At 43.1% G+C, this 288,358-nt stretch overlaps 1 protein-coding gene and 1 long non-coding RNA gene across 4 annotated transcripts; both read left to right on the top strand.

Moving 5' to 3' along the window:
• Positions 1 to 61,987: 61,987 nt before the first annotated feature.
• On the top strand, positions 61,988 to 220,722 carry NRP1 (neuropilin 1). Of its 3 annotated transcripts, XM_010349043.3 has the most exons (18): positions 61,988 to 62,075; positions 62,695 to 63,206; positions 66,682 to 66,856; positions 126,462 to 126,643; positions 133,638 to 133,865; positions 141,056 to 141,211; positions 143,486 to 143,652; positions 172,119 to 172,274; positions 176,519 to 176,663; positions 184,009 to 184,340; positions 190,524 to 190,668; positions 195,493 to 195,597; positions 200,899 to 200,958; positions 206,189 to 206,326; positions 211,827 to 212,098; positions 212,561 to 212,657; positions 215,508 to 215,558; positions 217,820 to 220,722. In XM_010349043.3, the coding sequence occupies exons 2-18, from the start codon at positions 63,134 to 63,136 to the stop codon at positions 218,107 to 218,109; spliced, it is 2,772 nt and encodes a 923-aa protein (XP_010347345.1). In that variant the 5' UTR covers positions 61,988 to 62,075; positions 62,695 to 63,133; the 3' UTR covers positions 218,110 to 220,722. The 3 variants fall into 3 exon arrangements, with proteins under 3 accessions (XP_010347345.1, XP_010347346.1, XP_074261354.1); XM_010349044.3 differs by lacking the exon at positions 61,988 to 62,075 and having other exon boundaries at positions 62,652 to 63,206; positions 195,493 to 195,576; XM_074405253.1 differs by lacking the exons at positions 61,988 to 62,075; positions 215,508 to 215,558 and having other exon boundaries at positions 62,652 to 63,206.
• Positions 66,863 to 85,809, top strand: LOC141585480 (uncharacterized). The gene is made up of 2 exons (XR_012519034.1): positions 66,863 to 81,418; positions 81,739 to 85,809. It is a non-coding gene; the product is annotated as an uncharacterized LOC141585480 (long non-coding RNA).
• Positions 220,723 to 288,358: the final 67,636 nt, after the last annotated feature.

Raw genomic sequence — 288,358 nt, 5'->3', positions numbered from 1 at the left:
TCACGTTCCCTGGGGTGTATTCACCTGCCTATCAGACACTTCCTCTGAGTAACTGCTCTCAACCCAGATTTGTCTTGTCCAAAATGGAACATCGTATCTGCCCCTCCGCCAACCCTACCTACAAAGCTAAAATTGAGACAGAAATAAACTGACTTCTGCTTCGTTTCCCTTTCATATTAGAATGCCATCTTTTTCTTCATCACCCAAGTCCTAAACACCATAACTGCCTCAGCTTTATTTTTCTCTTCAGTCCACAGACTCCCCTCCCTGCTTTCATGGTTCTTTTCTTTCCCACTCTATTGCTACCCCTGTGTCACACCCAGACACCCGTGCCAGGACATTGACCCCTCCCAGGTCTCTCTGCTGTCCCCAAGGCCAGGTGATAGCATGTAGCCGCTACAGTCACAGGTGACCTCAAACTCAGGCATTTGGAGTTTAATGCACTGTGATCACTGCCTTGGAATTCTGAGCAGTTTTACCTTTACCTTGTGCTTTGTGACTGAATTCTGAGGGGACAGTAGAGCACACACTGACACTTGGAGCGTCAGCTCACAGGCGACCCTGCCTCCCTTCAGCTTTCTGTCTCCTCTCATGGGTTCCTGGACCCCCATGCCTGGTTCCCTGCATTCCACTGGCCGCCTCTTCCTTGCTTCTGGAGCCATAGCTACTGCCCTCCCCTCCCAACACGGGGTAGGCACAGGCTTTGGGAAGGACACGTGTCCTGCGGAGTCTCAGGGCTACCACCACCCCCAACCTAGGCCATCAGCATCACAGAGCCCTGGACAGGCAACTCAGCAGGGGCAAGCCTCTTACCTGACCCAATTCAGGTACCCAGGACAGCCACGGGCAACACCCTCGAGGTCACTCATCTGCCCTGGGTTGCAGCAGCACAGCTTGGGGAGCGAAGACGGCTGGCTCCGCTTCCCCATGGTCAGCCAAGACAAAGCACACTGGCCTGGGGTTGGGTGGGGACCCCAGGTACCCATGGGAGCCTGCACTTTCCCTGCAAGTGTCTGGTGCCCAAGGAAATTGACATTAAATAGCAAAACAAAACAAAACCAACAACAAAGTGATAGGTGGAGAGACACCGCGGAAGAAAAAAGATATTTGCTTTCTATTTCAGGAACTTAGTGGAACTTTTCCCCCTCCTTTCTGAATAAGGAGCCCTGCTTTTCATTTTGCACTGGGCCCTGTAAATCATTCCTAAAACACCCCTTCATCCTAGCAACTCCCTTTCACGTACTAGGTAACCTAACAAAACGTAAAAATGCTGGGCCATTAGCCCTGCAGGTGAGTTGCTCACTGCTCCGGACACCTGAATCTCTCCGACGCCATCTCTGGCAATCTCTTTCCTTCATCCTTCTTGCCTACCTTTGCTCCTTCGAGCTCCTGTGGGCTCCCAGCCTCATCCGATGCTACCTATCTGAATCCTGCTTTGCCTTCAGGGTCTAGTTAAATCCTACCTCCATGAAGTCGCCTTGACTTCCCAGGTGATAATGTCTCTCTTCTGAGTTTCCGTCTCACTCCCAGACATTTGGAGATTTTATGTATCTGCTTTTAGTTATCTCTTATGCATTCTTTTTTTTTTTATCCTTTTAAGGGGATTTTCAACGTCTTAAGGGAATGCCTGGGTCTTGGAGATCTCTAAATTCTCTAAATGTCAAGCAGAATGTCTTGCACATAGCATAGAGTGAAGAGTTGTTGATTGTTAGAATTCCTCCAAAGGCATGGGGAATGGATGTTCTAGGTGGGGCGCACAAAAGCGTGGGGGTGAGAATGAGGATGAGGGAGAGGGGAGAGTAAAAAGGAGGAAATAGAAGCCCAGAGAGGTGATTTCTTGACAAGAGCTGGGGGTTCTGGTAGAGAAATGGCAACGTTAGAAAAAATCGCATTTCAGCATCTCTAACAGCCACGTCAGAACGGTTCTCGAATCCTCGGCACAATTTTACATTTCTACTCCGGCAGCCTCAGGTGCTGTTTTCATGCATTGATCTTCCTAATTGTATCTCCCTGCTCCTTTGAAAATGTGATTTGCAAATCCAGCCCATGCCTTCAGAGTCTAAGTCCTGCGGACTGCCTGTGGCTGCCACAGACAGGAGGCTATGAGGACCCTCTCCTTCCTCCTGCCTTGCTGATATTTGCTGCAACAGCTGTCTCTTGGGAAGAGCCTTTGTAGCACTGTTTTACAATAATATTTTGGAAAAAAATGTTCAGTTTCCTCTTTGTGATTCTAGTCAGACAGGGAAGATCTGAGCTCGGTGTGAGAGAAACAGCAAAGGATCTGTCATTTTCTTTAAAACTGTTCTTGGCCAGAGCCCTTGTCTAATTTGTATAATGCATTGCTCCACCATGTTGCAAAACACCATGCTGGTCTACAAGGCTAATTTATGGAAATTACAAGCAGGGGCGGATTGGATTCTTTTTTATATTACAAAACGGTTTGGCTGTTTGAATTTTTGTCATCTTTTTAAGTCTCTGAGGGATGAGTGAGCCCAGAAACTTCCTAACATTCCTGTACATCAGAATCTTGCTAATCGTTTGGTGGTCTGTGAGTCCAAAGGCAGAAAGACTTTGAAAATGCCTCCTGCATTCCGTTCCACATTACATTTCAAGGTTTCTTTTTGATGATTTTATTTTGGTGAGACCTTCTGAATACTGCTTGCGAGTTGGCTATTTTGCTCACCTTGCTTGATATTTTCCTAACATCTCAATAGCACTTTCAGCCAAAAGTATCCTCAACTCATACATCAATGAAATCCTTAAAAGAAAGTACATTAAAATCAACCTTCGGGGTCTGACTGAAATCACTGAAAACACATTTACACTGTAAAAACTTTTAATTGAAAGGATTTTCTTTTTTTGGAAAATATATGTGGCCAACTTATCTTGAGGTTTAAATATATTCAGCACCAGCAAATCCAAGGTTATCATTATAATGAAGAAAACAGCTACTGATTTGCTTAGCTTTGAAGATAAGTTCCACATTTTCTAGATAGAATATACACTACTAAGGATTTGTCTATTAAGAAGGAAGGTTACTGCAGTGGGTTTGTTTTGATTTAAGATCTAAGTAATTGGTATTTGAGATAATGTTTAAATGCATCCTAGATATTCCTTTTATTTCAAGAAAAACAGCCTATCATCAGTTTTTGTCCAAATCAAAAAGATTACTAAATAATAAAAGTACATCTTTGTCCTTTTAATAAATTCCTTCTCCAATCTCAGAAATCATAAAAACAAGAAACAAATGCGAAAGCGTTTCTTAAAATCGTCTATTACTGTCATCGTCATCTTAACAACTTCAGCCAAATCCTTTCCTGAAATCTTCCTGTAATTAATGTGTGGAATATCTACTTTTTATTCATTCATTCATACAACAGACATTTTCTCTAAGAATTCTCATTTCTCCATTCCAATTTTGGCTTTGCAAGCAAGCCTGTTATTTATTTCTGGGACCGATCGATGTGTCTCAATTTAATCCTCAAATAATTATATTCAAACACCCAAAGAGCATAAATGTAGCAGCCTAACTATTTAACTCAAATTTGAAACCACTAGTTATTCATGTTAATGGTTATAATGAGTTTTTAAAGCATATATTATCATTATTTAACATGCCGGTGGGGGGGGTTCAGCATTTCTCTTCATGACTAAATTTCAAAAATGGCTGAGATTAAAATCACACCAGACTCTCTCGGCTGACCCGTGGGTGTTAAAGGCCAGTTTTCTGCCTTTTTACCACCCTTCTCTTTTAATAATATCTCATGGAGAGCAGACAGCACTAGTGGATGAAATGAACTGTGCATTTTTTTCCATTTTTCTTCTACCTTGCCCACACATTTACGCAGGTTTAATTGGTGCGATAATAAACGTGATCATTTTCCAGGAGGAGAGCTTGTGATGGTGTGAATATGACTCTCAGTGTCTTCACACACATTCACACACGTCCAGGTACCATTCCTGCTCCCCAAGCTCACACCCTTGTGAAGTTCGCCGAGCTGTTCATGCTGGAAAAACCAAGGCTATCCATGGGTTATTCTGCAGTGAGTCAGCTCAATTCAGGCAATGGAAGATTGGAAGGAAGGACTTGATATTTGACTTTTGTGCTCCTCCCTCAGAAGAAAGTGAACAGTAGCCCTGTCTCCAGATTCTGTGCCTGCCCCACTGTACTATCTCCATTTTTTTTTTTTTTTTTTTTTTTTTTTTTGCCTCATCCAGGTCACTACCAAACCCAAGCTCTCAGAACGCAAAGTAGAGGTGCCACCAACGAGGGGGATAGGCTGGGACCTGCGGTACCTCAGGACGCTCATTCCACAAGGACTCGGGACCCTGACATTGACGTTGCTTTTCCCGCTGCCTCTCGGCTTCCCAGCCAGGGTTCCTACATCCTGGGCTGGAAGAGCCAAATCTCTGATTTTCTTTTTTTGACTTTTCTTTATTTGTTTTGAGACAGAGTCTGGCTCTGTCACCCAGCCTGGAGTGCAGTGATGCAATCTTGAACCCCTGGGTTTAAGTGATCCTCCTGCCACAGCCTCCTGAGTAGCTAGGACTACAGGTGCATGTCACCCCACACCTGGCCAAGGTTTTTTTTGTAGAGATGGAGTCTCCTGGTGTTTCCCAGGTTGGTCCCAAACTTCTGAGCTCAAGCAATCCCCTTGCCTCAGCCTCCAAAAGCTGTAGGATTATAGGCATGAGCCACTGTGCGGGGTCTGATTTTATTCTGGTACCTGGTATCTGTCCCCTCTCCTGCTTCAGGAAGTTCTCTCACTTCCTTTCCATGAGGAAGCCCAGAAGTGGCTACTGGAGGTTCACCCTAATTCAGCATCCTCTCCCAAACTGCGGCAGTGCTGGGTGGTAACAACACCCGTGATTCTGCAAAGAACGTCTTTGCCAGGTGTAGCAGCGTTAACTTTCAGTTGCAGACAATCATCGTGGAAGACTGTCTAGTAATGCGGCATTTGCGAGGACCATCCAGCTGTGACATCTCAGCTCTCTGGCCATGTGGGTGTCCCGCTGTCTCTGACTCCAGCCCAACAAGTCAAAAAGGACCAGTCTTCCTCTGACCAATTCTTCCATCAAAGCCGCCTGGACAAATATTCAGGCTTTGGCCATAGCAGTGTTTCCCTGTGACTTCAGCTGTCTTTAAAGCACATTACCTAGGTTGAACATTATAAATGAGATTTCCACTCATCCAGAATTAGCTGCCCTACCTGCCTGACCACCAAGGATTCAGTCGGAAGTTCTCTCCATCAAAGTCAGAAGGTCTTGGGGAGGTTCTTCGGCTGTTTCCAGCGTCATTCCAAACAGCACTCCTTCGGTACTGTAATGGAGACCAGATTTGGTATTCCACCGCACAAAGACTTCCTTTTCTTTCCTGCCAACTGGAGGCATCTCTATAGCTGCAAAGGACAAGAAGATTCAGTAACTGCCAAGACTAAGTGAATGAGTCCCCAAAAGCCGTAGTAAAAGTTATGAAGGATATAATGGGCCAAGAACACCCAGTGCAGACACAATGGTCATTTTAAGTCTAAATGTCACAGCTTTTATGTCACAAAAGAAACACGCAAATTAATAGAGACTTGAGCCCCAAAGAAATGAGTCTGGAATTTAGAAAGAAAGCGTGACAAATAAACTTAAAGATTTTAACAAAAATTGACATTTTTATCTAAAGCACAGTCTTGCATTTCATCAAACTTCTCTTTAGAAGATCATAAAATGCTCCATTATGAATATAGTGGAAACCTGATCAACTATTGTTCTTGGCTTGTTTGCAAGAAAGCAATAAAGTTGCCTTTTCCTGGCTGTTATCTGGATTGTTGTTATTATCCATGACATTGCATGAACCTGTATTATCTTTAATTTTGTTTTTGCAAACCGATAGTCATAAGAAAATCTCCTCTTTTCCACTTAGTGAATTACTTTATTTCAATCTTTTCTTGGGTATGATCCCAGCTCTGGGGTAAAAGGCACTGAGAAACTCTTAGAAGCAAGATCCTGACAAGGATCGGGGGTGGAAGTCAGTGAGAGGCGCATGATAAAATCCTGGTCATAAATATACAGAAAGCATTTGTTGCAATTGTGTGATCACCCTTATCATTCAAAATTTGCCCCAATATAAACGCTAGTCATGAGTAATGGAAATCCAACTTGGTGGGCAGTTGAGTGGGCGTTCCTCTTTCTCTGGTCACCCAGCCATGCCTGGGGAACGGAAGAAGCCCAAATACTCAACTGTGGGATCAGACTAATGTTTGGTGGTTGGGCTGTCGTAAGAAGAGTAGGGTTTTGGCCAGAGTGGAAAGCTGGCTCTGATTAAGACAGCAAGGCTAAGCATGATGGTTCACTCCTATAATCCCAGCCCTTTGGGAGGGCCAAGCAGGAGACTTGCTTGAGGCCAGGAGTTCGAGACCAGCCTGGGCAATGTAGTGAGATCCATCTCTACAAAACTAAATAAAATTAGCTGAGAGTGGTGGCACGTGCCTGTAGTCCCAGCTACTTGGGAGGCTGAGGCAAGAGGATCACTTGAGCCTCGGAGATGGAGACTGTAGTAAGCTACATCATGCCACTGCACTCCAACCTGGGTGACAGAGAGAGACCCCGTTTTTAAAAATTTTAAATTAAGATTAGAAAAATAAATAAAAGAGAAAGATGGCAATGTAGGTCACGAAACCACCGCTCAGTGTTTTAACACTGGCCTCAGAGTGGCAAGGCCCGGCCCGTCACCCCAGAGCCTCGCCTCACTGCCTGCTGCATGGGGCATGTCATTCCCAGAATTAGGTGGAGCTCACCGTGGCAACAAAAGAAGTTAATAAAAACATGTCAAGAATTCTCATCTCTTGCAAGATTAGATGATAGCTGCAAAGCAAGCCAAAGGAGAAAGCTTCAAGTCTGTCGGCCGAAAGCATGCTGAGGGAGTAGGAACGTGGAACGCTTAACAAAGTTAAGGCAAGAAAAAAAAAAAAAAAAAAAAAGACCAACGTGGTGTTGCCTAACGAGGAAGGAGACAGGAACAAGAATGGGGGAAAATATGCTAACGCATGTACTAAGTGGCCCAAAACCTCCAGGCCCCTTTAGGTTGGAGAGCACTGCTCCCCCATCCCATCTTCCCTCTGCCTATCAGGAACCTTTTAAAAACATCTACAATAAAACTGAGAGACCCACAGTGAAAAAATTCCACCTGCAAATAAGATCCCGACCCCTTCGTGCCAAGAAAGGGGGTGGTAGGAGCCTAGAAATTGAGATGATAACTCGGAGTGGGGAGGGGATTTTATTCGAGTGAAGGTGAAGGCATCCCACAAATTATGCAATTTAGCTCTCATTTTACAAATCAAGAGAGAAGGGGATTTGTTCAAGATCAGAGTTACAGGTGGACCCTTGAGTCTTCTGGCTCCTTCTATGACGTGACATGAGCTCTCTGGGACTAAGATGTCTAAGGAATAATGAGGCTAATGGAATTAGGTAGCCCATAACCCAATTTCGCATTTCTCAATGAGATCAGGAAAAGAAATATGAAGTCAGGATGTGCGTGACAAGAAGACAGGGCAGTTCAGAGGCGACCAAGTGTAGACGGAGATTTGTGCCGTATTTGTCAGGGAGGCGACTTCAGTCCAGGCTCTGGGAGTCTGCGGAGGTGGGCAAAGAAATGGGCTAAGGACCCATCCTGGGTCAAAGGCTCTTGCCTCTCCGCTTTTATACGGTTCCTGCTGTGTAGAAACATAAAAGACCGCCCCAAATTAGGGTTCACCCCAGAGAGAGACAGTGCCTCACAAGCCCTGATAATGCTGTTCACAGCAAATACTGGATACAGGCTTCTATGAAAGAGGCTTTGAAGAGTCTAGGAGACTTCACCAGAATCACCAATTAAACTAGGTTTAACTACTGAAAACAACGGATGTACATTATTAGTTGGGCTTCTGGATACAAAACACAAAACTAATCAGAGCTACGTTTCATCCAAAAACAGGGCAAAAAGGAAATTCACTATGAGTCTACAAGCCCCCTTACAGAACCCGAAGTCAGGAAACCCTCAGTTTTCAGCAAGGGACTGGGAACCACCAGAAGTCTCCACTTGCTCTGTCTGCTCTGGTTTAGAGATGGCTTTATTCCTCTCTCTAAAGGAATAAAGCCCTCTGGCTGCCTCTGCCCAGCCCTCCACACTGGGCAGGAGGCAGTCACTCCCACGGTTCCTAAATCCACAGGTCACAGAACAGCCGTAAGCAGATTCCAAATGGCAGGTCCTCAGGCCTCGCACCAAATACCTAGAAAAAAGCAGGTGTTCCTTCCAGCTGGGATCTGGGGTCTATCCCCAGCCTAGATGGCCATCTCCAGAGAAAGTTGTGCAGCAGAGTGAGATGGAGATGGGGGCTGGGCAGTTTTCAGAAGAGAGGCTGTGGTAGCACCATAGGGCGTCTACCGTGTATTCATTTATGGAACTGAAGGCTTCTGGAATTTAAGGTGGACCTTGGAGGGCCTCCAAACCAAATCAGCCATTTTGTAAAGAAAGAATCTAAGGCTCCAAGAAAGGAAATGCTGGCCTGAGCTTATAAAACTTGGAAATTTCAGAGCAAGAATTATTCGGACGTCTTCCTGTTCCACCATTCATTCGTTCACTTCATAATGACCTATGACTTGTCAGCTTGCTGAAAACAGGGCCGTGTTCCAACCAGACAGATCTTCAGCTTCTTGGAGTATACAGATGTGCGGGAAAGATCTTACAAATACATATAAAATTATAACCCTGATCAATGCCAACAAAGCCAGTTCCTACTGTGCCGTTTAGTGTCATCAGGCAGGTGAAAAGAGTAGGTGCCAGCACTGGGCGCTAAGGAAAAAGAGAAACTGCATCTAAAATAAACATTGACATTTTCTAATTTTGTCCATCGGCGTAGCTTCTGTGGATACGGTGTGCCGTTTTAGAATCTTGAGAAGCGGTTTGAAAACGTCCACAACTGTGGCACAGCCCTCAAGGTATGTGATTGTTCACCAGCTAACAGCATTTTCTCAACACATATGATAGGGCGAGGGACCCAGTGAGAGATAATTGAATCATAGGGGTGGTTCCCCCATATTGTTTCCATGATTATGAATAACTCTCATGAGATCTGATGGCTTTCTAAGGGGAAACCCTTTCACTTGACTCTCATTCCTCTCTCTCGCCTGCCGCCATGTGAACGTCCCTTTTGCCTTCTGCCATGATAGTGAGGCCTCCCCAGCCATACGGAGCGGTGAGTCCATTAAACGTCTTTTTCCTTGTAAATTACCCAGTCTTGGGTATGTCTTTATCAGCAGCCTGAAAATGAACTAATACAACATACATCTTTATTTTGTTTAATTGGCATTGACTGAAAAGTTGAAAACAGTGGAGATACTATGTCAACTCAAAACATACTGACTTCTTCAAAAATTCTCACAGTGCAACTATCCTAGCGATTTTTCAGACATTTGTGACTCCTCAGCTAAGATGTTGTCATCAAAAATGTAAAAGCCTATGAAAAATTAAAATGACTTTGGTTTGGCTGAGGCCTTCGGCTGGAAAAATATCATCACATGTCTTCACTTCTCTTGCATGTATGGATTTGTATCTCAGAGATTTTTCTTTTTTGTTGTTTTTGCTAAAACCATATCAATTTCAAAGGATCCAGCTGCCTTTCCTCTGAAGGAAGTACTCCTGATTTTCGTGTGTCATTGTTCTCTTCTGTTACAATGTGGCTCCTTCTCTAAACAAGTGGCATTCCTCATATTTTCTTCCATTCCACGAAACATAAACTGAAATGGAAAAAAAAAATAGTCCAAACCATCATACTCCTATTTTGGCAGTTTTATATGATTATAACATGCTAGAAATGTCACTATAATTATAGCAACAAATTATTTCAACAATCCTCAAAAGTGATGCTATTTATAGACAATCGGAAATATATAGAGAGGATAAATCCACCCTAGCAGGAAAACCTGCTAATGGCTGTCTTGATCCTGGGCTGGGGCCACCTGGCACTGCGTGATTAAATGGGAAAACAGGGCTTTCCATGAGTCTTCATTCAAACACAGAACATGAGAAATAAATGAAAGAGGACTTTTAAACGATTTTAGCTTGGCATTTACTCTGCATTCCTAATGTGTTAGGTACTCTTTATAAAAAATTACAATCACTGCTCAACTGTCTTTCAAGATTTACAACTGATTTTCATATCAGAGACAGCAGCAGGTTCAGAAGAGGTGCCTGTTAGAAGAGCAATGTTTAGGTCAGGGAAACAAATCAGGATATGTACATATCCCTTATCTGTAATCATTTGTAGACTATTAAGGCTGGAGAAATTACCATTAGTTATTACATACCATGCTTGCTTTCTTCATTTCATCTTGAGCAGGGGAAAAGAGTTGGCTGGAATTGCTTGTTTGTTATTGGTTTTTCCCTTTTTATTTTTAGCCTCTTTCATTTTATGGTTTTTATACAGTTTTGCTTAACAAAGCTGTAAATTCAGGGAAGAAATAAATTTCACAGTGGCTCTTTAACCTCCATTGCTAGGATGCATTTACAGAAACTTCAATTTACCTCAGAGAATTCGGCTTGGGATGGATAGGGTTCAGAGAGGAGAAAAAATCATTTAACCAAAAGTAATCCCTCAGTAAATCACAATTTGCTCCAAATTTTATCTGTGTTTTTTGCATATTGGTGAATGCTGCTGTCTCCCTGGGTCACTGAGTAGAGCTGACATCACTGTCATTCTGAGGGTAGTGGGTCAGTAGTTTACCATCTCTGCCTAGGAACTTGGCCATGCCACTCTGGGATGCCTCCCAGAGATGTGTGAGCACCAGCTGCAGTAGCTGATAATGGCAGCCCTATGCTTGACTTTTTTTAACTTACAAAAAATATGTCCTTAATTTTCCAAACCTCTTCATGAATTTCTGCCTTTGTGTCATTAAATGTTTACCTGCCATATTTTAGATTCAATCAAAAATTGCTTTTTTTCCCATCTGTGTTTTTCTGGTGTGCACTATTGCCTTGAGTCAGTAAGGCTACATTTGTCACTAGTTGGCTGTTACTACGCTGTGGGAGCGTGCATACAGAGTGATGCTTAATGCCGGGCACAAAACAACTTCTAGCGGCCATTGCCTGCCATCCAGAAAGTGATCTGGGGACACGCCTCACAGGGAAATGGCAAGGGTGTGAAGGTTCCTCAAAGGCAGCGAACAAATATTTCAGGAGTTCATTGCAGGTTGCCTCAGATCCACGTGAAGAACCAACCTAGAGAGGAAAAATATAACAATAAAAAAAAATCCCCAATAACATGTGTGAGGCAGGGACTGCAGCCGTGGCTCCATTTGGAATGAATAAACATGTGTTAATCATTACAGTTTGAAACTGATCCCAGAGTATGTTGCATTATAGCTACAGACTTGAAAAATGAAGCATTGCACGGACAATAGCTATGCATACCAAGGATGGTAACAAAGCCACCCCTCAGTGTAGAGCTCAGGATGGGCTGCGGAGGACAACGTGATGTCATGGGTCACATTTAAGAAAAAAAAGGAGATGAATTTTCTTCCGAGGCAGCAAGATGTTCTCTGGCACGCAACCTACCGGCTTTGTAAAAGAGCTCCAGATGGATGCTGAGAATAAGATACTAAACACAGCAACAACATACGAGTTGGACAGCTACCTGACAGCATGGGAAGAAGCCTGCAGAAAGGGTCCCTTCATTAAGCTAATAATACACCTGCTTATGTGGTTAACTGAAGCCAAAGGCTGGGGATAATTCTACAAAAAGAAAAAAAAAATTAGCTGCCATGGTAACCTGGACAACGACAGATCTTCTGGATGTGACAAGATTCCAGTCTGAATTACACAAAGTCACCATAAGCCCAAAAAGCAAAGTGGATTTAATTAGTTGGTTAAGTCTGCGGCACAGGAAGGAAGGCAGCCCTTGTCTTTTATTCTCTCTCCAAACTAACAACACGTCACTAGCATGAGCGATCCTCGAAAAGGAGCATTTTTAGCTAAGCACATGATTGCAAAGCGATGCTTCACATGGGAAATCCCCAAATTTAAATTCCCTCAAAATTCCCCATCCAAATTAGCTGGGACTACTTGAAGGATGCATAGAGAACAGGCTTCACTATATGTCGTGTCTAAACATCGAGGCTTCAGATGTTGCTCCGCACGGCCACAGAGGCCAAAATGGACACTTGCTAATTTTAGCAGGCAATTAAGAGAACTTTAGCATGGGAACCTTCTTCGTCTCATTAATAAAAACATATTTGGTAAGTACACATGGCATTGTATTGAGTATTAAACAAAGCAAATTTCAACAGAGCAAATTCCCACGGACTAGGACTTTTCTACCTGAGATAATATCCACATGATCATTGACAGATCTGGGGAGGCATATTAAAGGCACTGAAAACTTCTAAAGTGCAAGGATTTATAGGGCTGTTGAGCATTGATTTTTTTTTTCTATAATCCTCATTTCCATGGCAACTAGACTGTTTTTTACTATTATCAATAGCTGCTTTTTACACTTTTCTGTAACTCCCGTCTTTGGCCACTCTTGGTCTCATTCCTAGCTCCCCTTCATGAGTCCTCTTCCTCTTCCTCTGTAAGGTTAATGCAGGCATCTGAGCTCATCTTTCTCTAATTTGCCATTTGATGTTCACATTTCCCAACGACTTCTCCATGTATTTAAAATTGAATTCTTCTATATTCATTGATTCCCCTAGCTTTATATCAATATTACCACTATTCTTCCAGGACTTCCAAGCTTGCAACTTCAGAGTTGGGTATCTGGGTGTGCCATTTCTAATCAGCCTTTAAGTCTTGTTAGTTCTTCCTTCAGATTTTCCTTCAATCTCACCCATATTTCATAGCTATCAATATCAAGGGAATTACAGCTCTGCCAACAGATCACAGTCTCTTGGGTCTGTATGCCTTGGAATACATGCTTTATTTAACATCATTGGTATTAAGCAATTGAAACACAAAATAGTTGACAATAAGGGATATTGATTATCAAGACTGGGATAAACCTCATGGACCTGAAGACAGGAAGCAAAATCCAACTCGCAAGACTAGAGCTGAGAACAGAGAAAGTGTCAGAAGCAAGACGGAATTTCTCCTTACCCAGGCAAGGCTTTCTTCTCTCGGTTCGCTTGGAAGCGCACTTTTTGTTTACACTTCAGCGTGCAGATGACCACCAGGCATCAAGACCTCCCAGCTCCACTTCTGGCCACCACTGTTATGAAGACATGTCTGGGTCCCTTGGTTCAGATTCTCCAGGTAAACAATGGACAGGAACAACTCACCTGTTTAACCACACATGTGGATGGCTGTGGGAGCACTGATCAGGGATGCCTACGTAGCAGGTACCAGAGACCCTCCCCAAGACTATCAGCTCAGGAAGTAGGAGAGTAAACATGGCTGCTGTTTTAAGAGCCTGTAGAATTAGACATGGCCTTTAAGGGACCCCCGGGGAAGACGGGGAATGCAACGATTCTTGTCAAAAGTGCTGTTTCCCAGAACACCCTTTCCCCACGCATCCACTCAGAACGCTCCTCCTACACGTTCTTTGAAACCCAGAAAGGGTCATTCTTTTATTCCGCTCATTTTGCCCAGTGCCCCCAATAAAAACAATCACACCCTGTCTGTGCTGTCCCGCTTTCTTGAGCTCACACCCATGACTGCACATAAATCACTAAACTGTAATTATTTATTTCCATGTTCGTGTCTTCTACTGGACTGACAGTCCCCTGAGTTTAGGTTTTGAACTTTACTCATTTCAAGTATTCTCAGCATTAAACACAGTGTCTGGTAGTAAGTGCTCAACAAATGTTTTGTTGACTGAATTGCTTTTAATATGCTAATTGAATAATTAATATTTATGAGTGATGTCTCCCAAGTCTGTCCCTTGCTTTAGAGAATTAATTGTAAGTAACTGAAAGGGCAGAAGCTGGACTTAGAAGCAATGAATTAGCAGCATCTATAGAAATATGGATGAGTCTTTAAAAAAATAGTTCCTTGTGGAAAAAAGCAAGGAAGAGAGGAGGATACATAATATCATTTCCCTAAATTAAAAACATAGGCAAACAATAATAATACTCATTTTTCACGAACATATACAAAATAGCAAATACACATCAACACTGACATTTTTGGCTGTGAAGAGAGAGGAATGAAAGCAGGGCAAGGGAATTTTTTAAAAAGGATAAAAATCAATAAATAAAATTTCCAAAGGGGTCCTGCACACATCAAAGATGATAATGTGTCTTGAACTGAGGAAAATAATTAACTCAACCATCTGCTTTTGACTTAAAAATAACCAATAAAGAACAGGATGTGCTTTCACATTATAAAGCTGTAGGTTCGTATCCCAGCTTCTACTTGCTAGTGAATTGAGACTGGGAAAGTTACTTAAATCTCATTGTGTCTTTAGTTGTCTGTTTATAAAATTGGGATATTATTATCAACCTAATTGAGTTGTCTTAAAATTAAATGGAAGAGAATATATAGAGCACTCGTCACAAAGGAACACAAGAAATGGTCATATAAATGGATTCCTTCCAGGCAGATCACCTGAGGTCAGGAGTTGAAGACCAGCCTGGCCAACATGGCGAAACTCCGTTTCTACTAAAAAATACAAAAATTAGCTGGGCATGGTGGTGGGTACCTGTAATCCCAGCTACTCGGGAGGCTGAGGCAGGAGAATCATTTGAACCCAGGAGGTGAAGGTTGCAGTGAGCCAAGATTGCACCACTGCACTCCACCCTGAGCAACAGAGTGAGACTCCATCTCAAAAAAAATAAATAAATAAATAAAGTAAATAAATGCATTCCTTCACAGACCCCCCCTTGCCTGCATTTACCTATAGATGTTTCAAGTATACTAACCAAATCCATCTTTCACAGACATCGTGCCCTGCTCAAAGATTTTGTATTGCTTCCTCCTTCCTGTGTATATTTCAGTTTATTGAGAATTTGAGTAGAGGTGGTGGTGACAAGGTAGGAGTGTTAGAAATGATATCTTAATCTTGCTGTCTGTGAGTTTGATTCCGTGGGGGCAGAGAGATGGCACAGGGCAGAGAAGGACTCTCCCATACCACAGGGTTAGACAACAGAGCTGGCTCCTGGAACGCCTTTCCCGCTTCTGTAATAAGAGGAGTGGCCTCAGCTGTCACCTGATGACCCACTGTTCAATGCTTAGGGATTCCAGACCTTACCGACTTCCTTTCATAAACCTTTACCCCTAGATATACCAATTTCGTTTTCATCTTCTCAGTAAGAGCCTTGAGATTTCCAAATCTATGATTCTACTGGAGATAGTCTACATTTGAAATGTCGCATTTTCTTGTCTCCTGTTTTAATATCATTCATCCACCAGGGACCAGCTAAAACCTCAACTTCTGAATTAAACTCCATAAAACTCCCTAGAGCACCCCAACTGTGTAATTTCTCCTTTCAAGATGATCACACTCGCTGGGCACAGTGGCTCATGCCTGTAATCCTAGCATGAGGTGGGGAGGATTGCTTGAGGACAGGATTTTGAGACCACCCTGAGCAAAATAGTGAAATCCTGCCTCTAACAATTAAAATTAAAAAAAGTCAGACGTGGTGGTGCATCCCCGTGGTCTCAGCTACTCAGGAAGCTGAGGTGGGAGGATTCGCTTGAGCCCAGAAGGTCAAGGCTGCTGTGAGCTGAGATTGCACCACTGCACTCCAGCCTGGATAACAGAGTGAGACCCTTTCAAAAAAAAAAAAAAGTCACACTTGTCATTATTACCACTTTCTCATAAGACTGAGTCATCTACACAGTCTGAATTCTATCCACATTGAGTGTAGAATGTTTTATCTTTATGGTATCTTTAATTGCACATAGACAGTGACATATATAGCAAACTCTTAAACAATACTATTTAGTGAAGAAGCCAGTTCAATAGTTTAAAATAATGTCATGTTCCAGCGAGTTAACTGAGGACAAAAATTGCAACTTATTCAATCAGTCAAAGTGTGGGTACAGGAAATAACTAGCATAACTATGAGTCAGCGAATCTGTGAGTCAAATTTCTTCTTTGGAATTTTTAGTTTTCCTCTGTCTTTTTCCTAGCCCACAGAGGTTTATGGGTATATTACTTGGGGATAAGTCACAACCACAATATCAGCTGCGGTTTGGCCATTTGTGAAATGAAAGTGCATGACTACAACTTTCTTCAATTGGAATCTTACGTGGAAATTCAATCAATAACACACAGAAAACTAGCTGCTGTGATTGAAGTTGAGAAGGAGGTGGGAACCCTGTCTCCTCGTCTGTGCCTCATTCTCCAGTCTCTTTGAAGCTGAGCTTGAAAACCCCAGGATGAAGCAATCCCAAAGGTTCTTGGACGTCAGTTGCTGACTCTGTTCACGCAGGAAACTGAACACCCTCTTGCTTCTTTTGTACTAACCGTCCATTAGGCAGGCTTTCAGGGTGGTACAAATTACCTAGCAGGCCATTCAAAGAAGTAGGCACATCACTACCCTCCCACATTTCTATAAGGATCAAATAAAATAACATAGGTCAAAGTGTTTACCTACAGTGAGTCTTACCAGAAAGGCATAATGGCATTGTTCATATTCAGTTGGTAAGTATTTTTGTTTTTATAACTTTTTTTTTTGAGACAGTCTTGATCTGTCACCCAGGCTAGAGTGCAAGGATGCGATCTCTGCAACCTCTGTCTCCACATTTCAAGTGATTCTCCTGCCTCAGCCTCCTGAGTAGCTGGGACTACATGTGCATGTCACCACCCCTGACTGATTTTGTGTATTTTTAGTAGCAACGGGGTTTCACCGTGTTAGCTAGGATGATCTCCATCTCTTGACCTCGTGATTCGCCTGCTGGCAGATTCCGCCAGCATAAAAAACAAGTTTACAGACAGATTCCTCGTGACTCCTCGTGATTCTGCCTCCATCGTGCTGGAATTACAGTTGTGAGCCACCGCGCCCAGCCGATTTTTAAAATTTTTGTTACTACTTTGCAACACCATTTAGAGACCATTATCTTGGTTTTACTAACAGATGAGGAAACAGAGGCTCAAAGAAGTTAAGTAAGTATCTCAAATCAGGTCAATCAGAAGTAAAAGAACAGAACAAATTGCAGACATTTGTTTTTACTCCAAAGTCCATGGTGTTTTCAAAATACTATGTGGCCTCAAGCTGATTTGAGAAAGACTCCCTTTGACAAAAGAGGACTCTTGAGAAATACTTTAAAGTCGACTTACAGGTCCGCTATCATGCTAACCTTGACTGACATCTTTGAAGAGCTCAGGGTAAATCCTGTCTGATTCTCAGAACAACTCTGATATTGAGGGTGATGGGACGAGAGCCTGTCCATGAGCTCGGACTGCAATAAAAGATGTCAGACAGGAGCAAAGACCAAGCAGTGAAATTTACAGGTAGCCAGGGGTTACTGCTCCTGCTGTGGGTAAACCCGATTCTGTGGCGATTTCTCTGATTGCTGATCATCTTTCACTCTCGGTGAGGGCTTGGCCCGTGTCCGTGCTTGGTTTCTAGGCACTCCATTTTTAGAGCTCTCGGGCCAACACTTCTCATGTCGCAGACAGGACCCACACACAGCACATGTTCACGTACGTACTCACTACTTTCTGGTATTAAACTTGTACACTTGTTTTTTATTGTCAGCTCAGGGGCCATCAGTCATGACAGTGGGCCGATGATGCCACCTACGTTACTAAGATAAAGTAACTTGTCTGCGATCATGCAGATAGTGACAAATTCAGTGTCTAAACACCAAACCCATGACATGGCTTTTGGAAGAAGCCTGAAGAACTGGCCTGAATATTACTATACTGCCAACTGATCCCATTAGCGACATATGGGTTGTGTAAATGCAGTATTTTCCTTCCCAGGAAGCTATTTGATTCTCATATAACCCAACACTGAAAACATTATGTTTCATGTCCTCACAATATGTACTGTGATGGAAATGGAGCATGAGAGCTTGATCTGTTTTAAGAAATATCTCCATGGAAGGTAGCAGGAATTACCATTTCCTGGTTGAGCATCCCCAATCCGAAAATCTGAAATCCACAATGCTTCTAAACCCAAAACTTTTTGAGAACAGACATGATACTTAAAGGAAATGCTCATTGGAGCATTTTTTTAGTTCAATTTTTTCAATTTGGGGTGCTACCTATATACAAATATTCCAAAATCCCTAAAAATCCAAGACTTCCAGCCCCAAGCATTTTGGATAAGGGATACTCAACCTCTATTCATCTTTTTGACCCTTCTGTTTCTTTTATTTTGCAAGTTCTTTTTAAACAATCATGCCCACAGAATTAGCACCCCTCCCCTTTTTTTTTAACTTTCCTTCTCTCCTCTGTGTTCATAGCCCCCTGTAGAATCCTAAGAACATCTATTCAAAGAAGAGAGCCTCGGAGACTTAGAGAGGGCTGGCTTTGGGGAAACCTCCAAAGCATGTCACTCCTAGGCGCCCAGTGATTCACTAACCTCGCTTCCAAAAATTGCTGGGACTAGAATTTAAACCCAGAGCAGAGAGTCCAAAATCTTTGGTTACAACTTCTGCTCCACTTCCAGTAAATCTGGGTCTTCGATCTAAGGTTTCATCCTTAGCCTCAACACTTCACAGGAAGATATATTTTAATATAATTCACAAAAGCCAGCTATAAAATTAAATAAGTACATTTCAACAAAATTTGATCCCAATATCATTAGATAATTTCCATTTAGAATTTCTATTAATTACTCTGATTTACTATAAAACTAATATAAAACATACTTGCAATTCACAATTACAATTTTGCATTTTAATTTTGTAAAGGAAATAGAATGAAGAAAGAAATAAAACTATTGCAATTTGAAATCTACAAAACTGTTCAGCTCTAGTTTGTTTGATTTGAAAAAAAAAGAAAAAAACTTGGTTTTCAATTTATTCAAATCAGTGTAGGCACTGCAAATAAAATTTTAGAATGTAGACAGAAGGTCTGTGAAGCATAAATTATAGGTGTTTTCCCAACTGGTTTGTGTGAAGGATTTGCTAGATCATAAAAGTTTAATTCACTAAAACTCAGTTCTTCTAAAAAATAAACTAACTGGGCTTGAAAAATCACATTCATTCATTTAAGGAATTTATATTGTTGTCCACAATACTTGGCAACATGGAAGACAGAGACAGAGACAGAGAGAGAACAGTTTCTGACATTAACAGGTACATAGCCTAGGAAGTTAATTGGAAATACTCAAAGAAAAGGAAGAAAAGTACAGAAACATACATTCGCTACACGGGAAATCTCGTGTTTGTAAACATGGATTACATGTTGAATTCCCTTGCCCCGTTTTGGTTGTATGTAGTTTACTTATTTAAAAATTTGTCCAGTGTTTAGGCATGAGAGAAGATACGGTAATGAATAAGCCATAATCCTTGCCCTCAAGGAAGTGATGATATTGCAATCATTGATAACTAGGTGGTTTTCAGTAAGAAGGGGAAGTCTCCTGTCCCCCCCAAAACAAGAATAGGTAGTTCTGAATAAAAGCATTAGAAGGGCAAAAGAACCAAATACCTTGGCTGGATTTTGTGGAAAGGGGATGATGTTAAGATTGACAACTGACTCTTCAGTAACAAGCTCAACATAGAAGAAAAAGCAGACTTCAGGGACCCAATCTAAATTCCTGGGCCAAAAATCGACTGTGGTTTGGAAAGATAATGCAGACCCAAAGAAATCTGTGAGAATGGCCTTTCTATCTACACAAAGCTGGATACTTACCTGCACTGGGTACATAAATGTTTCCTTTTTCTTTTTGTTTTTATTTATTTATTTATTTTGAGAAGGAGTTTTGCCCTGTCGCCCAGGCTGGAGTGCACTGGTGCCATCTGGACTCCCTGCAACGCCCGCCTCCCAGATTCAAGTGATTCTCCTGGCTTAGCCTTCCAAGTAGCTGGGACTACAGGCATGAACCACCATGCCCAGCTAATTTTCACATTTTTGGTAGAGATAGGGTTTCACCATGTAGGACACGCTGGTCCTGAACGCCTGACCTCAAGTGATCCGCCCACCTCAGGCTCCCAAACTGCTGGCATTACAGGTGTGAGCTACCACACCCAGCCTTGCATGTTTCTGTTAAGGAGGAATTGGGACCACCAGCTACCTGTAATAAGTGGTGATACCCTTACCCAAAAAAGAGGCTCAAAGGTGGAAGTCTGAATGTCAGAAGCAGAAACTGCAGGATGCACACCCTGCACACCCCCTCCTGCCTCCCACTTCAAGTCTCATGATGCTCGCCCTACCTCTCAACACCAAAAGCAGCAAAGCTAGGCCACCAGAAGGGCTACATCATCATTAACAGTAATTTAGACCCTTAGCAACAACCAATTTAGAACCTAATGACTGCCATTCTGCACTTTTTCACTCTGCAGAATATAGATAAAATAACAAGCACATCAGAAATGAGGTAAGTGAGAAATTGAAATCATAAACTTGGACTTGAAGCCTGTACTTTAGTGTAACTTTTAGACTTTAGTCTTAGAGATTGTCTGTTCATAATATGAAACTAAGACCCAAGTAAACCTTTTAAAAATCTGAATCAAAACCTTTGTTTTGTGTTCAGTAGAATTGGCAGATTTGAAACAGAATCTGTGACAGTGTCCACCTGAAAACCCTGAATTACTTAAAAAAAAAAAAATACAAAAAAAAAAAAACCTCATACAACCACAGAAACTGAAGGTGGAGAGAACTTGGTGAGTAATCTCCAAGCTCCAAAGAATTGATTCCCCAGGGAATTCTCTACTTGAGAGTACCCAGGGTGTTGGCAATTCTGTACTGGAAGCTACCAAGGTTTGAATGTTTGTCTCCTCCAGAACTCATGTTGAAACATAATCCCCAACATGTCAGTATGGAGAGATGGGCCTTCAGGAGGTGATTGGATCATGAGGGCTCTTTCCTCTTTAATGGATTAATCCATTCATAGAGTCATGGTCATCATGGGAGGGGAACTGGTGGCTTCATAGGAAGAGGAAGAGTGACCTGAGCCAGCCCATCAGCACACCCAGCCCCCTTGCCATGCAGTACCGTGACCTGGGCCTCTGTAGAGAGTCCCTACCATGAAGAAGGCTCTCACCAGATGCAGTCCCTCGACCTTGGACTCTCAACCCCCATAATGTAAGAAATATCTTCCTTTTCTTATAAATTACCAAGTTTCAGGTATTCTGTAATAAGCAGCATAAAATGGGCTACCACAGAGACTAAGAAGGGCTACTCATCCTTCAATATTCCTCCCACATCATCCTTGACAATGTCCGTCTATGTAAGAAGCTATGCTATTCACAGTTCTGAAACTAACTGATAAATAGGATCATATGCTTGCCTCCAAAAACAGGACAAAGTAATTTTAACAACAACATCAAAAGAATTTGACCTAGGAAACACATAAGGGAATCTTGCCATTCAAAACAGTAAAAGAGGCCAGGTATGGTGGCTCATGCCTTTAAGCCTAACACTTTGGGAGGCTGAGGCAGTTGAATCACCTGAGGTCAGGAGTTCAAGACCAGCCTGGCCAACATGGTGAAACCCCATTTCTACTAAAAATACAAAAATTAGCTGGGGTGTGGTGGCAGGTGTGTATAACCCCAGCTACTCGGGAGGCTGAGGCAGGAGAATCGCTTGAACCCGGTGAACAGAGCTTCCAGTGAGCCAAGATTACGCCACTTCATTCCAGCCTGGGCAAAGGACTAAAACTCCATCTCAAAAAAATAAAATAAAATAAGCAGTAAAAGGAGTGATGGAAAGGGAGACTTCTCATTCCCTCACTTTTTATCACAAAAACTCGAACTTCTAGAATGACCTTGTTCATTTCTTCCCTTCTCAAACTCCTTTTCCCATGATGCCCTCGTCTCCTTAGATAAAGCCAAACATGAAATTATTTTTAAGTCATAACTTTTAAAGAGAAATAAAACTTGAAGGGTAGTATACATAAAAATCAATCCTACATTTTATAATCCTAAATTATAAACCCGAGGCATAAGGAACTTAATGACTTGCTGAGGGTCGCATAGTGAATATATCAAAAACCAGGGCCCCAACTTCTAGGAAGATTAGAGTCAGATAAGCATTGACTCTAGAGACAAAATAATAATGAGGTAATGCTTATAAAGCACTTAGCTGCAGACCTAGAATATAGTAAATGCCTAATAAAGATCATCATAATAGGTTTCTGTCTTCAGCAATCTCAGGGTGATAAGTATGATGAAGGAAATAGGTGGGGGACGACTGAGTAATGGACAAGTACTAATTTCATGCAGGGAGAATCGTATTTAAATTCATAGTAACCATACCTCCTGTCCCCTTCACATAGCCTCCTTTTATCTGGCTCTTTAATTTAAGATAATTTTTTGCCTATTTATTTTGCCTATGCTACCTCTCTGGATGCTAAACGTTGAGAGTCCATTAACATTAAAAATACCAACTGATACACATCAATTTGGATTGGAAAATAAAGAAAGCTTTAAAGCAACAGTAATAAATACCAGCAGTGTACTCAATAAAATGGGAAATTAATGATGGGGTTACAAAAATTAACTTCAACAGACTTCACAGAATGTAGCTTAATTTTTGTCAAATGCAAAAGGCATGAATATTTTCAAGCTTCAAGAAGAAAACCAGAATATTCAAAACACCTAAACTTTGTCAAAGATTCATCCAACAAATGCTCACAGATCTTCCATTTGTCGAGGTAGAACTCTTAAACGATGAAATCTATCCAAACCAGCCGTGGTTCTGCTATGATTTGGATATGGTTTGTATGACACAGCCAAGTCTCATGTTGAAATATACTCCCCAGTGTTGGAGGTAGGGACTGGTGGGGGGTGTTTGGACCCTGGAGCAGATCTGTTCATGGCCAAGGCTATGGGGTGTCAGCATGTGCAGATCATAAGGCAACAAAGAAAGCGAGAGAGGGGAGAGAGGTACCTGTCCTTTTTAACAACCAGTTCACATTCTGGTCCCCCTTCTTCTTCTGCCATGGGTAGAAGCAGCCTGAACACTTACGAGATGCAAATGCTGGCTCCATGCTTCTCATATGGCTTGCAGAACTGTCAGCAAAATAAACTTCTTTTTTTTTTTTTTTTTTTGAGATGGAGTCTCACTCTGTAGCTCACGCAAGAGTGCAGTGGCACGAACTCAGCTCACTGCAACCTCTGCCTCCTGAATCCCAGTTTAAGCAATTCTACTCCTTCAGCCTCCAGAGTAGCTGGGATTACAGGCATGAGCCACCATGCCCAGCTAATTTTTGTATTTTTTAGTAGAGATGGTGTTTCACCATTTTGGCCAGTCTGGCCTTGAATTCCTGACCTCATGATCCACCCACCTTAGCCTCCCTAAGTGCTGGGATTACAGCCATCATGCCCAGCCTAATCTTTATAAATTATGCCACCTTAGGTATTTCTTTATAACAACACTAAAGGACTAAGACAGGTCCCTGCAACTATATTTTCGAAGTAGCAACTCCTCCAAACCTAACATCATTTGGCTGTGTCCCCACCCAAATCTCATCTTGAATTGTAGCTCCCATAATCCCCAAGTGTCATGTGTGGGACCAGGTGGAGATAATTGAATCACAAGGGCTGTTTCCCCCATGCTGTTCTCGTAATCACAAAGGAGTCTCACAAGATCTGATTGTTTTAAAAGCATCTGGCATTTCCCCTCCTGGCACTCATTCTCTGTCTATTGCTGCCCTGTGAAGGGGTGCCTTCACCATGACTGTAAGTTTCCCGAGGCCTCTCCAGCTATGTGGAACTGTGAATCAATTCAACCTCTTTTCTTTATAAATTACCCAGTCTTGGGTATTTCTTCAAAATAGGGTGACAATGGACTAATACAAACCCTTCTGCCAGTGCCTCATCCCTCTATCTTATTCTCTTGAGTGTTTGTTGAATGTGATCCCCACCCCCACCAAAAATAAGTAGAGTCAGAGTATCTAAATAACTTTCTCAAAAATCTTAAAGCATTTGGCATTTATTGACAAACTAATTTCACCTGTTGGATGAAACTAATAAAGTGTGGCATCTCCCCCTCCCTCCCTCCGTCTCCGGCTCCTGCGTTTGCCACGTGAACTGCCTGCTGCCACTTCACCTTCCGCCACTTCGCCTTCTGCCATGAATAAAAGTGTCTTGAGGCCTCCCCAGAAGCAGATGCTGGCACCATGCTTCATGCACAGCCTGGAGAATGATGAGTCAACTAAGCCTCTTTTCTTACATATTACCTGGTCCCAGTATTCCTTTACAGCAATGTAAACATGGTCTAATAAAAGCCTTTTTAAAAAATGAAATTCCTTCATTTTCCCAGACCTCAGTTTCTTTGTCTATAAGATGATGGGATTATGTCAGTTGCCTGTAGTTTCAGCTTTAGAGAATTTTGTAAGAAAATGTCGTTGTTTTCACTTTCTAAATAGGTCCTGTATCCTCCCTGCTGCATTCTACCCTGACCCAGCCAATGCGATCTCTTTCGTAACAGAAACACCCGTCGCCAAGGTGGTCAGACGATAACCTAGGAGGCATCCTTCATGCCTCTCTCTCCTAACCCACATTCAATCCATTTTAAGTACTGTGAGCCCTGATTTCAAAACATATGCTGAGTTTGTCTCTTTCTCACCATCTGCGCTGTTATCATTGCATTCCAAGCCACCTCACTCTCTCTTTTCTCCTAACTTCTTTTCCTGCTCCCACTTTTGCTCTTATAAGCTTTATTCTCCACACAGAAGCCAGAGTGACCCTGTAAAAACATAATCCAAATCCTGCCCTTTTCTACAGCAGAGCCATGTGCAGGTGTTCTTCCATCATAGGACACCTTGTGAAGTCCTTGCTGTGGTCTACAAGAGCCTACATGGTGACACCACCGTGATGACTCTCCCCTGCTTTACTGCCCTCCAGCCACACCGCCCCCTGTTGTTCACACATGCTAACCCTCTGGCTGCAACACTCTCTTGGTACTCCCACCTGACCCCCTACCCTACTTCACAGGTCTCTGCTTCCATTTTCTCTTCTCAGAGTTATCCTGACCTTATCTAAAATAACCTTCTCATCACTCTCCATCAATTCCCTCCTCCTTTAGTTTTCTCCCTGTCTCTTATTACCAATGTGTTTCTCTGCTGGTCCACAATGAATCACGCGTTCTCCTATCCATGCTCCTAGCTGTGTGACTTTCTCAGGCCTGTGGGACATTAGCAAACATGAAACACACAGAAACTTGATAAGCACTTGCTCTTTTGTACTTGTTCCCATGGGACCCTAAGGCCACCCAGGGACGAAACACCATGAGGTCAGAGGGGCCTGGCCACCTAGTGCGCCCAGCCAAGCCCAGCCACCAGCTGACCTTCCAGTTAAAAGGAGCCACAAGGGGCCGGGCGCGGTGGCTCACGCCTGTCATCCCAGCACTTTGGGAGGCCGAGGCGGGTGGATCACGAGGTCAAGAGATCGAGACCATGCCGGTCAACATGGTGAAACCCCGTCTCGACTAAAAATACAAAAAATTAGCTGGGCATGGTGGCACATGCCTGTAATCCCAGCTACTCAGGAGACTGAGGCAGGAGAATTGCCTGAATCCGGGAGGCGGAGGTTGCGGTGAGCCGAGATCGCGCCATTGCACTCCAGCCTGGGTAACAAGAGCGAAACTCCGTCTCAAAAAAAAAAAAAAAAAAAAAAAAGTGGAGCCACAAGTGTGAGTCCAGGCGAGGGGAGCAGATGACCCACCTCTTGCCCACAAAATAACGGGAAATCATGAACCATTGCTGCTTTAAGATACTTAGTTTGAGGGGTTTTTTCAATGAACTAAAATATAACCATTGCATCTATCCTGGCTTATTATGTTTCCTTTTGTTATATTATTATTCTTATTCCAATGGAATGTAAACTCCATGAGTAAAGGGGCTTGGTTTTTGTCATTGTTGTTAATTCCACCACATAGAGCAATGCATTGAGTATATATTCAACCATGTTCAGTATAATCTTAAATATTTATCAGCTGAATGACTGTATGAATGAATGAGCAATTTCATAGTTCACACACAAATATGCTACTTAGTACAAGCAGACTTTCTCAGGACCATTCTGTATTTTTAAGTTGCAAGAAGAGGCATAAATGTGGCACTTCAGGTTGTTTCTCATAATTAACCCTTTTTGAAAATGGAAGTTTTCTTCCCGAAGTTACTTGGAACTTGGAATTTAAACATCCCAACCTCAGTCCTGACATTTGTACTACACTCTGCTTTCCATCAGTAACTCCTTCTGTGAGAGACGTTACTTCAAAGTGTGTGGCTGCTGATACCTGGTTAACACCAAAGTGCAACAAGCACTTTGCTGGAAAACTCTTCACCAGGCACCCTAAGTGATGGAGAAGTGCCAGAGAGGACAGGAAAGGTAACTGACAAGATGAACCTAACCTGAGCAAGTGCAGGGCAATTTGAAATGTCTTACGCTGTTTCTGCTCCTTTACACAGTAGGTGCCCCTGGCCCAAACCACTACAGTGCCTACCCCGTTGTCTTTCTGGTAAATCTGAGCTTGTGATGCATGAGCTGAATGCTTGACTGACGACTTTATTGATTTTTAAATGTACCCATCGCTGAGCCTTCAGACTCATGTACAAAGAACAATACACCTTTTAAGTAACAGTTATTTTCTGGAGGGTATAATTATAGTTATAAACCTGCCATTCCTCCCACCATGTTAGAAAAATGTCTCCCTGCTCACTAGCAGCCTCTGGCCCTGATGAATGAAGAAGGGCCTGTACATAAGGAAGCTCAATAAATTCTATGGGTGACAGAGGAATGCAGAGCAAGAGGCCAGGCCTAACATCCTGTCCCCTGCACAGTACACTGGCTCTGCTTCTTCCCAGGTAAACCAAGACTGTGTGCTTTATTCTAATGTCTAGTTTTTCTGTAAAATTCCAACATAAGACTGGGAAACCAAACTGACAAATGAGGCACCAAAAAATAGAACCTTAAAGTAAGTCTCAAAGTGAATTGAATCTAAGCAGACAGTAGACTGCAAAGATCAAGTTGTCTAGGGCCATTAGCCTTAGGGACAGCCTGGTGTCACAGAAGGCAGACAGACTTGTGAGCTGGGTGCTGCCTGCTTGGGAGCTACACTTGCCTCTCTCCCACTGGTAGCCTGGAATGAGCCTATTCAGCTGTCTGGATTGCAGTGTATTTACCTGCAAAATGAGAAAATTATACTAGATGGGGTCTAAGGCCCTTTTAAGCTTACAATGTTAAGGGCCTAAATTGGCAGTATCAAAAACATGCCGTTTTATCCTATCTCAAGAGGTGAGCCATGAAATCAATATTTTTACCAATTGCTAATCACGAATTAATAATCCTACAAAGCAAATTGTTTTTACAAAACTGCCTCCTTGATGTTGCATTATATTTATCTCTAAAGCAAACAACATGAATTGATTTATTCTGCAAATATGTGTTAAATGCCACTGTTACAGAAGCAGCACGTTTGTATGCCCACTGGGCAGTAAGAGACTAATACAATGAGACAGCAGGATTTGCAGCAGAGAAAGAGTTCAATGATCACAGGACAACAGAGCGAGGATATGGGAGGAGGCCCTTCAAATCCATCTCCTCTAGGAGTTCTGGGCTGGGGTTTTTAAGGGAATCATCAAGGATGAGGGGCTGGAAAATTGGGGTTGTTGATGTTTCAGGGTAAGGGGGATGAAATCATCAGGATGTGGAAACTATTCTTTGGTGAGTCAGCTCCTGTGGGGTCCTTCAGACCAGCTGAGTCAGCAGTAGCTTTATTAGTATGCAAGACCTGAGAGAATGTCTCAAAGGGTAAATTTAATGCTTTGTAATGTTCAAGTTACCTGTAGAGCAGTTAAGGGGAACTATAATCTTTGTAACAGGGTCTACGTGATTCTGAGGCAACAGGCAGCAAACCACTGTGAGGAAGCAGTCAGAGAGCAGGCTGACCTCATGACTAATGCAGAGTGTGCTGCCAGCTTGGATTATTTTCATTTCTCCCCCTTCCTTCTTTTCTGATTAATGCTATAAAATTTATACACTTTATAGTTTTAATCGAGATGGTTTCACTACTGTATGTTCAATTGTCTAGCACAAAGGACAAGAGAGATGAGGACTCTGGCCCCACCCTGCCAACACCCCATGGAAGGCTGTAGACATTTTATAAAGGATCTTCCATTCCAGGCTATAAGTTCAGATCTGAATCTATAGGAAATGAGTCCCTGACGACTTTAAAGTAGGGAGCTACTAGTCAGTGTGGTTCAGAGCGGGATTATTCCTGCAGCAGAGCTTCTGAAAGGGGAAGGAACAGGTGGCAGGGAGGCCATCAAGAAGGCTGCTCTCATAGTGTGAGTAAAAAACGATGGGGCCTCTCTGCTTCTGTTACTGAAGGCTGACTGCTTTAACAAAGACCCAACCGTGTCATAGCTCAACACAAGAGGCATGGCTCTGGGCACTCAGTCAGGACTGTGGGGTAGCTGTCCTCTGGCACATTCACTCTGAGATCCAGGCTCTGCCATGTGCAGCTCCATCTTCCTCAAGGCCTTGTAACCAGTAGCATTCAGCCATCAGAAGATGAAACGGCAGGAAGAATATTAAGTGGCAAGTTCCCAGGGGCCAAGCCTGCAAGGGACATGTGCCATTTTATTTATCTTTCCACTGGCATGGCCATGCAGATACTATGGAGCCTTGGACAACCACGTCTTCTCTCAAGTACCCAGGATGACAAGGAGAATGGATTTTGGAGAACTTTTGGAAGTTTCTTCTGTAAGATATGAGCAAAGAGAAACTGACTACAAGGATGAAGATGCAGGGATAAAATGAGGCGCTCCTTTCTGCAGTCTGATCACAGGATACGGTGGCAATTTGGAAGGAAGCTAGAAAATGAAAGGGGGAGGCTTGGTGATGACCCAGAAGTTTCTAGCTTGGAAAACTGAAATAAAAAGCATTGCAAATAAGATGTCATCTTTTTTGGAGGGCAGTATGGTGTTATCCATCAAAATTTCAAATGGAGCATACCTTTCACACAAACATTCTACTTTAAGAACTTATCCTACAGAAAAATTAACACAATCTATATGCAAAGACATTCACTGCAGTATTACTTGAATTAGCCAAAAAAAGGAAAACTATGTAAATGTCCACAAAGAGGATGAGTTAAAATAAATTATAGGCATATAAGTATGCAACTATTAAAAATAGCAAGATTGATCTCTATGTATTGATATAAAAAGATGTCTGAAGTGCACTGTCACATTTAAGAAGCAAGTTGCAGAACGATATATACAACTGTGTTTTGGAATAAAAATATATGTATGTATATTCATTGAAGAAAGACTCTAAAAGAATATACCAAAACCATTAGTGTTTACTTTGAGAGTGGTATATTTTTTAAATTTCTTTTTTTTTTTACAGACTTCCTGTTTTCACTTGCATAACAAAAAACATATATAATTTTGATTTTTAAGGGTATTAAGTATTATTTTATAGATTAGATAAAGCCATGCATGCGTAAGCTCAAAGGAAGGAGCAGGAGGTGAATTCCAGGTATGCATGTGTGCATGTGTGGATATGTGTGTTATTTTTGTTGTTCCTCCAAAGCACTTCGTAACATCAGCGGTTTTCTTGTTTTAGAAAAGAGAAAAAAACAGAGGCTCAAAGAAGCTAATGGCTTCCTAAAGATCACAAACAGCTGAAGGATCTTTACTCAGGCTTCATGTAAAAGATGGTCAAGCCCTGGCCGGGCGCGGTGGCTCAAGCCTGTAATCCCAGCACTTTGGGAGGCCGAGGCGGGTGGATCACGAGGTCGAGAGATCGAGACCATCCTGGTCAACATGGCGAAACCCCGTCTCTACTAAAAGTGCAAAAAATTAGCTGGGCATGGTGGCACGTGCCTGTAATCCCAGCTACTCAGGAGGCTGAGGCAGGAGAATTGCCTGAACCCAGGAGGCGGAGGTTGCGGTGAGCCGAGATCGCGCCATTGCACTCCAGCCTGGGTAACAAGGGCGAAACTCCGTCTCAAAAAAAAAAAAAGATGGTCAAGCCCTTCTCCGCCAGGGCTGTACTCTGCACAGGCTCCCAGTGTGCAGACATGAGTGGTGGCCTGATGGGCCCATGAGGGTGAGCAGAGAGGGCAAGGAGACGAAGGCAATGAACAAAACAACGTGGGCTGTGCCTTTTATTGGAAGAACAAGTGAAACACCAACTAAAATAACCCCTTCGTCTATTTTCACCTTGCCCACTTCCTCTTATTTCTCTTCCCCCTTCCTGCTCCTTCCTTCTGTTTTGATTCTGCCACTTTTACTTTTCCTTCCTCTTCCTCCTAAAAAAACAAAACAAAACAACACAAAACAAACTGAGATAAAGAGACAGACAAGGAAGAAAAGAGAGACAAGCCTTTCCACTGTTTTCTGTATTTTGCAAATGTAGCCGTAGGACTTTTTGTCTGTTTGTTTTGTATATGTTTTCATTTTAGTTTCTAATCGCAGGCCTTTAGAAGACACAGGCAATGCCATTTGGAGTATTTGCCCTCTACAGGGAAACATTCATATCCATAAAACTCTATTATTAACCTCTTGATCGTAGGTACCATTGAAGAAATAAGTGGCAATTGTTGATTTGTTAAAATCATACATTGATCTTGGCAATTAAGTTCCGTGCATCTATCCTTTCTTATCAGTACAGTCACCTTTATCAAATGAGTTGCACAAAACAAATAACAAAGGCATACATTTGGTTTGAAATTCTTTGTCTTGTTTTTGATGAATCCTAAATGAATGTATAGCAAAGATTATAAAACAGTTTTATGTGTAAGTTATTTCATAGTGAAACTAAGCATCACACATACTTGTATGAGCTCACAGAAGCCTGTTTCCACATAATAAGACATTCCATAATCTATACTTGAAATCTGATTCTTAGCTTTACAGTCGCTACATACAGACAGAGAGAGAAAGAGAAATTTTGCTTACCAGCTATCACTAGCCAGTTCTGTTGCAACTTCATCACTATTGGTTTACTTATAAAAATAATAAGTAAAAGACGGGTTCTTGAATTTAATGTAACAATGGGATTGTTATTGTACAAATAATCCTAGAATGCAGGTGGTGATAGGTAAATGAGGTTAGCAACAATTACTGGAAATATTTTATTATATTACTTTTTAATAAATGAAAACATTAAGCTTCACCATGCAGATTTGCTTTGAATATAAGAATTCAGACAACTTCAAAGTTATTGCAGTATATTCAGATGACAACAAAAGGTATAATATTTTTTTATTCATGATAAAAATTCACATAATATGCTTTTCAAAAAATATGACTGTGTGTGAATGTCTTAAATGGTTATCAGTTCTAGAAATCTTCTTCAGCTTTCTCTGCTCTCAAGAAAATCAAACAAATTAGATGAGACTGAGCATTAATTGGTTGCCAAGATTCATTTTTGTAAAAATCATTTTGGAGTTGTAGATGTTCATAGAAAGACTAATTGCAAAGTGGTTTAAATTATTATTATTATTTAATTGTTCAAAACAACATTCCCTTAGGATTGTTTTTTCCAAGTCATTTATTTCACTTTACCAAATGGCCTTTTAAGAAGTTCTATAATCAGTATACTTTGTCAAGACAAAATAGAAAATATGCAAACACACAGGCACTGTCAGCTTTCTTTTATTCTCTTCTTTCTTCTCTCTTCTTTTCTCTTTCTTTTTGAAAGCCATGTATCTTCTTATTAAAATAATTCAAACAGAAAAGACATGTCTAAGTAAAAATCAAAAAGCCCTGCCTTAATTTAATTAGGCTGATTTAGCTTTTGGGAAAAGTGAAAATACTTTAAAATAGTATACTCAATATTTGATAAGAAAAAGAATATGAAAACATTCAAACAGATATTGTCTATAGTATTATATTAGACCATTCTCACATTACTGTAAAGAAATACCTGAGATGGGGTAATTTATCAAGAAAATTGGTTTAACCGGCTCGTGGTTCTGCAGGCTGTGCAAGAAACATAGTGGCTTCTGCTTCTGGGGAGGCCACAGGAAGCGTTCAATCATGTGGATGGTGAAGGGGAAGCAGGTGTGTCTTACATGGCTGGAGCAGGAGGCCTACAGAGAGGGGAGGTGCTACGCATGTTTAAATAACCAGGTCTCATGAAAATCCACTCACTATCATGAGAACAGCACTGAGGGGATGGTGTTAACCCATTCGTGAGAAACCAGCCTCATGATCCAATCACCTCCCACTGGGCACCACCTCCAGAATCGGGGATTACAGTTCAACATGAGATTTGGTAGCGACACAGATCCAAACTGTATCAAATGTTAATATATAATCTAGAATATATAATAAATACATAATATGGATATAGATCTTTGTTTCCTTTTCACAAATCTGAATTTTCAATTAAGTGTTGCATTTTGTATTTAAAGGTTTTTGTATGGGAATCTTCGAAATCTCTAAAAGTTGTTTCTTTCCAGGTGTACAATTTTGTACAGTTTCTTCTCTGTGCGCTGACTGGTACCAAAGTGTGTCAATCATCAAAATACATACAGAAAAAGAAACACAACCTTGTATATTTGCATTCGCCTAATGTGAGAGTTACATTATTTGACATCTGAGTCTCCAAGATAGAGAGGTAGCTTGGAGACTGACAGTCTAACTGATAGTCCCCTTTCTAGTCTAACACTGAGCAAGTCTCCACGGAGTCTATATGAAGATGTAGACCAGGCGTCCCCAAACTACAGCCCACGGGCCGCATGTGGCCCCCGAGGCCATTTATCTGGCCCCCCACCACACTTCAGGAAGGGGCACCTCTTTCATTGGTGGTCAGTGAGAGGAGCACAGTATGTGGCGGTCTTCCAACGGTCTGAGGGACTGTGAACTGGTCCCCTGTGTAAACGTTTGGGGATGCCTGATGTAGACTGTCTGCCCTTCCAGTCTTGTGAAGACCCCAGGAAAAGTAATAGAGGTGGAAAAAAGAATGGGATTCATCTACAAATGATCAAACAAACTCAACATTCTTTAATGGTTAAAAGCTGGTTGTATTTAACATATAATTTACTCTCAATAATAATGTCATTCTCATCTATATAATATAAAGCCCCCAAAAAGATTTATTAGGATTCCCTTTCATTTGAAGTCATCTTTATCTCTGGTTTTCACATGGTATAGGAAGAGGGTAGTGGCCAGTGTTGCGTGTGTACAAAGGAGTCTTCCACCAGATAAATAGGAAACAAGCCATGAGAAGCTGGTAGGGCTGGCTGCTATGGACTGAACGATTGTATCCCCTCAAATTTCTATGTTGAAACCTGAATCCCCATTGTGACGGTACTTGGAGATGAGGCATTTGGGAGGTGATTAGGTCACAAGAGTGGAGCCTTTATGATGGGATTAGTGACCTTAAAAGAAGAGATAAGAAAGAGCTTGCTTTCTCTCTCTTCTCCCTCTACCAGCTAAGGATACAATGAAAAGGTGGCAGTCTGCAAACGAGGAAGAGGGCCTTCAACAAGAACCCAGACATGCTGCCACCATGATCTCATGGTCTCAGCTTCCAGAACTGTGAAAAATAAGTATTTGTTGTTTAAGCTACCCACCCAGTCTATGGGATTTATTACAGCAACACCAGCTGACTAAGACACACATTAATATGTGGCCATGGCAGGATATGGAAAAAGACAAATAGGGGAAACGGACACAGATGAAAGAGTTTTGTTATGGATTGAATTGTATCCCCTCAAATTCATATGCTGATGCTCTAACCCCTGATGTGACTTTATTTGGAGAAAGGGCCTTTAGGGAGGTAATTAAGGTTAAATGAGGCCAGGGGCAGTGGCTCACACCTATAATCCCAGCACTTTGGGGGGCCAAGGCAAGTAGATCACTTAAGACAGGAGGTCAAGACCAGTGTGGCCAACATGGCGAAGCACCATCTCAACCAAAAATACAAAACTTAGCCGGGCGTGGTGATGCACACATGTAATCCAAGCTACACCGGAGGCTGAGCAGGAGAATCACTTGCATTTGGAAGACAGGGGTTGTAGTGAGCCAAGATTGCATCACTGCACTCCAGCCTGGGTGACAGAATGAGACTCCAACTCAAAAAAAGGTAAAAATGAGGTCTTAAAGGTGGGACCCTCATCTAGTAGGGCTCATCTCCTTATGAGAAGTGGAAGGGACACTGGCTATCTCTCTCACATGCCATGTGGGGCCACGTGAGGACTCAGCAAGAAGGCGCTAGTTTACAAGGCAGGAAGTGAGGCCTTGCTAGACACCAGCCCTGATGGCACCTTCGTCTTAGCTGTCTAGTCCTCGGAATGGAGAGAAAATAAACGTATGTTATTTCAGCCGCCCAGCCTATGATATTTTGTTATGGCTGCCTGAGCAGATTAATACGGGGTTAAAACATTTGTTCATCCATTTGCTAATGAAAGGTGAATGGAGAAGGAAAGAGAGAAGACATAGGAGAGGTGTGGTAACTGGTGGAGCAAGGTCCCAGAGGACACTCGAGGTGACGGCATTCAGAACACAGGCAACTTTCATTGAAGAGAGCAATCGTTCCAGAATCTTCTAGATAGGAACTTTGAGAACTTCATGAGCATTCTGACTTCTGGCACACACAGTGTTTTTTAAAATGTGTCCAGGTGAGGTGGCTCATGCTTGTAATCCCAGCACTTCAGGAGGCCGAGACAGACACATCACCAGGTCAGGAGCTCGAGTTCAGCCTGACCAACATGATGAAACCCCATCTCTACTAAAAATGCAAAAGTTAGCTGGGCGTGGTGGTGCACACATGAAATCCCAGCTACTCAGGAGGCTGAGGAGGAGAATTGCTTGAACTTGAAAGGTAGAGGTTGCGGGGTGAACCGAGATTACGCCACTGCACTCCAACCTGGGTGACAGAGCAAGACTCCTTCTCAAAAAAAAAAAAAGTTTCAAAGTTGAACCCATTCCCCTTTAGCTCAGAAGAAATGATCCCTCTTCCAAAACTAAGCCTTTGCTCGTGCTTAGGGTTTCAAAACTTCCCGCAACATGGAGCTCTCTTGAACTGGTCTCTTCCTCATCTTTCTGCAGGGCCTCTCCTTGACCTCTAGCTCCTGATATGGTTTGGCTGTTTCCCCACCCAAATCTCATTTTGAATTGTGGCTCCATAATTCCCACATGTTGTGGGAGGGACCTAGTGGGCAGGTCATTGAATCATAGGGTGGGTCTTTCTCATGCTGCTCTCACAAAACTGAGTAAGTCTCACAAGATCTGATGGTTTTATAAAGGGGAGTTTCCCTGCACAAGCTCTCTTCTCTTGTCTGCCACCATGTGAGATGTGCCTTTCACCTTCTACCATGATTACGAGGCCTCCCCAGCCATGTGGAGCTGTGAGTCCATTAAATCTCCTTTTCCTTATAAACTAACCAGTCTCAGGTATCTCTTTATCAGCAGCATGAAAACAGACAAATACACTCCCCCAATGCCCAGACCCAGGTACCCAGTGCTCTAGTCCAGCATTTTCCTCTCTCTGTGACTCATGAACCTTTTTATAATAATTTGCCAACAATTTGTTTTAAAATTTTTTCATAGCACAAAATAAAGTAATTTTAAGTTGGAAAAGGGTTTTAATTTTTTAGATCAGTGCATTATTAAAGACTACATTACAAAATTCATTTAATATAAATTTCTATAATATCCATTTCATGTATTAAAAATCCTAGCTTTTTCCCATTTATTACATGACACATACTGTTTGATTTACTTTAATTATGTAAGAAAAAAGGATGGTTGAGTAATAAATTTTAAATTGACACTGTATGTGATTTGGAGACTGATGTATATTAAAAATGTAGATTAAAATTTAATTATGTGTTACATCATCAAGATTTGACTTCTTTAGTAGCTGATGTTTAGAATGTCTGCATTTTGTAATGCAAAAATCAACTGGCTCATTTTTATAATTGTTAAGGTCGAATGATGATATGAAAGAAATTTTTAGGCTATTTGCAAGCACTTTCCAAATAACACGTTTTTATTAAATGAAAGCCAAACTAGATATAATTATTACTATATTTTTCTCTGTTTTCTGTTTATTTTGTAAGCCTCTGAGAGATCTTGATAAGTTTTATAAGAATTTTGATAGCTGACTTGTGGGTCTGACTTGTGAAAATTATCTTGAGCTAAATTTGCAGAAATATTACTATAATTTGCTCCTCGATAACTTATATTCTAACACTAGTTTTCTTTACATTATGTATTTCAAAAATTCCCCCTTTTCAGCCCCAATATGCAGATGAAAAAAAAGTCAATTAAAAACTCCAGAGTCTGAGACTACCCTGGCTAACATAGCGAGACCCCATCTCTACAAAAAAAGGAAAAAAGTTAGTCAGGTGTGGTGGTTCTCACCTGTAGTCCCAGCTATTCAGGAAGCTGAGGTGGGAGGATTGCCTGCACCCAGAACCCCATGACTGCAGTGAGCCATGATCGTGCCACTGCACTCCAGCCTGAGTGACAGAGTGAAACCGTATCTCAAAAAACCAAGCCAAACCACAACAACGATACCAACAACAACAACAAAGACCAGGCACACGGGCTCCCACCTGCAATCCCAGAACTTTGGGAGGCCGAGGCAGGCAGATCACAAGGTCAAGAGATCGAGACCATCCTGGCGAACATGGTGAAACCCTGTCTCTACTAAAAAAAATACAAAAATTAGCTGGGTGCGGTGGCGTGTGCCTATAGTCCTAGCTACTTGGGAGGCTGAAGCAGGAGAATTGCTTGAACCCAGGAGGCGGAGGTTACAGTGAGCCGAGATTGTGCCACTGCACTCCAGTCTGGCGCCTGGCAACAGAGCAAGACTGTCTCAAAAAGAAAAAAAAGCAGCAAAATTCTATGAAGGTTGAAGCCAGTGGTGTCCCACCAAGTCACAGCAGCACTGACTGATCCCCACACAGAGTCGCCCTTGCCTTTTGGGTGAGGGGTGGGGGTGGGGGATTGACTCGACTTGTTCTGTCATTGTCACCACATGAATCCTTCTGCAACTCTCTGGGGTTTTGTGGATCCCCAGTGAGAACACAGTGCCCTAGCCCAATGGTTCTCAAACTTGGATGAGCAACAGAATCAACCAGAGGGATTGTTAAAAAACAGATTACTAGGATTTTATGATTTGGTAAATCTGGGCAGGGGTCCAATGATTTGCATCTCTAACAATCACCAGGCCAGATGCCGATGCTGCTGGCCACATGACCACGCTTTGAGAACTGTTTGACGCTCCACCATCAGTCAGTTCGTGCTCTCCATTCATTTTCCCGGCTTCTTGCCTTTACTTGTTTCCTTCCTGGGATGCCACCTGCCTCTCCACATCCTGATTGTACCTGCTGAAACCCTAGCTGTCCCTCAAGGCAAAATTCATTGCCGCTTCCTCAGGCTGCTTTCTGTTCTCTCCAGAGTGCCCCATTCTTTGCTCTGGGAGACAGCTAGGCAGTTGATAGTTCAGTTTGTACACATGGTGCACAAGCTGTGGGGTAGGCTCTGTATGAGTCCATTTTCTCGCTGTTAATAGAGACATACCCAAGACTGGGTAATTTATAAAGAAAAAGAGGTTTGATGAACTCACAGTTTCACGTGGCTTGGGAGGCCTCACAATTATGGTGAAAGGCAAGGAAGAAAGAGTCACATCGCCCGGCACGGTGGCTCACGCCTGGAATCCCAGCACTTTGGGAGGCTGAGGCAGGCAAGTTGCCCGAGCTCAGGAGTTTGAGACCAGCCTGGGCAAGACGGTGAAACCCCATCTCTACTAAAAATACAAAAATTAGCTGGGCTTGGTGGTACATACCTGTAGTGCCAGATACTCGGGAGGCTGAGGCACGAGAATCACTTGAACCTGGGAAGTGGAGGTTGCAGTGAGCTGAGATTGTGCCACTGCACTCCAGCTTGGGCGACAGTGAGACTCTGTCAAGAAAAAAAAAGTCACATCTTACATGGCAACGGGAAAGAGAGAATGAGAACCAAGTGAAAGGAGTTTCCCTTTCTAAAACCATCAGATCTTGTGAGACTTATTCTGTACCACAGAATAAGTCTGGGGGAAACCGCCCCATGATTCAATTATCTCCCACCAGGACCCTCCCACAACATGTGGGAATCATGGGAGCACAATTCAAGGTGAGATTTGGGTGGGGACATAGCCAAATCATGTCAGGCTCCTATGAAAATGTCCAGGGCACAAAGGTGTGTAACTGAAGACCTTCTCTTTGAGGAGACCCCCTTTATGTATCTCACTCTCGTTCACAGAGATAAAAACTCCAATGTTTTATCAATTTCCATATGCCCTAGCCTAGCATACATCTAGGCATTTAATGTTACTTCTAACTTTAATTGACTCATGAAAAATATTACTTATGTAGTCAACAAATACTTATTGGATGTGCCATGATGAATGAGACAGATGCAATCCAGAGCTCATAGTGGTAATGACAATCAAGATGATTCATTGGGTGTTTGTTATCTGCAAGGCACTTTATTAAGTGTTTTATTAACTAATTTAATCCTCAAAACAAATCTATATAAGTACTGTAATTACCTTAATTTCACATCAAGAAAGTCTAAATAAGGTTATACAATTATGTAAGAAAAAGGCACCAGGGTTTAGAACCTGGGCAATGTGGCCCCAACTGCCATTTGCCATAATACTCTAGCCAATGAAACATTCTAGCAAGGGAGATGGCATTAAAGATGAATGAATGAATCACAGTCCCTATATATACTGTGAATGAGCAGTACAGGATTCTATGACGGTAGGTGACAGATGGGGAAAATCCAATTGTTTTGAGGTGGTCAGGATGGGTTTTCTTAAGAAAATGATTCCTTAGCTGAGTCTTGAAGGATGGGCATGAGTTAAGAAGGCAAAAGGGGGCTGGGTGCGGTGGCTCACACCTGTAATCCCAGCACTTTGGGAGGCCGAGGTGGGTGGATCATGAGGTCAAGAGATCGAGACCATCCTGGTCAACATGGTGAAACCCATCTCTACTAAAAATACAAAAAATTAGCTGGGCGCAGTGGCACATGCCTGTAATCCCAGCTACTCAGGAGGCTGAGGCAGGAGAATTTCCTGAACCCAGTAGGTGGAGGTTGCGGTGAGCCGTGAGCTGAGGTTGGGCCATTGCACTCCAGCCTGGGTAACAAGAGCGAAACTCCGTCTCAAAAAAAAAAAAAAGGCAAAAGGGAGCAGGTAAAGTGGTATTACCAGTCAAGGAAAAAGCATGTGCTTCGTTGAAACGGGCTGTGTATCGTTTAAGAAACTGGAAGAATGCTTGTGCATTATGGTGCAGCTGAAGAGAAACATCAGGGCCAGATCATTCAGGGAGTAAAAATCCAGTTAAAGACTCAAAAATTCACCCTAGACAGGGCGTAGCGGCTCCTGCCTATAATTCCAGCACTTTGGGAAGTCAAGATGGGTGGATTACCTGAGGTTAGGAGTTTGAGAACAACCTGGTCAACATGGTGAAACCCCGTCTCTACTAAAAAGACAAAAATTAGCTGGGCGTGGTGGTACACACCTGTAATCCCAGATACTCAGGAGACTGAGGCAAGAGAATCGCTTGAATCCAGGAGGCAGAGGCTGCAGTGAGCTGAGACGGCACCACTGCACTCCAGTCTGGTGACAGAGCGAGACTCCGTCTGGTGTGGGGCGGGAATTCACCCTAACAGCAATGAGAAGCCACTGCAGTAATCTGAATAAGGCAGCTGTGTTACTAAGAGTCAGGTTAGAAGGGAACAAGTCCCAGTGTGGGGACATGGCTGAGTGTCTGCTACTACAGTCCAGACAAGAGAGGACAGTGGCTTTTACTGGGGCATTGGCAGTGGGAAAAAGAGGAATGGAGAAAAAAACAAAACTTGTGATTAACTGAGTGAGCACTGAGGGAGAAGTGTCAACAAGGACTCTGATTACTGTCACATGGAGGGATGTGACAGAGAGTGACTGCAGGGTGACTTGATTTGAAACTTGAGTGCTAAAGGGGAACCAGTCCTATAGACATCTAGGCGGGGAGAGGTACAAGGAAGTTCCAAAGCCCTAACGTGGCAATGAGCTTGGTGGGTACAAAGAAGAGGAAGAAGTATGCCAGGCTGGGAGGCAGGGGAAGAGAGAGGATGCCAAGGAGGGCAGGGAAGGGAGACTGGGAGACGGGGTTTGGATCACGAGAGCCCTGTGAGCCAACAAAGAGTCCAAAATTATTCTAAGTGAAATGGGACATAGAAATCCATGTGCATGATTCAATACAGTATTTGCTGCTGTGCAGAGTCAATGATAAAAATCAAGAGAGTACAGAGGAAGACATGCAGGAAGGTATCATAACAGTTCAGGTGAGAGATACTGGTGGCTGAAACTGTGGGAACAGAGAGAAAAGAACAAAATCAGGATGTAGTTTAGACGTGGCAATGGTGAGACTTGCTGCTGGATTATGTGCGGCAGTTAAGGGAAGGAGGGAGTTCGATTCTGCCTTGACCGACTGGACGGTGGTGCTTCGCATTTACTGAGATGGAGGGTGCTGGGGGCGGGGGAGCAGCTTAGGAGGTGAGCGTCAGGAGTTCTGTGTTTGGCATGCTGAGTTTGAAGCGCCTACTGGAAAGGATGTGAGAAGAAGGTCAGGAAAAACAATCAGGAGATTGTGCCCTCACAGAAGCCAAGAGAAGAAAATGGTTCTAAAAACCAGAGGTCAAGTGTGGGACGGATGAAAGGCTTGGATGAGGCCAGAGAAGTGATCCCTGCCCATGGCCACCTGCAGGTCTCTGGGGATCTTAACAAGAGTCAGTGATAAGGTGGCAGTGATCCCTTGATGGAACTAGCTGAGGAGAGAAAGTGGAGGGAGGAATGCTGACTCATGTCCTAAATTGTGTTTTGCTGAAAACCAGAGAAGAGTACAAGAGCTAGAGGGGATACAGAAGACCACAGCCTTTTTGTTTGTTTGCTTGTTTTAGAGACAAGGTCTCACTCTGTCACCCAGGCTCGAGTGCAGGGGCACCAGCACAGCTCACTGCAGCCTCGAACTCCCAGGATCAAGAGATCCTTTCTCCTCAGCCTCTTGTGTAGCTGGGATTACAGGTATGCACCACTGGGCCCAGCTAGCTTTGTTTTGTTTTTCAAATGGGGTCTTGCTACGTTGTCCAGGTTGGTCTCAAATGCCAGGCCTCAGAGAATCCTTCTGCCTCAGCCTTCCAAAGTGTTGGGATTACAGGTATGAGCCACTGCACCTGGCCACTATTGCTTATTTGGGTAGAGATGAAAAGGAGTCAGAGAATAGACTGGTGACATGGAAAGAAAAGAGAGAGAGAGAAAGAGTACATGTAGGACTGAAGTTCTTGAGAAAGGCAGAGGAGGTGACAAAAGTGGACGGGCTGGCTTTAGCTAGAAACAGGGACAGTTTGTCTATCAAAATAGGAGAGAAGGAATGCTATACGGGTACAGATGCAATTAGGTTGGTCGATTTGGCCAAAGAGAGATTAGTTAATTCATTTTCACTTTCTGCTTACATTTTTTCAATGAAGGATGAGTTGAAAAAGCTCCACAAGATGGGTCAGTGAATACAGATGTTTGAATCGGTAATCAGAAGGTATGACATTATCACATAAGCATGCAACAACCTGGGAAATAAAGCAGGGCTGCACAACAATAGTGTCCAGTTGAGTTGTGGTTACAAATTTAAGTGAGGCCAGTCAGCACAATTATGATTCTTTCCCCCAATAATGTTCAGCTGCTTTGGTGATGTCATGTGACAGATTAATGATTGGTGGAAACAGGGATGGAGACATACCAGGTGTGTGCAAATGAAGAACAAGAGGGGCAAGGAAATGAAAGAAGTGATTGTAGTGATGGAGAATAAGGAGGGAAGAAAGACAAGACAATCCAGATCTCTAGATTCGAGATCTTGATAACGTACAAGAATTGCTGCTGTGGAGTACTAGAGTATGTGACTGGGAAAATATGATAAGGTATAAAGAGAGAGGGATGTTGAAAATCAAGATTCCGGCTTGATTTTGGGAGGCCGAGGAGGGCAGATCACGAGGTCAAGAGATCAAGACCATCCTGGGCAACATGGTGAAACCCAGTGTCTACTAAAAATACAAAAAATTAGCTGGGCTTGGTAGCACACACCTGTAGTCCCAGCTACTTGGGAGGCTGAGGCAGGAGGATTGCTTGAACCTGAGAGGCAGAGGTTGCAGTGAGCTGAGAGTGCAGCACTGCACCCCAGCCTGGTGACAGAGGAAGACTCAGTCTCAAAAAACAAACAAATGAATAAACAAACATGAAAATCAAGATTCTGATTTTGATTTTGCAGGATTTTGTTTCTCTTGCATTACAGATCATAATCAGTTATTCAAAGTCCCTTTGACCAGACACATTCACAATTCAGAAATTTTCCAATGTCACAAAAAAATAGAATATACATGCCCTATGTTGCATAACCCCGGTGAGAGTCAAGGCAGCATCCTCTAATCAAACACATGAATATTTCTGTAGCAACACACGGGTTTTAACCCTAAGTGGGATAAGTAAAGATTATTCATAGGTTTGCAACAAGTCCAATCAAGTTATCTCACCAAGGGAGTTTAGATCTGCTCAGATTTGGTCTCCAAATGAGTGGCCAATAAATAAATAAATGTAGATGTCAGTGCTATTTGAATTTTAAGATTGCACATAAGAGATTGTGAGCACAACAACCCTCTGTGCCCGGAGACATTCGATTTGTATAATTTTCTCTTCTGTCTCCTAGGAGGGGTTCACACACTCCCTGAGGTGGAGAGCCACACCACGCAAACAACAGGCTAGTTCTCCAAAAGCATGTTTACCATTGCTCGTCTTGAGGAATCAAAACCCGCTTTCAAGTTTTACACACAACCCATGAAAAACTTAACCTTCTATCAAAGTATGTGAACAAAAAGTAGACTCACTCCTGGGAGGATGAGGAGGGTTGGGGAAACTGCCCCGGAGAGGGCGGCTCAGACTCACTCAGAGGTCAGCCCCAATCCTTCGGTTTACATGGGTAGGGAGGATCCACTCAACAGCTGTGCTTCAGTCATCTTTAGAGATACTCTCGCCCACTCCCTACCCTAAGTCAGTGAATTGTCATGAAAAGAAACAGAGTTGAATGTGCTGAGAAGTATACATTACGCTGCATTGTGTGACTGTGTAATTACTGTCCTATACATGCTGGACCAGAGATTGACTAAAGACTGGAGAATTAAACAAAATTGTGGCTAATCCTGGACAACATCCAACAGGCAGATAAATAGGGCAATTCTGATATTTTGCCAAGGCCAGGGCTATAGATAACTGCAGTGGGCAGGAGGTAAGTGAAAGAATTAGCTGAGTGAAAGTTTTGATTAGGAGGCTGATGAGTCTGACACATTTGTTTAGAATGATGTCTTAGGATAGATTCTTTTTTTAAAAAAGTAAAACAACAGCAAACTTTCTGTGTCCTTAAGTTTTGGCAATGTTTCCAAAGAATTAGTGAAAGGTACAAATCTTTTAATGTTTTTAAAAAATATTTACTGATATGAATATTTATTCCTTTAAGAGAATGTTTCTAGCCTGAGATTCCTGAACCACCAGAGAGCCACAGAGTTTGCAATGGTGGTCCATTTAGAATTTAATTTTTCCAAAAGCTTAAGAGAGCCATGTATTTAATTATGATAAGGCTAAGTAAGCTCATTAATATTGTAAGTATATCCCTGACAAAGTGCATTCCAGGTGGGAGAAAGAGAGTGAGCACAGGTAGAAAGGTAGAAAGCCACAGATGTCCAGAGAGTTCTGTCCAACTGAACAGAGCATCAAGGCAGAAGTAACAGGACTGAAGAACAGAAATGAACATCGAGGCTCTTAAATGCCAGGCTGAAGAATTGAGATTCAGTTAGTTGGTTTGCAGTAACAATGATCTTGAAGGGTTTTTGAGTAAGATAGGGGCATTATCATATCTATATAGCTGCGTTCCATAGAACTCAAACCACCTCATGGACTTCAGCGTTATTAAATATGTCTATGGCTTTAGGGTAATGTCAAGTAAATTTGAGTCCTCATCCTAGTTTTCATTGACTTCCAAGACCTGAATTTATGAATTAGACTCTGCCAGTGCCCCAAACTATCCGAACTTCATTTTACTCATATATAAATAGGGATGATAATACTAATCTTATAAAGTCCCTGCAAGGATCAAATGAGGGAATTTATAAACCACCTTGGGTGGGATATGGTGTCAAGTGGATGTTCATTGGAAATCAGTTCTCCTCCCAGTTGTCTTTCAATAATTAGGATGAAAGAAAATACACCCCCACGTGAACCTTTTCATTCTTTCTTTATTCTGCTGAACAAACTTTTATGCGGCCACTTGCAGGCCCTGGGATACAAAGACAAGTCAGACAAAGCTGCTCTTCTCAAGCATTCTACAGTACCGTAAAGAACACAGAAGCTACACCAATAAGCAGAATGCCAAGTGAGAAGGAGAATTAACAAAATGCTGGGGAGCAGAGAGAGGGTAGGGGCCAAATCCCCGCCAGGGGATCTGGGAAGTCTTCACAAAAGAGGAGATATTTCAGCTGGGCTTTGAAAAATGAGGAGGTTGGTGTGTAAGCAACTTAGAAGCATAAATGTGGGAGCTCCTAAAGCAAGACTGTGGCTGGGGTAGGCTGGCACAGTAAGATTCCAGCAGGAATATCAGACTGGGTTACTAAGGAATATATTTATCCTACTATGTGTGTGAATTTTATCCTCTACACGAGCAGAAGCCACAAAGGTGTTTCAGTGTCACTACAGTTTTGATGGAAATTGTAACCAAGCTAAAGGGTCCAAGAAGGAGAAACCCGAGGGGAAGTAGACGGAGGCTTGAGGTAAGATTAATTGGGACTCCTTAGATTTGAATGGACTGTGGCCCATCCAGATGAAAGCATAGACCTGAAGTCCAGGAGAGTGATCATGACAGATTCGGGGACCCACAGGGGATCAGTGGGCACGAAGCCCCGGGTGTGGCCACACCCAACCGGGAAAATATGGAGTGTGAAAGAAAGAGGGCTAGGGGTGGAGTTATACAGATGACAGTGTGTGACGCAACATAAACAAAAAGAAAGGAGTGATTCCAGTCACACAGAGGGAAAAAGACCAAGGAAAAAAAGCATCTGGGAAGACAATAGGGAAATCCAGAAACCACCAGCTGTGCTTCAAGCAGAAAGAAGGCCAAAACATACTTAGGAGTTTAAAAAGATCTTTGCGTAGCAATTTAAAAAACAAGGTGAGATACTTTTCTGACTTTTTTCTTCTTCATGTCTTGTTATGTAATAACCCCAAATAGAAAAAAAAAAAAAAAAAGAAAAAATCCTAAGGAGAATACTAGCCTTTCTCATTCTTAGATGATTTCAATAGCCCCATTTAGTCTTCTTGTATCTACTCATTTTATGACACAATAAATCTCATTTAATGGCACAGAGATATTTTCCTGAAACTCTACCAAACATGCTATTTTCCTTTTCAAAAAACCCTAGATTACTCCCCAATCCTTACAAGATAAAAATCCTTTTCTTTGACATTAAAGACCTTTCATATGCAAACTAAAGTGTAATAGTCTATTACTCTCTTGCATGAATCTTTTTTCTCTTGTCTACTCACTGTCATCACATATATTTTACACATTTATGCCTCTTACAGTTTGTTGGTACGTCATATCATTCCCTCTACAAGTAGGAGCAAATATTATGTTGGTGCAAGTAATTGCGATTTTCGTTATTGAAAGTAATTGCAAAAACTGCAGTTTCTTTTGGACCAATCTAACGGAAACTCTGCTATGTCATTTCTAAACATCCTTGAATGCTCACTCCAAATTCCTTTCCTACTAAAATCTACTCCGCCTTTCTCCACCTTCCTTAGTTTTCGTTTGGTATTTATCGGGCCAGTGGCCATTAGACTGGAACTGGACTCCTAAATGACCATGTGACTTCTGGAAACATCTGTGGACCCCAGGTTTCTCATCAATAATTTAAGATAACTTTTCAGGTTCTCAAACTCCAAAATCCTTTGATCCTATATGCTCCAGTAAGTGCATAGCTAAAGAGATGGGAATTTCTAAAACATACTGGAACAAAACAAAATAAAAGCATGATACGGTGCACATGCGTACACGTGTGTGCATGCGTGCACGCACACATCCCCACACACTGTCTCAGCAAAGAATTAAACTGAACATCTGTCAAAGAAATTAATATGAAACACTAGGACTTCACCAATGTTCATGGATTTGAGAAAGAACAACACACAGGACAGAATGATAACATCATCACGGGGCAACTCAAGCATTTCACACAATTGGAAGCTAAAGTCCAGAACAAACTTAAGCTTCTGAAAAACAAGATCAGTAAAACAAACTTAAGGCCTCCATTATCTGACTTGGGTGGCCTCCTGAGACTCATCTCCTGTCACTCCTCTGTCTTGTGCACATTGCCCTGGCATAAGGCACAATATCTTCTCAAGTCTCTTGGGATAGACCGTGGTTTTCCCAGGAAGTCCATTTTTCCTCCTTGAATTGCTAGTCTTCTCCTGAGGGCCAGTTTTCCTTTCTGGCATTTCTCTTTCTCATGCGGAAGATTTTCTCACATGGCCCTTTACACTTAAGTGGGTCGATAAGAAAATCACGTACACACTTGCCTTTCCTACTGGACACTTAGATCTCTGAAAGAGAGGGCTGCGTTTGGTTCACTTTTTTTCCCGAAACATTCTTGCAAGCTTGGGATGCAGTGTTAGTAGTATAGTATTTAGAACATAATAATTGACCTACTTTTTTGCTATACATACCATATTTATAGTAAGGGTGGCATTAAAAACCAACAAGGAGGACTGAGTCAGTTATGAAATCATATTCTGTGACCGTAGTGGAATAGTTCTGTCATTAATCACACAGATGAAGAAATTTTGCCTTTTAAAAGAGCAGGCAGATGCAGCAGGGAAAAATGGAACATACAAGGTAGAGTCAAATATTTGAATGACTGTTTTACAAACAGCATTTACCATGATGTGGACTTACCCTCTATCAGGGACTATTCCGAAAATTCAACATGTCACTCTCCCGGTCCTATGAGGAAGATACCAGTATCTTCCCCCACTTTATGTATATGAAATTGAAAGGCAAAAACATTAAGTAACTTGCCGGAGACCGCACTATAATTATTGGTACAGCCAAAATTTCTATCCAGGCTGACAATTTCTAGAATAATCATTTAACTTCTATAGACCTGTCATGCATTCAAGCCTTTAGAATTTAGAAGTGGGTGGAGTTTATTTGCAATTAGAATTTCCCAGTGATGAACTGATAGGATAAAATGGCAGGATATCAAGACTGCATAGTTACGAGGGTCAGGCAGTTAGACCTTCAAGACCTATTCCAAAGTCAGAAGATTTAATGGTGATTTTGTGTGCGAATAGGTATCTATTCTTTCCAAGTGAAGTGCAGGGTTCTTGAGGGTGTGAATAATATTTAATAGTTTTCTGTGTGCTTCTTTCCATACTGCTCCATGTACACAGTAAGCAAAAATACTTGTTGGTTGATTTTGAAATCCTTTCCACTGGCTAGCCTTTCAGAACAGGGTTGATTATCCCTCCTCTGTGATACTGAGCATGAAGGCAACAGAACAGATTTGTGACTTCTAAAGCTCCCTTCCAGGGCTGTGATTTGGTAGGGGACAAAAATAGACAGGAAAAAGCACCAACATCCTTATGTCCTTCTGTGGCACAGTTGGAGAGTGCTATGCCAGAGTTTCTGATTTTAAAGGTTGTTTGAGAGAAAAAAAAAAAAAAAAAGATAAAATGGAGTTCTGAGCAATTCTCAAAATCACTTATTGATCATGCCACCTAGCCCTTCTAAATTCCAACCTAGATATGTAAGAAATATCAAACAAGTGTTGAGAAAATGAGCTAGGCTTTCTGATGGTCTCAAGGCTATATGAGCAATAACAGCAAGCAGTCTAAATATTTCCAGACTTACAACATTCAAAGACAAGGCAAGAGAATCAATCATCAAGATTTTGCAACACAATTGCCAGCTATAGAAACATATCCGAAAAACGACACTAAATTGTAGCTAATTTTTCTAAATATTTCTCTAGATTGTTGCAAAGATTTTGAAATGATCATTTTGCCTCCAGACAGTGGCAATTTGATATTATAAATAGCAAAATAAATAATTTTGAAGCAAAAAGTACAGGGGTCACTTCACAATTGACCTTACTCTTGGATGCATTATTGGTCTATTTTTTAAAGCTAAATGAAAGTGCACGAAATATTATTGAGTCATGAAAGGAAGTGTATATGATATTGATAACCTTCCAAATTTACTCTTGACAGTTTAAAAATAGAATATTGTACATAGCCATTTTCACCTATTAGCTAAAACATAAAAACATGATTTGAAAAACAAGAAATACATGCCCTTATTGCACTTATTTTGTAAAATCTTTAAGATTGGTCTTCTTGCCTTATCTTTGAATGTTGTCATCTGGAAATATTTAGCCAGCTTGCTGTTACCTGTAATATATCCTTGAGGCCAACAGAAAGGATAGCTCTTTTCCCCAAAACCAATCTGATGTTTCTTATACATCCAGACTGGAATTTAGGAGAACTGGTAACATGATCAATAAGGTGCAAGCACATGGAGACTTAGAAAGCATCAAATAATGATACTCTGTAGTGACAGATGGTTTGTTTTCAAGTCATAATTATACCTTCATTAAGATGAGCTCCAACTTCCAAATAAGCCTGTGTATAAATAAGAAGCCACTGCTGTCCACCTGTACCCCCCAAAGCCATCCTAGTCCCATGAAGGACATCCAGTTCCCTGTGAGCTTCTCCTTCAAATTGATGTGCTCAGCCATTAGGGCACCTCCTGCCAGGAGCTTCATACATGGTCAGGACCTGAATCCATTCATGACTTTCAATTCCTGCGACCTAGAATATGGCCTCTTGCAGTCCAGTGAGAGCAGCCCAAATACCAAAAGCTTGGCTTTTTCTAGCCTATTTCTATCACTACCCTCTTGACTTACCTTTCTTGCCCCTCTTAAAAATAACCAGGGCCAGTGTCACAAGAGACCTCACAACTCAGAGCTGCCAATGATGAAAGTTCAGCTTCGTGGGAGTTTACAATGGCTTGGTGGACTTTCTTGTGGCCTATCTTTTATGACATTTTTCCTGTGGGGAGCCGTGCAGAATTCTAACTAATTTAGAAGCTGGTATATACAGCAGAATTCATTCCTAGGCTAGGGACCACATATAATAATAATCACCCCAAATAAGCAGCAGGAGCTGAAATGACACAACTGAAAATATTCCACCAGGGGAAGAAGAGGGGCTAAAATATTGGGAATGTATATTTAATACAGTTGCAGCTATAGAAGGAGAAAGTCTATTGGCCAAAAAAAAAAAAAGGCAGGAAATTAGGACAACCTTTAAGTGAAACTGCTCACTAATAATGCTGTCATGGGAACTTCCATCAAATGCTTACATGGAAGTCTAACAGATCCCAGACTCCTTCAGTGCTTTAGGGAATCGAGTTATTGCAAGGATTGTATCTTTTGTATTTAGAAGGTCCTCTCTGCTTTCGGCTAAAAAGTGTGTCAACACAACATGTTGACAATAAAAAAAAAAAAAAAAAAAAAAGAAAAGTAAGCAAACAAATTTTTAAAAATCACTCTCTTAGTTCTTCTTTTAAAGAAAAAGCACTAGAAAACAAAACAAAAAAAAATACCAAGGCCAGAGCTCAGGACTAATCTAGCTGGAACTGAGACTTATTAAAGGTCACCATTGTGAAGGGCACATGAACTCAGCACCAGGAGGATTTGGGAGGCATTCGGCTTTGACTTAATACTGTAAAAGTGTTTGTGCTTAATTATGGGAGCCCGTGGGGGCCCTTCCTTTCCCCATTCCCAGGTGGGGCGTCATCAGTAATGAAAATTACCTGGTTGTGAGATTAACAAAGACAATCCTGAGATGCCAAGCAGGGGCCACCGTTGTTGTGACAAATGACAACCGAGCCTCTATGGCAGGGCAGCAGGATGTCACTCTGGGGGATTTTTCCATCAGCCAAAGTACACCTACCTGGACCTTTGTAGATGTGACCTTCAATTAAGGCAACGATTTCCTCATTACCCATTTTCCACTGGCTTATTTTACAGAGATGCTCCCAGGGAGCATGAAATGGGAAAACTCAGAAGGCATAAGAAAAGGGATTTTAAAACCAGGATAGTCATTATAGTCTCAGGGGGAAAGGACGAATGTTTGGGAGCTTTTATGAAACTTTATTTTGTTTATATTGTTTTTCAAACACATCTTTTATTAAGGGATGTAGTTGTCGAACTGGCAATAAATACATGCTTTGTTTAATGTATGAAGAAGTTCCTCTCCAACTCTCCCCTCCTGCTTTGGGCCAGCGTGGAGCCAAACAATATTTTTATGTTAGCAACAAAACCTACCTCCTGGACTTCATAATATTGAGCATGTTTGCTGCAGTCACAGTTTAATCACTATGAGCCTATCCAACACTTCTATGAAAAACCAAAAGCTGCCCAGAAACCTTCTCTATCAAAAGCATGGTACACCATAGGTAGAGCTTCCAACCTCACAAGCAAGTCAGCAATGAAGCTCAGAAGTGATCTGAAAAAGACTCTGACAAATAATACACCGCTGGTCCGGAAGCTAGAGATGACATAAAAGAAAATCCACAACAAAAACGTGGTGTCATTTGTCTTCCACTTGACCTAGCACCAGCGGTGCTCCATTCCTGCTCCTGGAACTCGGGGAATGAAGGAGCAGGGACCCAAGCGAGACATATCTGTTCCCATTTGCAAGGGCATCCAGAGAGGCAGGACGTTCCCAGTAGTGAAATAGCACGCAACTGGAGAAACATAAAAAGGAAGAGCCACACTTTGACCCATGTTTTCTTGATAATCCATTGCCTTAAAATCTTAATTTAGTTAACTCAGAGATCCGCCATAAAGTAAACACTCTTTTTTTTTTTTTTTTTTTTTTTTTTGAGACAGAGTTTCACTCTTGTTACCCAGGCTGGAGTGCAATGGCGCGATCTCGGCTCACCGCAACCTCCGCCTCCTGGGTTCAAGCAATTCTCCTGCCTCAGCCTCCTGAGTAGCTGGGATTACAGGCACGTGCCACCACGCCCAGCTAATTTTTTGTATTTTTAGTAGAGACGGGGTTTCGCCATGTTGACCAGGATGGTCTCGATCTCTTGACCTCGTGATCCACCCACCTCGGCCTCCCAAAGTGCTGGGATTAGAGGCTTGAGCCACCGCACCCGGCCCTAAACACTCTTGTTCTCGGCTGAACAGGAGTGTGACTTGCCTTGTGTTTTAGAGCAATCAAGCAGAGAAGAGTTTTGGTGAAGGGTGTCTGTGTTTGCATTTTGTTGTTTCCTTGCTTTGTTTTCTTTGGGGTTTGGTCATCCCCTGCCACTCCTCTGATAGAATTTCATTTTATTATCACATTTCGTGTTGCAAGCTGACATTATGTACAGGTACATAAGATATGGTATCCATGTCCACTTCAGAGATTCAAGGTCCATGTTAAGAACACAAACAATTCAGAGAGAAAATATACCCAGAGAGTTTCAAATATCAGCTGTGCAAAGGAGTCAATGTCAGCATAAGTCACATCATGTGCCGTCCTGGTACAGCACTCCACACGTTCAAGGCCTCCCACAGTATTCAGTAATGAAAAGCCTGCACTAATGTTTTATCAAAGCTGCTGGCAAAACAGTAGAATCATTCAGTTTCGCAACTGATAAGGTCCTGATAGGTCACTTAATTCAACACTTGTCTTTTACAGATGGAAACACTGAGAGCCCAGCTGCATGGAGCGTGCAGTGCGTTCTGTAGTTTTACGTTGCTCTGGCTTTGGTCGTGAATCTAGGTGTGACTTCCTTGTACCGGGAACAGGGCTTAGTCACACCTGACACAGTCTTCCACCCTCTGCTTCCTCCCGGTAATTCAACGTGGTTGACAACCACTTGCTGGTGACCGCCTCCCTAAGGGAGACCTGGATACAACCTACTTGACTCGCCTCACTCACTCCCCGACCAGCAACCTGCACGGACCACACAGATGGGCTGCAGTGACCTCCTCTCAGTCGCAAGTCGCAATGTCCACAGAGCCCACCCACTGACTAGCACTTCCCCAGGAAGCCTGCTTGGGTGATGCCCTCGACCCCGGTGAAGGCTTTGGCCCGCAGGATCCCCCTACAACTCTCTTTCTTGTTCTCCACTCACTGGTTGCATGCGTGTGTCTCAGACAGTTCCCCACTTCCAGCCGGCCCTGCGAGGCCTGCTCCCCTCCGCTCTGACCTGTGAGTAATCCACAGCCTTTGCTGTTTCACGTGCTCTGTTGAGTTCCCTCCTCTGCATCTCGCCTGTCTGACACACCTGAGCCCAACCTCTGTTTGGGGTTTCCTAGAGAGGAAACAGATCAGGGCTTTCCTGGAGAGTGGCTATCTTGGTAGGAATAAACTGAACACCAATCAGACAAGAGTCACAAAGATGTCTGCTCCTGGAATCAGGTCCCTGTGAGAGGGACACCTGCTCACAGGTGATGACTTAGGCATTAGGCCTTCCCCCAGGATGCAGAGGTATCCCATGAAAGTCACACAGTAGACAGTCACGCCCACTTCCTCCGCAGCCCCTGCAGAACAGGGCTGAGTTTGTAGCCACTCTCCAGAGAGAGACCCTGGGAACAAATTAGCCGATAATATGACAAAGCGCCGTGTTCAGAATTCTCTGAGAGCTGTGGAGAACAGAGTCTGGAATCACAGTGCAGTGCTCTGAAATTAAGCTGTGTTTCTTGCTTTCATAGGTGAGACTCTCCCTGACAGTGCTGCCATCCCCATTTGAGTGTGTATTTAGAAAAAAATTTTAAGGTAACATTTTGTAAAAGAATAAACTGGCACCACAGACGTGTGTGGGTCTGTTCCAAATACATCTCCATGTAGTCAAGTAATTCTTTTGTTCCAAGACTCTTAACATACCTCAAAAAAACACACCACACAAGATGTGCTTTGCAGAAGAACGGGCTGTTCCAAGCCTTTCCTTTTATGATGCTGTTGCTGTTATACTGCACACGTTTCACATCTGGAGTCCACCAATCAGAGTCCCTTAAAAATGTTTCATTTGTTGAGGAAAACTTAGCATTTTGAAAGTGCTTCTCAGGCTATGTCTTCATGGCAGTCTCCCCAGAGTAAATATAATCTCATTTCCTTTACAAAGGCAGCTTTAAATGTCTGAATACAGCAGTACACTCCAACTGCAAGTATGCATAGGTTCTTACATCCTTAAGAAGATATTTTAGAAGGTTCCTTGCCTCCAAAAACCTTCCTCACTTGGCTAACAGTGGTGCCTGCAATCTCACCATTCTATGAGTCAAGTATGGTGCTCTTCCACTGATCAATTGCTTTAAAGGTCCTTGTGAGAGGGCAGGAAAGAGCGAATAAACATTAGGGACATACACCCAAAAGGAGACAGGGTTAAAAATGAACTCCTCTTGGCCAGGCGCAGTGGTTCACGCCTGTAATCCTAGCACTTTGAGAGGCTGAGGTGGGTGGATCACGAGGTCAAGAGATCGAGACCATCCTGGTCAACATGGTGAAACCCTGTCTCTAATAAAAATACAAAAAATTAGCTGGGCATGATGGTGAGCACCCGTAATCCCAGCTACTCACGAGGCTGACGCAGGAGAATGGCTTGAAGTTGGAAGATAGAAGTTGCAGTGGGCTGAGATCAGCCACTGCACTCCAGCCTGGATGACAGACCCAGACTCTGTCTCAAAAAACAAACAAACAAAAAACCCCTCCTGCTTTATAATTCTACTGACAGATGACCGTGAAAAAAGCACAGCCTAAGATTTTGAAGTAAAAAGTATAGATTCATGCTGTCTGCCACAGCTGGATATTCAGATAAAAAACTGAAAACAAAGCAAAATAAAACAAACACGACACTAACACTAACTGTAATAAAATCTAAAAACATACACATTTGACCCTGGAACAACACAGATTTCCCTCTGCCTCTGCCACTCCTGAGACAGCAAGACCAACAGCTCCAAACCTTCCTCCTCCTCAGTCTACTCTTAATGCAGATGATGAGGATGAAGATCCTTATGATAATCCACTTCCACTTCATGAATAGTAAACATACTTTCTCCTCCTTTTGATTTTCTTAATAACATTTTCTTTTCCCTAGCTTACTTCATTGTAAGAACGCAGCATATAATTCATGTACACAGTATGTGTTAGATGACTATGTTATTGGTAAGGCTTCTAGCCAACAGTAGGCTATGAGTCCCTAAGTTTTAGGGGAGTCAAAAATTATATATGAATTTTCAATTGTGCAGGGCAGTGGTCGGGACCCCTAACCGCCATGTTGTTCAAGAGTCAATTGTATTCTCACTTGAAAACAACTAACTATAGTAAAGAGAATGGCCGCTGAATGGTGGACAGCCGTTCCTAAAGACAGCCTGGTGTCCTTTTACCTTTATTCCGATCACAGAATCCGGAGATTTCCTTTTCCTCTTGGAGATGGCCTGTCTGCATTCTGTCGACCATGTGTTCTCATGCCCACAGCCAGGGTGGGCTAATAAGACTAACCCATCCCTCTTGACAACTAATTGGCCCAGGGATGGAGGCATCATCCAACTGGAGTGAATCAGAATTTTATTAGTGATAATTACATACTCTGAGGGAGAAAGCACCCTCCATCTGAACCCTTTCTCAATGATCATGACCTTGAAGGACCTCTTGACTATGGAGCTGTCATTACCACCTTTGATACTGCCTGGAGAGTGCTTGCTTGAGAAAGAATTCAGCTTAGATGAAAACACAGGAGACACCCTGCTGATTGGCATCAACTGAACCATTGGTTCCAGCTATTCCTGAAGCCAGGTCCACTACAAAGTTTCCCTGTTATGACCACTAAATATCTTTTTTGTTTAAGCTCATCAAGGATGTGTTTCTTGATATGCAAGTGAAAAACCAGGATCACCACTCACTCATGTACCAGGAACCTTAAGAGATGCTTTCTCTTTTATGTGACATGCAGGTTATTGTCTTTTATCTGCATAATAAAAGATATGCATTTGACATAATCAGAACTAGCATCAAATATGTAGATGTCAGGTTTGATCTACCTAAGATGGATAACTGTTTTGAAACCCAAAGCACACATTCTCAAACCAAGGTCCAGAGAATTTTAAAAATCAATGAGACAGGAGTTTGCTTTGGCAGACAACATTAAATTTGAATGTTTGAGTACATTTGAATGTGAGTCAAATCTGAGTATGTTTGGCTACATCCAGTCCACGCCCCAACATCCCAGCATAATTACTAACTCTGTGAAATCATAAAGGGGTTTAAACATTCAGAAAAAGAACTGCAGCAGAGAAATGTTTCAGGCTAGACACAATAAAAGACCATAAATTTAAAGAAGCCATTTGACCTTATAAAATACAAACTAATGGAAATTCCTGTGAATTTTCCAAAGAGCACACCAATTGTGTATGATTTCGCCTTACTTTATCATAAAGTTTTACTTTCACCTTCCTTAAGATACAGACTCGATTTCAAAACATCCATTTCCCGTGTTTTATTCCATCACAGATTTGCTGCAGAGTTTTGCCAAATTTGGACTCTCTGTGTGCCTCATTTCTGCTACCTGTGGCTTGTTAGGGAGAGAAGCAAGAGAATGATAATAACCAAGTCCACTTTGAACTTTGATGAATGCAAATAATATTAATTAAAGAGTCTCAACGGGTGCTTGCTTTATTGCTTTACATTTTAAAATACAGGGTGATATGTTTTGTTGTATCACCTATCACTTTATAGGTCTGCTGTTTCAACATTTACGTTTCTATTATTTCCAGTTTCCACAACTAAAACTTGGGGAAACATCAAAAAGAGAAAGTCCAGGAGCATCTTTTAGCAAATATTTTCCTTTGCTGTCTACATTGCTATTTATCGTCCCTGCTGGGGTGTTTATAGCATTCAAGCAGGAGGAAAATGTGCCTGCCAAAAGGTAACCTGTTGTACTAACAGGCTGAAGACTTCCTAAAATATAAAAGTTCCTGAAAGGCCTGTTCTGTTCTGTATGACTCTGTCATGTCATATAAGCTTTAGCGTGGCATTAAAGCAAGTCCATCAAGGCATTGCATTCTCCAGCTGAAAATCAACCAAAAAAGTATTAATGTATCACCCCTTCCATAGAAGCCAAGACTAATGCTTTGGAAGTCTAATGCTTTAACAAAATAAATTGAAGGAAAAAGGCTTTGTTGAAAACAATGCCCACTGATAATCTACCCAATACATTTGACTGAAATATCAAGGCAGGAAATTGTGTAACAATTCAAAAAACATCACATATATGTGTGAAAAATGTGTGCAGTATTGATGTTGAGTCTAGACTTCACCAAACTGAAGAAACATCTCCATTGTATTTCACTTGAATTATCCAAATAAGCCAGTCTGTAGAGGTCTGATACAGGCTAGAAATGAAAACTTTTTAAGTTCTTCTTTGGCTATCTCTAGGAGGATAAAGTACAAAGAAAAAAATGGGCGGTGGTGAGGGAAGTGAAGACATTATTACAAAGAATTATTTGGTGGGGGGAAACTCTTTCTGCACATCCATAGACACATTCCTTAATGTGCTGTAAATAATGGCTGAAAATTTTTCTTTAAAAAGAAAAAACATTTAGAGAACACCTACTTTGAGTTACTAAAGCTGAAATCATACCATTCATATTATATTACTACTTCCTTATGAGTAAAGCAGATTTTTTGAGTTTCATGGAAAACTAACCTATTTTTCTAGGAGAATGCATTCTATACAAAATGTGCTTCCAGCTCAAATTTTCAACTTAAGAAATTATCAGAACCATAACAATGATAACAGCTTCTATGGTCAGTTTGGTCGTCCTCAATTTTTTTTTCTGCTCTCCAGGGACTTTCCGCTCCTCTCCTCTACTGTGATTCTTACTCAAAGATATGACTTATTTCACAGAGAAATACAGAATAAATAGAAACTGACGCCCCACCCCCACTTAAATGGCAAACCTTGTAATCACACCCATCAGTTCCTCCTTTCCCCAAGGCCTTAACAGAGGAGCTGTCCCTCTTCCAACTTAGGGTAAATCTGTGCATCTGGGCTGTAGACTGTATCCCTTCCTGCCTTCCAAGCAATTAACACCCGGATTATCTTTTCAATACTTTAATCTCAACATACGCCCCAATACTGGATTCTGTCCATTGGCTTTCAAGAACGTTCACAAGTACCCTATCTTAAAAGCAAACATAGTCAACCTCCCTCCGCACCTCTTTCTTACAGAGCTATTATCTGTCTCTTCCCCTTTAGTAGAAACTTCCAGAAAAAATGTTGTCTTTACTTGTTGTCTCTCTTTCTTTACCTTCCATTGACTCTTCAGCCCATTGCAATCTGGCCTCTAGCCCTGTTCTTCCACCACTCCACTGAATGACTCTTGGAAAAGTCAACTCTCAGTAACCATGGTACCACCACGTCCAATTGTATTCCAGGCCTCATCCGAGTGGAACTTTCAATGGTGCGCCACGCTTGTTCAGAGCTTCCTTTTAGAAATTCCCCCTCTCCTTGGCCTTTATGACAGTGAGCTCTCCTCATTTTCCATCTACTTCCCCAGCTGCTCATTCAAAAAGTCTTTTGTTAGCTCATAGTGACAATCCAGTCTTTAAAGGATCCTCGACATCCTACCTGGGCCTCCTGAAATTCCCTCAGCAATTTCATCCATTCCTTCCACTTGGATTGCCATCACATCAGCGACTCACAAACTTACAATCTCCAATGCAAACATTTCTGTATTCCTAATTCATCTGATTGTCTCAAAGAGACTGGAAACTGCACCTAACCCCAATCTTATTCATAATCTTCCTTCCAAATTAGCCATTTGCTAGTGTCCCTTTGCCTACATGAAGGCTATTGTACCTATCAGTGATGAAAACCTGAAACTTTTTATTTTATTTTATTTATCTTTTTTTTTTTTTTTTGTGACAGAGTCTTGCTCTGTCACCAGGCGCCAGGCTGGAGTACAATGGTGCAATCTCAGCTCACTGCAACCTCCACCTCCTGGGTTCAAGCAATTCTCCTGCCTCTGCCTCCCGCATAGCTGGGACTACAGGTGCGCACCACCACACCCAGCTAATTTTTGTATTTTTCAGTAGAGACAGGGTTTCACCATGTTGGCCAGGATGGTCTCCATCTCCTGACCTCATGATCCACCTGCCTCGGCCTCCCAAAGTGCTGGGATTACAAGCGTGAGCCACCGCGCCCGGCCTAGAACCTGAAACGTATGCATCATGGTTGGTAAAACCCTCTCCTTCATTGGCTTATCCACCACCAGCTGTTCTGCTATATTTTCTCAATATACCTGGAATGCATCCTTTTCCAGTCTCCATTTGTAGCTCATTTAGATGCTACTACAGTTACTTCAGAACTGGTCTGTTCATTTCTTCCCTTGTTTCACCTATAACCCATTCTACAGGCAACTGCAAGTCATCCAATAAAAACACAAAATGAAATAACATTCTTTTAGAATAAATTCAACAATTCTGAACTGTTTTGTGGCCATCGTTTAATACTTTTTGAATTATTTTTTATTGATTTCTTTCAAAGTCCCTTAAAATTTTAGCTATTTACATAAAACTATGATTAAATCTTAAGAGGCAGCACTTTTCTATTTTGGTTGCTTAAATTACATTTTAAAGATTGCCCTATTTAAAACAGTCCTTTCGAATTTTGAATATGTTCTCTCTAAAGATGTCTTTATGGATTTGATGAGTGTTTCTGTTGGTTATAATTATTTTAATTTTCCCAATTTAAAAGTAATCCAATGAAGGCAAAATCATTTAATATTATTATCTCAGACAAATAATATAGTTTTCAAATACAGTTGTAACCTCTACCCTAGCAAATGTTTTGAGTCTAGTGTGCTTCAAAATGTAGCATTGTCTTTCTTCATCTGCTTGGTTATTAAATATACCATATGACAAAAACTTCACATTGTAACTTTGTTTTAACGTTTTAGATGGGAGTTTCTCCAACATTTGAGGAATTTTCAAGGTGACTTTTAAAAGGCTAAAAAGGTAGAAAGTCAAGAATCATTTGTTTATTTCCTTCCTTGTCTGCCAGTACAAGTCAAGGAGATGGTCAAAAATGAGGCCCAGATGACACCTCCTTCATGACAGAGTCATTTGACAGAATAACCACTTTTAATAGGCTTATTTTAAATACTCATTAATTAAAATTCCAACTTTTAATGTTTTATGTTTTTCCAGTTTCACTTCATCTCTTCATACATTTCAAAAGTAGGTTAGCTCCTACTAAAAATATGGTGTTGTATTGCTTTTCTGAAATATATGGGTTTGATGTTTTCAAAAAACTTGACTAGACGTGATGTAGTTTTGAACCACCAACCCGATTCTCCATATTGCATGACTCTAAAGTCGTCTGAGGAAGTTAGTGGCTCAAATGGCCTTCTGGGAGCAATCGATTTCATCTTATTTCTGACAAAGGGATGAGAGCCTGATGAAAGGAATCGAGCAGTTACCATCCAGTCTACTCTTACTGATGGGCCACGGTTCCAATTCGACTCAGGGAGCCCCAGCTGAAGGCGTTATTTCTACAGCACCCCCTACGTGGGAGTCCAGGAAACTGGGCATTGCCCACTCACGGCCTCTGCAGGGTGTTCTGGGGGTGTGGTAGAGAGGACTCTTCCCTTCCCTGGAACTGGGTCCTACCAAGTTCAGGGATTTGTGCTATCAGGAAGAATAATGTGTTCAAGAGACCAAAATAAAATCAACCCAGGAACACTGCCAAATTCTTCCTCTGTCTATCACTTATTCTCGAACAGAGCCAGCCTGTCTCCCATGCTGGGGAATTGCAAAAATCTAAAACTGACCTCTCTCACCATTTAGTGAATCCAGCAGCAAAGGAAAAAGGTTGTTACCAAGGACAATTTGCTCTGTACCAACCCATTGGCTGGCAATTCTCAATCAGTGCGGTAGGGCTCCATTACCCAGCCCTGTGTGTGTGGAAGCGAAGGAGTCTAGAAAAACCTCAGATCAGCCAAGACCAGGGAAATCAGAGGCAGAACTTAAATATGACATTTCCTTCGGAATCCATAGTGCACCCCTTATTCGCTGGTTGGAGAAAACTGGCAGAAGCGCTGAGCTGGAGGCAGGCGTTTTCAGCACGTTGAGGCGACGGAGGAGCCATTCCCCCCGGGAAAGGCGGGGGGGAGCAGCGGGTTCGAGGTCGGGGTGGGGGCAGTCGCTCCGGAGGGCACGATCCGGTGGCTTTATTTTCTGGCCTGGCGGGTCTAGTCTGGGAAATGCACACTCAGCAGGGAAAGGGGAAGAGAGATTGGCGGCAGTTTTCTAAAAACAACACGGCTCAAGTCTCCCTCGTGTGTCCCCTCGCTCACCCCGCCGAGGCGCAGAGCGATCCAAACAGGCGCCCCGAAGCGAGCGCAACGGCCGGGTCCCCCTCGGACGCAGGCGGGCCTCGGAGACTCCAGGCCTCCCCTGCCGCCGCTCCGGCCCGGTTCCCCTTCCCTGTCAACCTGCCAGGTCCCTGAGAGGCGCCTCTCCCTCCGAGCCTGGGACTGAGGTCGGTCCGGGTCACCCTAAATCTGACGTTGCCTCTCGCCCGGAGCATCTGGGGGCTGGGACTGGCGGGGCTGCTCCGGCGGAGGCGGCGACGCGCGCGGGTGGTAGCCAAGAGCCCGGGCTCTCCCGGGGTCTGCGCTGGGCGCGGCCGGCGCCCCCACCTCGCCTCCTGCCCGCCCTTCTGTCCCGGGCGCCGGGCTGCCCACAGCCCCTGCACTGCTCCTTCCGCTCAACGCAGGCATTTGACTCCCGGCCTTCAGTGCCCACTGCCCACCCCGCGCCTCCCAGGGGTCCGACAGCTGAAAAGGAGGAAACTGGCCGAGAACAGAGGCGCCCTGGGGGCCGAGTCTCCACCCGGGCGACCGGGGATCCGGGGGCGTGTGGGAAGGAGAAGGCAGGCTTGACCTGGGGCGAGAGGGTGGCGAGTGCGGACCTTGCGGGTGCACCTCCCAGTGGCCCGGGACCCGCCTGCACCCCGAGGAGCGCGCGTCACCGCGCCGAGCCCGAGCCGCGAGCGCAGAGTCCTGGCCTGGGGCCCGCGCACTTGGGCTGTCTTTCTCCCTGACCGCCCCTTTTTCTTCCGCCAAAACCTTTGACCAGAGTCTCCTTGCCAACATTCCTACCTCCCCTTGGCCAGCTCTTTGTGCCAGGTAGGAATCAGGCTGTACTTTGGCTGTGTGTGTAGATGCCAATTCCCCAGAAGTCGCGTGACCTTTTCACCTTACCCACAAACTCCCTGGGAGGTGGCCCGTGGGCATTGACCCCTGTCCGAGGCCTGATTGGTGGCCGCAACCTGTTTGTTCCCTGAAATGTCCTTGCTTTTCGCATCTGCACAAGCTTCCTGCAGCAGTTCTGGGAAAACTCTCGGGGATGAGTCTGGGGGGCATCCAGCGGGCTGGAGGCACGCGCCGCTGTGGGAAGTGGGGGTGTCAGGGCGAGGGCCGGCGTGCACATTGCCTTTGGCCGGGAGCGGGCACTGTGAGGGCGCAGCCAAGAACAGCCACCCCCTCCACTCTTTCCTTCCCTCGGGATGCACAGAAACAGGGGCCAGCCGACCCCTGATTTCCACCCCCTTCCCTAGCACCTGGGCTCCGAGACCATGTTGGGCGGGGTCAGGCGGCGGTTGCCCCAGCTTGGAAGGAGCAGCACCTCCCGCCCTCCGGTGTTCCCGCTGCCCCAGAGGAGCTGGCACCAAATCTCAGGAAACAATGAAGCCACCTCTGCGGCGCGCAGAGGGCACCCCGGCGAGATCGGCATCCAGCCGCGCGCCCTGATGCGGGCCAGGGAGGCCGCGTGGGGCTTCAGCCGGGCCTCGCCAGTCCAGGCTGTCTGACTCGGCTTCACACCGCAGCGACCCTAGCCCTGCTTGGAGGTGCGGCTCCCACTCCAGCCCGGCGTTCGCCTCCTTGCCCTCCAGCTCTGGGCGGGGGCGTCCAGGGGTGCCCCGCTGCTCCCCGCCACAGGTCTCAAGCTGGCGCGATGGGGAGTGGCAGAGGGTGACCCTGAGCTCCTCGCCGCCGCGGGCGCGGGCCCCGGGATTTGAAGTTGTGAGAAGCAGCCGCCACCTCCCGGGCGCTCGGCACTGCGCGGCGGCGGGATCTGCGCCTCCAGGAGCTGCCTAGCTCTCCCTCTGGGGGTGCAGAGCGAGCACGCGAGGTGGCCTGGCACCGACCTCCGCGCCCCTTCCTCCGGCACCCGCACCCACGCTCCGGGGGCGCAGACCCCCAGCGCCTTCCTTCCCGCAGAGATCCCTGCAGGGTCTCCGGGAAAGACAGACAGACGGACGGGGAGAGCACTCGGAGGGAAAGTTGTTCCTCCCAGTCTCCTGTCAGGCAATTACCAGCGAGCCCGAGCCGGGAGAGGGGGCGGGAGGAAGCGAGGGAAGGGCTCGGGAGTGGGGGAGGCCGCGGGAGGGGAGGCGGGAGTGCAGTTGGTGGAACTCCTCTGTCTCCCGCTCATCTTTTCATTGCTCGCTCCTCTCCTTCCCGCAGACACCCGGACCTCCCCGGGGCGCCAGCTCCACGGCTCCACCGGGTCCAGAAACAAGCCGGATTTTTTTTTCTTCCTGGAAATTGGCTTTGGTGTGTGCTGCCCTACGTCCCTCCTCCCCCTCCCACCCACACTACCCCCCCTCCCTTTTTTTTGAGACATGGCCCGGGCAGTGGCTCCTGGAAGAGGAACAAGTGTGGGAAAAGGGAGAGGAAGCCGGAGCTAAATGACAGGATGCAGGCGACTTGAGACACAAAAAGAGAAGCGTTCCTCTCGGATCCAGGCACTGCCTCGCGGTTTTCCTTTCTGCAAGACGGGCTGAGGATTGTACAGCTCTAGGCGGAGTTGGGGCTCTTCGGATCGCTTCGATTCCCCTCTTTGCTGCATTTCCCTCCACGTCCTCGTTCTCCCGCGTCTGCCTGCGGACCCGGCGAAGGGAGAATGGAGAGGGGGCTGCCGCTCCTCTGCGCCGCGTTCGCCCTCGCCCTCGCTCCGGCCGGCGCTGTTCGCAACGGTAGGTGACAGGCGGAGGCGCGGGTGACAGCGGCGTCCCGGCTCCCGGCCGCCCGCCCCGGCCCGGGGCTCACGCGGGCTGCCCGGGACCTGCCGGGAACAGCAGACTCCGGGGCAAAGGAAACTTTTATCTGGAGGAGAGACGAAGAAATGAGATCAGGCGGTTTAGGGCAGGAGGATTTCAGGTCCTTGGGCTCCCTCCTGAAGTTGATCATTGGGCTGTAGGGATTTTCCTTACCTCTGTTACAAGACAGAGCTGCCTGCCTTCCCACATCAGCACGCCAATTATCTTAATAATGTTTCCTACCAAAGGCAATTAGAAGAGACTCCCTTTCAAAAATCTGATGGCTGTTGAAAGTTAATGAACACTTTACAGGAGATCTTACTTCCTGGTCCCTTTGCTGCGCCCCTAAGCCGTTTCTTCTGGTGGGTGATGGCCACAGATATCGGTTTGTGGGTTGATGAAACTCCCTCCCCCGCCTTTGAAAGCTTTCCTGATCTGTCTGGAGTATGACTGAAAGTTACATAGTATCAATACAGGAATCTGATATATACAGTGTAAGGCACCAGGATATCTGAAAATCCCTACCCTAGCTGCAGCTTCCACTTAGCCTTTAAAACCACTCACTGTTAAGTAAATGAAAAACTATACTGGGGTATAAACAGTACCATGTAACCTAAATAATGTGTTTTAAGATGGGATCTGGTTGTAGGCATGTTTGACTTCACACTGTAAAGTAAGTGCAGGCAAGGATATGCAATTATCTTTACAGTAAGTCGTCAGCAATTGTTATTAACTAATGATCAAATATTTACTTTTGTCTGGCTTAGATTTCAATCAAAGTAATTAGAAGAAAAGAACATCCACTACTTACTGTGGTATATTGTTTTAATAAGAGACCACAAGTGGAGGGCCTCATACCAACAGGAATTTAAATCACATCTTTATGATGGAAGTTAATCTCTCTAATATGCTTTTTCAAGGTTTTGTGATTTCAGCAGTGGATTTCCCTCAGCAGCTACCAAGCAGTGTTCTAAAGAGATGCTTGAAGCAAAACACATGCAAAAAAAAAAAAAAAAAAAAAATATGAACATGGAGTTCAACTTATTAATGAACCCAAGTTGATGGCATCTTTCTGGAATCTGGCAGGAAAGCAAAACACAGGAAATTGTGAATGTAGAGTTCAATTTATTAATGAACCTGAGCTGGTAGCATCTTTCTATATCCTGGCAGGGAGTGAAATAGCGTTCTTGTCCAAATGAAAGAGCTCTAATGGCTGGACTAGAAATATAGTAACCCCCTGTCCTCCACAACTCCTGAGATTAAATCCATAATGGGAGTATTTACAGGAAGGATTTGAGGCTCAATGCAAAGAGCTTTCAGACTTTAGGTTGTGAACTATGCATATATGCAGCACACACACACACACACACACACGCGCGCATGCACACACACTTCTTAATTTTCTTAGCAGAAATCTGGGGAATGCTGAAAATCTGGCTTCAGTTGGTGAGTTTGACCAGCGAAAGCCATGTTGCTATGCTTGAAGTGACCAGAGCCAGAAAATGCCTCTGTAATTCAGCAGCTCTCTTAAAGCCATGTCCACCTCCTCCCAGTAACCAGTGTCTGCTAAATTAATTCATTAACCTTATTTAGGACTAATGGTCCAGAGTCATTAGAAATTGCTCTTTCTTAATCAACTGCTAGAGAGATTTAACAGAGCCAGGGAGTCTAGCAGTCCACATTATCTTATTACACTGTCACTTTCTCAGAAGTCGCAGATTAAAGAGCTCTGGTGTGGTACCAAGTCCACCTAAATGTCTTCTGAAGTGACTCTGTCGAGTGACTAGAACCAGCGCTGTTTTATTTCACTCCTGTAACAGATGCCAGATGCTACCATGATGTTTGTCCAGAGCTGGAGGAGACTTAATGAGACGAGGTCACTTTCCAAGTTTTCTGCACATTCAAAATAATGCAAGAGTCTCAGTAGAATCACAGAGCAGAATCCAACATGATCATTAGCTGAGATTTTGAACTCCAGTTGCAACATAATTTCTTCTTGGCAAACCTTAGGCTTTTACAAGCCAATGCAAAGGAAACCTATATAAGACTACCCTCAGTCTAAGGAACAAAGGTCAGAAGCACCTAGCAACTGAGAAAAACAATATAACCTATATTGTCTTCTTTTTAATTTATGGGAAATGATTTCTGTAATGCATGTAGCTTTATGCATTTTTGATGTGCACTTCATCTTTCATTTCCATTTGACCTGGTTTTCCTGTAATAAAATTCTGTAGATTTATAAATTCACGCTGAGAGCAAAGAATGCCATTCTCTTTCCACAGGGAATCTATTAGATGCAATGTTAAAATCTTTATATGCCATTACTGAAAATTTGTGATTGATAGGCTTATATATTTCACTGCTTTCATACCTGTTTCTCTTATATAGTTTATGCCTCAAATTGTTATTGCTCAAAATTAAGCATCAATAAATGTGGCAGCATTTCAGGCTGAGGCACTCCAATATGAAATCCATCATAAAATGTGACAATGAGAATCTATGCTGAACAATAAAGCACCCAAGAGACTGGTTTATTTGGTTTATTATTTGGTTGTTTATTTGGTTTATTTGGCTTCACTTGAGCGTTTTTTGAAATGAAGGCTCAAAACTTGTTAGCTCACCTTTCCCAGAATGTGATAACGTGGGTTACCATATGTGATACCTAGACCTGTGTGGTGGGTTATTTTTCTCCCAGCATTTAGGTCATTAGAATTAATGCCATGTGGCTATTTACTTTTCTTTCTGCCCGGTTGCTTTGATCTGATCTCCAAGCCTGAACAACTTTACTTGGAGAAGTAAAGCAGAATTATTTCTGCTTCACCAAATATACTTTGTTCTCTGTTGATTTGGATCTCAAGAGCAGAGATAACTCAAAATCACTTAGATTTATGGGCAGATAAAACAACAACAACAAAAGGTTTGGCTTTAAGCCAATCAAAGGCAATCCCCACTGATCAACGACACAGACCAGGCTTATCATCAAAAAACAACACAAGGGGTCGAACAGCATCTTTCAGTCACTTTCCACTTAGAACTTGCTACTTAGTGTGATTACACTTCTTGGGAGATAATTAAGTCTAGCAGAAGCTCCCAGGGGACCGTGTTAACATCAATTGAGGGGACTTAATGTTTTTAATGCTAGAAGACCTTTTCCGTAGGAAGAAACTTCGGGGATGGGGGAAGAGTCCTTCCAGATCTAAGTTGGCTTTCTGCCTGAGTCAACCTTCCTGAGATCAAAGAGTGTCTTTTTGTGGAGCGTTACACTCAGGGCCACAGGAAGAACTGATGGGGACCTTTTAGAGTTCCTCATAAAAGGTTATGGAATGTTTAATCACTGGCAATTTATATATAAAGCTAGATTACTTAACAGGTTGTCAGGGAAAGATCTGCTAAAATCTTACCTTCATTGCAGATAAATGTGGCGATACTATCAAAATTGAAAGCCCCGGGTACCTTACGTCTCCTGGTTATCCTCATTCTTATCACCCAAGTGAAAAATGCGAATGGCTGATTCAGGCTCCGGACCCATACCAGAGAATCATGATCAACTTCAACCCTCACTTCGATTTGGAGGACAGAGACTGCAAGTAAGTGGGAATGTTTTTGAACAGGGCATCACAGCACCATCTAGTGGTCCCGGCTGTCTACGGGGGAAAGTCAGTGTGTACAGTGCAGGTTATCAATGGATCCAGGAGGGATTCCTATCCCAGCCAGATCATATGTCAATGGTATGGAAATCGAATTACCTTAAGTGATTTCTGAGTTCCCCAAACCAGGAAGATTATAGTTAAATGTGTAATCTCTCATACTCCTTCCTGTTAGCACTTTTGGTTTGGGAACTCTTTTGTTAACAAATGTATACAGTATGTATGTTTCTTTTTTCTTACTTTTTTTTCCCCTGGAGAAGGGAAGAACTGGAAAGCCACAATCTCACTCGCGTTTTTATGAAATGCAGTGGATCACTAATATACGTCGCATCCACAGAGAGTGGGATTGGAGATTTCACTATCTGAGATATTTTGAACTGCGGCACATTTTATGATTTAAGAACTGCATTCATCTGATTGAGTTTGACATGGAAAAAGCAAATTGTCATTGAATAAAAATAAGGCTGACAGGGAAAGCCAGATGTGGGTTTTTTAAAAGGTGGATTACTGATTAAGATACTTTTATGGAAAATGCTAGAAAATAATTGTTAAGACGTGATGAATACAATGGAACTCAAATACACATCAGTGTTTCATCCATCTACTTAGTCTTGCTGTCTCTTTCTATTGTGAAGTTTCTAAGCATCAATTTATGCCACGTTTCATTATTACGAAGACATTCTCACTGTAGAGACAGTCTAAATTGTATTTCCTCACTTTATGTGAAAGAACTGGTGTGTAGATATTGCTTTCCACGGTGTCAAATGTATGTTTTTACCTCGCATGTAGCAGTCCACGCAGATCATGTTGCTCTTCTCTCTTGACAGCAAGCAGACCACCTGTCTCTGTCCTGTCCACATGATCCCATTCTGACACACTAAAAGTGAGACTTCACCCTGAATGTCCGTCATTTATTAAGTTTGTACATATATAAATAGTTTTATCAAAGGAAAATAATCTACTTAAATCTCAATTCTAAAGTGTTTCTCAGGGACCGAGAGGTCTTCGCAAGTTTTAAAGTGGGTCAGTTTGGTATAATCGTACGTGATACCTATAGACTACTATTACCACTGGACCTAAATATTGTTTTGCAAGTATGTTCATCGTCAAAGACATGCTATTTTCACACACATTTCTTTTGGGAAAGAACAGAGTAATATCAAAATCTTCCTACCCATAGAAGAGCTCAACAACCTGTTGAGCTGATGCAGGAAACTAGCTTTTCATGGTCAGAGAGATGAGGTCACTGGTTCATTCAACGTTTTGGTGCCTAGAGAATTAGCATAAAACCATAGGCTGATGATCAGTTTCCAAATAACCAGTGTATAGTACAGTGCAATAAAGTTATACCGATTCCAATATAATCTTTGCTTTGTGATTCAGAAATGCTTCAGGGTGTTATATTGACTTTCTAATTGTGTATGGAAATTACCATTAATAGTGTTCCAGTGACTGCTTGGAAACAGGGAGTTCGTTGTATTGATTTATTTATTTTTGCTAATATTCTTTTGGGGGTTTTTACAGGTCAGTCACCTAGACAACCTGGAGATTTGTTTTCTATTATATTGATTTATTTCATTATTATTATTAGTAGTAGTAGTATTTGCTTTTGAACATGTTTAAACTGCTATAGGAGAAACTCTGGTGAAACGTACTCAAGTAATAACATTATTCCAAAACATAAAAGTGCTGTTAGAATTCAGTAAACTCGTGTTTACTGATTCCTAATCTGGAAATCATGACCATCAATACCTGTAATATAATACTGAAATAATTTCGAATAATCACTAGTTATTAGCAGTGGTGTGGTAGTAAATGTTTAAGAGCTGGCTCTTTGGAGAAGTCGAGTGAAGTCCTGATTTGTATGTAGCACATGCCAGTTTCTGTGGTGTAAATACTCTCATCATGGTCAATTTCAGACTACCCATGTGATGTCACTGTGGCCAAGACTAGCAAAGAGATGTGTACAGGTGGTTCTTGTGAGCTTCTGGGCGCCAGATCCAGCACACAATTGGAGTAGAAATTTAAGAAGTGCAGCCAGTTGAATCAGTTAATATATGTAAAGCACTTACAATTCTATTTGCACAGACATTTCTTCTGGTAAAGAACAGAGTAATGTAAAAATCTTCCTACCCACAGGCAGCGCTCAACAGCCTGTTGAGTTGGTGTATAGTGAACTAGCTTTTTATGGTCAGGGAAATGATGACATCCAGTTCATTCATCATTTTGGTGCCTAGAGAATTAGCATAAATCCATAGGCTGATTATCAGTTTCCAAATAATCAGCATACATTGATTATTACAACAGCATCTAGCACTATTGCAACAGTGTCTAGCTTACAATGGTGTCTAGCTCACAGTAAACCCTAAATAATTGTTTGTCATAGCTTGGTGTCAGGTGGGGTGTGATGGGATTAAAGGAGCACCTTTTCGGTTAGTTTTCTTAAAAAAAATACAATAAAGGATGATTGTAATTCATAGAAAATGACAATTTCAGTGATATCAGCAAGGTATTTTAGAAACTGACATGGCCAAGAAGTTGTTACATTGCAATCTTATGATGGTGACTTTGTTTTTTTAGTGCTACAGAGTAAGGTGATTTCTTAATGGTCCCAACTGAGGCTTTGCTCTCTGAAGGTGCCATCTCCTTGTCAAAGCTGAAAGGCTGATATATTTAGCCTGATGAAGTCAATAGAGATTAGATCCATGGAAAGTATCTTCGCGCTGTGTTTTGAAGTGCTGCAAGCTGATCTTTTTATCAATGAGAAACTCCAGAAAGATATAGGAAGACCAGCATAAGGCATTCCCTTCACTATCTTTCTAAGCTGATTCACATGAATGACCAGTGCTCAGTGTTGAAAGGTGGATTTGAGATTCTACAAACATGGCAAAATACTTACTTTTCTGATGGCTTTAAGAAGGATCCACAATTTTAAATTTTACAAGTGATTAGAATTCCCCAGAAAAAAATAAAACATGGGAACACCAGAAACTCTTTGAAGAACACATTCATAGATGTCAAAGTTTAGATTTGATTCCTGAAAACATAGTTTTGTTATTAGGGATTTTTTTTTTTTTGTACTTTATCAGGCTATTTACAAAAGTGGATTTGGGGAGCCACAAAACTAGATGTTGTAAACCACATTCAGAAAGCTGATGAGCTTTTACTTCTCACTCTTGTTAAGAAGAAACTGTTCATCTTATTTAAGACATTTAGCCGGGCGCGGTGGCTCAAGCCTGTAATCCCAGCACTTTGGGAGGCCGAGGCGGGTGGATCACGAGGTCAAGAGATCGAGACCATCCTGGTCAACATGGTGAAACCCCGTCTCTACTAAAAGTACAAAAAATTAGCTGGGCATGGTGGCACGTGCCTGTAATCCCAGCTACTCAGGAGGCTGAGGCAGGAGAATTGCCTGAGCCCAGGAGGCGGAGGTTGCGGTGAGCCGAGATCGCGCCATTGCACTCCAGCCTGGGTAAGGAGAGTGAAACTCTGTCTCAAAAAAAAAAAAAAAAAAAAAAAAAAAAAGACATTTGATATTTTTCCTTGTTTCAGCTACAATATACGTCTGCTGGCAGTAAAACATATTTGCTGTGCTGACGTCATGGGGCCCGAGTGGGATCAAGTCTTAGATAGGTAAAAATGCTCCTCAGAAAGGGTTATCATTGTTATTATATCTTTAACAACTTGGCGATTGTTAGAACATTTGGGAATATGAAACTAAACATATGTCAAACTAAACCTATTGATCCAGTAATGAGGTGATTTACACATGATACACCCTGCATTTTCCCTTGAAATGGTCACTATTTGTATAGTCAGTTTTCACCATGAGAAAGCTTAAGAAATCTCTGTCTTAGCACATTTGCGTATTCAAACATCCTTGAAATCCAAGTAAGCAGTTTTGTAGGGTGTAGGGATGGTTACGTCATTAGACCAGCCACATAATCCTGGTAAAAAAATATATTTTTTAATTTATATTTTTATTGTTTTATGTATAATTAGGTAAGAAAAAAAAAAAACATCGTTTCATAATTGTACCAATACAGCACATAGTCACGACTTCTCATGAGAATAGCACCAAGACTGACCCAGTTCATAGGCAAATTATGGACCATACTTCAAAGGTGGATATTTGTTAGGAAAATTAAATGTGTAAGGTGTGCCCTCAGAGTTTTAAAATGCAAAATTCTGTATGTATGCCACCACTGAAGGAGGATTCTTTACAAATAAGCATTAGAACCATGGTACATAACCCCTTAATTCTTTTATTGAGCAACAGGTGGTGTAAATCAGTCAATAGAGCAGTAGAGCATCTGTCTGCAGCTAACACAGGACTAGGATTTCTAACTATATATATGCATGATTTTATTATTAGGGTGATAGGATTCTAGAAAATGCTCTGACGGAAGAAGGTGTTGAGGGAGAGGAAGGAACGTTGATTTCTTTTTTGCCAGCAAAATCCTGCACATTTGTGAAGTGTCAAAGCATAATTAAAAGTAAAAAAGAAACAAAGAAGTGACCAATAGAGAGTTCTTGGAAAGAGATGTTCATTGCACATTGTAAATGGCTTTCAGTGTTTACATTGAACTAGCTAGGTCTTACTCTGCTAAAGTTTTCTTCAGTGGTAAGGCAGACATCTTGAATCTCATAAAAATTTATATCTGTATAATAAACAACAATGTCGTTGATACGGTAGTTAGAATTTATGAAACTTCTCCAGTTTCCCAGCAATGCATACAATCAGCATGATAATTTATAATGGTTTGTGACAAATACTGCTGAGCAAAGAGGTGTGTGGTTACATTCAGATCAGATGTCACCATCCAGGGAGCAATAAAAATTTCACAGACATTGGGTTAAAAACATTAAGGAAATGAATATGAAGCTCTAACAAAAGTCTAAAAAGGTGGTAGCATTGGGGGGATGAAACCCAGCAGTGCTTTTCCTACTGACCAGAAGAAAATCTTTCCTACTGACTTCAGTGTCTGATTTGACAATGCCGTTTCATATCATGACATAGATACTTTTTTCATCTATGATTTAGATTTGTGATCTTGCCTATGTGTTACAGGCAAGATCATGTAACAGGCATGTTTTTCCTAACTCACTGCATTCAAAGGAAGACTGCATTCTTGTAACTTCTTAAGAAGTTTAATCATAGTGAAATTATAAGGAAATAGAGATAATCTTTGTTTCAGAATTCTGTTGGAATAATTCACACGTTGTTTCTTTAATGCTACTTTAAAAATTACCTAAAGTATTACAAACTTTGAAACAGGGCTAATCGCTTTTATTTTCAGAGAATATGAATTTATGGAATGAAAGATAACCTGCCCTTGGTTTCTCAAATCTGATTATTCCTGCACATTTACTTACGTAATAGTCACTTATTGGCATTTTTTGGAGTATAAATTTCATTGTTTGTTTTCCTCAGTAATGTTTTCTGTTTCAATTTTTCCTTACTATTTTTAGCGTGGATTAATTAAGGATTACTATGGGATTTTTTTTAATGTTACATTAAAATGCTATTTATCTCAATAACTGAGTTTTTGGCTTTTTGTATCCAAGGCAAGTGCCTCACTCTAGTCTTGTATTTTAGAGCATCACTTAAACAAAGTTCTTGTTTTATGGAAAGCAGTGAATATTTTAAGCCAAAATACATCTCTGTTTTCCATATGAAATAGAGAAGAATATGTACCTTTATTAAAGGTACACAGGAAAGGTACTTAGAAAAATACACAACCCAAGTACAAGACTTGAGAAAATTTTGCAAGGTGGATACATACACAAAGCCAATCCAGAGGTCAACATTTCCAGCTTCCTAGAAGTCCTCTGATGTTCATTTTAGTCACTAGCCTTTGTTCTCAAGGGCAATTGCTGTCTTCACTTGTGCAACTTCATTTTTATAAATTTTGAAATCAGGTAAACCTAACCTAGAGTCTTAGAAGGCTGTATGTACAGGCCAAGTACAGTGGCTCACACCTGTAATGCCAGGACTTTGGGAGATGGAGGTGGGTAGATCACTGGAGGTCAGGAGTTCAATCGAAACCAGCCTGACCAACATGGTGAAACCCCATCTCTACTAAAAATACAGAATTAGCTGGGCATGGTGGCGTGCACCTGTAGTCCCAGCTACTCAGGAGGCTGAGGCAGGAGAATCACTTGAACCTGAGAGGTAGAGGTTGCAGTGACTCCTCTGCACCATTGTACTCCAGCAACAGGAGTAAAACTCAAAAAAAAAAAAGGAAGCCTGTGTGTACTATCCTTGAATATAGACAGTGACAGTCTTTGGAGTGGATATAGAAAAAGTAGGTACTATCTAATCAAAAAGCAGAACCTTACTGATGCATTTTTCTAATTTTTTCAGTGGCTACTGAAGGAAATGTCTTTGTTTCAAAGTGTTCAATCTGGAGCCTGCTTTATTATGAGGATTTTATGTGCAGGCAAATTCAGACACATTCTCCTTTGCCTTATTTTTCTTCATCTTTTTTTTCTTTTTTTTTTTTTTTCTTGAGACAGAGTTTCGCTCTTGTTACCCAGGCTGGAGTGCAATGACACGATCTCGGCTCACCGCAACCTCTGCCTCCTGGGTTCAGGCAATTCTCCTGCCTCAGCCTCCTGAGTAGCTGGGATGACAGGCACGTGCCACCATGCCCAGCTAATTTTTTGTATTTTTAGTAGAGACGGGGTTTCACTATGTTGACCAGGATGGTCTCGATCTCTTGACCTCGTGATCCACCCGCCTCGGCCTCCCAAAGTGCTGGGATTACAGGCTTGAGCCACCGCGCCCGGCCTTTTCTTCATCTTTTTAGTTCTGGTTTCGATCTCAGGTAACTTCCCAATGTGGGTAATGAGAGAGGCACCATCACCAAGTTCAAGTCAATTAAAAAACTATTGGTGGGAGAACGAAGCCTCCTCAGAACAGCTGCTGGCCAAAGCCGCAGCTGTCACTTGCAGCATCCTTGTCTATTACTCAGGCAGATCATTATCCACTTTCTTCCTTCTGCTTTTTTTTTTCCCCATTAGCACCAAATTTAATTTGAACAGAGCCTCGTGTGTTTAATAAAATTAATTTTCTTTATTATTCCTTAGTATAAGCAATCACATTTGATCATAATGAATTTTGAGTATGAGGAGGTTGTTTTGTGTTAGGCATTTCTGTAATTTAAAGAAAGCAACTTTTACGAGCTGAAGGAGAAGGTTGGTTGAAATCTTATCAGATTGAATCAACATGTGCATGGCATTTCCAATAAGATTTCACTTTAGGGAGCAGACACTTAGCTGATCCAAGAGAGACGTATACCTTCAGCCGGCATGCACATTCTCAGCTCCTTTCTTTCCAGCAGAAAACTTGATACTTGCATGCCTGCTGACGTGGCTCCACAGAACCACACACACAAACACATATGTGTGTGTAAAGGCATCTAAAAAATAAACGTAACTAATTGCAGGGGTGGTCTTCATCCAGGCTGATCACTAAGCCTAAAGAAGAACAAGAAACAAAAACTTGTCTTCAGACGAGGTTCCAAATGCCTCTTGACTGGGTGTTTGTCATCCATCCTGATTGTAAGAGTCAGTGGCTTGGCAGTGCGCTGCTCCTTGAGAGAAGGTTTCTCCTGCTCTTCTTTGGTTAATTGGCCTGTTTCTGGTATCTAGGGTACTAACTAGGACTGTCTTATGGTTGAAACAATTCAGAACCTTCACAGATTGCTTAGGAATTGAAGCACCTTCATTCAGAGCTCTCCTAAGTCCTGCAGAGGAGCAGAGGAAGGAAACAAACAAACAGAGTATTTTGGCTTCTGTCCACTCAATTTCTTTATAAAGTTCAAGTTCATGGAGAACTTTTGCCTTATAACATGGTTTTCCTCCTCATCAAGCCTGTCTTTATTGCTAGGTTTTGTTGGGTCAAGATGTTATTGTTTTCTTTAATTTAAATAATCATAAAGTGTTTGGAAAGGAATGATTGTGTCTGGTTCTTTTTTTTTTTTTTTTGAAAAAAATATTTATTTATTTAAAACATAGAGAGATGGTAGGGGGAGCGTCTCACTATGTTGCCCAGGCTGATCTCAAACTCCGGAGCTAAGCCATCCTCTGCTACATCCTCCCAAAGTAATGAGATTACAGGCGTGAGCCACCACGCCCAACCTATGCCTGCCTCTTGCTGTTGAGTCTTCAATATGTGCGCACGGTGGGGCTGAGCACTCACTTCTCTCTCATCCCCATTTGACAGCTGAGATCCCTGTGTTTTGGAAAAGTAGTTATGTTAACAGAACCCAAATAAACAGTCGCTGCATCACAAATCTTTCCGTCTTTGTGGTCAAAGTCACACTTGGATGTGCCTTTTGAATGAGGAAATTCTCATGAAATGTTACCAGCATATTTTCTCTTTAAGCAGCTCTTTTATTAACAAGTTCTCAAGAAAGTTTAGGAAGTGAAGCACATTCTGAGGAAGGACTGAATTTTTCAATTTTAAGTTTAGATTAAGTAAGCACTTGTGAAAATGGCCAGAAACTTTCAACCGATTGGTGATTTTCCACTCGGTTGAAACTTGGCCGGGAGTGGTGGCTCAGGTCTGTAATCCCAGCACTTTAGGAGACGGAGGTGGGAGGATGTCTTGAAGCCAGGAGTTCAAGACTAGCCTGAGCAACATAGCAAGACCCTCTCTCTACAAAACTAAAAAATTAGCAAAGTGTGGTGGTGCACACCTATAATCCCAGTGCTTTTGGGGGTCAAGGCAGGAGGATCACTTAGGCCAGGAGTTTGGAGTTTGAAGTGACAGTGAGCTATGATCATGCCACTGCACTCCAGCTTGGGCAATAGAGCAAGACCCTATCCTTAATTAAAAAAAAAAAAAAAAACAAACAAAAAAAAAACAAGCAAATATATAAAAACTTGCCTTAACTTGGGAATGGAAATCTTGGGGAGTAAATATCTAAATTCTAGCGCCTTTTGTTGACGAAGTTTGAAAGCGCAAAGCACATATAAACACAATGTTATTTAAAGCCTGACAACCAGGCCCCATGTGGGTTTGATCTGTTCAGTTGGTAAAAGGAGATATTAGATATCACTGTGTCCAATGCTCGGTCTCAGGCCCGGAGGTAAGAAGGCCGCATTCCCTTCCAAGCTCTGGTCATTTACTTAATCTCAGGTAACTACCAGGGAAGCGTTCTTCTCCCACAGCTCCCTCATGCATCCAGTCTCAGTCCTTGCATTTGCCACCGTGGCTCTGTAAGGGTTAAAGGGAGAGTGTTTGCTCAGGCATTGGGTTCCTAGGAGAAATGGAAGAGTGTTTTCTGAGAAGAAACAGATGCTCCAGTGTATTTTGTTTTTATCTGGGCGGATACTTTGTACAAGCAGCCAGCCAGGTTGGAGGTGATGGCCTGCTGCCGCTGTGGCAGACTGCTATGTCGCAGAGAGAGCTTCCAGTCCCGGGCTGAAAGAGGATGCTAACTGTCTCTCAATTCAAGTTCTTCTATTTCTCCAGAAGAGCCAGAGATGGCAAAGGCCAGTCAATATAGTCATGATTCCCAGTCCTTGTCTGACTCTCCAACTGTTGGATGCTATGAGCAGGGACACTGTGATGAAAGATACAAGCAACCCAGGGAATGGCTTAAAATAATTAGATGTGGTCAAAATCTTAATCTTACATAGATCGTTTCAAAAAATTTAAGGGCATGAAATTCTTACATTTAAAGATAAAAAGAACCTGCTCTTGACTCGAAGATTAAAAAACAGACACAAACCTGGAGGTGCTGAGGCTGACTTGGTCTGATAAGAGATTAAGTTGTTTTTGATGTGGTAGCCCCTGGCTAACTGAGATCACTGTTTTATCTTTTTTTTAAAAAAAAAAAAAAAAAACCTCAGTTCATAGTTGTCTGTCTTTTTTATTCTCACATAAAGCAAGAAATTGGGCATTTATTTGTTAACACATTTGGTCACAGAAAAAATGGTTAACAAAATAAAATGTAAATTTCTAGCCAGTTGTGATGGCTCATGCCTGTAATCATAGCATTCCGGGAGGCCAAGGCGAGTGGATCACTTGAGATCAGCAGTTCAAGACCAGCCTGGCCAGTATCGTGAAACCCTGTCTCTACTGAAAAATACAAAAATTACCCAGATACGGTGGCACTTGCCTGTAATCCCAGCTACTCTGGAAGCTGAGACAGGAGAATCGCTTGAACTCAGGTAGCAGAAATGACGATGAGCCAAGATCAGGCCATTGCACTCCAGCTTGGGTGTCACAGTGAGACTCCATCTCAAAAATGACTACATAAATACATAAAATGTAAATTTCTAGATCAACTCACTCTTTTGGAAAGATGGCAGCCAGTAAAACCGACAAATGCCAGTTAATGTGCCAGTCTGACGGTGGCACTCTATTTTGCCTTCCAACACTCATCTCTGTAGAGTCCTCATTCTAACTGCACAAGTAAGTGCCCATCTCCCCTTTGGGTGGCGGACTCCATCAAGACAAAAATCTTGTCTTACTTGCTGACATTTCTACCCTTCGCAGTCCTACGGAATGCTTTGCACATGTAGACACTGGTTTAAACAGCTGACACTTTTACTCAACTCAAAATCAGGTATATGAAGAGTCAAGGTGAAAAACCTCCATGTGTGCCTCCAAAGGGTCTGTGACCCACTGTAGGTCAGATGGAGAAGAGATCAGCAAAAATTCAGCAAAGTGAGAGTGAACGGGGCAATTTCAGTAACTGCTGCAGTGGGTGGTCCATCTGAATGACAACCTTTCAGAGAGGACTTAGGGCAGCCACTCCCTGGACACTGGAGTGAGTAGCTGCATGTCTGCATTCAGAGAATCTGGCCACATCCAGTCCCCGCTCCCTCCAGCTTCATCAGAGGCACCTGAGTTTGAATTTTGGGGCGGTTGGTTCCCAGCGGCACAGGTAACGGCTGCAGATTATCTGGACAGGAACTAGGTCCCGGAGCATGCTTTTACACATACCTGGAGCCCCCCGTCTTCCATGGTCAGTTACACTGCCCAGCCTAACTCAGATGTTCGAAACATATTTCAGCCCTGGCTCTGCTAGGGTTCCTTATATTACCAGCGCTGTGCGGGCACCTTCTTCACTGCCATTAGGTTGGCGCAAAAGTTACCGCGGTGTTTGCCATTGAAAGTAATGGCCAAAACCGCGATAACTTTTGGGCCAACCTAATACAGCAGGTAACCCATAATTGTATTTTTCAATGAGGAGTGGCACTAAGCTAAGGAAACAGCTGTTTGTTTGTTTATTTGTTTGTGTGTTTGTGTGTTTAGCACTGATTGGAATTGTCATTTCCTTTTTCCTTAGGAAACAGCTTTGCATTCTTCTTCTCGTTTATCCAAATGCCAATTTCTTTGTGTCTGGGGACACTACTGGGTATCTGTTAGGAGACATAGGTTCAGTCCTTCCAGACACATCCCCATGTCCATCTTCAGCTTTCTAACGACCTGTCCTGACGTGTGTGTTGGTTCATTCACGCAAGCTGGGGATTTCAGATTGTCAGGGGATCCTATTAGCAGCTCCCTGTGAAAAAGAGTTCTGGTGAGTTAGAGATGTGGCTTACGTTGCACCTCTGCCATTCATTCTTGCCTGTGAGACAGAAGCTGGGTCATATGGGCTGAGTCCCAATACATGAATGGCTCACATGGCACCATTAACACTGCCGCTTTGACAATGTCAACCAGAACAGCCCAGGGAGATGTGACAATGACCAGGTTCCCTACATCAGGGTCTGCCTGAGTAACACCACCTGGATGCAGCTTTAATTCTGAAACAAAAGGTTTTTCCTTCTCTACCTATCTCGGTAACGCAGTGTAGATGAGCTAATGTAGATGGAAGTGTCTTACGAATACAAGAGACACACATATTTATAAATAAGAAGACCTAGGTATTCCTATAACAGGAAGTGCATCCGTAGGTTTTGTTCCTTAAATAAGTTCAGACTGCAAACAATAACGTCTGCATCCTTAGGAGGAGACACTTATAAATATTTCAAAAGCACTGCACATACCTACAATAGAGATAGTATCTCTGCTCAGCGTGCATTCAGCCAGTAAGAATGTCTGAGTGTTCTTATGAGTTGACCAGTTAAGTGTGTTATAATTGCAGTCTTCTGAAAATCTAGATGGATAGAGTTTGTGGAAAACCTCATGGAAGATGCTAGTTCAGTGTCACAAGCTTGATGATAATGGCATCAATGACTTTAAAAAGTATTATTTTTTCATGTGTTCTTGAGGACTTGAAAATATGTTCAGTGCATTCAGACCATGAGCCAGCGCATACGTAAACAGCAGTATTTAAGCCAATAGCTTCGTGGTTATTACACAGGACTACCAGTCCATGCCAATCCATTCAACCAAGTAGTGTCATTATGTTCCTTTCCAAGAAAGAGAAAACAATGTAGATTTTGTAGCCTAAATCCACGGGAAAAGGCAGCTGGGAAATAAATGCTTTTAAACTGATGGTCCGTTCACATCATTTTTCCTCATTTCTGTTTTCAAATTTCCTCATTTCCTCAGTATCCCCTGTCCTTTGACCTTGCCGTCTCCTTCCCGCATTTCTGGTTATGACAGACTTTCCAGTCGTAGGGAGGGGCGTTCGTTTTTAGTGACAGCACCAAGTTGCATGTTTGCAGGAACCACCTTGGGATCATGGCAGAGAAGAGGCTACTATTCTAGCTCCTTACCCCACCTCGCCCTCATGAATGGCCTTCTATGATACAAATTATATCTGCAGCTCTTCAAAACCACTCTCAGCTCTTCTTCACCTCAAATAACGACAGATGTGGCTGGACGATCCATCAGAAGGGATTGACTTCCTCTTTTGTGGGACTGTTGCGGGCCTCCATGGGTCAAACGGATTCTGTAGGACCTACCTCTTTGTGAGTGGCGAAATCCTTCTTGGACCTTGTTACTTTGCAATCAAGTATTTCCTATATCTCTCTCTCTGTCACTCTTTCTTTCTGTTACTGACAAGGTATTGAAGGCGGTGGCTGCAGTTCAGAACTCCGCTTTCTCACTTAGCTGTCTTCAGCGTCATTTCTGTCCCTTCCAGTGGGCTGAAACTGCTTGCTCAAAGCGAATACTCCAGTGACTCTTCTGACGCTTCAAAACATTGGCCATTTCTTGGCCCTCATTTCTCCAACCTTTGTGCAACCTTACGCATAATTGGCTGCTCTCCAGTGTCGGAGGCTTCTTTCCTGGATCTCATGATGCTGGTTTTCTCCCTACTTCTCTGACCTCTTCTCTTTTTTGCTTGTATTTCTCCTCCAACACTGAAATGTAGCCATTGGCCGAGGTTTCGCCTTTGCCCTGAATCTTTGCTGTTTGATCTTAGCCACTAGGCTCAGATAATACCCAGCTTCCTGGCCAGCCCCGGATCTGACGTGAGCGTTACACATTCTTTCTGGAGGATGTTGACCACCTGGAGGTCTGAACATTTCCATTTCCTAAAATAAAAGAATCAAACTTTGCATCTTCCTATGCAAATGATGTTTTTTCTGCCTTATCTCTGTCTGACTGAGTCCTTCATTTCCTACTTATCCAAATTTGAAACTCGGGAATGTCCCCTGATTCCTGTTTGTCCCCCAAATCTAGTCAGTTTAAAGGCCTCTCAGTTATCTATCTATGATGTCTCTCCTGTCTCTTCTGTTCCATTTCTGCTGCTATTTGCCAAACGCAAACACTGTTCAACCTATCCCTGGAGTGATTGTGTCAGCCTCCGAAAGAGGCTTTCCTCCTGGCCCTCTGCTCAGAAGCATTTAGGGTCCCCACCCTTGCCTCCCTGCCTCGTCTGTGCTTCTTGGCCTATCCCAGGGAAGTAACCATTTTTAGCTAGAGTAGGTAGGAAGGCCCAGGAGGCCAAATAAGAAGCTAAGGCCAGATAATGCCTTCTCTCTGGCCTTCTCTCCTGTGGCTCCCTTATCTATTCTAGCCCAAAATGGTCACTTTCTAGTTCTTGAAGCTCACTGCTTCTTTTCCCAATCCCATGCCTCTGCGTAGGATGCTTGCTCACAGATGTGGCGAGGGTAGATGCCCTTTACACACCTGAGACTCCCTGTCAAAATGTTACTCACCATCCTAGTTCTACCTGAAATAATGCTTCCTTCATGAAGCCATTTTTGATCACCAGCTACCAAGTGAATGTAGTCTTCCTCTGTTCTCTGATACTTCTGAGAACTGTTTATACCTCATTCATGCACCTTATGCTATTCTATATTGTGTTGTAATCATTAATATTATTGTACTATTCTCCCAACAAGATCATACAGTAGTCACAGAAACTGGTATTGTTTTCAGCTGCTCAGAGCCTAGTTCAGTGCTTTGCACATAGCAGGTGCTCAGTTAGTACTTGCCAAGTTGAATTGGCCAATGGTCATCCAGTGAGTCTTCTCCAGTTGGCCAGTGGACATCCAGTGAGTTTTCTCCAATTGGCCAGTGGACATCCAGTGAGTCTTCTCCAATGACCAGTGGACATCCAGTGAGTCTTCTCCAATTGGCCAGTGGACATCCAGTGAGTTTTCTCCAATTGGCCAGTGGACATCTAGTGAGTCTTCTCCAATTGGCCAGTGGACATCCAGTGAGTCTTCTCCAATTGGCCAATGGACATGCAGTGAGCCTTCTCCAGTTGGCCAATGGACATCCAATGAGTCTTCTCCAGTTGCCCAGTGGGCATCCAGTGAGTCTTCTCCAATTGGCCAGTGGACATCCAGTGAGTCTTCTCCAATTGGCCAATGGACATGCAGTGAGCCTTCTCCAGTTGGCCAATGGACATCCAGTGAGTCTTCTCCAGTTGCCCAGTGGGCCTTCTCCAATTGGCCAGTGGACATCCAGTGAGTCTTCTCCAATTGGCCAGTGGACATCCAGTGAGTCTTCTCCAATTGGCCAGTGGACATCCAGTGAGTCTTCTCCAGTTGCCCAGTGGATATCCAGTGAGTCTTCTCCAATGGCCAGTGGACATCCAGTGAGTCTTCTCCAATTGGCAAGTGGACATCCATCCAGTGAGTCTTCTCCAATTGGCCAGTGGACATCCAGTGAGTCTTCTCCAGTTGGCCAATGGACATCCAATGAGACTTCTCCAGGGTGTTCCTCTAGCTCAGGAAGACCAACTCAGCTCTCTGGACAAAGGCTTAACTTAACCATGCTGTAAAATGCTCACTTATTCTTCTCATTTACATGGTAAACCCTTCATTTTCCTGAGTAGTGGCATCAGAATTACATGTTTCCTCTTAAAAGCTTGAATTTCTACATTTGAGTAGCTTTAACTAAATCTCAAAAGATCTGCAGAGGTAGGGCTTGGCTGAAAGCTTTTCTTTCTGTCTCACAGTCATCTCTGTAATCTGTTTTGGAGTTGAACACGTAAAATGTATTAACGTTGTAGGCATATGTCCTGATTGCTGAGTGTTTTCTGACATCCCCACAACTCTTGGGAGTTTGTGTCACAATTCTGTAAACTTGGTCTATTGTATATTCACATCTGGGCTCATGTCCAAACCACCTTTACATAAATTAAACACAAATAATTTAGAACCTGCTTCCGTTCCAGCTGGCAACTCCAGTAAATGCACACGTTAACCTAACAGCAGGCTTGCCAGGGAAGAGGCAGAGAGCGAACTTCTCTGTTAGAGAAGTTAACATGGGATGTACTCCTTGCAGAATGATGTAAAGTAACAAGCCTCCTGTCCTAGACAAAGATGCTACTTGGAAGAACTAGCCCAGGGCTGTTTGTTTCTGGAGCGGGCAGGAATCCAGAGAGGATTCCTCTGCTGCCTGGGCTCTCACCTCTCCCTCCATACCAGTGGGTCCTAAGTGTTTCTCAAGACATGTGTCAGTGTCAGCCCAAGAGAAAGAGGCGAAGTAGTAGACGCATGACACCTACAACAGGCAACTCCAGCCTCCACAGCTGGTTTTATCTTCTTACTCAGTGTTACTCTCTTCCACTTAGTTTTCCTCAATATTTCCAAATCTTTTTGTCATCTGTCTGTTCCAGAAACAAACAGAAAGCGCTCCCTCCTTCTCATCTCTCCAGTTTGTCTGCAACCGTAGAAAAGAATGACTTACATGATGCTGGACCCGTGGCTCATGTCTGCAATCCCAATACTTTGGGAGGCCAAGATAGGAGCATGGCTTGAGGCCAGGAGTTTGAGAACAGCCTGAGCAATACAGTGAGACCCCATCTCTATAAAAACGTTCATAAAATTAGGCAATGATGGTGGCATGTACCTGTTCTTAGCTACTCGGGAAGCTGTGGAGGAAGGATTGCTTGAACCCTTGGAGTTCAAGGCTGCAGTGAGCCATGATCACACCACTGCACTCCAGCCTGGGCCACAGTGCAAGACCCTGCCTCTAAAAATAAAGAAGGAAGGAAGAGACAGAGAGAAAGAGAGAGAAGGAGGAAGGGAGGGAGGGAAAGAAGGAGGGAAGGAAAGAAAGAAAGAGAAAAAGAAGGAAAGAAAGAGAAGAAAGAAAGAGGAAGGAAGGAAGGAAACTTACATAATAAACCAATAAATGTTTGCATTTCCATTTTCATGAGGATGAAAGACTAAGGACTATCTGGGGCAGAGGCAGGAGCTTCTCCTGATTGTGCCTTCAGCTTTGTCTCCTTGGTGCCCATCCTGTGTGGACCACGTCCATGGCTCTCTCAAGAAACTTGCTCAGTTAATGGCACGGTCTTTATGTGTGATGCCCACCAGTATTCATTATGATCCTGAGTTCCAGGAGTCACTTGAGCTGTAATTAGCTGTGGCCTCAAGCGTTGAGTTTCTCTGGCCTTTGTCTCCTCATCTGTGAAATGAGAGGAATGAAGCTTTTCTCTTTAAGCACTTTTGTCTCTAAAGTAACAGGATTCTACTTCTCCACAGAAGTTCTCCTGCCACAGAGCATATTCCAAAGATATATTTTCTTTTTTTTATGTTTAATTTGTGGATACAAAGCGGGTATATTCATTTATGGGGTACATGAGATATTTTGATACAGGTATATAATGTATAATAATCCAAGATGTCTTTTCTGACAGCTGAGGCTGGCCCTGATTTCCGGGCTTTTCTTTGGTCTTTGCAAGCCCCTCCCTGCTTTTTGCTTTCTTCTTACCTAGATCTAAACTGCTGCCCCAGCCCAGCCCAGAGACTCTCTGACTTTTCCAACACAGCCTTCTCTTCCTTCCTACACATATTTCACTGAAACACATGTTTTATGTCAGTTTTCAACCCCTAAGTGGTATCAGACACTTTAGAACCTATTTTGGCAAAATTTATTCTAAGGAATTGTCTACTTTCTCACCTAGACCTTAGTGTTACCCACGAACAGATGCATTTTATCTAATCAGTTACTTAGAAGAACTGAAAATGTGGTCTTCTGAAATACATACATATTGCTCTGCTGTTGTTGAATATAACATTTGCAGTCAGTAGAAATTCCAGAGAGGAATGACTGATTTGCTCTGGCAACCACAGGAGCTGCAAACCAAGCCTGAGTTGTGCTTTAACTGCAGTTAATAATCTGAGTATTAACCCAGATTTGATCACTAACACAAAAGCAGCTTTTACCTGATCTTTTTGTTCAACGTAGCTCGTTAACATTATCTTGTAAAAAAAACAAATTACTTTGAGGGGGCCGGGCGCGGTGGCTCAAGCCTGTAATCCCAGCACTTTGGGAGGCCGAGGCGGGTGGATCACGAGGTCAAGAGATCGAGACCATCCTGGTCAACATAGTGAAACCCCATCTCTACTAAAAATACAAAAAATTAGCTGGGCATGGTGGTGTGTGCCTGTAATCCCAGCTACTCAGGAGGCCGAGACAGGAGAATTGCCTGAGCCCAGGAGGCGGAGGTTGCGGTGAGCCGAGATCGCGCCATTGCACTCCAGCCTGGGTAACAAGAGCGAAACTCCGTCTCAAAAAAAAAAAAAAAAAAAAAAAACAAATTACTTTGAAAAAAAAAAAAAACACAAAGGAATGACAACAGCGATTTTGTTAATGAATCCCACCTCACTCTTTGTGTCTCAAAGGCCACGTAAGCAATGCATTAAGCTATGTGTCTATTTGGAAAACAGTCTCAAATTAAGGCGCTTATTCAGATGCCGTTGTAAGAATAATTTTCTGAAATTGTGGTCTATCAACAGGAGATAAGATGGCACTTTGTCGTTGCCTGTGGAGGCCCATTAGAAATATTCTATTTCAGGAGCAAATCACACTGTAAATACCATGTTCAGACTCATTTATTCCTACACTAGCATTTTTGCAAATGTGCAATTTCATAATTTGACATAGCACTGACCGTGCATCATCATTTCAAAGCTCTTTGTAACCATTGGCTAATTCACACATCCTTAGGAAATTGTTTTGTTGTACCAGACCCTTTTTTTAAAGAAAATACCCCAAAATGTATAAAATATCTTGTCAAAGGCTAAACAAGGACATGGATGTGTTTAACACTTGTTTTCTTTCTGAATGTGTCCTTACCACATCTGACTAGGAACTTATGAGCAATTTAAACATAGATGTTTGTCACCAATAAAGATTAAAGAGCCCTATTAATGATTCTACTACAGACAGGAAACTTGGTTTAAAAACTAATTAAAATAAGTCTGGCGCAGTGGCTCATACCTATAATCCTAGCACTTTGGGAGGCCGGGGTGGGTGGATCATGAGGTCAGGAGTTTGAGACCAGCCTGACTGACATAGTGAAACCCCATCTCTACTAAATATACAAAAAAAAAAAAATTATCCAGGCATGGTGGCACACCCCTGTAATCCCAGCTTCTCAGGAGGCTGAGGCAGGAGAATTGCTTAAACCCAGGGGGTGGAGGTTGCAGTGAGGTGAAATCATGCCATTGCACTCCAGCCTGGGCGACAGAGTGAGACTCTGTCTCAAAAAAAAAAAAATTAAAATAATAAATGCAATTCCCTCAAGATGAAAATGTGAACAGGACATGAAACGAGTGAATATGTGAATTGCACTTTTCTCCTCCATTTGGTCCTTCTGAGCCGTATTTTTGTTAGAACAAGTGCTCAGCAGAGGACTAACATCTAAAGTTATTCAGCTAATTCCCAGCATCAATTGGGAAATGTCTAGTAGTTTTTAAACACTGGTCTGAAAAAAAAAGATTTGAACTGTCATCTCACCTTATTTTTGTCGTTACACCTTTCCTGAGACTGGCCTTGAGGCTTAGACTGTTCCTGTTCCTTATCAATGTTGTTTTAGGGCTTGGTTTATATGTGGAATATTATACAAGTCCTGAGATTGATGGCGAACATGAGGTCACGGTTAAACATTCATCACAGCATGTGCTTAAAAAAATATATACGTGGTCATAAATTCAGAACTCACAAACTCAGAAACTGAGGGAGATTCAGGCACTTTCCCAAGCATTGTTTCTTTGGACACCAGAATTCTTCTTCTGAAAACTTCATTTGTTGCTTACTACCCCATTCATTCATTTATTTATTCATTCATTCAGTAAGTATTTATTGACCAACCTGTATGTGCCGATCACTGTAACAGATGATAGTGATAGTGAGAGCGACAGTGATAGAGCAGTGAACAAAGCAGGCATCATTCTCTGCCCTCGTGGTATTTCCTGTCTAGAAAGACAGCGACAACAAGTAGAACCGGCCTGCTGCTCAGGGGCTGTTCTCCGTGTGGCCTCCATGCCCTTCCAGCTTGCAGAACCTCATTATCTTCGTCTGCAGCTTTCAGGCAGCCTCACCTGGGACCCAGATCTCACTCTAAACAAGATCCATATAAAAAACATCTGGCTGAGGTCATTGTTGGCTGAGGATCAAGCTTTTTGCTGGTTGCTAGTGCTTTCTACTTGTAATCCTCTGCTGGGGTCCTAGACCCTCTGAGATTCAGCCATCAACTGGGGTGCTCTTGTTTCCCAAGGTCACTCAGTCCCCAGACCCTGGACACTTGACTCGCTTCTGCCTATTCTCTATCTACGACCTTCTCTGGTAGCTTGAACTTAGGTATTTGTCTTCTTTTCCTGTACTTTTAGGTCCCAATCAATCCCTTTTCACTCACCAGCCTGCTATGCCTTATACTCCAGAGTAACAGGCCTTACCTCTTCACAGGGGACTAAACCAAGTCAGCTCTGACTTTTTGGAGTTGGTTTATAGTCTTGGCATCATTTTACTGGCTTTTCAAGTGGCACATATTGAAGAGAAAGAATAAAAAGAAACTATTCACAACAGCAAAGACTTGGAACCAACCCAAATGCCCATCAGTGATAGACTGGATAAACAAAACGTAGCACATATGTGCTATGGAATATTATGCAGCCATAAACAGGATGCGTTAATGTCCTTTGCAGGAACATGGATGAAGCTGGAAGCCATCAGTCTCAGCAAACTAACACAAGAACAGAAAACCAAACACCACATGTTCTCACTCAGAAGTAGCAGCTGAGCAATGAGAACACATGGACACAGGGAGGGGAACATCATACACCGGGGCCTGTTGGGAGGCGGGGGTAGGGGGTAGGGGAGGGAGAGCATTAGGAGAAATACCTAATATAGATGACGGATTGATCAGAGCCACAAACCACCATTCTGGGGTACATGTGCAGAACAATGTAACAAACCTGTTACCTATTACCTGTGTAATTACCTAACCTGTTACCTATGTAACAAACCCGCACGTTCTGCACATGTACCCCGGAACTTAAAAAAAGAAAGAAAATGTAGGTCGTCTTTCCTTCCTTACATCCCAAGCTGGGGTCTACAGATAAGTATTATTCAGTAAATGTTAAAGACTAAATACGTGAGTAGAATGCTTTATCTTTCCATTTCATGCTCATTTGTTCCCACGAAAGGGCCCAGCCACTCTCTGAAGGTGACTGGTGTCAGTAAAATTAGAAAGGAAGGTACGTCCTCAGGGAGACATGGAAGGGACTTGGCCAGTGATATAATTTGAGAGGCGATGGTGGCCAGGATGTTAATAATGATACAAATGTCTCCATCTTTGGGTCCGAAGGAACACTAGTACTAGTGACACTAAGAGTAAATAAAGCAGCTGGGAGTGGTGGCTCACTCCTATAAGCCTAGCACTGCCTGGCTCTCATGGTGAAACCCCATCTCCACTAAAAATACAAAAATCAGCTGGGTGTGGCAGTGCACGCCTGTAATCCCAGCTGCTTGGGAGACTGAGGCAGGAGAATCGCTTGAACCTGGCAAGTGGAGGTTGCAGTGAACTGAGATCACACCATTGCACTGGGTGACAGAGGAGACGGAGCAAGACTCTGTCTCCAAAAAAAAGAAATGAAAAAAAAAAAAAGAGCAAATAAAGCAAGAGAGTAAGAGAATAGGTCCCATCTCAAACATTTTGAGAGACTTGTAAACATTTCAAGTAGGGACGTGCAAAAAAACAATGGGAAAGTGGGCAAAGCTGGACATAGAAACGTGGGAATCATTTGCAGGCTAAAGTTTAGAAATTGACGCTTTGTAGAAGGGTAAGGAGAAAACGAAAAGAAAGAAATGTCTTGAGAAAAAGCCCCCTTGATGGGATGGATGAAGGTTAGAGGGTGTTCTGGGGACAATGGGAAGGTGTCATGAGAGAGATACCAGTTAGAACAGCGTCTTGCTACCGAAAGCTGCTGAAGTGAGCATTTTAAAAACAGAAGCATTGTTCACAGTGTCAGGTGCTAGAAACAAATACAAGAAATTGTGGACATGGGTGATACAGTAACTAGGCTCACCCAGACCAGCTTCACTCAGCCCTTGGGGCAGTACCTCCTAACTCAGACATTCAGCATTGAATGCACGTGGAGAGACACAGTGCATTTCTTTGGATTTGAAAGAAATACACACAGAACATTCTAAGACATTCAAAGCAGGATGATCAAGATCTATGGCAATAAAAAGGTGTTTCACCACGTGGTCTTAAGAGGGGGAAGGGTGGAATTAACTTGGAAAACTTACATAGCCCTGTCACAGATGGCAAATACGTTTGATCTCACATAATACTTCTGACTGACTAGTAGTGGCCATTTACAATACATTTGAGAGAGTTCTTGGGAAGGAATGGCTTAACAGGTTGTAGAGTTCACTGTGGACTTGAGGAAAAATTGGTAGCACAGTGCCCCAAAGCTGCCATCTCTGCTCCATCTCTAATCTTTCAAAAGATAATGTGATTCATAAAAAGAATACTTCAGAGAATAGGTAACATTTTTTATTACATTAAAAAGTGTACTGTTTTGGAAATGGGTGCCATTTCTAAATGGGTATTAGCTTTATTTGGGACTGACATTTCTATAAATTAAGAAGAACTTTATTTGGGACTAACATTTTTGTAAATTAAGTAAAAAGGCATGTATATTTATTTTGCTTGAGCACAAAATTATCTGAAATAACTTTTCAAATCTAGACGTTGGTATACATTCTTTCAGCCTATTTTCTTTGCATTTAGAAATATGGATATGTTCCAAAAAATTGAGGCCGGGCGTGGTGGCTCACGCCTGTAATCCCCATACTTTGGGAGGCTGAGGTAGGTGGATCATTTGAGGTCAGGAGTTCAAGACCAGCCCAGCCAACATGGTGAGACCCTGTCTCTACTAAAAATACAAAACAATTAGCCAGTTGTAGTGACGTATGCCTGTAATCCCAGCTACTCAGGAGGCTGAGGCAGGAGAATCACTTGAATCCGGGAGGCAGAGGATGCGGTGAGTTGAGATCATGCCACTGAACTCCAGCCTGGGTGACAGAGTGAGACTCTTGTAAAAAAAAAAAAAAAAAAAAAAAATTGAGATTATTCTCTGTAGACAGCTTTTATCCTACCGTTTTTTCTTGAAAGTAGATGTAAAGCACTATATTAGGCTCTTAAATATACTTATTGTACACACACACACACACACACACATATATATATATATATATACACACACACACACACACACACACATAAAATTTTTGTTTTAGGTTCAAGGGTACATGTTATACTGGTAAATTGCAAGTCACAAGGGTTTAGTGTACAGATTATTTTGTCACTCTGGTAATAAGCACAGTACCCAATAGATAGTTTTTTTATCCTCTCCCTCCCCCACCCTCCACCCTCTACTCTCAAGCAGACCCTGCTGTCCGTTGTTCTTTGTACCCATATGTAATCAGTGTGTAGCTGGTAAGTGAGAATGTGCAGTATTTTATTTTCTGTTCCTGCACTAGTTCACTTAGGATGATGGCCTCCAGCTCCATCCATGTTTCTGAAAAGGACATGACATCATTATTTTTTATGGCTGCATAGTATTCCATGGTGTATATGTACCACATTTTCTTTATTCAGTCTACCATTGATGGGCTTTTAAATTGATTCCATGTATTTGCTATTGTGAATAGTGCTGTAATGAACATATGTGTGCATGTGTCTTTATGATAGAACAATTTCTATTCCTTTGGGTATATACCCAGTAATGAGATTATTTGGTCAAATGGTAATTCTTTAAATATTTTTTAAAATGAGTTTTGATAAATCACATTACGCTTTTAAAATAACTTTTATCTAAACGGCTTAGAATATTTAGGATGTTTTTAATTTTTCACGATTATAAATATAAATAACAATGGAATGAACATCTGTATACGTAAATCTTGATGTATGCTTGGGGATTTCTTTAAAAGAGATTTCTAGAAGTGTGGTTGCTGAACCAAAGAATAAAAACAGTATTAAGACTCTTGATATATACTCCAATTTGCTTCAGAAGATAATTGGAGTAATGCTCTTCTATTATTACTCTATAGATTATTGTCTATAGGTAGCTTTTATCCTGTTTTCTCTTGAAATTACATGTAAAGCATTATATTAGGCTCTTAAATATATATTATATACATAAATATAGAGAGAGATATATAACTTTTGTTTTAGGTTAGTTTTAAAGAACACCTCGGTTGAGTTTTACTTTAAACTGCATCTATATTTTCAAATAAATTGATTCCTTTTTTATGGCACAAATTGATATTTTAAATCAGGCACTGGCACACTTTCTGAAAAAGACCAGATAGGAAATATTTTAGACTTTGCATGCAAGACAGCCTCAATCTCAACTGTCCAACTTCTCCATCATTTACGAAAGTAGCCATAGACAAAAGGCAAATAAATGAGCATAACTGTGTTCCAATAAAGCTTTATTTACAAAAACAAGCAGTCAGACAGGTTTGGTTTACAGGCTATAGTTGGCTGACCTCTGTCTTAATTGAAAGTCCTGTTGTTTTGTGAAAATATTTGAATTGGGATGTCAAGAATTGGGAGGTATGCTTTGTAAAATTCCCTTTATGAAGATTTGAGCCTGTGGGATCATGAATCCTGGTTATAGTCTTGGGAATGGAGTAAATCTGCTTTTGCTGCAAAGCGATTTGGAAACTAAGCGAGGAAGCTATGAATCAGCCTGTCGTTTCAACATATGCAGAGTATGGAAAAGTCTATAAAGTTAGGCCTCTGTTTGCCACGGCAGCTGTAGCTCTGCCCTGAGTCTTTTCTTTGTATACTTCCTTGAGAAATTCAGTCCAACTCCCACAAAAGTAATCACAACTATGTTTACAAACTAATTTCACCCAATATTGATTCAATCAAAGCCTCTATCACTCATTAATGCCAGCATTTCTACACAATTCCTAGGAAAACAAAGCTGGAAGCTGAAAGGAAAAAAAGTCATCTGAGAAATAACTTTGTTCTCGTGCAACTTACCCAGCTGGGAATATTTTTCCCAGATGTTAGGCTTACGATTGCTTTTCCTTAGGTGACCCTTTATTGAGCAGCTAAAAGACATCATGGACTACCTTTAACAAAAGTGTAAAGCACAAAGGAAATTAACCAAGCATAATTTCTGAAATAATAATACTATGTCATAATTAGCAGTTAGCTGTCAAGGAAAATTGTAAACTGACCACAGGGATAAGATATGTGTTCACATATTATTTAGTCGTTGTCCAGCCTGCCTTAACCTCTTGATGCTTTTGAAGGTGATTTGAATTCAGAATCCTTATGTCAAAACAGAGGCTGAAGGAAGCTGCTTTCAGTGATCCCTCATAGATGCAGGAACACGCACACACACACACACACACACACACACCCTTCTGACCCGGCATGCAAAAGCAGCTGCCTTTGTAAACACTACATCTGAGTCCAGCAGTGGTTTCACACTCATTGTCCTGCCTCTCATTTAAGCTAGAGAAACAATGTGAGGTGGATGTAGACAGCTCTCTGCCATGAACAGAAGCGTGTTTGTGGGCTAGCCCAACCAAGTCACAAAGAGTTGTAGGGGAAAATGGTTTAACCTTAGCAAATGAATATAAACAATCACTTCCCTGCAAACACGCACATATCCTACATGTTTGTCAGCAAGAGTGAAGATTTTGGTTAGAAATACTTTTTACTAAGAAATCCCAAAATCATGTTCCCATGGTCGTAGACTTTTAGTCATGGTACATGTTTTTTTTAAACCTATAGAAATTTACACATGTACAGTTTGGCAGCTAACAGAGAATCTGACCTCTCTATTTGATTGAGGGAGAAAGTGGAGTTTAGGCTGGACGTGACTTGTCCAGTGAGTAGATCCATGGTGAGAACTTAATTCCCAGGATTCCGGAGACAACAATCTCCTCACCGAGCACACTTCCTCTTCAGCCGTATTGCCTGCCTTACTTCTTGCCTTTCCAGGTCATGCATAATTACAATTTGGTATTTGCACCCCTTTCGCAGCTAGACCTTCAGGGGGTTTATAACTTATGCTGTGTCACCCTTAAGGGCAAAACAGAGACCAATGGGTAGAAATTATAGCCCTAATATATCATGAAAAGGCTTCCAACATGTACCACTTCTTATCTTCCTAGGATGTCCAGATTCTATCTTGAGCTATTTTACCTCGAAAGGTGCACAATTTTTTTTAATCGTTTTAGTAGATTATATATGTTTGTAAAGTGCAGTCCAGCACATCAGAATATTCACCTAAATACATGATAGCAGATCTTCAGAACTGAGTTACCAATGACGTCGCACTAAACGGTTGATTGACATTCTCCTCCCCACGGGCTGTGTAGTTTATTGCACTACCATAGAGTGCTCATGCGTAGCCTGGCAGAACATACCATCATGGTGCACATTGCTCTACAGCAAGTCACTCTTCAATTTCAAAGAATCGATTGGACTGTTTACATTACTTTCAGTCAATCTGGTTGTATGGATGCTTTTGCTTTTGGAATGTCATTGCTTAGACTCAAGGCATATGGTTTTCTTCGCTGTTTCTACTCGGGTGACAGACTGCCTCGAAAAGCAGCGAGCTCTCCTTCCACCAGAAGCTTTCAAGCGGTGGCCAGATGCCATCTGCGAGGAGTGCCATGCATTTCTGTAAAGCCTCAGACCTAGACTTAATTGGATCCACAAATAAATGAGAAGTCGATTGTTGAATGCCAACCATGTGGCCTTTGGTTTACATGGGGTCATTCTCATTTCACTCCCCAGAGCACATAAGGAAAGACACAGCTTATTGCAAAGCTCTGTTTGAGTTGAATAATGTCACTGGAATGGCTGCTAGGGTCCATCATCATACACTGGAGTTCTGGTGCCCTGGTGCTAAAGAGTGGGAAGACCAGTGAGGTCCTAATTGGTAATAAATAAATAAATAGGCTTTCCTGTTTTGAAAACCCTTGAAAGAAGAGTCTATAAGAAGGGTCTTATAGAAGCAGGGCACAGTTGACTGACAGAGAACTCACAGAAAGCAAAACTCCCCAAGGGTTCTTTTTGGTGGTACTGGTTTTCCTCCCCACTGTCTCTTAGCTTTCTCCATTTTTTGCTGTGATGAAATAGACCATCTGGGGGAAGGAATTTCATTCAAAGAAAGAAAAGTCAATCAGTGAAAGAAGGCAGAATGGAGGCCAGAGAAAGAAAGGATTTTAATGAGCACATGTCTTGGGTCAACTGCTAACCTAATTACCACGATGTGTTTCCGTTATTTTCAACTATTTGGCCTGGATGTGTGTGTTAACCAAATGACACTGAGTTATTTCCCAGGACAACTAAGTGCCACACAGGAAATACTTGCTGCTTCATGTGATTTGGTTGAATCCCCAATTTATAGCTTGAAGGAAAACCAGATTCTCAAGGCTTGGGAAAAAAAAAAATCAGAATCTACATTTCTTATTTCTCATTGTCATGACAATTCATTTGATGTTAATCAGAGAAAAACACTGGAGTGTGTATCAGTGTATATCATCTGCCAATGTCACAGTGGGTACTACATGACTATAGAAAGAAGGATAATGCCTTGTTTATTGTCCTTGAAGGGTCACAGTCAAGTGGGGAGGCAGGACTTGTAAACAGATATTTTACTTCTTAAAATGGTAAATGCTATAACTAAAATGTCAATAAAATGTTTTCTAAGTTGGTTCTCCGTTTGTTTGCCAAATGTGCAAAAAGCACATTTAACATTTACTTTCTTGTCATTAACCACCAACCTCTGACTTCAAGACACTGAAGCAGACAGAACAGCCATCTGCAAGTTCTGGCTTCTTCATTTTGCTTCCTTATTACAATGAAATAAGGCCCAGATCATTGTCAATTCGATATGAAATGAGGTAGAGTTTAAATACCAAACTGTTACTGACACTTATACCTAAAAAGTGTGGAAGGAAGGGACAAAGAACTCTGCTCTAATCCCCTGGGACTGAAAAGTTTATCATCTATTTCAGAGGATGACGTTTATCCAAATAACGAGATAGTGAATAGAAGAAGACAATTTATTAAGTGCCCTTTGAGTGGTACAGAGAAATCTATGATCAGAATTCAAAGCACTCTTTCTTCCTGTCAGGTAATTAACAAAGAAGGATGAGTTCCAAGATAAGAGGCATTCAGGAAAGAAGGTCTTTTGAAAATGTTTGTTTGTTTGTTTTGGTAGACTTTGATCTACTTGCCCAATTTAGAAAGAAAATAGAGGAAAAGCTTTGTTCTTTCCCTCTCACTTCACTCTTCCATGGCAAGGTTCGGAGACAGGTGTGATTATAACTAGAAAGAAACGCAAAATTCTACGACTCTTGAGGGACAGCCTTTTGTCTGAATTGGTTCGCTCGTAATGAAATCACAGGGGAAAGATTAGCTGCCTTGGACAAAGATGTACCCAGCTTTGAAAATACGAGCTGTGACTATAAAGTTGACCTTGAAAATAGACCTAAGCAGTCCTTTTCCATGGAACGATGTCTCCAATGAGGAAGTTACTGTCATCCCATTTCTTAAAAACAGGCCACTTACCAACCATGGGGAAAAACTAATCTTTTTTGATACAAGTCATTATTCTTATTTCCAACCCGCGAGACCCTCACGGTAGCCGGTAGCCAGGGCTCAGAGCTCTCCATGCAGTCCCGTTGTCTTTCATACTCTGAACTGATGTTCGACCTGCTCACCCTCCCTGGCTGTTAACCAGGAGGGGACCCCTGCCTGGGCCATTGCTCAGAGGAATCTTTGTGTTTCTCCAAGCCCTACCTCCCCATTAACAGCAGAGCAGCTGCAGCTTACTTCTGCAACTTCATGGAGTTCTGGCACGTTGCCTGTCACCTCTGCCATAGACACCTAGTCACGTGCCCTCCAAGAGAGGATCTGATCTGGAAAATGAGAGTGGCTGGCCATTTGGGGGAAGTTCTTATCTAATGGCCATCTTTGGATCAAGGAGGAGCCCACAACCTCAGAGGAAATCTTTCCTGTTTACAGACTTCTGGGGCTTTGAAAGCCCTGGTAGGCTGCGGGTCAGCCTCCTTAGCTTTTACCCGAAGGGGCCAAACAGGATGAGACCAGGATGGAAACGGCATATCATAGGAACCCAGAAGGGCAGGAAGTAACAACATAAGAAGGAACTCTTGATTAAAAGTACAATTAGAAGGTCGGCGTTGGGTGGGGAGGGGATAATGGCATTAAAATGTGTCTAGTTTGTATGTGTGTTTGTTGTAATAAAGCCATTAGCCATCTCCTTCAGCCGTGTTTCCGTTACGTTATTCTCTAGTTTGGAGAAATTGGAAATATTTTTTTTCTGTACAAAGACGGTACTAAGTAGTGTATATGGAGGAAAATCAAAACTTCTTTCTCTCTGCTTCTTACTCTTTTTCTTTCTTTTTATAAATCCTCGACGTGAAATAGAACGTAGGAAAGATCTCGGTATCCTTTGTAGAACTGATTATTCTAGAACTAATTGTTGGGATATTGAAAATAAGCAATGTTTACAAAGGGTAAAGTTGCTCTCCATAGGTTTTTCTGCACTTATTTCCCAAGAATGACAGAGATGTTCGCCAACTTTTAAAAAACAAATCGCTCAAAGCGTAGGCATTATTATGAAAGGAACAAATTTTCTGACTTCGGAAACTTTTCCGGGGGGCATTGGTTGCTGCTGAAATCCCACTTGTGGAGTAAGGATGTCCACATAACACCTGTTAATTTCTTAATTCCTCTCCTGACACCACCTCGCCACGTATGAGTGGCTGGGAGCCATGTGCATTGGCCACATATCCACACGACAGGGTTAACCGAGATCATCTGTTTCCAGACAGAACTCAGAAGTAACATGTTTTATCATTGTAGTCCTATGCCAACTAGAGAATAAGTTGTCGTTACCAGATGGTTCAGTGTTGCAGAAAATGTGTTCGTACAGAGTTCTGCATCCGCCTCCTTGACTTCCACCTTGCAGGTGATATTTATGGACTGTTTACAAGTTGCTCACATATGGCATTCTAAAGAGGTTTGTAACTTTTATACGCTGTCATCCAGTGTATTTATTTTATGAAAATCCCACTCCAAAGGTCACCCTTGTTCCACCTACCTCCCTAACTTCAGGCTGGAGGGAAAATCCTGAATGTAATCTCGGGACAGAGGAGCCAAGCGAAGAGGCTGTCAAGCCCTCTAAATTCAGTTCTCTGCATGCACCAAACTCTGCCTCCTCCAAACTGCGGGTGTGACCCAAATGAGGACAGCACAGAGTCTCTCTCCTGTTAGAATAATACAACATTTGTGTTGTTTTGTGTGGCAACGTCCTCCTGATTTGGACTTTGTTCAGCTCCCGTGGAGGAGAGAAGGCGGCAGCAACTCCACAGAAAGGAGTGTAGCCAGTGTGAACCTCCCAAAATCTGAGACAGGTCTCAGTTAATTTGGAAAGTTTATTTTGCCAAAGTTAAGGACGCACACCCATGACACAGCCTCGGGAGGTCCTAATGACAAGTGCCTGAGGTGTTCAGAGCACAGCTTGGTTTTATGCATTTTTAGGGAGACAGGAGACATCAATCAGCATATGTAAGATGAACATTGGTTCGGTCTGGAAAGGCAGGACAACTCGAAGCAAAGGCAGGACAGCTGGAAGCGGGGAGGGGGCTTCCAGGTCAAAGGTAGACACAAAACAAATGGCTGCATTCTTCTGAGTTTCTGCTTAGCCTCTCCAAATGAGGCCATCAGATATGCATTGATCTCAGTGAGCAGAGGGGCGACTTTGAATTGAATGGGGGGCAGGTTTGCCCTCAGCCGTTCCCAGCTTCACTTTTCCCTGTAGCTTACTGATCTCGGGCCCCAAGATTTATTTTCCTTTCCCACCAGCACTGGGGGTTGAGCTGTGCACACACTCAGGAGCCAGTGCAGCAACCTTCTGTCGGATAATCCTGCTTGATTTCTGTCCGGGCTGGGCAGGAACTCGAACTCTGGAAATCCTCTCCTGGCCTGGCCGCTGTCCAAAGTGGGGCCTTGAGCTCCCACCTGGGGCAATGACAGATTTGTACCCGAGTTCTTGCTGACATAGATGCCCTTTGTTGGTGGACATCTGCATTCTTCTCCATGTTTCTCCTTCCAGGTGGAAGGAGAAACTCTAGAAGTGCGTAGAAACTTTATCGCTGTTAGAAGGCCAACGAAAATAGAGGAAAGGAACTTTCTTGTTCCCCCGAAAGCTAATATAAATGAGGGACATTATCTGGTCATTGGAAACACTTGGACGCCAAGGTTAGAAGGAAACTCTAGGCCTAAATGTACATAGGGTGTCCCTGTGAAAGCAGAGAAAAGAGAAGGATGAGGCTGTACACGAAGACAGGGAACTGTGAAGACGCTGGATGTTGTCAAAGTCATGCAAAGTTTTTCATCTTGATTTGGTAGGAAGTGGGAGCTAGCAGGCAGTTCAGAGCATGAACTCTTTCAAGTGGCTTTCCAAGTCACATAGATAATTTTCTCCTTTTTTGCAGCCTTCTCTTTAGAGAAGTAGATAGTGATCAATAACCCGAAGTTCAGATGGAGAAAATCGGGCAGCCGGGGGTCCCCCTAAGGTCCACAGCTTCTGTGAAGGCAGTAAGGATTAGCAAGCATGATCCTCATGATCAATTGCCTGTAGCAATTGGTTTATTTTTTTTTTAGAGACAGGGTCTCTCTCTGTCACTCAGGCTAGAGGGCAGTGATGCAATCAAAGCTCACTGCAGCCTCAAACTCCTGGGCTCAAGGGATCCTCCTGCTTCAGACTCCTCAGTAGCTGGGACCACAAGTGTGTGCCACTACAACCAACTAAATTTTATTTTTATTTTTTCATAGAGACTGGGGTCTCACCGTGTTGCCCAGGCTGGTCTTGACCTCCTGGCCTCAAACAATCCTCCCACCTCAGCGTCTCAAAGTGCTGGGATTATAGATGTGAGCCACCACACCCTGCCACCTGTAACAATTTTTTTTCAAAAATTACCTAGAAGTGGCCCTGCCTCAGACATCTTGATCTGAAATCCTGGGATGGTTCTCAGGCAGGGATCAGAGGCCATTCTGGGGAGTTCTACAGATTGAAATGCCTGTTTCAGCAGCTGGCGTCTGACCCAAAGGCTGCTTTACTGTGTTCAGCCTGCAGTGCTGATGGACTCCTGCTTGGGAGAGCTATGAATACAAAGAAGACAGGCAGTTCTGACGATTGGGGCGGGGGCGGGGGCGGGGGCGGGGGCGGGGGGTGGGGAGCGGGGTCAACTTTGGGAGGTGGGGTGCAGGTTTGGCTCATTTTCTAGAAAAGGTATGGCATCATTTTCAGAGCTGTAACTTTGGGTCAGACAGAGCTAGGGTTAGACACTTGCTCTGTGACCTTGAGCAATGTAACCTCATAACGCCTCGTTTATCTCAATTACAAAGTGAGCCTAAAAATACTGCCTACCTTGTGGGGTCCTTAAAGTATAAAACAAACAAGTTACGTAGCAAAAGTACCTTGTAAGGTTCCTGGCACAAGTAAGTGCTGAATGCATCGTAGGTATCAGTAGTAACAGCAGTAGTGGTGGCAGTGAGAGTATTTTGATTGGTGGGAAGAATGTGAAACTTACATCGTGACAGCATTCCAGCCTAGGCCTGGAATACTGCAGCTAGAATTCATGTGGTGTCTGCAATGTGCCTGGTGATGTGTGTATAATTATAATCTTGAATCGCCACCAGCGCACTGCAAGATATTATCTTCCTCATCTTACAAAAGAGGAAACTTAAGTATAAAAAGACGAAAAGATCTGCCTAAGAATACAGAACTTGAAATGGCAGAACAAGGGCTTGGAGGCAGCTGTCTCTAATGCCAAAACCAGCATGCAGCCAAGGACGCTGCCTGGCCAGATACAGAACTATGAGACCTCCTGCTCCCCAGCCGGCAAGGAGGAGATTTACGGAGTCTCTGTCTTCATAACGGATGCTACTGTGGTTCTTTCCAGGGTAGTAAGTGAAAAGCAGTTGGAGATTTTGGGAATTCAGGCACTCTATATGGTTAAGACATTAAATAGGCCCACCGTCTTCCAGGCTGAAAATTCATGAGGCGTTTTTCAGGGTAAAGAGTGTCCGTGAAGAAGAGCCCAGTGCCTGCACAGGAGGGTGGGAGCTGTCTGTGTGTACAGCCCATTCTTCAGATCCATGAGACGAGACTCTGTCAGCCCTGGCCATACCCCAGTGAAGCAGAGACGAAGGAGGTCTCCTGCGTCTGTGATTACCCAGCAGGGAGTCCCTGGTCACCCATAGAAATAAATTTAAAGTCACTTTCACACGCTGTTCCTGGGACCAGTGCTGTAAATATATGCTTTCTCGCAAGTTCCCTTTCAACAACTGAAAAAATATTTCCAGAGGATCCCAAGCTCTGAAAAACCTGCTTGGCTGCATGTAAACATGTGTATGTAGTGCCTGCCAACATGAGCAAGATTAACAGGAGAACTGAATCTTGACTGTGAACCGAAGGTGATGAGTATAGTATCAACAGGAAAATGTGGCACTAGTTTTCAGAGGATAATATAATTCCAGGGCTTTATTTTCCTTAGAATAGCATCCTAGAATCTGATTTCCTAGGGCAGGAGGCCCTTCCCCATCTGACTGTAGGATCCCAGAAAATCACCAAGGGGTGCAGCCTCTGTTCCTTCCTCGGAGGGTAGTAAATCCTGCCTTTAAGCCCCAAGTGTTTGAAGGAAAAGTAGGTTTCTGGGAACAAGATATACTTTTTTTTTTTTGAGACAGAATCTCGCATCTCTCTCTGTCTCCCAGGCTGGAGTGCAGTGGCACGATCTCAGCTCACTGCAACCTCTACCTCCCAGGTTCAAGTGATTCTTCTGCCTCAGCCTCCTGAGTAGCTGAGACTACAGCCATATGCCACCATACCCGGCAAATTTATACATTTTTAGTAGAGACAGGATTTCACCATGTTGGCCAGGCTGGTCTCGAACTTCTGACAGCAAGTGATCCACCCATCTCGGCCTCACAAAGCACTGGGACTGGAGGCGTGAGCCATCGCTCCCAGCCGTGCACTTTAACCACATAAGATATAAGGTAGGAAATAAAATTTTCAGAGACCCCAGTAATGTTCCAGATTCCTTATATTTGATCCAAATCCAAAGAAACTGACAAATTCATTGCAAATGGCTTCTAAGAACATCCTTGGAGAAAACTACCAACTCCTAGGTTCCAAATGCAATGTTTATCCCTCAGAAGTGTGCTGCTTCCTGCAGGAAGGCACACAACCCCAACCCGCAGCCTTAACTAAATTTACCACAGCTTGCATGGCATCAGGTAGAGAGAGCCATTTTTAGTGTTTGCTTTGCATTACAAAGCAAGTTTGTATTGGCTTCCAATTTGTGATTTATAATCAATTTTTAGGGTATTTAGCTGAATGAAAGATTTTTCTTTGTTTAAGTTGGATTTTCTCTCTCTTTTTTTTTTTTTTTTTTTTTTTTTGGTGAGGCAGAGTCTTGCTCTGACACTCAGGCAGGTGTATAGTGGCCCCATCTCGGTTCACTGCAATCTCTGCCTCCCCGGTTCAAGTGATTCTCCTGCCTCTCAGCCTCCTGAGTAGCTGGGACTACAGGTGCATACCACCATCCCCAGCTAATTTTTGTGTATTTAGTAGAGACAGGATTTCGCCATGTTGGCCAGGCTGGTCTCGAACTCCTGGGCTCAGGTGATCCGCCCGCCTCGGCCTCTGAAAGTGCTGGGTTTACAGGCGTGAGCCGCAGCTCCCAGCCTAAATTGGATCATTAAGGCTGAAATGCTAGCCTTGATGCCTGGGCTCTGCCAGCCCACTGCCTTCCCAGGAACTCACTGACTATTGCTTAAACCAACCTAGAGGTGAAGCCTCGGAGCACGAAGCTGCCAGGTTACCTTTTCCCATCCCCTCTGAAGCTTCGAGGTCAGAAGGGACCTCTCATACCTCCAGCTGAGCAATCACTGCTCGGGATCAACCCTCTCCAGCGCCCTGTCTGTATCCAGACCTCCTGCAAAGGTCCAAAAACTTCTTGTCCTTCTTCTCTTCAAAGAATAAGTGACCTCGGAGGATTCCAGATGGCTCTGGGCTGGCTTGGGTGTAAGGAGCAGGATTAAGATGAAGAGTTCTTTTTCCTAAAACCACTTACAGTAACTAAAAGAAAAGGAGACCAGAGCGCTTCAGAGCAAACTTACTAGGGAGGCGACCTGGCTTCAAACAGGCCTTCCTGTCTGGCTGTGGGTTCCTGTCCTCATTGAAAGGCCTGAGAATGGAGCTGAAAGAAAACAGGATTTCTCCAGCTTAAGGAATCTCCGACCTTCTTTTAAAGGGAAAGATCTTCAAGGACCTTTGGTGTTGAAGATCACTTTTATTCTAATCTTACTTATTATTTGCGTACAAAAAATTCACTCACACCTTTTTTTACCCTTAGGATTCCCATAAAACAAATAAGTCCGAGCAACTTTTCTGCACTAATTCCAACATAACTGCAAAATCTTTGTTGCCTACACTGAGTGCAGTGGAGTGATCATGGCTCACTGCAGCCTCAACCTCCTGCACTCAAGTGACCCTCCCACCTCAGCCTCCCAAGTAGCTGAGACTACAGGTGTGCAGCACCATGCCTGACTAACTTAAAAAAATTTTTTTGTAGAGACAGGCTCTGACTATTTTGCCCAGGTTGGTCTGGAACTCCTGTACTCAAGCAGTCCTCCTGCCTCAGCCTCCCAAAGTCCTGAGATGATAAGCGTGAACCACTACACCTGGCCTGGGAAGAAAATCTTTTAAAGGAGAGTTCTTCACTGCCTATTTATATCCACACCGACCACGAATGAACTGTTGCTTATGAATTTCCCAAAGACTTGAACATGGCTGCCGAAGGCTAGGAGGTGGGGTCTTCTGAGTTCAGAGCCCCGTTACTCCTGTCTTCCCACGTGCTGGCTCACCTCTCCACGCCGGTTTACTTTTGAACAACCAGAAAACCTTGGCTACGCAGGGATTCCTGCTTTCCCATCACCCCACTCGGCAGTCATTCAATCATCAAGATGAACACACGTGTAGCTCCGAAAAGACACAGCAGTATTCCTCATATGGTACCTGTCTAGGTGCTCCGCAATGGGTTTACATTGCCATTTTTAGAAGAGAATCATGAACACGAAAATCTAAGATTTTTTAAATGCTTTGATAACTGTGGTGCACTTGAAAAATGCCTCACTTGAGACCCCTTGCCCAAAGTTGACACACTCCATAGGTGGTAGCAGGACAAGTCGGAGACCCTGGGCTATGATGAAACCTGAGCACAAATGACTGTTTTTGAACCATGATGTGTTTGTTGTTGATGGAAAGGGCCTTGGAGATCTTCTAGGGTAATCCCCTTAGGTTGCTGATGAGGAAATGAAGGCCCAGAGAGCTGAAGTTCTCTCCCAGGGTCCCTAACGCCTGGGGACTCTTCAGGATTTCACAAAAATGGCATTTTCCTTCTTATCTTCCTCATTAACTTTCAGATACTGACTCTTCTGGCCCCCACTTGGCTCTCTCAGCAAGGTTATGAGGACATAGATTTTGATGAAGCGTTACTCTGCAAAGACACCGGCTCCGTGAAGAACAGTCAGTGATGCCCATTTGTGGGACACGAAATGCCAGGTTACACTCTGGCTACATCCTCACATTCTGAGAAATCACCCCCAAATCCCACACTCACGGAAGCATTTGAGATATATAGGACCCCCACCGTGACATAAAACTGCACATGCACTAAGCGATCAGCATCTTATTTGGAAGGAATCACACTGATTTTAACTTGAGGCTGCAAAGCCCACAGATTCTCCCGAATCTGTGGACACCAGCATTAGCCAATGGTAATGTAAAATGAAGAGTATATTTTGGTTGGTATTAGCGACCTCTTTGGGTTGTCCTGAGGTTAATTCTGAAGAAAGCACATCATCCATGCTGTGACTGTGACAGACAAAAGAATTCACATTGAGTATGGATGAGTGAAATTCACTCATTCGCATGGATATTCAAAAATTGATAAAGTCCATAGTCTGGTAATAATGCCACATCTTTATTATGCAAATCAGCTATGTTTTAAATGATTTTATTGGGTTTTGCGCACGTGTGTGTGCGTGCGCTTTTAGCAGATGGCAAGCATTCTTCCTTCAAAATAATGAACATGTTTTCTGTTTTTATCTCCCCTCTTTGCTGAATGCTGAGTGAGTGTGTTTTAATAGAAAAAACAGGGAATCCAGAGTCCAGTACTGACTTTGCTGTGGATGGTTGGTCATGTGACCTTTAGCAGTCCACATAACTTATGGGGGTTCTGTTACCTTATCCGTAGCATTTAGGGGTCAGAGAAGATGCCCTCCAAATTCCTCTCCGTAATTCTGGTTCATGACAGTTTTCCTTGTTTCTAGCACAATGAAATTAATTGTATGTGACTGAATTCATGAAAAGAAAGTCTCCGTCCCCATTGTAAAGATGCAACTGTTCAAACAGGTTGTAAAATTCTAAGGAAGCGTCCTGTTGCTGTTTTCCTTTGCCCTGGCTGCCAAGATACATACTAAAGGAGTTAGAGGTAAAGTTTGCTGGGCCAAAAATATTCCAGGGAAAAAAGCTCCTGTCTGGACCATTGTGTTCAAGTTAGTATTTTATAAACGTTTCTTACCTCATCAAAAAAATAAGGAATTTGAATATTTCAGATAAAAATACATTTTATTATTTTAGTACTCGTGAACTCAACTGAAACAAGACAAATTGGAACTCTTGTCTTCTAAAATTTTCTTGAAGGGAAGGGGGATGGACTACGGAAATGAGTTCATAGGGAAGCTGTGAAATTACTTGTGTTGGCGGGTTTTTGTTTTTGAGACAAAGTCTCACTCAGTTGCCTAGGCTAGAATGCAATGGCGCAATCTCGGCTCACTGCAACCTCCGCCTCCCAGGTTCAAGTGATTCTCCAGACTCAGCCTCCAGAGTAGCTGCGATTACAGGCGTGCACCACCACCCCTGGCTAATTTTTGTGTTTTTAGTAGAGACGGGGTTTCGCCATATTGGCCAGGCTGGTCTCGAACTCCTGACCTCATGTGGTCTGCCCGCCTCAGCCTCCCAAAGGGCTGGGATTACACGCACCAGCCACCTTCATTGACGGGTTTTAAAAGCAGGACAGATACAAATCTGCTCATTCTGCTGGAACTGGATTAAGTTGGACAAATTAAACTCTTAAGGACTTTTCAAGCCCTATGTTAGGATTGCCACCAAAATGCTCAGATGCCCTCTTTCACCTGCTGGGTTTCAGTGTCAAGGTCAACATGTTGTCTATACCTAGAAAACTTACTTTCCTCTCTACCTGTACTTGGAATTAAACATGAACCAAGACCATCAGAATCCTTGAAAATGCATGTCTATTTTTTTGAGTGAAGATTTTAAAAATTACTTTGTTTACTGTTGAAACTATGCTAGAAAGATAAGAGAGCGTACAATCAGGAGTTTGACATTGTAGAATTTTCTCTCCTAGAACAAGTGGGAAAGAAGTAAATTGCCAGAGAGGATTTGCATTCTTATTTTTATACTTTGAGTTCTAGCGGACATGTGCAGAACATGCAGGTTTGTTACATAGGTATACACATGCCATGGTGGTTGGCTGCATCCGTCACCGGTCATCTACATTAGGTATTTCTCCTAATGCTGTCCCTCCCCTAGTGGGAAACCCTGTTTGAGAAGTTTGTGGAAAAGTACAAGATGAGAGTCAGAAGGCCTGGGTTTTTTGATGTCACAACTAACTCTGTGGGCCGGGCACAGTGGCTCATGCCTGTAATCCCAGCACTTTGGGAGGCTGAGGCGGGTGGATCACTTGAGCCCAAGAGTTCAAAACCAGTCTGGACAACATAGCAGAAATGCATCTCTACAGAAAATTAGCTAGGTATGGTGGCATGCACCTATAGTCTCAGCTACTTGGGAGGCTGAGGTGGGAGGATCATCTGAGCCCAGGATGTCGAGGCTACAGTGAGCCTAGATTGCATCAGTTGCACTCCAGCCTGGGTGACAGATTGGGCCCTGCCTCAGAAAAACAAAACAAAAAATAAAACACACAAAAAAACCTAACTCTGTAATCTTGGCTAACCCAATCTCTTAGGGCCTCGGCTTCCATATTTGAAAATAAGGATATTGAAACAGACAATTTTCTAGTTTATTTCCAGGTCCATGACTCTTCTAAATTTTCCTTCATTTAACTGATTCTCTGCTCCCAAAAAAAACCGCTTCACAATCTGTGTTTTAAATGTTGATTTACAGACAAGTTTGCAGTTCCTTTGAGTTTACGTCTAGAATTCATGCCAACACCATATCTATGAAAAATTGTGTATTTGCATCTGTTTGATATGCTCCTACTAATTTCTCACTGAAGTCCGGGTTTCCACAACACACTTCTGTTTAGTATTGTGCTGTGGTTGCTGCTGTTCGTAGTTGTCTGGAAAAGTCTTGTCTCCAAATTACAGCGGCTTTCTTTTTCTTGCCCTGAAGCAGCAGATGATGGGAGAAATATGTGTTTGTTTCTGTTCTTCGGAGTCAGAGCTGCTTCAGGCATAAAATTCTTAGCCCTCTAGTTTAATTCAAATGCAATGAGTCACAAAGTAAATGCGAACCCCGGGCTGTGTATCATGGGGATTGGGCAAGTTAAATTAATTTTTAAGGCCAGATTGTATTAGTTAAACCTAGGATCCTAATTTGTGCTGACAAAAAACGTCAAATCAGCCTGCCGAGGTGCCTGAGACTTACTGCCCAGATAATGGCTGACAATTTCAACTTGGTAGTTTTATGGATTGGTTTGTATCTAAAAAGCAGGCAGCTTTTAAAAGCCCTGAATAAAGGTTGCTTTCTGTGGACACCTACGGCGTGACTATTTATAAAAGTACCCAGTGATTTTTTTTCCCCTCCTAAAAGTGCTATTGGCAGAATAAGGCTTGGTATTTAATCCATAACCCGCTATGCACCGCCCCCTACAGTGGCAAAGAACACACAGGGCTAGAAGAATGAGATCAAGGAAGCATTAAAAATGTCAGGCCACGAGACCATGTTTAAATTATTAGGTGAGATGCTGTCTTGCATTTAACAATGGCCCCACGCACCTTGAGGCCCAACTTCCTCTCTCCTTGGATGTTTTGACGGGTTATTGTAATCTCTTCTGAAATTGAATTTCAGTTTGTTTCAATAGCATTTCCCAGTAAATAGAAGTGACTCTGGTATCTCGTTTGTGAATCTTGATGTCATAATCGGAGGTAACTGAAGCGTGCACAAGCCACAGAGACTTATGACATGTTTTTAAACAAGGATTGACTGATATGAAACTAATTGAACAAAAGCTGGAAATCAGATTCCTCCAAGGAACTTTGCACAGAATACAGGGTCTATCATAATGGCACTGAGTTTGACTTTAAAAGTGGCATGTTCGAGTCTCTTTATTTTCCTGAAGGAGTTTAGGAGTGAGTGACTGACAGGCAAGGTTGTGACCCAAGGACCAGAGTTAATCATCTGACGACTGAAATTCATACTTTGTCCATCCTGTGGTTTGGATTAACCAGGGTCAGTCATCCCCTCGTGCCTTGGTGGCCCCTCTGAATGAAAAAAAAAAAAAAAAAAAAAAAAAAAAAACACAAAAAACTCTTAGTAACAAAGGCACACAAAATGAGCTCCAAATGACAGCGTTTTGCATAAACTAGCACAGATTTGGAAACTTTTTATTTTGTAAATTAATCTTCTGTAGACAGCATGGTAATCTTTTACATTTCTGCTCGAGCATGCACAAATATATGCACACATAGACGTATCCTATATAGGCATGCCATATATCCTCAGGTTGCAAAGTGGCCGCTGGACTTATATTCCGTTTCAATGGAAGTTAGATACTAAAAGGGAGAAGTAAAAGAACAAAACCTGTAATTTACATATCTAAGCTATACAAGAGACCAGGATTATTAAAGCAGGGTGCACAATGCGCCTTAGACCCTGGATTTAAAGTAGGGGGAGAAAAGCATTTATAGATAAGAATTTGAAATTCAAATGAGCGAACAAGCAGTCCGTCTAAAATGTTGGCCTCCACAGAGGCTGACCTTCCGTACAAAAGGTGGCGGATTTTTATTTTCAGGCACTAAAGAAAAGAGAATGCATGGTGTGTCCTGCACTCAGATTCGTGATAACGATAAAACGTACCAAAGCTTTTGATGCTTGGCGCCTAATTGAAGGAAGCAGAGGAGAGTGGTAAAGTAAGGAGTGAACATAACCAGGAGAATAATTAACAGCTTCATTAGGCAAAACTTACCATTCGTCTGTGTCTCTAACACACGCTAATGTCAGTTGGATTGAAACTTGATGTGGAGCAAATTTCTTTAAAAGATAATGAATCGCTATTCTTCAAGGAACAATTTGAAATGCGTAAATGTCACCCTTATTTATAACACCACCAGGAATGGCAGGAAAGTTGAGATCTAAACATTTTATTTCTCTAAACAGGAATCGTGAGGACCTGGACCTCGTTAGAGCTATCACTCCACCTGTGGAAACTAAAACAGATAGGATTGATACAAGCACCCAGGGATTTATAGACGTGATACTTATTATCACTAATAGGCATTAGGTAACGAAATCCCAGAACGTCCTGGTGAGACTAAGCCCCCTAAGTATTTGGCACACCCTTCTGAAGAGATGTTGTTGTCATTACAGCGATTTTAATAAGGTTTAATGTAATTGGAACAAAAGCAGTATACCCCGACATGCTTTGAGTTTTCCCAGAAGTGATTTATAGAAAAAAAAAAAATTCTGATAGTATAAAGTGTCCTCTTTCAGAGCTAGTTCTTCAGTGATTTAGAAGATCCTGTTTAAATGCTGTTGAAAGTATAAATATAAAACCGTTTGACGACCTGGGCTACACAGTGGTTGTTCTAGTTTGTCTTGTAGGCTCATTTTCTCCGCAAGTATGAACTTAATCCCATGGAAACAGTATTGTTTTTGATTCTCAGAAAAATTCAAGGTAAATAGGAAGATATTTCTTACCTAAAAGTATAAATTGTATCAGGGAAGTAAACAAGGCACACAAGACCCTGTAAAAATAGTTGTAGTGGGGCCGGGTGCAGTGGCTCACGCCTGTAATCCCAGCACTTTGGGAGGCCGAGGCGGGTGGATCACGAGGTCAAGAGATCAAGACCATCCTGGTCAACATGGTGAAACCCCGTCTCTACTAAAAATACAAAAATTAGCTGGGCCTGGTTGTGCGCGCCTGTAGTCCCAGCTATTCAGGAGGCTGAGGCAGGAGAATTGCTTGAACCCGGGAGGCGGAGGTTGCAGTGAGCCGAGATCGCGCCATTGCACTCCAGCCTGGGTAACAAGAGCGAAACTCCGTCTCAAAAAAAAAAAAAAAATAGTTGCAGTGCAACATTTGGCAAATCTGATTACTTGGCTCGTACTGCCTAACTAAGGGTTTTATACATTCAAGTAGAGGAACACTTAGAGGTGACTGAGTATAAGAAAAGCTTCACGGAATAAATGAAGCTTGGGGTGGGCTTTGAAAGAGTGGGATTTGAATCAGCAGCAGTAAGAAAAAAAGAAACTTCTAGGAAAGGGATGCTAGAAAAATTCTCTACAGTTATCTTTAGATGAGAGACACTAGGCTCTTGCCTTTGTTCTTCAAAAGAACTAACATGCCAGGCCAGGTGCTGTACCTGTTGTCCCAGCTACTCAGGAGGCTCAGGTGTGAGGATCGCTTGAGCCTAGCAGCTCTGGGCTGTGGTGCACTGTGCTGATGAGATGGCCACACTAAGTTTAGCATGGATAATGGTGACCTCCTGGGAGCAGGGGACCAACAGCTTGCCTAAGGGGGGTTCAACTGGCCCACGTTGGAAATAAAGTGGGTCAAAACTCCCATGCTGATTAGTAGTAGGATTTGCCTGTGAACGGCCACTGCCCTCCAGCCAGGGCAGCATAGCGAGAGTCCATCTCTAAGAAATGAAAAAAGAACTAACACTATCCTATCAATAGTAACTGGGTAGGGACTTGGGGCAGAAACCCACCCACAGGACTAGTCAGGGCATGCCTTTTTCTGTTTAAGCTTCAAAATGAAAATTCTGTGGCCAATACCTGGATCTACATTTGACCTCCAGGTCACGTTCTAATTTTCATTTTACCCTGACATATATCTACTAGGAAATGTATTTTATTTTTTAAGACCGTCCCCAAAGTTTACTTTAACCAGATTTAGATACCATTCTTTACCAAGTCTGGGTTAGAGTAAGAAGGAAAGGCACCGTGTTGTTTGCAACCCAGAAAAGCTGGGGCTCACACTCTGTCTTGAGACAGCTCTGAAGTAGTGAATGGGCTAAGCGTGCTGGAGAGACCGTGACAGCCAAGCTGCTACGGAAATGTCCTCAAATGATCTTCAGCAGACACAGTGTCCGTTTCACTTACCTTCTCCATAGCACCCATGCTATTGATTGATACACTAGTCACAGGCACCAAGGTCCAGACCCAAGGATGAGGCATCAACTCTGTTTATACCGTTCCTTCCACTCCAGACACCGCTATGGGACTCTGGGTGAAGACTGCAGGAGTTAATTCAGCAGACTCACTAGTCACGCGAAGAATTGCTCGTGAAACCCACAGTCCTAACAAGTTGACAAGCTGTCCCAAAAGTGATGGGGACATAGCTGCACGTGTCCTGTCATGTGTAACAGGACACTACTTATTCATTCTTTCTTTCTAAGCCTCTAAAATAATGACAAGCATAAAAGCTCTTTCAGCTTTTCAGAAAAATGGGCTACGAAAATATAAGCTATTACTACTTTTTTTCGCCAAAAATTGTATATGTTGTACGTGCTAAGAATACTTTCCTGTTTAATTGCAAAGCTTCATGAGAGTAGAAATCAGAGCTTTTGCCAGTAGTCTTCTACCACGTGTATGGAAAATTGCCAGGGAAGAAATCAATATTATTACTGTTCAAATATTTGCACAGCCTGTGTTTAACATGCCTGTCACACATTAACAAGAAAGTATTTTTGAAGACATTGGATTTAAAGAAGAAAACTTAGAAAAACATCGAGTTGAAGTTATTATTTTTAATGATTGCCAAATTCAATGTTACTTCTGCTTCAGTAGTATTTGAGCTGTTAACCTGTGTTTTTGAGTGTATAGTCATTGGTGAATAATTGAGGAGGAATTCCTTAGTAAGTAATGGATATAAAGGCCATTTGACTTTGAAATTTACAAAATGCCTATTTTAAGGCTACAATATTTATGAAGGTTATGTGTGTGTTTAATTAGGGAAAATGGGTATTTTGCCTATGTCTGGGAAGGAGGATTATTACAATCTAAGTCATTAAGAAAAGCCCCTTGAATCAATGACATTTTTACAGTGCAGCAATAATCTTACTATATTACACACATGCAAAAATGTTAAATGGACTATAAGATTTGGCATGAAATTGCCTAGTTGCATGAGGAGGTGGGAAGAGAAAATTCAGCATAGCAATTAAACAGTTATAAAAATAGGCGTGTTCTCTGTCCAGAATTTGGAGTTCTTGGCTGGCATGCCCAGTTTGTAAAGGAAACGTCAGCAGAATAAGTTCATTCTGTGGCATCAGAACACCAGCCCTCAAAATAGATGTGGAAATGCTTGTGTTGAATGGTCACTCAGGCATTTCTTTGGCTCTCCAGTGCTTGGGGCCGTCTATGGGAGACCTGGATCCGCCCTTCCTTCTGCCCTGCACCTCTCTCCATTTCCTGGACCCTTGCTCCAAAGAATGATGGGAATATCTTCATTCTCTTCACAAGACTCTACCTCTAGATTGCGTGGTCCCAGATTAATGAGACAGACAGAGGCCGGAGGATGTAGGAATGGAGGGAAAAGGAAGGCGTTCAAGGGGTGAAAACACAGAGCGGAAGTCCAGCCATCCATCCTTCCCTTTGTGACACAGGCTTCCCACACGTATTGCAGAGCCTGTGAAATACATACACACTTTTCAGAGTGCTTGCCATCCCTGTCTTGCTAAAATAATAACCTCTCACCAAACGTCATGCAATTAGAGAAGCCGTTTCTTTGCTTATCTGTGTTTGGGCCTGTTTCTTAGATGTCAGTCTAATAAATGAGTTCTTTAAATTTTTGTCTTCTCATAATACCGTAAAATTAGAAACTCATCATGGGGAAGTGAAATCGTGGGGCAGATAACCGCAGGGCTGTGGTGTGGAAGAGGAATTAAATGCAGTCTTAGGATCGGTGGGTAGGAGGGGCATTAAATACAGTAGAAACAATTGTTGAGGGAACAGATTGAAGATGAAGAAAGGATGACCTGGAATAATCGCCCAGGGGTCAAAGATGCGATGAGCTTCCTGCTGGACTCAGAATTCTCCCTTCCTCTATGCTTTTTTTTTTTCTTTTTGAGATGGAGTCTCACTCTCTTACCCAGCTGGAGTGCAGAGGCTCGATCTTGGCTCACTGCAACCTCTGCCTCGCGGGTTCAAGCAATTCTCCTGCCTCAGCCTCCCAAGTAGCTGAGATTTCAGGCACCACGCCTGGCTAATTTTGTATTTTTAGTAGAGACGGGGTTTTGCCATGTTGGCCAGTCTGGTTTCAAACTCCTGACGTCAGGAGATCCCCCCTCCTCAGCTCCAGAAGTGCTGGGATAGCAACGCTTCACCCAGCCCGCTTCCTGTACGATTTTGAGCAAGGCTGAGAAATCCTGTGGTAGGAATCTCAAATTAGAAATGGATTCCAGTGATCACAAAAAACCTCTCATCATTGCCTAGAAAAATGAGATGTCATGATTTGTCTTTCATCAGAATACGGTGGTAAGTTCTGATTCTTCTATTATAACCGGATCTGGAATATCATTCGACTCCCTTGAGTGTTCTGGGCTCCAGTTTTCCCATCTGTAAAAGGCAACCTGGGTGTCCTATATCTCCTCACTGTAAAACGTTGCTTAGTCCTATTCACGGCGGTCACCTTAGAGTTAAGGTGGTAAAACCAAGATCTTCTTGACGGCTGCTCTCAGAGAGACAAACTAGAGGAAAACAAGCTAAGCGCATTTGTCAGCCGTGGTTGAGCGTTTACCAAGTATAGGCACAATCTTAGGTATCAGCATTGTTCTTGTTTAGCCAGAAACAGTTGCAAAAACAGTCTTTCAAAGCACTGAGTCAAATTAAATCCTTACCATTGAAGGCAGAAGAGGAGAAAGAACTAGACTGCCAGATTTATCTCTGTCTTGCCCAGTCTCAAACTCCTGACCTCAGGTGATCCACCCATCTCGGCCTCCCGAAGTGCTGGGATTACAGGCGTGAGCCACCGTGCCGGGCCATCTGTTCTCAATTGTATGTTTTCATCTACAGAGCTGATTCTCTCCCTGGATTTTTTATTGCTTCTGATCTGTGCTTGTGCAAAGTAAGCAACTTTTCAAAATAGCACATAGCAAGCGCTTCACGGAGGCACCAGTTCCATAGGTATTTTGTCATAAAAGGTTCATGTGATCAATGAGATTGGCATAGGTTGGATTAAACCAAGTTAATTTAGGGTTTCATAACTGTGGTGCTTCTCAGAGCCTTTAATTTACTGTTATACATTGTGAGTATTTATGAAAAGAACATTATTTGCAGCATTTCCCAAATTTCAAAAAAAAAAAATTATCTTGAAGTATTTTGTAAGACAAGTAAGAGAAAGGGAGTAAACACAATAGATTAGAAAGTGACGAAAACAATAATATGACCTGGGCAATTTGTCATAAAGGAAAAAAAATAAGAATTAATGAACTATCTGAAATATGGGGTTTTTTAAAATATGACAGTTTCAGAGACCTGCAATGTTTTTAATAAGTTTCAACTGGAAGGATTCCCAAAAGGCCCGTTTTACTGTACATTTTTAAATAAGCACTTAGATGCCCCCAAATAATTCAAGAACTAAAATGCTGTAAAGTGGGCTCGTTCCTATCTCTTCCTGTGACTTTATCTACACTATCAATCCTCTTAATAAATTTGTATGCATAAAGTACAGTCAGCTGCAGCTGTCCACATTAAAGGTATTCAAAGACTTTAAGCTGCTTAAATACAGTAAAAAGCTAAATTATTTTATATATTCTGTTTTTTAGTTTAAAAAAAAAATCCCCTTTTTTCTGGAATAATAATCAGTCAAAAAAGGTAAAGAACAACATTCTCTCTCTTTGCCTACCTGCCTTGTTGTCACAGCTGAGCCTTAAGTATTATCGGGGGAACTTTTTGTACCTTTCTCTGGGAAAGAGTGCATTTGGGCATGCTTGCTTTATGCCACTTTTTATTTTACTGAACTTGACCCTGTTCCATTTTTTTTCCTGTTAGGCTTGCCAGAAAGTTATCTTGGGATTCAGAAGCACTTTAGATGGTAGGATGGATGTTATATGTTCCCCTTGTTGAGTTTAATTCATATTCGGCCGCAGGGCCCATTTCGGCAAGCTGTACCTTTGTATGGTCATATGGTTAAACTTAGCTGAGAGGGGCTACCGGTAACGTTTACAGCCAATGCCTTCCTTTCTTCTAAACACAATTACTCCTTAAGATCCATATAAATCATGAGGTTACCTAAGTCATTACAATCCTTTCTTCTCTCCATGAGCTTGTTCTTAATATAGAGGTGGTTAAGATTTGCCATACACCAATTCATTAGTCTGTAAGGAAGGTCAGTGAAAAGATGAAAAATCACGTAAACTACTGGCTAGCCAATAAACAAAGATTCTCTGAATCTTTTATTTTCACATGTTGTCAGATAGAAAAAAGCTCTGGTTGACATCTGAAGTATTATCGTACATCCATGGATTATTTCTCATTATATAAATTATTCACTGTATTACAAATTGATTGGGGCATATAGAGAATATTTGGTAGGCTAGTAAGACTAATAGAAGTTCAGTAGTGTGGAGCTGATATATCCGCCTTCTGACTTAATAGAATTTCAAATAATGAAAAAATGAAAGCGGACACATATTCTAAGCATGAATGTATCAGACTCTAAAGATGATTTATAGCAAACAGTATGCTGCTTTCAATAAACATTGGAAATTAAAGAAAAGGAAACTCTCTAATACATGATCTGTTTTTTTCATGTACATTTCATTCTAGCATCATAAATACATTAGGTACATCTCTAAAAGATGCATATTTCTTGGTTGTGGTTAGCTTAGTGGTTTGTACTTTAAGGAAACCGGAAGGGTTTATTGAACAAAGTAACACAATTTTGACTTAGGTCTGTGCCCACTGGCTGTCTTAAAGTTTAGCCCAAAAAGGAAGAAGCATCTCACTCATGTCAGTCGACCCATTTCTCTTGAACATTTTTTGCTTCCTACTTTTCAGGAAAGATGACTGGTCATTTCAGTGTAAAGGACTTCCCTACTCCAGAATAAAGAATCTCCCCTACTTGATGCTGAAAATGGTCTATGGTAGTTACCGGGGGAAAAACAGAAAAACTTTAAAAAATAAATCCCATCTTTAATTCCTACAGCTTTGACTAGCAAACTACCTCGATCCCTACTGAATAATTACTAATTAATCAGGAGGATTAAAAAAATCTCTTTAAATTAGCACATTAGGTCCTATAACATAAAACAGAATTATTGCTTCATTTCTTGTTTCCAAAGAATTACAAAGAAATTTTGAGGATCAAGATTTTGTGATACAGTAACCCAGACACACCGCCTTTCCAGAACTGGAAATTGCACCCTAGTGCCTCCCAATACCAATTAAGCAGGCTTTTTGAGCAAATTCAGCACCGCACGCTAATAGCACTAATCCAGCTGCACTTCATTAAATCAGTTGGGTACATCGATGGAAACACTTAACGGATTTCATGATTTAAAAAAAAAAATACCATGGTATAAATAAATCGCTTTATTTAACTCCATTACCGAAAATGGCTTTCATTGACTAAACTTTGGGAGCAATATTAGGGCAAGACTGACTGTCATTCCAAATAGTATTTTTCAGAATATCAGTCTATGGTCCTATTCTGAGAGTTAGTTATCGTTTAAGTGGTAGAGTCCCCTGGGAGATAACAATACCTACATTTCCCAGACTACCTAAACTGCAGCCTGTTTTGACCCGGTAGTACACACTGTGGAAGACGAAGCTCTTCTGCATTTGGTTTTAAATGTATTTGTTTCTTTCCTTCTCTGCATATCCCAACCTCGCTTGGAAAGGGACCGCTGAACCCCTACAAGCATTGTGACGGGCATGATTTTATTTATTTCTCCCTGGGATTATCAGGCTAATCATCACTGTGTCCATTTTACAGATGAGCCACTGAGACTCACAGAAGTCAGTCAGTGACCTGTCCAGGGTGCAAGTCAGTGGCGGTGTGAGGGGCAGACTGACTGAGATCACAGTCATCCAGTTTTGGCTGACCTCACTGCCAGATGTCAGGCAGGTGTCCCCTCCTTTCCTCACTGTCCCCATGACACATTGTGAGGTATTAAAGATGGTGACTCTTCTTAAGGGCGGAGACGTCTTTTGGATCAGAGGGGCAGGAGTGGCCCCTGAGCTTGGGAACAGAGAACAGAATCCAGTTCTTATGGTCTCAGCCTTCTCTCTGTTTGACTGTGATTTTAAAAAAAAAAAGAAAAAAGAGTCCGTTTACTTAAAAAAAAAAAATTACCTTGGAGACTGGGCATGGTGGCTTACACTTGTAATCCCAGCACTTTGGGAGACCAAGATAGGCAGATTGCTTGAGGCTATGAGTTTGAGACCAGCCTAACCAACATGGTGAAATCCTGTCTCTACTAAAAATATAAAAATTCTCTGGTATGGTGGTACATGCCTGTAATCCCAACTACTTGGGAGACTGAGGCAGGAGAATCACTTGAACTTAGGAGGCAGAGGTTGCAGTGAGCCGAGATTGTGCCACTGCACTCCAGCCTGGGCAACAAAGTGAGACTCTATCTCAAAAAAAAATATATATATATATATATATATAATAATATATATATATATATATATATATATATAATATATATATATATTCCTTTGGAAGTCTGCATGGAGAGGAGCAGAGAGAGGACAATATTCTTTTTTCTTTCTTTTTTTATTTTTTTTCAGCCAAAGTCTCACTTTGAGACAAACTCTCACAGGCTGGAGTTCAGTAGTGTGCCATCTCAGTTCAATGTCCCAAGTTAAAGTGATCCTCCTGCCTCAGCCCCCCAACAAGTAGCTGGTACTTCAGGTGAGCTCCACCACGCCGGGCTAATTTTTGTATTTTTGGTAAAGACGGGGTTTCACCAGATTGCTCTGGCTGGTCTCGAACTCCTGAACTCAAGCAATCCGCCCACCTTGGCATCCGAAAGTACTGGGATTACAGGTGTAAGCCACAGCGCCTGGCAGCGAATATTCTTTATAGGAAAAAAACCTTAAAGGTAAGGATATAATGACTTAAAGCAATAAGAAGGAAGTAAACAAAATACCTCATTTATCACTTCTTGATTGCTGGACTTGCTATATAAACTCTTCTTGAGACAATCCATGAAAGTAAATCTTATTTTTTTTTCCCTGAAGAACAGTGGAAAGTTGGCAAGGAGCAAAAATTTTCTATGAAATAGGGAGGTGAACAAGTTGTAAATGATGTTAATATTTTCCAGATGGCCCAGTTTTACTTGGGAATTGGGTTTATTGTAATTAAAGGCATGTGAATTTTCTACAAATACTGAACTTTGCAAGTCTGATACTAGAAGATTCCATCACTTCTGGAGCAGAGTTATTTTAGGGGAGGCGTTCCTTCCCTTCCGTTTAAATGCATCCTTGGGTTTTGTAATCTCAGCTAAATCAGAGAAATATTTTCCCATGTGAAGGGTAGTTTTTAAAAAAAATCTTCCTGGACAATAAATCTTAATTATGAAATGAAACTCCTCAGAAACCAGAAATTTAGATGCCAAATATTTTTCCATTAACGTTATATATTTTGATCATTATTTGACACCATATGCCTTGAATTCTTTGATACATTTATTTTTGAGTGAAGCTGATAGCACTTTTCTGAATCTAGACGTGTGTGCTGGGCAATCTTGGAGCTTCTGGTTTTGCTTCAATCAGGAGAGTGTGGCTCAATCCATTCTCCTGCTTTCCGATTCATTATGGGCAATCCCTGCAGGCTCAGAGCTCCCAAACCAACAGCCACTGTGGCGAGAGGACATTGAAACAGCCTCTGCCGTCACTTGCTCCACACTGTGCCCTTGCCTTTACCCTGGACCCGACTGCCCTTCGCTCCATCAGGTGAAGGAGCAGCTGATCCCTCCTGCCTTTAGTACCCATCACAGCTTTCAATCTCCACATGTCCTAGCAAAGCCTGGTCTTAGTGGTAGGCAGAATACCCAGAGGGTCCCCAAGATCTGCAGCCCCTCATATGCAAACACCTTCTCCCAGTTATTCAATCAAATACGAATCTAGGAGCTGCTGCAAAGGGGTTTTGCAGATTTAATTAGGGTACCCAATTATCAGTTGACCTCAAGAAAAGGGAGATGATCCTGGGTGAGATGACTTCATCCAGTGAAGGGACTGAGCTTTTCCAGAAGCCTGTGGAAGCCTGAGACGAATGTGATGCTAGGGAGATTGTCGACTGCTGGCTCTGAAGATAGAGAGGATCTGGGAGCACCCCCAGCTGGCAGCCAGCAAGAGGGTGGAGGCTGCCGCCCTGCAGCTGCAACAACCTGAACTCAGTGGTATGAGCTTCCAGGAGGAGCCCCAGCTCCAGATGAGAATGCAACCCAGCCAGCACCTCAGTTTCTACCCTGTGATGCCCTGAGCAGGGAATCCAGCCAGGTCATTCCAGACTTCTGACCTGTACGTCCGTGAGCTAAGAACTGTGTGTTGTTTCAGGTCACTAAGTCGGTGATAATTTGTTACTTTGCAATAGGAAACCGATAGTCCACGATCTGCTAGACATTTATTGCGTTAGTTTTTCTCCTTCCAAGTTGGCCTCGACTAATCATCACCCATGACAGCTCTCAGATTCCCATGCACAATCAGTTATTATTCCTTTGCATTGCTACAATGAAAACCACTTATAATCTCTTTTAATTTTTCTTATAAAGTTTCTTCTTTGATATTTTATTTTTTTTTCTTCACTTTTGTAACAGCCTTGTTTTCTGGGACTATAAACTCTTGTACCTGACCTGTGATTACCTAACTATCTAATCAATTAATCATCAGTTTTCTTAGTGATAATAAAATTATTGATAGTCATTTTGATGACCCCTGAGGCATTACAAAGGCTTAAAGGTAACATTTTTCATGTGTGAGATTAGCTTTGTGAACTTTACTGTGCTTTGATTACTAGAGAACTGGTCGTCTGAGTATATTTATATGGAAACCTTTTCTAAACTGAATCAAAGGAAGATGTTAGGTGGACTATAGGGGATTGGAATTTCTTGGAGGAGAATACCCTGGAAGCCTTTGGACAAGCTCCCACTCTGTGGGATTTTGAGGAAGACAGTATAAGAAAAGACAAATGTTTCTGCAAATATATATATATTTTTTCCTGCAAAAGAAGTGAGGACTTGGTGTCCCATTTAGTCAGTGAAGCTGGTTGCCGGACAGAGGGTTTAGCTTAGGTACATCCAGAAGCTGCTGATGGATGTCAAGTTGCCTCTCTGGTCTTCTTAGCACCACGTTCTTCCCGGCTCTGTGGCTTGGGTCCAAGCAGCCCAGGAGATCATCCCTGAAATTTGCAACTTGTGTTTATTTTGGAGCTATGCAGACAGCAGAAACCTTGGATCTTCTCATCTACTCATAGATGGAACCCGAGTTTGGATGATAAGACTGGTGAAGAAATTCCGTGGTGGGGAAATGGAAAGGCTACTAGATAATTACTCTACTACTCAAATGAATGGGATTACTAATAAGTCGTAGGTGGTTACCCCAACAGAAAAATAAATGCCTCCTTCCACCCTGACAATGTTGACAGCGTATTGTGTGGTGCAAATGTGCATAAATACATCACAAAGTATAGAAAAGTAATGCTATGGTTTACAAGTTAGATTTGTGGGGTATGTCAAAAGGACTACAAGAAGTAAGAAAAACGGAGTGAGAGGAACTGTCATAACAAGTGAAAATAAGCCCTGGATCAAAGACATATGTCCCACAGTCCTGCTTATAATACAGAGAGCAAATTGGAAGATAGATACATAGATAAATGAATGAAGGAATGAATGAATGAATGAAGTGAATAAATAAATATGTGTGAAAAATACATATATAGGAAAAATACGTTATTTTTTAAAAAGAAAAAAATTACTTTATAAACTTGAAACTATGACAATATAATAAAGCAATATTTATTATTATTCTTTAATATTCCATAGCCTGTGATTTTATATTTTGTACAGATTTAGAATGGCCTTCACAGAAATCTGGCATTTACCATATGCTAGGAGCTGGAAGGGCAATAGCCAGGTCATGGCCCAGGCTCTCTGGGCCTAGGGATTCTCTGGCAATGCCTTGAGGCTCAGGCCTCATAGCTGCTCTGAAGCTGGGCATTGTCACCAAGCTGGTGGCAGTGCTGGAGGCAACCAGACCTTCCCTGGGGCCACCCGTGATCAGGCCCACAGTGGTGGTGCTGGGAAGGAAACCAAGTAAGAGCCGCCATGCAACCCTCGCCAGGAGCCAACCTTGTTTCCTCTCGGTCTTGCAGGCTGATCTTTGTTTCCGGTAGTCATGAAGTCCCAAGCTGTCCCAGGACAGCTCTGGCAGGAAGCCCACTCAGTGGGACTCACCAGATGCCAGTACTGCTCTCTGTGTCTGTCTCTCTCTGTCACATACACTCACACATGCACCGATTATATCATAAGCATTTTCCACTGATTATATTTACCTGTTATATAAAAACTTGTTGAGCATTTTTTAAAAATTTTTTTTAGAGATAGGGTCTTGCTCTGTTGCCCAGGCTGGAGTGCAGTGGCACAATTACAGCTCACTGCAGCCTCAAACTCCTGGGCTTCAGTGATCCTCCCACCTCAGCATTCCAAATAGCTGGGACTACAGCCACAAGCCACCATACCCTGTTAAGTTTTTAAAAAATGTTTTGTAGAGAAGGGGTTAGACCCAAGCTGATCTCGAATTAGGGGACGTATGTCTTTGATCCAGAGCTTATTTTGTCTTACTTCTTATAGTTCTTTCAATAAAACTTTGTTCACATCAAGATGCTCTAAGCACACAGAAAAATCTATGAGGTATTAGTTTATGAGGCAATTATCTAGCAACAATAACCAGTGGAAAAAAGTGAGTCACCAATAGTTAATGGCTAATTCTAAAATAAGGCCACACCCATCCCCCCAAAAAATATGAAAGGGAGTAACTAGAGCAGGTATTGGAATCAACCTTGCCCCAAAGTAGGCAATATTAAAAGCATACAAAGTATCTCATTGCTTCTCTCTCTCTCATTCCTGGGAGCGGCAGTGCTCCCCCCAGCTCGGGGCTCTTTCTAGGCTATCACCTGCTCCCTGCCTTTCTGGGATCATTACAAAGACTAAATTAGATAATACATGTGAGAGCATGCTGACATGGCAATCCTTGCACGAGGTCAGGTGTTCTTGCCAGCCTTTCAGGAAACAGGAGATCAAATCCAATTCATGTTAACTTTCTGCTCCTAATAATAAATATCGCACGGAGCATCTCATTGATCCAGTGGTTTAAAAAGCGCCAATCTTTGGTTGACTTCCAACATCGTGTTTGTCTTGACTGAAAAAAGGAAAATAAGGCAAGCAGGTATTGATTTGTTTATTTATACATAGGTAGTGCTTTTCAAAATAACTTTTACCCGATTATAAAGGACTACTTGGCCATTGTAAAAATTTTGAAAAATACAGAAATGGATAAGGAACATAATCTCACTACCCAGAGATTACCACCTAACGGCTTGGCTGGTTAGTTCCTTTTAGCGTTTTTTTTTTCTGTATATGAATAAGAATTGAGAATATACTATATATAGGGTTTTATGTTCTGATTTTTTACTGATAATATCATAAGTATTTTTCTTGTTATTTAAGAAACTTTTGTTGAGCATGCTTTTGTTTTGTTTTGTTTTTTTAATTTTAGAGACAGGATCTTGCTCTGTTGCCCAGGCTGGAGTTCAATGACACAATCACAGCTCACTGCAGCCTCATTTTCCTGGGCTCAGTGATCCTCCCACCTCAGCCTTCCAAGCAGGTGGGACTACAGGCACAAGCCACCATACTCTGCTAATTAAAAAAAAAAAAAAAAAATTGTAGAGAAGGGGTTGGGGGTTCTTGCTTTGTTGCCCAGGCTGGTCTCAAACTCTTGGGCTCAAGTGATCCTTTCTCCTCGGCCTCTCAAAGCACTGGAATTACAGGTGTGAGCCAAGAAAACGGGACTGAACATGTTTTTTAGTGGCCAAATAATATTCCATGGTATGAATCTACATAAGTATTTGACACTATTCTGGGTTGTTTCCTTAGAGCAGATTTCTAAAAATTGCTTTTATTAAATTAGAGGCTATGACAATTTTAAGACTTTTCATACATCATGATGAGAACATTGCAAGCAAGCCAGAACCATTAGGGGCTGACTCTCATGTAAAACCACTCAGAAACACAGATGCAGACTCATTGGCTCCTCCTAGCTCCACCGCTGTATATTTTTGCTTCCAAATCCTCTTCCTAACATTCTGGGAGAAAAAAATCCGGTCTCTTCTGGGAGATAGGTAAGTTAATTCTTGGACGGCAGAACAGCAATCGTTTACAGGTTGTTCAGTTTGCAGAGCTATTAATGCCTCATGCCAAATAAACGGAGGAGCCACAGAAACACATTTTTGCAGGTGTAAATTGTGTTCACCAACATCATTTCTCACGCTGGTTTATGACGTCAGGTATCATATTTCCCCATTATTAACGTACATATGCCAGTGGGGGGAGATCCTCGTGGAAGGAGATTAAAAAGACACCACCACCTCAAATCCCCCTTCCTAATAATGTGAGAATGTCCAGAAGCCGTGGGGGCTGGTACAGTAGCTCACAGTGTCATACAACACTCTGTAGAGGATTGGCTTCCTTTCCACCCGCCGGCTCCACCGTAGAGTCAGGGGTCGTTTGTACTCACCAGAGAAAACCTGACTCAGGCAAAGTCACTATTCATCTGTTCAGCACCGCATACCTATAAAGCCTCAGAAACCACTCTTTAGCGACTGAATACATTCCTCATTTTCTCAACACTTTTTCCCTACTTGGCCATTTTCCTAAAGCCATAATTCAAACTTTTCCAAAGAAAAATAATAATCTCTAGGTGATCCTTTTAAGAATTCTTAGAAAGAAATCTTTATTCTTTGAGCACTCTTCTGGGAAACCTGACTTGTGATTACTGTTAGGATTCAAAATGTTTCACTACCTGCATCTGCCCAGATGGCGTGAGCCTGGGGAAATAGGTAGCCCATAAGCTTTTAGCTTGAGGAGCGTGAATTGACGCTCATGAGAACAACCACCTGGTAGATTACACCCTAAAATTGAAACAGCGGCAAAACACCTTTTAATTTCAAAAGGGTTCGGGCGGAGATCTGTCTTTGAGTTACTTGGCAGTAAGTGTTCATCCACTTTACCACTGTTACTACAGAATGGGGAAGGTTTAAGGTAGAAGATTGAAGAAAAATAATGGGAAGACGCCTAAATGAGGAGGTAGGGGTTGGTTGTCTTCTGAATATTTAAAATATTCCACATCATGTTTACATTCCGGGGGTGGTAAATGGGGAGGGTGAGATCTGGGGAGGGACCTTCCCCAGATGGGACCCTTGTCTGTGAGCAGAGAAAAAGACGCCCAGCTTCCAGACCCTGCATAGAACCATGGTGCCCTTTGGACCCATTCACAGTCTCCTTGTGAACTGGAGTGCTCTTTTTCCAGAGCAGGGGCCCAGACAGACAGAGGGGTCAACTTTCTGACCCGTCCTCTAGCTTTTATGAATTAAATTCCTCCGATGCAATTCCCAGCTCTCATCCAGCGGCGGGAACGCGGGGAACGAAGAAGAGCCCAACAGGTGCCTTCACCCAACAGGTGCCTTCACCCAACAGGTGCCTTGGTTCGCACTTTTGCCGGGCTCCGCTGTCGTGACGGGGCATCGTGACATCCCGAGCGGTGCCGTGTTTGCCACACTGGCAGCAGTAACAGAGCAACGTGCAGCCGGCTTCGGGATCGAAATTTGCAAACTAAGGATCCTGGGCCTCGGGCCAATGCAGGCTGGGTGCGTTGCAGTGGTGACATGTTTAGTCTCTAGGGAGGGATGCTGGCACACCAGCTGCATTCCCGGCAGCACCCTTGCCAGCGCGAAACTTTGCGAGCGGAGCTGGTATCAACTCCAGAGGGAGAGGCAAGCTGCTTCCTTAACTTCTTTGGCAGTGCGCTCTCCTCTGCAACTTGTGCGCTGTACACCCTCCTGAATATTTACAAGAGCTGCTATTTGTGATACTCTTTGGGGCCCTGTTGGATAGTACTTGGAAGAGATGTGCTAAAATGATAGCAGTCTTCCAGTTTACAAATTTAACTATAGTATTCCTGAATAATTCAATTTCCTAAAATTGGCACTCAACTGTGCGATGACTTATTTCTTGCTGGGAAGGGATTCTTATCCCACTCCCCAGCCCCCACCACCCCACACATACTTTTAAAAATAGCTTTTACTTTTGCCAAGAGGAACGCCTAGTATTTACTATTGGAGGATATGTGAATTAAAATACCAGCTTCTTTCCCTGTTGCAAGGCACCAGCGCTGTATTAGCTGAGCTCTCTGCTACCTGAGAGGAGCGTATCCTCCACGGAAATGCCCTTAGTTCTTTAGAATGCCTCACCCACCTCTCTTATTTGTGCCAGGAAGGCAACATGAGCTAGAATTTGGCCACTTAGTATTCAGACCGTGTCAGGATTCAAGTAAAAAGCCTATATTGCAGAGCTAGTTGCACCGTGGTCAGGCCAAACACAGTCAACAGTACGAATCACAGTTAAATTATAAGCAAGCGTGGGGAGAAACATGCAGACCGGCCTTGTCAGTGGAGCAGGAGAGATAAAAGGAATGACTCCGTAAATGCCAACTTGTGGGGCTTTAATGAATGCAGAGATGATATTCTTTCCAGCTACATCCCATTGATTGTAAAGGCTAGTTAGGATTTTGAACATAATGGTTACTTCCTCCTCCTCCTCCTCCTCCTCCTCCTCCTCCTCTTCCTCCTCCTCCTCCTCCTCCTCCTCCTTTTCCCCCTTCCCTCTCCTCCTCCTTCTCCTTCGTCTTCTTTTAACATGCAAAGCATTTCCCAAAGTAAGGAGAAATGAACAATACCTCTGTGTATTTCCATAGTCTTGCAAAGGGGCAGTGGTGTTAGCAGGCCAAGTGTCTACTACTGGAAGCATCAGATGTAGCAGAGGAAATGCAGTTAATACAATAATTCACATATGTTAATGCTTAGTTCCATCAATGTCAGCTTTATTTTCTTCTTGATATACACAGAACTGGCACACAGTTTTAACTGATGAGGTAATGTCACTTTTAATTTAGAGAGCCTTAAGCTGTCCACTTTAACTAGTGATATCATCATTGCAGTTGTCTCCTGAGACTTTATGTAAACATAAGTCATGCGTCCCGGGCAGTTTGAGAAGAGATTGTTAAAGATGACATTGGGCATCGTGAAGATTTCCCCCACTTTGATCTCTTTTAAATTGCCAGATACAGTTTATGTTACTGCCATATTTTAGCCATTCCTGAAATTAATATATCCCAGGACTTTTGAACCGAGTTAAGCACAGAAATGAAATACAGGTTGGAAATGAACGCCTTGAAATGTTTTCATGTCATCTCTGGAAGAAAAATGGAAAATGAATCAGATTCTCTGGCTCCTCGGTGACTTGGTAAATAAAAAGAGAAGAGAGAGAAAGCTACTAAGAAATATATAACACCAAATAAACAAAAGCCTCTTGTTTTCCTACGAGACCCTAGTGTATTGGTGATGGCTTTGTACATTTAAAGATAAATGAGATCCAAGTATATCTTATCTCCATGTTAAATTTCCAGTAATATTTTATTGTCACTTCTCTTACTATTTGTATTCTTAGTGTCATTATTAAGCCTGAATTTTACATCTCATCACTTTGGTGATATCAAGTGTTTCTTTCTCAAACAGTGAGATTTCTTTAAAGACTGAAACAGTGATATTACTTTAAAGATTCAGACTAGCGGGTATAAACAAAGTTATTTTCCATTTTTAACTAAACTTTTTCTTGGGAGAAGTTATGTTCTAGGATCCAAGTGTCATTTGAGGGAAGATAATGTGTATTTTAACTATTGGATGTGGCTACTGAGAGACTTTTTTCCAAGAAGCCTGGAGTTTGGTGGAATGCAGTTAAATAGTAAAGAATCTGTTTATTATTCTGTGGCCATATGTTTAGAGGGTCGCTCACAGAAATCAAAGTATTGTTCATAGAAAGCTCCAGCCAAGGAGACATTTTGAATTCATAAAAGAACTTCACAGTTTGAAAAGAATGCATAGCATTATGTATTGACACCCCACCACCATAGACAAAGGAACACAATTTAATAATAGAGGATTGTGCTCATGAGATTTTTCTTTTTCTTTTTAATTGGTTACTTTAACTGACATTGTCGGCGAGTATAATAGACACCATTCTTCTTAATAGTTCTGTGTTGCCAGATGTATACAGACATGATGTAGCCCATTTTAATTACTTCTTTTTGCTAGATTTTTTCCCCCTCCATTTAATGCAGTGATGAATGCAGATAGGACTTTTTTTTTTTTTTCCTGGCACACTATGAAAGATGATGCTGGTGTCTAAATGATTGAAATTAAAAGGGCGTTTCTCATCAACCTCATGTTTTCTTCCCTGTTTGTGTGCGCTAGGTATGACTATGTGGAAGTCATCGATGGAGAAAATGAAAATGGACGCTTATGGGGAAAGTTCTGTGGAAAGATCGCCCCTCCTCCTGTGGTGTCTTCAGGGCCGTTTCTCTTTATTAAGTTTGTCTCTGACTATGAGACACACGGTGCAGGATTCTCCATACGTTATGAAGTTTTCAAGAGAGGTGAGTGCGTAGCTTATGGTGGAACCAGGATGATTAAAAGTTCATTGAGGCTGAGGGCAGTGGCTCATGCCTATAATCCCAACACTTTGGGAGGTCGAGGTGGGCAGATCACCTGAGGTCAGGAGTTTGAGACCAGCCTGGCCAACATGGTGAAACCCAGTCTCTACTAAAAACATAAAATTTCACCGGGCATGATGGCATAGGCTAGTAATCCCAGCTATTCCGGAGGCTGAGGCAGGAGAATCGCTTGAACCCAGGAGGTGGAGGTTGCAGTGAGCTGAGACTGCAGCACTGCACTCCAGCCTCGGTGACAGAGCAAGACTATCTCAGAAAAAAAAAAAAAGTTTATTTAATATTGTTTGATTTAACGAAAGACAGTGAAAAGGAGGACAAGAGTAATGCTTTCATTCTTTTGTAAAATATTACATATCCTCATTATAAAAATGTTGGGAAGTACTTTAAAGAAAGGTAAATTACCCATTGTATGGAGGAAGTATGTTTAAAATTGAAAAAAAAAGTTTCAGCAATCAAAATTGCATCCGTCTGAAGTGTTGGCCAGCGTCAAAAGGCAGCGGTCTCCAACCTTTTTGGCACCACGGACCGGTTTCATGGAAGAAAACTTTTCCACTGACGGTGCTGGGGGTTGGTTTCAGGGTGATTCAAGCACATTATATTTATTGTGCACTTTATTTCTATTATTATGACATTGTAATATATAATGAAAGAATTCTACAACTCACCATAACGTAGAATCAGTGGGAGCCCTGAGCTTGTTTTCCTGCAGCTAGACAGTCCCATCTACAGGTGATGGGAGACAGTGGCAGACACTGAGGCATTACATTCTCATAAGGAGTGCCAACCTGGACCTCTTGCATGCACAGTTCACAATAGAGTTTGCGCTCCTGAGACTTGAACGTGCCACTGATCTAACAAGAGGAGCTCAGACGGTAGAGCCAGCAGTGGGAGGTGGCTGTCAATGCAGACTCTGCTTGCCTGCCACTCACCTCCCGCTGTGTGGCAGTCATCGATGGAGAAAATGAAAATGGACGCCAGTTCCTAACAGGCCACAAACCAGTCTGCGGTCCGAGGGTTGGGACTTTAGTTATAAGGTATACACTCCATAGGCTTTTTAAGAAGCATTTATTCTTATCTGTCGTCCTCAAAAATAAGTTTGATCTATTGTTGATGTCTGATTTTTTTTCATTAAAAATGCATTAGCCAGCCATGGTGGCTCATGCCTGTAATCAGTTCCAGCTGCTCGGGAGATTGAGGCGGGAGGATTGCTTGAGTCCAGGAGTCGGAGGCTGCCATTGAGCCTTGATCGCGCCACTGCACTCCAGTCTGAGCGACAGAGCGAGGCTCTGTCTCTAAATATAAATTTTAAAATAATTTAAAAGTAATAAATTAACAAACATGTAACTTTATCTGGTTGTCACTGTTTTTAGCAACAGCCTATAAATTACTTTGATGTGTGAAATTCAGCCTTCCTATTACTTACATTTTTTTTTGTTGTTGAGACAGAGTCTTGTTCTGTCGCTAGGGGCCAGGCTGGAGAGCAATGGCGCGATCTCGGCTCACTGAAACCTCCACCTCACAGGTTCAAGCAATTCTCCTGCCTCAGCCTCCTGAGTAGCTGGGACTACAGGCATGCACCGCCACACCCAGCTAATTTTTTATATTTTAGTAGATACGGAGTTTCACCATATTGGCCAGGATGGTCTCGATCTCTTGACCTCGTGATCTGCCTGCCTCAGCCTCCCAAAGTGCTGAGATTACAGGCATTAATGTATAGAAAACCAATCCAGGGTCAGAGATTCAAAACTTGAATGTATTGTCTTGGAATACAGAAGAAAGAGCCTCTTTCAACAGATAAAATTCTAACCACATCAATTTCAAAAGCCTTCTGGGTTCGTGATAACTGAGAAAAATGTAAAGGGGAGTCATTAGGGGCTCCTGGAAATGTTTCAAAGATATTTGGCTCTGACACCATATAAATAGGGATAAGTGGAAAGAACTTTCAGAAATGTATCTAAGCACATATGTATTTAGAACACCTTTCATATATTGTATACATACGACATCATTATAAACAGATGGTAGATGTACATATTTTTAGAGATGAAAACTGTTTGACTTATAGAAATCATAGTATACGTGTCTGTATATGTACACACACCCTTCTCCACCTGCTTGCTTACCTGTATATGGCACTCTCAAAGACAAAGTGTCAGAAAAGGGGCTAGGAATAGCCTTTCATCTTCAGCTTTCTTAGACATCTGAAGACAGTTGAAGGAGAAAAGAGAGATCTGTCACTCAGTCATTGAGAATTCTTCGTGTTCCTTCCAAAGGAACTCAGCTCTTTCTGCATGTGTTAAGTCTCAGCTCTACCAAAGCTTCGGGTCCTGCTCTCCAAGCCCATCCTTCAGACTTGAAGCCTTTTTTTGTTCTTTCTCTCCTTGACTTCCCACATCCAATACGGCATCTACTGGTTTTTAACCTTCATTCAGAGGTCTCAAAGACTCAGCTTCCTTTTCATGTCACTGCCATTAACCAAACAGGCCCAAGCTGGGGTCCTCGCATGGGACTTGATCCTGCTCACAGCTTCTCAAACAGGCCGGAAGCCACTGTCCTCAAAACACCCACAATGGCTCTGTCACCCCACCAGGCAAGACTTGAGGTCCTCCCCAAAACTTGGCATCAGTTGCATAAAAATCATTAATATAATTCATTGGTGACAACGTACACACACACACACACACACACACACACACACACACACACATAAATGCACAAGTCATGATTTTTTTTTTTCAAAAGCCATTTAATGATGTTATAGAATTCATGGATTGTTGTTCTTTTGAAAACATAGCCCTTCTTTCAAGATGCAGCAAGTTCAAGTTTTCTGAAAACAAATGAATTACACTAATCGCAGTTTAATGCAACCAGAACGGCCTTGAAGTTTTCGGCATGAGGTCATAGTTCTAAGAGACATTTAGGCCATTCCGGAGTCCCTGGGTTGCATTTTTCCAGGATCATCTTTGCCCCACTTCTTCCTGCCCTGGAGCCAAGTTGGACTGCCCAACTTCTCCTCCTGAGAGCCCCTCTTTTCCTTCCACATGTCTCTTCCCAGATGCTGAAACCTTGGGCCACCAACCCTGCAGTAATTTGCAATCGCCTAGAGATTTCTCTGGGAAACCCAAGCCTCACCACGGATCCCTGTTCCCATCCTTCCTTTGGGCTCCAGTCCCACATGCTGGAAGAAGCTGCTGCTGTTTTCCGTGGGTCTCAGTGCAAGGGGGTCGGGGCAGGGGGAGCTGGTGCCATTTACTGAGAGCAGATTTGGTCACTTGATACATGTTATGTGATTGAGAGTCTGTGCATTTAATAATAATTCCAAAGAGAGTATCTTGACTGATATTATTCTCCATCCTTATTGTCCTTGGCAACTAAATGGTGGCAGTCTATAGCTAAACAAGTTACTCCTGTTCTTACAAGTAACGAGGAAAGCTCATGTTCACTAACTCCCAAAGCTTGTGGAAGCAACACTCACTCCTAGACAGCCAGTGCTGCTGGCCTCAGTCCTGCTGATCTCCGGTGTTCTCAAACTGCTATAAAGAAATACCTGGCCGGGCGCAGTGGCTCACGCCTGTAATCCCAGCACTTTGGGAGGCCGAGGCGGGTGGATCACGAGGCCAAGAGATCGAGACCAGCCTGGCCAACATGGTGAAACCCCGTCTCTACTAAAAAATACAAAAATTAGCTGGGCTTGGTGGCACGTGCCTGTAGTCCCAGCTACTCAGGAGGCTGAGGCAGGAGAATTGCTTGAACTCAAGAAGCAGAGGTTGCAGTGAGCGGAGGTCACGCCATTGCACTCCAGCCTGGGTAACAAGAAGGAAACTCTGTCTCAAAAACAAAAAAAAGAAAAAAATACCTGAGACTGGGTAATTTATGAAGAAAAGAGGTTTAATTGGCCCACCGTTCTGCAGGCTGACCAGGAAGCATGATGCTCACATCTGCTCAGCTTCCGGGGAGGCCTCAGGAAACTGACAGTCATGGCTGAAGGCCAAGGGGAAGCGCAGGTCACAATGGCCAGAGCAGGAGCAAGAGAGAGAGAGAGAGGAGATTTTTAAACAACCAGATCTGATGAGAACTCACTCACTATTGCAAGGACAAGGCCAAGAGGGGATGGTGCTAAGCCTTTCATGAGAAAATCACCCCCATGATTCAGTCACCTCCACCAGACCCCACCTCCACCACTGGGGGATTACAATTCGACATGAGATTTGGTGGAGACACAGACCCAGACAATATCACATGTATTCACCACAGACTTTCTTAACCCCTTGCTGCCATTGTCCTTTTGGGAGAAAGTGCTTCTTCAACTACGGTAAACTGAAACAACAGTGAATAAGGAAAATATTAAAATGAATTTTGGTGTATAGTGGAGAAAATGGGAAGTGACAGAGTCTTTAAATTAGAAGAGATTTTATTTTTCAAATTCTAAAGTCCAGTTCCCATTTGTAAGGCACAGAATTTGAGAACCAGAAAGGTTGAGAGGCCACCCGAGTTCACACAGCAGGTGAGTGAATCCCAGGACTGGGATTCAGGTCCCTGGGGCTCCATCCAGTTCTCCTCCATCACCCCATGGAATTTCCCATTGTTTTGTCAAAATACACAAGAAAACCTGGGATCACTTCCATGTCATGACAAAGACAAAGAGAAAGCACTGAAATTCATTTGGTTTTGAAAGTGTGACCTTAATTCCCGTCATTTTTTCTCAATAAATTTGTGTAACTGAAACATTTTATCTTTTTAAGGAGAAAATACTAGCCTCTGCCTGAAACCTTGCTGTTTACTTTGCCTTACAAGAATGTAGCCAAAGCATTTTTTTCCCCAGGGAGGAATTTGGAGGTCTCCAGGGTAACTATTTCCATACTGTGGCTATAAAATCCTAAAAGGTCCCCAATATCATATATGTGCATATATATTTTTCCTTTTTTAATAAATCACTCAAATTATAATAGTTCCTGTCATCTCAGAAGCCACCAGAGTAATTTAGAAACAGACTATAAACCATACAGCACTGTGATGATCTCTACCTGGAATTGACCTGGCGAAGTGCCACATTACTCACTTTTGAATCAATATCAAATAGATAAGCATTTGCAGCTCTTGTGGTGAAGGGTGAGCCATGTCAAGATGGTTTGAGAGGTATTTCAAATAAGTCAGACTCTGCAGACCAGGTTTCCTGTGCCCATCTAAGAATTCTGCAGCTGCAGTGCCGTGGGTCCATAGATAGCTGATATGTGCACGGGGAGAACAGGATTGATTTGTTTTCTCAATAGGCTGCCAGATGCACTCCATTGGTATTCAGCCCCTGACCCAAATCACTAAAAACAGAGACCTACTAGTTAACTTTAATCTCTATCAACACCTAATAAGTTGCCTCTGGTTGCCTGGCACTTTGGGAGAAGGTTTAGTTAAGAATAATCTCAACAAAGTCCCTTATTTATCCTTGCATGCCATTGCTCGGGCCCCATCACTTCTACCTTCAAGTCACTGGGAGAAAATGGTGCAGGAAAAGAGTTGTTGAATTGAACACCCCCAGATTTGATCCTGAAATTCAGAAGGGTCAAGACCTCTCTGATTCACAAGAGTCTTAAGTGTAGCTAGCTGAAGATCAGAGCAGCAGGTGGTACTGAGGGACTGAGCTGATGTGTGCTCATGTTGGTAGAGAAGGTAGTTGTTTTGTGTTTTGTTTTGTTTTCTTTGAGGCGGAGTCTCGCTCTGTCGCCCAGGCTGGAGTGCAATGGCATGATCTTGGCTCACTGCAACCTCCACCACCAGATTCAAGTGATTTTCCTGTCTCAGCCTCTCACGTAGCTGGGATTACAGGTGCCCACCACCATGCCTGGCTAATTTTTCTATTTTTAGTAGAGACGAGGTTTCACCATGTTGGCCAGGCTGGTCTGGAACTCGTCACCTCAGGTGATCCACCCACCTCGGCCTCCCAAAGTGCTGGGATTACAGGCGTGAGCCACAGTGCGCATCTGGCCAAGAAGGGCAATTTTGAATTGTGTAGCAAATACCACCCTATGCTGGATACCATGAATTGAAACGAGTCGCTCACACAGGCATAAGGTCAACCTGCACTGTATGCGTGGACGCTCTTGACCAATTTCAATGACAAATCACCATAATTTGTAAAGTCTTGGTGGTACTGAACAGCCATTAAAATTACACATTATAAATATATGCATTATACACACATCTAGTAACACGCAATTTTAGAATGGCCTACTATGCTGTGTCTGATACTTCAGGGAAGGTTAGGATGTCAGCATTGCTATCAGGTGACTTCCGGCATCATGGCCTGTAATCACAGTTTATCGTGCCCTCACTAACAGCCACACTTTACCGGCCCACCTGTGTCAACACCACTCAAAATGAGTCACTCACCCTTGGTACATGTACGAATTACCTTTCACATTTCGTTTGTCAAAGAGGCAGAGGTCACATCTGGCAGAGTTACTGAGTCACTGGTGTAGGAATCTGAAACCCAAACTCCCTCCACTGAATTCTCTCCTTCGCCTTTATAAATGTTCTATTTCACCAATAAAGGGCTGTCAGCCTCAAGATTTAAAGATTTAAGCTTGAAGGGGCTGTAATTATTTCTCTAGGGCTCTGTCGAGATTTCTGCAGCTTATTCATTCATTGTTCCCACATGATTTTATATTTGTCATTTTTTTCCCTGCCACAGCAGGTCTTTAAATTGCTCCATACAAATGGAAAGCTAAGGTTAACACAATAAATCTGAACTTGACTTTCCATACCCGTTTTACTAATATGGAAAGGCTGACTAAGGCATGATTAGCACAGGGGTTATAATGGCGGACTTTTATCAGAAAGATATTCTGTCTTTGCCCAGGTTATTTCTTGGGGAAGTTGTTTAAGTGGGATTTTCACTTTACTCCCTTTTCTATTCTACTCGTAGGTCCTGAATGTTCCCAGAACTACACAACACCTAGTGGAGTGATAAAGTCCCCTGGATTCCCTGTAAAATATCCCAATGGCCTTGAATGCACTTATATTATCTTTGCACCAAAGATGTCAGAGATTATCCTGGAATTCGAAAGCTTTGACCTGGAGCCTGACTCAAATCCCCCAGGGGGGATATTCTGTCGCTACGACCGGCTGGAAATCTGGGATGGATTCCCTGATGGTAAGAATGACAGGAAGCACCCCAAAAAGGGAAGGTTCTGGAGGAAGGGCACCAGGATTCTTTTACAAGTGTCATGATACATCCATGATTAAAAAATTAAAAAAAGCTCAAAAGAACATTGGAAAACAAAGGAAAACCCTTTTTATGCAGAGCAGTGATGAAATCATTGAGCTCAAGAAGAACCTTAGTAATTATCTAGTCCAGTTCCTTCAGTTTATAAATAAGGAAGCTGAGGCCGTGAAAGATTATGAAAGATCCTGTAGCTGTTTTTATGATATATTTGGGACAACACCTAGTTTTTCTCACTAAAGTATTTTGCTCATCCACTGACCTGGCTACTCATCATTAACTCACAGACTGTCAGAGGATGGGCTTACTAGTTCCATTCCATCAAATCATAAATGCAGAGACCAAGGACCTGAGAGGTTGAGTACTTGATAAAATTTTAAGGCCAAATTATGCATGTGTTACGCTACAAAATAAAAATTTGGAAAAGGAATGTGAATGTTTGGGCATTCCTAATTTAGACAGATCCTCTGTACACACACACTACAGATTACTTATCTTTGGGAATTTGAGTCACTTCAATACCTCATTTATAGTCATTGATCTGGCATCTAAACGCATTCATATAGCCAAAAATTATTTCCTGAGCATCTGTCATGTAGCAGGTACTATCCTAGCCCAGGATAAACCAAACAATGAAAGATGCGGCCCTTTGGAGTTTCCATTCTGCTAGGGAGAATGAGACAATAAACAAAGCACATTACAAATAAATGAATTATGTGTGTGAAATGTTAGAAGGTGAGAAGTGCTAGAAATAAATCTCTCCAAATGAAAGCAGGAAAGAGTACAGCAGAGTCAAGGAATGAGTCAAGGGTTGAAATTTTAAATAGGGTGGTAAGGTTGGACCTTATTAAAGAAAATGACATTTGAGCGAAGATTTGAAGGAGGTAGAGGAAGTAGCCATGTGGGCATCTCAATGAAAGTTTTCCACTCCACTCTTGGGAATTAGAAGGTTAATGGCAAAGATACACAGTGCAATTCTGAACAGAGGGGGATAATATCAAATAATTTCTTACAGCTGCATTGCTTGTCTCGTGTTTCATCTGGGATAATATTAAGATTTCTCTAGAGAACACACATTACACAGATCAGAGAGGATGGCTTGGAAGTTTTTCAGCGTCATGGAGTCAGGAGATGTATAACTATCTGTAAAATAGAGTCAGATACTATTCTCAAAAGAATATTTAAATACATTGTACATAAAGAATAAGTAAAATGTAGGTTGGGTGTCATGGCTCACATCTGTAATCCCAGCACTTTGGGAGGCCAAGGCAGTGGATCACCTGAGGTCATGAGTTCGAGACCATTCTGGCCAACATAGTGAGACCCCATCTCTACGAAAAATACAAAAATTGGCCAGGCATGGAAGTGCGCGCCTGTAATTCAGCTACTCAGGGGGCTAAGGCAGGAGAATCACTTGAACCCGGGAGGTAGAGGTTGCAGTGAGCTGAGATCGCGGCCACTGCACTCCAGCCTAGGCAACAGAGCAAGACTCTGTTTAAAAAAAAAAAAAAAAGAATTGAAATGCAAAAAAGATTGACTTAGTCTTTGAAATGACATTATTACTAGTGTGATTCAATTTAGCTACATTCCTCAATAGTAAACAGCATTAGAAAAAGACCAGGTATAGGGAAGCCTTATATTGCCATCGGAATAAATGGGTGAGTTAACATTAGTTTAATATCTTCTTTGCTCTTTTACCATATAAACAGGGTTATGATAATCTTATCAAAACTCCTTTATTAAATAATGAGATTTGCCCAGAGTTCTGATCAATTTCCAAGTATTCAATCTGATAATTAGAAAACAATATTATAATAATATTGTAGCAATAGTTGGAACATTTTACAATGGAGTTATTTGTTCACAACCCAAATTTGCAGCCTTCCTTTCTAGAACTTTCATTTAAATTGACATCTGAAGAGGAGGTCCAATCAACCAACTTATTTAGAAGATTTTCAGAAAGAAGGCACATTGTTATTAGTGTCAAGGGTTTTTCAAAGTAGTAATTTTCTGGCTCTAGAGAATCACTGAGTTGAAGCAAGGAACAATTAACAATAAGAGTTATCAGCCTTGCAATTTATGCATGTTTTAAACTATGGTGCCTTTCACTTGTTCCAGAGAAAACTGGCTTTGGATTATGAAGAACGCTTTATATGTTTGTTAATATTTACCTGGCCTCAATCAGCCTGCACCAGCATAACAGTTTTCTTTTTGAGGCAAAATAAAACTCCATCCTCCTGGATATTTTTCTGTCAATGGCACTAGAAACATTTTTGTCATAGTAGTTCAACACATACCGTCCCTCTGCCAACAAAATTGCGTTTAGTCTTTGATATCCTTTCCAAAAACAACAACCAGAAGGTGCGGAAGGCTTTTAACCATCACGTGGTTTTATGTTGCATTTTATCATAAACATTGAATTAAATGATGAGGTAAATTGAAAGCTACCCATTGATCCAAATGGACTTTGAAGAAAAGCAGTTTACTCCAGAATTCAAAATTCAAGGCATGCGTGTTGTGAATCACACATCTCCATCTCTCACTCTGTTTGAAGCTGTACGGATTCACAAGTAGCAACTTTGAAAGAATTGGTGGAGTTTTACGTGTGGGTTAAGATCAAGAGCGCAGCGTCACTGCCCTGGTACATGCTGGAAGTGCTGGTTCCGAACGATGGCAGCGGAAGAGAATGCTTAGCTCACATCGCGTTGGTGCAGATGAAGTCAGCTCTCTGCCTCAGCTGGTGAATGGGGCTGGAATTGCAGTTGTTACCTACATTCCAAAAATTACCAACCATTTCAGGAATGCATTTCATAAAAGCTAAATTGAGTTCTGCTTTTTTTTTTATTTTTACATTTTTAATTTACTTTTACATTTAAATTCACCTTCTAAAGATTAATTTAGAAGAGATATAAATATGCCAGATTTTTTTCTGGGGAGAAGCTGCAAGATGTATTTTTGGTATTCCAGATATTCTATACCAAAAAGTCTCCTAATTTCAGAAAAGCATAAATGGCCTATCTTGTACCTTTGAAATTAATCCATTTTTAAATTATTCAAAATACCTCATTTTAAAAGTATATTTTAGGCCAGGTGCAGTGGCTCACACCTGTAATTCCATCAGTTTGGGAGGCCTAGGTGGAAGGACTGCTCGAAGCCAGAAGTTCAAGATCATCCTGGGCAACATAGTGAGATGAGACCCCATCTCTAAAAAAAAAAAATGTTTAAAAATTAGCTGGACATGGTAGCATGAGCCTGGAGTCCCAGCCACTCAGGAGACTGAAGTAGGAGGATCACTTGAGCCCAGGAGTTCCAGGTTACAGTGAGCTATGACTGTGCCACTGCACTGCAGTCTGGGCAACAGAGTGAGAACCCCCCAAAATTAAGTACCTCTTTGGCTAGGCACAGTGGCTCACGCATGTAATCCCAGCACTTTGGGAGGCCAAGGTGGGCAGATCACCTGAGGTCAGGAATTTGAGACCATCCTGACCAACATGGAGAAACCCTGTCTCTACTTTTAAAAAAAATACAAAATTAGCCGGGTATGGTGACACATGCCTGTCATCCCAGCTACTCAGGAGGCTGAGGCAGGAGAATCTCTTGAATCCAGAAGGCGGAGATTGCAGTGAGCCAAGATCACACCACTGTACTCCAGCCTGGGCAGCAAGAGTGAAACTCTGTCTCAAAAAAGAAAAGTGCCTCTTTAGAGTAAATCAGCACTTTATTTTTTCACAAAAAAAGGTGGCAGAAAGTCAAATCATCTGATTCTGAGATAAGGTTATAATTATTGGAGAGATTAATGAGAAAATGCAAAGGAAGTCGGATCACCATTGCCTGTTGCAGGCATATCTTTAAATGGCATAAATACTACATTCCCTTCACATTTGATATGATGTGATCATTATAGCTCTCCTCTCCCTGAAGCGTGGCACATGTTAATTGCTGAAATTCTGCAATAATTCAGTTTTTGAATTATACTTCTGTTTTTGTGACCGCTTTCATTCATCTCCTCAGCCCTTGGGTCCACAGCAACAGAAATAGGAAATCCAATAGCTGTGTTCATGTAAATAGGCAAATGAGCACACACAGGAGATGGGGAAGAGTACTTCATTCTCTCTCGCCCAGATCAATATTGTATTAGCTTGCTAGGCTAGGGTCTCGCTGTTGTTCAGGAAAATTCAATACTCCTTTGTATCATAGTCGAAAAAGCCTTTCACTTGCATATCTTGAGGGCTCCTAAAGAGAGTGACACACTGTTGTCCCGGGGGCAATGTTCTAAGGGACAGAAGGCAGATTTACCCAGCATGTCTTAAACATTATAAACCAGTGAGTCATGGAGACTCTCTAAATTGCAAGTCTGCATCAGACAAGTTCTCTTCTGTTTTCTCTTTCAAAGAGATTCCCCTTCTGCCCTCCCCCAAAGGACTGGGTGATAGTGGCAGGGAGGATCAGCTGCCTGAGCTTCCACGGAGCGATCACAGCTTTGCTTGCGAGCCTGCATTCTGGGGGAGGTCAGCCGCTTGTGGTGATCAGAGAACGACCCCACAGATTAGGGCTGTAAACGTTTGCCCACAAACTAAAGAAAAAACATCATGAAGCCACACTAATGGAATTTAAATGAGCGAAAAAATAGTGAGGAAGTCTGAATGGACTCTAAGCCTTCTATTTAATATTGCAGATCAGAAATGAGATAATTTGAGGAAGGTAAAGACGTAAGTGTATGGTTCTAGCAAGGTAATTTGATGTGTATGTTACAGACAACTTTGGTCTCCAGAGATACGAAAAAAAAATGTTGCATTACTAGTAGGGTCACACCCAGAATGAAGAAAATCTATTAAATAGCAAAGAACCACTGTCTGTAGAAGAATCAGAAGCCAGGATTAAAGCTGAAGAGAGACAGAAAGCAGCAAGAGTTTCATCTTCTGAGATACTTTCTTCTGCCAACAGAGAAGTCTAATATAACAAAACTTGCTTTCATAATGCAAAGCTATTTTGCATGGCAGTGCAATTCCCTGTAGATAATCTGTATCAATCCTCCTCACTGGGCCATCCTCCTTGGTCTTCACGATAAAGCCTTCTATGAACACAAACGGTGTGGTGCCTGGAGGGAGAGTGAGGGGTTGCAAGAGAGAGAAAACTCTGAATTCAGCCAAATTCATTATTTTCAACACATCGAGGAATTATCAGGTATTCAAAGCCACCATTTTTGCGCTAACTCAAGTAGGTAAACCATTTTGGTTAATTTAGTTATTTTATTTTGTCTGGGTTTGATTTTTTTTTCTTTTTTAAAAGAAATTGGCCAAGAGCTGAAAACCTGTCAGCCAAGGATCTGTACAATCTACAAAATAGGGGCTCAGATTTGCTGCCTGCTAGGAACGCAGCTGGTACTTGGGGCTCCAGGGAGACCAGTTTTTACAGGGTTCACTTTGGTAACCACACTTGAAGTCTCTCCCGGCCTTCATCAGCCGCGTCCTGCATCCAAACTGCACACACTGGCCTTGGAATGCCCCGTCCCTGTTGAAGGCCCCTCCCTCCGGGGACATGTCCAGCTAATGTCTTCTTTAAACAAAGCAGTCGTTCTTAGTTGAAACGCACAGAACCATGGATTTCTTGGAGGGGAAAACAGTCCACACCAGATTGTCCTTCTAAACCCAAACCATCTGGTATGTTTTTACCATATGTGCAATGAAAAAAACGAGAGAAAAAAAGGGACTCCTTTTTGTGTGTGGCTTGTTGATGATCAGGACAGGGAAATGGAAAGGTTCCCCATCCAGGGCGTTCTGCACTCTTCCCAAGGCCATTTCCAGTTTACTCATTGCTAGGGTTTGCCTAAAGCACTTCAACAAAGGTATGGCCAGTTTAAATCAAACAGCAAATTGCTTTTTTGTTTTTTATGTTTTTTTGAGACAGAGTCTCACTCCTTCTTCCAGGCTGAAGTACAGTGGTGTGATTCTGGCTCACTGCAACCTCCACCTCCTGGGTTCAAGCAGTTCTCCTGCCTCAGCCTCCCCAGTAGCTGGGATTACGGGCACTGCCCAGCACACCCGGCTAATCTTTGTATTTTTAGTAGAGACAGGGTTTCATCATGTTGGCCAGGCTAGTCTCGAACTCCTGACCTCAAGTACGACCTTGGCTTTACAAACATGGGTCCCAGCAGAACCCAGAAGTGTTTTCTTAATGACCTCACCTCGGCTTCCCAAAGTGCTGGGATTACAGGCTTGAGCCACCATGCCCGGCCATCAAAGCACAGTTTGACTTTAACATAAATGAATGGGTGTGGCCAATCATTCACCTTCTGAAGTCCGCTTTTTTTCCTGATGTGCACAAATGGTTACTCTGGGTGATTTCTTGGCCACTGGAAACAAGTCACTTCTCAGATGTAGGAGAGAAAAAACTGGGACAGAGTCAGAAAGATGCATTTTCATTTCATTTCGATTACAATTTGCCATTATATATAAATTATTGGTATATGTAGTCTCTAATGTTTTACATGGTTACAGTGATTAATTAGTCTTCAGATAAAGCCCTGAGTAGGACATAATCCATTGTCCTTTGTCCAAGCCTGTGACGTTTATCATAATAAGAATCCAGGGCTAAAAGATAACATGAGGAAGCCAGTCGCTTGTCACACCTGGATGAGACCGCGGGACTGATCAGACCAGAGGGTTCCCAGGACATCAGCATCCCCAGAATCTCCCCCTAGGGCAAGAGAGGTGAGGACAGGTAACTCTGAGAAACCTTGGTGACATAACCTGGCAGGAATCTTTTGGCGTTGGGCTGTGTATACAGTTTTGCCCTGTCAATGGGCACCAAGGTGCCTTTTCAGTAGCCTAAATCTCATTCTTTGCAATTGAAGCAAGCATTTTGATTCTGTTCCTGAAAACAATTCTGCTCACTGGGGAATGCGGTTATGCCTGTTACTGCCCTTCTGAGTACACTTAAAATCTTCTCCGCAAACCCAATCCAATATGTTCACTGCAAACCAATTAACTTAGGGAAGCCTTGCTTTGGGTTAGAAAACACTTCTGGGTTCTGCTGGGACCCATGTTTGTAAATGGGAATTCTTGCGTCTGCTGCAGGAGAAAAGACATTTTGACACGTTGTCTGTGTTCCTTCCTTTTCAGTTGGCCCTCACATTGGGCGTTACTGTGGACAGAAAACGCCAGGTCGAATCCGTTCCTCGTCGGGCATTCTATCCATGGTTTTTTACACCGACACCGCAATAGCAAAAGAAGGTTTCTCAGCAAACTACACCGTTTTGCAGAGCAGCATCTCAGAAGGTCAGTGTTGATTCATTTTGCCAAGCCCTGTGGTAAATACTCAGTGTTATTCCTGCTCACACACCTGCAGCCACATGAAGCACTAAGGAAATGTTTTGTGAATGGGGGTGCCAGGTATCGGCTCTTCTCTTTTAAATTGTTTTCATGAATATCAATAGGAAGAACAATTTGGTGTGCTTTCTTTATAACATGGTGGGTGAGAAGCCTGCTTGGGAGCCTCAGAAATTATGGAAGAAAGTGGGAGATGGCAAAATCGTGCCTTAAAGCAATGAAATATGACCAGAGCATCTACCTGGCACCCTCAAATGTATACAAGGCTGAGCATCATAAGAGGACAGGCATCTGTGCCAAACGATAAGAACAAATCTGTGGTAGGTCACCAACAGAGCAGTCACAAAGTGTGGATAATGCACAGTGGTTTGGTTGTGGAAGACACTGGAAGAAGCCATTATGACTCTTGTATTCTATGAAAATACTCAGCTGGGCGCGGTGGCTCATGCCTGTAGTCCCAGCACTTTGGGAGGCCAAGGCAAAAGGATCACAAGGTCAAGAGATCGAGACCACCCTGGTCAACACGGTGAAACCCCGTCTCTACTAAAAATCCAAAAATTAGCTGGGCGTGGTAGTGCACACCTGTAATCCCAGCTACTTGGGAGGCTGAGGCAGGAGGATGGTTTGAACCCAGGAGGTGGAGGTTGCAGTGAGCCAAGACCAAGCCACTGCATTCCAGCCTGGCGAAACAGCAAGACTCCATCTCAAAAAAAAAAAAAAAATACCCAGCTAACTCAATCCTTCTTCAAGTTTTTGTGGTCTCTAGCTGTTTTAAAGGCCCAAGAAAAAAATCTGAAAGAACAAAGAAAAAAGGCCAGGGCTGGTGGCTCATGCCTGTAATCCCAGTGCTCTGGGAGGGCGAGGCAGGAGGATTGCGAACTTGACTCTACAAAAAAATTTAAAAGTTAGCTGGGCATGGTGGAGCACGCCTGTAGTCCCAGCTACTTGGGAGACTATAGGAAGATTGCTTGAACCCTGAAGTTTAAGGCTGCTGTAAGCTATGCTCGTGCCACTGCACTCCAGCCTGGTTGACAGAGTGAGTCCTTGTCCAAAGAAGAGCACCAAAAAAGAACAAAGAATAAATTGTTTATGCGGTTACCAGCTCTAGCTGCCAGGCTGTAAAGTATCACAGGGAGAGGACCAGGGGTGTTTGGAGAGGTATCCTACAGACATGCTAGTATCTTCTACACCAGGTCTCGCTGAGAAATAAAGAGGCCAGTGAAATTTCAAAATCTTATTTGTACTTTATTTATTTGATGAATTGATTTATGTATTTTTGTGCCTGCAAATAATTGTTATATTACAGATAACCAACTTAAGTAAATATGAAGCCATTGCAAGAAAACTTTGTATGCTCTAAAACCTTATCTGTTGTGATAGAAAATTTTAAAAATGTGAACTTTTGGTTAGCTGAGATTTTCTGGATGGTCGAGAATCTTCCCTTTAATCTCTAAAGCCTTTTTTTCACTTGTGTACTTTGGATTAACATTTTCCCACAACTGAATGTTTCTTTTCCCAGTATCGTCAAACTGACGATGTTAGGCCTCAGGGAATCTAGATTTTGATGTTTCGTGGTCACTACTGTGAGCATTATGATTTTATGCTCTACAACTGTGGTGCTTTGGGGCTGTGCGACAGTGCAGTTTACCCCCAATGCAAAATTTTGTGTTTTAATAAAATAAACTAATTATGTTAATAGTTGTGATCAGGCCAGAGGTGGGGACAAAGAAAGTCAGGAAGAGGTAGTCTGGGTACCAGCAGGAGAATCTGAAAGCCAGGGACGTAAGATCTACTGTCCATTGACTATGAATTGTATTTGTATTTCTTCGATGTTAGAAGAAATAATTTAATGCTAAAATTTTATTTTAAATACAACTTTTGGTGTGTACCCATACCACAGGTAGAGACATAGATATTAACACGTACACTCAACTGTGAAAATAAATCAGAATTTTCAGCATTTCCTGGTAAATTTCCAATCGTCTTTTTGTCAACCTAGGGTCCACTTAGGAAAATTTTTAATCATTGTATGATCTTCATAACCTTGTTTTTAAACATTGCCAGGAAAATCCAAGTATCAGTACCATATTCCACTAAATCCCTTACTGCCGTCTTTTGAAAGAACTTTGAATGAATGAAGTCTTTGGTTTGTCAACTTAAAGAGAAAAATGCATCTTAAATCGCCTATGTTTTGATGACTTTGGGTCCTGATTTTCCCTTCAGATTTCAAGTGTATGGAAGCTCTGGGCATGGAATCAGGAGAAATTCATTCTGACCAGATCACAGCTTCCTCCCAGTATAGCACCAACTGGTCTGCAGAGCGCTCCCGCCTGAACTACCCCGAGAATGGGTGGACTCCTGGCGAAGATTCCTACCGAGAGTGGATACAGGTATGCAGCCCAAGACCCAGCCTATATGGGTTGAATACGTTTTTGATCAACTAGAGAGGCTGTTGACAGAAAGTGGTACTGTGCCAAATGGCTTCCAATAAGAAGAGAGGTTAACAGCGATCAGGTATAAATCACTGAAGAACGAGCCCATCACTACATGATCAGAGAAAGGCAGGCCCAGTTGACATCCCCGAAAGCCCATTTATCTTCTCAGATACTTACACACTACTCTTCCAAGAATGTGAGCACAGATGTCTCACTTTGATAACAACTCAAAGATCGGATTTTTTCCTAACTACACATTATCTGTTGATGGGCTTCCTATTTTGACATGTTTTTATTTCCTGGATAAAATGTATGAATCCTGTTTATAGACGTGTACGAAGTAACTGTTTCCAAGTATAGGTGTTCTGTTTGTTCAGGGTCAGAGGAGGGAAGGAAAGGTTGGAGTGTGTTTTTCCATGGAGGTCTATAGAGCACACATCCAAGAAGGACTTTTAGTTGAAGGCACTCTCTGTTGACAAGATATCCATGTTTATGCATGGAATGTACATATCTGTGTCCTCATTAATGATGCTGCCTCTGCTTTCCTGACATTCCCTTCCCACTGTCACTTTCATACCCCCACAGATCCCTCATCTGCCCCCCATCACCACACTGACCGCGTTTTCCAGCCGTCTAATCTACCCCTCTCCTGTCCCTGGCACCATTCCTAAGACCCACTTGCTCAACCTTGACATCTGGGTATTCCCACCCAAGGCCTGATGCTGACAGCCCTGCATTTGTCACTTACTGTTAAATAAAACATCCATAACTGGATCTGTGGGTTAAACTGTGGGCAAATTACACAAAAGATTATTTGCTGAAGGATCCAGGCTTCCTTTTCAGAAGAATAGTCAGAGCCTGTCTTACGTTTATTGCTAGATATGAAATGTCTGATTCCCAGGGAGAGTTTCTAAGCAAGAAAAAACACAAAACGTACAAGATGGTTAATCCTCTCCTTTCCACATCTATTGCTGCTTCAGTCTTTTGAGCACAAATACCAGATTTTGTTTTACTTCAGAAAGGTCAATATTAGTTTAACATACACTTAAAGTGAAACGGCCTATTGCAGGATACTGAACTCATGCTAACCTCCAACACTGAGAAATATGTAGAGGGTGAGAAAAGATGAGTCTTCTGCCTTGGGATTGCTGAATCCAGCTCCAGATTAAGTCAGAAACGAAATGAATTTGCCTGTGTCAAAATAGCTCTTGGTAACTTGTTTTCCCACATAGCCAAACCAAAGAGCAGTTCGGTATGATTGACAGATGTGCCTCTTGGGGGAAGCATGCATTTCGCAGCACTAAGCATGTTTGCATGATAACGGAACAGGAAAGGTTCCCTGGTCTGCCTTACAGGGTATGCGATAGGGGTGTGGCTCACTTCTTCAGTGCCCCGCTGCTCAAATCTCTAGGCCAGCATGCAGACAGGCAGGCTGCGGGGCTCCCACCCCCCGGCAGTGTCTAGGGGTGAATATTTACAGCCACAGCCCCCGTGGCGTGGGTTACAGGTGCTCTTCTGGTTTGCCGTCTATAAGCAGCTTGTGCTCACCAGCTCAGTTAGACCCCCACTTCCTTATCACAAGGACCGAGGGATTTCTGTATCCCAGGGTTTCCTGCCTTGGTGTATGGGAAGATTCGGATCACATGTGGTCTTTGGAAATGAGTGCAAGGTTTTATTGAGTAGAAGCAGCTCTCAGCAGATGGAGGAGCCGGAAGGGAGGTGGTTTCCCCCGCAACAGCTCTGTTCTGCCCATGCATGGCCTACCAGCCTGCCACCAGCGGGCTCTCAACGACCAGCCACTTCTGCCTGCTTCCCACAATGTGTTCCTCACAACGTCTGACCACTTGTGTGTCTGCCTGCTGGGGTCTCGGGTTTTTAAAGGCCCAGGATGGGGGCGTGGTGGGCCAGGGTGGTCTTGGAAAATGCAACATGTGGGTGGGAAAGCAGAAGTGCCTGTCTTTACCTCGGTCTGTGGGGGTAGAGTCCTAGCCAGGGACCCTCCTTTCTATAGGCTGCACTTTCCTTCCCCACATCCGTTTCATTCAAAGGGACCACACTCTTCCCTGCCCAGCACTCCTGTATCAGGAATGTAGTCCCATTCTTGGTGATGTGGGAAGCTCTCGCTAAGGTAGAAAGTGGTCTTCCAGGAGCTCTAAAACTGCAACTGTAGCAATTCGTCTGTGTAAGGCAATTCTTTTGTCAGTTAAAACACTGAGACTACATGGCCTCTCACAAAGCATTTGTCAACAGAACAGATTTACATCATTCTTTAAAGTTAGACACAATCTGAGATTGCCCCAGAAGAAAAAAAGATAAATCATTCATCGCTTGTTGTCAATGAGAAAACATGACAAAAAGAGATGAATGAATGAGGAGAAGCAGGGGACCTCAAATCCCCAAAACTAGAGGGTTTTCTTCTTGCTCATGCCACGTTCTGTGGCTGGGCTGGGGTCTGTTCCACATCTTCTCACACCAGGACCCAGACTCAGGGGACAGTCGTCCTCTGAAATGTTGCCTGCCCCAAGACAGAGTGTACTAGCCTGTTCTCACATCACTATAAAAAACTACCCAAGACTGGGTTAATTTATAAAGGAAAGAGGTTTAGTTGACTCACAGTTCTGAATGACTAGGGAGGCCTCAGGAAACTTACAATCATGGCAGAAGAGGAAGCAGGCACATCTTACGTGGTGGAAGGTGAGAGAGAGTGAGTGAAGCAGGAACTTCCAAACACTTGTAAAATCATCAGATCTCGTGAGAACTCACCCACTATCATGAGAACGGCATGGGGAAAACCACCCCCATGATCCAATCACCTCCACCAGGTCCCTCCAGCAATGCTCAGGATTATAACTCAAGATGAGATTTGGGTGGGAACACAAAGCCTGACCATATCGCAAAGGGAGGAAGATTGTGGCTCATTGTGCGGGTTCTCGGGTCTCCTTGCTGGGTCATTTCCACCCACCTTCACTGCCAAAGCACCTCATAGAACCACACTTAACTTCTTCAGGGTGACAGGAAGCCATGGCTCCACCTGGCTAGAGGGAGGAGAGCTTGAATGCTGACCGTCCTACTCTTAGGAAACTGATTCTTTATTGAGTACACAGAATGTGGCCCTATCTGCGCTAAGTACTTGATGTATATTTTTTTCTGATCCTCTCTGCCGTCCTGGGAAGGAGGTGCAATCATCTCCATTTTAAAAATGAGGATGCTGAAGTTCGGAGAAGGGAGTCAACACTCAAGGTCATAGTCAGTGACCAGGCTTGGAAACAAGGTCTATCAGACTCTAACACCCACGTGTTTACATTACAGTATGCAGGATCTCTACCATTTATTACCATTCGTATACTTTCAAGTGTATTTTATGTAGTGTCTATCACCTCCCTGCCGACTCACATTGAGATGGGCTGGTTGCTTCCTGTTTCTAAGTCTAGAGGGCAGAGTCTCGGCTGCTCCATCCTTCTGAAAGGTGAAAGTTGCAAAAGCTTAGTTTCAGGTTCACCTTGAGGTAAAATGATCATTTTTCTCCTTCTGAGCTCAACAGGCTCATGCTTATTGTGTCTGTGTACAGGGTGGGTGCTGTTATCATCCACCGATCACCTAATTATGAAGAATTTCACGTGTTTCCAGCTTTTCTGAAACTCCTTGGAAGTGGTTGGCTTGTTGTCTTCATTAGATAGATTTTTTATAAATTTACCAACAAGTACAGCATAATTTAGATGGAGGGCAAGAGGCAGGTACCTGTCCTCACGAGAACCTTTGCACACATACGCTTCTATTTATTGCACATAAGTATGCAGGTGACATTTGTTTCCTTCTTCAGCTTTTTCACATTTTGCATGAAATACGCCTCCACAAAACAAGTTGCTGTAGCAACAACAAGTACACAAACACTTGCATGTGTTAAATTAATAAGGCGATATTGGAAGCTGACTTTCCATCAAGACAGGAACAGGCTTTGGTTCTCATTGTTTTCTCTAGGAAATTACTGAGTGGCATTAAAAAAAAATAATAACAATGCATCATTAACTGTCGATATGAACGTCCACATTGGAGCTTCCTGTAAGATCTGTTGTCTGCCAGAAGCTTAAAAACAAGTCAAGGAGCCTCTGAGTGAGAAGCAGCCTGAGGAAGTCCCCATGTGAAGGTTTGCACACAGCCATATCCTGCTCAAAAGGCCACTTCATATCCTGAGCTACTAAAAAATTCCTCATTGTCTGTCAATGGCAGAGTTAATCATACTATGAAATTTGCCTGTCCTGCCTTTTTTTCCAGATCATTCCATTTTGTGTTCTGTGTCCCAGAGCAGCTGATCGTAGTATTAATTTCACCTTTTTTCTTCCTTTGTTTCTGGTTAATCAATCTAGGATGCAAAGTACAGACTCTGTGTTTCAGTGCTGCGATCAAATATCTTCCTTTTCAAGCACAGCGTTAGAACCCAGGCCATCAAGCTCTTTGAAACTGAGTTTCTTTTCCTAGAAAATAAAGATAACGTAGCCTTCACTCCATTCAGGCTCTCCCAGTCAATAATCTATGAAATTCAGAGAAATGCAGTTTCAGATTTTCCTTTTCATCTCTGCAAACTAAGTACACAGTGTACTGCGTCTTCTGGGGAGACGTTCTCAAAGATCCTGAACGTTGCCATTGACACACAAAGCAGAATTCAATTCGTTAATTATTTCAATGTTTTATTAATGATAGTGTTCGCCAAACTGTAAACAGATTTATCCTTCCAGCTTTAATTAAAGCTCTTGGGAGTGCTTTCCTCAAAACAACTGTGACTTTTCTCTGATTAAAATGCCAGGAGACAAAAAAAAAAAAAAAAAGACAGGAGCCATAATACCTGGGTGGAATATGAACTTTGTTTGCAAAGAAACAAAAATAGCACCAGGATTACCACACCCTCTAGTGAATTTAGAAATTAAATTACTTGACAAACCAAAACCAACTCGGGCTGAAACTACTCTTCTCCAAATTTGGGGGCTTTTTCTCTTGCAGAAAAAAATTGTGGTACTAGAGTATTTATGCCTTCACTTATTCCGGAGGATCAGAGGGTGGTTGACTTCTAAACCACATCCTGTTTGAGTTGGTAAATCAGCCCTCTTATAGATTAATCACACAGAAGGAAACCTCCGGGAAGACAGTCTGTAAGACTTCGCTGGAAGACCGCATCAGCAAAACCTTGAGGCAGAAACCTCTTCTTTCTCCATTTTCTAGTAGCAGATGTCCATTCTGAGGTACGAGGAGAAGGAAAGTTTCAGCAGAAAAGGACTGGAGCTTCTGAAGAAGCTCGCTGTTGTGTTTTCCTTTTGCCTGATATGTATTTCTCAAATACTGTTAAAGTCTTCCCCATTTTCTCTCTGAAGGAACTTTGAAAGCAGATACAACTAACGAAGGCCCTCAGTGTGGTAGGGAGGTGGGCTGAATCGAATTGAAACACAGATATTCATGTTTAGTCCTTCGAGACAATACTGTCAAAGGAAAGCAAATTCCCTTCTTCTAAGTTCAAGATGTAAAACTGGTCCAATCTATGTGGCCTTTAAGGTTGCTTTAAAGATTTTTAAATTAATTGTGAGACATATTCTGACAACAAAATCTTATATTTCCATAGCTCTCTTCCCTTATGAAAGTACTTTTTTTTTTTGAGACAGAGTCTCACTCTGTTGCCCCAGGCTGGAGTGCAGTGGCACAATCTCGGCTCACCACAGCCTCCACCGGGTTCAAGCGATTCTCCTGTCTCAGCCTTTCAAGTAGCTGGGATACAGGTGTGTGCCACTACATCTGGCTAATTTTTGTATTTCTAGTAGAGAGGAGGTTTCATCCCACGTCAGCCAGGCTGGTCTTGAACTCCTGGCCTCAAGTGATCCACCTGCCTCAGTCTACCAAAATGCTAGGATTACAGACGTGAGTCACCGCACCTGGCCAAAAGCACTTTTTATACACATCCTATTTTAGTCTTACAAGGTGAGGTCATTTGACCGGAGATTTTTACCTCCATCTTCACATGAGAAAACCGAGGTCCAGTGGGGTTAAACGGTTCACTGAAGCCGTGACTCTGGAGAAAGACGTAACTTGTGAAAAATCTGAGTCTTACACAATAGACGTGGATATCCTTCCTCAGACTCAGGAAGCGAGACAGCAGGCACAGAAGGAGAAGTCAGACCGTGGCCGGGACGTGCACCTCCACCTGCCTCTTCCTCTGACACCGAGCCAGGGTGCAGCCGAGGCTTGCAGAGCTCTTTGGCCACTCTGATTGTGTTGTTCACTGCATGCTCTTGTGACTGAGGTACACTGGAGAGATACTCTCATGCCAGCTGTTCAGAGAAACATAACTAAGCCTAGCAAGGTCATCAGGCCTGATGGGTCACAGACAAGGCTGTCAGGCATAGTCAGGTTCGCGACCCTCAGCCCCAGCGTCCTTCCTTCAGCCCCACAAGGTTTCCTATTGATACACTTCACCAACATCCCATCCAGGGCAGTGCATTGTTGCTTCCAGCAACTTCCAAAGTGGCTCTGTCGTGATTCAAACTTAAATTGTCTGTTACAACTTGCTGAGAATGGAGATGAAAAATAGCACAGGAGAAATCAGGAGACCTGATTTCAGGAGCTGAGAAGGGCCTGCCTGGACTTCCTTTGAGCACCAAATAGAATGAAATAACTTAGGAGCCCTTGGAAGTATTTCCTCTGAAAAATGGTATTATATATTTTTATCATATTTCAGATGGAACAAGTGAGTGCTTACATATTGGATTTGAAGAATTTGTTGCTTGAAACCCTTGTTTCGTCTTTAAAGTTAGAATCTCCCCACATTGAAAGTGGAAACGGAAGTAATTTATCTTAAAGCTTTAGAAAGACATTTGTTTTAACAAGTTTCATAAACAATTTTTTTTCCTCCTAAGCTTTCTGGACAAACCTTTTTATTCTCTGGTATTAATGTGCTGAGTGTGGAACAGGTATCGCCCATGAAATCACTTTTTATTTTTTTATGAAATTGCTGGTTTCTCGCAGGTTTTGTTTGTAGTGTTGTATTCAGAATCAGTTCCATCTGCTAAATTGACTGATCCAGAACATAGATAGAGCCAGGTTATCCTGATTTATAGTGCCTATAAACCAGAAACTTTAGGGGGTGTATTAACTCATTCAGATCATTAGTAAATTGCCAAAATTACATTAAAATGATACTTTATAAATCTGTAAGTAGACAACGGACAAAAATAGCTCACTGGGTTACCCAAATGTGGAATGATGCATGTCAAATACGGTGTTGGCAAAACTAGGGAAAATACAGCTGTTCAACTGAATGTGGATTCCCCAGGTGTGCTCTGTGTGTGTGTGTGTGTGTGTGTGTGTGTGTGTGTATGTGTATTGCAACTGATACTAATACGCTTTTTCAACCAAAACAGTCATCTGGAAGGAAGACAATTTGCTTTAAAGAATTCCCCAAGGTGAGCTTTTAGTGCTCACCCTGATTGTGCATTGACTTCCGCTTCCTCCATAAAATAAATGGTTTACCTCCTCCCCGTTAACAAAGCACAGGTCTGTTACCTATGACTGAGTTTCCACCCAGGAAGTCTGTTCCAAAACCTACAGCGTCCTGAGGAACTTTTCCTAACGTTGTCCTGGAGCCGTGGCTTTTCACATCACAGAAAGTCATCTGAAGGGAGCATGTAGGTAGAGTTGGATTAAATTCTAATTTTGTTTTCTTTTTTTTAAGGAGGGTATGATTTGGGGAAAACAGGTGCACACATGAGAGATGATTATTTGGATATTTTTAACCGATTGTTTTGCTTTGCAGAAGTTACCAAAAAAAAGAAAAAAAGAAAAAAATTAGCAAGATAATTTTAACCACTTTGGTCAAGTTGACTAATTAATTCAGCTTTAAAAATCAGTCCAATGATTTTACTAATTTCATATCAATACACCTTAAAGAAAACGTATGATATTTGAAAAAGCCCCTTAGATTTTGATGGTGAAGCATCACTGAAAAGACAATTCTTTAAGAATCGCCACTGTTCAGGTGGAATTACACTCACAAATAAATCACCTGTGTAGCATCAACTTTCCATTTTACTTACACTTTTCGTTTCTTATTGTTTGATGCCAGTGTCTATTTGAAATCAACGCTAATAGTTATAGTCTAGAGAAGAATTTTGTTTCTTTGGGGGATATCTCAGCTTCAAGTGTAAGACTAAAATGGATACTAGCATCTTTTGTCTAAATCCCTTATTTTGCATAAGTTCAGAGGTTAAGTGATTTGCAAAACCACAGAGCGCAGGTTAATGACAGAACCTGGACTAGAATCCCTGCTCCCATTCCATGGCAACGAGATGAAAATGGGTTTGAGTCTCTTTTGAGGCTAGTGTCCTGAAGACCTCGCAGCCATGTTGAATTCTGAAATTCCAGCCTACCCCTACTTAGTTGCTGACTGGCAAATGACGCCTGTGAAATTGAACGATGACTGCAGAAGCTTTAACTTACACGATTGGACTATGTTTAGAGCAGGGTTTCTTGGTCTGGGCAGTATTGACATTTTGGATTTCCTAATCTTTTCCTTTTGGAGGGATTGCCCTGTGCATGGTTGGATGTTGAACAGTGTCCCTGGCCTCTGCTCACTAGAAGCACATAGCACACACACACTTAAGTCATAAAACCCAAAAACTGCCTCCAGACATTGCTGGATATCCTGTTGAGGGAACAATCACCCCCACTCGAAAACCCCTAGCGTAGAAGATCCTAAAATCCTAATCAAGCCTTTTTTTTTTTTTTAATATAATTAGACTTTTGAAAGAAAAAGTTCATTGTCGCTTGGCTGGCTTTTATCACCTTTTGACTGCCTGTAGATATTATTTGAGCAGAACCGTAGTTCTTTTGTTTTCTAAAAATACAGATGTGTTTGTTTACCTTCTGCAGGAAAATAGCTTCATAAACCTTCCTGCTTATTTATCTTAGGCTTCCCTATTTTTAGCCTTTTAAAAGTGAACTGTTTTTAGCTAAATAAATACAGATGTTATTTTAGAAGGCTGTACAATTGGGTTTCGAAATATACTAATAAGGACGGGATTCAGAAAAGGAAGCACAGGATAAAATTGCAAGTTATCATTGACAAGATTCAGGCAAAATAAGACTGAAATCAGCTCTCTGACACAGGAACATTGTATTTGCCTACCTAGTTTTGTTTTTATGCGGTATGTAAATCAGAGATTTCTTTGTTTTTTGTTTTTTTTAACTTCAAATATAATCAAGAGTAAAGTATTGTGGTTGAAAAGGCTATCTATTGCTTAATAACTTATCTTTTCATGGGAAAAATAATACTGAGTTTCCACTTCTGTACCTAAACAACCACACATTAAAAGCTATCAATTACCAACCAGTTTCATATCTGTGGACCAATAAGGAGGCAAGTTTGATGGTTTCACATCTGTTTTGGGTGAAAGCATGTTCCTGTCTGTGGCATTTAAAATTTAAAGAACTTCTGTTATTATACAATTGGGAATCCTCAGGGAGTAAAATGTTAATGAAATCCATAACATGCACAGATTTTATGATAGCAGTTTTAAGAAATTCCTTTGGTGGGGTTTGTTGATTTCTGTCCCAACGGTAATAATTGCACCTTTTACAGAGTGCATTAATGTTCACATTGAGGAGCAATGGCTACATTTATGCCATGTGTAAGGTAACACGCCAACTCCTAAGCTTTAAATAACTTTCATATCGTAATTTGAAAGCCCCAGAGCAAAAAAATGTGTGTTCTTCAGAACTGGCAGAACCCACACTTTAAAACTTTTCTAGCACTCCACAGCCATCTTCACCAAAGGTGAGCGAGAGCTGAACCCTGGGAATTCCAAAGCCCCGGTGTGGATGAGGATCCCTTGTAGAGTTCTCATTTAATGCACCGTTTGAAAACACCACATCAAAATGGCAATTTTGATCCATGTCAGAGTAGCAATTTTGGATGCTGATCTGAAACATAGATGGATGCAAGCACACATGCACATAACACACACACCTCCACCCTCCTTCATCACTCTCCTTCTCTTTCCCCCCTTCCCTTAGCCATCTAATGTCATTCAATTCTAGATACAAATAAAGGGAGGAAAGTAGATTAAATTTAAAAATGCTTTATAAATCCCAATAGTAATAAAATGCATTATGCTTTTATATTTTCAACTATTGAACAGAGTAAGTATTGAGACTAATTGCACAAGCTGGGATTGAGGATGATCACATATGCACTTGAGCATGTGACTTGGGCATTTTCCCCCCCAGCTCTGTTTGCCCCAAGGGGTTAAAAATGCATTTATGGCATTTTTCTAATTACCTTCCTTCAGGAGAATGAGATGTCTCGATTCTACCAAAGTTTTATTCTTCCTACACTTCCAATGCTTTAAACTTCTAACTATATATTTTGGATCTAGAAAAATAAATAAACAAAGACTCCTTTATTCTTTTAGCAAGCTTGGGAAGGCTATAGCCGAATTCTCCAGGGGATGGGTGATTGGACCAGACAGCTGCTTGGGTTGTTTCAAGCATTTAAAATTCTGTGATTCTATTAAATTGACTCGATCAGCTAGTGCCCTCAGCTTGCCTAAGCTGAAAACATAAATATATGGAGTATCGCTGGAATGTGTCTTAAACACCATTGATAATGATGTGAGGCAGCACATAGCAATCTTTTTTAATTAACAAGAATTTTTTTTTTCTTAGATCAAATAATTGTTCGGGTTGGCTTCATCGTGAAGCTTCTCTGGGGATTTCACATAGAAACCTCACTCGTGCGGCCTTGTTCCTCAGTGCTTTTGTGCTGTCTTGCAAGAAAATGCAGCCCTCTGGGGGAGACGAGATGAAGCCCGGATGGTTCATCTTTCATGTCTCTCCAGCCTTTGAAGGAAATATCTGTAAGACATGGGCTTACCCACCATTACAGACTCTTCACACCTTAAAGTCCTGCCAAAATCTGCTATTTTTTCCTTCCTTAAGAAGACAAATACCAAGTTCCATTTCGAGTACTTGGTAGGCCATAATACTAACCCAGAAAGCAGAAAGGGAAAGGCAGCAACAGGGATCCAGCTGTATGAAGAAACTCATTATAGCTGACTTATTCGTCTAGGCTTGCTGTGTTTACCTAGGGCTAAAGCTGATGCAGGTAGATCCCATCTCAGAATAAAAGACGGAGACCCAGGTAGGCCCAAAGGCTAATGGCTACAGGTGCAAGAAATTTCACAGAGCCTTACGTTTGAGGATCTGGAAATGAAATATCATATTTCCAGTGGGAAATACTCATGATAATGAAAAGAAGTTAGAAAACCATATGAAAGGTGAAATAACAAAAATGTTTTGATATTTCTGGAGGTACACAGAGTTTGCGGGAGAAGAGGAAATAATTTTTTTGAAGTTTTCCACCTTAAAAATGAGGGGGTAACATGCAGAATTTTACTGGCTTAGTTATTTAAACATACCTTTAAAAATCAAAATTAATCATTGGCAGTCTCAGTCAGCAACATTTTATAGCACGTACATTATTTCTTTAGTTTTAATGAAGTTTCTAAATATCATATGTATTTACAAGGAGGCTGTTTATTTGGAGAGCTCCAATATCAAGATGGCAAGAATTCATTTATTTAACAATATTTACCACAGAAAGAAAAATCAGATAATAGTTTTTTTTTCTTTGTTTTTGAGATGGAGTCTTGCTCTGTTGCCCAGGCTGGAGTGCAGTGGCTTGATCTCAGCTCACTGCAACCTCCACCTCCCGGGTTCAAGCGATTCTCTTGCCTCAGCCTCCTGAGTAGCTGGTATTACAGGCATGTGCCACAAGGCCTGGCTAATTTTTGTATGTTTAGTAGAGATGGAGTTTCACCATGTTGGTCAGGCTGGTCTTGAACCCCTGACCTCGTGATCTGCCCACCTCGGCCTCCCAAAGTGCTGGGATTGCAAGTGTGAGCCACTTCATCTGGCTCAGACAATACTTTTGTTCATTTAACGTGATATTTCCTCTAAAACTGACCACTTATTAATAGATGAATTCATTTATTGAGCATCTTACATGACCTCCATCTGGACAGTCCCGTGTCTTCTGGCAAGGAGTAAAAGGAGGCAGGAAGAGGTGATTTGGGATTCAACCTCTGTATGCTGAAGTTCAGCTCCATTATCAACTTCTGTAATACAGTAATCCAGTTCCCTTCGTGGAAGAATGTTGCTGTTCTTCCAGAAAAGTTTAATTTAAACATCTGCTTATCTACTTATCTTTCTTTAAACTATCTAGATTTAGAATATCTATGTTTCCCATGTAAAATTCATCTCCATTAAAATCTTTTAACCAAAAATAATTCAAATAGATTAAAAATCAGTTCATTTCTTTTTTAATACTGGCAATGTATTAAAATCATTCCAAGTGATAGGTTTTAATCCTTAACTTTGCATCTAAAACTATAAAGGCAGTGTAAGAGAATTTCTATCGTTCTGAAAACCTGGAAGATTATATGAAAAGAATGTGGGGGTTTTTTTAGCCTTTCCAAACATGTGCCTTAGCCTTATTTTTTTCTGTAAAGATTTCCCTCATATACCCCCAACACACACTACCACCACACACACACGTGCAACAGCACAGCCACATTCACCAAAAAAGCACTTCACCTCTTGTCACCTCCAAGTATGTGGTTGAAATAGAGGTATCCAACCGTGTGTTAAGAACGGTTCCAGTGGATAAGTGCGAGCCACAGCTTCCATTATGTTAAGGACTTCGGGCAGGGCTAGGAGAGGAATAACATGATGTATTTAGCACGACACCTGTGTTTGTGCTCCTGTGGTTTGAAAGTTGTTGTACGGATGCACTTTTTTCCATTCTGTGACCCAGACTGAAATGCGTGAAATTAGTATCGGTAATTTTTTTTTTTTTCTGGAACATGAAAAGAATGTGTAGTTCTGTCTGCTGACGTTTGGATGGCAAAGGGGGCACACGTTTTCGGAGCACGGAATCGGGCTGTGCCTTGACCCTTTCCTCCAACAGGAGCACAAAAACCACAGCTAACTGGGTAATATTTCTTCCTTCCTCAGTTCCATTTTCTGCCTCCACCCATGGCATTTCCATCTTGACGGCCTTTCTCCTGACCTAGGCTGGTCTTTGCTCAGTTCAAAACATCTGCTGCGAATTCTAATTACACATGATTTTCCTGGAGAGTCGTTCTTGGAAAATTCGTCTCTGCAAGGCTTTCTCCATCCCCTTAACGTGAGCTGCAAAAATCAGCATATGCAGTTCCTGGCTGAACTGTAAGCTTCCAACAGGGAAATGCAGTTGACCAAATATTAAACTGAGAAGTTCATTTCATCTGTTCTCAGGAATGATTGGCATTCCTTCAGAGACTAACTGTTTACCCACAATTTTTGACAACCAGCTGTACCTAGGCAGCCTGTTCTTTCTCTTCGTTCTTGTCTCCAGGGTAGCATTCGTTATAACCTTAGGCGGGCGGCTGACTTTAATCTCAGTAATCCCATCAGCTCCTTGCAGGATTTTTAATGCCAAGGAGAGTTTCTTTGGACACCTGCATTTCCATCAGCACAGGAAACTCTCATTACCAGGAGAGGCCCACCTAGATCACTGGGAAATACATGGAAAATTGGTGTAAAAAGAGGCTGTCAAACTTTATAGGCCAAGAGACTGATTTAGACCATCACCCTCATCTGCAAGTCTTTAGTTTCCAGAAATTCATTCTTCTGTTTGTTTTTGAAACCAAACTTAAAGCAGAAGGGAGAAAAATTAAAGGTGTGATTAACTACAAGAGCAATAATCAACAAGGTATTTGTTTGTGCTGGAATAGACAGATGCGATTTGAGTAAAAGTATGTGTTTATCTTGAGTCACTTAGAAATCACCTCAATATGGGTAGCATAGAATAACAGCTCTTGAAATAAAAATCTACCTTACCTGTATATGCTATTTAATACTTTCTTGGTCTTTTAGGTTTGAAAACTTTAAACTGCTGAAAGCCTGGAGAGGTATGTGTGTGTGTGTGTGTGTGTGTGTGTGTGTGTGTGTGTGTGTGTGAATAACTGTACCTTGGAAAGCTGTCCTACATCCTTGCCTCATTGCAAACCCAACCTCCAGGACTTCTTCCTTGAGACTTTTGTTGTGAGGCTGCTTCTCAGAGACCATGAGACAAAGAAACACCAAGATTGCAAAAGGCCTGAAATCTACATTCATTTCCTGGCCACAGAAAGCTACGATTCCAACATTATATAAAAGATTGTATGTTAGTTAGGTAGAGCCATGGTGATGCAGTCACTCTAGTGATGCAGTCAAATTTTGATGTTATATTTTCAAAAATACAGGAAGGGCATGGGAGAAGTCTGAGATACCAGGTTCATAAACCTCATACTTGCAAATAACTTTAGCTCTAAAATAAGAAGGTTGAGAAGAGGTTTGAGTGAGGTAGTTGAGAGCATAATAGATAGAGTAGAAACTTTATTTAATCTCTGATGTTTTGGGGGCTAACTCCAGGAAGAGAATCACTATTAAGTTAGGGAAAGGTCATTTGAGATATAAATAAAAAGGAATACTTCACACGGTGTGGGTCTAGCCAATGAAACTCATCAGTCAGCAGACTCTAGTTTTAAGTGGTGGACTTTTCAAAGGACTAGAAAGGGTTTGATTCATTATAATATTTGCAGTTAGAAATGCTAAGATAAGAGTGGTCACATTCATAGCTTATGAGTATAAGTCAGTTGCTCAAACACTTTAACATTGACGTTAATGACATGCATTTTGAAGGAAAGGAGTTTCAGACACTGCTGGCAGTGCCAGACTTACACAACACTGAATTTAAAATCAACAGACATTTATTGAGCATCTGTTAAGAATTAGGCACTATATGTGAAAATAGGTGAATTTCAAGAGAAGAAGACCCCATTTTTTTTTTTGAGACAGGGTCTTCCTCTGTTGCCTGGGCTGGAGTTCCGTCGCACGATTTAGCTCACTGCAGCATCAACCACCTGGGCTCAAGTGATCCTCTCCTCAGCTTCCCGAGTAGCTGGACTACAGGAGCATGCCACCGTACCTGGCTAATTTTCTTGTATTTTGTAGAGACAGGGTCTCATCATGTTGCCCAGGCTGGTGTTGAACTCCTGAAGTCAAGTGATCACCTGCCTCAGCCTCCCAAAATGCTAGGATTATAGGCATGAGCCACTGTGCCTGGCCTGAAGTGAAGACTCTCTCTCTCCTTCAAGGGAATGATAATCTAGGTACTACTGGCAAAATTATGCACACGCGTGCGTGTGCGTGGGCACACACACACACACACACACACACACACACACACTCGGGCACCCACTCTAATTACCCAAAAGACTAAGGGAAAATAAGGGAAAAAATATTAGGTCACATTCTTATGGTTAATGTGTGTAATACGCATCACTGTGATGGTCGTAATGCAGAATGACTAAATGAGCCCAGTGTTGGCTTTTCTGTTCCAGAGAAGAGGAACCATGGCCTGAAGGGGCTAAGTAATTTGCTTAATATTACCCAGGTCACTCTTGCAGGTCAAAGCTACAAAGCTACTTCTGGAGTCTGTGCTTTATTTCCCACCACATGCTGCCTGCATCACCCCAGTTTTCTCTCTGTTGCACCAGAATGCATTGATTCGTTTTAATGCAGTCTGTTCGCTCTGTGCTGCGATTTACCATTTACTTGACTTTTTCCCTCACTATCTAGAAGGCAGGAATCTTATCACCTTCACTCCCTTTCACCCAAGCACCTAGCACTTACTTGTGTTATGAATGAATAATCGCTACCCATCAAGTTCTCTCTACACTGGGCTGGATATTAGAAACACAACTACCCGTCGTTAATAGCTCATGCTCTGAACTCATGAACTTAAATGTTTGAGGCGAGGAGAATGTGATTTCGACAGCAGCGTGAATCTCTAAAGAAAGCATCTGCAGTTTCTGTGCCATTTCATTGAGATGTTTTGTTTTAAATGTAGACAGCCACAGAGGTTAGGAGCTGCAGTGTGTGCTGCTAGACTCAGGGAAGAAGTCTGGCTGACTCATGCAGATTGAGGTTTTGTCTCATTCCCAAGAATGCTTGGACTTCCAGAGGCGGTGAAAGCACACATTTTAGCAGAATGACCTCAGCAGTGTGGTACATAATCATGAATTTCAAATTTACCTACAAAGATTTCAACTGTTCTGTCATTAGCCAAAGACTTCACAGCCTAGAATCCTGGACTACCTAAAGGCCCATGTAAAGGAGTGTGAGAGAGAGTGTGTGTGTGTGTGTGTGTGTGTGTGTGTGTGTGCGCGCGCGCGCGCGCAGTGGGGGAGGACACTTATCTTTGCTCTCCAAAGGAATTTTGCCATGAGATACTAGATAGAAGGAAAGTATCAGGCTGGGCACAGTGGCTCACGCCTATAATCCCAGCCCTTTGGGAGGCCAAGGTGGGCAGATCACTAGAGGTCAGGAGTTTGAGACCAGCCTGGCCAACAGGGCAAAATCCCATCTCCATTAAAAATACAAAAATTAGCTGGGCATGGTAGCACACCCCTGTAGTCCCAGAAACTTGAGATAATCACTTGAACCCAGGAGGTGGAGGTTGCAGTGAGCTGAGATCCACCATTGCACACTTCAGCCTGGGTGACAGAGACAGACACCGTCCAAAAAAAAAAGAAAGAAAATATTCATCATAGCAAATATTTTCAAATGTAGGCAATTGGGTGGGATTTTTTTTTTTTTTTTTTTTTTTTTTTTTTTTTTTTTTTTTTTTTTTTTGGTCTTTCTTCTGCCGTTAGCTCACCAACCCTGGCTGTTTCCTTTTTTCCAGCCAAAGTCCAACCCCATCCCATGAGGTCCACTTTAAATGGTTCAAATGACCCGTTTTCCATCAAGCCTTTTCTGTCTCCTTCCACGAGTAATTTTCTCTTCTTCTGAATCCCATGATGCCCCACTTATCACTAGGCTGACACTTTTTACTTTTCATCTCGTAACATCATTGCTGCCATATAGGCTTCTGTGCTTCCAGATCCCAGCATGCAGTCAATACGTGTTGGACTTAATGGACTAAACGCTTTTATCTGGATCCTTGGCATCCTTCAGTTTACTGTAATTTCACACTTTTAGTCTGAGTGCCGATGATGTGGGAACTCCATGTTTGGGCTTTGGGATACAGCTGTGTGAGCAGACACTCTGAGCTCCGTACTTTATCAGTAGCCAGGCTCCGAGCAGAGGTCATAATTGCTCAGAAAGACCAGGAGTGTGAAAAAAGAAAAAAATAAAAAGGTCTTAATTGCACGACGTTCCAGCTTCATCATCTATAAAACCCATCTGCGGGACAGTTGAGAGAATGGAAGATGAGGTGCAGGAAGTTAGCAGTTAGTACAATACCTGATGCGTAGTGATTGCCCCAGAGATGTTTTTGGTTTTTGGTTTTTTTTTTTTAATTGCATTTTAGGTTTGGGGGTACATGTGAAGAACACGCAAGATTGTTGCATAGGCACACACATGGCAGTGTGGTTTGCTGCCTTCCTCCCCTTCACCTACATCTGGCATCATACAGAGATGTTTTTAATAGTAACAACAACAATCAGCAGCAGCAATATGTTGTTAACATAGTACAGTCCTACTGAAATCATGTGCAGAGATCATCAATTCTGCTACCAAGTCTTAAGGTGGCTGTAATCCGAACCAGCCATTACTCATTCTTCTATTACCGTTACCCTCTTTGTTTTAGTGCTGACAAATATTAGGAGCGAGAGACCTGTATACACACTCTGCTTAACCCTAAATGTGGAGCCACATCCTTGCAGTCAACGAGATCGGCAGCACTGAACCCCAGGGTTTCTCCTGCCTGCCTACCTCATGCAATTGCTACCCTCTAGGTCTTCTACTAGAAGAACATTTTCCTAGCTTTCATGGGTATTACAAATAAACAATCTGATGGAATCAAGAATTCTATCAGGAGAGCATGATACCAACCCATGCCCGCTGTATAGTGCATGCTTGCTAACTCTTTATTAAGTACATCCATCTAGCAAGCACACATGCTCTGATTCTCCTATGAGGTTCTTGACTGGAAGACCTGCATCCCATGTATACATATTTGAGGCTGATTACCATTGTTTTAAAACTGTAGCATACTTATTTTTTCTCTGTTAAGGAATTTCAGTTAGGCAATTTCTATCAGAAAGTTTTTAGTTAAAATCTTAGCCAAGTTCCTGGGGATTACATTTGGTCTGTTCTGAGAGTGTGTCCTCTTTCCAAATCAAAGGATTAGGCTCAGGTTTTAAATTAAATATAACTTACAAATAAGCATTCAAAAAATGTTAATTAAAAGTATTAAGTCCCTGAATCTTTTATGGCCTGGCAAGAACTCCTAAGTATCTTTGTAGGAAGGGGAGGAGGGGATATTAAAATGCCATCTTTTTGACCAAGCTGTTAAAGGTCTCCAAGATATTCATCTGCAAGTTAACACGTTATTGAAGGAAAAGACTTTATTTTAAAGTAGAAAAGATTTCACAGGTCGATGTACGTCTTAAAAATGTAAAACAGTCTTTTCTAAAGCATAGAGATGTAATCAGCCATTCTCGTGGACTCTACATAAGAGTTTCGAATTGCATTAGATGTTGATTATTTGTATTTCAGAGTATATAGAAACCAGTACCATTTCATTTTCTCCCTCTTTGCTATCCGAATGTATTGTGTCCTGGTGTCCAGATTTGTACAGGTTTATCAAGTAAGAACGAAATGTAAATGGAATATTTGTCTGGTTTCGGTAAATACAATTATATCTGCTCTAGAAAATATGGAAGGGAAAAAAAGCCCTCAGGTTTTGTGTCAAATACATGAAGACTGTCTTCTCGTATTTGTCTTAAATGTGTTTCATAAAATCAGCTGAGCGTTTTCTGGTGGCTTGCCACAGTTCCGGGCACTGCTCTCAAACAAAGGTCTTTCAGAGCCTGATGCTGTTGCCATCACACTAAGAAAATGTAGATCAGTGGTAGTGACTCCACCCGAAAACGGCATTCTTCACCTTCACATTTGATCTTTATGGTTTCCAGATTGGAGTGATTGGGGTAGCTGGATTCTGGAAGTGCCTCTAGCTGAGACGCTGGAGTCTTAACCTGCCGTATCAAGTCCCCTCCGTTTCCTTTGGACAATGCTACTTGCCAATTTTAACAGCCACAGCAGATTTTACTATTCAAACAGAACCAGATGGGACTCCAGTTCAAAGAACATGTCAGAATTAAATACTTCTTTTTTAATTCATTGCTCTTGATTCATGCAAAAAGAAAAATTCACATGAGAGTGGGAGAACGTGCTACAAATCCAGGCGTGCCAGAGCCCACGCAAGCACTGTCTCCTTTCATCTGCCAAAAAAGACGAAGGTCAGCTCTTGTGCGGGGGTTTCATTTTTCTCACTCATGTTCTTGTTCTTTTGCTGGGACGCAGTCGCGGTCAGTGAAGCCGGCCCTTCCACTGCCTCTGTGCCGCTGCAACCTTGTCTCATGTTGTTCTAACTGGCTGGCTCGAGTCTTCTGGTAGGAAAATTCATCTGTTCATACCCTTGGGATTGTTTTAGTATGAGCAAACGTTCTGCTTGTTTCCACCTAGGAAAGTCCTCTCCTTTAACTCACGAAAAAGGGATTAATTCAGGCAATCAAGACAAAAAGAAAATTGGTCAGATTTTTCCTGCCTTTCACTGTTCTTCTACTTGGGTGTTTTTATTCTTTACCCGAATTTTAAAGTGTTTCTTTGCTATTCTTTGCTCAAAATAATCCATAGCTACCATTTTGTTTTTTGACAGCGTGAATAAATTATTTGTAAAGTTTTGCTTTTCAGTAGCCGATGCTAACTTTAAACTGATAGTCAACACAATCAGAAATGGTTTCGTATTCCCTATAATGATATAAAATATTTGAAATATTTCTTCTCCAAAATGAGAAGCTACTGGATTTAATTATGTACGGAGAAATTATAAACTATCTGATCATTATGATTATTAAATATGAATTAGGAAATACCGGGGGTGTAGCTGCCCACGCATGGACCACCAGCCTTATCTGGGGTATAAGTCCTGGCTCAAACACTGGTAAGTTATGTGACTCTGAGAAAGGCACATGTCACTTTGTTCCTCTGTTTCTTTGTCTGTAAAACATCCCCTGTATGATTGTCATAAGAATCATAAGAATTGAAAGAGAAAATGTATATAAATTTAGCCCTTCAAAAATGCCCATGAATTTCCAGTTATTAATGGCAATTTGACCCTTAGCTATCAGTATTTTTTCTAGGTAATACCACCGTAGGGACACAACACAGAAGGAGAAAGGGAGTTACGTCACTATATCTAAAGCAACTGCATTCAGATTCGTAATGGCAAGAAGTCCAGGATCCTAAGTTAATGAGCACAATGGTCAGGTGCTGTGAGTTAAGCCCAAAGAGCCTAGAATAGCATCCATGTTCACAGGCCCAGGCTCCGTCAAAAAAACATGTGTTTTATCTAAGGAAATGAGACAATTGCTTAAAAATATTTTCTTTAGCTTGTAGTGTCAAGCGATGAATTAAACAGCAATTTGAGTCATCAGAGATGCCCTAAAGAAAATCCAACAGTCCCCCCCTCAAAAAAATATTTTCCTGTTTTTAATCAGACCTCAGCTCTTTGTCCTCTGTTTTTTCAGGCCCTGGTACTGACCTGCCTTGGGAGTGTTAAAAGCTGGTAAATGCTCCCTTGCCAATGCTAGCTCAGTGGGCAGTATTTTATTGAGCAAGACAGATTTCATTTTAGAAATGAGGCTTTCCACATTATGACATTACCAATATTGGCTGGTTCTGTAGTATTATAGAAAGCAGTGATATTCATTTCATGGCTGGAAGGCTGCATGCTAGTGTTTAACCAGCAGTTTGCAAAGACTTGCTACGTGATTTACTACTCCTGCTGCTTTATCCTCAAGTGATTCCTGGTCAATGTGTGCTTCTCCTTGCTTCTCTTTGTCTGGGGAACGTGTTTCCTGTCATTATTAAGACAATGGCCGTATGGGGCTTGCGGATGGTTCCTGTAGACATCTCACAACAATAAGTCGGGAGCATGGTAGACCCCAATGCCTTGGGGAGGTAGGGGTTCGCCACCCAGGAACTGCGACAGCACCACCCCCTTGGCCCTAGAAGTGCTGAGGAAAATGGTTTTCTTCTGCTCACACACTTCTCCCCACCAAAAACGAAAGGCATGGGGGTTGCTCTTCTGTATCTGCTAAGAAGCTCTTCTGTTTCTATGTGGAGCACAGTGTGAAAGTAAGATGTGGGTGGACTTTTCACCACCAGTGTTAGAATTTCATATTCATATTGGAAACAGGGTATTGTGTTGGGTCGCTTCTGCTGACGGTGCTATGTATTGTAACTTAGAAACTGGCCACCAGCTGGGCGTGGTGGCTCATATCTTTAATCCCAGCACTTTGGAAGGCCAAGGCGGGTGGATCACTTGAGGTCAGGAGTTCGAGACCAGCCTGGCAAACATGGTGAAATCCCCTTCTCTACTAAAAAAAATATAAGAATTAGCTGGGTGTGATGGTGGGCACCTGCAATCCCAGCTACTCAGGAGGCTGAGGCAGGAGAATCACTTGAACCCAGGAGGCGGAGATTGCAGTGAGCCAAGATCACGCCATTGCACTCCAGCCTGGGGACAGAGTGAGAGTCTGTCACCCTCCCTCTCACCAAAAAGAAAAGAAAGCGGCCACTAGAACTCAAAAGGAGTGTGATACACTTCTGTAAAATAGTCTACATACCATCGATAAGTACCAGATGTTTATGTTTGTCACACACACAGAGGGAAATGTTCAACAATTTCAGTGAACGCATTTGATGTTCCATTCCATGCCTGCCCACTGCCATCATCACACCCCCTCACCAACACCCTTAATGTTAAACAGAAGTATATCCGACTCAGATGTGAAATCACATCCATCTTCTAATTAAAAATAAAGCAGCTGTGAAATAATGATATTCTTTCAAAATAAGAAAATGGTGATTAGAGCGGAGCTGATTGGGTTGAGGGAAAGCAGGTTACTTAATTATGGTTATTGTGCATCTGAATTTTTATGGAAAGAAAGGAAGTATTGTTTCGGACGATGAACGCTCCAAAACATAGCGGGGTGGCGTTACGCAGAACTACTCTGAGTTGTGTCTTTGTCTTTCCAGCTGCTTGTCTTAGGTCGCCAGTCTTGGCATTGATGAGAACTTAGCATGATTCAAAAAGCTAAGCCACCAAGACGAATGGCTAGTGGTTGATTTGGAGTGGATTTGGTGACTACTGATCATTTCAACTTCAAACCAACCAGAGCTCATGTTCTATAGAGAGCAATACATTTTTTGACAAATAATGTCAATAGCGGTGGGAGAAACATAATAGCTTGTTTAGTGTCTGTGATTTCATTCATTTATATCTTCCTGCTTATCTGTGCAATTCCTGCTCTTCCTCATCCCTGAAGTGGCCTTTCCCTTGGTGTCAGAAGCACCTACTGTGTGTCCCTCCACAGGCGTCTTGAGCATAGAAGGCAGCTATGAAAAGTCTCCAATGCCTCCTACCTCCAGTTCTCTGTTAAACTGTTTACCTTTTCCTTGATCTGCATGTATGCCTGTTTGTACAGTAATGACGGGTTTGTGTTTTACACACTCTTACTGATTTTTACATTCTAACAACTTAATACAGAACGTAGCAGATAAATAGTATTAAGTGTCCACTGAAAAATGTCAGTCTAGTTGAGTAATATGCGATACACTAAATATTGACAGCCACTAAAAATTATGATGCAGAAAAAAAGTGTTGGCACTAAAATATCTATAAAACTCCTCAAAAGAACCAGTTATCAGGCATAGAGGTAATAGGACCTTATTTTTCAAAGTAAAAACATGCACACAAGTATTCACATGTACTTTGCATGAGAAAAAGAAACTCTGGAAGGCTTTGATTGGTAATTATTTCCTAATGATGGTCTTAGGGAGATTTAATTTTCTTCTATAATCTTTACTGCATTTTATGAATTTTCAGTAGGCAGTATTTCTGTGTGGAAAAATAAATGCTTTTCAAAAGAAATCCATCACAACAATCTAGAAGGAGGTACAGTAAAAAACAGAATGATGAATTCAGTGATGGGGACATGAGCTTTGACGGGATTTAGCCTACTAGACCAAAAAGGGGAAAAAGTCATTGCCACTCAAAAAACAGACAGAGGTTGTTTTAGGGCAAAGGAACTTTGTATGTTGAGACATGCAGATAGAAAAGATTTATCTTCTGAGGGCCGGGCATGGTGGCTCAAGCCTGTAATCCCAGCACTTTGGGAGGCCGAGGCGGGTGGATCACGAGGTCGAGAGATCGAGATCCTGGTCAACATGGTGAAACCCCGTCTCTACTAAAAACACAAAAAAGTAGCTGGGCATGGTGGCGCGCGCCGGTAATCCCAGCTACTCAGGAGGCTGAGGCAGGAGAATTGCTTGAACCCAGGAGGCGGAGGTTGCGGTGAGCCGAGATCGTGCCATTGCACTCCAGCCTGGGTAACAAGGGCGAAACTCCGTCTCAAAAAAAAAAAAAAGAAAAGAAAAAGAAAAGATTTATCTTCTGTTTCAAGCAGCAAATATAATGTGGCTGGGTGGTACAGTTGGAGGGACAGATGGAGCAGGAGAGGCTAAAAGGGTAGATTAAAGCCAGTGTCATGACTAGCAGAGACAGCGACGCCAGCGAGAAGGGCTTCTAAGGGAAGGAGAACACTTCTCTTCTGCTCTTTTAGGTGTTGCAGTTGGAGGCTGCAAATTAAACTGACAAAAGACAGACTAACAGCAAAAAAGGCATCACTACTTTAAATTTGATGTGCACAGAGGCTTTACAGAAAAGAAGTGAAAACGTCAAAGAAACAGATTCAAATGTTTATATACCATTTTAACAACGGGTGGTAAGTTGTGGATAAGTGACCTGACAAAAGAAAGAGTTTGGGCTTTTGGGGTGGTAAGTTGGAGGAAAGTGACTAGGAGATACACACACACACACACACGGGACACTAATGGAAAACAGGAGTTATTTTGGTAAGATTTGCTTATGCCAATTTTCTCTCAGTCCTGACTCTCGGCCTCCACTGATAAGTGTTGTCCTCTTCATCCTGGTAGAGGAGGGCGGGGAAATGTATGCGACCTTCCCACAGGGTAACGTATGTCCTGCTTTTAGACAGAGAAGGGGAAGGCATAGAATTCTTCTTGCATCTGTTGATTTTTGAATGCCTTCAGCCCAAAATAATCTTTATGCCAAAGTGGCAAGTTTTGGGGGTGGTGTCTTCCAGAAATCTTCAGATACGAACACCCAGGCATGAAGTCTGTCTAGGTCTCCTGGCACAGACACCAGCAGTATGTACAGTGGTGCCTGTAAGGCAGGACTGTATCTGTCTCACCTCAGACTCTCTCAGACACTTGAGGGTGGAGGGCGGATCCCTGTGAGACAATTCCCCTAAGGTGTTAAGAGAGAGGACTGGTGGAAAGAACTTCCCTGGTCTTAGCAGTGAGGGCTGCACAGCGCTGGAGAAGCTGTATGTCAGAGTTCCGGGTACCATCCGGTTTTAATTGCAGTGGCTCAGGTCCCAATCCTAATCATTTTGTGAGGTTGTCATCTATCCTTACTAAACCCACAGGAATAATCTTAGGGAGAAAAATGAAATGAAATTTCAAGTAACCCCGTGTGGTAAATTAGAGAATCTGCAGAGTGGTAAAGCACAGCAGGAAACTATGCAATTACAAGAGGAGGCTGCCAATGCATTTCACTGCTGTTGAGAAAAGAAAATATCTTTCTTTTTTAATGAGTGATTCATGCGTATGCTTTGGGGGCCTTTGTATCTTCGGCCTTGGACGTTTTCCTGTGTAGGATACTAGTTAATTCCAGTCAATTGCTTCTTCCTCTGATGTCAGCTGTTCCTAATGCCTAAGAATCTTCTATTTGATCACCAGTTAACTTGTTTCCTACTTGGTAATTAAATCTTACTCCAAAAACCAAAATTTAAAAAATAGAAAAAGGACAGCCAAGCAATGAAGTTCTGGGGTTATTTCAAATCAGCCCAAGCTGAATACACACTCTTGGGAATTTAATCATTTCCAAACTAAAGAGCCATCTGTAAGTTTGACAGGAAGAGTTTATTTAAATAGCTCTGCTTCATACTCCCTTGGACTTCAAGATTTTAAGGACCCTTCAGCTTGAAAGTAGCCATGGCATTGGGCATGACTTTAATGGACAGTCAGAAAAGCATTAAGTGTTCTGAGAGCATTTGAAAACAGTTAAAATTGTTCAGAGCAACCGTTTTTTAGAGTACCCATTAACTTTCAGATTTCAGCATTATGCAATCAGAGAGTTTCTGCAGCAACTTAAAATGACCTATTTGTCTGGAATATAGTGAGATTTAGGGTTGTCAGATAATATGAATACAGAAAATCCATTTAAACTTGAATTTTAAGTAAGCAATGAATCAGTTGTTGGTATAAGTATAGCCCAAATATTGCAGGAGATATACTTCTACTAAAAAACAAAAAAAAATTTTACCTGACATTCAAATTTAACTGAGGTCTTATACTTTTATTTGCTAAATCTGACGATCATGGATCACCTCCCCTTTTTGAAATTTGTAGGAAGTTTAAAACATTCATCAAACTACCATGGTTCACTTTTGAAAAACAAATGCAAATTTTGGTAAACAAGTATAAGCACTTCATAAGAGTGTGTTGCTAAAATAGTTATTTGTTAAATTAAAATTATAAAATCTACTGTTGTTATTCTAAAATATTGAATTCTATTAAAGTCTTGTTCCTTTTTCTCTTAAATCAAAAGCACATAGAGCCTAGAGTTTATATCTTTAAAACTAGGGAAATGAAACAAAGATTATTTTGCATTGAATGGTAGCCCTGTCCTGTCCAGATGAAATCTACTACTGTTTGATTCTATAACTTCAAACTGACTTCTATGTGCTGTTTTTCCTGGATGTAGACAACATGTTGATTTAACTGCTCCAAGGGCCTTCAGAAAAAAGGCAATTCATGAAAAACAATATGCCCCCATGAGGCAGGCTGTGTATAAAGTGCAAATTCTTTAAGTGATCATGGCCTGTGGGCACTGGAGAGTTAATTGAAATATTATTTTCTGAAAATTGAGTTGTCATATGGCAACTGGAAAGTAGGATTCAAAAGTTGGGAAAGGGGTTGAGTGTTTTGTTTTGTTTTTTGAGTCAGAGTCTCCAATGCCCAGGCTGGAGTGCAGTGGTGAGATCTCAGCTTACTGCAACCTCTGCCTCCTGGGTTCAAGAGATTCTCCTGCCTCAGGAAAATCTACTGCATCGCTAGTAGCTGAAATTACAGGCACGAGCCACCACGCCGAGATCATTTTTGTGTTTTCAGTAGAGACAGAGTTTCACTATGTTGGCCAGGCTGGTCTTGAACTCCTGACTTCAAGTGATCTGTCTACCTCGACCTCCTAACGATCGATTACTGTTGCCGTATCTTGTCAATACTAATAGTTGCAACGTGTAACTACTTTCTGGGTTTTCAAAAAAATATTTTGCCATATATTTGTGTGTGTGTTTTTTTAAGTTTCTGCATAAAGCTGGGCATAAAATAGATGGAGCAAATAATTTTATAGGAATAATCAAGTGTATTAAAATAAACTAAAAATATCTCTATTAAATAGAAATTAGTAATGAGTTTGATTTCAAGATTATTCTTAGCTATTAATGCTGGTAATAAGGAAAGTTACAGAAAAAAAAAAACCTACTCTACTAGAAACATCTCTAACACATATGAAAGAAGGGATCATAGAAAGTCAGAGTGGACAAGGGTCTTCCAAGCTATCTAATCCCACTCCTTCATTTTACAAGTGAGGGCCCAGAAACCTGCAGATGATGGCAGAGCCTGGGCTAGAACATTGAGTGCTTGCTGCTTACATCCTTCCCACTCACATCACCGGGCTCTGGGATGAAACCACAGACCCACGAGGTTTCAGTTGTCCTGTGTTCATCACTGCTCTGATGTCCTCCAAGAGCCCCACCCTTCAGGGATATGAGATAGGCTAGTGAACGATGAAGGCGGGGCTGTCGCGTTGAGGAGCCTTTCCACTGGAAACTTACCAGGAGAAGGTGGCAAGCCCAAGCAGTTGTTTCCTGGAGGCACCAGTCTCCCCCACGTGATGGCGTGGAATCCACCTGCCTCTCAAACAGAAATCTTCACCCTCTTCCTCTTTACTCCATCCAGGTTATAAATCTGTGGCCCATCTCCTAAACCACAAGACCTTTAGTGCTTTCAAGTCAGTATTGTTTCAGTCTGCCCTTAATTTGGAAGGAGGTAGGATGCTGAAGACAGAGGCAAACGGGACTACGTTAAACAGGAGTTCAGGGCCAGGCCTCTCCATTATCCATTGTGCAAGTTTATCTTGTTTGTCTTGATTTTCTCTTTACACGATGGCATATACGAATGTGCAGTTTGGAAAGTATGTTTAATCTCTTAGAAAATATAATGACATGATATTGAATCCACTTTTCTCTTTTGCACCAGGGGTCAAGCAGCCCCAATTGCAACAGTGAGAAAGGTGTTTTCCGGCCTCCCTCCTAACAATGGAAACCAACTTAGGGCCATGCTGTCTTACGTCCCCAAAAGAGTCAAATTCTGTAAAATATTTCAGGAGCTTTATTCTGAGACAAATATAAGTGAGCAGTGGCCCATGACAGACCTCAGGAGGTCCTGAGGACAGGAACCCAAGGTGGTCTGGATACACCTTGGTTTTCTATATTTTAGGGAGACATGCGACATCAATCAGATGCATATGAGATGTACATTGGTTTGGTCCAGAAAGGTGGGACACATGGAAACAGGGGTCCCAAGTCATAGGTGGATTCAAAGATTTTCTGACTGGCAATTGGTTGAAAGAGTTAAGTTATTGTCTAAAGACTTAGGAATGTCTGGGTTAAGATAAGAGATTGGGAAGACCAAGGTTTTATTGTGCAGGTAAAGCCTCCAGGTATCAGGCTTCAGAGAGAACACACTGTAAATGTTTCTTATCAGACTTAAAGAGTCTGTTCTATTAGTAATCCCAAGAGAGGAGAGTATAATAATGAGGCTTGTTTAACCCCCACACCCTCCTGTCATGGCCTGAACTAGTTTTTCGGGTTAGCTTTGGAATGCCCTTGCTGGGGCAAGGTGCCCATGTAGATGGTCAGGGGGCTTAGAGTTTTATTTTTGGTTTACATTAATCATGCCTTTGCCTTTCTTTAGAAGGAATGGAAGTGGGGAGTCAGGGACAGTGAACGCCGGATGGAATTAGGCCTTGTTGATCCTAGGTGGATGCAAGCCGCAGTGTGGAACTCACTAGAAAAGAAGCTTTTGGGTTACAGTTTTGCGGGGCTGGTGCACTGACCACACTTGTGCTCGTCTCACAGGTAGACTTGGGCCTCCTGCGCTTCGTCACGGCCGTCGGAACACAGGGCGCCATTTCAAAAGAAACCAAGAAGAAATACTACGTTAAGACTTACAAGATCGACATCAGCTCCAACGGGGAAGACTGGATCAACATCAAAGAAGGAAATAAACCTATTGTAAGTTAGGCTGCCTCTGCTGCTAGCAATGCAGTCTTTTAAATGGATGATCAATTTTTTTACTTGTTTGTTTTGGAGCTTTCTGTCCAGCCTGGTTTATTTTTGAATTGATTTGAAATGAAAAGTGCAATTAGAGGTTTAAATCTGACCAAGGGGTCTCATGTTCTCAGATCCAGAAGCCAGGAGGAAATCATACGAATGTTTCCAAGAAAAGTCAATAGTCGCCAAATTAAGCGTCAGACTCAAGCAATGCTGTAGGCTTCCCCTGGGAATACAGATTATGCATGGGGTAAACACTGTCCTCTTAGAACCTGAGGAATTTGGGGTTTTGTTGTTTTTCTCCCCTCTATTTCTTCATTCTATTTCATAGATTCTTTCTTTCTGTAATGGGCTAGTTTTAGAAAACATCTTTTGATCTATCCATTGTGGCTCACAAAGTAATTTACAAGGGCATTTGACCACTTCTTGTAAGAACGCATGGAACTAAAGGTATTTCATTGTGTTACCTCAGATCACACAAATAACCCACGCCCTCCACACTGCTTTCAACCAAGGAGGCAGCACAGACCACACCATGTCCCTAGGCGCTCCGCTCTAGCTCGTTTGGAACTGAGATGTTTTTCTCAGCCTGCCTGTTTATTTGAAGTTACACTGGCTCTGATTTTCTAATCAAAAGATTTTGGAGAATTCATACTCACCGTCTCCCAGAAATTAAAAGCTTGCCCCGGAGGCCGAGCAAAACACAGGAAATTGATGAGGATAGGAACAAAGATCCAGGTAGCTTGCAATGATGGGCTTGGGAAGAGGCCAATTAACCGGTCCTTGTCTCTCTTTTGAGCATTCATGCACTTGACTTTCTCCGTGTAGATCTGGAACTGAGAAAAGCCTCCTGTGTGTGAAGTGAGAAAAACTATGAGTTCCCTGTGATTAGCAATGAAACCCCACTCTCAGACAGGACAGGCAAGATGGAAGCAGCTACAGGTAGACAGCTGCTCTGTAGGAGGAAAATGCCGTGGACAGGCAAGTTCAAGGCCACTGTCCAGCCCGGGAGGACATGGAACCAGTGTGTCTGGCGTAGAAGAACCTTCCTAGTCAGTGCTTATGGAGATGAAGTGAATAAATTTTGACCCCAAGTTTTATGATTGATTCTTGTTTGGAAGTAAATTCCTGAAGACATACTTTAGGTTCAAGCAAGCAAAAAGTCTGTAACTCTAATGAGGCACCTACCAGCCACAGACCCAGAGAGAGCCAGGAAAACTGACCTTAGACTTTCAGGCTATTTCTGTTAAAAATAAGCACTACTTCAGGAACAAAAAACTAAACACTACACGTTCTGACTTATAAGTGGGAGCTGAGCGATGAGAACACATGGACATTGAGGGGAACGACACACACTGGGCCCTGCTGTGGGGTGTGTGGAGGAGGAAGAGCATCAGAAAGAACAGCTAATGGGTGCTGGGCTTAATACCTAGGTGATTGGCTGATCTGTGCAGCAAACCACCTTGGCACACATTTACCTATGGAACAAACCAGCATATCCTGCACATGTGCCCTGGAACTTAAATGAAGGTTGAAGTGAAAAACAAAAAAAGAACAAAATAGAACCAAGAGGTAAAAGGTCTAAAATACTGTTAAGTGGAAAACTTAATTGGTATTTTATTATTTTTATACTGGAATGGAGGCAGATGAGAGGGATAAAAAGAAATAGCAACATGACCATTTTTCGTTGAGAAAGAAAAAGTAAGCGCTACTTCTCCAAGATGTTTTCTTCGATTGTTGTCCACTGGATTTTTGCCTGGCCCAGAAGAGGGGGGCCATCGGAGAGCACCCACAGATTCTGGGGGTGTCTGACAGTGCACACAGCTTGCCCTGGGAACTCCCTGGCACACAGAAGGGCTTCAGGGGGAGAGGCAACAGTAAGGAAGGAGCCGGCAGAGAGGAAGGTTGGCGTCTGTTCTGAGCCCTTTAGCTGAATCTAAGTGAAATCAGAACATCCATCTGGAGTCTCATGATCGTTGCCCACTCCATTTTTTTTCTGTACTTTGGGGGGCCTTCAGCCACTCCCCTCTACCCTCATTCCCACTTTGCTCCAGGAGTGCAGCTTTCGACCAATAACAACTCCAGCAACCCTCTTCATGTTGGAGAGAATGTGCATAAAACATGATTTTAGCAAGCATAAGGCTCCCTCAGCAGGAACAAAACACACCTCCCGTCTGCCTGTGCCAGAGCACACAGCTCTCCTCCCAGACTTCTCATCTCCCTCGGACATGGACTGGTTACCCCATAAGGAGAGCAGCATCGTTGGGGGCCCTCCTTCCCTGGCAGCTACCCGTTACTCTTTGTCACACAAAAATGCTCCCACACAGATTGATTTCCGGGGAGAGTTGCTGAGGTAGGGCAGAAATCAAAAGGCCATCACAGGCTGGGATAAATGAGGATATCAGATAGTCTGGAGAGAGAGATCAGGCTAACAACTGACTTATTTAAACAAAAATAGAGCCAGGGTCTTGCTCTGTCACCCATGCTGGAGTGCAGTGGTGCAATCATAGCTCACTGTGGCCTCAAACTCTTGGCTCAAGCCATCCTCCCAGCTCAATCTCCCAAGTAGCTGGTACCACAGGTGTGCACCACCATGCCTGGCTAATTTTTGTTTGTTTGTTTGTTTGTTTGTTTTTGGAGAGATGGAGTCTCACTATGTTTCCCAGGCTGGTCTCAAACTCCTGACCTCAAGCGATCCTCATTCCTTGGCCTCCTAAAGTTCTGGAATTACAGGTGTGAACCACCACACCCAGCCACAATCAACTCTGTAAAGCATTTAACCACCTTTAGTCGTGCAGGCGACTTAAATTCCATAAAGTAAAAACAGCAGCCCAACTTTCACAAGCCCTTTTTCCCAGGGGGAAGAGCAGGACTTGGGAAACGGTAGACTTCCTTCAGGTCCTCACCTGGAAAGGTGGCGAGGAAGCTGCACACCTCAGGTGGGCCTGTGGTGCTCCAGTTTGCAGCCTAGGAGGAGGGGTCTGGGGTCCGACCCGCCTGTACAGAGAATCATAGTGCTGAATGTACAAGGCACGGGGCTGAGAAATGTCATCGACCCATTGGCTGTTCCCAACCCAAGGCAGAAGTAAAATCCAGGGAAGGGGAAGCAGAGTATTGAGTAACGGCAAAGTCTCTAGTCCTCGGAGATCTTACTGGAGAGTGCTGCTGCACGCCCGGGCAGAGTGGTCCCGTGAATCCTTGCAGGAAACATCCATTCATGTCTGGCATGTATTATATTTGCTATCACATGCCTCATCTTTCTTAAAATGACTCCATTTAAAACTAGAAGCAGAATCGCAGCACTCTGGGAAATGGAGGCAGGTGGATGACTTGAGGTCAGCAGTTCAAGACCAGCCTGGGCAACATGGTGAAACCCCATCTCTACCAAAAATACAAAAATTAGCCAGGCATGTGGCACTTGCCTGTAATCCCAGCTACTTAGGAGGCTGAGGCAGGAGAATCACTTGAACCCAGGAGCTGGAGGTTGCAGTGAGCCAAGATCGTACCACTGCACCCCAGCTGGGGTGACTGATGGAGCAAGACTCCATCTCAAATAAGTAGATAAATAAATCTTGAGGCAGAAGCCCTGGAAAAGCTGATTTTTAGTTAAAATAATTTATAACTCGGTTTGGACTTTGACCGCTAAAACATAATTTTACCAATAATCAAATAAGGATTAAAGTCACGCATTAGTGTGAGGGACAAGATCTTCCATCAAGGAATGAAGTCAAAGGAGAAAACATTATTTGACCTAGTCCTGCAGCTGAAAACAGCCTAGAGTGTCAAAAAGCCAGACTCTACACTGAACTCAAAAAGCATCCCTTCTAGGGGCTCTTGGGAAAGCAGAGCAGTGAGCGTTCTCATGACACGTCTGCAGTATCCTTTTGGTCCTCCGGTAAAGTTAATAGTCTCACACTTTTTAGATAATAGCATGCATTCTTTAATAAGTGTTATCCATGTAATAGTGCTTTTAAAGGCTCTAGCCTCTCAGAAAATTGGATCGATGATTAGGACAATATTTTGTTTTAGACATCATTCTGATTGCTAATTGAAAAAAACTAACACGGCAAGTTATTAATGCCATCTCATCCTTGATAGACAATGCTGAAATTGTAAATAATTTTTACAACCATTTGCGAAAACACATTTTTGGATCTAAATCCAAAGCCTTTGCTAAAGAAAGGCACTTTTTTTCCCCCATACAGGTCTTTCAAGGAAACACCAACCCCACAGATGTTGTGGTTGCAGTATTGCCCAAACCAGTGATCACTCGATTTGTCCGGATCAAGCCTGCAACTTGGGAAACTGGCATATCTATGAGATTTGAAGTATATGGTTGCAAGATAACAGGTAAGCTGTGGAAGATTGAAGACTGGATCGTCTAGGTTGAAGACTGTCCTGTTTTGATGTATGCAAACCTTTACATACTGAGTGAATAAGTTTGTAAATGCAATCATTTTTATTTGATAGTTAAAAGCATCTACTTTGGATTTAGACAAATCTGAGTTCAAATCCTGCCTTACTACTCACTAGCAATTTTGTTTGTTTGTTTGTTTGTTTTGGTCAAAGCCTTAGTTAACTTACCTGGGAAATAGTCGTAATAATTTACACCATACAGGCTAGTTGTGATGATGCATTGTTAGTAGATAATGGATGTAAAGCAGTTAGCACAGTCTGACGAGGTAGGTGTTTGTTTACTGGTACCTTTTCCACTAGACTGTAAGCTCCATGAAGGCAAGTACCATGCCTTCCATTTCTGCTTCCTGGGCACTGACTACTACTTAGTAGATTTACAGTAAGTAACTATTGCATGAAACATTCTCCAACAGTTTTATTCATTTATTTCTTTTGTGACAGAGTCTTGCTCTGTCACTCAGGCTGCAGAGCAGTGGTATAACCATAGCTCACAGCAGCCTCGACCTTCCAGGTTCAAGTGATCCTCCTACCTCAGACTCTTGAGTAGATCTGGGACTACAGGAATGCACCAGTATGGCCAACTAATTGTAACCCCTGTGTTGCTTGGGCTGGTTTCAAACTCCTGGGCTCAAGCTATCCTCCTGTCTTGGCCTCCCAAAGTGCTGGGATTACAGGTATGAGCCACTGCCCCTGACCAGCTTTATCTTTTTTCTTTCTTTCTTTTTTGAGAACAAGTCTCACTCTGTCACAGAAACTGGAGTGCACTGATGTGATCTTGGCTCACTACAACCTCCACCTCCTAGATTCTAGCGATTCTCTTGCCTCAGCCTCCCAAGTAGCAGGTACTACTACAGGTGCATGCACCACGCCTGGCTAATTTTTATATTTTTAGTAGAGAAGGGATTTCACCATGTTGCCCAGGCTGGTCTTCAACTCCTGACCTCAGGTGATCCACCCTGCCTTGGCCTCCCAAAGTGCTGGGATTATAGGCATAGATAGGCTACTGCATCGAGCCTTTTCATGTATTTTCTTGCATGACTGTTATATTCTGTAGTATATAGCAGTCCTATTAGAATTCCTTTCCATTTTAGTAAATACATTGTCAAATTTTTATTGAAACAACCGCCACTACCATGAAAAAAAAAAAAAACAGAACAATGTGATCTTCTTGGTAAGCTTCAAAGTTCAAAGACAGAATCAGTTGACCCATTCACTAAAAAATAATTAAAAGTGAGCAATATCTGAAAGTCTTTGAACTACCTTTTAATATTATATTATCTATGTATTTGGGGCATTTAATTTTTTATTCCACATTTTTATATTTATCCTCTTCAGTTTAATTATTTTTAGAGAAGAAAAATACTGACTTTGGAAGGAAAAAAGATCACCTTGGCAATATTCCACGAAATTATAAGCCATTTTGGGAAGAGCTAATGAACAGAGGATACTACACTTTTTACAGTAGCGTTCAGAGCGGAAAGTAAAACCAACATCCGATTTTTAATAAAAAATTTATTTATTTCTGTCTCATAAACAGACTTGTTTATTATTTTAGGACCTAAGGTTTAGAAAGTTCAAGGCCTCAGAGGTGGGAATGGGGTGGAGAGGGGTCTGAAGGAAGAAAGGCCATTGAAAGTTAGATATACCCTTGGCTTTATTTTCAATCAGCAGTTAGATGACAGAGCATTTTCAGAGCATTACAAATTTGTGCTGCTATCCATAAATTTGTAGAAACAAGGCCATTTGAGGTTTGGGTGGAAATTTCTGGCCCATTTCTTCAACCTTATCTCATGTCACTATATTAAAAAAAAAATGACTCCAAACATGTTAGTCCAAACTCTGAATTTCCAGGCTCCTAGAGATTTATGTTGTATCATTTTAGTTGAATAAAATATTTTTTATACCTAAACTGTCCTTTTAAATTTTCACAAGGATTTCCCTGAGAGGTAATTCTAGGAATGTGAGCAAAGAAGGTAAATAATTGGTTCAATTTTTAAGAATAGTTAAATGGTTATGTAAACATGGATGTCTAAAATAGCATATCCTAATATTTTCATACATAATTGTCACTAATTATTTTTCAAATGAAGCGCTTCCTTTTGGTTCCCAGCGCTAGTCTGTTAATCATGGTCCCCGCTATACTTTTAAATATTTTCTCTCTAGTAAGATGTCTCTAGTCTCCAAATAATTGCCATAGGCAGGTTTTTGGAGAGGCTAATATGTGACTGACGATAGTCACATGGACAGAAGGTAGGGAGACATATCCAGGCTTGACTGTGGACTGTCCCCCTAGTGGATGTGTGACTGACTGTGGGCAAGACATGGAGACTCACTCTCATCTCCATTTTCTGATCTGTGAAGTTCACCCTAATGCAACTATAATCAGGAGTAAATGAAAGAAAATTTGGAACACCCCAGGCTTAAAGTAACTGCTCACTAAATGGTACCCAGTAGATTAACATAGTACATGGCACCCAATGTGTTGAACCTAGAATATGCTTCAGCCAGCAGAGCCTCTAATAAGACAGTAATTTCAAGATTTTCTTCTTGGTTATCAGAAACAGAATTTTCTTCTTTTTGAGGCTACGGTCCCCTTGGAGTGGAGATGAATGAAAAGGGGATTACGGTATCCCTACTGGACCAGATGGTCCGGGAGAGCCGGGACCTGTTTGCCTCATTTTCCGTTGTGTCCTGTACGCCCGGGACATAACAAACGCTTGGGGGTTACTTTTGAATGAATGAATTGCAATTGTATCCATGCCTTCTGAGAAACAAAGGGCTGGATTCAAATTTTAACCCTGTTGAGTAGTCAAATTCAATCTGGATTTTGTTTAAGCCTACCTAAGTAAAAGTTCCTGTTTGAACACATCACTTGACTTCCAAAGCCACTAGAGCCCCAAGTTTTACCCTGATTTTTTTGACTCTGAAGTTATTTTTTAGAAATAGAGTAAACCTGGAAAATTCAGTTTGTCACCATATAGAGATATAAAGAAAATAAGATTGGAACAAACCATTCTGCTTTATAGGTGATTGATGAAGGATATTTTCATCATTTGGACCAAGTAGGCTTCATCATTTTGGCAGAGGTGGAAATTGATGAAAACCATGTCGGACAATGGCTGTTTAACACACTATGAACTCTGCCACCTCGTGTTGTTAACCAGAAGTCTGTTACCCGGCACTTCCACACATATTCACGTGCTCCTAAGTCAATCAGATTTCACAACGATGATCTCAGCCACCATAATATCCAGGGGTACTTTCTGAGTCATCAAGGAAAGATTAAATTATGCTCATTCAGGTTCTCCCATCGAATACAGTTATTACTTTCTCATTCTTTGGAAATTGGTTAACTGGATATTTGACTTACCAGTATACTTCAGTTTTTCCATTAGAGCCGGGTACAGAGATTTACTGTGAAATAATATCACTGAAAATAATCACCTCAATCCTCCATTACAAAACTCATTTTTCCCTTCTATTCCGAATCGGTCTTAAGCTTTCCAAACAAGGTTGCCAAGTGAAATACAAAATGTCCAGTTAAATTTGACGTAGACAAACAAGACATAATTTTTTAGAATAAGTATGTCCCGTGCAATATTTGAGACATAACGTCTGCTAAAAAATTGTTCATTATTTCTCTGAATTCTAATTTCACTGGACGTCTTGTTTCTTGTTTTACTGTTTGTTTGCTAAATCTGGAGACGCTATTTCCAAAGGATTTGACCTATACCAGGCTGAACTACATCTAAGCCAGCCTGCTATGAAGGGACAGAGTTAAACACTAGCATCTCAATCAAACTTTAACTTAATTGTTAATGTAAATTTTCTCCAAATTATTGTGAAAAGTGAGTCACATAGTTTTCAGTCAAAGGCGAATCAAGTTGCCTCTTCATTTTTTCTTTCTAATGAGGCAGCCATATGGAAGAAATAACAATCTCACTTTGCTCCACGGCTATGTTGGCTGAATGGGGGCAGGGCATCACCAGGTCTGTGAATACGGAAATTATGCCCCAGCCGAGTCTGCATTAGAAAAAGGGCATTAATCTGGTGACAGTTCTGCTCTCCTTACAGTATTCAAGTTAATTATGTTTTCCTCCAAATGGTAACATCTGGTCCCCATTACCAGCTAAACATTGCCTTTCTAAAAGCTGGTGTGGAATCAGGCAGGTATGACCACTGTGGCCAAAAAATGGCACCCTATATTTAACACTATAGTTTCATAGTCCCTTAGTAAAATTGTTTTTGTAAATCTTTTTTAAATCCCAACTGAGTTTTTTCTTGGTTTCCAGATCCCAGCCTGGAACAAATACTGTGGTTGAATTACAGGAAAGGGCACTTGAGCAGATGACAGCTGCCTTTTATTGTATTAAGAAGTTGATTCATTCAACAAATATTTGTTGAGCAAATACTATGTATAAAACAGGGCATGAAGAGTCATAGAAAATAGAAAAATATGACTTAGTTCATGTCCTCAAAGAAGTTAAAAATCTAGGGAGGCAGAGAGCAGCATTCCAAAGAACTAAATATAGTCATCAACATTTGAGGGCCGGGTGTGGTGGCTCAAGCCTGTGATCCCAGCACTTAGAGAGGCCAAGGTAGTAAGATCTCTTGAGCTCAGTAGTTTAAGAGCAGCCTGGGAAACACAGCGAGACAAAAAATTTATAAATTAGCCAGGCATGGTGGCACCCACGTGTGTCCTAGCTACCCAGGAGGCTGAAGTGGACGGACTGCTTGAGGCCAAGAGTTCAAAACTGCAGGGAACCATGATCACACGCCTCCACTCCAGGCTGGGTGACAGAGTGAAACTGTGTATCTTAAAAAAAAGAGAGAGAGAGAGAGAGATGCAGATAAAGTGGTGTGAAAAGGCCCAGAAACGGGACACTGTGTCCAGTTGCAGCCACTGGAAAAACTGAGTAAGTGATATGGCATTCGAAAACAGGTCAGGATTTCAAGCAGTTCAGATAATGGAAAAGGGTAAGATGATGTGGAGTTCCTTGTGGAGGGAACAGAAAGAAAGCCCTAAACTCCCAGAAGTAAGGAAGTTCTTCATGCCGATTGGTACCGGTAAAAGGGTTAATGGGGAGAGGCCTTGCAAGGACATGGTATGGAAGACCTGCATGCCTGATTGAAAATTACATGGGTAATTTCAAGACAAGAAGGCACTGAATATCTGAGTAAATAAATGACATGGTCTAGACCTTTTAACTCACATGCAAAGAGTCTGAGAAGTTAATTCTTAAGGTTCAGCGGATAATGTGGACTTGGTTTAATTGCATCAGATGATTGCCTCTCACTTAGGAGTAGTTATATTTTTAGGTTTACTTTTGATTATTATTGTGCAGAATTGAGTTGCTTCAAAGAAAAATAGGTTATCATTCCTGTCCATGTCCTCGATTGGGATGTACAGTTTCCAAAGGACAGTAATTGAAGTGTTGGACATTCTGTTATTAGGCCACCGTTCAATTCATCAGTGATTGATACTCTCCTTGTGCTCAAAGCTACTCGAGCTGCTTTAGGAGACATAAAAAGGTCTACGATACTGTTCATTGCCTTTGAAAATCTTATAATCTAGCTGTGGATGCGTGACTAACAATCTCGAAGCCTCTAGAGAACAGTGGAGTGCTGAGCTCTGTGCTACGTGCATCACGTTTCTGAAAAGGGAGAGCTCAGAACAAAAGATGGAGGAGCTTGAAAAGTTCTCTTCATGAGTCTTAAGCTGGGTTTTCGGCAAGGGCAATGATGAAGAGGATGCCTAGAGTGTATGAGAAAAGAATTTCTTAACTGGGATGTATTGTCAGTAATAGGAAATCAAATTAGGCAAATGAGATGAAATCAAAATGAGGGTCTTGAATGCCAGATTGAGTTTTGGTATTTTCCTATCAATAATGGAAAGCTATGGTAAATTTTTAAGACAGCTCTGTTATTATTGGGGTAAAATATGTGCAACATAAAATTTACCACTTTTAACAGTTTTCAACCACTTTTAACCATTTTACTTTTTACATTGTACATTTTTAAGTGTATGATTCTGTTGCATTAAGTCCAGTCACAAGCATCACCTATTTCTATTTCCAGATGTCTATTTCCAGAATTTTCTAATCATCTCGGACTAAAACTCGGCACCCACAAAACACTATTATCCCAGTCTCCGTTCCCGGCAGCCACCATTTTGCTTTCTGTCTCTACGGATCTGACTGATCTACTGATAGCCTACTCATATCAGTGGAATCAAACAATATTTGCCCTTTTTTTGTCTGGCTTCTTTCACTTAGCAGTGGAGATTTTAGAGGATGAGACTGGCATGGTTAAAGCAACATTTTCTGAAAAGTTAAAGAGCAGTTGTTGCAGTGGTGATTCAAAAATGAGGTCTGGGAGGCCAACCAAAAGCTCGTGTGCTCAGATCAGGATAACGCCAGAAGACAGGCAGGTGGCAACAAGAACTCTGTTGCTTTCCTTTACTTAACAAAAACGTAACAGGATTTGGCAGCAAAACGGAAATGACAAGATGACTAGGCAGGAACGGGCTGATCGGTGATGTCACCAATTAAAAGGCAGGGTTCAGAAGAGGGTTGCAGTATCCACCAGATAATCATTTTACATTATCTGTTTCATTTCACTTCTCAGATGATCCCTGTTCCAGAATGTTGTCTTAGTCTGGTTGCGGTACATTTGAGACGACAGTGAGACATTCATGTGGAAATTTCCCAGTGCAATTAGCAATAGGGGTGGGGAGAACAGTTGGGGGTGATCATGATCACTGTTCTTCCACACGCAGTTCAAATGCCACCTCCCCTGGGAGCCCCCTCTTGCCTCTGCAGGCTGAGTCATGCAATCGTTCTCTTTACCTCTGCACCACTGTCTCTTTACCTTTGTTTTAGCAACTTTCCTGCTGTTGGATTTACTTCTTTGCGTATCTCCAACCTATCATAAACAATGAACTTCTCTTAGACAGGGTCTGTACTTGATCGAGGGATGAATTCTGGGTACCAAAGAGCCTGGAATATGAATAGTAAACTTAGAAGACCTCAAAGCCGGGGAGATGTATGTTCTCATTGAAGATTTGCCTTCCTGGGATGTGAGTGTAGAGATGGAAATTCTGACAGAGCAGGAGGAAGGTGTGAGGGAGGGAAGGTTCACTGTAAAATAATCCAGAGACTGGAAATTGTATATGATTGGGTACAAGACCATGTCTTGATTCCATGTGTTGTATTTTCTTTCTTAGCGTGGAGTCACCCAGAAAATCATTTTACATTATCTATTTCATTTCACCTCCCAGATTACCCTTGCTCCGGAATGCTGGGCATGGTGTCTGGACTTATTTCTGACGCCCAGATCACATCATCCAACCAAGGGGACAGAAACTGGTTGCCTGAAAACAGCCGCCTGGTAACTAGTCGCTCCGGCTGGGCACTGCCACCCGCACCTCATTCCTACATCAACGAGTGGCTCCAAGTCGACCTGGGAGAGGAGAAGATCGTGACGGGAATCATCATTCAGGGCTGGAAGCACCGAGAGACCAAGTTGTTCATGAGGAAGTTCAAGATCGGGTACAGCAACAACGGCTCGGACTGGAAGATGATCATGGACGACAGCAAACACAAGGCAAAGGTGAGGGCTGGGGACTGGGAGGAAGTCGTCCCTCGGGTCCTAGACTTCAGTCAAGGGCCTCTGGCATTCTCCCGAGGAAGGGCTGCTTCTCATTTCCTTCCAGCTGTGATATCAGAGGAGGTGTGTGATGGGGTCAGTAAGACTCTTGATTCTAGGAAGACAGGAAGACGGCATGGAAAGCCATGGTGAGACGACACGCAAAAGAATCGCATTGCTGGTCCCATTCCCTCCCTGTAGGGAAGGACGCTCAGCTTAATGTGCAAACAGGAGACAGAAACGGGGGGCTGACAGCAGCCATCCAGCCAGCACTCAGAACCCCGTGCAGACAACTCCCAGGCATTTGGGTATGCGGTTCAATAGTGTTAAGTATGTGTATATTGTGCGACCAATCTCTAGAACTTTCTCATCTTGGAAAACGGACACGCTACACCCCTTAAGCAACAACTCCCAGCCCCCGTGCCCCCAGCCTCAGATGACCGCTTCTACTTTCTGTCTCTATGAATTCGACCACTTTAGGGACTTCACACTGTATTTGTCTTTTTGTGACAGGCTTTTGTCATTCAGGACGATGTCTTCAGGGTCCTTCGTGCTGTAGCATTGTGTCAGAATTTCCATCCTTCGCAAGGCTGGATAGTATTTCATTGAGTGTTTAGACCACACTTTGTTTATCCGTTCACCCACTGATGAGCACTTGGGTCTCGGCCACCTTTAGCGATTGTGAATACCGCTTAAGTGTATTTCTTTACGCATTGAAGCCTTTTAAGATGTAGTAGGCTCTTGATAATCCAGTGGAAAGAAAAGGAAATCTCACCACAAAAATATTCCAACATTCACCAAATCGTAGGGTAAAAGTTTTCAACCAAACTGATCTACCTCAGTCATTATATTTTACTTAGATTGATGGCTAAATTTATTTGCATTTCCTGAGCACACAACAGCAATGTGGAAAGGACACCCTGGAGTGCGCTGGGTGCCCCGGGAGCTGGTTTAGGATTCAAATCTGGACCAACCCACAGCCAGCCAGCAGTTTAAGTTCTACGTGCAGTGTGGGAATTATAGTCAGTGATGATACTTCTCACACCAACACAGTGGGCCTTTTGGTCTTAGCCTTGGGCCAGAACCTACTCCTCTTGTGAAAAAAAGATTCAGCTTATTGGGGGGAATATTACCCTCACTCCCACTCTAAGCAAGTGTGAGAATATGGCTTAATATAGTGACTCAGGCCAGAGGCATTGCAGGCGGCAGGCCCAGCTGTGCCGCCAGCTTCTGCTACCTCCAGATGTGGAGGCTCCAAGGACACCTCTCTGTCCCTCACAGGCCGCCAGTTGGCACTAGAGCAGCTGGCCACCGATAGGGCTGGTGCCATCGGAAATACCTGACACTCCGTCTCTCCCTTCCTTGACTTACAATTTCTAACATATTTTCAGTGTTATATTTATCTCTCTGCGCAGCTACCTTTCTTCTTGCGTCTGGTTCATTTTCCCCCTTTGTCTCTTCCCTTCTTGTTTGGGAGAGAGAAAAAGTAAAATAAACATTAGAAACTGGAGTTCCTTTCTGAGCAGATCTTTTCTGAGAAGCAACGCGCTCTGACTGCATCAGAAAGTGTGAATATGCCGCAAATCAACAACTTCCTGCTGCTGGCGAAGGCAGCGCGTGCTGGGGTGACATGTTCTTCAACACTAGGCTCTGAGAGAGAAAGAAAACAAGTCACCATATGCTTCTGATACGAAGCGTCACGTGCTTCCTCGGCTCTATATAATTCATGTGCCAGCACCAGATCTGAAGCTATCACTCTTCTGTAGTAAATCGAGCGCAGAGTCCCATAAGAAGCCAACAAGCATTTTTCAACTTTCACAAAACACTCAACTCAAGATCGGTTGAACGTGTTAGGGTTTATTTCTAAAATAGGATTCTATCCATCATTATCATCTTCCTATGATATTGAAAACCGTGAAAGCTTCGTTGCTTATATACAGCCTAATCTATGATTCCTAAACCCACGCTTCCAGTGAAATAAAATCTCTAAAATAAAAAAAAAAAAAAAAAAAAAAAAAAAAAAAAAAAAACGGGTAAAAACCTTCCATTTTAGAGTGGCACATGGTTTTTAATTATATGAAGATTTTAAAAGCGTGCTATATTTAATGTTACAAATCAAGGCTACCTCTTAAGAGGCCAGGTACCTTTTACGTAAAAGTAAAGTGAGCGCTCTGTTTAGTGAAATCCACAGCACCTGGATGGATTCAAATCCTCAATACCCTTTCCTTACCCTCTACTCCCAAAATAGTGTGTCATGGGCAAGCTGTATCAGAATCTCTGCATTAACTAGACTTTTTAGCAACAGAGAGAAAATCCAAACACTCAAAGTCCTCATCTTCTAAAACATAATTAGCCATGGAACACAAAGAATTCATAAGCAAGTTTATTATATCAAAGTTAGCCTAGTTGCAGATGGGTTTCCATTGCTAATATTCTTCCCAGCACAGCACTGACAGCTTTTATAATGTATTTACATTGTGTTAATTCTCTACTCAAGTTAAAATGAAGAGATGAGCCTGAGATTCCATAGATATAAATGCTTTTCTGCTGTGATCTTTGGAGGTATGTTAACATAGACAGAACTTACATGTGTAGTAATGGTATTTTCATTATAATTAGTATCTTACTGACAACAGCTTAATTGGGTCTAACAATAATGTGCATCAGAGTCTCAATTACTGGCAGCAATTGCTGTTCTATAAAGAGCACAGAACCCCGATAGTGAATTTACTCTTGATAAAAAATACAAAGAAATTATAATTGGAAGAGGCAGGCCTATATTAGCAATGCATTTTTAAATTCCTAGAGGCTGTTCTGGGTTGGAAAAGTCCAATTAATTTACTTCTAGAACTCAGAAACCCACTGGTTCTGTTGCAACGCACCCAATCTGTCTTCACTGACATGCTTCCACTGTTTCGTTATGACATTTCCACCACTGAATAAGCACATATTAGGCTGGTTTATGATGTCTTGACACAGCTACTGGGCATGGCTCCCACTCCTGACTGGCATGGCCTGGGGCCGGCCAGCCACTCCATCTGATCTACCAGGTCCACTAGCCCAATTTGCATCAAATTAAAGACAAATTAATGAAACTAAATGTGTGGCCTTGGGCATAGATGTTTCTTGGACCGTGGTGTTTCCACCTATTAAAATGAGGAGACTGGGCCGGCTGGGTTGCTCACGCCTATAATCCCAGCACTTTGGGAGGCCGAGGCAGGCAGATCACCTGAGGTCGGGAGTTTGAGACCAGCCTGTCCAACATAACAAAACTCCGTCTCTACTGAAAATACAAAAATTAGCCAGGGGTGGTGGCAGGCACCTGCAGTCCCAGCTACTCAGAAGGTTGAAGCGGGAAAATACTTGAACCTGGGTGGCAGAGGTTGCCGTGAGCCGAAATCATACCACTGTACGACAGGCTGGGAACCAGATCAAGACTCCATCTGAAAAAAGTAAATAAATGAGGAGACTGGACTAGATGGTTTGTAAGGGCAGAGGCATCATCATGGTGTGGTTAAGGGAGCCAGTTAAGACCGCCTAGGTTGCGTCCTGGCTCTGCCACTTGCTGTGTGTATGGCCATAGGCAAATGACTTGCCCACTCTGTGCCTCAGTTTCCTTGTCTGAAAAAGGAGGATAATATAGAATTTACCTCATGGAGAATTTATCTTCATTTGTAGAATTAAGTGTAACATGTTTTTAAAATCTCTGTAAAAATAGAAAAAATATGTGGCTGAACATGGTGGCTCACGCCTGTAATCCCAGCACTTTGGGAGGCCGAGGCAGGCAGATCACTTGAGGTCAGGAGTTCAAGACCAGCCTGGCCAACATAGCAAAACCACATCTCTACTAAAAATACAAAAATGAGCAGGGCGTGTTGGTGTGCACCTGCAGTCCCAGCTACTGAGGAGGCTGAGGCAGGAGAATCGCTTGAGCCCAGGAAGAACAGATTGCAGTAAGCTGAGATCACGCCACTGTACTCCAGCCTGGGTGACAGAGCAAGACTCTCTCTCTCAAAAACAAAGTGCTGCTCTGAAATTGACCATTTTACCAGGTTTTTTTTTTTTTCACCTTAGAGATTTTTTTTCCAGTGGAAGAATGAGTTCGGAATCATAGATTAGGTTCTATGTAAATAATTGAGAACCTGGTTTTTCAATGGTTTTTTATGGTTTTTCAATGTTATAGGAAGATGACAACATGAGTTGTTTTGAGGATTAAATGAGTTAATAGATTTTAAGCAGTTAGAACAATGCCCTACTCTAACAAACGTCCTGCAATGCTTGATATCTAAAAGGACATTCTTTATGATGAGACAATTTTCTTTTTCTCCTTCCCTCCAACTTGCCCCATTCGGGATGGGATTAAGACTGATGTTAGAGAAGAGCATATAAGGAGGCTCATCCATTTCTGAAAAAGAAAACAGGCCAATCATTGCTCCGTCTTCTCAGAATTCCAGCAAGGATTTTGACTTACTCGTGCATGTGAAAAGGAAACAGCCAGCAACGGCACTGGCAGTGGGTGGCCAAGAGCTCCTGAAAAGTGTCACAGGAACTTCAAGCCAGGAACACAGTTCGAAAGAGATGCCAACTCATGCCAGGCACAGGGGCTCACACCTGTAATCTCAGCACTTGGAGGGGCCGACGCGGGAGAATCACTTGCATCCAGGAGTTTGAGACTAGCCTGGGCAACATAGGGAGACCCTGTCTCCACAAAAAATCCTAAATTAGCTGGACGTGGTGGTACATGCCTATAACCCCAGCTACTTGGGAGGCTAAGGTGAGAGGATCTGAGCCCAGGGAGGTCCAGGCTGCATTCAGCCGTGATTGTGCCACTGCATTCCAGCCTGGGTGACAGAGTGAGAGAGATCCTGTCTCAAAAAAGAAAGAAAGAAAAATGCCTCATAGTGCCATTCAACTAGAAATCAGAACATTACTCAAAATTCAGGACTTTTGATACATTCCTGACATGACAAGGTCTTTTATCTACAAATGACTCGAACTGGCAATACATCTTTTTTTTTTTTTTTTTTTTTTGAGACAGAGTCTCACTGTGTCACCCAGGCTGGAGTGCAGTGGTGCGATCTCAGCTCACTGCAACCTCCACCTCCCAGGTTCAAGCGGTTCTCCTGCCTCTGCCTTCCGAGTAGCTGGGATTACAGGCACACACCACCATGCAAAGGTATTTTTTGTATTTTTAGTAGAGATGGGGTTTTGCCGTGTTGGCCAGGATGGTCTCGATCTCCTGACCTCGTGATCCACCCACCTCTGCCTCCTAAGATACTTCTTAAATAAATAGGCATTTCAATGGATTGGAGTAACCTAAGTTCTCAAGTAAACAGTTTCACTAAGTTAAATTTACCATCTCCTACTTCAGAAATGACATTCCTCCCTCTTCTTCTAGAGGGCTAAGTTTTAGCAAAACTAGGACTCTCTCATTTAAGAAAACATAACAGGAGTATTTTTTGAAAATGTAGTGTCTACTTTAAGCACCGACAAATGGCAAGTTCTCTTTCTGTTATCTTCCTCCACCTCAAGGAAGTGATAAATGTGTCACTGCTCCAAGGGGTATCAGCATATGGTTTAAAAATGTGTCTCATGAAAACTTCAGCTTCTGATATAGCCTCAGTGTACACTCTGAAGTTTCTCAGAATGACATCATGCCTATAATCCCAGCACTTTGGGTGGCCAAGGCAGGCAGATCACTTGAGCCCAGGAGTTTGAGACCAGCCTGGGCAACATGGTAAAACCCCATCTCTGCAAAAAAATACAAAAATTAGCCAGGTGTGGTGGCAGGTGCCTGTAATCCCAGCTACTCAGGAGGCTGAGGTGGGAGGGTCACTGAGCCCAGGGAAGGTGAGACTGAAGTGAGCCTCCATCACACCATTGCACTCCACCCTGGACAACAGAGTGAGACCCCATCTCGAAAAATAATAATAATGAATGAATAAATAAATGGCATCTGTCACTTCTTAAAAAAGCTTTCATTGTTTTTTCCTTTCTCAGTCGTGAAAAAGATGCCACCATTTACAAAGCGGTAGAATGAGGATTATTTCTCTGCCCTATTCAGAGTCCTGCAGGAGGGAAGAAACAGCTGCCGAAAGGGAGCTCTGATTTTTTTTCTTAATGCCGTGTGTTTTTCATGCTTCACAGTCTTTTGAGGGCAACAACAACTATGACACACCTGAGCTGCGGACTTTTCCAGCTCTTTCCACGCGATTCGTCAGGATCTACCCCGAGAGAGCTACTCATAGCGGACTGGGGCTCAGAATGGAGCTGCTGGGCTGTGAAATGGAAGGTAATTACGATCTCCAGAGTTACTTCTCATTTCTTTTTAAATTTCCTCTTCCATGCTTTTATGCTCCTGTTGGCGCCATTGTAAACCGCCTATGCTTTTCCCGTGGAAGGCACTGTATCTCCGAGCCTGCCCATCACTGAGGCTCACAACTCGGACTCGTGTCAGAGGCAACACCTTCACAGTCCTCCTTTTGTTTTGATTGTTTGCATGACTCTCCTCAGATTCTATGGGATTGTCTCTCTTGACTTTAAAAAAAAGGCCGGGTGCAGTGGCTCACAGCTGTAATCCCAGGACTCTGGGAGGCCGAGGTGGGCGGATCACCAGGTGAGGAGTTCGAGACCAGCCTGGCCAACATGGTGAAACCCCATCTCTACTAAAGATACAAAAAATTAGCTGGGCCTGGTGGCATGCACCTGTAATCCCAGCTACTCCAGAGGCTGAGTCAGGAGAATCGCCTGAACTCGGGAAGCAGAGATTGCAGTGAGCTGAGATCATGCCATCGCACTCCAGCCTTGGTGACAGGGCGAGACTCCATTTCAAAAAAAAAAAAAAGATAATCTGTAGAGTTGAAATTCACGTAACATAAAATTCACCATTTGAAGACAAACAACTCAGTGGCATTTAGCACATTTACAATTCAGTTCTACCAACTGCCACCTCTATCTAGTTCCAAAATATTTCCATCACTCCAAAGTAAAACTCCTTGCCCAGTAAGCAGGTAACTTCTCACAAACCCTGGCAACCACTTTTGTCTTTTAAATATTATTTAGAGGTCTATGTCTAACGAGTTTCTGTCCACAGTTTCGATTATGAGCACATAGAAACAGAAAGCAAGGCCGAGCGCGGTGGCTGAAGCCTGTAATCCCAGCACTTTGGGAGGCCGAGGCGGGTGGATCACGAGGTCGAGAGATCGAGACCATCCTGGTCAACATGGTGAAACCCCGTCTCTACTAAAAATACAAAAAATTAGCTGAGCATGGTGGCGTGTGCCTGTAATCCCAGCTACTCAGGAGGCTGAGGCAGGAGAATTGCCTGAACCCAGGAGGCGGAGGTTGCGGTGAGCCGAGATCGCGCCATTGCACTCCAGCCTGGGTAACAAGAGCGAAACTCCATCTCAAAAAAAAAAAAAAAGAAAAAGGAAAAAAAGAAACGGAAAACAGCGTTTCTAAGACATCAAGACATTATCCTGGATTAATATCTCAGGCTGCTGCAGGGAAACAGAACTTTACATGAGACAGTGTCTGAAAGTACAGTGACGTTACTGCCTACACTTAGATTATGATATGAAGGTCATTTCAAGTACAAATTCAGCCCACACGCTGACCCCATGGCTGCCCTCTCTTTTAACATGTAGCAAAGGAAATTAGTGTTTTGAGTCGGTTATCGTACCATTTGATATATTTATGCACTAGAATTCCCATCTGCCTTACATTTGGGCATAGACGAGTAACCTACACCAGTTTTTCTATCCTCTTAGAGGTCTTGCTCCAGCCCAGCTTCAAGAATGACTCTTGTTGGCATCCAGATGTTAATCAATCGAGCGTATAGGCTCATGGTTGTTTTGAAGAATACTTTTTAATGTCACCTTCTTGCGATTTTAAAATTATTTGTGTTTTGAGCTACCAAATATAATTAAATTCCTGAGCTCATTAAATACCATGAAACTTTTCTTATGCATGACAGAATCATCAGCTATCAATCACCACACTCCTGAATAATTCATAGCTACTTTTCAATGTGTTTATTTAAAAGCAAGCCATTATCTCCCATTCATTACTGTGTGGTTGTTTCCCTATCTACAGTCTTGCCCCAGTCCCCTAAATTATCCAGGCCCCATCAACACAGACCAAAAACGTCCATGTGCCAGGGATTTGGCAAAGGATACCAAGAAAAAGAAGGGATAGGCAGACTCCACTCACTCCAGATGAGTTCATTCAATTCACGGAGAAACGTGGTCATCTGGAAAAGGAATCTGCTCCCAGGATGAGACTCTGTAGCCTGAATTTTGGAAGACGATGCTGATTTAGGAGGTGGGGGGAATGGGGGGTTGAAAAGACAGCCTGGTGGCAGTTTTGAAAGCACCCTTGCAAAAATTGTAACTGAGAACATGGTGACGATGAAAGAGAGCTGACCCAACTCACTCCATCTTGCTTCTAACCTCCAAGCCACCCTTGTTCATTCGTGGGCGTACGCCAAACTCCTTTAGGAGGAACTTACAGTTTAACTTTGAAACAAAGACGATGGCAGCTCTTTCCCAAAACAAACTCCCTTCCTGCCTAGGGACTAGATTGCCTTTGCAAGACTAACAAATTCGCCACAAAATTAGAAATTATGGTTTAGGGAAAAACAAAAATTATGGTTTCTGGGTCATACAGCTAGAGGCTGCAAGATTCTGAACCTCCTCGAATTGCTCCTGAGGATAATATCGCTATTGTTAAGACCTAAGATCAGTGCTTGAGGTATTTTGCAGACCCGGTACTCGATGGATGAACTGGCACCAGCCAGATGGATAAAGTGGCTCATCCCATCTTATGTCCCCACAAGAAACTGACTCAGCCCAAAAGGACACCTTCGACTCCCTATGATTTCATCTCGGACCTGACCAATCAGCACTGGCCGCTTATCAACCCCTGCTCACCAAATTGTCCTTAAAAACCTCAACCTCCGTCTCCCATACAGCCCGCTCCGCATGAATTAAACTCTTTCTCTATTCCCCTGCCTTGAGAAATCTGCCCTGTCTAGGCAGCAGGCAAGGAGGACCCATTGGGAAGTCAGAGTCTCCACTCTCCAGTGTCACCGCTGTAGTGAGGTAGAAATTGTCAGTGAAGGGATTTACCTACAGATGTTTCCAACCACTCACAAAAGTGAGGACATTGCTCTGGGGAAAGTGATGCCAAAGCTTTTGAAATGCCTGGTGAAAAGGAATGCTTATCTTCTCCCTTCGATCGATTAACAGGCCCTTATTAAATACCTACTGTATGCCTTGTCCCAGGGGAGACCTCTAAGGGAATGCAGGGGAAGGATGCAGTCCACTCTAGCCTCCCAGGTGTGTCTGTCCTATTTTGTGCTAGCATTTATATTTAAGAAACGAAGAAACGCAGGCTGGGCACGGTGGCTCACACCTGTAATTCAAGCACTTTGGGAGGCCAAGGCAGGCAGATCACTTGAGCTCAGGAATTTGAGACCAGCCTGGCCAACATGGTGAAACCCTGTCTCTACTAAAAATACAAAAATTAGCCGGGCATGGTGGTGGATGCCTGTAATCCCAGCTACTTGGGAGGCTGAGGCAGGAAAATCCCTTGAATCTGGGAGGTGGAAGTTGCAGTGAGCTGGTATCACGCCATTGCACTCCAACCTGGGTGACAAGAGTGAAACTCCATCTCCAAAAAGAAAAAGAAGAAAAGAACCACAGAACAGAAGATAATATATTCTCGAATAGTAAAACTGAAAAAATTTTTTCAATTGAATCTAGTGAACCTAGGCACTACCTTAGGCCATTTACAAGGAGGAACTCCTCCTTTAGAAACAGCTTGATGAATGCAGAAACATCAGCAAAATGAATAGAGTTTTAAATACTTAAAAAGGTAGCAGGTTGTCAAGAGCAAGGACAGCTTAGGGAAGAAAGATGGCTATCCGGCTTGCAAAAGCAGATGCTACTGATTCCGTGCAGGCAACAGTAGAGCCCGGAAGATGGGTGTGTGTTTCACTAAAAAGTCTGGCTTGCAGGGCTGAATCCCATGTGTGTTATTTGCGCATGGTGACCTCTTCATTATTAGTGGTGTGTGTCTTTGGGCCATTGAAGAAGTCGAAACTTGGCTCTGTTTCCCCATTTGCAATAACCCCGTGTGCTGCTTCAGCACCATTCAAACAGTGTCAAATTCTTACAAAGAAAGCAACAGTTACTGACACATTCCTATGGGCCAAAAGAGAACAGCCCCCAGCCACCAACATCTTGTATGGTTCTCAGACATCAAGAGAGCTATCCATTATCTCAAGTCTTGTAAAGTGAAATGCAATGCCGAAAACTGTAAAATATTAAACAGATTGCAAAAATGAGTAACAGGCTGAAAACGAATAGCTGAACGAAATTTAAAGGACTTCAAAAGCAGTCTTTGATTAATGTTAGATACCTTTCAACTACAAATTCAAAGATACGCGGATACCTGCAAACAGTGGAATGCCATCCTATGGGAGTTCAGGTAAATTAATGACCTCAAGATAACTGAGACAAGTTCTCTCCCACACCTGCCCTGAAGAGAGGGCTCAGAGTTCGAGAAGCTACTTAAAGAGAAATGGAATAACTGTTCAACACACACACACACACACACACAATTGCACTAAATGTGAATGTTGACTCCCTTTGGGGAAGAATTATAATATAAACTTAGCAAACTCAGTAAATACTAAGAATGTAAAAGAATGTGTGACAAGTGAGTGCTCTAACACCTTGAAAATGAGAGGGAAAGCATTTCAAGCAAAATCTCTATCTTCAAAGTTCTCAACCCCAGGGTCCTGAAGAAATAACCAGTGAGAATTCAAGAGCTTTTCAGAAGAAGGATGTTTACATAGATAACAATGGTTAAAATGCTAAGGCAGCACACCCTAATCAGCAGATATGAATCAGATACCAAAACGAAGCAGCCTCTGCTCTTAGACATTCTGCAGAATCCAAGTATATTTAGCTCCTGAAAGAGAGCAAACCATGCCCCCGGCCTTCTTACCGAAGATTAAAGTTTTCTGCATAAGCGTTAGCAGATCCAACAGCCAGAGGCTTGAGAATACATTTTGAAGGTGTGAGATAATAATCCTTGCATCTTCTTTCAGCCCCTACAGCTGGACCAACCACTCCCAACGGGAACCCAGTGGATGAATGTGATGACGACCAGGCCAACTGCCACAGTGGAACAGGTGATGACTTCCAGCTCACAGGTGCAGAAACCATCTTCATCCCATTGCTGTACCATTTCAGTTCATGTCGTAGCCGGGACCGGCTGATGCCTGTGTGTGTGTGCTTGTAACTCTGCGTAGCAGGGAGCTGCCCCGGGAATGGAAGCTGCCTTGCCAGAACACGTGTGTCTTCGTTTTCTCACGTCATCTGGGTAGACGAGTTGTTCTTAGCAGCCACAACCATTTGAAACAATAATTTGAGCCATTTTCAGAGCCGAAGGCTAGGATTATCTTAATTGAATAAGAATTTCTCCATGACTAAACGTGCTAAACTGATCCTCATTTTCAGACCCCCCTCCTCCCATAACACAGGCACCGCCCCTGCATAACCGCACCCTTCAGAGTGTTTATTTTCGTTTTCTAATGAGGACAAGTTTTTTTGAGTGGATCCTTTTTCCAACAAACGGATAGAATTCAGCTTATTTTTGAAGTGCGGCTTTTAAGTTGGGATTTTGTAAATCACTCTACATTAACATTTACAAACGCAGAATTAGTTGCTATTTCACATCCCAGCCGACCAGCAAATAGATCAGAAATGTTGTATGCCAAATGTCTCGCTAATTAATCTGGAGTATTACTCTCTAATCTCCTAAAACCCTAAAAGCTGGAAAGTGACCTTCTCTTCCACTTGGAATGGCAGAGGAAGTATTAGACAGGGGGAGAAGTGGTGTTATACCATTTGGACGTTGGCCAAGGCACTAAGGTTTTCACCCTGTGGTTGCAAAAGGTATCGTGGGATTTTTACTGCTCCCTGGGTCAAAATGCAGTTGCACATAGCATCTGACTCTCATTTTAGATTAAACTGGAGCTTCTGAATGCAGGTCCACATTTTTACCCAGAAGGGACTCAGAGAGCCCACATAATTAATTTCCGTGGGTAAAACTGAAGGCGTTACCATGTAACTTTATAATAAGGCCATGTTATTGCCTAATGCATTAGTGCAAAATCGGGAAGTAAATGTCCCACTGTACATTTCCAATTATTTCAAATCTCTCCTCTAAAGGAGCGAGAGCGCTTCGCACTCTGAAATGGAATAAAGAGTAAAAAAGAAAGAAAAAAAAAAAAGAAAAGAAAATCTGTTCCCAGAAATTTAGTACTGTGAACTGGGTTTACATTTAAATCCCACCTCCTAAAGCTGTCTCTTTCCAAATTTCCAGGATAATCACTTACATTTATATGGCCAATAAATGTCACATTGCTATGAGGTTTTGAATGCAAATCTTGTGTACAAGTAGCCACAAGCCACAAAACTTAGATTAATTAATGCAGAGGCATTTTCTGTGTAAGATGTCAAGTTCAAGTTGAAAACTCAACTGCTGATGTAAAACACAGTGCTATTCCATGAGCCAAGTCCTCTGGAAGCTTCCTAGGGTTGCCTGTAAACACCCGGCCGCAAACCTCAGGCCTTTTGTGGACCCTGTCACACATCCGCAGTGAATTTCTCATAAAAAGGAATGACTGCAGGATCCCAACGTACCCTTTCAATTGCCCTCTTGTGGAAGGGGTTCTTTCCTTCATAAACCCTAAAGTGGTCAGTTAATATTGATTAGAAACAAAGCCGCAGATTTACTCCTCATATCAGAACAACCCGCCTTCTCATTTTTGCGTTAGTTCATGACTGAATCAATTGAAACCGAAGCCTGTGAATGAAATAGGGCGAGTGTGTTAGCCTGGAGCAAATTGTGTATGGCAGCGAGTTACAAACCACAGAAAATGGGTCATTTATTGTGGAAACACTGACAGCCTTTCAAAACTGTAAGGTTTTGCTTTACCTAGAGTGTTTAAATTATTTCTTGGGTAGATAGAAGAAAGTTCATTCTGACTTTTTTTTTTTAACATATTACCATGGTTTAAAAAAAAAATTATTTTCCCAGACCAGCACGTTTGTCTCAATAATTCTATAAATCCTCTCATATATTAAGAACCGCTGAGGATGTTGATAAGGCCCGCCCCACACCTCCATCAAGAAGTCATTTTAAAAGACATTCTCATGCTTCATATCCATTTCTTGCAAGAAGGCAATTTTTTTTGAAACATTTTTTACTTTACAAAACTATTTGCTATTCTTTTCTGAAAAGGGATGTGCTCACATGTCATTGCTTGCAAGGGGCGAAAACCTCACCTAACCCAGACAGCTTTTTATATGGAAACTACCATCTCCTATGCTCACAAGCAATCGTGCGTCTTCTTTGCTAATTCTGGCACAGGCTTTGCTGTGAGAACTCTAAACTTTGGGTGTTTAGTGTGATGAAGCCAAACCAAGAGCATTACTCTTTCACCGTGATAAGTGGGACCTGGAAATTGGGATCCATGCTGTCTTTAGGGGTAGTCTGTTCCTTAGCGCAGTTGGTGTTGATGTAATTTCTTTTCCTGGGGTGGCCCGCTTGTATCTAGAGGGGAGAAATATCGTAGTGAAATGCTCATTACTTGCAAACCACACGGAATTCCAGGTGTACTGGACCAAATGCGTGGAAATGAGTAGAATGTGCTCTCCCAGGCCTGCTAGCTAAGGTGAAGGTGCCTCCCTGCAGGTACTCATTTGCAAATGCCTTTGAAGTCATTAGATAATACACTTGGCTTCAAAGGCACCAGGCGGCCTCGGAGCTGTGTCTACCCAACAGTGGAATTTGGCTCCCAACCTATGGCAAAACTGATAATGCATATTGGTTTTAAAAAGCGAATTTTCACCTTGAATCTTTCTCCTATAAGACCACTGGGAACAAAATGCTAATGTATTCTGGCCTCCCTCCAATTCTGCCATTATAGATTCACCTTCTTAACCCATAATATATATAATTCCCTCTTCCTCGTGCCTGGCTTATTGAGGCCGTGCACACGTGTGACCACTCACCCAGCATCTTTGCTGGGAGAGCTGAGGTGGCATGACTCGGCGCTGCATTTGATTGGCTAGAAATCTTAAGACTGTTCCAAGAGTACAGTTTTACGGCTCTCTGATTCATGCTATGGATATGTAACATGATTTCTGATCTGTGGGAGCTGCCAGATAGGCCTGGACTGAATAAAAATAGTCGCAAATCGTTATTGAATGATATTATTGGGAAGTGCACAATTATGGCACCCTGTAACCACCTCCAGAACTTTCCATGGTAGTCATGGGCCCACCCCATTGCCTTACCCTCAATTGGAGATAACAGTTTACTTCCAACCATAATCTGCTTCGCAGATAGACACCTAAGTAATAAATAGCAAACCACTATTTCCCAGACTCAGTGGATTATAAGACTCACCTGAGGAGCTTTCAGTAATACAGATTTTGGCTGGGCATGGTGGCTCACACCTGTGACACCAGCACTTTGGGAGGCCAAGGCAAGAAGATCACTTGAGGTCAGAAGTTTGAGACCAGACTGGGCCAGATAGCGAGGTCCCTGTCTCTACAAAAAAGTATTAAAAACAGCTAGGCATGGTGGCATACACCTGCAGTCCTGGCTACTCAGGAGGCTGAGGCAGGAAGATTCCCTGGAACCCAGGAGTTCAAGGCTACAGTGCACCATAATGGCACCACTGCAATCCAGCCTGAGTGACAGCGAGACTCTGTCTCAACAAAATACAGATGTCGAAGCCTTACGCCTAGAGATTCCAGTTCTCATTTAGGTCTGGAGAGGATAGGTAGATGGGAGACTGCAATTTTAATAAGCCTTCTGGTGATTCTTATGGTTGGGCAAGTTTAAGAACACTACTTTAAAACAGAAGTATAATGATGAACAGTGGGAAATGGGTGAGTGAAGAGGAGGAAGAGGGTGAAGCTGAGTCTCAGTAGGTAAGGTTACAGCCTGTCCCCTGGCCAGGGAGATGCAGTAGGTAAGGTTACAGCCTGTCCCCTGGCCAGGGAGATGCAGTAGGCCCGCACTAATTGAGAGCTTGCAGCGCTCAGGGTGTTATTTGTTCAATCTTCCAGTTCCTTGGGACTGTGAAATGTTTCTCCTGTTCCCCTTTCCCTGCTGCTTCCTGTGGCTTCTCCAAACCACATGCAGGGCAGGGTATTTGTCCCTGAGAAAAATAAACAGCTCCAGTAGCCAAAGAGAGAAGGAACAGCTACTGTCTTATTTGACACCCTCAGTTTTCCAGTTTTTAAAATAGATGACGGGGACCGGCCTTGCAGCATCACTAAAGGCACACACTTGAAACCTTGGAAAGCTATCTGAAGCTTAGAGGTCAAGGTCAAGTTTAATACTCAAGTCACTAAGGACATTCAGAGGCCTTTGCTTTTCGCTGTTGCAGTTGTGTGCTGTGATTCGTCTGAGAATCAGTGCATGCCTGTGGAGTGAAGTCTCGATCTCTGGGTGCCTTCTGGATGCTGAGGTCGGAAGTTTGAGTTACCTGGCCAGCATGGTGAATCCTCGTCTCTACTAAAAATACAAAAATTAGCCAGGCATGGTGGCAGGGAGGCTGAGACAGGAGAATTGCTTGAACCTGGGAGGCAGGGGTTGGGGTGAGCCGAGATCACACCACTGCACTCCAGCCTGGGTGACAGAGTGAGACTCCATCTCAAAAAAAGAAAGAAAAAAAAATGTGTTAGGATACCTTGTCTACCTGAAAATTGCAGGCTGGTCACTGTGGCTCAAGCCTGTAATCCTAGCATTTTGGAGGCCGAGGTGGATGGATCACTTGGGGTCAGGAGTTCAAGACCAGCCTGGTCAATATGGTGAAACCCTGTCTCTACTGAAAATACAAAAATTACCTGGGCATGGTGGTACACGCCTGTAATCCTGGCTACTCGGGAGGCTGAGGCAAGAGAATCACTTGAACCTGGGCAGCGGAGGTTGCAGTGAGCCAAGATTGTACCACTGCACTCCAGCCTGGGCAACAGAGCGAGACTCCATCTCAAATAATAATAATAATAATAATTGAAAAAAGAAAGAAAATTGCTAAGAGAGTAAATTTTAAGTGTTCTAACCAAAAAAATAACCCAAAATATGTTTACGAAATAATGCACATGTGAATTAGCTTGATTTAGCCATTCCGCTAAGTGTACCTATATCAAAACATCACGTTGTATGCCATAAATATATACAACTTCTCTTAGTTAATTTAGACAGTTCTTTTATTTGTAAATTTTTTAAAGAAATGCTCTAGGTTAAAAAAAGGTTTATTTGATATCGTGGTGAGCAAAATTTCAAGGAAACAATTGCTATCATTGGAATTAAAAGATTTTTCCGTGGAAAATATTTGCCTTTGATAGACATATGTAAGCATGCAACATTTCTCTCGCGCACATTCGTGACTGTTTTCTTATTTTTGTGTGTTCCTGTTTTTGTTTTTCAGGTGGCACCACTGTGCTGACCACAGAAAAGCCCACGGTCATAGACAGCACCATACAATCAGGTACCACATAAAACAGGAAATGTGGCAGGTTCCATGTACCTCGCTCCTCTCCGTGGCTGCGCTCCTTGCTTTCATTTTCCCTGAGTGTCCTAGAAGGAGAGATGCCACACAGCATCTGGTCTCCAAGCATGAGCCATAAATATTGCTTTCCTTTCATCCACATGTATATGCAGCAGGGAGTGAGATTTCCTTCTCCATCAGTAATTGCCAAATGGTGACAATCCCAGCTCTCCACTGAAGGAATGGAGTAACATACTTTGTTTAAACGCAGCACATCTAGGACATGGATTGTGTTTGCAAACTACAGGAGAAGGAAATCTCACAGGCAGCACAGCCCGACTATTTATTTTCATCGCAATCCTGCAAAACCGAGACAGGCAAAGTTTTGTCAGTTTTGCCTGGCATGGAGCTGGCAGTTTTACAACAGCATTTCCAGTGGGTGTGCCACGGAACGGGGTTCAGGAAACCGCAGTTTATAATTGTGCACGGAGGGAAGCGTACCTTTGGGAACAGCACCTCCTCATCCTTTTATTAACAGAAAAGCGTAACGACTTTTAAAACCCTGGGTTTGCTATCAGTCGGGGGCCAGTCACGGTTAAACGGTGGCCTTCCTCTTGCTGGCCTTTGTGTTGTGTTAGAATCCTGTGAAATTCTTCCCGGCAGACCTACGCAAAGGGAAACAGTCAGTGTAAGCAATCAGAAGTTTTAAATACTTGAAAGTTAATCATTAAAGTAAGGTGAGCAGGTCAGTTTTCCAGCTTTCTCCCATTTCCTCTATTGAAGCTCACTCAGCCTTGGCTTCTGCAGTCATTTATTAATGGGGCGTGTGGTGTATATCAGTGTTTCCTCAACGGTATGACACTACCCAGCTAGGCAGAAAGTAGAAAGGGCTGCCCTAATTAGTATGCTTCCTTAAAGGACGCTTACTGTTGACCTGATTAAACTGCAAAACAAACTTCTCTTCCGTCCAACTTAACCCCCAGCTGCCCTGTGGCATGTTCAGGTTGACAAGATTCCTGCTACCACACAGCCCAGACACCCTCTACATAACCAAGAGATGAAACAGGAGTCACTGCCTAAATTCAGAAAAATGGTGTAGTCCTACACACATCTTAAGTCATAAAACGTGGCTTTTAAAGACTGCACTGGCACCTCCCGTAGCTGAAGGGACCTCAGGAGAAAAGCCCTGCCTCTCCTTTCCTTTGTACCTTTCCTGAAAGTTCTCAGCCCTTGGGGTGATTTTCTGTGGATAAAGAATAGTGACTGCCTGTTGGTTCTCTGTGACCCTTCCGGGATGGGGAAGAGGGGTGAGGTGAATCAGTGAAGTTCTGATCATGTCACGAACATGTTAGCTGTTGCTACAGCTTGTTCTCTCTTGCCAGAGAGGTAATTAAAGCCAGTATAAAGTTGCCAACTAATTTGTTTCATCTCATCTCTCTTCTCCTCGACTATGAAAGGAGGTAGGGATCTCGTTAAAAAAAAATAAAAGTGAACAACAGCTGTGTAGGAAATGGAAAGTTCTATCAGATTCCAGATCTAGGTACTCTTCCCTGAATGTTGAAGGTCAATATTGTCAGAGCAGGAATGGTTTTGTGAACACATTCGGTTTGTGCACGACCTCAAGGTCACTCGAGGGATGGCTTCTCAGAGGGGCCAGTGGGTCCTGTCAGAGAGTCTACTGTGGTCAGAGGGCAGGTGTGCCAATTATGAACAGTAGGAGGACCCTTTGCTGTCACCATCTGAACAAGTTCAGTTCAAACCACACGGGTTTACTGATCAGGGGTGGTCTGGTCCGGTTTGAATTTCACAGTCAGTGCAGAGTCCTTTGCAAATTAACTTGCTTTCCTGTTTCTCCATTGTCTGAGTCATGAATCTGGACTCCAAGTCTTTGTTTGTGGGTTATGCCCTGTCTGACCTTCCTGGAAGGATTTCTGTTGATTGTCACCTCTGGCTAAGTCAATGCCCAGAATTCTTCATGGGGACTTGAGCATACTTCAAGCCAGGGGTCAGGTCTCACTCTGAAGAGTTGACCCAGTGGTCAGAGTCACCTGATACTTTGATCCACACTGTTCTGCAGGATTCAGATTCTTCAAGCATCATCACAAGCAGCAGTCAATTCAGACCCCAAAAGCTTCATCAGAATTCCGTTTTGCCATTACAGAGTCAAAGCAGAGTCATACAATTTCATCTTGCTGATTCTCATCAATATAATAAACTCCGTGGGCATATAATATTCATATACTTTTATGTAATCAGATACATAAAAGTTGGTTAATGCTCAGCCAGCCATTGATGAGATCCTTACATTTTTAATCCAGCTCTCTCTGGCAAGGACTCTAACCCTCTGAGACTCCTCCAGCATTCCTGCAGCAGCTAGGAGTATATTCATCACTCCTAATTGCATGAGCCTCATTGCATGAGCCTCAGGACCTCTGCTTGTTTAGACCGAAAGACTAGTCTATGCATAAGTGAGTTAACCTGCTTTATACAATTTTGGAATACCAGATTTAAAAATTAAATCCTTGTGCATACATATGGTGCTAATGATCCAACTTCAGGCAAGAGGGGTTCGGCAAGCACACAGCTGGTACTTGCTCTCAGAGGCTATAAATTTGTTTTAAGTTCAGAATATTGTTTCCTGCTATTTTTAAGAGTCAAGAAGGGATTTCGCTGGATTACCTTCATTGAGTTTAATGAGAGGTGTGTGCTCCTCCAGGGCTTGGGTACTATTTTGAAAATGTAAACGTTTGTTTCATTCGTTCATTTGCTTTTTTCTCTTCTTTTCTCTCTTCCTTTCTCCTTTCTTCTGTTCTTCTCTCCTACTTTTTGCTTTCTGTAAACTTCAGTGGGTAGTTTTCGTGTTTGTCTTTCCAGCCAGGCTTGAAGTTTCCACACTGAACCTCTCACTCCATAACCCTCCCCCACAGAAGGCATTGACTTAAAAATATATCCTTTAAATAAACAAATTGCCATGAGTTATATGATCAAGACAAGAAGATGCAAGGGCAGTAGAATACAAAAAGTTAGAGCAATTCGCCCTGTTAAATGTCCAGGAGGGGAAGGACATTGGAAGGTAAAGGCGGACTGTCATTCACCGAAGCGAGGACAAGTGCCTGAAACGTTTTTTCAGGCAAAGCTGTTCCATGTCCTGGTCATCTCAAAAGTATCCAAGTTCCTATATTTTATGACATCATCAGAATATTAATAGCCACAATAATGGATGATGTCATTTTCTGTTCTGTAGACAATAAATTTAATGTATTAACAAGGTAAACATAGGCAGAACTGTGTGTGCTGGGGTGGCTTTCACTATCCATCGTGTGCATGTTTTGTAAAGTACATTTAGGGGGAAAAATCAAAACCACACATGCATTTATATGTTCCAATATTAACATTTTCTCACATGAGATTATGCAACAATACATTTCAGGGTCCTGGGCATTGGCATTCAAGGTTGCTCAACGACACCATCACTGTTCAGTTGACTGTACTTCATCTACATAATTCAATCTTGCTTTAGGAAAGTGTGGTAGATTCTGGAGAGGGTTTCTCATGCCTTAAGAAGTCCCATTTCATGGTTATGATAGACTAGACATGAAATATATCTCTCCGATGACACTATAGCTGTGAAATATAGCCTTTTTGCACTAAACAAAAGTACTCACATTATACACATCACATAGCTTACAAGTTTACTTTCCCAAGCTGGCCCTCTCTACCCTTTGGGAGGTCACATTATCATTGGGAGAATCCAACCTGCTTCATTTTAACGGTTCTTACGGCGGGTCCCTTCCAAAATTTGACATTAGCCCCTGCGAAGGGTTCCTTAGAAACTAAAAGTGCAAAGTAAATCATTCTTATCTATTCAATAAATCTTCCCATTAAAATTCCTCCTGCCATTGGGGAAGGGGCCGTGGAGACCAGGCTCAGAGCAGAAAGCAAGATACTTTGTATTCAATATGAGCGAGTTAAAGAAAAACTCAAAATGAGATAAGGTCTTGGCCTGACCCTAATGCAGGCATCCAGACTTCCCTTATTGTTCACTGGGATTCTTTGGAGGCTTCTTTTTAAGTTCAATGGGCCAGACGCCCCAGACGCCTTCCTGTTTGTTTCAATGCTGCCATCTCGTGGACTGCCTAAAGCCCCCTTCTTCACTGGAGAAAACGGCGATGTCTTTGGGCTTCATTCTTCTTTGGAAGGACGAAAGGAGGGGCCAAATCCTGAGAATTTAATCTTTAGAATTTTTTTTTTGTTGTTAGCTTATGTTTACCAAAACAATATTTGTACTTAGGATAAGTAGCAAGGATTTCATTTTTCCCATACTTAAAAAGTTAAGCTCCTTTTCAAAAAGAGGCTGCGTGAAAAATAAGGCTGTGGGTTTTAAAATCACCATAGTCCGACAGCACCTTTAGGGCATACACAAGGTAAATCATTCCTGTAATTCATTCATGCTCTCTTTTCAGATTCCTAAGGAAGCCTTTTGAACACACACAAAAAAAAAAAATTAAAACCGGTAGCTGATGAAGTGTGTTTTGGATTTAGATGACCTTGCACTGAGGTTTTAAGCCGGGTGGACAATCTATATGTAAATTTAGAAATAAAAAAAGCAGAAATTTATACTTAAATTAGTCGACCTGAGAGAAAGCATGGAAGGGAAAAAAAAAAAACAATCTTAAGAAAATGCTTATGATATTCTAACCCTGACATGAAAAACCCGAAGGGTGAACTGGTGAGGTGGAAATAGAGAAAACCTTCCGGGTGAGGCGTTTCGCCAAGTCACTTTCCACCTTTGAGGCTTCGGGGGTCAATCTCTAATTAAGATTCTTTTCATTGGTGGGTATCAACTTATACAATTCATCCTCAAGAACAGAATGGCTTTCATATTAAATACTGGGGAACTTGGGTGAGGGCTGCAAATGTAATACATGCTTTAGAAAATAGCCTTCCTGGAAATTTTATGTAAACCCAAGTTTATGTAAACCCAATTTGTAATCCTTTTAAAGCTGGATTTTTAAAGAAATTACTAAATGTGATTTTGCAGAGATTTTGACATCTCCATGCATCTTTTGGTTTCTTGGTGATACTGGCGTTTGTGGCTTTCCCAGCATTTTCAGACATGAAGCTGTATAAATCGTGCTTTCCATGAATGAATGAAGGGCCTTTGTGATCCTAAATGATCAAATTTGTCTTTCCCTGTTTGTCTCTTATTTTTTCTACCCACCCACTGAAGAGTTTCCAGCATATGGTTTTAACTGTGAGTTTGGCTGGGGCTCTCACAAGACCTTCTGCCACTGGGAACATGACAATCGTGTGCAGCTCAAGTGGAGCGTGTTGACCAGCAAGACAGGACCCATTCAGGATCACACAGGTAACAGAGTTCGCTCCAGCTGCCTCGCTTTGCAGATTCTCTCTGATTCAGAGACGAGGTTACTGGGAGGGTTTCCGAATTCGCAAGGCCTGTGAGTCTAGAGGGGGTAGGAAACACTACGAGCATTCACACGTGCTCTTATTTTCTGGAATTAACAATGTCTCTTTCCCTAGTAGAGAGAAAGCAGAGGGCAAATCACAGGAATGTCCCTTGAAGTTGGCCACTGATTGGCCTCCTTGAAAAATGGCAAATTGGGCAAAGATGTATGCATTAGCATTATCTTATATGTTTTCTGAACTTCTCATTTTGGGCAATTTCAAACATATTCACAAGTGGAAAAGAAATAGTAGAATGAATTCTCTATGTGCATGACCCTGCTTCAACAATTATCAGATCATAGGAAACTTGTCTGTCATCCCTGACTCTGAATTATTGTCAAACAAGTCCAAGCATATATTATGTCATCTCACTGATTTTACAACTAAAGAAACGATTCCCAATGCTTGCTCTCTCCAGACCCTTGAAGGGGAGGTAGGGCAAGGTGGCATGGGATTCTTACTCGCTGGGGAAAGACTTAAGGTCTGGTGTATTTCCTGTGAGCAGGTAGAAAGCTCACCACGTCCTAGCTCACAACTCTTCCACCATCTCCTGCCTTACTTTCTTCCTAAGATTAACTGGTGGGGGAGGAATGGGTTGGGGGGCCAAAAGAGCGGGCAGCTTCTCCAGTGAACCCTCTTATCTGTCCCCATCCTGCTACCTACCTAGTCATTTTATTGCCCAGCTTGAGGTACAGTATCAAGGACCAGCAGGACAGATGTGGTGGCTCACATCTGTAATCCCATCACTTTAGGAGGCCAGAGCAGGAGAATCAGTTGAGGCCAGGAGTTAGAGACCAGCCTGGGCAACATAGCAAGACACTGACTCTTCAAAATAAAAAAATTTTAAAACTCAGCCAGGCATAAGGGCACGTGCCTGTTGTCCCAGAGTCTGTTGTAGGATCCTTTGAGCTTAGGAGTTCAAGGCTGCAGTAACCTATGATTGCACCATTGCACTCCAGCCTGGGTGACAGAATGAGAACCTATCTCTAAACAGAAAAAAAAATTAAAAATAAAAATAAATAAAGAACCAGCAATGTCTAGCCCAACACACACACACACACACACACACACACACACAGACTTGTATACACACTCACAACAAGCACTCAATCCAGGAACTTCTTTGCCACTCAGAAATGCTGACAGACGACTGCTTGCTCAAGCAGTGGCTTCCCAAAAGGTACCCCAGGGGGGCATTTGCTGATGCCAGGAAGTCTCATTCAGTTCTCCCCACCTTGGCTCTTTGGGTGAGTGAGTCAGTGGACGGAAGGCTGGGCCAAGGGTACTTCAGGCCTTTCGCATATTGTGGTTCACTTTTCTCCCAGTGAATATCACCATTAAATAGGTTGAATAGGCCTCCTTCCACCACAGCCACCTCCTTGCCTAATGAGAATGACAAGGAAATTGGATAAAATTGGACTCCTTCAATTCTGAGACACTTTCAATTGAATCTTAAGACAGGCAGTTTTAGAAAACTTCAAATACTTTGACTGTAAATGGCACTGTACATATAAATGGCATCAAATTAACTAAATGCAATTAGCCAAAATGAAGGCAGTAATGGTGGAAAAATTGATGCAAAGTGAAGCAAAATGGCTCAGTAGGATCTGACATTCAAAGGAGGTTAAAAGCTATGTTAGCCAGAGACAAAAGCTAGAGGCTTGCAGAAGTAAAGTGCTAATTGAGAAAATGAAGACAGAGTTCCTGACCCAGAACTGTGATAAAACCCTTGACAGGGAAAATATCAGTGCTTTATGTGTTCGAGTATCAGAGAAGGAGGGCTTGTCTTCGATTCACAGCCAAGAAGTGCGATTCTTTCAGAAGGATTGGACTCCTTTGTTCTCCCAGCCACCCAGATTTACTTGGCGGTGGTGCCAGGTCAGCTCCGACTAGAAAGAGCCCCTGCAGCTCTAGAAACACAATCATTTGTGCAGAGAGATGGGTGAACCCGACATCTGAAAGGCAGGAACTACTTGTTAACGGGAAAAAGATCTAGATGAAAAGAGCCCTCCACGAAGCTCCCGAGCAGAGACTGACATTAGAGAGTAGATGGTGCTTTTTTTTATAATGTTATTTGGTGAAACTTTGCAAACCAGACATTGAGTTGTTTAAAAAGAAAATGAACACTAGCCGGGTAAAATATCCTGCTGCTTAATTTTGAATATATTGAAAGGCATCCCATTTTTTTTTTTTTTTTTTGACTTTCTGCATTTGGCCTCTAAGAATGGAACTGGGTACCTCCTTTCAGAGGATTCCTAAAGTATATCATTTCTCTCTGGTTCACTGAATTAAGTGGCATTTGAGAAGTTCTGTTACAGGGCAGATGCTATCTTGGGCCCTGGAAATACATATGTAAAGGAAGAGATCCTTTCGTTTGAGGAATTTGCAGTCAGATCATGTTTGGGAAGTAACCACAGTGCAGTTCAGTGAGGGCTTCCAGGGGCAGAGGCCAGTGACGATGGACCATGTTAAAAGATGTTGGAAGAGGGTCAGGGAAAGCAGCTCTGTTTCAGACACCGGCTGAGCTGGGCTTGGTTGGCTGGCTCGTGTGTGGCGTGTTTTGCCCAGGTGTTTGTATAGGAAGCGGTTAGATAGAAGCAGAGTATGCATGACCTTGGGATCTACCTCCTTGCCTAATGAGATTGACAAGGAAATTGATAAAATTGGATTCCTTCCATTTTGAATAAGTAGAGCAGAAGTTTGTGTGTTGGGTGTTTATTGTGACTGCGTGTGTGTGTGTGTGTGTGTGTTTTATGCAGGACCCTGGTGGTTCTTTATACCACACCTTAAATTGGTGATGCCATGACCAGAAGGAAAACAGGATGCAGGCAGATAAAGGTCCATTGGAGGGGCTGCCAGCTCTCTCTTTGTGAAGAAGTATGGATAGGCTGCAGGCAGCGAGCAGCCGCTGAAGAATTCTAAGCAGAGAAGCAACATGAGCACAATTTACTTTTATTTATTTATTTGTTTGTTTGTCTGTTTAAGACAACGTCTCACTCTGTTGCCTAGGCCAGAGTGCAGTGGTGTGATGTTGGCTCACTGCAACCTCCACCTCTCACCTCCACCTCCTCCACTACAGTAGCTGCAGTCCCGGCTACTTAAGACTACAGCTACTTAGGAGCTACTGCAGGTACCCACTACCACGCCCGGCTGATGTTTGTATTTTTGGTAAAGACAGGGTTTTATCATGTTGACCAGGCTGGTCTTGAACTCCTGACCTCAGGTAATCTACCCACCTCGGCCTCCCAAAGTGCTGGGATCACAGGCGTGACCCACTATGTCTGGCCACAGGAGCACATTTAAAGACCACGGTGTGAAAGGGTGGGGACCATAAGAACTTCCTGAGGCGGAGGATTCTTGAAATCTGGTATCTCTCCAGGTGCACTGAACAGGCGTCATTTGAAAAGCCCCGTTACATGGCAGATGCGGTACTGGGCACTGGAAATGCAGATACAAAGGTGGAGGGTCCCTGTGCTTGAGAAACTCACTGTCTGGTTGTGGGTGGAAAGTGGTCACGGTGCAGTTGAGTGAAGGTGTCCAGTGGCAAAGCACCCCTCTACGTACGTCCACTTCTCCCTTTTCTACCCCCCATTCTCTGGCTGCCTCAATAAACCTCGAGCAATGTGCTCAGTAAGTGGGGTTAAGACATGGCAGCTGCATAGCCAATTTCCATCTTTTTTCCGTCAGACAGCGGGGACAGAGGCATGATGGGTGTTTGCTTTTTTTTTTTTTTTTTTTTTTTTCCCTGTGTTGGTGAATTCCTCATGGTGAAATGACACCATCCCACAGGCAGGTGATCACATCTTGGTAAATTGGTGGGCAAAACAAACCCTAAGTATGAATGAATCAGCTCAGTCACAGAGGGGACACCCTGCAAGGTCGGAGAGCGAGAGGGACGTTCCTCCTGCAGTATCAAACCTACTGCTAGAGAGGCCACTTGTGACACCCTTCCTTTATGATTCCACCCACTGCTTTTAAGAAGGGTGGGCTCTCAGGTAAGCAGCCAGATAAGGAAAGGAAGCTGCCCGCAAACACATCCGCATCCACCTGGACACAGCTGGCACAGGCGAGCAGACAGGAGTATGTGCCCACATGTGCACAGTGAGAAGGCACCTTGCAAACACACAAGCCTCCTGGGCAACAAACACAGCCTCCTGCTGCCCACTGAGGCCCGAGCAGCAGATTCACACTTAATCAGGTGAGGCGTTAGAGGCGATGATTTCTATTTGCAGAGCCAACAGTGAAACATGAGTTGCGTGTTTAGACCAGGTGGTGGCAGGAGGAGATGTTCCCAGTGGGGGTCATTAAAAGTGAAGCCAAGAGAAAGTCCTCGCAGTTCGACAAGTGTCTACTCTGCCAAAATAGCTCATTCTAATGAACCTCAACAAGGCAACCTTGCCTCTCCTTGAGCCAGAAGCCCACATCAAATAGAAGCGGGCTCACAGTAGAGATTCAAGCTCTCCGTTGTGCTTAAAGAATTCAAAAACCATGAAAACCAACTACAGGAAAAATAATCTGAACACGAAACATTTTTAAAAAAAAAGATCACTACATTATTAGGAAAAACTACAGGTTTGTGATTATCAAGCAGTCAGAGTGACAGAAGTTTCATTAATCAGAAGTCCTGCTGCTCAGAGGCTAAGTAAAAATACACCTCCGTGATTTTGTTTAATGCCTGCGTTCACATGGATGGTGCTGTGCGATCTTAAAGTTACATAAAAACAGGATTTCTTAGGCCCAGCGTGGTGCTTCATGCCTGTAATCCCAACATTTTGGGAGGGCAAGGTGGGAGGACTGCTTGAGGCTAAGAGTTCGAGACTAGCCTAGGCAACATAGCAAGACTCTGTCTCTACAAATATATATATATATATATATATATATAATTTAGCTGAGCATGGTGGCATGGGGCTGTAGTAATAGCTGCTTTGAAGGGTGAGGCAGGATGATCACTTGAACCAAGGATTTTGAGACTACAGTGAGCTATGATTGTGCCACTGCACCCCACCCTGGGCAACACGAGTGTCCAAACGTAATAAATAAATAAACAGGGTTTCTTCCTGGAGAGCCGGGCATTTGGCATTTCCAGTCCAGGCTATGCACAGACTGTACTTTCAGTTTGCTTGTGGTGGTGCAAATGCCAGCTTGAGCCGTAGCCTGTGTCCATATGCCAATGCATTCCGTCATAAGTAGAATCCTAATTAGTGCAACTTCCCAACCTTCCCCTAATCAAATGTCCATTAGCAGAAGCTGAGAGCAGGGCCTTAGGTACCCACAAGGTCCCCAGGTTTGCACTCTTCTTGGTGCTCAGCGCAGGAGGCTTTTGGTTAGTGAGACTTGTAAGAAGAGAGATGAAAGAGTGATAAGCCTGCCACTCTCCCTAATACAGTTCTTTGCCACAGCAGGAGATGGCAACTTCATCTATTCTCAAGCTGACGAAAATCAGAAGGGCAAAGTGGCTCGCCTGGTGAGCCCTGTGGTTTATTCCCAGAACTCCGCCCACTGCATGACCTTCTGGTATCACATGTCTGGGTCCCACGTCGGCACACTCAGGGTCAAACTGCACTACCAGAAGCCAGAGGAGTACGATCAGCTGGTCTGGATGGCCATTGGACACCAAGGTGACCACTGGAAGGAAGGGCGTGTCTTGCTCCACAAGTCTCTGAAACTTTACCAGGTATGACCTCTTCCTGAGGCTGGGGTGGGCAGTGGCTGCGATGTATATGTTGGAGGTCATGCGAGTGAGAGGCAGGAATTATTCCGACATTATTTCCGGTGTTTCCCAGCCCTGAGATACTCCTGCAAGGATGACCACCTTCGTAGCAGCTTTCACAGTCTCCTACGTGGCAGGAATAGAACCAGTTTCCTTCTTTGTCATCCGTTTCTGGGCTTTCACAATGTATCGTTTCTTTTGTTTGCTGCTGTCTCCCGATTTAAAGTTTGTATTAGAAAAAGCGAGTGTGAGGCGACAGTGTATGCATTCACCGGCAGCTAACGTGGATTGATGAGTGAAGTGTGTGCTTACGCCGAATCTGATGAATTTAATTTATGTGCCGTTGCTGGAGCTGGAAAAGCATTTGTAAACCCTGCCTTGTGAGATGAGCGTTTCAGCACTGTGAAAATGATCTCGTTTTGTTAGGTGATTTTCGAGGGCGAAATCGGAAAAGGAAACTTTGGTGGGATTGCTGTGGATGACATTAGTATTAATAATCACATTTCACAAGAAGATTGTGCAAGTAAGTATGAGCTGCTGTAGAAACCAATGGAGCGCTTGCCCAGGGCAGCACTCTTGCCAGCGTGATGGTCTTCATCTTGCTTATTGCAACCTAGAATTTCAGTGTGGGCTCTGGGCACATCATACGAAAGGCGTATTCTGGTGCAACAGGGCATAAAATCAGCCCAATTTGCCTGTGGCTGCCCCGTCGCCTACCCTAGGTCCTTCATAATGTCTGCTTGATACCTACAAAACTCCATAAACAATGCGGAATCCAAAGATTATTGCTAAGAAGACCCAGCTTACAAGCTATATATGTCATATCAAAACAGTTTGATGAACAGCGGAAAGTCAGACATCTGAATAATTCCAAATATCTGGGTGTAGAAACAAAACAGCAGGCCCCTGAAAACTTTGATCAGAGTGAGTTTAATTAAGACTACTTTGTTGCTGAACCATGGAAGTGATAATTTTTTGCTTTATTACAAGTCAGTAGATATTTCTGACTTTTAAAATAGCTGAAATGACTTAAAAGACCAAAATCAGATTCAGAGACTTGGCCTAGTATTTCAGAGTTGGTCTTTATGGGTCTTGTACTAGGTGGATGTAAGACACAGAAAACCAATTCATATTCCCTAGTTCTTGATATATAATTACAAATAGATAGCCCCACTAATGGCAGTGTAATAGCACGGTAATTAGTCTTAAGCTCCATTTGCTACATTGAAACTTTTGTTATACATCATTATATAATAGGATGTTAATTATAACAAAATGGGATAAGCCTGTTGGGCAAATTCAAGACAAAGGAGGCCTGTTGGCTGTAATGGGGTATCTGGTCATTTCAGCAACTTACAAAGCTTTTATTATGTAATATATTGAATATATATATATATATATATATATATATATAATCCCTAAAGTGGCAATAATTTAATAGAATCTTTGAAGAAATTGGGCAAAAAAAAAAGGGAGCAATGAATAAAGGCTTGCTTCTTTATACTATTAAAGGGAATCCGCTCAGTGCCGCACTGCTTAGCAAATCTTCACAAGAATGGTAAGGCTCGATAGTCCAGTTGCAATACCTTTACAGATTACCCACATCATATCTACACTGCTGTAAAAATGTGTATTTCATGTGGTAACATGGTGTCTATGATATCTTCACTTCTCCATTCCAAAGCGAGAGTGGTGATGGTGATGTTTTGGGATGTGAGAGCAAACACCACAGACTAAAACAAAGAAATGAAATTCAGTTCAGTTCACCAAGTTCTAACTGACCACACACCATATGAAAGCAGCATGCAGGTGCTCCACTGAAAGTACGTGACTGACCCAGGCATGGTGGCTCATGCCTGTCACCCCAGCAATTTGGGAGGTTAAGGTGGGAGAATCACTTGAGGTCAGGAATTGAAGACCAGCCTGGCCAACATGGTAAAACCCCATCTCTACTAAAAAATACAAAAATTAACTGGGCGTGGTGGCACATACCCGTAGTAATCCCAGCTACTTGGGAGGCTGAGGCAGGAGAATTGCTTGAACCCAGGAGGCGGAGGTTGCAGTGACCTGAGATCAAGCCATTGCACTCCAAGACTCTATCTCAAAAAAAAAAAAAAGAAAAAAAAGAAAAGAAAAGAAAAAGAAAAAAGAAAGGATATGAGACTTTTCCTTTTCTTATGATTTGTCCATTTACCTGTAGTTGCTGCCAGACATTGCAGTGGGAAGATCACAGCTAAGGCTCTATTAAACCATTTTGTTCATGTTGCTACCAATAACAGTATATGTAAGACAATTGCGTAATGATTCATCAGATATGCATCTTCGAACATCTAAGTGCGGATGCTATGAGATTATCAACTATTTATTCATCTTTCATTCATTCACGCATACAACAAATACCTATTAAAGCACCTAGGATGTGCTAGACACTGGCTGTAAATGCTAGAATATGGCAGCGAACAAAGCACTCAAAAAATTCCCGCTCTGTACTTAGTTCCATGGGGATACTGGAACTCTACGTCTTGGATAGATATTTTACGTATTCATCTGCTTTCGTGATACACAGGACATAGTCTCTTGCCTCTGAACTAATGCACACCAAATTTAGGAAGCCATTATTTGCAAACTGCAGGATGGTTGCCCTGGGTACAAAGGTGCTTCAGTAGAACCTATATTCACCAGATTATTTTCCACATTTCAGATGCCAAAACCATGTCCTTCACCCTTCTCCTCTTTTTAAAAAAATTTCGTTGTCATTGTTGCTTTTTCGAGACAGGGTCTGACTCCCATCACCCAGGGTGGAGTGCAGGGCACCATCATGGCTACTGTAAACGCTGTCTCCTGGACTCAAGCTCTCCTTCTGCCTCAGCCTCCTAAGCAGCTGGGAGGATAATTTTTTAATTTTTGTAGAGACAGGGGTCTCACTATGTTGTCCAGGCTGGTCTTAAACTACTGGCCTCAAGCGGTTCTCCTGCCTTGGCCTCCCAAAGCCCTGGGATTACAGGCACAAGCCAGCACATCCAGCCCACCTTTGTCTTCTAAAACAACAGGGTCTGCTGGCAGCATTGCTACCTGGATTTCGATATGGCACGGTGAGGGCAGTGTTGTGACCTCATGTCACCAATTTCCTGGTCATTTAACATTGCCTCCTTATTGATCTATTTGGTGGGTTTAGATTGAACGAAAAAACCAAAAGGAGCCTAGTAGAGATGTATGTGTGTGTGTGTGCGCACGCGTGTGTGTGTGTGTGTATGCATGTGTGTGTGTGTGTGTGTGTATGTGTGCATGCATATGCCTAAAGGTTTGTGTAGTTTGATGCATTATATTTTGGTGGCAGTTCAAATATCTCTTTCAATTTTGTTTGACTTGTCAGAACCAGCAGACCTGGATAAAAAGAACACAGAAATTAAAATTGATGAAACAGGTAAATTTGTCTTGCTGACCAATTTAACAATTTTTTTACTGTGGCTTTCATTGTGTTGATGAAGAAACTTTGTGGAACTCTAATACACTGGTACGTGAAAAAGTTCAAATAAAAAACATCTACGCCCATGGCCCTGGGTTGGTGCTGTGGATTGGATGATGGTCACAGAGTACCCACTCCCGAGCTGCCCGTAAGACTTGGGGAGCCTCAGTGATGGGTCCTGCTTGTTCACATGGTTGAGCCCTGGGAAGTGAGCTCACCTGGCCCTTCCCCGCCCAGCCTAGAGGTAGGATTTAAAGAATAATCAGCTCAAACACACTCAGTTTATTACCACAAAGACAGAAAACTAGTGAAGACTGTTTCCATACACCATTATTTGAAACCAACCCAAATTCTTGTGTCTCGTCGATATGCAGACAGGATTTTTAAGAGACCAGATCCCAATTTCTGAGACAATCCATTGTGTCTGATTCATCTTTTCCCATCTTTCTCTAATGAAAGCTTGCTTTTGTGATGACAATGATGATGATAAGAAGGATTTATTGCAGAGTTAGTATGTTCTGAGCACTTTACATACTTTATCACTTTCTTTTCTTTTTTCTTGAGACAGAGTCTGTCTCTATCACCCAGGCTTGGGGTTCAGTGGCGCGATCTCGGCTCACGGCAGCCTCTACCTGCCAGGTTTAAGCGATTTTCCTGCCTCAACCTTCTGAGCAGACCACAGGCCCACACCACCATGCCCCTCTTACTTTTGTGTCTTTTGTGAGATGGAGTTTCACCATATTTCCCAGGCTGATCTCAAACTCCTTAGCTCAAGTGATTCCCCGGCCTCGACCTCCCAAAGTGCTGGGATTACAGGCGTGACCCACCATACCCGTCCTAAATGCCTTACCTTATTTAACCCTCACAGCAGCTCCAGGGGGTGTATTTATCCCCATTTTACAAATATTGAGACCGAAACTTAAGTAGCATAGCTTATTAAGTAGCATAGCTCATAGCTCATCAGAGTTAGGCCTTGCCTGGTATTATTCTATTCCCAGAAGTTTGCACATCTCCCAGCCAGCATTGTGGGCTGTTAGACACTTGCTCCAGCATCACTCACAGCTGCTGTGGGTGGTGCTGCGCCCTGATCAGCAATGCACATCAGCATCTGTTGCATTACAAATGGGATCCTACTCTATGGCCAGTCATGGACTTCATAGAGACAAATAAATACGGCACCATGCTGTTAGTAAGAGGAACACATTACCAAGTCCACTTAGAGATGTAAACTTTGATAGAGGTTGTTTCAAAGCAATAGTTCATCAAGGAAGAGAATATTAATATGCTCCAAGGCTTGTTTTCCCTTGGCTAGGGACTTGCATCTTAAGTTTTTAGTTTTCTTTGATTGGAATCTTTGTTGATCAGAACACCATTAAGTAAACACCAGGCATATTGTGCATTCACATTTTTTCATCCCGTTTCTAGTACCAGGTAATTAGGCTCAAAGCTCCCAAGTTAATAATTTCTCCTGTTCCACTCTAAAGAAAACAAGTCCCCAGTGGCTGAGCTGCAGAGCAGTGCAACTGTCTCCAGATAAACTGCCAGGGCTGCAAAGATGCTGATGATTATCAAATGTCTTCTGTTCGGCGTGACAGACACGGTTTCTCGATTTGAGCCACACCCTGTTTTACATGGCAGCAGCAAGCATTCTCTTGTTCTAAAGGATCACTCCTTCTTCACTGAAACCACTGTAGACTTTGGGCAAAATTTGTTTCACTTAAAGATTTTCCATATGGGAGGGCAAACACGTGCATAATTCATGCCAGATCCTGGAAACAGCACTGCGTAGAAGGGCAGCCATGAGGGTTCTTCTGGTGCCCATTTTGGGGTTAGGTACATGCGCTGGGAATGGTAAAATCCCCTTGCTAGACTAATGTGTGACTAAGCATTTTGCAAAGCTTAATGACCACATATCTAGCCAAGGACTGTAAACACAGATTACAATCTGGCACAGATGGGGTTGCATGAAATCTGAATTAGATGAGCACGGAACCTCCCAGTTAATTCAGAGTGGATTGTCTCCACGTGCTAAGCAGTCTGTCAGAAGCCCCATCGCCCACTCCCTACCACCCTCACCTCCCACACTTCCATTCCCAGTGAGTCAGATGTGGCAGGCAAAACTGGGGTGTGTGATCTGCTCCTGTTTCGTTTCTATTTTTCTGTCTGCTTTCATCTGGTCTGTTGGCGGTGACCAGAGACAATATTGTTTTTTTCCATAGGGAGCACACCGGGATATGAAGGTGAGGGAGAAGGCGACAAGAACATCTCCAGGAAGCCAGGCAGTGTGCTGAAGACCTTAGACCCCATTCTCATCACTATCATAGCTATGAGCGCCCTGGGGGTCCTCCTGGGGGCCATCTGTGGGGTTGTGCTGTACTGTGCCTGTTGGCATAATGGGATGTCAGAAAGAAACTTGTCTGCCCTGGAGAACTATAACTTTGAACTTGTGGATGGTGTGAAGTTGAAAAAAGACAAACTGAATACACAGAGTACTTATTCGGAGGCATGAAGGTGGACAGAGACGAAAAAATGAGTCAGAGGATGAAAGTGGAAGGACGGGAGCGAGCTGGGGAGCTGTTGATCTTTCACTATACAGGCTGGGAAGTGTGTTGATGACCGCTGAGCCAGGCTTTTCTCAGGAGCTTCAATGAGTATGGCCAACAGACATGGACGAGGAGCTGTGTTCACCATCGGACTCATGTACAGTCAGCCTTTATCCTGTTGGTTTCATTTGAATAATCAGATGCTGGTATTGAGACCAAGTATGATCGTCGCAATCATTCATTTTGACCCCTCCTGCCTCTCTCTCTCTCTCTCTCTCTCTCTCTCTCTCTCTCTCTCTCTCTCTTTCCCCTTTATGGATTCTTTTTGGAAACGGTGTGAAATCCAAGATGCTGGCACCAAGCATATTCCGTGTGGCCCTTTGGATGGACATGCTACCTGTAACCCAGTGCCCAGAATATACTAGAATTATCGCATTTCAGTGGACTCCTGAAGTTGTGCTCGTGCGTAATTGCCTGCGTCGTGCATAGGCAAAGAAGGATTAGGCTGTTTTCTTTTTAAGAGTACTGTGCCTCAGTACCAGTATAGTGTGTCAGCTCTGTTTACGAAGCAATACTGTCCGATTTTCTTGCTGTTTTTCCAGTGTTGTACTAAACCTCGTGCTTGTGAACTCTGTACAGAAAACGGTGCCATCCCAGAACACGGCTGGTCACTGGGTGTACCGCTGACAACCACAACCACAAAAACACAAATCCTTGGCACTGGCTAGTCTCTGTCCTCTCAAGTGCCTTTTTCTTTGTACTGGTTCATTGTGTTACATTAACGACCCACTCTGTTTCTTGCTGGTGAAAGCCCTACTCTTTAATCAAACCCTGGTGGCCCACTGACTAAGAAGAAAGTTTATTTTCGTGTGAGACGTCAGCCCCCGGGCAGGCAAGGGCTCTGAAGATTTGGCAACGTGGCTTAATTGTTCTGCTTTTTCTGTAGTTCAATTTCATGTCTCTTGACCCTTTTGTATAAAGCTGCAATATTCTCTCTTATTGTTCTTTCATATGGAATGTATTTTCAAATGTAAACTCTTTTCCCTTTCTCTCTCCTATCTCTGTCTTTTTTTCTCTCTTCGAATTGGAGGATTTGCCATTGTCCAGAAAAGAAACTTGCAGCTTTAACCTGCTGGGAATGGCAAACGATTTTACTAGACTTTATGTTTAAAAATAAATAAATAAGGGAAATTCCTAACTTTGCCCTCCAAAGTCTAACTTTGGTTTTCTTGTTAACTGGTTAAAGTGACAGTATCTTTTTTCCTTATCTAATTCTATTCAAAATGATCTCTGATCGAAATGTTGACATTTAGTAGAACTAGTGAGAAGTTGAGGAAGAAATAACACAAATTGGCTTTCAAGCGAGACCCAAAGAAAGAACCGGATAAAATCTTTCAAATATCCAAAAGCATGAGATTTTTCTATCCAAATATGCAAAAATGACCCAAGAGAACCTTCTTGTTTTGCTACTGAGTCAGACAAGGGAAGTGGAAGGAAAAACAGTTAATTTAAGAACCAAACGATAAATCCTGATGCCCGGAGGTCAAGTATTTTAAGATAAGAGGGGGGAAAACATGTAAAGTCAAAACAAATGTTTTAAAAAAAAAATTCGTAACAGCAACCTTGAAAAAATAGACTTGAATGAATGCTTCTAGAAACTTCCAGAGGCTCGCAAAGAATAAGCCTGCCTTAGGGCTGGCAAGACCTAAGCCTCCAACAGCGCAGGGAGGCAGATATCTTACCAAGCCACCTGCGAATTAACCCAAAGGAGCCTTGGTTGTTTCTGATGCATTTTTGTCATGCCATGTTGGACACGAGATTTTTTAGATCTTCCTCCCTTCCCACATTGCTGGATGTCTCACTCAAATACATTTGTTGGGAGTCACATTTGCGTCATAGATGGGACCGTCCATTTATCTTAGTTAAATTGCATTGAGAATGCTTTTTGTTTCCAGGAAAGTATTGATCACCATGAGAGAAGAATAGTTTTTTGTCCCCAGTGGCATTCATTTAGTTGATATAATCCTACCAGACGGAAAGCACTAAGAAAGCCTTGGGTTTTGTTTATAAAGGCAACAGACTTAATGTTGTCCTCGGCCAAGGAAAAACGATACTGCGACTTTAAAGTATCTTGCACTGATAAATATATTTAAAAATTATATGTTTATAAAGTTATTAATTTGTAAAGGCAGTGTTACAAAATGTTCAGTTTATATTGTTTTAGATTGTTTTGTAATTTTTAAAGGTGTAAAATAGCATATTTTTTCTTTATGGAAATCTATAAAACTTTCTGTAGTAAAATGTTTTCATTTTACTGGTATATTATTGCTTCATGTTTTGTACCATCGTAAGATTTTGTGCAGATTTTTTTTACAGAAATTATTATTTTCTATGACAATATGACACTTGTAAATTGTTGTTTCAGAATGAACAGCGAAGCCTTAACTTTAAATGACATTTGTATTCTCAGACACTGAGTAGCATTAAAAACCACATAGAACTGAACTGTAACTTAAATTCCAAACTATGACTACTACATTCCAAAGAAACAGTTGAATTAAACATTTTCATAAAAGATCCCACACCTGATGGCTTTTATTATATTAGCACTGCTCTAGTTAAAGAAGTTGGTGTCATGACACCATCCAGGAACTTTCAAGATTTTTTAGAGTTCTCTTTTTTAGAATATCCCGATAAGGAGAGAAGATTAAGAAGATCTTTTCCAGAAGTAGATTGTCATCTCAGATCGGACCCTTCACGATAAGGAATACAGAATTTGGCCTTAGGAATGGAAATGTTTACATCCTAAATTGTGTGTAAAATGTTCTGTATTTCATTTGGTAAAGTTTCGTTTATGATATTCACTCATAACTTGGTAAGTTTTGTTCTCGTCGAGAATAGACTTGAGCCTGGTGGTATTTATTCATGTACCCATGGCTACATCAGGTAATGGGAAGAATTGGGTATGGCATTACAACTGGCTGCTTGGTAATTCTTACAAAACTTTTTATTTCATCTGGGACCAGAATAATAGGAAAAATAAACAAAGACAACAGAAGTGTCAAGTCAAAGGGGCCCTTTTTACAACAAAACTGGCCTGGCTTAATTTCTATTACAGACCAACAAGTCTTTCTCTGCTACCATCCTCTGACTGTAGGAGGACGTATTCCTGAAGCACAGCAACACCCTGAGGAGTGGGCTGCTTTGGACAGTCAGGCGCCATGCATCAATATTTCCTCCACTTCCTGCTTTTCTCTGGATACTTAAGCCTTTTTGCATTTTCCAAGATTAACCAAGAATAGAACATTTTCCCTAATGCATGGGTTTTTAGGTCTCTCTACTCACAGAAAAGAGTCAGAAATAGAGACAAAGCCAGAGAATCACTTTACTAAAGTTACATTCTACCTACATTCATGGATGTTTTCAGAATAACATGATGACTTCCAAGGAATCTATTAGGATTAATCCACAGATAGTTTCTGAAAAATACTAAGGGCCATGCACAAACACCATATCTGCTTCGTTGTTTGAGAACTTCAACATGAATACTTTATACTCTTATCCCTAGTTTGAGGCTCAGCTAGGCTTTTCTTACTAAGTTTAACAAACTAACTCTCTGTGTGGTACTTCCCACATTCAGGACCGAAACATTTAACTTAAAACACAAAAAGGATTTATTGCTGTGTCTCCTTTTTTCCCTGATAACTTATTAATTGCCACTTGGGCTGAATTGCAGTGTATTTTTATGCAAATCAAATCGGCATTCCCTAAATGTTTGTGCTTCCCAATGGTAATTATAACTGTCGGTGTTGCATTAAAAAAGTTTTGCCAATAATTAACTCTATTTCCCTCAACTATATCCACTAAGGGATCTTAAGCAGAGAATTTCAACTTGGGGATTGAGACACCTAGATGAAGGGACTGTCACACTGAGTAGAACTTAGCCCCAAGAAGCATGGAGGATGATGAGAACTGACTTTTCCCCCAACAATGTTCCAAAGAAACATTGAGAGATGATTCAGAGGAGAACATGGCATTATCACATACATGCAGGAAAGGTTCTAGGAGCCGATCCTATCATTTTAGAAGAGAAAGAGTATGGGGATTGTCTATGGTGATGGCATCACACTGCTATTTGTTGAAACAGGAGCTGTTTTCACAGCAGCTCTGTGAAAGGTAAGTAAGCTTTGCAATTATTCATTCCGCTTTGTAAATGGGAATCCAAAGCTCAGAGAGGTGGAGTGATGAGTCCAGGATGTATCTGGTCTCATCTCTCCTCCATTCCTCCCACCACTCCATAGTTCTGTATTAACTTGGAAGAGGCTCACACGGGACCCGGCTACCCAAAAGGTGTCCCAATAGGCAGCAATAGCAGCCGCATCACTGGAAGGAAGCCTGTTAGAAATGCAGCATCTCGGGCTGTGCCCCAGACCTGCTAAGTCATTTTCACAAGATCCCCAGACCACCTATCATCACATTCAGATTTAAGAAGCCCCAGCAGAGTTTGCTGCCACCTGAGCCAGGTGTGCGAAAGTTTGCATTGCTTCCGATGGTGGTGTCCGAACACAAAGCACTTTTCAGAAGCGTCTTAAACACAATGCAACCTGGAAAACAGAAAGTTAGCATTGGTCAATTTAAAATGTCATGTAAGCCAGAAGCGCTTCGTGGTCATTCCGCCTGACTGCTTGTGAGGGGACTAAAAGTGGGCTTTTCTGATAGGGAACAGATGCTGCTGAGGTGGTAATTTGCTGGATTAAAAAGTTAAAAGCGTGGCAGAAGCGTAGCAAATGCTCTTTTCCTTATCACAGTGCAGTCAGTGGAGAAAGGGGACGGCACATCAGTATGTGAATACCCAATTCCGTCTACTCAAAAGACATTGCCTTGCATAGCACACACAGCTTAATACCTTCCAAAGACACTAATATCCTGAATGGTAAAACTAGATGGAACTCTATTTAATCTTTCTTATTAAAGAACAAGTCAGATAATAAAGCTTTGTTGTCAATAGTGGCTTCCAAGAGAGGGTTTTTCCACGTGGAAAGATTGTCTCATCTCCACATCTAAATGGAATTGTCCCGTAATGATGCAGGCGTTCACAAGTGTATAATATTCATAGCCAATCATCTAATTTTATCACTGCCCTGTAAATGGACTTGGAAAGTCGCTTACTCTGGCAGAACGTTGGGCTGGAAATTGACTCACTGCCCTGGAATGGACTTCTGAGTCTTGCCTTTGTGCAGCTTGGACAAGACAATGACTCACCCCGCCGGAGAGCAGGTCTCTGTTCCTCGGAATGCTCCTTGCAGTGATCTGGGCATCTCTGCCCCATCATTTATGACATGAGCCAATTCCACACTCTTTTCTTAAGTCCCCAGCATCATTTTTTCAGATAGACGATGCTGGCAGTGCTCACAATCTTGATGTCATCCTGCCGGGAAACCGGCATTCCATCACCTATCAGGATTATCATTGCTCTAATTTTGTCCCACTTCTGAAAGTTTTCAGTGTTGATTAAATTGCTCCTTGACTTTGTATATGTGACATATTTAAAGCAGACTCAATCACTATGCTCTGATTTTTTGCAATTCTGCTGGAATAAAGCCCTCCAACTAAAAGACACTTATTTTTAGAGTCTTCTACACAATTTCTCTTGGGTGAACTTTTAATTTTATTTATATTTAAGTCACCCAAATTCTCTTTACTTGTAAGAAGAAATACTCTATCCTTCAAATAACAAATCATCCCTTCTATTTAATTTCACGTATATATTAGCCAGTTTGGGGAGCTGGAGAGGTCCGTGCAGCGGGAACAGTTGATCTCTTCCTGTGCGGTAACCCAGAGCCACTACAGCAGATACATGTGTTCCAGCTACTCAGGAAGCATTGTCAAATCCACTCTGTATCGGTTTCTTAACTTCTTAATATCATAACCACCACAATTTCCTAAAGGTTTGCTGTGCACCAGACTTTGCTAGATACCTCAATTAATCCTTCAAGCTACCTTGTGATTTAGGGATATAAGGGCAGGTTCAGAGAGGCTAAGAAAGGTAACTAATGTCACATAGCTAGTTAGGAAGGTACATTTGCAAGATTGAAACCCAGGTCTGTCTAACACAAAGCTTACAGTCCTAATAGCTACCCTACACTGCTTCCTCAGTGCAAGGACACAGTCTTGTCACAGCATGTCAGTGGCTACAGAAATGATTTGCAGAGTGTTAAGCTACAATCTCACTGTACTATTAGGCCTGGTATTAGGTTAGGCGAGGCTGTAAGGTAAGAAATAAACTCTCAAGTATTAGTGGATTAACCCATAAAGTGTATTTGTTGCTCACACAAATTCTACCATGGGTCTGTTGGCTCTGCAGGACAGCTCTGTTCCATACAGTGACTCAAGGGTCCAGGCTGGTTACCTCTTGCTGCCATACTAAAGAACATGTGGCTTCTAGACTCTGTGCAAGAGAGAACTGGAAAGATGCTTACTACCTCAGATGCTTCAGCCTGGAGTTGACAGAGACCCTACCACATTTATGTAAAAATAACCATCCACTTACCCATTTATCCATATAAATTATACCTTTAAATTACTGTTTTAATAGTAGGAATATTGATGAATGTTGATTTTTACCTGTCATTTTCTATGCTTATAAAAATTACAGTAACATAAGAAAGAAACTGGTGTCAGAATGATGAAAACACACACACACACACACACACACACACACACACACACAAGTGCCAAGGCAATTTATTGAAGAATATTGTGTGCCTGTTTCATTATACATTTTTCCTTTTTCCTTCATTTTAAGCAGCGGGCAGCTTTGTGATTCCTTGCCTCCAGCGCTTTGCTAGATGACAAGCAATTGAAGTCAACTTTGTAAAAACATAAACCCATTGAAAAATTAATGTTAAGTATCTCACAGTGAGTGAGGAGAGAAGAATGATTTGGGAGGCAAAGAACGATGGGATTGAAATTCGTTCAGAAAGACAATGGAAGGAAGGTCTCTGGGTTCCCTACGTCCCATGACAGTACCTAAGAACCAGAGTGAGCTCCACCGATGCATGCCTCCCCATCTGCCTAAAACTCCTCATGCCTTGGGAGTGGAGAAATAAGAGAAATTTAAAAAACAAAATTCAAAGTTATATTTATTACTTTCTAAATAAGTAAACTCTATTTTAAAAATAACTAAATCACTTTCCTACATTTCGTTTCCATGTGTCAGCTGCCCTGTTAAGGCATTTGCATTACAAAGAAAGAACTGCATTAGCTGAGCAAAACATTGGCAGGGACAGGTTTATCTCATTATCCTTGTCCCACTCGTTACCACTGAAAGAGAGTGTGGCTGTTAGAGGAGGAAATGTCACGTCAGGAAGACATGCGGGAAAGGAAGGAGTCCAGGAGCAGGCTGTGGTGTGTCATCCCAGCTAGGAAGAGAAATCAGCTCTGGAGTTAAGGATACCTGGATACCTGGAGAAAGTATCCTGAAAAGAAGGAGCCTCCACAAAGGGAAAGGAGGCATGAAAACCAAAAACAAATTGCTGTTTACTCACTCCTGAAACAGGACCCACTAGGAAGATGAGTTTTTTTGACATCCATCAACAATAAGTTGTCAATCCACAATCAGATTACATGGTGAGGCAAGTGTCGGGATGGGCTGGCTGAAAGTAGAGGGTCAGCAAATTGAGGAATGAATGAGGAGTGAGTGGCTGGAAAATGACTCACTCTAGAGTGTAAGATACCGGGAAGTGGGGTCTCGATGGTCACATTTGGCTCACCAATGCTATGGATCTGTGTTGTCCATCACAAGGAAGCAACGATTGCTCATAAACAAACCCAAATCTGAGGATCACTTGAGGACAGGAGTTTGACACCAGCCTGGGCAACATGGTGAGACCCTATCTCTGCAAAAAGTTTTTTAATTAGCCGGAGCCAGGTGCAGTGGCTCCCATCGGTAATCCCAGCACTTCGGGAGGCTGAGGCGAGAGAGTCACTTGAGACTAGGGTTGGATGACCAGCCTGGCAACATGGCAAAACTTACTCTGTACAAAATACATGAAAATTAGCCGGGTATGGTGGCATACACCTGTAGCCCCAGATATTCGGGAGGCTGAGGTGAGAGGATGGCTTGAGCCCCGGAGTTCCAGGCTGCAGTAAGCTATAATCTCACCACTGCACTCCTGCCTGGGTGGCAGAACAAGACTCTGTCTCAAAAAAAAAAAAAAAAAAAAGGAATTAGAAACAGAAAACAAACCACCCAAATGCTAAGAGCCTCAGTAACATCGTTTTATAAACTGCCCTGGAAACAACTTAACTCTGGAAAGGAGATACTTGCATCAGTAAGTCAGGTTCAGGCCTGTCTTTCTCTATTGAGGGTCCAGAAATGTCATACTTACTCTCTCCTGGTATATACCTGAGAGCCTTTGGCTGGCTGACCCTTTGTGTTCTCTTGCAAGTCAAAAGAGGGTACCACCCAGTCAACCTCACTCCAGGATCCCAGCACCATCGTCAAATCCCTGGCAGCATTTTGGGCTTTCAAGGTCATCTCGATAGTGGCATTGTTTGTCCCCTCACATGACAATGGCACGCCACGAAGTCATTCTATAGTCTATATCTATAGACTATAGTGATCTATAGTTATACAGATTACTATAACCCCTGCTCGTAAGCTCCTGCATTTCCATACATTTTGTCTTAAGGGAATATATAATAGGCTTTATTATAATATAATTCACTTTGCAGTGAAGCACCTAAGAAAAAGGAGCTTTCTAAAAGGAAATATTCTTACGAGGTCCAAATTTCCCATCATACTCTGAGCTCCCTTTGAAGTCAGCAGAAGCCCTCCGTGGTGGTGGCGCAGCCCAAGCACAGCAATGCATTGATGTGGAATTTGTCTGCCTACCTCCAGAGCCATTCCTCGGTCCCCGGGGGACAGGAAGATGCAGCAAACATTCTAAAAATACGGATCCACAAATTGACGTCTGCAAGTGCAAAGTATTCTCGTTATGAAATCGCAAGGGAAAGGGCACCTCCTAATGCACAACAGCCAATTTGTCAGGCTGTGTCACCGTCTCTCGAGGCTGTGACTCTGAGCTCCAGGGAGCACACGCCACAAAGCACATGTCACACGTCACCATTAAGCCCCTCTAACCCAATCTTGGCAGTAAGCTGGACAGAAACCATAGCAGAAAAAAAAAAAAAAAAAAGCCTCCAAACACAATGATCTATTATTTAAATGAACTAGAGTGCTATAGATCATGAAAGACACGTTATCCATTTCCCTTCTGAAATCAGTAATAGCTAAATTAGCTAAAACCATGCCAAATGTTAATATTTGCATAGTGACACTTCAGCTGATTCAGCCACTTCTCACACCTAGTCGTGGAGATCTTGAATGATCTGCATTGTACAAATCTTACGTCTAAGTCCATTTACTTCTATTTGAGCAGCGGAGATAGATGCCTTTATTAAACTTTACATTAGCTCTTCATAACTCTTGCTAACTTGCAAACCAACCCATACTATTCTTAATCAACATATTCATATTCTTATTTCCTCATATAAAAGAGGATGAAAACCAGGAACGTATCAAGATAATTCACGGTGGGCACGTTCTTTGCATTTGTTCTGATCACTAATATTCAAGATATCATTTGTTAGAGTGGAGGGGACAATGGCTTTGGCCTCCAGAGGACTTGGTTTTTACATGACCCCTCCGTTCTGCCTTTCTTTTGTTCCTCTTTCCTTCTTTCATTCCCTTATATATATTCATTAAGTACCTGTCTGCAGAGGGTGTGACATGATATAAAAAGGGATGTGAGATCTAGGTTAGTCCCTCAAGTGATTTGTAGATTTGTGCGGGAAATATGAGTGACAGAAAGAAGAAGCTTTAACATGGGCTTTGAAGCTTAGAGGCGCTATGTGTAAATCACTACTTTAATTGTTCACTCTTCATGCAGTTTTGTTTAAGGTACTTAACTTTGCTGAGTTTCCGTTAATGCATCAATAAAAATGAAGATAACATTATGGAAACCAAAAACTGGTTGTGAAAACTGAATTGATGATATGTCTAAAACAATCAGAAAGTTACACAACAATTTTTTTCTTAAAATATTCTAGCGTTGGCCGGGTGCGGTGGCTCACACCTATAATCCCAGCACTTTGGGAGGCTGAGGCAGGTGGATCACGAGGTCAAGACATTGAGACCATCCTGGTCAACAAGGTGAAACCCCGTCTCTACTAAAAACACAAAAATTAGCTGGGCGTGGTGGCGCATGCCTGTAGTCCCAGCTACTTGGGAGGCTGAGGCAGGAGAATTGCTTGAACCCAGGAGGCAGAGGTTGCGGTGAGCCAAGATCGCACCATTGCACTCCAGCCTGAAAAACAAAAGCGAAATTCTGTCTAAAAAAAAAAAAAAAAAAAAAAAAAAAAAAAAAAAAAAAAATTCTAGACTTGGCTGGGTGTGGTGGCTCACGCCTGTAATCTAGCACTTTGGGAGGCCGAGGCGGATGGATCATGAAGTCAAGAGCTCAAGACCATCCTGGCCAACATGGTGAAACCCCATCTCTACTAAAAATACAGAAATTAGCTGGGAGTGGTGGTATGTGCCTGTAGTCCCAGCTACTCGGGAGGCTGAGGCCGGAGAATTGCTTGAACCCAGGACAAGGAGATTGCAGTGAACTGAGAGCTGAGGTCATGCCATTGCACTCAAGCCTGGCGACAGAGCAAGACTGTGTCAAAAAAAAAAAAAAAAAAAAAAAATTCTAGACTTGAAGTCAGAAGAGCTGAGTTCCAGTCAGACACAGCGGCTCACAAATGATGCTGCCGTAAACAGGCGTGTGCAAGTGTCTTTTTCATATACTGACTCAGTTTCCTTTGGGTAGATACTCCGTAGTGGGATCAGCTACTTTTTTTTTTCTCTTATCCTAAGCTTAACACATAAGCTGGTTTAAGGCAAAACAAGATTACAGATGTTTTTTTTTTTTTAATTGAGACAGAGTCTCGCTCCGTCGCCAGGCTGGAGTGCAGTGGCGCAATCTCGACTAACTACAACTTCCACCTCCTGGGTTCAAGCAATTCTCCTGCCTCAGCCTCCCGAGTAGCTGGGATTACAGATCTTTGATACTCTTCTCTGTGGCTCTTCTGCGGAAGAATCATTTTGACCTGAGTCTTACTGTCCCTGGCAGGACAAGCTCCTTCCCAAGCCAAAGTCAAGCAAACACCTACCAAGACACAAGGAAGAGGTAAAGGTGCCTCGATGTCCCCTCTCTCAGTAAATACAGTTAGACAGTCACCCATTTCAACCTGAATATATTCAACTTGACTAAAGCTGACTCACAGCCAGCCAGCCATTCATTTCCGCTTGAATGCGTGCCATTCCCTGGAGTTTATTATAAAAACATTGACCTGTACCAGGGCTTTCACTAGCAGAGAAGGAAGCAATGTAGTAACCTTGAAACAAAGTTTTAAAAAATTATGAATGTCTGTGGTAGTTATTTTTTAATTATTTTGTGGCCTTACATTTTTGTGGCTTTTGCTCCTGTTCGTGTGCTCTTTGGGTGCCACGATCCCTTTTTGACAGAGAAAGAAAAAGGTGGTAACCACATAACCAAGTTCACCCAGGTACACATGTAATGGCCAAGGCAGGAACGAAACGCAGCTCCTTCCAGAGAAACCCGACTCCTGAAATTTACTGCCACTCATTTCAACTCTTTTTTGCACTCAACCTTGTCTCAAAGAATAATGGTCTCTATTTCTGTGCAGTTCCAGGAGGAGTTGTTAGGAAGACCCAGAGTGGAGGGAAGAACAGGGTTTCAGAAAGGGCAAGAAGGACACTGCAGGAATCTTGTCATATTCAATCATGGAAATGGAGATGGGAATGTATAAATTCCCATAATCTTCGAGGTTCACATTTCATTAACTCTTCAAGAAATGGTATCAGAATATGATGCAGTCTCGGTGGGATTGAAAATGTGTCATTTCCTGTCGAGGAGCAATGACTTTTATGTATTTGGTGCCAATGTGTCTGCATGCTGTTCTAATAGGAAAGAGAAAAAGACATCGGGGGGGATTATTGATGTCAGAGAAGACTCAGGAGTATATGGTCCTTCCTAGCACAAGCAAGGGCAGGCTCTCCAGATGATACCACAGGGCATTTTCATCTCCCTCATATGAAGATTTTCAGTAAACCATTTGGTGACCATCTCACTACACACGTGGAAGAAGGGTGGGCAAGATGTTGTAGAGGAAACTCAGCAACAGACTGGACTGATTAAAGAAAAGAGTCAGGAAAGAAAAGCTCTTCCTCAAGAGCCTCCCAGGGAATCTTGGTTATTTAAGATATTTCTATAGAGAAGATGCTCTAGACTAATGTTTTTCGAAAATGCTATATATGAGTACAGCCCTCTGGAAGAATCTCAGTGTATCTCACAACACTAAAGCCACTTTGATATATTAAAATACAGTTTCATCCAGAATTCCCCAAATTTACTTACCCCTGGAAAAATTTTGCATATGCAATACTTTGATAATGTCCCCACTCTAAGAAATGGTTGAATAGCAATAGACTAAGAAATATATGTGTTTGTACAGATGAATATCAGAGCACATTATGGTTAGAAGCTTTACCCCAAGATGTAAAGAAATGGTTCTTGAGAACTTTTGGTCTCATTGAACAAATAAAGCACACACACACACAAACAAAAAAATGCCTAGAACAGTCCTGATATGCAATACTGAGATGTACAGGAGTCTCTTAGGCAGGAATTCTTGGCCAGAATTTACAACTTGTTCCCTATCCGTTTCTATCAACAAATACTTTATGCTAATGAGTCTGGCATTATCACTCATCATTATCTTCCCGTTAATCACCGTGATTGCCTCAGTTGTGTGTTTATAACACTAAGTTAAACAATGCAGACAACCCTTTCATCTTCCCTGACTGTGACAATGTATCATAATTGAGTCATTTCTGCCTCCCTGGTCACCTTGGTATTCTCGGAAGTGCATTCTCTGTACATTAATCCTCTAGTTAAATATTGATAGCAAACCTCTGCCTTCATATTTACTTTGTTGCTCCATTATTGCTACATGCAGGGTGATTATTTGTTTCTGTCTTTTCAGCCTGTTTAATCAGAACTGAGTCAACGTTCTCTATGTTTAACCTTCTCGTCCAGTCATTGTTGGAGGGTGTTTTGGAGAATAGTTTGAAATCCACTCGGCAAGAATTCTCTGCGTTCGGTGTATGTCCCTTCACAGCCAGCAGGGGTCAGAAGGGCATTTCTCTCTGGGGTCAAGTGGTTGGTAGAGAGGAAGCAACGTCCTGGAGGCATTGTCTTGGGTTGAACAACTGTCCTTCAACATTGTTTCCGAAATGTAGGAGAAAGAGGAGAGAGAAACATTGGGCCAACCTGACAGCTCTTGTGTTAATGAAGTGTTGGCCCTGGAGCTCTTAGAGGGAATGCATTTGTATTAAGAGTGGCTATCCCAGCAAGATGGCGTGGCAGAAAATGTCCCTGCCAAAGATAGAGACCTGGGTGCAACCCCTCGTCTTGGTGAGAGTCTATTGGAGATACCTGGGCAAGAAACTGAACTCTTTCCATTTGTGCCAGCTGATGATGGGGTCCTGCGAGAGCATTAAGTGATCCATGAACAGGGAGCATCTTTGAAAATACACTACTCTCTGCTGCTACAGAAAGATGCGCTGAACGTAGAAATGGAAATATCATCCTTGAAGGCGAGCAAGTCATTCTGCTTTAATGAGAATGATGTGTGTGGTGGCAGTCCTCAGCTCCAAACTGGAAGCTGTCAACTGCCCTGGGGCAGAAAAGCCACCATTGCTTCCCATCTCTGTGTATTTTGGGAACGGGTGATGATTAAGCCTTAGACGCCATTTGTGTCACTACCAAAAGAAAAACACTAAACAGATGTTCTCTGGCCCTTTCCAAGCCCTGGCTTCAGTTTGTTCACAGTGACTTGGAAAGTCTCTTCTTGACCCTCTACTCTTGCTGAAGAGAGGCAGTAAAAAGTGAATCTTCCAAAAGATGACTATCTGATTTCCCACAACAGAGTGTTTTGCAGTTTAAAGACTTTAAATAACATAAACATCATATGTAAATGCATTGTGTAAAGTTTCCCCAGCGATTGCTGATAAGGCAAATGGGCCTTTGCATTGGTAGAGAAGGAGGACAGAGTCCTAAGTTTTCCAGCGATTTTCAGGTGATCTGTTCTCCAAGTCGAGGGGAATTTGAGGTTTCTGTGGCATTAGTGACACTGGTAAGCATCGAAACTGGAATCTGAATATCTAAGCTCCAAGTATTCTACTTGTTTTGTGTCTGACCCGTTATTCAACGGTTGGTGAGTATCTGTCATTCCTCTAAAACTTCATGTTTTCTCACATTGCCACGCTTCTGGCAAACGCCTGGAATACTCCCTCCCCTCCCCCTTGGGATCTATTCATTCTTGGAGCTACAGCTCAAAATTTCCATTCAGTGAGAGCCTTTCTTGTCCCTCCAAGTGAGAGAGAGACAGAGCACCACCATCTATGTTACCAAAGGGCCTTGTACACTCGTATTTGTAGCAGCTCCATTTGTAGGAGCATCATATTAACTTTATAACTATTTGTTTGTTTTCTGATTAGTCAGGCTACTGTCAATAAAATAAAGCCATTTCTGGGTAGTTCAACAGGGGAAACTGAATGCCATAAGCCAGTTACAAAGGTGTTGAGAGAGTGAATAAGCCAAAAAAGAGATAAGGGGGTATCTCAAATTTCAGGTACACTAGGAAGCTGCTAGCAATCATGGTGCTAGAAGAACGAAGGTAAAACATAAACTGTTACCGGAGCCCAGCAGTCAAGGCTCCCTGGCTAGATCTGGTCCAGCGGAACTAGGACCACTGAAACACCATGTGAAGCAGAGAGATATAGGAATGATTCTCCCACCATCTGCCCAGTATCTGTCCTCCAATCTCCGGCCAGTGTATCCACGGCCTTAAACAGAGACCAACGCCTGTTGCTCAGGCTGTCTGGGAAATCATATCTCAGAGAAAGTTCAAGGACTGGGTCTGACAGCAAAGACTCAAGTAACTGCCTCCCGTACCCCTCTCCCTCAGTAGACAGCGAGTTTCATTTTGATTCCAGCACAAGAAAGATACTACACGAGTTTCCTGAGTAAAGAGCTGAACTGAAAGTATGATCTATTTCCTTTGTATTATTGCCAAAGGAGCTTATGTCTTTTTAGAAAAATAACACCAACCTTCTTAACCTAGCTTAAACCATTTTCTTTTTTCTCCTCCTTCAATTATGGTATTTCCATCTTTGTCTGTTGGTTTTGTACGGTTTACACATTCTCAAACTTCCAAGAGGATGAGAAGCCACTGGCAATCTTGCCTGAAATTTGCATGGAATTTAGCTGTTTGCTCCCAAGGGCCCTGCTCTGTAGGCCAGTCAGGCTAAGAAAGGAGCTGCTTTGCTCACAGAAACTTTTTAAGTCTTTTCTTCACCAATTTGCCAGAGTGAGCACATAATGAGATGTTGGTGTAGCAGGCGGGGAATTCATTTCTCAGCCAAGTGGCTGAACTTGTAGCCACCAGATCATGGACCATTATCTATAATTACTTCATGGATATTCCACAAAGATCATTTTCTTTGTATGATCAAAAAGCAAGGTCTTTCTGTCAGCTTTGATTAACCCCGGGCCAAAGCAAGGTGAGCTCGTGCTGATACCTAAGAGGGTGTGTTTCACTTCTCTGGGATGAAGCCATGAAGCCACCTTCCAAGAAGCAACCAGTGGTAACTATATGAAAGCGTACTTGCTAGTCTCCAAGTCTCTGGGCTCTTTCCCATTCATCCATTTTCACATGCAAGGTCCGTGTCGGTGATTTCTATTTGTCGTGATGTTCCGCAGAACCCGCTAATGCATCCGCTTAGTGCCAGATTCCTCACTCAGATTCAGGGAGACAGAAGATCATAAGCTACTCTGTGGAGAAACAAATCTGGAAAACTCAATGAGAAAAAAAGTTCTTGTTTAAGAAAGGTGGATAAGGTGGGGACGTTGGTTTGCTGGAGCCCACTTGTAAAGGCCCCCGAAAGCTGATTGAGTGTATCTCTTCCCAACTCTGTGTTCAAAATGGCATCATGCTGGTGGCTTGAAACTGACCAGAATGTTGAGTGGTTATACCGCACAAGCTGGCAAACACTGCAACTTGGGACTTGTTCCTATGAATTCTTCTCAGAGATCTGGTTGCAAAATAATTACCAGTATACTTCCAGAAGGGGAAGAATCCCGTCTTTGCCAACCTCTACCCTTTGAGAAAGCCTATCAAATAAGGATTACTAAGTAATTACTTATTACTTGTGCCCCCCCAAAAAAATAAAACAAGTTATTAACCAGCTAAGACAAGGGTGACAGAACACCATGGGAACTGTGGGGCATCTCATTAAGACGGAGTTGCAGCGGGACTCGCTATGGTTTTGGGGCTTATGCAGAATGATTTTTAAGAGGGACTAGGGAAGAAGGAAAGCTCTATATTGGATGCCACCACAAAGGACAGGCAGTTTAGAAACTGAGTACGGAGCAATCATTACTCAGGAGGAAGAAGAGTGAAGCAGGGCTGAGGGAGTCATTGGGAAAGAAGCTGCCATTAGTCAGGAAAGCAGTAATTGCTCAAAAAGACAGAGGTTGCCCATCCTTCTGCAGCTGTGGGATGGCCTGGGAGGCCCGCTGTAAATTTATATGGCCTTGGCCACGTCCCATCACAAACTTTTCTTTTCCTTAGATTGTGTTAGGAACATCACAGTCTGATAACCAGAGGGTCTAAGATGTAGACTCAGGGTTCTGTTTCCTTGGAAAGAGCGAAGTTAAGATAACCGTGGAACGTTGTGTTCAAACCACTTATCGCCTGGTTTGGAAACCAAGGCTGCTTTCCTATGTCAGTGTGACCCAGGAGGCTCGGCCCCTCCGCAAGAACGGGCTGCCTGTTTGCGCTGAAGTGAACCAAGCAGCAAAGTTTCTGGGAGCGTGGGATTTTAGAAAACATGGGTTCTTCATACAGTTTCACTGATGTCAGTTAACAAAAGCAGTTTTTCCCGGTTCCCGCTTTCTGCTGCCCTCCATCCACTCTCCTTTGCTGCTCCGTGCTCACTGCCCTTGCTACTGACTTCACAGGGAACATGGTTGCATTTTTACCCAAAGAAAGTACGGGTGCAGTAAAAAATGGTAAAACCTTTATATCGTTTTCTTATTCCTATTATTTTTAGAGACAGGATCTCATTATGTTGTCCAGGCTGGCCTCGGACTCCTGGGCTCAAGTGATCCTCCAGGCTTAGCTTCCCAAGTAGCTGGAACTACAGGGGAGCACCAGACTGCCTGGCTCAAGACTTCTATTTCTGAAACACCTGTTGTCTCCAGAACTGATACAGTGCTTAGCACAAAGTAAGTGCCTAACAAATGCGTGTGGGACGAAATGCTATAGCATGAGGCATATTTAGGAGTGAGATAGGATTTTGGCACTTCTCAGCCCACACTGTGTGGATGGTTCACCCTGTGTATTTACAGGTCGTTTGTTGCAATCATGGTCAAGTTCCTTTTTCGGTAGCAAGTTCTCTCCAATATCATGTGGATAGGAAGGCAAATGTGGTATCTGCAGCTGTGTCCTCTAGGTGTGGTCCTTGCTAGGAGTAAACACAAAACAGGGTCTTTTTCTACCGTTCACATCCCTAAGGTGACATGCCACAAATGACCAGCACTTTCAACGGTGTTTCTCTTAATGTGGTCCCCACACCACCTGCACCAGACTCACCTGAGATGTTTGTTTTAAAAAATGCAAATCTCCTCTCCACCCCAGACTGATGGAATTGGAAACTTTAACACCGGGAACCAAGTCCTGCAGTTTTCACAAACTTCCCCACGCGATGCTCGTGCATGCTCAGGTTTGAGAATGACTGATCCATACAGTGTGATTTTTTTTTTCCCATATGGTCTCCTCATCTAACAAATCAACAGGAATAGGTTGATGCTGGACAGTCATTCACTTGTCCACACAAGCAACATTGATCGCGTGTCAGGAACAGAGGTAACTGCATTGAAGAAAACACTTAAGATCCCTACAGTCACCCAGGAAACCCATCTGTCAAGGTTGCTTGCCCTGAAGAGAGAGAGGTTTTGTTTGACTTTGTTTAGATGAAAAAGATAAAAATGGAATCGTGCTTCCTGATCAACAATCAGAGTTGTTCATATTTCTAAGCTAAGCTGTTGAACGTGGTTACTTCTCACCGGGTGGGTTTGGTTGGGAGTGAGTGGGAAGTGAAATAAACTTGATTGCACCACCCCGGTTTTTGCTGCACCCTCTCTCCCATCCGCTCTCCACCTCCCAGGCTCTCGGCCGAGAGCTCAGTGCAGACAGAGCCTGGCCATGACTTCATCTCTGGGGGACTCGGCTTCTCTCCTGGCACTTGCCATGGTGGGAGTTGAAGCATGAAAACCTGTAGATTCCATGCCCTGGCTCCACCTGATCAGACTCCTTGGAAGGTCTGCTTCTCGTATCCCTCCCAGACTTCAGTGATGTTCAAGAATCTTGCTTTCTCAAAACCTACAAGCCCTGGGGTGCCCCCATGGGGGAAATTGACCAATAAAGAACAAGACAGGGATGGCTGTCACTCTTGGGCTCCTCGGCTTTGGGAGCCTACATGTCTTATATTACTGTCAAATTTAATTATAGAATGAAGACATTTCCTGATGTGTAGGTTCTCATATTTTCCATTTCTCTATGGCTGTTGGAGGATGTGAGCTTGCCAAATGAGAGAGTAAACGAAGAAACAAGAAGTCACAAGATCTAGAACACATGGGTTAAAAAATAAAACAATGGCAAAGGAAGTCGAGCCAGTTCTCCAAATTCCTTCTCTGCTACTACGCGACCTCTCCAAGCGCTGAACGAAAGAACAGATGAACTAAATAAGCTTTGAAAAATTGTTTGACAGCAAACATCTTACACTGACTGGCCTGCAGAGCTGGGCCTTAAAGAAAAAATAATCTTACATAAATTCAGTGCAGACTGCAAAAAGATTACCAGCATTTTCTTATCGATCTTTCAGCTGAGTATAGAATTTTAGGTTGGAAATGATTTTCCCCTCACATATGGAAGGCTTTGGTCCATTGTCTTGTGGCTTACGGTGCTGCTATTGGAAAACCCAAAAGTGTTCTTAGTCCCAGTCCTTCCTGTGGGGCCTGATTTCCGGAATCTTTTAGTGCCATTCCTTTATCGCAGGTTCCTTGATGCCATGTCTCTATGTAGGCGTATTTTCAGCACATCATGGGCCATTTCAATCTAGACCCTTGTGTCTGTCAGCTCTGGGAAATTTTCTTATATTAATCTTTTAATAATTCTGTGCACTCTGTTTTCTTATTTTCCGTTTCTGGAATTCCTGTCCGTGAGATCTTGACTTCTTCATTCAATTTTCTGATTTTTCATCTTCTGATTTTCCAGTGTTTCGTTTTCTATTTTCCATTTGCCCTTTTCTCTTTTAAAGAAAAATCCATTTCCTTATCTTCTCTTCTAACCTTTGTAATAAAATTTTGTAACAGGAGATATTCTAATCTGGGGGTTTTATTTGTTTGTCTGTTTGTTTTGAGATGGAGTCTCACTCTGTCACCCAGGCTGGAGTGCAGTGACACGATCTTGGCTCACTGCAACCTCCACCTCCTGGGTTCAAGCAATTATTCTGCCCCAGCCTCCCAAGTAGCTGGAATTACAGGTGTGCACCACCATGCCTAGCTAATTTTTTTGTGTTATTGGTAGAGACAGGCCAGGGTGTTGGCCAGGGTGGTCTCAAACTCCTGATCTCAAGTGATTTGCCTGCCTCGGCCTCCCAAAGTGCTGGGATTACAGGAGTGAGCCACTGTGCTAGTTTTAATTGCTATGACCCCCTATTCTCTAATCATTGCCTTTTCTTTATTCTCTAATAATTGCCTTTTCTTTTAAAAAAAAATTATGGAAAAACACCCATAACACAAACTTTGCCATTTTAAACATTTTTAAGTGCACGATTTAATGGCATTAAGTACATTCTCAATATTGTACAACCATTCCAAAGCCATTCCCATAACTTTTTCATCTAATACGGAAACTCTACCCATTAAAGAACTTCCCATTCCTCCCTCGTCCCAGTGCCTGCAAATCACTGTTCTACTTTGTATCTCTATGAATTCAACCACTCTGGGTACCTCATGTAAGTGGAATCACATGACATTTATACTTTCATGTCTGGTATATTTAGACTAGTGTGTTTCTGAGATTCATCCATGTTGCAACATGTATCCAAATTTCATTCCTTTGTAAAACTGAAAAATATTCTACTCTCCATATACACCAACTTTTATTTATTCATTCATCTGTCAATGAACATTTGAGTTGTTTCTAACTTTTGACTATTATGAATAATGTAGCTATAAACATGGGTGTACAAATTATCTGCTCAAGTCCCTGCTTTTAGTTCTTTTTCTTTGTGATTCCTGTGGTTCAGCATTTCCCAAAGGATGTTTTGAGGATTGGTGATTACAAGGGTGTTAATAAATATATAGAGAGAAAGGATTCCATGGCCAAATAAAACAAGGGAAGTGTTAGGCCACAAGCATCTTCCAGCAATGCCAGTATCTTTTGAACAAGTTGGATAGCACTCTTAAAGAAAGGTCTTCTGAGCCAACTTAAAATCCAGATAAATGTATTGACAATGATATAATTTATTGCATTGTGGCACACTTCTCTTATTATTACAAATGCATACATACGGCAAACACACACACACATGCACACACACACACACACACACACACACAGTGTTGGTCCATTTTGCATTGCTATAAAAGAACACCTGAGACCAAGCAGTTTATAAGGAAAAGAGGTTTATTTGGCTCACAGTTCTGCAGGCTGTACAAGCATGACACCAGCATCTGCTCAGCTTCTGGTGAGGCCTCAGGAAGCTTCTACTCATGGCAGAAGGTGAAGGGGGAGCAGGCGTGTCACATGGCAAGAGAGGGAGTAAGAGAGAGGGGAGGAGATGCCAGGATCTTTTAAACAACCAGCTCTCTGGTGAATGAACGGAGCCAGAACTCACTCATTACTCTGGGGAGGGCACCAGGCCATTCATGAGGGCTCCGCCCCCACAACAGAAACGCCTCCCACCAGGCCCCACCTCCAACACTGGGGATCACATTTCAACGTGAGGTTTGGAGGGTTCGAACATGCAAATGACCACACACCTCTATTGGATTCAGCTTGCATAGCTACCCTATTCCTCAGTGTGGCTGATTACTTCAGAGCTAAAATACTAAAAAACAAAAATGCTTTCATACGTACAGAGGAATTCCAAGAAATGCTTTGAGAAATGACAGTCAAGGTAAGCCTAGAACCATCCAAGATAAGTCCTTCAACAGGGACAGCATACAACTGAACACAGAAGCCCTGCTTATGAATAATTTTTTAGTCTTTTAGTTCTATGGCCCCAACTTGTACATTTAAATGAGGCACGTCCTATAGGGTGGCTTCCAACTTCCTGAAAAACAAGGATTAATCTCACCAAAGTGACCAATGAAGGCTTCTCCCCTGACAGGCATCAAAACCATCAAGGCTTTGGGCTTCTGTTTTCTTTATTCTTTCTGTTAAGCTCTTCCTATGAAGTTGTCCCACATTTGATGTGTCCTTTGTTCAAATACCACTCATTCTCTGCCAATTTAGAAAAACATGCTTTCGTTGTACTGCTTCAGCTGAAAGGAAGGATAAAAGTCTGGGGCTTTTTTTCAAGGGTAGGTGGGGAGAGCTGTTTTCCAAAAGCACCCAGTGATTTTCTCCATTCCCCATTTTGACATTTCTTTCATGGTTCGTCTCTTTTTTGAAGAAAGACGATTCTTATATGCCAAAATGCCACTTGTTACAAATGCAGTCGGCATCCCTGAAACACTCCTAGGGTAACTTTGTGATCTGCGGAAGTGTCTGGCTGACACACTGCAGCTCAGCTGCCAGGACCCTAAACGAAGGCCGATTACAATTAAATGCAAATCCGTTGCAGCCATACATACATAATTTCTTCAGCTGCCTGCGTATTCCAAGGCACAAATGCCATTCCAGACTGTTATCATTAATTGCCCCCAGATAAGTGTATGAAGCCCATCTCTATCGTTCCCCCTTTCATCGCTGATTTATCCGTCTGACACAAGGAGCACGAGTCTACCAGTTAGGCAGTTTAATTAGGTTAATTGCTACAACCACCAGTATCCTGTGGAAGTCACTAGACTGTCTGTTGTCTAGCCCCCTCGTCCCCTCGTCTTTGGGTGCCATAGCAGCCCGCGGGCAGACCTGCAGGTGAAACCAGGCACAGACCCTGTGGCGTGGTAACACTATCCTTCAGGTCAAATTCACAGTGTCTCTCTAGTGCCCAGCACTGGGCCTGGCACATAGTACGTGCTCATTAAATTTATTAGCTAAACGGTTGAATGAATGTTTTGTTGTGTTACTTTTATCACTGAAATGCTTTACTTCCACAGGAAGTCAGAGAAGCTCTATAAATGAAGGGATCAGAGGATGTGACAAGAAAATGGCTGGTGGGGACAGAGCCCGTGACAGAGTCTCTGCCTTGTTACATTTCTGCAGCTGCCAGCTGAGCCTAAGGTTGGCCTGGCCTGGTCCAGTTCCACTAGGATGTGTTAAAAGTGCAGGGTGTCAGAACGTCAGAGTACTGTCCGAGAACCACGTGGCCACACTTTCCCTTCAAACAGAGACTCAAGAGCTCACAGCGTGGTGCTGGTATCTCTGCCAATACCCTGCAAAGTGTCTTTGCAGATGTCTCCATTTGACCAGTGAGCATTACAATGGGTCCATTCATGAAGTGAAAAAGCTCCTTATTGCATGAGTCACAGCTCACTCGCTGCAACCAAAACAGGCTTTCCTGCCATCATTGCCACTCTGAAGTGGCCGCCCAGCTACGGCTATATGGTCTAGTTCGTCTTGCATCCGGGCAGCCTCGTGACTAGTTCTCAGCAAAGGAATTGTGGCAGATATCCTATAGTCAGCCACAGCAGTAAGTCCCACTTCATATTGCTTCATAGTACGACGTTGGCTCCTATAATAAGCAATGGAGTCTGTGTCTCTCCCCTTCCATCTGGGTAGGCTTGTGAGGCTTATCAGGCCAAGTCACAAAAGGTGATACAGCTTCCATCCAGGCCTGTAGGGACACTCTTGGAACCCAGCCACCATGCTGAGAGGCAGCCCAGCAGCCACATGGGAAGTCCAAGTGTGGGTGTTCTGGCTACAGCCACCGGTGGCACACATGGAGACACCAGCCTTTGAGGTGAAGGGGAGGTGGCAGTGAGTGGTCCAACCCCGCCACCTCCAGCCTTCCAGCTATCCTGGGAGACACCGAGTGGGTCAGAAGCACGCAGTTCCCACCAAGCCCTGCCCAAATTACAAATTCATGGGGAAAAGAAATGCTGTCATTGTTGTAACGCACCACGTTTGGGTGATTTGTTAAACATCAATAAAGAACTGGAAAGGGAATGTGAGTGGGAAAGATCTATGTGACCTCCAGTCCAGGCATTCAGGAAGTGGGGTTGCCTTCTCCACACCCTCTCCTTCCCCAAGGCTCTGGGGCAGTCAGACTGCAAGATGAAAAGAACAAGTATCCAGATTGCTACACTGGCAAATCTTGGGTCAACCAAAAATACCTGCATCAAACTGCTCAAGAGCTAGGAATAAATTTCTATTGTGTGAAGGCATTAAAATTTAACAGTTTATATTTTTATAGCATCTAAAATTACCCTGACTAATTCAATTCATTTTTTCCTAATCTGTCCCAAATCTTCCACTTTTACCAGTATTTCCTTCTCTGTCCATTTCCCAATTTTCTGAGTAATACTAACTGTTGTATTTCTGTTCGATTAGCCTCCCACCAAGAGATGAACATTGTGTTGTCTCGGAAGGATAGTACTCACAAACTCTGAACCCCACTGGGTGATGGTTAGTCTGAGGGCAAAGGAAGAGTAGGAACTCCCTCTACTTTTTTGGGGGGAGGGGGGTATCATCTCAGCTCACTGCAGCCTCCGCCTCCCCGGTTCAAGCAGTTCTCCTGCCTCAGCCTCCCTGAGTAGCTGGGACTACAGGCACCCACCACCACACCTGGCTACTTTTGTACTTTTTAGTAGAGATGGGGTTTCACCATGTTGGCCACTCTGGTCTCGAACTCCTGACCTCAAGTGATCCACCCGCCTCTCAGCTTCCCAAAGTGCTGGGATTACAGGCATGAGCCACCGCGCCCAGCCAGGAACTCCCCCTTCGTATCCCTCCTTCGCAACACTTCAATGACAAGGGTAGCACTCGTGAAGGACAAGAGGGAAGGAAGAAATAAAAGTCAGCAGCCTGGATCTCTGTGCCTCGCTCTAGAGGGGATCTCATACAGTGAAGCTGGAGCATCATCAGGTGGACTTCTTGGGGTAGATCATGTTGATGTCCTGGCCATTTCATAACCAGTTTAGAGAGAGCAGACAGGTGTCTGACTCCTGGGGGCTCCAGTGCCAGATGAAGGGCTAAGAAAATGTGGGTTTCAGGGCAGCACCTGCTCTTGGCCTCCTGTTTCCCAGTGCCTAGTTCCTTCCCCACAGCCCTGAGGGACCTGAGTCCAGACTTGTTTCTTGAGCTCTCCATTGATAAGAATCTTCCCACTTCCCTGATTCTGAAGGGCCGCATGCCACCAAATCCCCCCAGGTAATAACGCCACATCTCACAGCGTCATTTCTGACACTTGGGAACAGAAAAACAGAGCCCACTTGCTCATGTTAACACATAAATACCCATCGGTGCTGCCGGGGGTGGATGGTGAGTTTCCGTGGGTGTCTTTTCAGCATTTCAGGATTCTGAGAGACCCCTAAAAGGCCCTTCCCTCTGCCTAATATTAAAATTCACTTTCTAACGGAAAACATATTTGGAAAAAAAATCGAGACATTCTCCTGGGGAGTTCAGATTATGTGCATAATACCCTGGTTGGGGAATCTTGGTGTGAACCGTGATGTTCTAGGGAGTGATTTTTTTGAATGTTCAGCATAAAGTATGAGTGCCCCTGACCCAATCTGTGACCCACGCTTCCCCTCACAGCAAGAAGCCTGCCCCATGTCCACCCACAGCCTCTTCTCTGATGGGATTACTTATACTCCACTGCTTACAGCCTCAAGCTTTCTCTGCTTAATCTTTAATTTTTTTCTTGCAAGGCTGGATGGCGACTTCCCAGTGAAAAATTGGGATCCAATTCAAGATGAAAAGACTTTACCAGTAAAATGAAAAGTCCAATAAAAAGACCCCTGGTTTGTGTTTACTTTCGGAATTCCAGTAAGAACTCATTTTATCAGTGGATTTCAAATGCCCCCTGAACTCACAACTCGGGTGCCATCACGACCAAATGCAGGTCTGTGGGGTCTGCTGTGTAGCCAGCCCCGGAGCAGCAGAGAGTGGGTTCACGCGCCAGTTCCCACAAATGGGCTGGGGAAGAATTTTTTGGCTTTTTATGCTTCATCAGAGACCCCAGAGTAGAATTCAGCATTTCACAGTTCATTCCTAAGCTGAACAAGCCCTTTTTCTATGGGGAGCTCAAGAATGTTAGCAAGTTCCTCCTCTTCACGTGGTTTTGAGCGTGGTCTAATCCCCTATCTCTTCATGAGCTTTTGGCTCATGCTGTTTTGAATTTCACCAGAACGGCTGAGCCTTCAAGATCCCTGGCTCTGGCCTTGTCTCTTCAATGGGTCCCTTTGGGCCTCTGGGCTTAATGTCTTCAGTGGAGATCTTGTGGGATATGGGATAATGTTTCCAAATTTGTTTTCCAGAGCCTCGGCCCCTGGGAGCGGCCTGGCCTGGGTTTTGTCAGTACCCCTAGCCCCTCCTTCCTCTCCTCTTTCTCCCGCCTCCGTCGGCCGTTCCCTCCCGGCTGGCTCCATCGCTCACTGCCGAGCTGGGAGAAGCCATCAGGGCTTTTGGCTGGGCTCAGCTGGAGAGACTCAGAGGTGCCAAAAGCCAGTTCCCAGTTTCCAGCCTCTCCATCTTTCACTAGTTCTGAACAGATTTGGGGATTTTAAAGGCTTTCATGAATGTACAAAATCTCTTTTCATTCATCTTTGTCCTTGGAGATCTCCATTAAAGGGACAGCTACCCCTCCACCCTGCGATGAAATTCTTTTCTTTTCTTTCTTTCCTTTTTTTTTTTTTTTCGGAGACGGAGCCTCACTCTTCGCCCAGGCTGGAGTGCAATGGCACTATCTCAGCTCACTGCAACCTTCACCTCTGCGTCCAGGCAATCCTCTCATCTCAGCCTCCCTAGTAGTTGGGATTACAGGAGCCTGCCACCATGCCTGGCTAACTTTTTTATTTTTAGTAGAGACGAGGCTTCACCTGTGTTGGCCAGGCTGGTCTCGAACTCCTGACCTCAAGTGATCTGCCCACCTCAGACTCCCAAAGTGCTGGAATTACAGGTGTGAGCCACTGTGCGTAGCCAAGATTTTTTTCTTCTTATTAAGGGATCGAGGACTGACGTACTTTGGTGGTGCATGGAACTACTGTGTGCACAGCGGCCTCAACAAAGCCCCAGGACCAGGTGAAAGCATCACGTAGTGGGCATGGGAGGGGCTGTCTTTCTAGGTGGTCCACCCTCCAGTGCAGCCCCTCATCTCCTACAGACCCAGGCTCTGCAACCGCTGCTGGATTGTTGGGAGAATAAGAACGTCTGCCTCAGGCAAATAAACTGAGACGCTTGACAAATGCAGATTCTCTGGAAAACGGGGCGAAGAGCAGTGTAAATGCAGGGCGAACTGCATTATGCTCGAGCCAGGCACTGCTCAGGGCCCAGGCACAGCAGCTGTGTGATGAGACTAGGTCTTCAACTTGCAGTCAGGTTTCAGATCGGACTCTCCACTCTTCGCATGTAAGAGCTGATGGAGTCCTAGAGTCACAAAGGAAATGAAAGGCAGAGCGTTCTAATGCCGACACTCACACCTGGAGTATAGGACGTGCCCACATCCACGCTGGACTCACTATGCCCTCAATCCGAGAAGCACTGATGGAGTAGGCAGCGGGAGCCAGCAGATGAGAGCCCCCAGAGGCACGGCCCCTGTCCGCCAGGAAGGCCCAGTCTAATCGGGGGATGCGCTTGTAACCGCGGCTTCTCCTGCACCCGGCCCTACCTCAGATCGGAGTGAGACTCTCTGGGGCTGGGCCTCCGGGTGCACTTATTCAGACACTGCAGATGGTTCTGATGTGGGCTCGGGGCTGGGGACTCCTGCAGACACACAGAAGGGGATGAGAGAACCAGGAGCAGCTTACCCATGCAGAGGGAGGAAGAGAAGAGTAGAGAGAACCTAGGGAGTGAAGTAATGAATGCATGCATTCATTCCACACTTTTTTTTTTTTTTTTGAGACAGTCTCATTCTGTCACCCAGGCCAGGCTAAAGTGCAGCGGTGCAATCTGGGCTCACTCCAACCTCCGCCTCCTGGGTTCAAGGGATTCTCCTGCCTCAGCCTCCCAAGTAGCTGGGATTACACGCACACACCACCATGCCTGGCTAATTTTTGTGTTTTTAGTAGAGATGGGTTTTCACCATGCTGGCCAGGCTGGTCTCAAACACCCAACCACAGGTGATTCACCTGTCTCTGCCTCCCAAAGTGCTGGGATTACGGGCGTGAGCCACCGAGCCTGGCCCACAGATGCTTATTGAGAGCCTTGAATGTCTCCTGGGTGCTGGGACTATGGCAGTGAGTAAAACAGCCTTAAAAATCCCCATTCCTCAAGGGTGGGCCTTGATCTCCCTACATATCATCATGATTAGTGGCGAAGTGAGGGAAGGAAACGGCTGTGGTTTGAATGTCTGTTCTGTCTGAACCCCATGTTGAAATTTGATGCCCGATGTAGCAGAGTTGAGGGGAGGGGGCCTTTAAGAGGTAACTCGGTCATGAGGACTCTGCCTTCATCAGCTGATTAATGCATTCATGGATTAATAGGTTGATGGATTAATAAATTATCATTGGAATGGGGCTGCTGCCTTTACAAAAAGAGAAAAAGGCCAGGCACAGTGGCTCACACCTGTAATCTCAGCACTTTGGGAGGCCAAGACAGGCAGCTCACGAGGTCATGAGATGGAGACCATCCTGGCCAACATGGTGCAACCCCGTCTCTATTAAAATACAACAACAAAAAAATAGTTAGCCAGGTGTGGTGGCAGGCACCTGTAGTTCCAGCTACTAGGGAGGCTGAGGCAAAGGAATCTCTTGAACCTGGGAGGTGAAGGTTGCAGTGAGCCGAGATCGAGTGACTGCACTTGAGCTTGGTGACAGAGTGAGACTCCATCTCAGAAAAAAAAAAGAAAAAGAGACCTGAGCCAGGACAGTCAGCCCCTCACCACGTGACACCCTGTGCCACCTCAGTCCTTACCGACCATGATTGGTCAATCTTATGGACATCTCGGACTCCGTAAGTCTAAGAAATACATTTCTGACCAGGTGCAGTGGCTCACACCTGTAATCTCAGCATTTTGGGAGGCCAAGGCAAGCGGATCATGAGGTCAAGAGTTTGAGACCAGCCTGACCCACATGGTGAAACCCCGTCTTTACTCAAAATACAAAAATTAGCTGGGCCTGGTGGCGGGCATCTGTAATCCCAGCTACTCGGGAGCCTGAGGCAGGAGAATTGCTTGAACCCGGGAGACTGAGGTTGTAGTGAGCCGAGGTAGTGCCGTTGAACTCCAGCCTGGGTGACAGCGTGAGACTCCATCTCAAAAAAAAAGAAAAAAAAATACATTTATTTTCTTTACATATTACCCAGTTTCAGGTATTCTGTTACAAGCAACAGAAAACGGACTTAGATAGGAAAGGGTAACTAAGGGCAAGGAACAGCAGTGCAGGAAAATGAGAGAGGCAGAAGAGGTGGATGGAGAACACGGATGGAGGGAGGTGAGGCGTGCGGGCACACAAGGAAGCCGGAGGCTGGGGCTTCTGCTGAAGGCGCTGAAGGGAATACTGCCAAGAAGAGGCGGAAGAGCTGAAGGGACAGGGAGTTTAAGTTGTGGGCTGCAAAACACTGTGCAGATGATGACAAGATCCAGCTTGTGAGCGTGGGATGCTGTGTTGAAGTGGGTCAAGCTCCGGGGGCAGCAGCAGCTTTGAGAGATAGAGAGAGACAGAGAGAGACAGCGAGAGAGAGAGAGAGAGAGAGAGAGAGAGAGAGAGAGAGAGAGACCATGACTTGCCCACCCATGGAAAAGGAAGTAATGCACAATCTTGTTTTTGTACCTTCTACCTGTAAAAGGATAAATTGTTACCAGCTGTGAAATACAACTAACCGTTGTTACCACTTCAAGCATTTGGGGTTTGTTTTCTTTCTCTCTGAACGGAAGTAACCATGGGTAGCTGGTAACCGTGGATAGGTAAGTGTGTATCTCAGTTTCCCTCTGAAAACCAAACTGTTGATGGATTTCCTTGACAAAGTGTATTCTTTCCTGTAACTAGTAGCAAATCGAACAAAAAGAAATTGCTGGAAAATTACCCATTTATGTTATCCTTTATTCCTCTAGTTAACTGATAGTCTGGGGGAAATGTATAAGCAAAAATCCCCTGAAATATATAAGTTTACTATTATGATTTGCCCTGAAAATAACACGCTGATGAATTCTATGCTTTTTTCTTGTGTATTTGTTAAATTCTGGTTCTTAATTACAGCTTTGCATCACGAACAATGATTACGTTAAGCGTTTTGTTGGTGTTTTGTTATGTTTTGCTTTGCTTTGCCTTATTTCATAAATTCGATTGTGGATTCTGCAATGCCTTGAATTATTTCGGGGAGCTATGTTATTTGTGTCAATGGATATCTCTATCTAATAGGCCGGAAAGCTGATGCTGAAACTGCTGAGTGAAAGATAGACGCGTTAGTGACCCTTGTCTCCCCATAAACCACTGGAAGGACCGAATTTATGTCACAACAACCTTTGGTGCCCGCCTTGGCACCGTTTCCTAGCAAGGGCTCTGTGGCCCCTCTCACAGGGACCCAGCTAAGGGAGTGTCGCCATGTGTGGAGAGCAGCACACAGTGGAATTGAGAGACCTGCTTTGCATCTTGGGGCTGCCACTTTGTAAGTGGAAAGGCTTTGGTCTTCTCAATTTCCCAATGAGATTAGAACACCCTTTCCCTCCCTCACTTCTCCAATTATCTGGATGCTATGCAAAGAGATCAAGTCCCATCACCCCCATCCTAACAGGGACTTTTTATTTAAATTTGTGTTCTTGGTCCCTGCCATATCCCAGCACCCAACAAAGTGACAGACACATGACAGGCTCTCCTAAACAGCTACTGAATGAATGCATGCATTCATTACTTCACTCTCCTGGTTCTCCCCACTCTTCTCTCCTTCCCTTTGCATGAGCAAGCGGCTCCTCCTCTTCTCCCACCCACACCTGTGGACCTCCAGGACCTCTAATCCTGAGTGAGCATGAGGATGGTCTCAGGGTTGGGATGGGGGCGGGGTGTGGGAGGAGCCAGGTTTACTAGCTCATGTCCCTGATTAGACCGGGAATTCCTTGAGTACAGGGACTGTGTCTCTGGGAGTCGTCACCTCGTGGCTCCTGGCACCTGTTCCATAAATGCAAAGCATCGCCCAGAGCGACTATGCACCCAGCATCTATGGGGCTATTCCTCAGACTCTGGCTCTGAGACATGTTAGATCTTGCAGTCCACAGAAGTGTTTTACCCATGTTCCTTCAAAACCTCTCCTATCAAGGAATTTCCCCTCTGGCTCCTGAGGACCTGGCCTGAGAGAAGGAAAAGGGAATTCCTGGCTTCAGCATTCCTCGCTGCTCTGGACATGAGGGTTCCCTTTTTGGCGCACAGGCACGCCCAGCCTCCCCTATGCCGATGCAGAAAGTGGAGCCGAATTTCACGTTTTGTTCAGGCCCCTCACTGCTAGGGGCCCACAGCCTGGCAGTCAATCCCAAAGCCCCTTGCACTGCTCCTCCTAGATGGCCCTAGGACCTCAAGTTTGGAGGGAACAAACATTCTGGCCCAGTACCCTAGAAAACCCAAGTCAATATGGTAGCATGTACATGAGCCTAACTAATCTTGGGAAACAAACATGAGGAGCATAATTTTCAGATGAAGAAGTTCTATTTTGTAGGAAAGAGCATGGCGTGTGGAGGTCTGGGGCTGTGGTTTGTGATCTTATGATCTGTCTCCTCTTGCTAGCTTTGTGACCTCACTTAGCTTCTCTTACTTGTAGATCTGACATCTGCAAAGGAGCATATTAGGCATGGCCACCTCCAGAGTTTTGTTAGAGAAATCAGAGCACAGATGCGTCTCCCTGACTGGTTGCTGATCAATCTGTGTGTACTTTTCCTCCCCTGCAATCCACACCCCAAGCCCTTGGTCGTATCACTGCATTGCCCAACAGAAAGGAAGTGTAAGAAATACGCATTATACTTTTTAAACCCTGATAAATTACCTACTGGAAGGTGGAGGAGGTTAGTTCTGTTTAAGATTGAAGCAGGTTTTCACGAGTGAGGTGCAGATCGCTTAGTCCCCCATCCAGCCTCAGTTTTTCCGGAGAGGCTGCACTCGAAGTATATACCCGTCTGCTATCATGTTCAATCCAAGTCAGCTCTTCATTTCACATTAGCAGGCCTTCTCGTCAAAACACCCCCACTTTGCTACTACATGACCCCCTCTTGTGCAGAGGAGTTTGCTACAAAGTACTCATAACATGGGTCTGTGCCCATAATTACATCACCTCTCAGGCTTGGCACTTCTACGTAAATAGCTTTGATGAGTTTCAGTCTCAATAGTAGCGGTTGTGTCCGCCAGGGGAGGTTAGACTTGATCTTAGACTAAACCAATTAGCAGCAAGACCCCCACTCCCTGTCTTTCTGCCCCGCCCCTGCATCAATGCCTGCCTTCGTAGCAACAAACAATCTCTAAAGTGGCTGTGCCAAGCTCTAAGCCAGGACTTTCCAAGACTTGCCTGGCTGCCGCCACCTCTGGACATAAACTTTGAGAGCACTGGCCAGTCTGGATTGAGCCTAGCCACCACTGCTATAAGTCACGTTTAATGTTAAGTTGCTCTTGTGAGGGCTTCTATAGTTTAAATGTGTTGAAATTTGGCCTCTAATATGAGTTTTACCCAGTAGAGTCAAGTTCCATGGTTTATTTAAAAAAAAAAAATGTTATTTCAGTTACATAGTATCCTTTAAACTCAGAAATGCACTGCAAATGGGCCGGGCACAAGGCTCACTGCCTTAATCCCAGCACTTTGGGAGGTCAAGGCAGAGAGATATTTGAGGTCAGGAGTTTGAGACCAGTCTGACCAACATGGTGAAACCCTACCTCTACTAAAAATATAAAAACTAGCTGGGCGTGGTGGCAGGTGCCTGTAATCTCAGCTACTCAGGAGGCTGAGGCAGGAGAATCACTTAAACCGGGGAGGTAGAGGTTGCAGTGAGCCAGGATCGTGTCACTGCACCCCAGTTTGGGTGACAGAGTGAGATTTCATATCAAAGAAAAAAAGAAGGAAAGAAGGAAGGGAGGGAGGGAGGGACAGAAGGAGCGAGGGAGGGAGCAAAGAAGGAAAGAAGGAAAACTGAACATGTAAAAGCTCCCGTTTTAGCTCAGTGCTGAAAAGTCGCACTCTGATCACACGATAGGAAGGATTGGTTACTTGGCAGATATCAGCCCAATGACTACGACCAAGAGAATTTATCTATTTATTTGTTGTTTTAGATTCAGGAGGCACACGTGTTTGTTTGTTACGTGGGTACATTACACACTGGAGGGGATTGGGCTTCCAGCGTACCCAATACCCAGATAGTGAACGTCATACCTGACGGTTTTCAACCCTGTCCCCCTTCCATCCTCTCTGCTTTCGGAGTCCCCACTGTCTATTATTTCCATCTTGATGGCCATGCGTACCCACTGTTTGGCTCCCACTTGTGAGCACATGCAATGTTTGGTTTTCTGTTTCTCAGTAAGTTCACTTGGGATGATGGCCTCCAGCTCCACCCACATTGCCGCAAGAATGGTATATACACTCCACGAATACTACCTAGCCATAAGAAGAATGAAATGATCATTTTCGTTAGTATTCAATGGTGTATATAGACCACATTTTCTTTATTCAGTCAGCCACTGACGGGCCCTTAGCTTGGTTCCGTGACTTTGCCATTGTAAATAGTGCTGCAATAAACAGGAATCTTTTTTTATGATTTCTTTTCTTTTGGGTAGATACCCATTCATGGGGTTGCTGGGTTGAGCGGTAGTTCTATTTTTAGTTCTTTGAAAAATCTCCATACTGTTTTTCACAGAGATGCTAATTTAGATCGCCACTAGCAATGTGTAAGGGTTCCCTTTTCTCCACAGCCACGCCAGCATCTGCACAACCAAGGAGGATTTAGCAAGAGGATTTGATTCCTTGCAATTAGTAATGAGAACACCGGGGATAGCTCCCAAAGCGGTGTCTCCCTGAGCTGGGGGCTAGGTCAGGTTTTATAAGCATAGAGTAATGAGGTGTGACCTGACTGGATCACGCAATGAAGTGATGCCGACAGCCATGATCTGACTGGATCCTGCCACAAGGTGATGCCAGGGCTCGATCTGATTGGATCCTGATCCTGCCACACAGTGTCCGCTTCTCATTTCGGTCCCCACTCCTCAGTCTGAGCACTTAGGTTCCCCTGGGGTTGCATGCCTTGGCTCATCAGGGCACGCTCAGGTTCTTCAACCTGGGAGTCCAGGGCAACTGGAAAACAAGCCACAGCTCTGTTACATAAAAGTTGACCCAATCCCAGCACTTTGGGAGGCCGAGGCGGTTGGATCACGAGGTCAAGAGATCGAGACCATCCTGGTCAACATGGTGAAACCCCGTCTCTACTAAAAATACAAAAAATTACCTGGGCAAGGTGGCGCGTGCCTGTAATCCCAGCTACTCAGGAGGCTGAGGCAGGAGAGTTGCCTGAACCCAGGAGGCGGAGGTTGCAGTGAGCCGAGATCGCGCCATTGCACTCCAGCCTGGGTAACAAGAGCGAAACTCCGTCTCAAAAAAAAAAAAAAAAGTTGACCCAGATTGGCCTAGCGTAGCTACAGCACTGGCACCGGTGGGGCCGTGGGCTGTGTGGCAGCTGGCAGACACACTGAAAATGAAGGTGGCTGTTTTGCCACCTTGTCTCTTTGAGCTGGTGGAGCCTCTGAGCTGGGACTCAGAGCAGAATCTAGAGATGACTGGTTATCTCCTGTTCACTGATGCTCGTTGACTGGAAAATATTACTGGGTATTGAATTGGCACAACTCTGCCTTGAAATGACTCATCCTGCATGAGTGGGGTGAGTCACTGCACTGCCACCTTACAGTGCAGGCCGTGTGGGCTTTCATTATCCTGTATAAAGCCCAGGCCTCATTCAAGTAGGACTCCAAGGTCGCCTGTCCCCACTTCCTCCATTAGGGAAGGAGGTGACGAAGGTGGATAACAATTTTACCCCCTGGGGATGTGGGTTTCTGCCTCCTGTTCATCACCCTGACATAGGCTTGGCAAGTCTATGAGCCCCTTTGCTCCTTGCTCACAGCCAGAGCTGAGAATCCTAACAGCCAGAGAGGGTATTCTTTTTCTTAGATTGTCACCAGATTCCAGCAGGTGATTGTCTCTCAAATGGCCAGCATGTCATCCTTCTCCACTGCTTTACACCAAGCAGGCAGGACGGTTGTTGTAGGGTGCACTTTAATTAGCTAAAGGCTTGGATCTGCTTCTGTTATCCATAAATTCATGCCCATTGCAATGTGCCATGTTTATTCGTCATGTTGTGAGATTAGCATGTCAAGAACCAGAGCTTCATCTTCATCACTGGGCACTGTCCTGTCCAAAGCAAGTGATCGATCAAAAACAATCTGGGACTCCTATGAGAGGCCTCACACAAGCAAAGCAAAGTAGGGGCTGGCAAGAGAAACACATTCAGTCTCCTGCTAAGAAGAGCCCCTGCTGAGCTGAAGGCCTCCATAGCTCTGTTAAAAGTGTGTTAGGGCACTGTGGGAACTAGGCGGGACAGCCACCAGCCTGGTGGAGTGAACCATGAGGGTGATCCTTGAGTTGAAGCCGAAGGTTTAGCAGGAGCTGACCAGGTGGGGGCTGTGAGCCTACCCTTCAGAGGGAGCAGACACATGGACACAGGAGAGAGAACCTGCAGGAGGTGCACCACAACTGCGGGGGTGGGGGGAGAGTGGTGCCCGGGGTTCTAGAGAGCAAGGCGGCACTGGATCAGGAAGGTCTTGCACGATCCGCATGAAGGATTTTAAGTAGCAGAGCAGCACAACCGGAACTGCAGTTTCTAAAGCTTATGCTAGATAAGGGGGAAAGAGTCGAGACGCCAGGAGAGAAATGTGGGCCATGGCCGGGCTCTGTGTCTCACGACTGTCCGCGCTTTGAGAGGCAGAGGCAGGAGGATTGCTTGAGCCCAGGAGTTTGAGACCAGCCTGGGCAACATACAATGACCCCATCTCTAAAAAATAAAAAATTAGCTACACTGGGGGTACATGCCTGTGGTCCTAGCTACTGGGGTGGCTGAGGTGGGAGCATCGCTTTGAGGCTGCAGTGAGCTGTGATTGCACCACTGCACTTCATTTTAGGCAACCGAGTGATGTGCTCTCTTAAAAAAAAAAAAAAGAAAGAAAGAAATATTAGAAACCTAGGCAGCGGTGGTAACCATGGAGAGAGACAAAGCAGTTCTCCCAGATGACCAGTATATCCCCTGCCCCACACTGTACCCTATAGTGTGGAGCAGGGGATATACTGGTCATCTGGGAGAACATCCGAGCCACTCACTACAACCAGGCACCCAGGAAAGGGAGCAGGTCTGTAGAAGAGAGAACAGGAAAGAAAGGTGGAAGGATGACACGTTCCATTTGACCCGGGTTGAACCCATGTGGACTGGTTACATGTGCTCAGGTAACTGTAACAGCCTCTGTGCCCCACGTGACCCTTTCCGCCACCCCTAGTGGGGGCACAGAAGGAGAAACCGTAGTTAAGTGAAGTGTGAGACTGGGGAAACTGGTCAGCTGTGATCTAAAGCAGGGTTCCTCAGGCCCCAGGCCATGACGGGTGCCAGTCTGCAGCCTGTGAGGAACTGAACCAAACAGCAGAAGATGAGGGGTGAGTGAGCACAGGAAGCTGAGCTCTGTCTCCGGTTGGATCAGCAGTGGCATTAGATTCTCACAGGAGCGCGAACGTTATTGTGAACTGCACACGTGAGGGGTCTGGGTTGCACAGCTTCTTATGAAAATGTAATGAAAATGAAATGTGCTTGAATCATCCCAATACCATTCCCATGCCCTCCCCCCACCACCTGTGGAAAAATTGTCTTCCATGAAACTAGTCCCTTGTGTCCAAAAGTTTGGGGACTGCTGATCTAAAGCATTCTCTGAATTCACATCAACACGCACAAAATGTATTTGTGCTCACCACGGAAATGCTACATAGTTCACTAGAAGAAAAAGATAACAATCTTTTAACTCCAATATAAAGGACTATAATCAGTTTTTTAAAGCCCCGTGAAGGCAAAACTGTAGCCCCATTATAAATTCTGAAAGAGCCAACTGGTCGTGATCGATTTTGCTGCCTGAGTAAACGTATCGAGATTCCGGTAGTTAACCAATAATAATGGACAGTGCCTACTCTGTGAAAGGCAGCGGGAGATACAGAGGTGTCTACGATGGCTCACAACCTCAAGGTATTTGTCATTTTAAAGGGCATTCATGAACAGCAATAGCTATAACCAAAGGTGTCTATTTCCTAAGAAGTGTTAACTAACTACCAGCCAAACGCTAGGGTGAGGAAGATTAATTCTTGTTTATTTGTAAAAAGATGGGGTCTCGCTGTGTTGCCCAGACTGGTCTTAAACTCCTGGCCCCAAGCAATTCTCCTGCCTCGGCCTCCCAAAATGCAGAGAGGAAAGGCATGAGCTGCCACATCTGGCCTGGGGAGATCAGTTTTGAGCGGGTTGTGAGAAACTCTGAGTGGCTCCACAGGCCTAAAGTCATATTAGCTTCGAATGCTCTATGACTCCCCCAAGACCAGGCCTTGGAGGACAAGTAGGATTGCCTCTAAATTCCGCATGTGGTTTTCTTGCCATCATGAAATAAAAAGGTCACAGTCAAGTCTCAGGTGTACGCAGCATGCCAAACCATAGGAAACAGCCATTTGTATAGGTTTAAAAAAACGGTTAAATACTGAAGAATTTCATAGAGTCCAATCTAATAATCCAGCTTTATCTGAATTTGGAATTCCTTATATGAGCTGGGCATCCCACAACCTTCTGCAGAAGCTTGGCTTCTGGTCACCATAAGCATGTTCACATCAGCTGCTGAAGGATCAGCTTTCCCTAGAGCCCATTCTTTTCCCAGACCAAATGTACACGGCTTGAAGGTTGTAGACATTTTGCACAATGCATTGGTGCAGTCGGCCTCCTTCTCGAGGCTCCCAGTCTGTGGGCATTAAAAGAAAATCAATAGGATTAGGTCATGTTTCTGATGGCACGTGTACCTGAGAGGCCTTGCGTCTTAAATGCTCTCTAAAATGAAGGCTCTTAACCTTCTGCAGCTTCTTGGAGATCCAGGTTAACTTCTCATTCAAGGAGTAGATTAATCACAAGAGCCGCACCATCGGCCTGCCCTACTTTGCAGAAACTTGCCCAGTGCTGAAAAACTCAGTTTGAACCCAGCCCCGCACCCCGCAGGAGAATCCTCTAAGGCTGGGCTGAGTCAGTCTTTTTGAAGTGCACATGCTTTTTGGAGCTGACTGATCGCTGGCACTGTCAAGTGATGAGGATGTCATGATTCCCTGAAGCTGAGGTCACGAACCCAGAGCATATTTTAAAAATGAATTAGAGAACCACTTCAACATCCGTGTGGACATGAGGAGAAACATTTGTTAATAAATAATTTAGATGGTTACATATTGGCCCTGCCGCAGGACCGTGGACACAGCCACAGCATGAAGGTGGGATCATTGTGCACAGTATTTTAAAATTCACCCCACAAAAGGCTTTCTATTTTTAAGAAAGAGCCTTATTCTAGAGTTAGAATGAATGCTTTGGAAACCCAAAGAACTCACAAGCATTTTCAGATGTTACTTCATTGACCTCTGCAGCCCCCTGTATAGCTGTGTTTGGAGAGGTTTGAACGCTCCAGCAGAGGTGAAGGTGGCTGAGGTCTCGCGTTGCACAGGATGACACACACCACTTAAAGAAAAGACTGTCTCAGCAGCTTGGCACAGGATCGCCAGCTTCTTTCCATCTGTCCCACACTGCCAAATGTGGGCAGAAGAGAAAAAGAAAAATATTTATTACAGCCAACTCAGCAATCAGAGAGTTTGGTGGTGTAAAACCGCTGAGAAGTCCCTGAGACCCCATCAAAAAGAAGCCACCCTGGGTGGGCTGGCTAGAGCACTTGGAGGGAATTCCAAGTCCTTGGTCATCATTTCAGCGACAGCAGCCCCAGTACAGCTTCCTGAACTGTAGTCCAGCTTCCTCCTCCTCATGAGGAAAGAGAGCCCCAAGCGGGTAGAGATTCTCTCCTAAGGACACAAAGAGAAGCAGTAGAAAGCCAGATCTCTCGGTTCCAAAAACCCGGGGAGGGAAAATGGAGCTGGCAGGTGAAAGAAGAGAACCAGAGAACAAAGGGAAGATGAAAGGAAAAAGGGCAGAAGGTGAAGGGAAGGAGTTGGAAGGGTAGGATGCTTTGGGGTCCCCATCCTCATGCACTTCCGTGTGGCCTCACTGGCCACCAGTGGGGACCTGTATCTTGGAAAGTGGCTCAAGGAGAAGCCTAAAATTTGGTCACTGCTCTTGTAGAAAGGGAAGCCTCAGGAACTGAGGACCACACGTGCCCCAGGCACTGTGCACACATGGTCTTATTCAAGAAGAATCAGGCCACACAGTGGCTCAGGCCTGTCATCCCAGCACTTTGGGAGGCCTAAGCAGGCGGATCGCTTGAGGTCAGGAGTTTGAGACCAGCCTGGGCAACATAATGAAACCCCCTCTCTACTAAAAATACAAAAATTAGTTGGGTGTGGTGGTGCACGCCTGTAGTCCCAGCTTGGGAGGCTGAGGCATGAGAATCCTCTGAAACTGGGAGGCAGAAGCTGCAGTGAGCCGAGATCATGTGATTGTATCCCAGCCTGGGCAACAGAGTGAGAATCTGTCAGAAGGAAAGGGAAGGAGAGGAAAGGAAAGGAAGGGAAGTGGGGGAAGGGAAGGGGAAGGGGGGGAGGAGGACAGAACGGGGGATGGGTGGGGGAGGGCAGGGCAGGGCAGGGCAGGGCAGGGGAGGGCAGGGGAGGGCAGGGGAGGGCAGGGCAGGGGAGGGCAGGGGAGGGGAGGGCAGGGGAGGGCAGGGCAGGGCAGGGCAGGGGAGGGCAGGGGAGGGCAGGGGAGGGCAGGGCAGGGGAGGGCAGGGCAGGGGAGGGCAGGGGAGGGCAGGGGAGGGCAGGGCAGGGCAGGGCAGGGCAGGGCAGGGCAGGGCAAGGCAAGGCAATCAGTCCCTGTTTTGTAAACAACTGGACTGCTACTGCCACATACCAGGTTTTTGAGGCAGGGACCCCCTCCCCTCCCAGCACTCACGCTCCCCTGTACCCCTGCAAACCCCAGTCAGCAAGTGAGTTGTGAGCACCCTGGATTCCTGCCCAGGATACAGGGAACACAGTGGAAGGGTGTGGAGCAATCCAGGTCCACACGGTGACGTTATTTCTTTTTGTGAGTCTAAACAAGAATCTTCCATGTAGCTTAAAACAAACAAATAAGGCAGCTGAGAGGGAGTTAATAATATCTTTTTCAACATTTTGACCCTAAATGCCCATTTATTTCCCTGGAATAGAATGAGAATTTTTGGATTTGTTTTTGGCAGGGAAGGGGAAGGAATAGGGGTAGGGTTACTTTGTTTTCTTTCTCTCTCTCTCTCTTTTTTTTTTTTTTTTTTTTTTTTTTTTTTAGACGGAGTCTTGCTCTTTCACTCAGGTTGGAGGGCAGGCAGCGTGATCTCAGCTCTACCTCCCAGGTTCAAGCAATCCTCCCACCTCAGCCTCCTGAGTAGCTGGATTTACAGGCATGTGCCACCAGGCCCAGCTAATTTTTGTGTATTTTTAGCAGAGATGAGGTTTCACTCTGTTGGTCAGGCTGGCCTGGAACTTCTTACTTCAAGTGATCTTCCCGGCTCGACCTCCCAAAATGCTGGGATTCCAGGCATGAGCCACCACACCCGGTTATGTTGTTTTGTTTTCAACTGAGCTGTGGATGGTAAAGATTTCCTGGACTTACTGAATTTGAAGAAATGCGCAGCACCGCCTATAAGCCTGTGGCTGATTCAGAGGCACTAAAGGAGGCTGTGGGTGATGGGATGGCACTGGCCAGTGGGGCCAAGTGGCAGAGGGCATGCGGCACCAGTCTCCAGCAGAGCCCCCCACATCCTGCTGCTGCCCACCTCCTCTGTGGTCACAAACAGCATTTCTCCTGCAGGTAGGTAAGCAGAATGTATGGTTTAGAAATGAGGATGGAGGGCTAGGCGTGGTGGCTCACACCTGCAATCCCAGCACTTTGGGAGCCTGAGGCAGGTGGATCACGAGGTCAGGCTTTCAAGACCAGCCTGGCCACCGTAGTGAAACTGGATCTCTACAAAAAATACAAAAAATTAGCCATGTGTGGTGGCGGGCGCCTGTAATTCCAGCTACTTGAGAGGCTGAGGCAGGAGAATCTCTTGAACCTGGGAAGCGGAGGTTGCAGTGAGCTGAGATTGCACCACTGCACTCCAGCCTGGGCGACAGTGCGAGACTCCACATCAAACAAAACGAAAAAGCTGCAATGTGGATGAATAGCAAAGAGAAAGCCCCTGAGCCTCTAACTGAGGGTGGCTGCCAGGGGGTGAGGGTGCGGGAGACAGCATTGCAGCTAAGAGCAGCTCTGAAAGGCAACATCCCGTTTTGCTTTGCTTGCTAGTTATTTCTCCTCTGTGACTCTCAAACTAGGTTATGCTCTCCTTGAGGTCAGGAGTCACGCGACTGCTTGAGCCCAGGAGTTTGAGGCTGCAGTGAGCTATGATTGCACCGCCACCGCCACACTGCAGACTGGATAACAGAGCTGAGACCTCATCTCTAATAAATAAGCAAATTTTTTTTTTAAATTTCTTCTAAAGAATCATCTGCTTGACAGTCCTCTTTTCTGGAGCTGCAAAGGGCAGGCCCAGGCAGCCCATCTTCCCCTAGGGTGCGCACGAGTTCCCAGAAATCTGGGCAAGTTTAAGCGCCCAAAGAGCAAGGGACAAAACCTGAAAGCCTCTGAGTCCCTGGCAGGCAGGAAATGTGAGCTTCTCTTCTATTCCTCATGCGACCTGGGCCGAACACACACGGGATGTGACCAGCACAGATCTATGCACTCGTTCTCGGGAACGGCTGAGCTGAAGGGCCACGTTTCCCGGAAGCCTGCTTTCAGCCCAGAGAAAATTAGAAAATTCCAGAAGGGTCAGCTACACTCTACTCTCCTCCCACTTGAGAAGGACTGACTGACTGACCCACCTTTTGCCCCCGACTGTAAATTCTGAACTGACTTCCTAGGAATATCTCAGATCTCCAGAGAGAAGTAGGGCACGGGTGACGTCGGAAGCATGACCACATTCTCTTTTTATCGAAATAGCAGGAAACGGAGGCAGGGACACAGCTTTTGGAAATAGGTCAAGCAGAGGGAATGGCTTGGAAAATCACCTTCCATTTGCTTTCAGAGGCTATTAAACATGAAAGGAAATTCCCAGAGCAAGAAGTGAGATATCTGTGCCTGTCAATCTCAACAAATACCCTAGACACTCAGCACTCTGCAGTGATTCCAGGCGTGAGGGGCCCTGGCCGAGGGCAGGGGAAGAGGGAAACCACCCCTCGCAATTCCTGAGTTCATAGCACTGCAGGCTGAAGCTCTGATTTCATTGTGAAAGCCACACTCACAAGGACACACACTCTATTTGAGCATTATTATTCATATCATACAAGCAACTTAATAGGCATTCCCTGAATCTTCCTGGTACTTTAAAACCAATGCCCACCAGTTTACACACTTTCCAGTAATGTATAAAGGAAGACGCGTCTGCTGATCAGCCGACCTAACGGCCTGTGACGTTCACCACGAAGCACTCCTCTCTGGCCCTGAGAGGGCTTTCATTTTTGTGCCTCCCAAACTCAGTCTGTCTTTTTTTGGCGTTGTATTGAAGCTCTGATTACTGGGCAGTGCGCCTATTAATCCTGAATGAAATGAAGTCTCCGCCACTTCCATTTGAAAAAGAAATAGCTTTGCCTTTTCCATTTGATTCGACAGCATAAAATATTTATGATTCCTCCGGCACCTCCAACGCCCCCTCTCTCCCATCGATTCTCTGAGTCGGCGCTAAGTGCTCACTTGGTGGCAAGTACTTCCCATCCATCAGGGACAGCCAGGGGATGACAACAGCCAGGAAGCCCAGCTGCTCCAGGACCGTTGGGTCACCAGAAACTCTTCTGCTGCTCCCTTGGGGGGCTCTTGTGAGTTTCCAAGCACCCACAACCACCCTGTAGAGGATTTTGCTGCTGCAGGCTCCGAGGCCCAGCTTTTCCACGTTATTTTCTTCCACTGGTGTGTTCCTTCTTCAATCACACACAAGCATCACTGATACCTTTGGATGTCCTGTGACATCTGGGCCAAGCCAGGACAATTGGAAGCAGGGTTGGGCTGTGTGGAGCGCTCAGATATTTGATTAAACCACATGCAGAAGCTAGATTTCCCAGAGCGGAAAGCACCCAGTTGGTGTTCCTGAGAGTAAGGAGAGGCTTTCGTCTTGCCTCTCAAAAGCGACTCCTAGGCTGGGTGAGGTGCCTCAGCGTTTTGGGAGGCTGAGGCAGGAGAACACTAGAGGCCAGGAGTTTAAGACCAGCCAGGGCAACACAGTAAGATGCCATCTCTACAAAAAAAAAAAATTTTAATTAGCTAAACATGGTGGCACACCTATAGTCCCAGCTTCTTGAGAAGCTGAGGCTGGAGGATCTTTGAGCCCAGGAGTTTGAGCCTGCAGTGAGCTCCAGTCTGTGCAACAGTGCAAAACTTCGTCTCTTTTCAGTGCCTCACGTCTAATCCCAGCACTTTGGGAGGCCAAGGTGAGCCAAGGTGGTCAGGAATTCGAGACCAGCCTGATCAACATGGTAAAACTCCATCTCTACTAAAAATAGAAAAATTAGCCAGGCACAGTGGCAGGCATCTGTAATCTCAGCTACTCAGGAGGCTAAGGCAGGAGAATCACTTGAACTCGGGAGGTGGAGGTTACAGTGAGCTGAGATCAGGCCACTGCACTCCAGCCTGGGCGACAAAGGGAGACTCTATCTTGAAAAAAGCATGCTTAGTGAATATGAGCCAGCATTGTTGGTGTGATGGTCATTAGTTTCGTTTGGCAAGGCAATATCAGTTCCAGCCATCAGTGGCGGGACTGGCTTTGGCCAATGGCAGGAAAATGCAGTGGGCTGAAAGCCAGGAAACAAGGCAGCTTTAATATGAGAGTAACTGCTGCCTCCTCCTGGAAGCTCCTTCTAGACTTCTTGCCATGAACCCAAAGACAGTGAGTGGCTAACCCCATGCTCCTAGACTTAGTATAATTCTCCATACACAGTAGGCACTCAGCAAACTCTGAATGTATACATGTATGTCTCTCAGTCCTAAATCCCTATTTTCACATCTTCTCAGTGTTCCAAGTGGTCTCTATAAAAAAGACCTCTTTCCCTCCCCCGGTGGAAACCGCCATCAAAATATAATTGTCAGGACAAGCGCGGTGGCTCCCGCCTGTAATCCTAGCACTTTGGGAGGCCGAGGCAGGTGGATCATTTGAGGTCAGGAGTTTGAGACCAGTCTCTGAAACATGGTAAAACCCCATCTCTACTAAAAATACAAAACTTAATCGGGCATGGTGGCAGGCACCTGTAGTCCCAGCTACTCAGGAGGCTGAGGCAGGAGAATTGCTTAAACGTGGGAGACTCAGGTTGCAGTGAGCCAAGATCCCACCACTGCACTCCAGCCTGGGTGACAGAGTGAGACTCTTAAAAAAAAAAAAAAAAAAAAAGACCAGAATGAAGAAAGGCGGAAAGGAAGGAAGGAAGAGAGGAAGAGAGGAAGGGAGGAAGGGAGGAAAAGAAGGAACCCAATCTTTCTTTTCTCAGGTATCCCAGATTCCCAGAGTCCTGCACTTTGCCAACTGTACAACTGTACAGTGTTTTAACATAAGAATTTTGGACTAAGGCAGACTTGGGTTCAAATCCTGGCTCTGATCCATTCTTGCTGTGTAACTGGGGCAAGCTATTTAACCTCCAGAATCCTCAGTTTCCTTATCTACAAAATGAGGATAATAACAGTGACTGACTTGTAAAGTTGTAACTGACAAAGTAAAGCTTTTAGAAGACATTATAAGAAAAGAGATCAGCAAACTGGGTGGCACACAGTAATTAACTGCCCAATAAATGTTGATTATTCAGTCATTATTATTCATGAGTTAAGACACAAAAGCAGAGAACATTCCAGTTTTACTGAGCTTTCTAGAGACAATCAAAACTGCAATTGGTGCTGAGCATTTTGTTCAGGCCACAGGGGGAGGTGTGGTTGGCGAAGTGACTTTCTGGGCAGCTTCTTCGGTGCCCATGATGGGGTGCTACCTCCTCTAGCCCTGACCAAGAAAAGCAAAGGAAAGAAAACTTTTGCTACTGGGCTGGAGGTTAGATTGGGCCTCTCTGGCCCTTCACGGTGCCAAAGGAGGCAGGAGGGGAGAGGAAGAACAAACAGAGCACTGGTTCTGAGTGAAACGTGGTCACCTTGGCAGTGGGGACCGTTTCACTCGTGAAGTTTTTTTAGGTGGTAGCAGCAGGAGGTTGGTTTAAAGTCGTTTAATTGTATTGTCTGCCCTAATAAAAATTCAGAAGCTGGAGGACCTAAAAGAAATGATTAAAAGTCACTGCGCTAACTGGTACATCCCCCCGAAAGCTCATAAACAAACAGGCTGCTGTCCCAATGTCTACGGAAGGGAAATGGTGCCGCCGAGCCCCTCCTGGGTGCACCCTGAGAGAGGCATTCGCTGTGCATCTCCCTGATGTAAGACTTGTGGGCCCTCCTGGAAAGGGTTGAGCAAACACAATTGTTTAATGCGGCTGCATTTGCCCACAGTGTCAGCATGCTTCTGCATTCGAATGTTATTACTCTCGGCCACGCTGGCGCTTTCTCCATCTGTTTACATTTAGAATGGGACTCGCTGCCAAAGATTAGGAATCCCAGTGCCCGCCATCCAGAAAGCACAAGCCAAGGGGTAGAAATAAAAACAAATTGAAAAACCACTTGTTGCTAGCTTGTTTTGCTGAATTCAGGACTAGGAATTTTTCCCTGCTGTGTTCAGTTCCAGAGAGGAGGACGTCAGTGGCTGAAAATCTGAATGGGCTTCACAGGGTCTCTCTGCAGGTATATGACCTTGACTCTGGGCTACCTTCTCAGCCACATCAGACCATGAACTCTTCAAGGCAAGCAGCAGAGGCATGCTAATTCTTCTTCGATTTCCTAACGTAGAGCCTGGTACCTGTGTTTAATAAATGCTGGTTGATGGAATGAATAAATGAGTTACACTCAGTTCTTTGTGGGGGGTTTTAAACGTCACTACAAATTCTTCTGATTTGCACTGAGAAGTATGATCAGCATACCGCTGCCCCCCTCCCCACTTTGAATCTGGGCACGACTGTGGCTGCTTCCATCATCTTAGCTGAGCAGAGGTGGCTCCGTGTAATTCCAAAGCAAAGCTATCAAAGCCCACGCAGCCAACACCTATTATCTTTTGCTTTTTGATGCTAGTCATCCTAACAGGCATAAGGTGGTAACTCATAAGTTTCGATTTGCAACTCCCTGATAATTGATGATGTGGAACAACTTTTCATATACCTGTTGACCGTTCGTATGTATGTGGAGAAATTGAAGCTGGGACTCTGATGGTGGGGATGTAAAATGGCACAGTCCCTGTGGAACACAGCATGGAACTTCCTCAAAACATAAAAACAGACCTGCCAAGTGATGCAGCATTTCCACTGCTTGGTATGTACTCCAAAGAATGGAAATCAGTATGTCCAAGAGATATCTGCACTTTTATGTTGATTGTAGCCTTATTCAAAGTAGCCAGGATGATCGGAACCACCCCAGGGTCCATTGACAGAGGAGTGGATAAAGAAAATGTGGTGTCTATGTACAGCGGAATGGCACTGAGTCCTTGAAAAGGAAGGAATTCTGCCATTTGTGACAACGTGGTTGAACCTACAGGATGATGAGTGTTCTAAGTGAAATAAACCAGTCACAGAAGGTTGAATACTGCATGATTCCACTTACAAGGGTATCTAAAATAGCAAAACTCATAGAAACAGAGAACCTAACAGTAGTTGTCAGAGGAGAGTGGGTGGGGAGATGAGGAGGTGTTCAATGAGTAGAAAGTTTCAATGAAGCTAAATGAGTAAGTCCCAGTGATCTGCTGTACAGCAGAGTGTCTATAGTTCACAGTACAGTATAACCCATTTCAAGATTTGTTAAGAGGCTACTCCTGTGTGAAGTGTTCTTAGCATGAAAAATAAAAAGTAAAGAAAGTGGTGGAACAGAAGAAAACTTTGGGAGGTGTTGAATATGTCTGCTTCCTTGCTTGTGGTGATGGTACCAAGGGTATTTGCATACATTTAAACTCCTCAAATTGTACACATTAAATGCGTGCAGCTCTTTGTATATCAATGATACCTTAGTAAAACTCCTTAAAAGAAGATAAAACAAAAGTAGCCTTAGGGTTTTTTTTTAATTTTTTTTTTTTTTTAAGAAAAAAGCCATGTGGCTTTCACATTTGCTTTTGAGCCCTGAAACATCATGCACCCTGTCTAGCCACTCTGAGCTGCCCTGTTTAAGCCGCCCTGTGCAATGAGGTCTTGACACTCCATTGAGAGAGGGGCCAGATAGGACCCCAGATGTTTGACATGTGAGCAAAGAAACCTGAAGATGATTCCCTCCCCGTTGCATACATTACCCCAGCCTTTCTAGTCTTCCCAGCTGAGGTCTCAGTCACTGTACAGCAGAGACAATCCATTCCTGCTGGATCCTGTCTGAACTCCTGACCCACAGAATCCAAGAGCAGAAGAAAATGGTGCTTGTTTTACACCATGAAGTTCTGGGTTGGTCTGACATGACAGTAGACAACTGTAACTTTCTTCGAGACTTCAGGCAGGAGAGCCATTGTGATGCTAGCCCCTGGTAGTTGGTAATAATCCCCACAGAAAGGGCATTTGATCTTAAAAAATGCTTAAATTCCCTCTTCAATGGAAGCCCGTAACATCTTTATTTACATCTGGAGAGTTGCGTACAGCTGATTCCCACTCTCTCTTTTTCATAGGCCTTCACGTATTTGAGAATGTGGAGTAAGTAGCCGATCAGCTTCTTCGCTGGGTCATATACGCTGAAATCTTTGTAGAGCCTTTTATCCTTTTTGTACCTTGTATCTGTCACCCTCTAAAAACAGATGTTAACAGCTTTTGGAGAGACAGAAGATACAGTCATGAAATGAGAGCCTTAGATCAAAATGACAATTCTTTTGACATTCAGGGAACTTTACAGTATGCAAAACATCTTCACCTGCCTTATTTCTGAATCCCCACAACTACCCAAGGGCATGAATGGGACCAACGTTTATTCCTATTTCTTCGAGTTAAGCTCCTTTCTCAGGATCCTTATTAATGGCCGAGCTGAAACCAGAAAACAAACCTCCTTGAATTGCAAGTATACAGACAAGGACAAAAATAAAATTGAAAAAAATAAAATCCCCTGATGTGTCTGAATAGCGGATTATTTTCTCTCCAATGTTCCTTGATCGTAATTTTGCCTTTTCAGTAAACAAAATCAGACCTTTTTTTTTTTTTTTGAGATGGAGTCTCACTCTCACCAGGCTTGAGTACAGTGGCACCATCTCGGCTCACTGCAACCTCTGCCTCCCGGGTTCAAGCAATTCTCCTGCCTCAGCTTCCCGAGTAGCTGGGACTACAGGCACGCACCACCATGCCCAGCTAATTTTTGTATTTTTAGTAGAGACGGGGTTTCACCATGTTGGCCAGGATGGTCTCGATCTCTGGACCTTGTGATCCTCTCACCTCGGCCTCCCAAAGTGCTGGGATTACAGGCGTGAGCCATTGCGCCAGCCCAGAACTTTTTTTTTTAAAGCTTTCTTTATAATGTGTTTGCACAGGGTTGGAATATTTTAAAGTATGTAATTTTAAAATAAATAACTCGGATTGTAGGCACAACAGAAAACTACACAGTAAATGTTCTCGCTACTTTCATTGACTTTGATTTCTCTGGTTCCAGAAAAATGGTAGATTGTGGTAGTCAGAATTAGAAATAAAAATAAATTGAGTACCACTGTGTTGAGGTAAAACATTTGCATGCATTTGTACTTAAATGCCAAATACAAATGTGTTATATTGCATGAATCATGCAAGTGTTAGACCCTAAAGATGCAGCAAAATTTGATGAATACCATGGACTATCTGCACGGACCAGCCACTTGAATGAAAGTTCCACCTTTGTCCAGCTCTACGGTAGCAACAGAACATAGCAAATTAAGGTATGATGGCCTCTGCGCTCTGTAATAAGTATGAGCTCAAGTTTATTTTCTATGTCAGTTCTTCTGGTGAGTCTAATAAAGGTAAACAGCTAGACACAATCTTTATTTCTGTGTCCTGAATAGAGGCAAGGGAGAAGCAGTGCCCCAGAAAAGGTGAGTAGTGGGGGTAGAGCAGAAGGCGAATAAGGTTAACAGTTATTCCTACTTGGTAAATTTCAGCCACGTACTAAGGAGTGCACCTGTCTATGGCTGAGCCGAAACTAGAAGACAAACAATGACTAGACCAGGGATCGGAGGCTGTGCCGCTATGAGACAGCAATCACCCATTTGTCCCTATAGTGTTTTGCAAAGAATGAAACTGAAACCCTGAATCCAAATCTCTGGTGGGGACCCAGGATCCAAAATCTGCATATTTATCTAGTATCCCAGGCAACTGGGGGCACACTGAAATATCTGTGTTCCTTCATGTCACCTGCTCAACAATTCAGAAAGTTACAAAAAGTAATTCAAGACTTAGGGGGCTTCTGTCAAACCGTGCCTGGAAGAGCCAAACTGGAGCCCTTCTGACGCCAGAAACAGAGTCTGTTCTTCACTGCACATCGCCACAACCTAGGGGCAAGTCTTTACACTTTTCTGAGCCTTGGCGTCCTCTTGTATAAAGTGTGAGGTTAGGATTTTGTTTGTGTTTGGCATTGGATGATGACTTGAGATGAAGCCGTTGTCTGTACCCAAGACAACTGGATGCCAAGGTGCCATTTTGGATCAGAGAAACTTGCACACGCTCTGGGCCAAATGGTTTTATAGTGGTCTCTGCCTCTCCCAGATTAATTAAAGAGGTATCCCAGAACAGTTAGCCTATGGCCCATTTATATCAAGATCTCGCTGAGTTCTAATCGGCGCAAACCACCACTGGCATGGTACACACAAGTTCTTGCAAAGGTGATTGCTGACAGCCACCAAGCTGCAGCAGAGAGGATGTGGGCACCAACCCTCCAGACTAGGGTGTGTCACTTGAGACCAGGCCAGAGCCATCAAAGCACCCTGTTTTCCTCCACCCTTTCCGACTGCCCCAAGGCTGGCACAGGGTTTAGTAAGAGCGAAAGTAACACTTGCCCATCTGAGGGCCAACCGTCTCTTCTAGATTGAGTTTTCTAACTTGAATGAGGTGCTAGACAGAAAGATGCCACCACAGAGATTAATTTTTCACAGCCCAAAACCAGATATTTTTGCTACCCCATGTGCCATGCAGCAGGGCCTGGCCCTTACGGCCTGCCAGTCAGCATTACGGCAAGTGACAAGCACACATTTGCTGTCATGGCCTGACTGAAAATCCTTGTCATCTTAATTTGTCATTCCAAAATATATGAAGACACCTACTTAGGCCACAAAGACTTCTTTTTTGCCTAATGGTGTTCTAGAAAGAAACTGGCGATAAAGGATACTGCATTGTTACGGGGATGCTGTCGGTTGGCTCTGTTTATCAGTATATCAATGCCGTTTTGCAAGAAATAGTCTCCGCTTTAGAGATGACACTTCATACATAACAGGCGGGGTGTGAGTTTTCCTCAACTGCCAGAACATTACATAATAAAACGTGTCGCCAAGCCTCAAATGCAGCAGCAGAGACTCTGTATCTAGGTGACTCCAGAGCCAACATGTACTTAGCCAAAAAAAAAAAATGATTCAATGCCTTCAGAATGTGGGATGCAAAATGAGATTCTGCAGGAGTCAGGGGTCAATGGCGGGAGAGTGCAAAGAGAGGATCTGAGAGCTCCCAAGCTCTGGGCAATCTGTTCTCAGTTAACTAACAGTCAAGAGGAAACACTGAAGAATGAAACATTGATGCCCCAAAGCGCTCACATCAGTTTCATTATTTGGCCTGATTTTACGCGTCGGTTCCCCATCCCTCCCTAACTCCTTCTTGGGCTGCAGAATGGGCCTATTTGCAGATTTGATTATCAGTTATCAACTTGCACTGGGACAAAATTAGGAGGTGGTGGGGACAGGAGTCCTGCCTGTGAAGTCCCAGTTAATCACCAAGCCAGACAACCACCCCTAAAGAATTAAGAGCAGATGAGGGCTGTTGATGTTTTCTGTTCAAAGCTAAGAAAGCACCGTTCTGAAAACTCCCCAGTGCAGAATGCAGGAACCCTGAGTTTTCTTTCTATCTCTGTCTAGTTCTGGACTGAATGGGCTCAAGTCATGCAGTTAACCTCTCTGGATCTTAGTCTTCTGAAAAGTGAGGCCAAGAGATCTGGCATTCTTCAGAAAAGTATTGGAGACAACTCAGAACTGAAAATGATCATGAAGGCTTTTGCAATTATTGGTGAGGTGATGAAGCAGTCATGAGCTTTGACCAGAAGCCATGTTTTCTGGGACTGCCACTTTAATCGCTCCTGTTCATCATTAGGGCTGGTGCCAGAGTGTGGAAGGAGGTCAGTGCTTTGGTGGTCCTGCTAAGCTGCCGAGTGTGGGCTTTTGCAGATATGCAGCAGTGCCCTCTATAGGCATCTGGCATATTTTAAGCCACTGAAGCTGATCAGTCTATTTTCCTCTGCCTTGCATACTTCTCAGAGGAGGTCCAGAGAGCTTGTGTGTAAGGGGCTGTGACCCGACCGCTCAGCGAGGGCCTTCGCTTCGCAGAGAGTGCTGCGTGTACATTAGAAAGCTGCCGAGTGGAAATCTTATTCCCTGGGATTTTAAACAGCCACATTTCCTGGCATTTGACATCAATGGGACATTTAGCAAATGGAGTGCCAGATGGAGCTCCTGGCTCTATTTTCTGTAAGACACTTGAGAGTCGGAACCCTCCCGATGTTTGCATTTGATAGGCTGGCCCACCGTAGGGCTGGCCACGGCTCAGTGGACGTGAGGCATTCTGCGGGCTGTCAGTCGGGGAGGGAGGGGACACACAGGACAGCACATGGCAGCTCGGCCTGCACTGCTACACACAGAAGTGTCTCAAGTTCCAGCATCCTTGGTAATTCACTTTAACATTGTAACCCACTTCTCTTACATTATCTGACTTTCTTACAAGCCACATGCAAGAAAGCAAATAATAATTGATTCACACTTTCCCAAGTACTGTCTCCCCTGAACTTCTGAAGGCAGTAAGTAAAGTAGGGCAAACCCTGGTGCTACCGTTTTGGAGATCCGGAAATGGAAGCTTAGAATGTTGAGGGACTTGCCCACAGTTCCGTGGTCTCACCTTGTAACTTACAGAAAAAACAATGAAATCTCAGATTTTTCTCTAATATCTAAACAGTGCTCTCCCCACACCCCCACTTTTTTTTTTTTGAGATGGAGTCTCACTCTGTCACCCAGGCTGGAGTGCAGTGGCACAGTCTTGGCTCAGTGCAACCTCTGCTCCCCGGGTTCAAGCAATTCTCCCACCTCAGCCTCCCGAGTAGTTGGGACTACAGGCGCACACCACCACATTCAGCTAATTTTTGTATTTTTAGTAGAGACGAGGTTTCACTATGTTGGCCAGGCTGGTCTCAAACTCCTGACCTCGTGATCTGCCCACCTTGGCCTCCTAAAGTGCTGGGATCACAGGTGTGAACCACTGCACCCAGCCGCTCTTCTCCCGCTATGTGAACACATGGACTTTTATGAAATCGTTTTGATTATTTTCTATGAATAATTCACATTTATATGAATCACAGAATTCCAGATTACTGTATAGTCCCTTGAAGTTGCTTTATTACTCATATATTTATGAAGGCTCCTAGTAAATCTCCACGGTGATATTTGGAGAGTCTCTGACACATTCAAAGTTGTCCTGTTTTTATGCTGAAGGCAGCTGGCACTGACCAAGTCAATGAAATCGTGATTCTCTGAGAATGAATATTTGAATTTTCCTTGCATTTCATAAGGTTGCCCTGTCTTTCACATTCAGGCAGGTAGATAACACATTGCTTTATTAAATTGGTGTAATGGAGCATGGATTTTTTTTGTATTGTCATATGCAGTGATAATCTAAAATTCTAGAGCTATGATTCATCTCTGAGGATGTTTTACTCCTATTGTACAATAAACGAAGTATTTAGACCTCAAACAGCGGGTTAAATGGGCATGGCCCCGTCCTTGTAAAGTTTGCATGCTGGTATTTTTACAGATGTTGTCCTCAGTTCCCACCTTCATTCAGGTCGGGGGAGTTAATAGGAAATGAAACTGCATCTCCTCTACTTCCCTTCTTCCTGCACGGTTGACTTGAATTATAAGCCCACAGCTATGCTCTGCCGGTTGATACCTGAGTTGTTTACCACCTCAACAACCAGGAGATGCAATGATTAGCTAGCTTTTCTGGCTTTAGAGAAAGGTTACCTCATAAACAGACCAGGAGAGGCTCTGCACATCTGCCCCCTCTTACCTCTGCCTTAGATACCTACTTCCCTACCGAAACAGTAAACCAGTCTCGGGCTGTTGCTGCAGAGAATCTGCTACAGAAACATCTGTCACACTTTCAAATTGTTTCCCACACACGAAACAAGCTCAATTCCTCTTCTCTCGTTCCAAAACAGAAGCCTTATCCTGGAGGACGCTTTCAACAAAAACCAACGAAGAACACCTTTACTTTTTAAAGTAGAACTACTAACATTGACCACAAAACAAAACTTTATATGTGTTGAACTTCCTCTGGCTCGCCTAAATTAAACCAAGGGTTTGATAAGAGTTTCAACCAATCTTAACTTCAGAAGGAGTTTTAGAAAGTTCCTATGGCAATCTCCAGTTAACGTGGAAATCCATTCTTGATAAATACTTCCACTAACAAAAAGGCCTCTCTTAAAAAGATTGTCCATTCCATTTCTGGAGAGTTCTAAAAGAGGATATTAAAAGGAAAGACCCCTTTTTCACTGGAATTTATGTCTTAGTAAGTGTTCATTTCAAATATATTCACAAGTAAAAAGAGAGTGAACTTTACGACTCAAGAATAGGCCATTTCTATGAAATAATGACACAACAGACCAAAGCTGAAAGATTTGATCAACCTTATCAATTGTTGAAAGGCAAGTCTTATGGAAGGAAGCTTGGCCAACTCCAAAACTGACTCTTTTCCATGCTTAGTGATCATCTGGATACAGTTGTGGAATGTGACATTTTGGTCAACACAAGCACAGAATAACATGTAGCGTATACCCAAAGAAAGTGAATCGCCAGTGAATAGGACCTTAAAGTCTACAAACACCAACCACAGGACTGTAATGAAAGAAAGTGATGACAGACAAGTTATAACATACAGCCAGCCAAATTCTGAACACAGTTATTTTGGCTGACTAGTCTTGGACATGGGAAGAATTATGCCATTCAATTTACAACTTATTAAAGAGGGAAAGAAGTCGTCGATACAGATGGCTGGTTCTGTATCAAAAAAGACTAGGAGAGGTGATATTATAGAGCTTCTATGGAGCAAACCGTCAAGCAGTACTTAACTCACTTCCCCCCATACCTAATCATTAGAAAAGAATGAATTTTCAAAAGGTTTAAAAAATTGCAGTGTTCTTAGTAAGCCATGGCTTTGCTCACTTATCTGCAAAAGCCTGGACATGCTGATACAGTCAGCTGCATTCCTTAGGCAAGGCAGTAATTACTTTTTCACGTGGTGCATGTTCTCTGCAAGCAGTTGTTCACGACATGTGGAATGGAATGCCTTTGTTAGGGGGTGGGGAGAGTTTATCATAATGTTTTATGCTAGTAGATGAAATCTGCCCCTAAATATAACATAAAAAACTACTTTTGATTTGCCAGAAGAAACACATGGCACCTTAAGTACGGTCTATGAATATTTTGAACAGTAAGCCTCAAATCAGTAACAGAAGTGTCAAGCATGAGACCAAAAGAGTCATCTGGGCCTAAATGGACTTTGAAGTTGGTTTTATTACACCATAAATGAAGTAATGTTCACTGTTGCTTTCAGTTGCTCTAAAACAAGAGCCAGAAGTCTTGCGTTGGGATCGTTGTTTTGCTCTTAATCATGTGTGCCTGATTCTGGATAACCTTTCAGAGGCCTACATTGACTTATCTGCAGAAAGAAGAAAGCTGGATTAAAGTATCTCCAAGATCATTCAGTCCTTATATTCTGTGATTTTTGTCTTCTTGGATGAATAACATCACCACCTAACAGTGGAGAAGAAAAGGCATCAGGAACTCTCATAAGCCTTTGGTCTATGGAGGTCTCCTGGATAATAGCATTTCAGAAGAGAAACTGGATGTTTGCCCCCTAATGCCCACGTGGATGTGAATTAATCATCCCACCACTGAGTCATTTGTGACCTTAGAAAAGACCCGTAAATTCCTTTCACTTTTATCCGTTTCTAAGTGGCAGTAACCCATCCAACCAACCCGCAGCCCAACCAGACCTCATGTATAAAAATTAGTTAGATAACATCTTAGGTTTCCTAGTCCATGGAGGTAAATGTTCTAAAAATGTAACTATCAGGTTGGTGCAAAAGTAAATGCAGTTTTTGCAATTTAAAAGTCATGGCGAATTATCCTCAGCAAACTGACACAGAAACAGAAAACCAAACACCACACGTTCTCCCTTATAAGTGGGAGCTGAACAATGAGAGCACAAGAACACAGCTAGGGTAACAACAGGTACTGGGGCCTGACGGAGGAGGGTGGAGGTGGGGGAGCATGAGGGAGCTTAATACCTAGGTGACGGGTTGGCAGGTAAAGCAAACCACCAAAGCTCACGTTTACCTATGCAACAAACCTGCACCTCCTGCACCCATACCCCAAAACTTTAAAAATATAAATAAGTAAATAAATAAATAAAAGTGACGGTGAAAACTGTGATGACTTTCGCATCAACCTAATAATGTTTATTTTTTAAAATAAGACAAGTACCTAGCAACCTCCTGTGCTGTCATGTATAAGCTTTTACAAAGAATATTTTGAGGTCACTTTGACTCATTGATTTCATTACCACTTTTCTTTACAACCGTGAAGCTTCTCACTTTTGTTCTGAAATGATGAGCTGTTCAGAAACTTACCAGAGTAAGTCGCCAGCTTGGGCCACTTCCTTTTCTCTACAGAAGGATTTCACAGGGCGAGCTGGAATTTCCTTTATTTAAGATGCTTGAAAAATCTGGAATGGTCTCATTGATTTATTTCTGGAGTGGGAGCGTGCAGCCTAAAGGGTCTCTTCAGTATGTCTGTCATTTCAATTTCATGTGTGAAAAGTTAATGCCAAGCAGTTGCTCAATGCATGCGGACCCAGATTTCATAGATAGAAAACTGTGAGTTAGGAACATCCAGGTGTATTTCAAAACTGGGTAAGGTGTCCCAGCACATCCCCAGGGTACCTATGTGGTGGGTGGCCGTTGGGCTTTAACTGGGAAGCAACGACTCACATGAAGTAGTCTGTGGAAGATTCCACTGAACTGTGCAAGACTCTAGCAAACCATGTGGTTTCCTTCGTTCTTTCTGAGTTGACTCATCAATCCATAAGGAGTAACCATTTATGTCAAATTTTAATATTTCAGAGTAACAAATTATGCCTCTCATATTAATATAGCTATTGCTGATTTTTTATTCAATACTAATTCTACCATAGCTATTTTCACCTTTAAAAATTCAACCCTAACACAGACCCGAAAATAGATGATTCAGGCCTCTTGTTTTAAATATATTCTGTGGGGGAATTTTGGGTTAATTTCCCAGAGGTACACAAAACTAAGAAATCCTTCCCCATACTATTTTTAGGAGAAGCCAGCCCAAACATTTCCTCCAGAGCCTGAGTTAACTGAGCTGTTTCTGGATGGGAAAAATAGATCCGAACATTGTAGTAGAGGGAAGCCCAGGATGCTCTTCCCATTAAGACTTGGGAGTTCTCTTCAAAGTGGCAGAGGGGGACGGAGCAGGGAGCCAGGGTTGAGAGGCAAGTCACAAACGAGTTAGACCTGACACCCAAAAGGAGAAGTTAAAGAAAATTTCTGTTTTGCTCTGGGATAGCGAAGAGCGAGGAGTCATTGACTCTGAGCCTTCAAGTTTAGGAAGCTCCTGACACAGGGTGATCAGAAAGAGATGGACTGCACCTCTCCGAGGACGTGTCCGCAGGAAGGAGACACAAAATTGCAATTCCGGGGGCTTGTATCAGGCACCAAGAAGTGTTTCCCGACAGTGAGAGCTGTTAAACATGGGAGTGAGGTGCCAAGGGACCCTGGGCAGTCTCCATTCCTGGCAGGTTGAGAAATTAGATCCTTATCTGCTGGAATCAAAGCTATGGGGAGAGAACCGGGCAACCTCAAGAGACCCCTTTCCAGCCTAAGAAGCTCTACCCCACCACGGTTGGAGGAAAGTAGACGATTTAAAAATGAAGAAGGCTCTCCACTGACTTGCTTATACATTTCCTTTTTCTGTCAAAACGAGAAATTTTTTTTTTCTTTTCTGAGAGGATGTATATCCTGAGGAAATTATTATTTTTTATTTGCTTTTGATAAAAATAGTGCCAACCACTTCTGGGTATTTTGCAGAACTCACGGGTGGGGGTGATGAAAGCCTTTGGCAGTGCCTGCAACAGCTGGGTGTGAGTTCTCTGAGAGGTCTTCATTAAGGGAGGCCTGAGACCGCAGAGCCACTCAGTGCTACAGTTTGCAAAAATCCTTAGGATGTTGCTCTGTGTGGCTCTTAAAAAAGAAAATAGCTGCATGAGGGATTTGTTTTCAAGGGCAGGTACTTGAGGGCTTGGTCACTGCTGCTGAGCCACAGCATTCTGAGTACTGGGGAAAGGATACACTTAACATTCAATACGAGTGCTTCTAAGAAAATCGCACGTTTCTTACAAGCTTCCGGAAGAGAATTGTGCAGAGTTGTGTTGCATCAAAACATGTGGTTTTCACACGCATTTCTGTGCAGATCACAGGATTTTGGCACTTGACAAGAACGTCTTGGAAGGAGGACCAAGAAAGAAATTTGAACCTCTCTTTAGACTTCTCCTCCCAGTAAGGTGACTCATAGCCCAGGTGCGACCCGCCCGCTCTCACTGTTCCCATACATTTAGGCCAGTTGTGTTAGATTTTGTTAAGTGAAAATGGAGACCCTGCCTGCAGAAAGCGACACAGCCATTCCAGCAAGGAAGGACAGGACTCTGTTTTGGCTCTTTTAAAATACGGAGTTAAGAGTAACTTCAAGATCGTTTCTGCAGCCCTTTCTGAGAGAAGCTGAAACAAGTGCCCTTAGGGAGTGATTATTATCTGTTCTCTCTCGGTTGTTGTTTTGAGTACAATATGTAGCTCTCCCCTGGCAGATGGAAAATTATGTTGTGGCAGGAAGGACATCATTCTGCCTGTCTTGAAATGCTTTTCCCAAGAGATCTTAAGCGGAGGCTGTGTTCATGAAACACACACATAGAGAAAACACCTTCCTTGCTTACTTCCTCTCTCCCTCTTTCTTATCATTACACATCTTTAGAAGGAAATAAACTAAATTTAGAAATAAAGGACGAGAAAATAGAAGTAACATCTTACTTGAGATAGGCAGCTTCTGACCACGCAGTGATGGGGCTAATTCTAGTCGTTTCTATGAAACCGTTTCAGCACCAAATAGAAATTGGCCCATGTGCAGATTGGGGTAGCTTTCTGCAATTGAACCAACTGAACTTTTTCAAAATTGTACATATACGCATATCTGAAAGCTCAATACAACTGGCTGTGTTGTAGCTAAGAACCCGTGAAATCCCCAAGGGAAACTGTTATCTGCCTTTCTAGGTCTTTCTAACATTCCAAAGTTGTGTTTTAAACACTTTCTCACTTCTCTCTGTGAATGACTTCACTGTTTTATTTGTCATGCTTACTTCTAACCAAAAATTATTTCAAGATTCTATCCCAAAGTCCCCTACATTTCAGGTGGTTTTGAAGTTACTCTAATGATTCTCTGTTCAGAAAGATGTCTCCCTGTTATCTGTGATTAGAGCATTTTGTGAACAAACAAGGCTGTAGAGATAAGTGCAGTGACATAAATTCTTACACACATTTTGGACAAATGAGTTTATCTGACAGAAATCGTTCTTCTTTCCTCCTCTGAGACCCTGGAATGGGCAGAGGAAATTGTCTAGGCATTGAACGCCGGTGCACCTGTGATTAAACTTCAACTTGCCATGTCTGAGCTGTGTGACCTTAAGCAAATTGCTTACCCTCTCTGAGCGTCAGGTGCCTTGTCTGTCAAATGAAGGTTCAAGTCTCATACTTAAAAGGCTATTGCAAAGAATAACTGAGATGACACCTCTGAGGCCTGCAGAACAGGTACCTGGTGCTATTGGTGTTATCCATTGGTGCATGAGTAAGAACATGTTCCAAACCCAAGCTTGCATCAAGCCGCCTAGAAGAGAATCAGAAAGAAGACTTACAAGAATACGAAGGGAAGGATAAATATTGATATTAACAAAATAGGCTGGAAAAAAATCCTAAAAAGTGAGGTTCCTGTTTTTCCATGTACCTTTGTGGTCTCGTTCTTTAGCTCCTGAATAGTTTGCATGGGTTCCCAGATGCAGACACTCTTTTAACCTCTGCAGGTTGCAACTCTCATTAAAGTGATTCAACTGTTCTGCTCTTTGCTTCTAGAATAATTGAGAAGAGCAATGGCCAGATGCTCTCCTAACCAGTTCCCACATGAGCATCTTCCACATTCTCTAAAAAAAAAAAAAAAAAAAAAAAGTGACCTTTTGACCTGATTCAACGTGAAGTCTGTTGTGAACTTCCTGGGTCAGAGTCGCCTGGGGTCAATTACATTAACAGCCAGTCCGGCCTCTAAACCTTCCTGGGAATTGTAAAAACCTCCCAGATCTGTGATAATAATGAGCTTTCAGGGTCTCTCTTCTCATTTCCAAAGGATTGTGGGATTTGGGCTTTACCCAGGAAGCCTGCATTGCAGTTTCTCTTCTGACTCCATCAATTTATCATGCAGCTTTGGATAATCCAAGAGTTCGTTAAATTCTCAATGTCTACAAAATATTTCCCATTGATTAAATTGCTCAGTGAAGCCAAGTCCGTTTTCAGAAAGATTTCTACTGAGAATATATTGATCAGTATCCAGAGTCATTCGTGTATTTATTGAGCACATGCTTCATAGCTGACATGGTTCTGACAAATCCTCCTAACGTTCTATGAAACAAGTGCTTGTGATACAGATAAGGGAAACTGAGGACTTGGAAGTCACACAGTCAATGAATGGTGGGATAGGAAATGAACTCGGGCTGTCTGGACTCACTCTGATATCCTGCACCACAGTTACTAGCACAAACTATTTCCTTCCGTTGCTTGTGACAGACTGTGCACTGATGTTTTAGAGAAACTGAAATAAAGCATGAAAAACACTGTTTTGGTTGATTTTTTTTTTCGTAAGGGATGAGGATGAGATTATTTCGCTTTTAAATTACACCTAGATTTAATTAGAATGAATGCAAAACTGATGAAAATACTAGATTTTTCCAAAGAAGCCTTTCTTTTCTATTTGAGCCAAACCACCATAATGCCTGTTTCCAAAAGCCAATAGTGAAAGATCTCTCCCCAAAGTGAAGAGATCCTATGGGAATATAAAACCATAATTAGGAACAAACCAGAGGGGTCACTTCCATTTGCTGTGACGGCTGTTCAAGTACGGTACACACATTTCATCTCCACCTAGAAAACGTGAGTTCTAGGGTCTTACTACTTTGAGAAAACCGGTGAGAAGGGGGAAAGTTCCCTGACTCCCTTGCAGGACAAGCGACAATGGGGTGGGGGTGGGGCTCACTTTGCTTGGCATAGTTTAAACCCCTTGTGGGAGGAGAAGCATGCAGGTGAGTGGGTGCAGGAGCCCAGGTGGGTGTCTTTAGGCGTCAGCAGGGACAAACCCTGTACCGGCCCACAGCAGCGTCCAGGGCTTGCCCCCGACCTCTGGAGCCCCAGAGGGCAAGTGTTACAAACAATTCTCTTTTAGTATTTGCCGTCCATGGATGGCTAAGTGTTAACCAGCTCAGTGGAGAGTCAGGGTGACATACACGCTGCCCTCTTGGTACCCGGGTTCTTGTCTGACATCCAGGAAAAATTAAGTCACACAGACTTGAAAGATGGTGAATGCAGAGGTTTTATTGAGCGATGGAGGCGGCTCTTCGTGGGAAGAGGATGGTGCGGGAAGAAGGTGATCTTTCCCTGAAGCCGGGCGGGCGTCAGCCTTCTGAAGTTAAGCCACATCTGTCAGGGTCTCCGACACTCAGGGGCTCTTCCATGGTCGGCTGCTTGTCTCTCTGCCAGCTGAGGTCTGGGGTTGATATGAGCACGAGATGGGCGGTGGGGCAGGGGGCAAGGAGAGCCAAAAAGTAGCACTGGGGCGGAAAAACAGGTATAACTGTTCCCATTGAGGTTTCCAGGCCTGAGGGAGGGGTCTTTGCCAGAGCATCGCCCTCGTCTCCCCAGCATCTCCCCACCTCCTGTCCACGTCCCTAGTGTGGGAATTGTATGGAAAATTTTAAGCGTCTATTAAGTTAGCAGAGCGGTTAAAAAATCAAGTCCTAAGCACGGAATTTTCCCAGGCTTTCTCTCGTTCTGGTTGACTGACTAGCTGTGATCTAACCGCCCTCTTTGCGAGCCACAGAAGCTCCCGACCCCGTTTCCGTCCACGTGCCTGAACCTCGGATCCACAGCCAGTGCGTTTCTTCGTTGTTTGTTTGTTTGTTTTGAGACAGAGTCTTGCTTTGTTACCCAGGCTAAAGTGCAGTGGCGCGATCTCGGCTCACCGCAACCTCCGCCTCGTGGGTTCAAGCGATTCTCCTCCCTCAGCCTCCTGAGTAGCCAGGATTAGAGGCATATGCTACCACGCCTGGCTATTTTTTGTATTTTTAGGAGAGACGGGGTTTCACCATGTTGGCCCAGCTGGTGTGGAAGTCCTGGCCTCAAGTGATCGCCTGCCTCATGCTTCCAAAGTGCTGGGATTATGAGCACTTCAAAGACATTGCTGATGTGCTGAATATTTCTATGGAGGAAGGCATTCCTGGGCCCTAATAAATAATGAATATTTATTTTAAATGAATTACTCATCTGCAGTGTTGAAGTTGAGCTTGACCAGTACTAGCTATCAGTTTGCCATCAGTAGGTTAAAAATTCCCCTTCAAAATGTTCTGGTATCTTCGAGTGTGGCTGTACTGGATGCATGCTCAGGGTCTGCCCTGGGTGTGCAGTCTAAGGGTGCGTTGTTTTTTTCTCCTCTGGTTTTAGAAGTCATGTACATTCATTGAGAAAGTATGTCAGATTACAAATATTCCAGCCATAAATTCCATATTCCACATTTAACACATGTTGGTGAATATAAATTTAGTATTTTTCACATATATCTTGTACTATGTAGTACCAGTTGCTTAATAACAATTTGATCTTGTTAAATAACAGTGTATTGTGAATATTTTGCCATGTAATTAAATATTCTTCTATGTCATCATTTTAATGACTGACCTATGTCCTATCACTTGAACATGCCATAATTTTATTTCACCAACCCATTATACATGGATGTGTTTGTTATTTATTGTGTGTAATAAATTATCCTAAACTTAACAGCTTAAGGAAGCAAGCATTTACTATCTCACAGTTTCCGTGGGTCAGAAATCCAAGAACAGCTTAGCTGGGTCCTCCAGCTCAGGGTGCCTCACAAGGCTGCCGGGCAGGTGCTGGCTGGGGAGGTCGTTATCTGAAGGCTCAGACCAGGAAGGATGTGCTTCTGGTTCACTCACGTGCTATTGGCAGGCTTCAAGTCCTTGTGACTTTTGGCTAGAGACATCAAATCCTCGTCATGTGGGCCACCCCATAAGGCTGTTTACAACATAGGAAGCGCCTTTCCCCAGATAAGGATTCCAAGAGACAGAATGTGAGAGAGGACACCCCTAATGGAAGGCACAGTTTTTCATATCCTCATCTTGGAAATGGCACGCCATGATTTTTGTCATATTCTAGCTGGTAGACATTAGCAACTAAGGCTCATCCACACTCAAGTGGAGAGGACCATATACCAAGGCATAAATGCCAGAGCCAGGGATCAGGGAGTACCATCTTAGAAACTGACCACCACAGTGGGCATTGAGGTAACACACACACGCATGCACAGTTTGAACACTAATAACAGGGAAATATTTTTCTAAGTAGCTTAGAGGAAGTGACCAGTTGAAGTTTTCAAGATCTGATGTTTCAGCCATTGAATGAAAACAGCAGAAAACCCATGATGGCATTTTTCAAGTCAGCTTGGAACCTGAGCCAGAAAAGTCACCTGTCAATGGAATTTTGTGGACATTTTCCAGTGTGGTGGTGGATTTAAGGAAGTAAGTTCTGCACCACCTCACTTGTATCTTCCCCCCAAGCAAAGCATTGATCACATCAGCCTGGGGACTCATGTTTTCATTGGGCCATCATGGCAATGGGAGAACAGCCTGATTACCCTGGCATTGAGCTTCCCCATGGCCCAAATGCAGGACCCTTTTCCAGTCTTCTCACTACACAGTCTGTCTGGTCTATGCCAATGATAGAGGCAGGAGGCAGAGAATTCTCCCAGGCAGGTAGGGGAAGGCCCCCAGAGGACCTTCGACCTGCCAAGGTCAATGTGCACAGGGAGCTTTCCTAAACATGCCTACAGTGAAAAATTCCATCCCTTAACACATGCACAGTAAGGGAAATAAGTCAGTATGGAACGGCTCAGACTAAGGTCCCTCATGTGCACCAGAAGGACAGGGTGGAGCCTCCAGGAATTCATGCCTTATACAAATAGGGACTCCAGCCCCATCAGCAGATATGTAAAAGCCCTTGCAGTCAACTCACTCTTGCCTGTCAGTTCCTCTGCAGTGTAAATCCATCCACATGGAGGCACAACTGACTGTACATGACTGGGGAGAAGCAAACGAGATAGCCTCTCAGTCCCTCTATTGCTTAGAAGAATAGCAACGGCTCAGGTGCCGACTAAGCACAACTACTGCAAATGGTCACAGGAGTGTGTGACTTCTCCTCAGTTCCTGGGCAAGTAAGACCATCCAGATTAGCCTGAGGACTGCAGGATCTGGAGATGGCCCCCACATCTGGAAGGTTGTTTTCCTGAAGGCCTTTCAGAAATCCCCACAGTCATGAGACAGAGTTCTCCATCTTGTGTGTATTTCTTGGCTACTTTCTATTTTTATAGCAATGCATTGGGTACCACGAGAAAGGCAAAAAGGAATCAGCTGGAGCTTTTGTCCTCACAGTGCTTACAATCCCACCGGCAAAACAAAACACATTAACCTGCAAAATCAAGTGGCCCAGCCTGGGCAACATGGTGAAATCCCATCTCTACCAAAAAATACAAAAATGAGCTGGGTGAGGTGGCATGTGCCTGCAGTCCCAGCTACTTTGGAGGCTAAGGTGGGAGAATTGACCGATCCCAAGAGGCAGATGCTACAGGGGGCTTAAATCACACCACTGCACTCCAGCCTTGAAGACAGAGTAAGACCCCACATTAAAAAAAAAAAAAAAATGACGTGGCATGGGCTGTAGTGTACTGTTAAGTACCAAAACGGTAGCTGTGCCGTCAGTAAAGTGCCGTGTTGTTACTCTGCACTGTGGTCTGCTGGCCGCAACTTAGTGCACAATGACGTGAGTCAGGGTGCGGATACACTACGGCTAAGAGCAACCTGAGGCACTCACATGTGGATAATCAACTGAGAAAAGCAGCGAGGAGAAAATGAAGGGGAGGTCAGGGATGAAGGGAAGCACTGCCCCTCCTGCCTCCCACCTGCAGGGTGCTCGTGCCCTGACGCCCCCTCACTGCAGCCCTCTGTTAGGTAGGACCGGCTCATCCCTTTTCATCCCCCGCCTCATTACAGGAACGCGTGGCATTTAAGTTATTTTTATTTTTTTCTCAGTGCATTTCAGTTCTGTTTCTTGCCTTGTTCTAGCTCAAGCTCATTAAACATAATTTTAAATATTTTACCTTCCCTCTATATTCACTTAGTTCTTCAAAGCTTCCCCTTCCCCGCCTGTGTTTTATTATCACCTCTGGATTCTAATCATGTTCCCAGCTGCAAATATCATCACACAACCTTGTTTTAGCGATAGGTTTCCTTTTCTTTTACCCTCTAATTGGAATTTACCTTCAAAATCTTCCAAGATTCCTTCCTGCAGACCCCTAGTTTTATTACCAGCCAGCCTTCCCTCGGCTTCACACCCTCTCATGTTAAATCTTTCTCCCTTCAGGAAGCCAAACCCTTGTTTTTCCTTTACGTTGCTCTCTCTGATCCAATATTCATTTTTTAGAAAGACCTGTTTTAGAACCTGAGGTTTACTACAAAACACACAGCCTAAGTTATGTGATGAAAGCCAGCTTGTTTCTATAGGATGAAACAATACGAAGTTCACCTTGACTCTACCATGTAGTTAGACACCTAGGAAAGAGAGTCGAAAGCAAAAAGAACAGAGTTGCTATTTAAAAGAAAGAAAAAAAGAAAAGGAAGAAACTTACAGTAGATTATAATGGGGCCCTATGTTGTTTTTTCTAAATAAGAAATTAAAAATAGATATGTGTTTGTGCCATGATTCTTCAGTGAGCAGTAGCCCGTTGGCAAGGAACAATCGGCTATTGAGCCTGCACATAAAGAAAGCCAAGCGTGAGCACGTCAGCCCCAGACTCAAGGAAAGGCCATAAACTACTGTCTCCTGTGAGAGGACATCTCAGGAACAATGAGGAACTTGTCCTAGTCTGGACCAGCTAAGTCCCTTCCAGTAGCAGTGACTGCCAGGACGGGCTATAGGAGCCGCAGAGAGGGAGTCAGTCCTCGCTGTTCCTCTGTCGGAATCTCCCTATCCTGAGAAAATGAGCCAGGAATCTGTTCCAAGGAGGCAACCTTCCTGCAGTTAGAATTAAATATTCAGAAAGGCAGACAGGGGAGGACCAGTTTATGATGTGAATTCTAAGAAATTCCTGAGCACGGGGAAGGAGTGGGCCTAAGCACTAACTGGTTTTGCAATTGCACTTCCCCGGAGCCAGATACCTTCCTGCCATTTGAGATTTCAGAGTCTGAAAACAATCATCAGGTATTTATTTACTCACTTATGTGTATTTATTCAGAGATAGAGTCTTGCTCTATAGCACAGTCTGGCATGCAGTGGCATATTCCTAGCTCAAACTTCTGAGCCTGCGCAATGCTCCAACCTCAGCCTTCCAAGAAGCTGGGACTACAAGTGCATGCTACTGTGCTTGGCTGATTTTTTAATTTTTTTGTAGGCATGGGGGTCTTGCTATGTTGCCTGGGCTGGTCTTGAACACCTGGGCTGAAGTGATCCTCCCACCTTGGTTTCCCAAAGCGCTGGGATTCCGGGTGCAATTCGCCACTCCTAACCCCTGATATTCTTTAACCATTATAAACAATTTCCCCTTAATAATTGTGTGAACTCAGAAGGAAAATAGAGTGCTGAAAGGTTCATAAGTCATAGAAAGAAATTCATCGATATTAACAGAGGCGCAAAACCTCAGATTAGTGGGAAATAGTGTGAGCTACTGAACCGTGATGCCAACCATCATAAAACATTTTCTGAACTAAATGGCAGGGCTTCCATATCTAAAGGCATCACTTGGATTCCTTCTAACCACACTAATCCATATCCTGTTTCTGTCATGGAATTAGCATGCAGTGGTGGTCTTATGAAAGCCAGAGTCAGCTTGTTTAGATTCTCTTTCTTGACCATTAGAATCACAGAAAAGACCTTTCTACATAGTGGCTGTTTGATAAATAAGTATCAATGACTGGATTTTTCATTAGCACCATAAACGAGCCAGTGTTTTGTTTTGTGCCCAGATGACTATATTTTGTTAGACTGTTCTAACAGTTCTAAAGAAAGCAATGATTCCACCGAAGCCTGTGATTCTGTGAAGTGAAACTCCAAGAATGCATCGCTCATTCCAGCATTCAACCAGGCATGGTTTCTGTTCTTACAGATGCTCACAGGGTGTCAGGGATTTGGTCACGTAAAAGCAGAAGATCCTCGTGCTGGGACTGCAAGAAGATCCAGTTTAGGAAGCAGAGGTAATGGACGAAGAGCTCAGCAGTGTGTGATGTTCTAGGCAAGCAGTTGGCAATGAGATTCAAGGCAAAGAGGGGAGGCTGGGTGCAATGGCTCATGCTTGTAGTCCAGCACTTTAGGAGGCTGGGGCCAGGAGTTTAAGACCAGCTTGGGCAACACAGTGAGACACTATTTCTACAAAAAAAAAAGTTTAATTAGCAGAGGATGTTGGTGCACACCCATAGTCTTGGGTACTTGGGAGGCTGAGGCCAGAGGATCACTTGAACCCAGAGTTTAAGGCTGCAGTGAGCTGTGACTGCACCACCACACTCCAGCTTGGGGGACACAGCAAACTCAATCACTTAAAAAAAAAAAAAAAAGGGCCGGGCGCGGTGGCTCAAGCCTGTAATCCCAGCACTTTGGGAGGCCGAGGCGGGTGGATCACGAGGTCAAGAGATCGAGACCATCCTGGTCAACATGGTGAAACCCCGTCTCTACCAAAAATACAGAAAACTAGCTGGGCATGGTGGCGCGTGCCTGTAATCCCAGCTACTGAGGAGGCTGAGACAGGAGAATTGCCTGAACCCAGGAGGCGGAAGTTGCGGTGAGCCAAGATCGCGCCATTGCACTCCAGCCTGGGTAACAAGAGCAAAACTCCGTCTCAAAAAAAAAAAAAAAAAAAAAAAAAGGCAAAGAAGGAGATGTCCCAAGAGTGAAAAACCTCAGGGTGAAAAGTTCTATGCATCACTGTTCACAAAAATAAAAAGGCAAGCCATAGACTGGGAGAAAATATTGGCAAAAAGGATCAAATAAAAGACATATCTAGAAACTAGAAACTACTCTCATTATTCAATAATGAGACCAAAGACCAATTTTTTTTTAAATGAGCAAAAGATTTGAACAGACACTTTGCCAAAGAAGGTATACAGATGGCATTTTAGGTATATAAAAACATAGTCCTTAGTCATGGGGAAAATGCAAATGAAAACCACAGTGAGATACCACACCACTCCCACCCACTGGAATGGCCAAAATTAAAAAGACTGATCTATGAAGGGATAGCAAAAACATGGAGAAACTGAAACTGTCACATGCTGCTAATGAGAACGCACAATGGTAGAACCACTTTGGAAAACAGTTCGACAGTTTCTTACATAGTTTAGCGTATACTCACCTAATGATAAGGCCTAGCCCTTGGAATCTTGAGTGGAGAAATGTAATTGTATAATCACACAAAGATTTGTTGACCGATGTTCATAGTAGCTTCATTTGTAATAGCAAAACTAGAAACAATCCAATGTCCAGCAATAGGTCAATGGATAAACAATTGAAGAATATTTCTACATGCTATCCAATGAGAAAAAGAAATGAACTATTGATACACATGAAAATGGGGATCAATCTCAAAATAATTACATCTGGTGAAATAAACCAGACAAAATAAAGGTACATCTTGTATGGTTTATTTACATGAAATTTTAGAAAATACAAACTTACCTACAACAATAAAATCTATTATTGGTGCAAAAGTAATTACTTTGCTGGTTCCCTGGAGTCACTGGTTCCTAACGGATCAGTGGTTCCCTGGAGGGAAAGGTGAGGGAAGAGAAAGGGAGAGATCACAGGGGCACCAGGAAACCTGGGGAGGATGAGAATGTGCTTTATCTTGGTTGTGCTGATACTTTCATGAGTGTACATATGAGGTCAAAATTTATCAAATTTTATACATGCACAGTTTTTTGTACTTCAATTGTATATCAATGTAGCATTTTTTAAATAAGAAATGGAACCTGTCTTCAGACTCTCCATTATTAAACCACAAGATCTAAAATTGTTTTAATTCAAAAGTTCCAGTGTAAAACCACATGAAATATGAAATCATTATTGAAATGTCCCCCAAAATAGTTAAATTAATCTACTGTGGCACAGAAGATAGGAGCATATCTGAGTCTATTTATATTTACATGATGAATTAGATGAAAGGAGTGTTTGGATAGAGCAGGAGACAACAAATTAAAAATTGGTTCACAACAGTGAACAGGCAAATGAGCTGACCTGTGAAGACCTGGGTTAAGACTCCAGCACCACGGACTGACTGCAAGCTAAAGGAGCTTTACCAATTATCTCAACAACTGTGGGGTCAAAGAATTTTAATATAATATTATGTAATCTAAAAATGTCTACAACATAATTGGTAGTGAGGCTCAAATGAGAAAATACATGTGAAAGTTTTTATAAAATTTTAAAGAAGGCTGGGTGTGGTGGCTCATGCCTATAATCCCGGTACTTTGGGAGGTCAAGGTGGGTGGATTGCTTGAGTCCTGGAGTTCAAGACTAGCCTGAGCAACGTAGACAGAGAGACCCCATCTCTACCAAAAATACAGAAAACTTACCCAGGTGTGGTGGTACACACCTGTAGTCTCAGCTACTTGGGAGGCTAAGGCCAGGGAATCGCTTTAGCAGGGGGTGGGGTACAGAGGTTGCATTGAGCCAAGAGCATGCCACTGCACTCCAGCCTGGGTGACAGAATGAGACCCTGTCTCAAAATTTGAAAAAACATAAAAAGAAGACAAAAAACTTTAAAGCATATTAGAATGTAAACCAAAAGAATTCCAAGCCCTCCAACCAACTGAATGGATCTCCCTCTTGGCAAAAAACGATTCCAAGGAAACCTGAAAAACTAGTTTAGACCATGATCAGAAGTGGGGGCGCTTGGACATGGCTCATTATACTCTCCTCCTTTCAAAGATGTGAACAGCAAACATTTGCCTTCTGCTGTCTCTAAGGGCCACAACCTATGAGACTTCATCTACATAATAAAAACCTTGTTCTCCACCACCCTTATCTTAATCCAGACACTCTTCTATTAATTGCTGGTCTTTAGATATTAACCCTTTCAACCAATTGCTAATCAGAAAATTTTTGAATCTACCTATGACCTGGAAGTCCTTTTCCTCACCCTGCCCAGCTGCAAGTTGTCTTGCCTTTCCAGACCAAACCAATATGCACCTCACAGGCACCGACTGATGTCTTATGTCTTCCTAAAATATATAAAACCAAGCTGTAACCCAACCGCCTTGGGCACATGTTCTCAAGACCTCTTAAGGCTGTGTTACGGATCATGGTCCTCACATTTAGCTCAGAATAAATCTCTTCAAATATTTTACAGAGTTTGGCAATTTTCATCAATAAGAATTAACAACCATATTCTGATTATAATAATTATTGTATGCCAGACAGCATCCTGAGAGCTTTTTCTCATGCAATCTTTCCAACACCTTCCTCGGAAAAATTCCGTGACTTCTCCACTGTGGACTAGCACACGAGGACGTCTGAGAGTTTTAGTGATTTGCTCACAGACACAAATCTAATGCCTTGTGGGGCTGTGGCTTTCTGAGACCCAGGTCTTGCGTGCCTCACCGTCCATAATCATGAGCATTACATGAATGTCTTCTGTGACTTATATACGAATGGGCTCCAAATATGTAAGTAGATGCTTACATCTACTTGGGAAGGCTGGATTCCCCACTGCGCTGACT

The sequence above is a fragment of the Saimiri boliviensis genome, chromosome 8 (assembly GCF_048565385.1).
Source record: "Saimiri boliviensis isolate mSaiBol1 chromosome 8, mSaiBol1.pri, whole genome shotgun sequence".
Classification (NCBI taxonomy): domain Eukaryota; kingdom Metazoa; phylum Chordata; class Mammalia; order Primates; family Cebidae; genus Saimiri; species Saimiri boliviensis.
This window is presented reverse-complemented; position numbering and strand designations above follow the sequence as displayed.

Bases quoted from the DNA above. Each gene is read 5' to 3' on its own strand.
- NRP1 (XM_010349043.3), top strand. From the start codon at position 63,134: ATGGAGAGGGGGCTGCCGCTCCTCTGCGCCGCGTTCGCCCTCGCCCTC. The intron at 172,275-176,518 runs GTAAGTTAGGCT...TCCCCCATACAG, and splicing joins AAGAAGGAAATAAACCTATT to GTCTTTCAAGGAAACACCAA. The intron at 176,664-184,008 runs GTAAGCTGTGGA...TTCACCTCCCAG, and splicing joins ATATGGTTGCAAGATAACAG to ATTACCCTTGCTCCGGAATG.